At 38.4% G+C, this 250,262-nt stretch overlaps 2 protein-coding genes across 2 annotated transcripts; one reads left to right on the top strand and one right to left on the bottom strand.

Moving 5' to 3' along the window:
• The first annotated feature begins 121,364 nt into the window (after positions 1-121,364).
• LOC134527941 (chaoptin-like) lies at positions 121,365-179,669 on the top strand. The gene is made up of 11 exons (XM_063360991.1): positions 121,365-121,400; positions 133,216-133,381; positions 135,109-135,253; positions 141,548-141,658; positions 144,879-145,042; positions 145,439-145,616; positions 146,070-147,420; positions 148,773-149,012; positions 149,126-149,485; positions 174,670-174,823; positions 177,652-179,669. Exons 1-11 carry the CDS (start codon positions 121,365-121,367, stop codon positions 177,984-177,986), a joined length of 3,240 nt encoding a protein of 1,079 aa, XP_063217061.1. The 3' UTR covers positions 177,987-179,669.
• Positions 179,670-188,710: 9,041 nt separating this feature from the next.
• Positions 188,711-249,530, bottom strand: LOC134527910 (uncharacterized). The gene is made up of 9 exons (XM_063360941.1): positions 249,293-249,530; positions 245,017-245,118; positions 231,124-231,219; positions 227,380-227,503; positions 207,765-214,507; positions 204,478-204,604; positions 203,634-203,786; positions 197,136-197,291; positions 188,711-193,664 (listed from the first exon to the last, which is right to left on the bottom strand). The coding sequence occupies exons 1-9, from the start codon at positions 249,365-249,367 to the stop codon at positions 193,456-193,458; spliced, it is 7,785 nt and encodes a 2,594-aa protein (XP_063217011.1). The 5' UTR covers positions 249,368-249,530; the 3' UTR covers positions 188,711-193,455.
• Between the last annotated feature and the right edge of the window lie 732 nt (positions 249,531-250,262).

Here is a 250,262-nt window from a genome sequence, read left to right as displayed (position 1 = left end):
ATGAGATCTCGGCACACTTCCCTAATTTAACAAATACTTTACAACATTACTATATTACACATGAATGCTAATTGGTGCCACAGTTTAATAAAGGCCAAGACACACCATTGTTTAGTCTGTATGTGTATAAATTATAGTTGCCATCTATGGGCGCTGGTTGAACTAACATTCCATAGAAGCACCAGGTCGGAGACATGTACAATGTTTTTCAGACAAGGGTCTGTTCCGGAAAGAGGTGGGTTTACTGGCGGGCGGTCGCCAAGTCGGGCTTGAATCGGCCTCCGGCCGGACGACGTCAACACATACACAAATCCTGGCTACGCTACTGTTGAGGATAAAATAAAAATGGCAACGGATGCTTCCTCCACGTAGACCACCGACAGACTGACCTCCCAGCACTAATTCCAATGTACCGTTATATTATTATTATTATTAGAGACCCGTGTATTTTGCGGATTAATTTCATGTTATGCTAAAATTCAAATAATTATACCTTAGTGCTGCTTTTGTCATTGGTTCTCTGTTAATCTGGAGGACTGAGGGCCAATTAGAGACCCTCACTCATAGAAATGTCGAATCACAGGCCACCCAGTCGAGACTACTCACAAGTCAACAGCCAATGAACAGTTGGCATTTTCCCGAGTGTGTAGGGGATATTGGAGTGTATCCTGGAGGTCATTGAATCCACGAAATTCACGGGTCTCTAATTATTGTAACTAATATGATTTACTGACCGCTCTCTTGGATTATGGCATCCTGCTGGAGTATAAAATATATAATAAATGTAATAAAACTTTTATTTGTAATTTTGTTGATTTATTTCTCGAACCTGTCTTTTTTCTGGTATTTTTAATTAAATTACCTTTTTCGTATTGATCAAGGATCGAACCGAGGATTATATCAATCGAATCAGCCAATAAATTTACTGCTGAAATTTTTTATGATTTTTGGAATTTCCTGAATTTCTAGATAAATAATTACGAAGTTTCAAGATGGCGGCCATAATGGTTGACAAGATAGCGAATTTTGCGACAGTTGACTGTCTGTTAAAATAATACTGCACTCTAGTGGGTAAAAAATTAAACTAATATGGCGGGAGCATTCTCTACAAAACGAAAATAATATGTCGGATCCAAGATGGCCACCAATATGTCATACTGACTGATGTAATAGGTATCTGTTTTGGCATTAGTGATGGGAGAACAGTCCATCGGTGGCTTCCGTGGAGGAAGGATCTGTCTCAATTTTTAATCAAATGACCTCAGTGGGTTTGTACCAAGGACTCCATGACATAAATGTGTTTTTTATTAAATTGATTAAGTAATTTTTTTTCCTGAATTTCTAGCATAGTAAATATGGATTTTAAAGATGGTGGGCGACGAAAAGGCAACTTTTCGGGAGTGGGGCGTTCGATTCCAAGTTAAAAAATGGCAGATAATTCTATAACCCAAAAAGGCGGATCCTAAATGACCGCTGGTGTCAAGGTCAAAGGTCAAGGTCAATGCCATCCAAGTTGGCCACCGTGATGTCACAATTCAAGATGACGGACATCAGCACCAGCACCTCTTTCTGACTCCAGTTGCAAGAGCCCCATTCATATACTACTTATGGCTCAGACTAAGACTTAGGCCGGTATTCCACTGTAAATATTTTATAAAACATCTTTTATAAAACTTCTTTGACCAAGATTCTAGTGTAATAGGTCATATTTTATAAATTATATCTTTTATAAAATTTATTTTATAAAATGTAATAGTTTGGCATTACATTTTATAAAAGAATTTGATTGTTTACATCGATTCACGGTAGTAAATTTTAAAAATGTCCACTAAGCCCACAAATAAGTACATTTGGAGTGTGGAAACGACAAAAATGTTAATTGCTGAGTATGAATGTAATGAAATGCTGTACAGTGCGAAGCACCAAGATTACAAAAATAGGAACAAAAGACATCTGTATAAAACGATCGCTGATGCTGTAAACAATTTTTAAACCTGGCTGTTCTATTGAAGACGTAAAAAAGAAAATAAATGGTCTTAGAAGCTAATATTTAATGGAAAAAAATGAAGGTAAGTAAAAACCAAATCATTTTTATTTATTTTTATTATGAAAAGAGTAATGACATGGTTGTATGGGATAAAATGTTACAACAACCTACTTAACCTTAATGTGTAATAGGTTATGTACAGGTTAAGAGCATATGATTAAAGTTACAATTTGAATAGTTCTATAAATCATTATATCTCTAGTAATATACCCAGTTTTATGTATATAGTTATGTTTTTAAAATTCCTTTAACTGTAATTTGTAAAGATATTTGCAAAACTTATAAATTTGTTACAGAATGCTACAGTTCAAACCCTGTTAAGCAGGATGTACGTATGGAAATTGTTATGTATTAAACATTTATTTATAGGTCCTGAACAGTATTAAAAGTGGTGCCGACGGTGATGATGTTTATAAACCAACAGTGTACTGGTATCCCATGCTACACTTTCTTGAAATGTCGACTGATGCAGACAGTTCTGAAAGCAATTTAGACAATGAAAATGAACTGTCAACAAATGTAAGTAATGATCATATTGTAATTTATGTTGTTTCGTAATTCATTTAAGAAATATAGGTACCTACTCTTGTTGCCACTGTACGTACTTTCCTGGTCCATTATAAAAGTTTTTAAAGATTTCTCTTATTTCCTTACCATGACGATTGTGACCAATACTGACTTGCTTACTAATAGGCTCCATGTTGTCATGTTCCTCAATACTTTTTGCTATTAAATACTGAGAACCATATCGATTCACTACACAAATGTCTTGTCTTGTATACAAATACCTTCTCTCGTGAACTAACAAGTTGTGCAACTTGCAAGCAGCTTTGGTTAAGCAAGTAACTTTTTTGGGAGAAAGATTAATTGCTGTTAGGAAAACACGGAATCGGCTTGCAAGAATTCCAAAAGAACTTTCAACTTTCTCCGTCCACGGGATAATCTGTAATTAAATATCTTTTCTTCTTTTGTAATGTTCTTCATTAGATATGGTTTCATAACATTATAGCTCAATGGAAAAGCATCATCAGCTAATATTAAAAATGGTGTAGCATTTGGAACATTTGGAAGTTTTCTTTCTTCAGGTATATTCAGTATTGACCTGTCAGTTAAACATATCTTCAGTTTACTCTTTGCATATATTCCACCATCATCAATTCGACCGTTTGTTCCAATATCTATGTAAATAAATTTGTAGTTTGCATCTACAAGAGAGAGTAGCACAATGCTATTGAAAGACTTGTAGTTAAAGAAATGTGAGCCACTAGATTAAGGGCATTTGATACGTATGTGTTTTCCGTCCATGGCGCCTATAGTGTTAAACACATTCCATTGTGTTTCAAATTCATTCGCTATCTACAGCCATTGGTTTTGCGTTGAGGGCACCTGTACAGGGGAAAAAAAACCATTAGTAATTAGAACATCCATTAGAAATATGATAGGCCTACATTGGCACAGAACAGGATACATAACAAATCTACATGCTTATTTGTCTCTTGAAGTTCACAATCACTTGTTATAGGCATATTTAAAACTCAATAGGTGAAATCATATCTACTGCAATGATGTCACTCAAGTCATCGTCATTTGCTGCTAAAATGTTTTTAAATATTTTAAGAATCTCACTACCTATTACATAGATAATGAAGTGCTTTTTCCAGTACTACATAATTCTATGTCTTGTTTTTTCTTGCAGGTTCAGCCTGTCAGTAATGGTGGCAACCAGTCTCAGTATAGGGCTACTACGTCTGCTTCCCAGAGTAACAGCACAACTGGTCAGTCAAACAAGAGGCAAAAAGTTCTCAATTCTGATTCCTTTTTGCTGCAGGCATCAACAACAATGGCTGAAATGTCTCAGTGGGCTAAAGAAAGAAGGTCTCAAAAATTGTGTGGAAATGAAGATTAATTTGATACATTTGGTAAATTTGTTGCAACTGAGCTGCGGGCCATCGACAATGAGTGCCACAATGCATTATTGGTACGCCAGGCTAAAAGAAAAATCCAGCAAATTCTGATGGATACATGGGATACTGTAGACTCTGCAACATTACTGTCAAGTACACCTTCATCCTTAGACTCATTTTCAAACAGTCAAACTATATTTGTACACACACTACCTACAGATGCAACTGATGTGTCTACGGATTTGATTGCTAAAGCAATACATTTTTCCAATTTAACCCCTTCAGACCCTGTGGCCACTGTATTGGACAATACTTTAAAAAATAAAAAAAAAAATAAAAAAAACCAATAAAAACAGCGACTCCGACCTATTGTCCATTACACTGGACATTGTGAGGAAGCTTTGAACTGGCATGCGATGCGATCTAGCGTGTACAGCAGCAACTACATCGACCACACAGTGAGATGGCGGCAGCCAGCTGTAGCAAGTCAAGTAAGTGAAAATCAGATTTTTTTTTTTCCTTTTGTAAATGTATTGTTATGGCCTAGTAAAAATTTTATCTTGGTACATTTATCATTATAAAACACCTGTCTATGATAAGATGTTACGTTTTTTAGTTTATTTTCGTTTTATGGACGTAAAAATGAATGTCCAATCTACTGGACAGTAGGTCTCGATGCACACGAAAATAATAATATGTGCGAAAATTAGTTTAGAGATTCCTACTACTTTCAATGTCAATGTGTATATTTTTTTCACTATAAAATATTTACAGGAGCCCTATTATTGTGTATATGAAAATTTAATCTAAATAACATGTTTATTTATAGGTAATAACAAAAATCATTTACTCTAGGCATATTGAGCCTAGAACATGACCATGGTGTGTTTTATCATATCATTGCTAAATATTGCGATTGCCCACAATAAAACATTAATATTTTGTTTGTGAAGAATAAGAGTTTTGTGAAATGTATAAAATGGATTATCACACGTGTAGGTATGTTTTCTTTAGAAGATGTGTGGCACAGTAGCTCAGTTGTAAGGCACCTGATTTATTACCAATCGATCCTAGGTTCAATTCCCATGAAGATTGAGTTTTATTTTTTTAAATTTAGAATAAAAATTATGTTTCAAAACATATTTTAGAAGCAGACAAACATGTAACAGTTACCAATAAAGCCAGCGCATAATTAGAAGTAAACTTATAAGTAGGTTTATACATTTTACCTGTATTTTGGTAGTAGTCTGCTGCAGCTTATTGTTTTTGTGAATATATTAGGTGAAACATGGGCATATTTCCGTATGAAAGTATACTTTCAGTATGTAATTAGTGTAAGTGGCTAGAGCACTCGCCTCTCACCAACATGATTCAGGTTTTATTCCTGGGGTGGTAATCCTTTTTTTCGCATGTGAAAATCATGCCTCAATGATTGCTGCTGGTTAGCCGGTTTTCTCGGGAATTTCCAATTTCCTTCATCCTTCATTTCAGGTGCTGCTCCATATCCAGGTACTGCTCCATGTCCACCTCATGTCAACCCTTGCCCACTCTCAAGACCTCAAATGCTAAGGGCTGTCAATCTTCTCAGCTTGTGTTCAATTAGGTTTCATTTATTTTTGTTTTGTTTTAGGGCCCGAAAGGACCTACGATCTCAGCAAGGAATCAGATGTTGCTGAAGCATTGGATCTTATTCTGAATGGAGACATATCAGATATTGATATATCCGATGATGAAGACAATTTAGATGCTGCTCCATCTACTTCAAAAGGAATAAGGGTCGGCGTAAAAAAAATTAGCCAATATCAAGATTGTGAGATATCGAGTGAGGGATTCCTGGGAGCTGAATATAACATAGGGACAACAGAAGAGATCACGACAGAAATTAGTAGTAACATTGCAAATAATGATATCCCTTCTTCAAATCATGATGAGTTAGAGTCTTCAGCAATAAGTAATGACACTAATCAGACACTTGAAATCGATTTAGCAACATTTGTTTCGAAGAACCCCGACAAAAAATACAGACATCACCCATGTTCTACTCTAGTGATAAAGTACAGTGACATCCAAGAAACTCCTGATACATGTGACATAGAAGACCCAAGCATGTATTTATTTAGATATATTCCAGAAGAAATTTTTGAACTGTTTGCTGAATGTACAAATATTTATGCTATGCAAAAAGACACATCAAATTTTAGAAACACCAGCGCAGTGGAAATAAAAAAGCTTATTGGTTTACACATTGCTATAGGATGCTTGAAATTTCCTAGAGTACGCATGTTTTGGGACAGCTTCGTTGGACTCGGTTTGTTCTTAGATAGTGGCTTGAGTAGAGACAGGTTCTTCCAGCTTCGTACGCATCTCCATCTCGTCAATAATTTGGAAATGCCAGAAAACTGTACAGATCGATTATACAAGGTACGACCTCTTTTCGACACCATTCGAAACCGGTGCCTGGAGTTGCCACTTGAAGAGTTTTTATGTATTGATGAGCAAATGGTGCCCTTTCGAGGTCAGCTTTCAATAAAACAATATGTGAAGGGTAAGCCGCAGCCGTGGGGAGTAAAAATATTTTTGCTATGTGGAAAGTGGCACAGCATATGATTATCTCATATACCAAGGGAAGACCACTGAAGTGGAAGAGGAACACTTGAAAATGTTTGGACTTGGAGCAACAGTGATTTTACACTTGTCACGTAGAATAACAAAGGAGGGACATAAGTTATTCTATGAGTACAGTTTGCTGCGTGTTCTGAAAGAAAATAAAATATTTGCTGCCGGTACGATACGCATGAATCGTTTTGGCACATCTCCTTTTATGACAGATAAGGAGATGGCAAAGAAAGGGAGAGGATTTTCAGAGCAAGTTGTAAGTCTTCACGGTGATGTTGTACTTACAAAATGGATAGATAACAGGACTGTTGTAATGGGATCCAATTTTGTCGGCATTGGCGAAGAAGACATTGTGCAGAGGTGGGACAAACTAAGAAAACATACACAAATGTAAAGAGACCAGAAGTTGTTAAACTTTACAACCAGTCAATGGGCGGGGTGGATCTCATGGATCAACTAATAGGGCTATACAGAATATACATCAGATCCAGGAAGTGGACACTCCGACTTATCATGCATGGAATTGATTTTGCACTTTCCAACAGCTGGCTGGAGTACAGAAAAGCATGTCAACGAGCCGACATTCCGACGAAAGAAAAGATGGGGGAAGATGTAAAAATCAGGGATGTTCGGGCAAAGCGAAAGTAATTTGTTGTAAGTGCAAGTGCCATTTGTGCTTTGTGTCTGAAAGAAATTGTTTCCTCAAGTTCCATAAAATAAATTCGACTTAGAGAATTCTAATGCCAGTTTTTAGAGCCGACTGCATTAGGCCGTGTTTTCAAGTGCCCGTGTATATCTTTATTGAAGACGATAATGTTTTATTTGAATGCAAAATGGTATGTTTTCAGATAAAAAGATATATATTCAAAAATATAAAAGAAAACTAAAATAAGGATTTCACAGGAAATTTTAAAAACTTCTAAAATAAGTGTGTGATAAGGATTTTTCTGTGTACCTGTAAAATATGTATATACTTGATCCTGGTGTCCATTATAATGGACAAAATAGTTTTTCATGTCAAAAAGTAAAAAAAAAAAAAAAACATAATTATAAATATTTACATGTGTTAGTATAACCAAATAAACAATATTCTGCAAAAAAAAAATTAATGTTAAAGAAATAAATGTGGGTCTGAAGGGGTTAATTAACACTGTGGGTAGTGAGATTCAAGAACACCTGTAAAGAATATTGATTTATGTACATTGTATGTTATGTGCGTGTGATTTTTTATATAATATTATTAAATAACATCAAAAAAATTGTTACCTTTAAAACTTCATCCTTCAGTGATTTATTAATTGCTTCACACGTTTCAGGTATTATCTTAGATATTATGCACTGAGGTATACAGGTGCTGTATTGTAGACTGTTGTATCTCTCTCCGGTTGCTAAAAATCTTAGGGTGACCATGAGACGATCTTCAAAACTTATAGAATTTCTTCGGTGAGTGTCTTGTTTTTTTTTTTACAAAGGGTGTTACTTTTGATACAATATAATCAAAAGTATCATTGTTCATTCTCAGATAATTAATGTAACTTTTCTGGTCTTCAATCAACAGTTATTTATTAAGTTTTCATGAATCCCTCTATCACCTCGTCTTGCAATCCATGGTCTAACCCACACACGAGGACTACGTCGTCACCTTTTTTTCAATATAAGTGATAACATTATGACAGCACTGAGTGTAGTTGCACAAGCATAGAATTATTCATCATCCATAGTAATGTTTTCTTTAAACCATTAAATGTATTTAATAAGTTTAACTGTTTAATGAACACTTAATACACTACAAACAATCAAATGCTATGCAATTACTGACTACTTCATTGACAACAATATTTTATGTAGTATACTTGACAGCCTAGAACTTTTATAAAGTAAGCACTCATCAAGTATTTTATTAAAAGATGGAAAATATATTTTATAAAAGATGTTTTATAAAAGATGTTTTATAAAATATTTTACAGTGGAATACCGGCCTTAGAAAAGAATTATCCACTAGGAGAATGAAAATACAATATAATTCCACATCATGCGAACGCAACACGCCGATTCACACTTATCACCCAAGGCAAGCACAGTCAGACCTCACTCAAGAAAAGAAACTCTAGACACAGCCAAACATAATTCCAGAAGTGCCAGGGCCGGAATTTAGACAATTTTAACTTGAAAGCTAGAAGCTACGTTACAAGGCACAGCCACGACGTAGCACAACACACGAGCCAAGCTGTACTTACATCAGGCCACACACGAAGCTCGGACGTGTGCGTCGCGGACCACAATACTTAAGAGATATAACATCCGAAACAGGCCGAAATATTCGCAACACTGCGTGTATATTCCCTGCGCGAGCGCTGGGTACGCATGCGCAGGGGAGCAAGAGGGGAAGGCACAAGCAAGCTTCCTGGATAGTAAACGGTACCTACAAAGACTTAATCAAAGGTCGATGTGTATTAAGGCTCACAAAATTCTACTATACAATCAAAATCACTTAATAATGGGAAGTTAATCTGCACCGAGACCAAATAGCATGGCTTGAATAACTAAGTAGGACCAGGCCGAACATCGCTACTCGCCTGTTCTGCAAATTGTATACGGACAAAAAAAATTATTACGCGTTTGCAAGACACTTGCATATTACAAACCAAAGTTTCTTTAATGTTCACACAAACTGTATTTCATCGTGATTTAAATTTACTAAACACAAATATATTTACATGATAGGTTGATTAGAATTTGTTTGATACGATAGAGCCATGCCATTTAAAGTTGGAAGAAATTAATACTGTTGGACAGGCTCTTTCATCACAGTGTTCAAGATTAACTTGAAATAAAATATTAAAGCCCGTGCAGTGCTCATTCATGAACAGCTGTACAAAATTCATTTCCAAATGCGACCATTACAAATTAGAATACTCCAATAAAAACTCATTAAAATTTAGTTGGAAATGCGTTCATCATGAAAACTCGTGGTTGCAACTTGAATTAAAAATGACTACCAAGTGAGTCCACCGCCTGAACTTGCGGTTGCGATTAAAGCGTTTACTCGCCTAGTAAACTGCGTGTTGATGATGTTCCGCGACTGAACCCGTGACTGTGATGAGTAGAAGGAATTCGCTCGCCCGGCTGTCTCTCGTAGGCGGTCTCGCTGCAGCGACAGCCGCTACTCGTCCCCTTGCATGCGGACAGCGTCACACTCGCTCGCCCAGCGAGCACGGGGTCCCGTCACAATTGACGCCCTCAACACTGGCGTAATAAAATTATATGGTCCAGTAATCCAGCATCAAAACCACACACGCCCGCTAAGGCCAATTTTAATTTATTCTAGATTCAAACAAACACTCGTCATTTAGAGTCCTTTGTCAGTCTCGCCCCCATGCCGCCAACAATCACGTCCAGCCACATACTCGCCTTAAAGCCAATAACTCGTAACTCCAACTAGTCGAGCGAGTGACTAGTTCACTCGTCCACCGAGTCCACACTCGCTGAGCGATGCGGCTTCACTCGTGCAGCAGTTCCCACTCGCTACCTGCAACTTGTCTAACGGAAACGCCCCCCACAGCTGACAAATCGTTTGAGTCCCACCTCCTATGTGGAAACATTGTTTCTGTCTGCAGAGCTGAGGGAGCTGTGTACACCCCTCCCCCCCATGAACATTTGTTTCCACGCAGCCTGCAATTCCGGCCACGTGTCGGTCAAACGCCCGAGTCACTCCAATGGTTTTGGTCTTATAATTTTTTGTTATTTATCGGAAGTATATTGCATATGGCATAAGCCAATAAATACAATATTAGTAGTAAATAAATAAACACTATACCTACATACATACAACTGCAATGCCAGACGATTTGTCCACTGTCTCTTCTTGCAGTACATGACAAGAATAAATACACAGGGGATACCATAGCACACAGGATTACAATACACGATAAAATATACATAACAGCATGGGTAAAAATAGACCAAAAAAACCACAAACACTTGGCCTAAGAGGGGTTGGCAAAAAACAGGGGGGGGGGGAATCCCCGGAGCCTGAGCATCAGCCGTGAGGGGGGGGGGAGGGGGGGAGCAACAAAGGGGTCCAGTTACATTCATTTTAATGCGTGTATTTATCCAGATAGTGTGACGAAAATTACAAGTCTGGAAACATTAAGTTACATGATATGCTCGTATCACACATTTGTGGCCATGGTAACATTGTACAAGCAAATCTGGCTGGAAGAACGTGATGATAACAGACTACAAAGATAGACAACAAATATTTATAGGCCTATAGGATATTTTTTTTTTTTTCATCTTAGATGAAGAGGCAGCTTGGTCATGGGCGAAAATCTGTAGTATTTCCGGGGGGAGAGGGGATAACATTTATCATTCCCCTTTCACAGTTACCATTTATCAACTGTAAGCGGACAAACACCCCCCCCCCCCCCACCCCCAATCCCCCAGCGGTAAGGTGTTTGATCAGTTCCAATAGGTGACCGATGTGACGATAAGAAAAAAAATGAAAATAATGACAGTATTAACCCTTTTGCATATGTTGTGACTTTGCCCCGTATATCAGTTTTGTACGCAGCAAAAGTTCATTGTTTCGGTAACGAGGCGTTTCTCTAATGACTTTGTTGTGGTCTCGTGTTTGCAGACAACGGACGCATTATCCGGCTAAAATGCTGCTAACCTTTGGGATAGCGTACATTCCCGTTTTGTTGTTTAGCTTTGAATTAATTCGCAAGTGTCCACCAGCTAAATATTTTAATGATGTTTATAAAATGTTTTACCTGCCATTAATATTTATGATATTTTAATAAAAATTTAAACCATTTTTTAACCATAGAAAATACAAATTAAGAATGATTATTCTTCAGCGCACCGTATCAAGCCAGTGTTGGCAACATTGGTTTTCATTATAATTACTTACAGTGGTAACATCCGAGCCAAATTGTGATAAAATTTGTTACTTTGTAGTTTTGCAACAATCTTTTTACTGTCGGGGTATATGATTAAACTTTGGGGAACGATGTTAATATTATATATAACTCAAAACAATAGTTGTTAAATTTTGTAACTTTTTTCTGACCATGCGGATTTCTCTCTCTCTTTCTCTCTCTCTCTCTCTCTCTTTCTCTCTCTCTCTCTTTCTCTCTCTCTCTCTCTCTCTCTGTGTTTGTGTGTATATGTATATACAGAGAAATAAATAATTAAAATATATGTGTGTGTGTGTGTCTTTGACTTGACTTAAAACAAAAATTACTAACGCCTATGAACTATTTTCCAAAATAGTGTACGAGGGGAGTTTTGATTATATGCTCTAAAAATTCATATCCTTAACTCTACTAGAGCGGGAGTTAAGTATATAAGCACTAATAACATGCATACATACATAGTTATGAAGGTTTTCCCGACATATAAATGCTATAATTGTGACTATTGGTTAGGTTTGATTTATAAATAAATAGATACGCACGAAAAAACGTTCTCAGGAATAACAACCCTTATAATCCATGTAGTATACATTTACAGTTTTTTTTTTGCATTTCGAACAATTTCTAAAAAGGTGATAAGGAAGTAAGTTTGATTTTATAATAACAAATAATATATCTTAATATAATCTAGTGGGAGGTAAAAAAAATTAGAAACTAATTTATACCACTTCCTAAATTTAACTCTTAAGGATGTGAAAAACAGACTAACCTGTTTTAAAAGTAGATAGAAACAACTCCTACCTGAAAATCTACTCAATCTGAAATTAAAATAATGCGCGTGGATAGTAAAAAAAAAACAATAACAACCAGAGGCGCTAGTTTACAAACTGCCAGAGGGTTCTACAGTAATCTAAGCTAATATTACTAAGAAAAATGTGAGTTTGTTCGTATGATGAAAACTTGAAAGTAATGGACATTTTCCAAATTCTATCACTGTCATAATTCTACAAAAATTAGATAAACATTAGCCATGTATCATAACAAACATTTGATCCTAAGAGTATTAAAAAGAGCAAAATATATTTTTGGTAAAATAAACTATTCTCCGAAGGTAATTCATGTGTATTTTAGATTACTTACTTGGTGCAAATATTAAAAGAACCAGAATCACGAACTCATTTTTAACTTTACGAAATTTTTTACCTCTTAAATGTTTAAAAAGGGGTAAATTATGTTTTGAGGCTTACATTATAGGCATAATGAATGTAGGTATTTTATACAAAATGCGACTTCTATTTGGGTGAAAATGGGGTGATTTTGGTTTCACATTTTATAAAATAATATTTCTGAATTTAATCTAGCGGGTGGTAAGAAGTAGTATTTATTGGTATAGGTTGTAATGTGTTTTCCACAAACGCGTTACGTTTTTTCTTTCTTCTCCGCGACGTACGAGGTTTGTTTCGTCGTATTCCTGGACGGACGCAACCCGCAGCACTACCTAGAGTGATGCCCCATAAGTTCGCCTGTGGGTTAGTGGACCCGCGAAGCTTGAGCGTGGTTGTAAAAGAACGTTCTCGTTCACTTGACAGCTACGCGAGGCTACCAGAAGTTCCTCCTGGTGAGTATGCTTCCCGCCAAGCTTGGTCGAGCGGACGAAAGAACATTGTGGGTTGTAAAGACCGTTGCCCCTGGTGGGGTGTATAAACACTAGTTTCGCAGAAACCGACGCTCCACGACACCGCGACGCCAGCGCCTCTACCAGAGACCCGGCGAAGCTCTGCGCGCCCGCCGCGCCGACCGAGGGACGACGTCATCATCGGGGTAAGCCCTATCACCACGGACCACTACTGAGGTGTGGGCATCGACGTCTCCAGAACCGAGGGTTTCGGGTGCAAGTCCGGAGTCGACGAGTGAATACTCGCTCGGTGAGTAACGAGTTAAAAACGCCTTAGAACGAGTTAACACCGAGTTAGATGAAGGTGACGGGAGGGTTTAGATAAATTGCTTAATGGAGCAACCCTCAGAATTAAATTCTGACTGGCTAACAGGGATCTCATCATCGCCACGGCGGACCCAAGGGCCGAGTACCCGAGTTTGGCATCGAACCCCGAGGCCCGCGAGGAGTACCAGGCCTTGGATTGCGGCCCCTAACCTCCTATTTTGAATCTATAAAGAACGTTTTTGGCTGGGGATTGTGGATAAAAAAAAATGTTTCTGATTAAAAGCTGCGAAGCTTGGTGACTGAAAATTGGCCTGTTTTGTATTTAATTTAATTTCGAGAGGATTGCATGAGTAGGTATTTAAGTCGCTGGTTGGAGTCCTAGACGAGCCATCTACACTCACCCGACGAGCGTCTGTACGAGTGGTGACTGCCTGACAAGGCGAAACACCTACACGAAAATCGTGACTGGTTCGAGTTGCTGAACGACCAAGGAACCCGTGAGTCGGGAGAACAACAGAGTACGAGGCGTTGCAGCGCGGCATTACTCTATGAGCAGCGAGTGACGGACATCGGTAACGCTGAGGTGTTCCAATGTCGCGGCTGGTTCGTGTCCTGTCACAAACTGGTTTTTTTAAAGTGGGGTTTATAGATCTTTTATACTAGTTTTAATGCAAAATATTTTAATGTTCACAGCCTACCAGTAAGTGAAAAGCGACGTTGCGAAGTCGTCAAAAAGAGATCCACAAAGCACGAACATTCGTCGGCGTTCAATCGACCAGTTTATCGACGTGTGTTTGGTAGCATGAGTGGACTTTGTGTATAAATAAATATGTTCATCTGAACCTCTTGTGGTTTGGGCACGTACACACCTCGCATATCCAATTTCCCGTTACACTTGGAAAGTTTTACAATGTCCTGCGGCTGAGTTCTAAGTGAGGAGCCGAGGAGCCAACTGCCATCGTGAATGACCTTGGCCTTCAAAATTGATCCCCAATTGACTCAATATTCGCCAAAATTTACCGAAAATTAGCCATTATTGACACAAAATTCGCCGAAATTAACTCGAGATTTTTCCGTCATGAGAAAAAATTCAAACGAAAAAAGTAATATATATACATCTATACATATGAAAATTCAAAATTCTCTAACATGACATTAAATTTCCAATTTTTGAGGGAAAAGTTCCCTTTTACAGGGAAAATTTATCGTTTTAGTACCTAAAAAATGTCGTTTGCTTGAAAAGACTCCAAAAAATTTAAAGTAACGCCTACCAGCCTCCAGTAAACTTGTGTCGGGATGGAGGGAGGGGTTATGATAGCATAAATATATAAATATTATTCCAGAGCATGTGTTTGTAAGACATCATGTACTTCCAGTTATTCTTGAGACATTTCTCCTCCATGAACCATTTTTTGCATTAGATTTTGTATATATTGAGAGATAGTATTTTTGTTGGTGCATTCCTGTCCACATAATTGTGATATATATATATATATATATATATATATATATATATATATATATCATTTTTTGAGTTGACGATGGTTATGTGGTCTATGGACCATGAAATGAAAAACTCTATAAAAAAAAATTTCTGAAGTCGCACCATGGTTACGGCGACAATAGGTAGTATTTCTTTTAAATCTACCTTAAATGGTATCAGAGCATATGTTGCAAGCTGAAGAGATGGCAGCCATCTTAGATGACGTGGACCTCTGCTGCCATCTAGGATTCCCCCATTTTAAATTATTTAAATTTTCCGCCATATTGGATACTAGAACTTTCTGCCATTCCGAAACTTTGAATTATTACATCACGTCCGCCATTTTAGAATTATAATGTCATGTCTGCCATAGTGAAAATCCGTTGATATAATTCAATGAAATTTTAAAATTAAAAATTTTTTAAAGTATTATTTTAATACAAATTTAATAAAATTTTAATAAATCTCTAACTTACAACATGGATCTTAGATTCCTCAGTTCTAATCCCGATCAGGTGATTTGATCAAAAATTTCAAAGGGGCTTTCCTCCATGGGAAATACTAACATACTGACCCCCACCACTACAACCAAGGCATATATTACTTCCATCAGTTTGACGTCATGGCAGACATCTTGGATCCAACATTTGGTTTTCTCCTGATTGTGTGCTGCCACCATATAGGTTGATTAATTACCCGGTAGAGTGCAGTGGTGTCAATCACAATCTCGCAAAGTCCGCCATCTTGTCGGCTATCTTAAATGCTTATTTGAAAATCTGCAATTATTAACCAAAAATTCGAAAAAAAAATTACAAAAATCATTTGGAAAAACCTATTAATATATTTATTTATTAGAATGATTCTCGTTTTTTTTGTTCTATCCTTGTTGATGGAAAAAAGTAATTTAGGGTCAAAAATATTTATTAAAAATTCAATTAGTTTCTATTACCTTTCGACAAGCACATTAATCATCCTCACTACTAACAATAAATACAAAAAAATTAATTACCCCGACTGAATAATATGTTTACACGATGTAACCATTCCTACCATAGAGACCACAGTTTGTGCACATAATTATAACAAGAGTGCCAACTACAAGCATATAGACCAATCATCTACGAACCATGAAAGCTTCTTTCTAGATAATTGGTTTGCCTTTCAACAAAGTCATGATCAATGTCAGGCATACAGACTAAGCGTATCTGAACCAAGACGCCTGCTGTGCGGATTTACCTAACATGATTTACGCTTACGCAAAGACCTCTCGGACTTGACGATTGCAATAAGGTGAATTGCAAGCATGTACACCAAAGCCTGAACATTGAATTTAAGAAAAATCCTTATTATTCAATAGTCATATTCGACCAGAGTTCTATAGAGACCACACTCATCATGCTTAAGATTCAAACCTAAGAAAGGAACCACTGTACTACTAATGAGTACAAACACACTACTTAGCATAAATCCCCATACCTTTGATTCAGTCAAAGTGTTCTACTGATCGTATCTTATCGTATCCTACCAATCATATCCCATCGAATATTGCAAATCACATCCTATCGTACCCTGACAATCGTATCCTATCGTATCCTATTTTATCCTACCAATCGTATACTACTGTATCCTAAAAATCATATATAATTGTATACTACCGATCGTATCCTGCATATTGTACATTTAAAATCGTATCATTTTGTACTCTGCCGATCTTAGCCTGGCGATGTTATCCTATCGTAATCTACCGTATCTTAAAAATCATACTTATCTTATCCGCCCATAATATCCTATTGATCCTTCTATCATTGTATCCTACTGATCTCAATGAAGCAGAATTTCACAGTGTTCCATTTCTCGATGTATTCTAACGATTCCAACCAAGCAGAAGTTCCCACTGTTCCATTTTTGATTTAGCAATGTAACCATCTGATCTTCTCTTGACTTAGGTATCCTACTGATCCAAGTCAAGCAGTGTATACCCACAATCCTTCTATCATTGTGTTCTAAAAATTTCATTCAAGCAGAGTATCAACCCGATACTTATATTGTTATATCTTATAGTTCATAGCATCCTCCTCATAATCTTATAATATTTAAATCACAAGAATTTCGAGCAGGACTTATATTTGATAACATGCATAACCCTTCATTTTTCCGAGAATTGAAAATTTTTGCAACATCGCAGTACTTACTTGACAAATGAAATAAGTTAGTTTCCGTTTTAATTACACAATTCACAGAAGAGGCTGTGGGACGAATGCAGCCCGCGTACACCTGGCGCCTCCACCAAACTGCTCTCTGCGGTGCGGCACATGGCTCTCTGTTGCGCTGTGTCCCGGCTCCCGGCGATCGCGCATTGTTCTCCCCGGCGAAACTCAGACGGAAACTGCACCTGAGAAGCTGGTTCATTATTTTCACCGCGCTGTCGCCCTTCTTTTGTCCTCCGAGCTAAACGGAGCGAGAGAAAGGTCCGGGCCGTCAGTGGGGACGAGCAGGGCTCGCGCAAGCTCGGGCGAGAGAAAGGAAATGAGCACGTAACTTATCGTTCCCAGGGAGCCGCGCGTGCCTGGGTGAGCTGCTAAAGCAACGTTCCACGCTCGAAGGCAAACATAATGCCTCGTTAAAAACTGCGAGACGTATAATGGTTGCGACGTCAACTTCTTGTGGCAGGATTTACCAACCACAAAAAATTTTATTTGGGTAAATATATTTATATTAAAATATGCATGTAAAGAGGGTTTTTTTCATCGAAATATTAAATATGTAATTCATGGCCAAACAAACAATTAAGAGGCCAAAGTAAAAAAATAATAATATTTGAGTTATAAATAATGTTCATATCGTTGTAAAAGTTTAAGATGAATCATTCATTTAACCCTGAAAGATTTTAGAAAACATGAAGAGAGAAATTAAATAAATAAGTAAATATGTGATTTCAGAGCACCGGGGGCATAGTCTGCTCCCTTGAGTGTATGTTGATGAGTGTGTGTGTGTGTTCGCATGCACTGAAGAGCATCAAGGCAGCAAGAAAGCGGCCTTATATACCGCTTCCCGCGCCCAAACTTGGAGGGATAGAACATTCTATACAGCAGTGGTTCCATGCGGCTGCCAGCCAGGGAGGCCAAAGTGTGCCCAGCAAAGTGCGGTGCCAGCACGACGTCTTCAGCGACCGCACGCGGGCACGGCCGTCTACCGCGTGTACGTGCTTACGTTACCGGAGGCATAAGTAAGTAAATTAAATACTTTTTTTTTTTCATTCTGCAAATTTTACCCTATAAAACTATCAAAGGGCTATATTTAGTGAACACATCGCATGGTAGATTGCAGATACGTAAGTTTTGAAGTATGAGTATTAATTGGCTTTGGGACATCGCTGCTTATGATTCTCGTATATCTAAGAGTTTATGAATTTTAGATATTTTTTTTTTTTTCAGACACACAGGGTTTAACAAAAGTATTTATTCTCTATACTAATATTTTTTTTTTTATTTAAGAACATAAGAGATTTTTACCGAAAATGTTTGGAGAAATTGAAATTTTAATCACTGATTTTTTTTTAATCTTCAATAAGTACTTTCATAGTCTCATTAAAAATATATTTGTTTCTTTGTTTCACATTTTTCAATTTTAAAAAGAAAATTTTGTAGTATGTTCTTAAGCATTTTGGGTAAGATGTTACATAACATTAATCCTACAGTTTTACAGATGTGAATATAATGTTTTTTATAATTAAATGAAAATAATTATAACAATAAGAACAGTGACCTTTGTGTCACAGATTTCGGACTTTTGGATATTGACATCAAAAGAATTCTTAAGAAGGACCACAAATTCATACGGTTTTACTCTGATTGAAATTGCATCTTACAAAGAAAATTGCTAGTGGTGAAAAAAGTGGGCTAAAAAATTTTTTTTTTTGTTCTTTGGAATATATTGTTACGGTAGCCATGGAATGAACATACATAAACAAGTGTGAGCCCCTGCTGAACGGTGATACTGTCCCGCCGCGCACGGAGCGTACGGGCTACTTGAGTGCCCCAGCCACCGCCTCGTAGGGGGTCGGGGAACTTCGGCAATCCTCGGAATTCCCGCCCAAACACTGGATAAAAAGCAAAGCGGACCACGAGTCCAAGTGCCCAACCCCCGCATGGTAGTTTCTTTTCTACTCTGACCAACACTTCATACAGACCATCCTCTGTCTCCTGTTAATTCCTACACGTAATGCATGCCAAATTGCATCCCGCATGAATGTGCCCAGGGTTTTCCCTGTGTCTATGCAGGTTTTACCTGGGCCCAACCTATCTCTAGTTATAGTCTAGATTTAAGAGTGAGGGGAGTTAGTCATGGCGCCAATCGTTGCCGTGGCTGGCCAATCCCCTCCTAGCACACGACGCATGCGACCCTCTCCCTGCATGGCTAATCCCAGCATGACTAGGCGAATAGGCTTCGGCCTGAGACGCACCTAGGTCCCTCCCTAACCCGGACCCCTCCAAAATATACTTAGTTTTAGTTAGGTTAGGGGGGAAAAAATCGGAAGCGGTCATGGCGCTCATTGAAGGCGGCTTTCTAGTATCGTCTGGATGTTTCGACGAACTTATCGCACTTGTCTGAAGGGGTGTATAAACCCCTCCTCAGCTCGTTCAGCAGGAGGATCCCAGCGAACGACGCCGAAGACCGCCACTCGGCCGGAACACCTCGCGAGCTACACCGTCAGCAAGCTGCCCGCTGCCGCCGCTCCGTCGATGTCGTCGGGAGACTCTGGTGAGCCTCGACTACACTTTGCTCGAGTTAAAGAAATAGACTGGTCGCGATTACATAGTTGGAGAAACGAGTCAGTATTTGGCAGATTATGGGAAATAAGTAGTAACGAGTAATAATTTAAACTCGTTTACCAAAACTTTAAGCGTTCAAGCAACTACATACGTAGTGGCTGGCGGCATTGGTGAGGTTCGCGAGGTGCAGGCAGGAATACCACAACAGATATTACCGGAGTTAACATTGTTCCCAGTGGAGGTGCAGCCAACAAACGAAATACGCCGTTTTTATTTAGTTATACTTGCGCCTAGGAATAGTCGCAGACAGCGAGGAAATAACAGAGACTTGGTAGTTTGAAGACTTGCTGTCGTAGCGAGTCTTGCTGAACTAGAAGGAGGTTGCTTCGAGGAACAAGTGTGTCAACTTGTGTCGCTGGTCACCAAGTGGTGAACTGGTTCCGCTGCCCGCTGGAAGCGCCGGGAGTAGAAGAGTCCTCCACCACTGGGTTCGCTGACGTCTTGCTGCAGAAGTCATCGCCTGCGACGCCCCAGGAGGAGCGACTCGTTGGGACATGGCTGCATTATTCTGAGGCGAGTACGAGTGGCGTTAGATCCGCACTGCCAGGGGGTGTATTATGTTGACAACCTACTGCAGACTTACCACGGTACGGCGGATTTTGGGCCTGCCTTCAGTAGGCTTTTTTTTTTTATTATTATAGATCAAGTGTCTGATTTTATAACTTATGTTTTACTTTGATGAAATCAACCTTACCTTCTGTTTATCTGTTGAGATGGACAATGTAAAAAAATTCTTAAACACGGCATATTTCTTTTTAATCTAGTTTATTCCATCGTTTACACAGTTACTTTCATTTATCATGATTAAAGCTCTGCTTAGAATAATTAAATAATTCTACCTTATTAAATACCTCCATTATTTTAAGATATTTGATGCAATTGTATCTTTATTTGAAAGTAAAGTAAAGATATAAAATTTATTATCCAACATATTAGTTATTTCATAGTTTTGCTTAGTATTACTTTAAAAAATGTTCCCAAAATGTTTACCCCTCGCCTCTTTTTCCACGGGAATGCCTATGTGAAAATACAGAACTATGTAAATATGGCAACATCCGTTAACAAAATTAAATCAAAATCATCCCTCTTTTTTACTCCAGATGTAACTTTCAAAATAATTACAATAAATTTACATTTAGTATAATTTCTATCTATTTAACTAAAATTGATTTAGTAGAATACATAATTTTATTGTTTATTAAATTTTAATAAACCCTGTTTCTACTTAAAGTGTGATATTTCGAAGAACGTTAATTAAGAGAAAGTATCTCAACGTATGTTTATTATTAATTTCCAATGTCTTAAATTGATTTCATAAAAGATAAAAAAAAATTAACGTTAAAACCATATTTACAATATTTCACCCCTTAAGAAGTAAAACTTCAGCACTTTGTATAAGAGAGTTGGTAGATTTTTTATGTTTATAAATCATATCGTACATCCCCCTTGATTTGCTTAAGCGATATAATTATTAATCTTAAAACATATTTTACCCCTTTTTTATCCCTTAGGGGTTGAATTTCGCAAAACGGTGAAACTTTGTTGTTATTTGTGTGTTTATTATTGGTACCAAATATATTTTCTTATGGGTGATTAGATTCGGAGATATAATTATTTGTTTTGAACCTTACTTTCTACCTTTTTCACCGCTTAGGGGTTGAATTTTGCCAAATATTAAACATTTTTGTTTGGTAGTTTTCATTAATTTATTATTGTTACCCAGTCACCATGCTTATGCTTGTATAGATTCAGAGATTAATAGGCCTAATTTAATTTAAAACCTAATTTAACCATTCAAAAAATCGTAAAATTGTGGTTGGGAGTACCTATTTGTATGTTAATTATTGGTACCCAATATCTTTTACTGTGCTGGACTAGATTCAGAGTGATAATTATTTATTTAAAAACACAATTTAGTTTTTTTCACCCCTTAGGAGTTGAATTTAAAAAAAATCGTCAAATTGTTGTTAGGAGTTTGTACGATAATTATTGGCACCCAATATATTTGCTAAAACTTATTTATTTCAGAGGTATAATTAATTATCTTACAATGTTTTTTACCCCTTTTACCCCCTTGGGGTTAGAATTCTGTAGGTACTATACATAGCCTAGTCATTACGTTAGCCAGAGTCCTTTATCATAAAAGAATCCATCAAAATTCACCAAGTGGTTTTTGATTGATGCTGGAACAAACTGACAACAAAAAACATTTTGAAAAATATTTTTTTGTTATTAATAACCAAATAATCCATTTACAATATTTTTTTTCATCCAATGTACTGAAATTTTAACTCGAAAGTTTTATTATTAGTATAGATATGCAAATAATAAATTTTCTGATCCAAGGGTGTTTGAAGAAAATATTCCTATAATTGTTCAGGAAGGCTTAACAAGATATTTTGCAAATATATATATATGAAAAAGTGTGCTTTAAAGGTATCATAAAGTTTCTTTATGAACTATCTGTTCATTAAAACTAGGAGAAAATTAAAAAGATGTAAATTTGCAGGGGACTCTAATTACATCTTAATTTATAGCCTATTGTGAAACTCTGTTCAAGTTATAATGAGCTGTTAATTATAAATGCTGCAAAGTCCCCAAGAGATAAGTTCCTTTAACTCTGTGCGCTTTGTGGAGTTTATCCAAGTTATTATTCCATTGTCTGAATGAATGCGCAAGGTAAAGCGGACCACATAAAGAGAATTTATTTGCTCTCACGTTCACTGCCAGCCACTTTACCCATTCGTTTTCTTCGATAGTCGATCTTTTAATTAAGACGGTATGTCAAACTGGAGACTTAACTTCTATTCTTCATAGTTCTTACTTTGTTATCTGATAAAAACAGTATTTGCACAAACTACAAATCGACCAATATTTTACACGAAATGACGATGAAAATTTTAGGCATAACATATTTATTAATTTATAATATGATACTAGCACTTAAACAAGTGAACTTAAACATGCAAACCAATCGCGTCATGCCAGGTTGGCATTCAGAAGATAGGAGGTAGATTTACACTCTCAAATGGTTTTTCATTTATTTTAAGGAAGGTGATGGCACAATCACAAGTTCGCCAGTTTTCTCATTGTTTGTTTATGTGAGAATATTTATATGAATTAATCTTCGGTTACACCTCAGCTAACACATGTCGCACTAGTTGGTGAACAAGTAAGGGATTTTTGTCTTTTTTTGCCTAGCGAGGTGTGTGGATTGTAAGAAACGAGTGACTGGGGAAGGAACATTATTTTTAAGTGCAATTGATTGTTTGCCATTTTAGAAGATTATTTGTAAATTATATAAGTAGTGGCCATCAATAAAACTGTGTGTGGTAAAAATCTTTAAAAGGGCTATCCTTTACGAACCCTGTAAATCGTAACAGTATTGTTGTTTTACACCAAATTTCACTTTCAGTTCGTTACATATAGCATTCAACTATGCATAAAACTATAGCTGTAATGATCCCAATTACATTTCTATGAATTAACAAAATGAAGCTCTGAAACAGTTGAAAACGTAAAGTATTGCTATGAACCCAGTTTTCATTTACCTGTATGCATGTCCTACAAAAATAAAGAGATAACAGTTGCTTGAGTAAGTTTTAATATTTACAATGTAACTTGAGTTCAAGCATCTTTTTCTCCTTGTTTACTGCCGCTTCATTGGTAAAGTGGAATTTTTGACGTGACAACGTCTAATAAATCGATGAACGCCGGCTGCACGCACGAAAAAGTGTCCCGTTACGCACATTGTCCCGTTTCGCTGTCCCGTTACGCTAATTTTATATCGCTCTTTGCTAACCTGAACCTCCTAGCATTGCGACCGAGTCCGTGGCGTAATTCTGTTTTCATGCATTTCAATGTAACATTTTCATTGCTCTTTCCTAACCCGTTCCTCCTAGCATTGCTGCAGAGTCCGTGGCGCAAATATATTATTTTTGACTGCATTTTGGTGTTGGGTAAGCCATTTTCCTTCACATCATCCTTGAAACACTCCCATTCGTTTACTACTTTTCCTATCATCGTCCTATCCTTAACATAATAACTCAGATTGGAAGAAGTTAAATAGCAAACATGTATAATAGTTACCTATAGTTAAAATAATCTCTTCGTTAAAGTAATAAACATATTTGAATTAATGAGTGCAAATAAAAGTAAATTTAACAATTAAATTGTAGATTTCATTTCACTCCTTCTTTGTATCCGTACAAAATAGTGATAATTCAATAAAAAAGATGCAATTTTACTCATAAAAGTATGCAATAATTTCATCAATGTTTTGTTGTGACGTCACGTTAAACTATCGTCCGTAAACCGACTTTACAGACAACAAATTTTTTTTTTGTTTTATTATTGGCAGATCAAAGTAGGATATCATAGTAATATTTGCAATTAGAAACAGTACATCGTCTTTAATGACTTCGTTGTGGGCAGAAGTTCGGACTGGAAGTTTTATCCTGAAATGAATCCTTGTTCGTCGCCATCTAGACCATCAGCTTTCTTCGTGCATCGTCGGAGTGGTGCTTCGTGTGTCTCTCCTTCCTCCCCCTCTTTTATTTTTCTGATTGCCCCTCTTTTCCTTTACAGCGAAATATTTATTGATCGTGGAGGCATACTCCGCCATCCCTTTAAGTTTTAAGCTTTAAGCTTTAAGTTAGGTTAGGAAAAAAAATCGCAGTGCTTAGAGTCTTCGGAGCGGCGGAAGAGGAAGATGTCACACCTGACCACGTCATCCTGCCCCAGGCTGCCCGTCACCACATCAACCAGGAACGTCACTACACCGAGCTGCATGTTGGACTTAGCCTCAGAAGTGGGTTAAGCTCTAATTTAACTTATTGCAAGTCAGTTCGGACCTACCCCGATCAGCGACGAGGTACCAACAGGAGATAGTCGCAAGAAGAGGTAACTGGTCACTCGTTCAGAGAGACTAGTTGATGCGACTCACGGAGCGAGTTTCTACTCGCTGAGCGAGTAGTTACTGGAAAACCACTCAGTGGAACTGCGACCTTTGGGTAAGGGAAAGTTGCCACCAAAGTACGAAAATACTCGCCGACGACTTTGTTTTTATACTCCTCAAGAGAGTGCGAGTGAGCGAGTTGAAGATTTTATTTATGTTGGCAGGGCACGTGTCGCCGGAGGCTATAAAGAGGACTAAATGTGTGACCGGGGCAGTGGCTGACATTAAATGGCAGTGCAACAATAATCCGAATTTGACTTACAAACACGACTGTGGACTTGAGTTTTTGACGAAGTTGAAACTGGTGAATTGTGACGAGTTGATGTCACCGTCAGAGCTTCGGAACAGGAACAATGTGGATGTGTTCGCATGATGGTAACTCTTTATTACGAGTGTGACAGGCTACGAGTGCCGACGAATCGTGAAGAGCGAGGTGTGGCTGCTCTCTCGCCCAGCTGTGGAAGTAATCGGAAATTGGTGTTCCGCACTTGTTCCGTGCCAGCGAAGTCCGTGTTGAGCGTCGTTAGGGAGGAGGGCGCCACACGGCAGGCACCACAACGAGACGACTCGCTGCAGTGAGGCCCTGGAGCGGACCCTCACTCTCCACCATCTTTAAGGCAGTGTCGACTGAGTCATCACCTCTTAACCGAGGGGTTTAACTTTGTGTTATTTTCGTTTTCACGTCAAACAGATCTAATACGAGCTACTCTGATAAACGATGCATCATAACAAGTGTTAGGTGTAATGAATTTGCAGAATTGTACTATTTTATAATTACTAACTTAGGAGTTAGGTTAATTGAAGTTAATTTAAGGCTCCATTAAGACTTTTCGGATGTTACTTGTAATTATTTTCTCACTATTGTATTAATTTAAAGTTTTCACTTCACTGTTTGTAAAAACAATGGTCTCACGTTTTTGATGAGGAGCCAACAGGAGTTTTTAATTTTAGAATTGGTTCGATAATATCTATGTTTGCAATCATGATAAAGTTAAAAGACTCTCTGTTAACGTTGACATTTCTTTGCTTGTAGTTCGGTTTGTGGAGTACTATCAGCTGTACTTATCTTCAAGTTCCTCTTGTTACCCCTCTGGTGGAAGAGGGGGGGGGGTTATAACAAGTAGCTGTACAGCAAGGCCCAGACGAGAGCCAGCAGTGGCTGCAGGACAGCTGGAGGAGGGGAAGAGGGAACTACTCACGCCGCTGGAAGCAGGCCGGCGCGTGAAGCTTGTCTGCTCCGGCCGGCGGCCAGCAGAAGACGTCACCCGCAGGGGGTGGCAACTCTAATAGGCCATTATGTACCCAGATACTATTTTTAATCTGCACAACAGATAGCGCTAGTAGATTGACCTAGTTCTTTTGTAAATTCATAGGTAGCGTTAGTGTTCATAATCAAATGTCAATTGAATGTTTATAAGAAACTAAATATTATTTAATAAATACTAATAATGCAATAAATATAGTGTAATATTAATTTATTTTGATTTCAAAAAGATTTGAATTGTAAAAATTGTTTTTTTTTTGCAGTAATATTCGTTTACAGATTGATTTGAGCATTATAGTCGCTCTTTTTTTTTCGGTTTGTAGTAGATTTTGGTTGAGTGAAAGATGGTTTTTACAATGGAGTTTGATTTTTCATTTTGAATTATTTTCCTATATGATTGTGAATTAAGAAGCCGATGAAGATGCCAGTGAATACACATCGATGTTTTGTGTCTTCGTGCAGGAACAGTATTACTGTTAATCCTGATGTGACAACATTCAGATTTCCATGAAGCCGAAGCAAGTGAGTACTGATGTTTATATTAAAAAAATTACAATAAGTGGTTTAACATGTTAAGGGTTAGGCATTTATGTTAAGGCTTATTATACAGGATTTATAGAGCGATATTATCGATACCTGAATTTGCGCACATAATAAATTTGTAATTACGTAGTATAATCATTTATTTATTTTTAATAACCCACACACACACACACACACCTACACACACACACACACACATATATATATATAATATATATATATATATACACACACATATACATACATATACCCATTTGGGGATAGTATGGGCTTAGTAAAATTACCATAAATCAGTAATTTAAATGTACTGATTTGTGATATGAACCCTAAAAATCGTTTTGTGTTACTGAATTTATATTATTTATACAATATGTGATTCAATGAAAATTAATATATCGTAATTAAGAGAAACCCACCAAATTTATTACACTCTACAGCACTTTAATAATAAAACATTAGCTCTGAAATATATACGTTCATTGAGTGGTAATGCTAAACTAAATACACATAATTAAATACATGTATGTTTATACCTTATATTTATAGTATGCTACATGCTAGCTAATAATCTGGAAATACTGATTTAAGTATGTACTAGCTCACACTATAAATTTTTTTTGTTTTGTTTCTAGGTTATTGAAGTGGATTGCTGCAATTGGCTATGACCTTGATGCCAGTAATGCTGAAACATTTAAAACTAAATATGTGTGTTCCGAACATTTTGATATTGGAGCTTTCACTACATGTGACTGCATCAAATTGAATCGTGGTGCTGCTACAACATATTTTAATTCTGTGGACAGTGAAGTATGGATCTATTGTTATAATTTATTATGTCTAGAATGCTGCCAAATATAGGTGAAATGTTTGTTACATAACATAACTTGTAAGATCTACTTGTGCAGATATATATTCACCTGCCTCTAAGGTCCTTTGTTATTCACAGGTAGCATTTACATGTGATGAAGCAGTATTTAACATTATTGGTCAACATGCAGTCCATCATTACAACATTTGTACAGGCGCATACAAACATATATGTATGGGGTATTTCACACTTTTTATTTGATGTTAAAGATTGGTATGGTGACCGGGATACTTTTTTTTATTAAACCTCCTATACAGTTCTCTACTGTTTCCCTTATCTGTTGCCTTAACATTTTTTTCCGATCAGTCCAATTCCTTGAATCACGTTGCAAAAAAAGTCACAATACATGGGATTGGGCCACTCTCTTCAAAGAATTGTAATTCAAGTTTAAACATAGCAAGGCTGACCATAAATTGTAGAGGCAAATTTAAAATGTTGATCTTCAACATATTCATAACCTATGATCATGTGATGTATATACAGCTAGTTAGAAAGTAAGTTGTAGTATAGTATGCAATTGAACCTTCAATAAGTTCTACATCCACACTTAAAAACTTATTTTTACTTGATGTTTTATGTTCAATAACTATTCAGTATAAAGGTTTTTTTTACATTATAAACTACAAAAGTATTCAGATTTGTAAATGTAATGAAATTCCACTGAGCCCTCTACCTTTTTTTTAACTACCATTTCTGCCTTGTGGCCTTTTTTTTCTTACTTTTGTGTTCATTATAAGTTACAACCACTCATTTGATTTATTGTGTTAAATTAAATGATATTGTTACGATTTCCCTGCGGGTTCGTAAGGATAGCCCAATTAATAGATTTTATTTCACACACACAGTTTTATTTACTACCACTACTTGACACTTACAAATAATCTTCTAAAATGGCAAATAATTAATTACACTTAAAGAAATGTCAATTCCCCAGTCACTCGTTTCACACACCTCGCTGGGCCGCACTTCCGGCGCAACTCTCGTCGCAGCACCCCTCGTGGGTCACCGCCGCGGGACTCCGTCGCCGCACTCCGCCGCCGCCGTCACACCCTTCGCCGAGATCCCACTCGACGACTCGCTCGCCACTTCACTCGGGACTCCGCCGCGCCCGCGACTCTATCGCCCGGAAACTCCCGACTTCACTGAACTCACTCACTCCCTGCCCTGGAACCTTCGTCCAAGGACTTCGCCACTCTGCCGCACCTGCGGCACTATCGCCCGGAAACTCCGCCGCGGGAGAACTCCCCACTCAGTCACCGACTGACTGACTGACTTGAAGGTCGGCCCAACCTCCTTAAATAGCCCTTGGGTTCCCATCCAGAACAATCGGGCATGTCTCCGAGATATCTCGCGACCTTCGCCGTCGAAATGCCCAGAAACGCGTCGTGAGTCCTCGAAGGACGCGGTGGCTGCTCTAAGAACGCCGATAAAGGCGTCTGAGTCCTTTTATTCCGCAGTGCGGCCTCTTTTAAGTAACCCGATCTGAGGCAGGTGCGCGCTGCGACGGTCAGGATGTAGCGAGATAGTATGACACGAGATACCAGGGAGAGGATGCGGGTGGAAGGGGGCGCAGACAGGCCGAACGAGTGCGGCGACGCCAAGCACTGCAGCCAAGCGCGCTCGTAACATTGCCCCCTCCTTAAACCTGTTCGTCCCGAACAGGTAATGCATCTCCTCCTGGAGGTCCCCATGCTACTCGAAGTTTAGGTCTCCTGCCTTTCCTCCATCGCGGGCTGTACAGTCTCACCAGGTAACCCTCTCTCTCATTAGATGTAGCTTCTCTTGTCGCCCGGCGACACTTCTGGGTCGCAGATTCCCCATGTCGTTCAGTCAGCTGCCCGAGACGGACCGACCATTGCCTTGGAAGGACTCGATACTCTTGAGAGCATTGCTCGTTGCCTCCCAATGGTTCGCTTGTTTCTTCCCTTTTTCTCTCTGTTTGTTCTCTCGTAGCTACTTGTTCACAAAGCATTTCTTCCCAGCTCTTCTTCGTCTCTTCTTGGTTCCTCATTCCCTCTTTGTTCTTATGAATATCGTCTGGACTGCTTTCAGTTACTCCTTGCACCATCTTCTTCACTCTTTGTGTTCTCATTTTCTCTTCTCGGTCTTTATTCCCCTGTTCTTGGTTCTTCTTCACCTCTTCTTGGTCTTCCTGTGTTTCTTCTTGGTCTTCCTTCGTTTCTTCTTTGCACTTCTCTATCTCTTCTTGACTCATGTACATCTCTTCTCGGCTTTTCTTCAGCTCTTCTTTCATCTTCATGTCCTGACTGTTCTCCTCTCCTTGGTTAATGTCCTCTTCGCAGTGTTCTTTGCTGTTCTCTTCGCTGTTCTCTTCGCTGTTCTCTTCACTGTTCTCTTGACTGGTCTCCTCTCGGCAGGTCTCCTCTTCGCTGGTCTTCTCTTCGCTAATCTTCTCTTCGCTAGTCTTCTCTTTGTAGTTCTTCTCTTCACTGTTATTCTCTTCACTGTTCTCTTCTTGGCTGGTCTCTTCTTGGCTGGTCTCTTCTTGGCTGGTCTCCTCTTGGCTGGTATCCTCTTGGCTGGTCTTCATTTCTCTGTTCTTCTCTTCGCTGTGCTTCTCCTGACCGGTCTTCTGTTCGCCGTTCTTCTCTTCGCTGTTTTTCTCTTGGCTGTTCTTCCCTTCTATGCTTATCTTCACTTCGGTCTTCATTTCATTCCTCATTTCTTCTTGGCCATGCTTCAGTTCTTCCTGACCCTTCTTCATTTCCTCTAGGCTATAATTTGACCCGCTCTTCTTTTCTTCATGGTGGTTCTTACTCTCCTTCCTTCCACTCTTCATTTCTTCCGTAAATTTCTTTATACTAGTTACCATTTCTTCCTTAAAGTTCTTTGTACTAGATACCATTTCTTCCTTAAAGTTCTTCATACTAGCTAACATTTCTTCCTGACCCTTATTTATACTGGCTAACATTTCTTCCTGACCCTTCTTCATACTGGCTAACATTTCTTCCTGACCCTTCTTCATCTCGTCCAGCCTATTCTCCATTTTCTCCTGGCTACTCTTCATCTCCTCCAGCCTATTCTCCATTTTCTCCTGGCCATTCTTTATTTCTTCCCTGTTACTCTTCATTTCATTCGTCATTTCTTCTCTGTTACTCTTCATTACATTCTTCATTTCTTCCTGGCCACTCTTCAGTTCGGCCAAGAATGCCAGGACATTCTTAAGCTCATCGGCAGCCATCTTTCTTGTCCACATATACTACAAGCCTAAATAAATTTTTTCTAATACTGTTCTTAATTTTAAATGACCTAGCCGAACCTTCTAATTTAACTAACAATAACTCTATTACATTCAAAACTAACACTGACTACAGTATACTCAAACTAACTCTAGAAAATTTAAAATTCACTAAAGTTCTAAACACTAACTATATTCTCGTAAACTAAATTCTATCCTTAACTTTTATTCTAATACTCTAACTGAATCCTAAATCTATTAATTAGGGCTATCCCACTTCTGACACCAAAATGTTACGATTTCCCTGCGGGTTCGTAAGGATAGCCCAATTAATAGATTTTATTTCACACACACAGTTTTATTTACTACCACTACTTGACACTTACAAATAATCTTCTAAAATGGCAAATAATTAATTACACTTAAAGAAATGTCAATTCCCCAGTCACTCGTTTCACACACCTCGCTGGGCCGCACTTCCGGCGCAACTCTCGTCGCAGCACCCCTCGTGGGTCACCGCCGCGGGACTCCGTCGCCGCACTCCGCCGCCGCCGTCACACCCTTCGCCGAGATCCCACTCGACGACTCGCTCGCCACTTCACTCGGGACTCCGCCGCGCCCGCGACTCTATCGCCCGGAAACTCCCGACTTCACTGAACTCACTCACTCCCTGCCCTGGAACCTTCGTCCAAGGACTTCGCCACTCTGCCGCACCTGCGGCACTATCGCCCGGAAACTCCGCCGCGGGAGAACTCCCCACTCAGTCACCGACTGACTGACTGACTTGAAGGTCGGCCCAACCTCCTTAAATAGCCCTTGGGTTCCCATCCAGAACAATCGGGCATGTCTCCGAGATATCTCGCGACCTTCGCCGTCGAAATGCCCAGAAACGCGTCGTGAGTCCTCGAAGGACGCGGTGGCTGCTCTAAGAACGCCGATAAAGGCGTCTGAGTCCTTTTATTCCGCAGTGCGGCCTCTTTTAAGTAACCCGATCTGAGGCAGGTGCGCGCTGCGACGGTCAGGATGTAGCGAGATAGTATGACACGAGATACCAGGGAGAGGATGCGGGTGGAAGGGGGCGCAGACAGGCCGAACGAGTGCGGCGACGCCAAGCACTGCAGCCAAGCGCGCTCGTAACAATATTTAAAATTGGATGTCACTTCATAAGAACATTCAGGATTACCTGTATTCACAGCGCACAATTATACAAAAGTTTTTTATGTATGTAAAAGTGTTTTACGTAAGACAGTGGACACATACATGTATTGAGTAACATGAGAAAATTGAAATATCTAAAATAAAATTAAAAGGTTACAAGCTTTTATATACATGCAGCTCCCAAAAAAGTCTGCATACTAAAAAATAACACATGCTTTTAAATGAATTCTTACCATCTTATAAACTAGTAGTATTTTGTTATTTGGTTTCAAATGAATTGTTTTTGGTTAATTTATTTGACTGTAGGGATTAAATATCATTTGTAGAATAAAGTGTGAAAAGTAGTATTGATCAATTTAACTGTAAGTACAAAATATGTGTTACATTTCTTGTAAGTTAAAATTGTTCAGGTATTATAAATTAGCTGGAAAAAGCAAACTCATGACTAGATTAAATTGTACTGTTAGGTATGTTTCGAAGAAAGACTACCTGTTGCAGTCGTTACCATGTGTATGTACCACATTTTTACTGTCATGATAACTGCCATAATTTTGTACAAATAAATCACTTAATACATAAAATATGGTTATGGAAATTCTCAGTTGAGTTGGTTAATGGATATAGGCCAACAAAAGGGGTATAAATGGGGAAGATTTTTTGAAAAACATTTAAATCACTTCAACTCCCATAACATGAAACATATCACATCTGTTTGAACATATTATAACTTATAGGAGTATTACCAAAAATTTTGTCTACATATTTGAATATGACCAGCCATAATTGTTAAGGGGTGGAAAAAAACAAGGGTTTGAGGACAAAAAACTCCTAACTATCTTAGTAGGCACACCATAGAATCTGTTCAAATTTGTTGTCAGTTTTAAAAAATTTTATAACCACCTGATAACCACCAAGGGTGCTGTGGGTAAAATAATGAGGGGTTAATGGACAAACAAATATTCTTAATTACTCTATTAAGTTAACTATAAAATCTCTGTATGCTGACTGCATTGCTAAAATGCACATAGACCTCCAATTAAATTAATAAAATAAAGTATTCTGCAAAATGTTGATAGCGAAACAATTAAAATTGTGCCAATCTCACCTGTGTACATGAAAATCTATATTATGCTTCAAATAGGCTATTTTATAAACCAGAAAATGAAATTACCTATTTAGGACTTTCCATTACCCTTAGCATTCCTTTACTGCATCTTATTTTTTTGTTCAGTTATAATTAAATTTTGGTATCTTGTTATACGTGGGTAATTGTTCCTTATCACGTACTCAAGTTTAAGCCTTGATCCTGTATGATTGATCCTGTGGTACATGATGCTTGCTGTCTTAATTTAGTACATCAAAGATCCTGAACATAAAAAAAATATTACAATAAAAATAATTTTAGGAAGTAAAAAAAAATTACTTTCAGATTTTTATTTGATGTGATAATACCATCAGAATTCATTGTTACATCACCCCATTTTTGTATCCAGGATCTTTCTATGTACTAAATTAAAACAGCAAGCATCATGTACCACAGGATCAATATATTCAGGATCATGCCATTAGGATCAAGGGATAGGCTTGGATACGCTATACGGAACATTTACCCACATTGTGTTTAAATATAAATTGTTTCATCTTGTGGGTGAAGAGAAAGAAGGTATCCTCAGTCCAATTCTTTCATCTACTCCATAGTACATATGTTTCTAAGAGCTATACAGTTGGTTTTAGATTTATTTAGCAGTAGTTAGCTTCAAACCAGAAATTATATTAGGTCTTTACAGCATTATTTATACTATTTTCCTTCACAAAAATTTATGAACCATCAGAAAAGTGTGGTGTGCTACCTTGTGTAATGTGAGAAAGCTGGTATACTTGAAACACGAGTGGGCCAAGGAAACTCATTCTGAGAACTATATATGATTTTATTTGTACACTTTAAAGTTGTGTAAGTGAGATACAATTACTAGGTCTTTACTTTACTTTTGATCTTGAAATAACAACTTTTGAAGAAAATATTTATGATTTATGAGGTCTAAAGGTTTAGACTTAACACAAAAATAATTCATGCTGAATTTTAACTCAAAATTTCAAGGCTTGACTAGTAAACTTTAATATTGTATTTACTGTTGACTTTTTGTAAGTCACAATGTCATTTTTTTAATGTAAATTTTGAATGCAACAATATACAAAATTATTCTTAAAAGTGAATTAGATAATAGGGTCATTCAAATATAAACCGGAATATTTTTATACAGATTTATTGGTGATATACGAAAACTACAAGTGGAATGCCTTTTTTTTCTACATAGTTTCCTTAAGCATATATACTTCCACCCCCCCCCCCCCCCCGCCCTCCCCATTTTTGATCCCTTCATGAAAAGAAGACTGGTGCTCCAGCAGCCAACTGCACATGTACTGTTTGACTGCAGCATTGTCTTCAAATCATTACCCTCCTAATGCCTCTTTCAGTGGACCAAACATACAGCCTGAATATTGCCTTCATTGATGCTGGTTGCCGGATGCAATATGTGGCATCGATTTCCCACTTTCAAAACTTATGGCCCAATGGAACACTTGTGCATGCCTAGGTATCTCCTCCCCATTCTCCCGCCACCGATTCCCCAGCGTACTGCACCGCTCAAGTCGCTACTTGAGTCGAAAGAACAAAATTCTGTGGACAGTGAAGGATGGATGTATTGAACTTTAAAAATAGCCTTTTTAGTGTTGTTTCAACCTTGCCATATTATGGTTTACATAGTTGTGTGAGATGCACTATGTACACAAAACTTAGTTTTTTAGTTTATTTAAATTGTGAAATCGTCAAATGTTATATTCATGTTCCTTTTTTTTTTTCTTGGGTTATGTTTGTAACTTTGACTCTTTTTGTTTATTCATCCCGCTAGGTTAAATGGGGTTTTAATGATTTTCCATTTGAAAAAGAAAAATGTAGTGCCCAAACATGACTTGAAAGAATTGAGTTACCACCTGATCGTTTCTGTGATAACTAAGGAGAATTTTAATTAGCAGATCTCATTTAGTCCAAAGTTTAAATTTAAAAAAAAATGAACAATTTTTTTAACACAGGATCACTTTCAGCACATTTAAATTGTATCGAGCATCCTGCAAATAAGATTATGAAACAAATTCAAAAGGCTATTATTATTAATATTATTATTATACGACGGAAAATAGCCAGTTCGATAGCTCGAAACACGTTGCTAATCGATTTGTATTATACATATCGATTTATATCGTTAACGCACTTTCGATCACAGTATTTCATTTGTAGATTCATAGATGGCAGCGTAATCGGCGATTGTTTGTAGGTACAGAAAAACAGCGTTGAGTTTCCGGTCTTTATGATATATGGTCGTTGGTCACCCGCACGCGCCGGCAGATTGACGAGCTCGCGTCCGCCCGGCGCGGCGATTGTCCGGGCGCCGGGCGCGCATTGCGCAGCCGGACAAAGCGGCGCTGCGGTCGGCATTGTGTTCGAGGCTGCCGAGTCAGAGGTCGGTGTCCGCGAAGATCCCAGAGATGCTGGCTAAACACCACGAATTACTTCACTAATCTGCATGTTTACGAAATTTAAAAATTAGTAGTAGTTTTGTATTCTTTTATGTTCATGACAGTTTTATGTAATGTTATTTTATTTTTGGGGGTAGGAGTAAAAAGAAAGGATTGTCAAGAAGGTTTTTATGAATTAATAAAGAAAAGACTGACAGTATAAAAAGCTTAAATTTTTGTCCTGTGGAAATCCATCAATCATATATTGTTTGGGTAAAATGCTCATGGAGAATATAATCACATAAATACCTGAAATAAGAACATTTAATAGTTGACTCTTGATGTTATATCATTTTTAATGGGCTTATATTCCTTTTTTAATTATAAAAAGGCAATATCTGCAAATTTGTATTTTATGATAGTATTAGTATGTTAATATAAACGGTCATGAATGTCGTTAAAAATAGGTGGATTCGGTTCCTTATCTATTCTGTAAATATATGTCATTTCATTTTGGACACCAAAGCTGGCCTTAAGTTATTTCGTAGTAGTCCTTCTGTATTTTCTGAGGTACTGTGGAACGGCAGCTCAATATTTCACATTGCATTTTCTTCTGGAACAGTGCTTCATTTATTTATGTTTATGATTTTTGAATTTATTCAATTGTTTCTTCTAATCACATGAGAAATAACTGCGAATTTTTTGTGAAATAAAACTGTATAATTCAAGAAATAACAGAGATATTAATACTTATACCATGACAGAGAGATGAAGTAATCATCAACAGAAGTTTTCGACAAATGTATCAAAAGACACAGCTTCTGAAATGACCGTTTTCTAAGCAATAGACAACAGTGTCAAGAAAAATGTATTGATTACTAACACGAGCTATTTTAGATAGAAATATTTGCACATACAGTTTTGGCAAAATTAGTTGCCTTAGAACAGACAAACACGGAGTTGAATGAACACATGCAAAATGTCCTCTCAAACATGCATAATTTTAATTCGATGTACATAATGTTCAGTATGAAGGGAAAAATGTCCAGTTGGAACTAACGCCCAAGGCCAAAAGTTTCATAGATAGGAAACACGTATTGCGAGCTAAATGCAGGAGATTAAAAATGAATTTACGTGCGAAAAAAAGAAGCGTACCAAGAGATATGACACAAGACATAAAAAGGCTAGGTATGAGTTAGCTGGGAATACAATAGCCAGTCTGGACGTACTTTCAATATACAAAAACTCCCTCTTTTTTATTTTAAACTTTAGAGAGGGTCAGTGGTAATATAAATTCAAAGTGGGTATCGGCTTCTACCATTTCGTTGGCCGTCATCTTGAATTTAAGTGGGAATAGTTTTTGCTGAATATCTCGGCCATTTTAAACTTTAGACTATAAATTACAACGATTAAAGTTATAGGCAATTGAATTCTCTACAACTTTCGTCATTACAGTTTTAACTGTACGATCGATATTTTTCGAATTAAGCCTGAAAAAATCGCCGAAGTATAATTATTGCAAAAACTCATTTTTTGTTATATTTAGGGCATAAACGAATATGAACAAACTTGTAGGGAATTACAATTTCGACAATATTGGTTTTGGCCTTTTTTCTCCCATTGGGATAATTATTTAAGGTCCTGCGCCTACGGTAAATGAAAACTGAAGCATGAGAATATTATTTCGCTAGCCTTTCGAGAGTTCCATGTATTTATGTGAAATGAAACTCAAATTAATTTTATTAGAAAAAAAAACTCTTTTCCTCACCGCCACAGACAAGTTTTTTTCTTTGACGTGGTATCCCCAATATGTCTAATACACGTTTATCACCACTTGCAATTCTTTTTCGTTTGCTGGCGGTTTCCTCTTTATAAGATTTTTTTCCTTTTGATGTCTGAAGAATTCGACTGACGTATTTTCTTTGCCATTTTTTTTCTTATAAGGTTTTGAAATGAGTGTTACTTTATACTACTTTGAAAAACTTGATTTCCTTTTTATCCGACGATGGCTCTGTCAATTCAACATCGTCGGTTTCATCTTCGGCTGTAACTTGATGCGACATTCGCCAAAGAAGTTTGTAGTCCTCTTCCATTATCTCGGATAAGACCTGCATGGTATTATTAATCAGCTTGGGTATGCTACCAAAGTACTAGGAGCGGATGATTATGTTTTCCAAAAAGTTGGCCAACAGTGACAGATTCTCTTGGTAGTTTATTGCTACATTCAGTTTTACGTCATGTTCCCTGTCTGCAGTGACACGCAACCTGCTACCAGCTCAGTTTACAGTAGCCGCGGGGAAGGGTGTGTTCCCCTACGATTATGTCGATTCGTGGGTGTCTTTTATGTCCAAGGATGCATTCTACAATCTCCTCACTGTCTCCAGTTTCAGGAATAAGTGTTATGTGCCTGTACATAGCGACTGCGGGATGGCTTCCAATGTTCAACATTAGGGGAGTATATTGATGTATACCTCAAGTCTAATGTCCCGATCTTATGTGACGTATTTGCAAGCTTCCACCACCTTAGCCATACCAACTATGGTCTAGATTGTGCCCGTTATGTCAGTGCACCAATATTCACATTTGATGCCATGCTGAAGACAACTCAAGTTCGGTTGGACTTACTTATGTACTATGATATCCATTTGTTCGTTGAGTCTGGGATCCGCGGTGGAGTGGCACAGTGCATGAAGAGGCACTGCATGGCGAACAATGCCTAGCAGTTCGAGACAACCAAGCAATCGTCGTTTCTCGCCTACTTAGATGCTAATAATCTGCATGGGTATGCTGTATTTCACCATTTTCCACACAATGACATTCAGTGGTGCAACGATGTCGGTATTGATTTTACCATCACACCTGAATATAATGATATATATTTACTACTTTGCGGAGTGTGACGCTGAGCATCCTGCAGAACTTCATCCCTCCCACCAAGATCTACCCTTCCTTCCCTGGGAATGAGTGCCTTCCTAATTCTATCTGACCCAAACTTCTCATCAGCTTTTTCCAAGTCCCACTACATTATTCATTATGTCAACCTTAAACGAGTATTATCCCCAATGGTCTCAACCTAACTCACATCAACACAGTACTGTAATTTCAATCTGTCGACATGATTGCAGCCATAGATAGCCTTGAATCCTGACAAATGGCAGGCTGCACACATTGATTTTAAAAAGGGCTTATTTAAAATCGCTAATAATAGTGTTTTTGGAAAAAAGTAATGGAAGAAAAAAAGGAAACAGATGGTGGTGGGACTAGTGTGCAGTGATGAGCGCCCCCGCAAGATTGTAGCTCGCACAACCTTCAAGGACTAGAGCTTCTGCACCTGCAGCACGAGAAATGTGTTCCACAAAGCTATATATGCTGGGTTTGCTGTTCTCGACCTCCCCCAGAGCTTGTTGCATGACTTCCATCATGATGCTGTGCCACCTGGATATGGCAACAAACTGGAAACTACATACGTGGACTCCGTTAGCTTAATATACCATGTAGCAACTAACGACTTTAATAATGATTCACAGTCTGGCCGTGATCTCCTACAACTCTTTGACATGTGCCTTTGACATGACTCTTTGACCGTCCCACAAATGCTAAAGTTAAAGTGAAATTTAAGGATGAGTGTTGGAGGTCGGCCCATGGCGGAGTTTGTCGGCTTGAGGGCGAAACTGTATATCCTCAAGTGCGCCAACTATGTAGCTAAGAAGGATAAAGTTGTGCAGAAGTGTGTCGTCAAAAAGAGAATCACCTTAGAGGACTACCTGCGCACTCTGCAACGCGAGTCATTGATACATTTACAAGTCTGATCCATTCGCTGCTACCGTAATGAAGTATTTGCAGAGTGCACGAATAAGCTGGCAGTGACATGGACGAACGATAAGCGATTTGTTCTCGACGATGGTACATATACACTGCCCCACGACTACACATTGGGCTTTCTATATGCCATGCATGCTCGGTGCATTGTGATATTTACATTATTTATTTAGGCCTCTCCTTCTCGTAATATTTTTAGTGTAATTTTTTTGTTCGTTTGTATTTCATGTTTGGGAGTATGTTTTAGCGCTGGCGTCCTCTTCCCGCTTATACTATTATATGTGCGCATTCATGTGCATATTTCCTCCTTTTTGTTCATTTTGGGAAATGTTTGGGGGTAACACAGACTGGTTTTTGTGTTTGGGGAAATGCAATTGAAGGTTTTTTTTTCTTGCAAAACAAAATAAAGGCTATTCCCTTGAATTACTCTACTGATGCCAAACTTGCCTGAAGCCAAGCCCGGGTTCAATGGTGAATGGAGAACCAAACCCGACTATTTTACAATAAAAATTATTATTTTTGTAGTGTTTGGAAGAGGTTTGCCTGCTGCAACCTTTCGAAACTGCACGATGGTCCAAGATAGAGGTCCAGCAGAAAACATCATCATTATAACCCCCTCGGTGTGTATCCCTAGCAGACATTAATCCAAGATCGCGGTGGATGGCGATTCTAGCGCATTATAGTAACTGGCATAAGAACTATCTGAACGACTGCCAAGACGGTGGCTCTCTGAAGCTAGTGGTTTGAATCCTACTGGTGCCATCCAAGATGGCGGATGTGATGTCACTTCTCTCTCTCTCTTCGTCCCGATTCTTCTGATAACCCACTTGCCACACCCTATACGTCTATGACATAGGTAGAATGAGAGAGCAGAAGGAAATTTATAAATGACGACCGGTAGTAGATGTCCTCGCCATCATAATCCCCTCCCCACCACGAGTAAATTAAATATATACATGTCATACTTCTCCTCCTCACTCCTTTATGACTATAGCATGAGTGGAATGAGAGAGCAAGAGAAATTTAAAATACAAGATGGCGTTTGGTAAGCGGGGCGCTCGATTGTGATGACCGTAACGGAAAGGGGTAGGGTTCTTTAATTTTTTGTCATCCAAATTGGCGATCAGCTTCAGGTCTTAGCAACTGGTGTCAAACATATATTTTCCTACAACCCGTGGCTATTATGATGTTGAAATGTATCAATTTCAAAGTAGCTTTCAAATTATTTATTAGTTTATGGCATAACATTTAATATGTCTGTTTGATATATACAAATAATTTACGCCCAAAATTTTTGCAAAATTTAACTAAAATACATTCCATTAATTTTTTGCGCGATACTGTAATCAATTTACAGAATGACAGATGGACAGACGAAAATCTTAAGAATTTTTATTTTGGCATCCATGATATAAATTGAAATGAAATTCTGCTGATCTTCAAGCAGAAATGTGTCTTTGAGGAAGCTTATTTAACGAGGAATGAGCTATGTCACAAAAATATAATATAGTCTGTGAACATTGCATGATTATTAAATCTACAGTGAAACATTTTAAAAATAAAATCTTTTTTTTTTCAGGTCCACACGAACGAAGTATTCCTTAAATAAATAAATTTACCCTTTCAGTCACACTTTGTTAATTTATAAGATGTACCTCATTTAAGTATTTTAATTGTAACTGAACAATTTTTGTGGTAATTAACTTATGCTTTAGTTATAATATTAATGTTTAATTATTTTACAGTAAATAAAAATATATATATATATTTATTTCGTAGCCATAAAGTACATACGATGTCCACTAGAATGTAGGTAGAACTTAACTCACACATACAAAGTTTTATTAACTCTGTGTATCATTGAATTGTAAATTGTCCATTTCAGTGGACGAAGACACTGGAAGGGTTAATAACTTACACTGCCGTATCCTAACCACTAGCAACAAGCTGGGGTCTGTGTTTGGACACTCGACCAGCCGCCAGCAGATGAGCTTGAAGCGTGTCCACAGTCGGGGCCGACCCTCAGAAGAGCAGCTCTGGCCTCGTGGTGGTGGGGACGATGAGGGGGATGGGGGGTGCGCAATATCGTCGGACTGCGAGGGACCCGCTGGTTGCCCGCCGGGCAGTGTACACCGCGGCGAGAGTACACTCCCCTCCCAGACGCGGCGTGTGTACTTGTCGCCGTGCCCCCGGGGGACCCCCGCAAGGGCAACACGAGACCTCGCCGTGCTTGCAATCAGACCCGCTCGCTCTGGGACTTCACTGCTCGCCGTCAGCCTCAATAATGTATCCCGCGGTCTGCTTTCAACGTCACTCACAGAACAGAAGTGTGGCTGTTATCAAAGTGCACGAACGATCCCATTACTTATTCATCTCGGTCGAGTTCGTTAATGGGCAATATACGAACAAACGGGTAGAAATGGAGCAAAATGATTCTTGACAGTGGAATGTTCTGTAGAGTATGACCAGGAATTTCCACTAGTAAACATTTTGTATGTAATTTTTTGTGCGCATTTTGTTTATTTTATATAGGTTAAGTTGAAACAGTTTATGGGTTGCTTTAGGGCAAATTGAGTAACTTAAAATACATTTGTAAATGTTATCAGAAGAATATAAAATATTAATCTAATAATATTTATTATTACTTTTTATTAGTACTCGTTACTTCGGCCCGTCAAACTCAATAGCCAGTTTGTAAGTGAACGTTACCCAGGTCATTTTATACAGAGACAAATTTCAGATTCAATTTTAAAAATTGTGTTTCTGATTTTATAGTTTATATATATGTACCTATATACGTATATGTATATATGTATATATGTGGCAACATTTTGTTATTAAAAGAGTGGTGTCATGCTAACTCTGGTATTTAACAATTTTTGTATAACTTTTTTTAAAAGTATGAAAAAAAAAATTTTAACGTTTTTTGAAAGATTGTCCAATGATTTGCATTTGTGCGTATATCTCATAGGCGTACCCAGGGGGGGGGGGGGGTGTTTTGGGGGTTCAAACCCCTCCCGAAATAAGGCAAGAAAATTATGAAAACTCATGTCATTCGAGCTCAAACGTAACAAATTTGAATTGCAGTGGTTGGTTCATGATAGGTCAGTCTAAATTCTCAAATTGCGGTGATTGGTCTATGGAATAAAAAGTTCAATTCTACTTTGATTATGTTTTAGATTTGCTTAGTAGAATTGGGCATTGCGTAACAGTAGTGATTGCGACCTAATTTCATACAAAACTTTATAAAACTATTAAAACGTGGGGGGGGGGGGGGATATGGGACGTTTTTGGTCGTTTTGTCATGTCAGGTAATTTCATTTAAATACTGTACATCTGTACGTATAACACGAAGAAAAAAGTTTGAATATATCACAAGGTGCGTAATTTTAAACGACTGTTACAAACATTGAAAAACTGAAATGTAAATTTCTCGCCTCAGATGAAAGGGACCTCGTTGAGTGTAACGTGGTGTCAAGTTGTGTTTGAGTCAGTAGCTTAATGGCCTCAACTCAATGTGTAGGTGTTTTTAGCGAATATTGTAATAGAACAATATAATTTAATATATATATATATATAATATACTATCTGCCCGACCCAGCTTCGCACGGCTATACTAATGGGGGGAAAATTAGACTAAAGATCCCATTTACAGTAATAATAAATGAAATAAAATGCAATTAATTTCGACAAAAATTTATTACAATGGTTTGTAATGTACCGGGGAGAAAACGAATAGCACCAATGGTTTCCCGACTCGTGCACGCAACGTACAACTGGTGTTCCCGTACTTCGCTTCGACAGCCTGCAGGCAGTACACTCTTGCGCCGCTCATTTTATTTGCCCCTCCTTGTGGGTACGCCACTGCAGCGCCTCGAATGAAAAAAAAAATCAAAGCAATGCTCATTGCCATGGAGACGCAGAAGGCATAAGCAATGCACGTTGCCATGAAGACGCAGAAGGCATAAACAATGCAAAATCCCGCTGTCATGGAGATGGAGTACCCACTGTTGCCAGTGCTTAACCACCCTTGGGAGTTGATTTTCGGAAAACGCTGTCATTAATCGAAATAAAATGTATCCTATATATAAAGTTGGACCAAGTTACAAATATTTGTGCGAAATTTCATTTAAATCAATGCAGTAGTTTCGGAAATTAGCCCGGACAAACATCGTGACACGAGATTTTTATATATAAAGATTTTATTCTGTTTTGCTACACTTGAATTGTCAAGCCTGAACTACAACAGCCCGTCGCATCCGTCCGTCAGCCGCCAAGCGATATACCACTTCACTTCACTTCACTGCTTGGATTTTGGCCTTGAGCGGTATCCGTTTAGCCAGAAATATCAATTTCATTATTCTTTTTCATCATCTTTTATCGCAAGTGTATATTTTGAATAGATCTCAATTTTACTCCCATGCCTTACCCGGGACTCAAACCCAGAACCTCTCCTACCATAAGCCGGTGTGCATCCGTCTCAACTACGGAGGTTGGCTGGCGATTTACAACACTCCGCTCGTCCGTCATAATATTTCTCCATGTCAATGCTGACAACTGTTGAGAAAACTTAACAATTTTGGGGAAACAAAATTATCATATGTAATTATATTACTTAAACAATTATGTAAAGTAAGAACTTGAAACTCATTAAACTCAAGTGTTTTTTTTTATCAGTATGTATTTTCACATTTCCAGAGTTACCATACGTAATTATAATACTTCCATGACTTATACCATTTTTGTTTTAAAAAAGAGCTTTCGAAATGTGTAAGCTAAGAAATGATTTTGGAATCAGCTAAACAATTAAACAAACTTTAATACATTTTGATATAATATTTTATATGCAAACACCTAGAAGACATTAGCAGGTTATAGTTTCATCCGTTCACCCGTCGAAAGTATAAAGTTACCAAGCTTTAGACGGACGAGTGGATGACATTTTTCAGTCCATCTTATTGGGTGCAGGTCACGTAATTGACTAGACGGATGACGGATGGACGGGCTATTGTAATTCCGGCCTTAGTTGCTAACACCCTTACAATCAAATTATACAGCAATTATTCTATTGCAATGCCGTCAACTTATTAGGAATAAGTTTGTAAAGTGCGTAAGTAAATTCGTTGAGTTAACTAATTATATATATAATCTTTTTGGGGGTTTTTGTAGGTATTTTAATATTGTAATGTAAACTTACTCAAGTTAATTGAAAGAAAAATTACGTACAAATTACATATCAACAATAGCCCAGGTTAAAAAATGAAATTTGAGACACTTCTATTTATTTACTCAAGAAATAATTAATTTTTCGTGTTTATGCAGTTTTTCTTAAAAATCTGGAAGAACACCCCCCGAAAAAAATTCCTGGGTACGCCTATGGTATATCTTATTTTTGATCTTAGAGTAAGGACATAATGTACGCCTGTTCCACATATGAACTCCACAAACTGTTATCGCCTGCTGAAGCTACTGCCTTATTATCATTGATTATGTTTATATCTTCACAAACAGTGGCTACATTTATCTGTATAAATAAGATCGGAAAGTTGTTTCCTAATTTTTAATGATTACAATTAATGCAATGATTTCAAGTTTTTCATTTCATTGGCACCAGAGACATTCTTGTAGTACGCCTTGGTCTGCAGTCTTGTCGGGTGATATTTGGGGTATGTATGACGAATTGGTGAAGAGAATAGAATAACTAAGCATGTGGCTAGAGTAGTGTATTTGCATTATTCGCTATTGTATTTGATCAATAGTACTTACGTTTTTCAAATTAATTGAGAATTGCATTATAATTGAATGATTATAGAAACTAAAATGGTAGATAGCAAAAAGTAAAAACAAAACCTTATAGATTCATTATAAGGTAGTAAACAATCATCACAAATGCTCTAAGAATATGCTAGTCAAACACAACACCCATAAACAATATTTTAAGCAGAAAAAAATACAAAAGGGAAACAAAATATTTACAAACAAAACTTATGTGATAAATTAAATGTAGACGTTAATAATAACAATTACCTTTAATGTTTGTTGCATAAATGAATGTGAATAAGGGGTGAAAACCACAAGTAATTTATTTTTTATGCATAAATAAAAGCAAATTTTAATAAAACCACGAACAATAAATATTTGTCAATTTTCGCTTTTAAATTGATGTGTTTTTTATTTGTATAGAAACTTAAGAAATTCAGAGAATTCAGAACAAGGTAAACCAAATGGTAATGAGAAAAATGTTTAAGGCCACAGTACCCACTTAGCCCTCATAGCTTAGTCAACAGAGCACACATAGCTCGCTGAACCCGCAGTAAATACGTCGTTCTCATAGCACGAATAGCTCATTGATCCCGCACTGCCAATGGAATTTGCTTAGCGTTCAGAGCCCGCAAACCACTCTAATGATGATGTAGCAATGTCTCAAGCTGGTTTTGCACGTTCACGTACGGAAAATCCCTGCAAAATCTTCGCACGTCAATCAAAGTGAGTAATACTTTCCTTGGACTCAAGTCTCGGTTCTTCCAGCGGGACTATGTCTGTGATTGTACCCGGTTAATAGTAGTATATAAATGTTCATCCGAACCCTGGTGCCAGTGCGAGAAGCTGGAGCTGGTGTTATCCATCTTGTATTGTGACGTCACGGTGGCCATCTTGTATTGTGACGTCACGGTGACCATCTTGGATCATCTTGACCCCAGCGGCCATCCTCGGTGAAGTCACGGCCACCATATTAAATTCCTTCATTTTGGAAACTGGTATTTTTAAAATTATATTTTATATCCGCCACTTTGTTTTCATGAACTTTCTGCCATTTTGTATTATGATGTCACATCTGCCATTTTGTATTGGTCTGCTGGAGGTTGCCATCTTGGATTATATCACCACCACCATTTTTGATCGTCTGCTGGAGGCTGCCATATTGGATGATGTCACAGTCGCCATCTTGATTTTTGGTTCTGCTAGAGGTCGCAATATTGGGTGATTTAATGTCCGTCATCTTTGTTTCTGCTGTTTGTTTCTAGAATGCGCTAGCCTGCATGTTAGGTCGAGGTTCTATTACCTACCAATGTTGTTATGGTCCTCATCGACATATTAAATTTAATTTTTCATACAAATTACTATGGCAGCGAGGGGATTAGAACCATGATAGCTCGGACCTCTGCGAGGGAAAACATACATCTTTGTTCACGTGTCCATTGAGACATTCGCCAGATTTAGAATTCAATAAGATAAATAAAAACACACTTATTCGGACTTGAATTTTTTTATGACTTGAATGAATAGGGGCATCGCCTGTGAGAGGGCGTTGCCGCCATTTTATTTTCAGTACTTGATACTAGGAGTGCTAGTCACATCGTATTTGAATGCGCTGCCGCTATATTATTTTAATATTTACCCGCTAGAGTGCAGCAGTATTTATTACCGTGACATCTGCCATCTTAGCTACCATATTGAAATTCTGTTTTTGTTTAACTAGATTAAAAAAATATATAAAATTAATAAAAAAATCAGTAATTAATATACTGATTGACTCGATCGATTCCAATTCTCCGTTCTATACTTGCTCAATGCAAAAAGGTTTATTTTAGGTAAAAAAAAAAAAAAAAACATTTAAAAAAATATGGTGACAAATCCTAAACGTGTGTTAATTTCCTAATTTACCAGCCATATTGGAAAGTCGTAATCATCAAACTAGAAGTTCTGGAAAATTATAAAATTTATACAAAAAAATAATCTGTTAATGTAACATCTGACTAATTGATTTCAGTCTTTGAATTTATCCTTAGTTGATGCAAAAAAATTAATTTATGCTCTAAAATACTTATTTAATTAATCATCCTCACTGCGCAAGCAATTTATTAATTGCAAAACTATCGCAATGTTTCAAATATGTTAATTATACTTCGTTCCGCCTCGAAAAAGTGACCGCCAAAAGTAAACAACTGTGGCAAGAGTTTTCAAAAGAAAACAGAAGCTAAAAATTAAACCCAAGAATCGGGCTAACGGGTTACGGTAAATACTCCGGAAACAAAATATCCTAGGTATGTACATTTACTTATTTACTACTTTCAAAAACACGAAACACTATCTGGTTGTACAAACGTATTTTTAAACCAAAATAAATTAATTTCTAACACCTGAAAGCTTTTCACATATTTCTCGGTAAGTCTCACGTTTCTTGATGCAATATTTAATATAATATTTACAACATAAAATAAATTTACCAAATAGTTGGTGGCCTCTATAAATACATACTAATGACTATTCCAAAGAGATACATTATGAGGTTAACAACATGACTTCTAACAAATTGTGGGATAAATATGACATACGACAGCTTTAGTGCAAAGTCTAACGTATTATTATTCACAAAATTATTATTGTGACATAATGCGAATGAAACAGTGGCACCAGCAGCGCTTAGCTGAGGAAACGTTTGGCCCTTGACATAGAATTGGTTGAAGGCCACTGGCATAAGTGTTCACCGCTGAAGCCAGCCCATGTACACCACTGTCACAGTCCACTGATATCCCTTAATTCTATGAATTATTGAGTAAATGCCTTTATTTACTAGCCAAGAGTTATCAGTTCATCTGCATTTATTGAGGAATAGCATTAATTTTCTAGTTAATGTTTAGTGAAATTTATTATTTTATTTTTTTACATCCAGCGGACCGAGCAGGGCAAGTGCAGAGACCGCTGAAGGGAGAAGCCACGAGTTGGTAAGGGCGATCTCGCCGCCGTAATTTGCACTGTCTTCGCTTTCCTCCCTCCCCTCCCCCCCCCCATCCTATCTGTCATCGTGGGGCTGTGGTCTCGCCTGACCGGCAAGGAGGGGGGGGGGGGGGGTCATTAAGGGGCCCTTCATCGCCCTGCTTCCACGTCTGCTGGTCGGCTTGTGTTCGTGGCTGCAAGCATTCACATCTCACGTTAATAATAGTTTGAGTCAAGATCATATGGCGAATAGCAATAAAACCGTAATAACACCGAAACTGAAGTAAATACACCGCCAAACACCGAAATGCTGAAAAATTCACCTATATTACCACATTTTGTCCATTAAAGCATATAATTAATTTTAAAAGTTTTCTAGTGTAAGTTTTTATTTAAAAACCCTAATACTATATACTATGTAAACAAATTTTATTTAGTTTCTATGAATTTGTTATTTTTGCAGTAAATAAATCAGTCTAAAGCTGATACCATTCAGACATGGCTAAGTGCCTACAGAGGAATATCACAAGTAAATAATATAAGTATAATTATTTTGGGATGTTTACATTGCATATAAATTTTTTGATTCATAAAAATAGTATTAAAATAATAAAACAGTTATTAAATAAATATTTTGTATTGGAAAATATGTTGGCACCAGAAATAAACTTGAACCACACAATATATCAAAAAAAAAATTTCCCCACTACTTAAAAATGATGTAGGTAGGTGTAGTAGTTCCAATAACATAATTTATTTTTAATATTAGAGTAATTTTATAAATCAATGCACGATACTATAGAAATAAAAGCAATTACAAAGAAGCATGTCAAAATATAAAATGTATATATATATTTTATATGCTCTAAATCAGCGGTTCCGAATTTTTTTTTTTTTTTTTTTGCGGCCAGGTATCGACTTTTCTTTTAAAGGAGCTCCAACTCCAAAGAAAGTTATTCAACAATAACTGTGCCTGCTTTATATGTCATTCGTCCTGTCTCACAGAACCCCCGTAACCCTGCCACCGAACCCCAGGGTTCCTAAAACACCTTTAGGGAACCGCTGGTCTAGACATTGCATTCAAAAATCATTTTAGAAGTAAGTACGTTTTATTTTAATATTTACAACTTTCTCGTGAACTAAGGAACATTATTGAAGAATATATGTAGTATTGTTTTATGTACACGTTTTAAGTGTCTTGCTATGAATTGTTGAAGCAGTTGATCAATTTCATTGTGCTTGGTAATTACTTGTGTTTTAAGTTTTAATTACAATAAAGACGAAATCCACTTTTCTAAGCCCATACAATCTTGGCTCTAATTATAATAGTACTTATAACATCAATGGTGTTTTTGTGTCGTAACTATTGTTTTCCAATTTAAAATATGTTTTAGTTTAAAACCAAATATGTTCCTTCAAGGCTGTCCTAGGATCCACGAATAGTAATGTTATGAAAAACAAATACAAGAAGTTATTATGTAACGCATAAGACTGTTTTAAGCAAAAATAAGTATTTCCACAGGCAATTGAATGTATATATTTTTAATTATTTTTTTTTAATTTTACTGTTTGTGATTTTGAAAGTTTTAGTAAAATTAGTTACAGTTACAGAAATAGATAATTTGCTGTTTGCATGTTAGCTATAGGTATGCGAGAAAGTTTTCACAGAAGTTTAAATTGTGTAAATTTTTGGCCAAGTTGAAAATAGCAGACAATTTTGAATATAATTTAAATCATTGTATTTTAATGAAAGACTAAAAAAAAGTTATTTATTATATATTTCATGGGCGTAGATGGCGAGTGACTCCTTGGTGAGTGAAGGGGGACGACGAGTGACGGGCTTCATGTGCGGAGGTTGGTGCATCGGGGATCGAAGCATCCGGGTGTTGTGTGTGCGGCGGACGAGTGAGTAGTGAGAGACAGCGTGTCGAGACAAGAGGTGCGCTCTAAGAGACACTGTCGGGCCCAGCTGCAATGGGGAGGGTGAGTTGTGGACCTACTGAAAAAGTGATATATTTTTTGGATGGATAATTTATTTGTTATAACTTTATAGTTCAGTGTAAGATAATAAATAAAAATAGCATATAATTAATTGGTGTATCCTTTTCGAATCTGGTTATTCAATTCGTAATAATATTTTTATTACCATAATGATTACTAATTAGGTAGGAAGAATTATTTTAATACAGTGGGTTACAATTTTAGATAATTATTAACATTTTAGTTCCATAAGAAAATGAAGGCTTTGCTATTTATGGAATTTTGAATTATTTATACATTTAGAAAATACTTATGTTTTCAAAACTATTTAATTATATATTTTTTTTAAATAGCGGCTGGAAGGTTCATCCTTGGAATGAATGTAAAAAATGTATAACAATAAAAAAATTAAATGAGCACTGCGAATATTGTAAATAAATGACACTGATAGAAGATAACTGACAAAAGTAAAATGTAAACATAATTTTATAACATTATAAAAATTCAATAGGATTGCTGTCTTGTGTTAATGCTGATTTCAAATATATACTGCATTGTATTCATATTAGTGAACTGATGAGGATGAAGTCATCTTACCCATGGCTGTGTGTCGTGAGCACAGGCAACCCTCGGTGATGACGACTGTGAAGTCACTATGCTTGCCGAGATATGATGATTACACAAAGGTTTGCCACTGCCTTCCGCGGGCTGAAGGTGATAGGGGTAATCACAATCCCATCCCCGGCCGGGAATCGAACCCGGGCTCATTGGTTCACCAGCCAGACACATTAACCCCTAGACCAAGTTAGTAAACATTGGTAACCTAAATTCATAATTATAATCCAATAAATATAAAAAAAATCTCCAAAACGTTTTCATTATTACATAAAATATTCTAATAGTGATCACAAAGAAACAGATTCTTATAATGAAAATGTACAATATAATTTTAACCATAATGTAAAAAAATCAGCAAAAGATTTTTTAATGTTTGATATTATTGTTGATCTGTGACATCTAACTAAAAAATAAGCTTTTGAATTTAAGTCAGTAAAAACATATAGTATTTGTAAAAATAATTTTAACACGTAATTAACTTGACAAATAATGTTGAAAATTTCATTTACCTAGGACATTTTGTCAAACAATAAAAAAATTAACAAAACCAAATAAGAAATTAATACACATTGGAGGGGTCGCGAACACTCTAGCACCGGAACTACATGCTGTCACATGACCCGAACCACATGACCGAGGCAGAACATCTTTATCTGGTAGTTAGGCAACTGGATATGCTTCGATGTATGGCGGGTGGTAAGCATTCAGGCGTTAACATGATACAAAGTTGGAAGTACAGAAGAGCGTTGCGCAAGTTGTTTTAGATATAATACAAAACAAATTAAGATAACATGAATTTTTATGTATTTTATAACTTAGAACTGCCACTGATATTAGTGTGATAATCAATTAGTTTGGTCAACGATAGGGTTAAAAACTATGCAAGGTTAATAACTAATCAAGAGTTTATGAGTGTGTGTGTGTACAGTTTTGTACTGGTTGTCAAAAGAAGGTCATTCTATACAACCTATAGTGACAACTATACAGTGTGTTGGTGGTAGTACCTCACTCAGAGTAACAGTGTAAGCTGATCAATCTGATACACACCACAAAGTAGCGACAAGGAGAGAATCTAAAATTAATTTTTGGTTTTTTTATGGCCAAAGACTTGCAGGAAATCTATAAATAAATAGTGAAAATCTCTCTCATTTGATCTGGAATGATTTCATGCCAATAAAAAGTTTTATCTGCATATATTACAAAATAACAAGTCCAAGAAAAATTTTCATATACACGTGGAGAAATCGTAAATTATTTGAATTCATTTGAACGTTTGTGTTGGCAATTTACTTGATGCAATAACGAATATGTATAGCTGTGCACCCGAAAGTAGGGCAACGAAGGCTGAGGGAAGTATTTCACTGAAATAAATAGTTTATTAATACTAATTTATTGAATTAATTTTTAATATACCGTTATCGAATGTTGAATCTGTATTCGCATAAGGTTAAATAATATTCTCTACGCATAAGTGGTCAAGTCCAAGTTTTAATTAAAAGTTACAGTGTTAATACATTGGGAAAAAAATTCAGTTTGTTAGTTTTTGTGAGTTAAATCACGGGTGTGGGTATTCACTAAAAACTTATTTTTGTCAAATACAAATTTAATTTGCAACAAAGCATATAAGAACTGGAATGTGGTTCAAAATTATTATCTTTTCATTGGAAAAAAATTGTTGTTAGTTTCAAAACACTAATTGTTAGTACCAACTATTGTGACTTTTCATTTTAAAACAATCTTAAAACGGTCACAGCATTTGAAGTTTAAACTCGGATATTTGGTCACCTTCGAGTCTGAATTTACAAAAGCATGCCCTCGTGAAAAAACCTTTACCCATCAAAAATGTGTTTGGCTCACGAGTTTTTGAAAAATATAAATTATTAATTAAAATATTTTTATCAAAGATTATTTTTTTTTAAATTTAAATACAACATTGCAAATAATTTAGAGTGTTCAAAGAACGCCAATCATTTTATCGGACTTCCACGTTCAAAATATGCACGCGATGTCATTGAAGCGAGAATTCTGTCTCTCACAGGTATTTTCGATATGGATAATCACATTCCTGAATAAAATGTAACATAACAAATACCACCCAGTGGAAGGTTATAAAGTACTTTGTACCTTTCAAAGTAAATAACGTAATATATTTTTTTAAATTTTGACTTCTTTTATATGTAAGCCAAAACCATAGAGAAGCAGGGAAATCTTTCCGTATAAAAACACACACGTCACTGTAATAATGCTTTTAAGTGTGTTTTATTAACAGTAATACATAAAAATAAATAATTTAAAATAATTAAACATATTACGGAGATCCAAGGATCTGGGTTGATTCCTGTTAGAAGCACTAACCAAATATTTCACAGAGCATCCTTACCCCCACAACGTGTACCAGCAGACTGACTCCCACCAGAACTACAAAAAATGTATTAATTCTGCCAGTGTGACTTCTTTATATAGCTTCGGAGGGATTGAGGTAATTGTGTCATTAGTCCAGTTTGTTAACACTTATGTGTTGAATTTCGAAGTATGGTAAAATGTTGATTGTTTGTTTTGGTGTGTTTTTTTATTGGTACCCAATATCTTTTCTTTTGATTGGTTAGCTTAGGAAATATGACTCATCTCAAAATCGTGTTTAAGCCTTTTTCACTCTCTTAAGTTTGTTCAGCAATAATCTATTATTAAATATTATTAGTAGGTACATTTTTCTAAATTAGTAACTAATATATAGTTTGGCTTGAAATCTGCAAAGAAAGTGTTTATTTTTAAAATGTCACAATGTGTTTATTGCGTATGATTGCATGCTATTTTGTTTCCAGTCTGTTTATTTACGTACAAATTGACACCAGGATTTCTTCGATCAGTTGACTCATACACTCCCTAAAGCAATGTAAATTGCTCACCGAGATTCTGGTATTAACTGCCCCCGCGGCCTGGTATCAGTGCAATATAGCAGAGAGAAGAAAATGAGGCCTAAGGAACTACCTGTTCAATTACACAGCTGAATTAAATGCAGTGTTTATTCTTGAAGAGCAATTGCCACGGATTTGAATGCAATATTTCGTGACGCTCACTTTCTGAACATGAGAGGTTGAGTTGTTAGATGTCACGGTATAAAAAAGATTAATCAAAAACACCAAAAAACAAGGATATATACTGTTACGAGACGCGCGCCAGGTTCGGAGCCGGCTGGCGGCCCCGCACGGCCACTGACGTCATGCGCCGTCCACTGACGTAAGACATGCCACACGTGTCTGGCCGGATTACAAGGGTCCTCGCTGCCCAGCCCCCTCCGCTCCCCGCGCAATGTCCAACCTCAGGCCATTGTCAATGACCCTTTTAGCGGCCTGGGAATTCTGTGGGTTTCCTGAGGCCGTCGCACGAAGTGGCGCGAATAAACTTCGCTTTTCTGGACTTTTCGGGGGTCGGGTCTGTTCAAGGTGACACGATACTTCCAACCTCCCTAGTCGGCTCCAGAAAGTCTGCCAAGAGTATAAAAGCAGCGACGCCGGCCTCCGCGAGAGTCCTGAGCGAAGAGCGGAGCAGCGGAGAGTCTCCCCCTCGGGGAGTGATACTGGCGATACCCGTGCGATCAGCGAGAGGTGGAGAGGGCAAGTGGCCCTTGCTGAGCGAACCCAATCTATCGGCAGGCGATACCTGCGAGTGAAGGTCTGGCGAGTCAGTTGGGTGCGACGAGCGATAGTTGGGGACTGTACTGCGGCGCGGTGTGGGTGAGTGTGCGAAGGAAGCGGTCAGAGGCGGACAGAAGAGCGAGCCACTGTCGAGCCAAGCTCCAGGGGAAAGTGTTAAAATGTTTCAGTGACCAGGATAAGACTAATTGTTGTGAACAGAGATCTTGAGTGCATTAGTTACATTTATGTTGTAGATATTAGTAATAAAAATATAACTAACCAATTAACTGGGTTATACCTTACTAACCCAGTTTTCTCCCCACATTATACTCGTAACATTACATTATTTTGTCTTCTGGCCATGAGGCCGTCATTGGTGTCCGATTGCCAACAGAACTGTTTATTTTATTATCTGTATATATCCTTCATTTTAATAAAATACGAATTTAACATGAAATAATTTATGCAGGGTTAGTTTTGCTACTATGGTTATGTTTACATGAAAATAAATCCGTTTGCTACCGATTTATACTCGGCTAATATCCTCGACTAGTTAGTTGTAAGGTGCCTAAGAAGCCCGTTGAAGAATGAGGAATATAATAAAAACTTTAATATATTTACACCAAATATTTATCAAATATTCAATTAATTTTAATATTGTGCAAATGAAAATTATTTATGATACATATGTATATGAAATTATATAAAAAAAATTGACAATGAAATTGTTTTTAATGAAGAACCTCTTGAAAAACTACATTGTGTGTCTCTGGTCATCTAATAATCTTCCTTGCTGTGTATTCGGTTCAATATACATACACTTTCCCTTAACTTGCAACGCTTGCTTACCCAATACCAAGATGTAGGTATTGAAGATAAACTTTTCTTCTGTTTCCTTAATTATAAGTCTTTTGATGAAACAAATATACTACATTTAACACTGAGACTCGTCAGCGACCAAAAAATGTAAAAATAAACCACGGCTCGGTGCTTTATTACTGAAAAATGCCTCGTCAAAATATGATGTTATGCCCCCATGCATGTTATATTTGCGTCACGGACTGGGAGGAACAGGTCAGCAAATATGAAAGTGTTACACTTTAACGCATGAGAACAGAATTCGTACAGCGTTACAGAGTCAGTCAGTGAGTCAGTGATGAGCGTATTTTTGTATTGTGTGCTAATTAATCAGACGACCGCCTCACAAGTTTTGTATGGGTGGCTGGTGTTGCCTAGGAAGACTGGCCAGCGTTCCAACTCTGTACACACCAGCGGGGTGACTGTGAACAAACATTTTGCGATACAATGACAACAGTAAGCAACGAAGGTCACAGAGATTACCTCAGGGTGAAGCTGCGTCATTACGAACACATTTTTCGCTAAACTCCGACTACTGATGACGCTGTGAAGACATGTACCGTAATCTTTGAATATGAATACACATTTCGGACTGTATTTATCGCACCGGTCCTGCTTTAATATACCACGTGTGAATCAGTTGATGGTGCGAAACGAATAAGAGGTTAGCGATGTAATTTGACTATAGTAAGTATTAAATAAAGTGAAATTAATAGTGGCACGATTATATTTTGAAATATCCGGGACTCTTAAAGAGCTAATCTTATTTAATGTAAACAATATTAGAGGTTAAGAACTCTTACAGCAGTGCTTACATCTATGGTTTTGTTTGTCATGGCAACAGGTATTGCAACACTGACGACACAAAATTATTTTACTCCATGTTTAAATGAAAATATTGTTGAAAAAATCAGAGATAATTTTAAATGCTTAGAACAAAAATTAAATCTAAAAATAAATAAATTTATTTCTTAAACAAAAAATAGTTTGTTTAACGCACACATTAAATATTAAATGGTTGCTGCCATTTTACATCACTAAATTGTACCGTGGCTCACAAGTCTCGCGGATTATAAACGAAATGCACGCCGCATTTCGGTTTTTAATCACTAGAGACCGGATTATATGCAACATACAAAGCTTCAAATATGCATGCAAATATGCATGAAAAATGCTTGAAATATGCATAAAAGTGTCAAAATATGCAACATAAAAGTTTTTTTCATACTTCAAAATCACTAATAGGTACATAATTAGTAAGATATTGACAGTAAAATAACAATTATTTAACATTTTGTATTCTTGTAGACGTTAACAATCAGGTACTGTTCGTTACTAAAATTGTGCCTTCGATCACTCAAAATATTTTTATCTATGTAAAAAGACCGTTCCATATCCATTGAGGTAACTGGGCAGTATTTGAATTTGGGTGCTATGTTAGCATTTTTTGTTTCTGGCAAAAGTTCACCCATCCCATTAATATAACTACCAATTTGACACAAAAGTTCAAAGCCTGGGTTTTTACTGAAAACGTTTTCAAACTTTTCTTTAAGTTTACACGGGAACACATCTGGCAGTGTGGAGTTCATTTGGCGGATTTTATTCATTAACTGAATTGATTCAGTCAACGCCAAACCTTGAGTTTCAAGCTTTTTAATACTCACAGGTATATGGGAAAAGTGTGTGCTAATCGCTGTTATGTGTTTTTTAATACCAGAATCGTTAAATGCTTCCTTATACTGACAAATTGCCATAGCCTCTGCACTATCGAAGTCACTTAGTACACTTTTGATGTCCTCGTAATGTTCGTTTTAAAACTGTACAGCTTCTATCCATGTACCCCATCGAGTTACCACTGGTTCAGGAGGTAAATTAATATTTGGCAGTTTTTCTTTATAAGCATTAATGCGAGCAGGTGCCTTAAGTAACACTTTTTTTGAAGACGAAATAAGTTTTTTTACATTTCCAAACGTGGACCGTACTTCTTCAGCTAGTCGATGTACTCCATGAGCAAAGCACGTCTTATGAATCAAATTGGAATAAAATAGTTGAAGGGCTTTGGCTGCCTTGATCATATAGGGAGCAGCATCTGAGAGAAATATAAACACTCTTTCATCTGCAGAAGCTTCAGGAAATATATTTTTTTAATACCCTCATTCACAAATCTGGTGATTGTTGAATGATTTGTATTTTCAAGTTCTTTGCAGGCCACCAGATAGGAAGCAAAAGGCTCTAGTCTTAATGAACCGACAATTAAATTCGCAATGTAGCAGCCACAACTATCGGTAGTTTCATCAGCTGAAATACAAATAATTCTAGCCTGGAGTTCATTGCGTATTTCTTCCACAACATGTAGGTAAATTGTTGGTATGTAATGTTTACGCAAAGTTGATTCGTCTGATTTATTTTGATTGAAGCAATCTTTTCTAAGAAAATTTTTGCAAGTTTATGAAGAAAAATATGACTCGCAAGCAATGTTTTACATAAATCCATATTTAAAAGTTTTTTTTGTTTGCCTTCTGAAGTAGAATTACTGCTACTTGCTACTGTTATAAGTTGTTGTTTTAGACCGCTCTTTTGTAATCCTGCGACATGAAGACACTTTCTCGGCATGCCGGTCAATTTGAATTTTTTTTTTCACACGGAATATTTTTCTCGCAAACTCGCCAATATAAAACACTTCCGTCGTATGTAAATATTTTAGGATAGTCGGCTATCCACGAAAAAAAAAAATCTTTTTTTTTCGGGTGGCATGGTTCACTTCAAACTTTGCACAAACAAATAAAACACTACACAAATGCAATGAGAGCGCGTCAACAATAAAATGCCAAATTTAATTGCCTAGTGATAGTGGTGTACGGTTATATTCCAAACTGTGAACAGTTGAACTAACAAAAAAAGAAAAACCTCAGAGGTTTGTATCCTGTAAACAATTGACTGGCGCGACTAACCTTGAGTATATTATCCTACCAAAACAATAGACGGGCGGCTGCTAAGTGCGCTCGAAGGACCGCGCGGCTAATCGATATGGCCAGCTACAACGTAAGATTTCATTCGTTCCTTATCAATCATTAACTATCCTACCCAGAAATATTGCAAAAAATGTAGCGAAAATATGCATCATCACAAGATTTTAGGTAAAATATGTAATAACTAGAGACCTGCAAATTTCGCGGTTTCGATGGCCTTCAGGATAGACTGCACATACCCCTGTACACTCGGGAAAATAACGCAAGTTCATTGGCTGCCGACTTGTAAGTCGTCTCAGCTGGTTTGTCTGTGATTCGAACCTTCTTTGTTTGAGGGTTTATAACTGGTTGAGATTCGTCCAGATGAACAGTAAGCCAATAGCAAAATTATCTAAGAGGTATATGTATTTGAATTCTAGCCTATCACCGAATGAATCCGCGAATTTTGCAGGTCTCTAGGAATAACCAATGAAAATGGGCTAAATATGCGATTGCATATAATCCGGTCTCTAGTAATCACCCAATACGGGACGTGTTTCGGCGGAGCTCCGTGTTTCCCTTGGGGCTCCGTGAAGGGCGCGGGAGGGCGCGGGAGCTACTGCGCATGACGCGCCGCGCCGGCGAGTGGCTCGGGCGGGCTCGGGCGGGCTCGGGCGGGCGCCAGTGGACGCGCGGCTGTCGGGCGGCGCGGACGGCGTGGTGACGTCACTGCCAGTCCCCCGGCCCGGCCTCGCTCCGCCGCGCAGGTAGGACAACAGTCTGCGGGCTGTGTTTTCCAATTTTTCCCAGCATCTTATACCTTTGCTGGAAATACCTTTTTTTTTTAGTTCTTTCGCTTTACATTCCCCCGCTCGTAGGAGTATTTACGAAAGAGCTGGAGCGATTGACCTCACTGCTGGTGGTGGTATTGTGTAATTTACACAAGTGAGTATCATGCTCCATAGATGATACGCGGCTTGTCAAAACTGTAAAAAAAAAAAAAAAAAACTGAAGGACAACAGTTGCAAGCAACCCGACTCCTGGGTCGGGTGCAGTCATTGTTCTCTTACATTTAACTAGTCAGTTGTGAGGCGCCCGTTGAAAAGTGTTGAACATAACCAATACTTAGGTACTTTAATTTAATAAACGTGAAGTATTGATTTAAAATTCAATTAATTTTACTATTTTGCAAAAGAATGCTAGTAAGCGAGCGTACGAGTTAGCAAGTATGCGAGTGAGCTCGTATGCGAGTGAGCAAGTATGTGAGTGAGCAAATATACGAGTAAGAAAATATGCGATTGAGCATGTATGCGAGCAAGTATGCACGTGAGCAAGTATGCGAGTGAGCAAGTGTGTGTGTGTAGGTGTGTGTGTGTGTGGGTGTGTGTGTGTATGAGTATATGTATCACACTATTTAAATAACCACTTTGTTGTGGAATCTTACCGCGATACAGAGTCAGTCAGTCAGTGATGAGGGTAATTATATTATTTATAACAGTCTCTGCAGGGTAGTTTATTACGGTGTTTAGCCTGATTTTATGTCTGACAGCAATTAAGATATCCCAGTCTTTTGCTGTTTCTTAAGGGTTCAAATAGTAAAAATATTTCTAGTTTGTAATCACAGGGTAAAAACAATAATAAATTTTAAAAAAGAAAATTACCGTTTTACTAAGAATTTTAATCTTTCATGAAAGTTGAATAAATGTTTTATATGAAGGTTTCTGGAGACTTAAACCGAGTGTGAATGTCGACGAAAACTAGTTGTGAGACTTGTCCACTGTGAAGAGGAAAGAACTATAAGTTAGTCAACAACGTACAGGCACAGAATTACGACGCTTTTGGTATCTCTGGGGGCTTATTCTAAGTATGTCATTACATGCATCGAGTCATCTCGATCTCAAGTTCACTGGATATGGTTTCTAACGTCAGAAAATATCGAGAAAGTAAAGTGTAGTCTAAGTAGATAATAGTTAAGACGCTACAGTCGCTCGGTTAAGTTCGGTTTTATCAATTTACTCTCCTCCTCTGAGACTTGAGAGTGGGAATTACGTCACAGCTTCAACTTAAAGAATGAAAAAAAACTTATATATTTCTCAAGTGTTATAAATAAAACGAATGTTTCTGAAACGGAATTGTGTTGTATTAGAATATGTAATGATTTTTAGTATCAGAATTTTATTGGATGGTAGAACAAAGATAAAGTGTAGTAATAAACTATGTAGGTCACACACTCCCGTGATTAAAAATTTGAGTTTACAACTGTGGTGACACTGCGAAAGTTTGTACAGCAGAAGAAAAGCAAAAATTGGGTTTCTTCGCACCTACGATAGCTAAAGTACTAACAGAAAAACAGCCAACGTAGTTGCCAACCAAATAAACTGCTTCTATGTGCAAACATAAATATGTTGCTGTCAAATAACCTAAAATATAAAAAAAAAACTACGAAAAATTCAGCCGTTTATTCTTAAATTATTTAACTGGGTAATGGATTTTTGATACTTTATAATCTATAATTCACTTGCAAGAAAACGCAATTAATTTTTTTTAGTAGGTATTTAAAAAAAACTTGTGCTATTTTCGACTTTACGAGATTAAATTTTCTTTGCTATGCAAGGTTATAATTGTAGTCATTTTATAATATAATAAGGTTTCATATGAATAGGTGTCTGCTCTGATATACGTAGGTTATTTATTAAATAACCTTATAATTACATGTAGTTAGTCAGCTGATGGAAATATGTCGCAGTAATAATAGTACTCAATCTAAAGAGTTCAAAGTGCCACCTAGCCATTATTTGTGTATGTTCTTTGAGAAACTACAAATAATAAGCGATACAAAGGAACAAGCAGAATTTAAGATAAACTAAGATAAACTAAGTGAGCTAATAGCATTTCGTTTTTTAATTTGCCAGGTGTACAGTTCATATAAATGCTTTAAATTCGTATAATTTATTTATGACCATGCATTTATTAATAAAAGAAGGTGTTACATTTAGAGATTGAATCCTTTTATTTAACTTATTTGATTTGCGTTTTTATTATTTATTATTATTATTATTAGTAAACAATTTAAGACTATACGCCTACCAAGCATGAAATAAGGAAACCAATAAACTGAGCTATGAATTAAAATTATTATTGCAATTAGAAAAAAAATTTTTTTTTTTCAATTTTACTTGAAGCGCAACTTTTTTATGTCTCAAGCAGTTAAAAAAATTATTTTTTTTTCAGTGACGGGGTTTGAACCACATCAAAACACTGAGCAGAAGTTAGCTCTATCCGCCAGCTCTATCCAACCGCCCGGGACAGAGAGCTTGGGACAACAACAGCCTAAGTCATTCCACGCAAATACGGCAATTTCCAACAAAGTTTTAATATTTTTACAAGAGAATGAGCAGACATAACGTTAGAGCAAATACATGGTGACCTTCATACATGTGTTTACTATCAATAAAAATTAAATTTAGAGTGTGAACCATCGTACAGCTTGCACCAGGGCCTCTGAAGGCCTCCAATGTGTTGTTTTCATGGAGTAGGCTATATCACAAACATTATTTTTTTTCGGCCACTTTGACCGTCGGTACCGATAGAGCTGGTACATAGGTACCTTTCTACACGAACATTATTAATATTTGTGATATACTCCATGAAAACCACACATTGGAGGCCTTCAGGACTCCTGGGACAACCTGTACGATAGTTTGCTCAGTAATTTATTTTTTATTTGATAGTCAACGCCAAAAAGATTATGACTTTCTAACAAATATTCTGTTAAGATAACAAATGATTAACTTAATTCAATGCACAAGAAGTTATTTTTTTCTGCTAATTAAAAGCCAAAAGCAAGGTTAGCCGAAAAAGTAGCCTATATTTGGCAAGAATATTTGATTTAGATAAAATAAATATTTAAAACACGGTTTGCACTTTTATTCAAGTTTTTGTTATGTCAGCAATTCTTTCTTCCAACGGACATAACATTTTCATTAACTTTCTTCATTTTGGATTTTAGATCAATCTTTGGAAAAAAAAATCCAGGTCTTGAACTATACATAAGTAAACTTCAAATTATTACTTTCAATATGTGCGTGTTAAAATTATTAATTTAAAATACAAGCTATAAATTAGCTTTGGGAACATTTGCCAATACTTCAATGTCAGGTGAATGATATTATTTGTATCCATTAACAAATAAACTGTAAATTTAAAAGAGTAACATTCGTTCTCAAATGTGCATACACAAATGGAAATACATCTATACAAATATCACCATCATTTTATATTTTTCGAGTTGCGCCGCATCACTGCATGAATTACAATCAATATTTAAAAGTGAAGATGGTTTTAAATCTAACTAAGAAAAGTGCAATTAATGTGTACCACACACTCGCTTTAGTTGTAATAAAAATTAAACTTAAGTCGTGTATAATAAATCTATAATTTCATAACTTTGTATGTAGTTCCTTCTTCGGTCCATTAAAAAATTACCGAGCCTTTTATTACACATACATAATACTTTAGTAATCATAACACTACATTTAAATAACTTTCTTAAAAATAACAAATCCAAAAATTGTTATACGTACACTTAAAGTACTTACCTAGCTTTAATATACATGTAATATTGCAAAATTATATTTCAATAAATAAATCAATGAGGCATAAAATTGTGAACCAATAAAATAACCAGAAAAAAATCAATAAAATTTAACCAACAGTGAGAAATTCCTGGCATTTATTATAAGCTATAATCCGTTCGCTAACAAATTAACGTAAGATATTAAGTGCTCACTATCTATATAAACTGATGTATAATTTAATTCCAATATACACAGATTTTTCGTATTCGTAAACTAAATATATCGAAATGTGATTATGGAAATTAATGTAGACGTAATGTGCCACTAAGAGCCTATTTTAATTTCCTAGGGTAATGTTTGTCCATGAAAGATGGTTTTATGAATGGTAAAAATGTTAAATACAGAAACAATTTTGAAGCAAACTACAAATCCAGGGATAGTTCCGAATTTTAAAGCTTTATTAACTCATCTAACTAAATATTAATAATACCCTGTCAGTAGAGTGTAGCTTAGCGGGTCCGGTGGCTGATCCGGTGCGGTGCCTGATGCCAGACTGCCATCTTGGATGACCTTGACCTTGAACATTGACCTTGACCTTCAAAATTGGCAAATATTTGCCAATAATTAATCAAAATTTGTCCAAATTCGCCCAAATTCGACAAAAATTTCCTGTTTTTGAAAGAAAGAAAAACTTAAAAAATTATAAAAGATTTAAACCTTCAAAAACATGAAGGAAAAAACCCGTAAAAATGAAAATTTTGAATTCGAAACACCTCAAAAGTCTTTTGTCTTAGAAACACCGAGAATTCCTGAAAGCAGCTTAAGAGTCCTGAAAGCAAGCCACCCTAAGCCGCTTAGGTCATGACCTTGACAATTATGTTATGGCCGCCATTTTGAAAGTAAATACGTCTCCATTGCAATTTTCTTTACGGCCACCATCTTTAAAATCCATCATTTTTATCCGATTTTATGGAAAGAATTTTAATATTTATAAAAAAATTAACTACTGAAATTTTAATATTTTTTTTATTAAAAAAGTACTTAAGTCCTGGAGCTTAGAGTCCTCGGTTTGAACAAGGTGAGGGCAAAAATATTGCGACGTATCCTTCCTCCACGGAAGCCACCGGCCTACTGACGTCCCACTACTAATGCCAAGGTATATCGCCAGCTAGTATGACGTCACCCCCGCCATCTTGTTTTAGTCTGCTGGAGGTCGCTGCATACATATTGTTTTCGTCTGCTAGAGTGCTGTGTGTCCATTGCATGTCCATTGTGTGTACTGCATGTCCATTGCGTGTCCTATGTATGTACTGTGTGTCCATTGCGTTGTCGCGAGTCCTGTGTTTGTACTGCGTGTCCATTCCGTGCACTGTGTTTCCATTACTTTTCCAGTGTGTGTAATGTGTGTCCATTGCGGGTATTGTGCGTTCTTTTGTTGGATTGTGTCGTTTCGTTAAATGTGCGTAGTCAAATCTGTAGACAGCTCTGAATATTTACTGATTAAAAATCCTCTTGGTCTTGATAAAACATGTTTCAGGGATTCTTGGTCCTTTAGTAAGCGTAAATTTGTTCCGTTTGTCTGATTGCTTGTAATGATTTTATCGATACTTTAGGTCTGACAGTTCGGAGATTTTGTCTTGACTGCTTGAAATATTTTATATTGGCTATCGACAAAGAAGGCCCTGTGGTTCAGAGACGTCTCTATATACCTAACATTGTACAATACCTGGTTGTAAGGTATTCCAAGTATCGAAAAGTTAGACTTCCATGGTAGGCACAGCGACAATGTATTTATTTTGTCAGACAGGTATCGTGTGTAGTCGTTTTTCGTAGAGAGAATGATTAATAAACTCCAAGAAATATAATAGGAAACATATTTTTTTTATTTTAAGTTTTACTTACTCTTATCACTGATCGAGAAACGAACCAAGGACGGGTATCGATTGAATCAATCATTATTTTAATAAGTAATATTTTTTTATGAATTTTTAAATTTTTTTTCCGAATTTGTAGTTAAATAAGTACATATTTCCAAATTGGTAGCCAAGACGGCTGAAAAGATGGCGGGGGCCCTGGCAGTAAATAATTACTGCACTCTAGTGGGTAAAAAATTAAACTAACATGGCGGTACCTCACTCTAGCAGAAGAAAACCATATGTCGGCAGCGTACTCCAGCAGACGAAAAAAGATGGCGGCGGCGCCCTCTAACAAATGAAAATAATATTTTGGATCCAATAGGGCGGCCTTCAGCAGACGAAACAAAATGGTGGGTGTGACGTCATACTATCTGGCGATATATACCTTGGCATTGGAAGTGGAAGGTTATTCATCCGTCGCAATTTTTTTGTCCTCACCTTGTTTGAACCAAGGACTCCAAGTACGTTTTTAAATAAAAAAAATTCTAATTTCATTAATTAATTTTTATAAATTTAAATAATAAATTTTAAAAAATCCATAAAAACGATTAGTAATTACGGATTTACAAAATGGCTTCCGTAAATTGCAATGATGACGTCTTTACTTTCAAAATGGCGGAAAAAACATCGTAATTTATCAAGGTCATTTCCAAAGCGGCTTAGGGCGGCTTACTTTCTGGATTCTTAAGCTGCTTTTAGGAATTTTCGGTGTTTCTAAGGCAAAAGTCTTCTGAAGTTATTCATATTCCAAATTTTTGAATTATTTACGGTTTTTTCTCCTCAAAAATGGAATTTTTGATTTTTTAATTTTTTGTATTTTTTGGAGGAATTTTTTTTCTAAAAACATGAAATTTTGAGCGAATTTGGGCAATTTTTGGGTAATGTTTGGCAAATTTTGAAGATAAAAATCAAATGTAAAGGTCATCCAAGATGGCCACTGTGACATCACAATCCAAGATGGCGGACCGGCACCAGGCACAACACACCGGAACTAGCCTCCGGACCGGCTAAGCTACACTACTCATCTCCCAGTCATCAAAATAGTAAGAGTATGCACCACCTCATTCCATAAGACAAATGTGCCTTATGTGTCAGATTTTTAACTGACTAAAGAGCACCGTTTTAGCATAAAAACGCACGCAAAATTTTCAACACAAATATCTTTCCTTACACGTAAATAATGTTTCAGAAGAAATAAAGCTACGCTAAATTACCATACTCACAAGTAACTGAAAAACAAAACACTGACACACTTAGTCTCGTACTTACATAACCGACTGACTTTTATCTGGAACAGAGGACACAGAAAATACTGAGAATCGAACTGTTTCTGTTCCTTTAATGGTACAAGTCACACGGTTTTGCCACTCCCCACCTCGCTGCATGAATACTTATCATGATAATTAAGTGGGGCGTTTTGAACATTTGTGATGAAGCAGGTTATCAAATGACACAAATACAACTTTAATATTTGTGTTATTGTGCTACGAAATGGTGTCATCATTGCAGACATTAACAAGGAAAACTGCACTTTGTTAACATTATGAACATAATTATAAGTTTTAGCTCGACAATGGTGAGACTTAGGGAGTTACACCAAGAAACTTTTTGTGGATAAAAAATTAACGTTTCATAATTCAAAAAATAGTCGGTCAAATTTTATTAAAATTGAGAACCACATAATATTTTTGAAACTTTAAATATTTTTAATACAGCTCTATCTTATTCAATAAAAAGTTTAATTTAATGCATACAGAAACATTTATTGATGTACTTAAAGTACTTTTCATATCAGGGCTCCTGCAGTTATAACATCACAAAGGAAATTTAAAAAAACTTTCATTAGACCATTTCATGGAAACCTACAAAATATGGTACGTTGATAATTAATTGTGTCCGAGTTACAGTATAGGCCGTTTCCAACATTGAATGTGACAGACATGAATCTACCACGGCTACTATTTAGTTCAAATTTCGTTACACCTTTATAGTGTTAATTCTTCAGTGATATTGGCGGAGGTTCTGTATGGATCTCTCTGTGTTGGCATTATAGTCAAGGCTTAGTATAATAGTTTAATTTGTCATTAGTTCGGAAAACTGACACAGAAGGCTCTGTGAAGAGTTTCTGCGAATGAGGCGACAGACTACCTGGACACTAGTCGTTACGTTTGATTATTATTTAACTGTTTGTGCGCCGGAGCGACTTTACTAAAAAGAGACGTTACGAGTATTCGAACGAGCAACTATGCACATGTTTGCTCAACTTTCAGCTTGATTTTAGTTAAACGGTAAACTGGTTTGTTGTTACTACATAATGAGATAGTTTACTGTTTTGTTATAATATTCAACCGTGCTTCTTATGTGTTAAAGTAGGATAAAATTTGAGTAGCTGCAAATAAATGTTAGCTAACATTTGTATTACTTACTTGTCTGCCATGATTTTTGGATTTCTTGAAGTCAAATATAATGTTTTGGAATGTGTGGAATGAAGTAAAATCTGCACACACGTGTTAGCACAGTCATTAGGTAATGGTTGCTAACGTGTCTCTATTTTATTTGCACCTTTGCGTCAAATGTATAACTATTTCCTTTCGATTTGAAAAAAATACTGAATGTAGTAAATCTATTTAAAATTAGGATATTCTATCATAGTGCTGAAAATAATTAATACTATTTAGATATATTATTAATTATATAAGTATAAATACGTCTTTCGTTTGGTTTTCACACGATATATTTACACAATGTGTATATACATATATTATATATATAAAATAAACAATATAGTTTTACGAGAGTGGGAAACCACAGGTCCAGAAATGTTAGGCCAAATTTATCAATTAGAGTTTTATTTAAGTATTCTTAAATTATTACAATCTGAATGACTGTCCACAATTTAATCACCCTTTCAACAGTCCACTATTCACGCTTCCCACTGGATCTCAGCTCTACAGTGACTCACTACTGCTCGTCTCGCACCACACACCTCGGTCCCAACACACTGTTCCGCACTACTCTCTCTTCCGCCGCGTCGTGACACCGTGCCGAGACTCCGTTCTTCGGAAAAGGAACCCACTGCTCGTCGCCCGCTATCGCTCGCCAAGGGGTCACTCGCCCTCATTGCTGCACTGCTCTGAGTCTCCGCCGGTATAGCCACCAATTTCTCTCTCTCTCACCACCGCAGGTCGGCCTCCGTATTTTATATTTATCGGCGTCATCAAGGTCCCCCAACCTAACACTCGAATCTGCGAGAACAGTGGCTCCTAGCAACGCCACTTCACGCGACTGGACTCTCGGGACCCGTAGACACCTCCAGGGAGAGAGTAGGGGGGACCGGGACCTCGCGGAACAGGGGAATTGGGTTCAGACAGCAGCCCTCTAACGGCGAGTGTTAAGTTTTCACAACTTATGTTGATCTATAATATTACTTAAATGCCCGGTAACTATGTATTTGTTATTTCCGTAAAAGTAACTTTACTTTTATATTGATATGTTCTTAAAGGTGGGTGGGCGAGGCCTTATTATGGGGGGGAAGTGGCAGGCTTGCGAGAGGTTAGAAACGAATGCCGCCTCCACCAGTGTTATGTCTTCGTAACTTAATGTTCATGATTTATAATTATTTAACACAGCTTATAACGTGTGTTGAAGGTTTATTAAAGTAAGACATAGGCTGCAGGTTTTTAGTTTTTTTTATATGAAGCATTAGAGCAACATTATGGTTACACTGTTGTACAGCATATACAATATATGTTATGGATATGCAGTGAGGGAGCAGCAATGAGTAGCCAAGTATTGAAGTATGAAGCTTGAGTGACGCCCCGCACGTACCTGCCCTCGGAGCTGAGGCCGGCCAGGGTCCGCGGTTCGGCAGTCGTCTCGCCAGGTGTCCCGACGTCTCGGCGCCGGGCGTCGACGAGGCAGGTGGACGCCACGTGGTTCCTCTTATCTTACACCTCGAGGAGAGCGCGCCGCCCTGCTCTTGCCACTCAGTCCGCTGCGACGGACTCCTTGCAGGTGTTTAGCTCCTCGTGTGGATGGTTGTGACATACAAGCCCTACATGACGCCCCCGGAGTAGGCGGGTTCTTCCCTATAAATCCCGCAGGTGGCGCGTAGAGCTGGCTGGCCTCATATCTCTAGCAGCCTCGTAACATTAGCGTATTGAAATATCTCACAATATTTTTGATTGGAGGATAAAACAACGCTGAGCTGTAAATAACTTATCATAAGCGAGGCTGGCAAGAAAATCTGTGTTTTATAAACTAATTGAGCTTCGCAATGTTGAGCGTTGAGCGCCATGACAATTTACAGGACAATGGCAGTGATAGCCTTCTTTTACTCTTAAACCAATCCTTGTGAGTTATTAAAATGCTAAATTCACTATTTATTTTCCATCCTTAATGTGGTGTGTCTTGAATAATTATCTTAAATATAGAACATCATCTGATATCATAAAAAGTTAAAATTGCTGTGTTCATAAAACTATTCGAGAAGTATTTCAATTTGACTCCTTCAACATTCTCCGCATCGCAATTTGCTTGATTTGAGTCCACCTCTGTGTCAAGGAAGCGACCAAAATTCTGTCAAGTCAAAATTGTGTTGTAAATGCCTGTTTGGCTGTTAAACGTCATTATCAGTAACATTGAATGTTTCTGAGGATTTTATTCAATAAATGTGTAACGTTTTCTACAGAAAACGTGATATTTGTTGATAAATACGTATTTATCCGACATCGTTAATGGCTTTTGCTATGCTGATCGCAGTGCAAAATTCTTAATGCCTGCCAGGGATATAGCCAGACTTTGTATCATATTTTCGTTGATTTTGGGTATTTATCAGGCAACATGGTTTCATCGGAAATTCTATCATATTTCTACTTTATCGTTTTTCGTAGCCCATTACTTATCGGCGCAACAGCTGCAAATAAATTGCAAACCAGCCCTCGTAGTGTCCACGTACGGGTAGGCTGGGGCTTGATGATAAGAGCATTTTGCTGTTCTTCATGTTTTCATTCGTTGCGTTTTTCTCCCTCACAGTAATCCAGTTTATTTAATAACCCTTTACTAACGACTGTGGCAAAGAGATTGCCTCAGAATAGAGCTTATAGTTCAGTGTGTCATGACTGACATTTTAAATTCATCCAGCTGTATGTCTTTATTTTTCGAATATTTCTGAGGGTTTCTCATAATTTCAACTAGCGTGGCGAGATTTTAATTACTCTGAACATTTATTTTATTTTTTTGTTTGCAAGTGATGTTTTTTGAAAAACAATTGCTTAAATATATTTATTGCAGGGCAACAAGTGAAACACCGTACTTTCAAATATTTCCGTGGTACATAATGAACTTAAGAACTCCATATATATCATAATTAGGGTTATTACGAGGATTTCTTTTTGAGATTAATCACTATACCGATCCATTCCATAGGACTGCATTGTACGGTTTGCACTGATAAATTTTCAGATTAAAAAAAAATACACTTTTCAACATGTTTACAAAGCATTTATTTTATGAATGTTACAATGTAGGTAGTTAATTCTACGTTGTTTCACCAGTTACTTTACTGAATGATTTATCCAAACGGAAAGAACTACTTTAAATTTTCAGTTGGAAAACATACTTTGTTTTTTATAAAAATTATTATTCGTCACAAAAAATATGAAGCAAAATCTTTTGATTCTCTAGATTTTCAGACCATTTTGTTGATGCAAGGTGGAAGCAAAAACAAAAACAAAAGTAAATATTATTCCGCCACATCCAATAGCAATTTGACTTCTCACAAGCAAAACCCAGGAATTCCTACCGCGAGCATTGTAATAACATGACAAAAATATTACACTCAATATTTGTTGGCCAACAGCCACATTTGTTTCGCATGCCCGCTGTAGTGTGCTGGTTTCAGCATCCTTGTTACACATTGCAAATCTTCAAATATTAAAATGTATATATTTAAAAGTGTTAAAAATAGAACAAAAATGTAATATACTATGCCACTTCTACAGTTCATTGAATTATTCTCGACAGCCATCTAATTGAAAAACTGTGAGAAATTTCTTAACTCTTTGGATAATAACATGGGCGTTCATTAATTCTCAGAAACATTTATTTTGAAAATTTATAAATAGCTGCAAATATTTTGATAAAATAAAATTTCTCATTAAAGAATATAATTAATTTTAACCAATTTTTTTTTGTTTTCATTATTTGGAAATATGAGTAAGGAAAAAAAAGTTCCAAGAAAAAATTAGAATTTTCCAAAACAAAAATAATAACGTATTTAGTCAAACGCGTAAGGAACACAAGGTAAGAATGATCTTGGTTTCATTTCTAGTGAAAATTACTCACTTCGCTATAAATCGCTGACGAAGGGGGGCCTGCGGGCTAACAAGGAGAGATTGCAAATGGTCTTACTCGCGTAACAGATGTGCCGGCAGCTCGCGGCGGCAGAAGGCACTATTGGAGGAAGCTCTTATCCGTCTCCTCCCCCACTTCCCCGCCTCTCCACAAACCCGGCCGGGCCGCCGCGGCTGTGGTTCGCTGGGACTTCGCCACGCCTCGTTGCCGGCCTGGCCGCCAGGAGCGCTGCTGCTAATGGCTCCGTCCTCACCGCGGGCCGAAGTGCCGGCAGGTAATGTCGGCTCATTCGGAGGGCGTCGTTGCTGCAGACAGGAAATTCCGGGATTGATTTCACGAATAAACGAACCTTGCACGCTGTAGTACTTTCTGCTAACGACCACTGTACATGTTACGCGAACTTAAAACAGCGGTAACTACGTTCAGGAGTGAAGTGATACATGTTCCACTGAGATGCAAAGACTACAATACCTCATCGTACACAGAAGGGCTAAATACATTAGTATCATTAGAATACGTAGTCTAGGTCTGTGATACCCAGTGTAAATATAATTGAGCCCACTATTTTTTGACGCGCCGTTTATTCAAAATTTTACCGAGGGATATGAACAGCTAATTATTACTTTTAATACCACCGTAGAATGAATTAAAACTGACACACTACATAAATATATGTTTACATTTTCTCTACTATCAATTACATTTTGGTTTACAAAAGCTAAAATATGATACATCTATACACTATGATTTTACCAAAAGACAATCACGTATCTGTTTTGTTAGTTTTTCAAAAACTAACCATTAACACACGTAAATAGCACTCTTCACAACATCTCAAAAATCAAACATGAAAGGACAAAACACCTCACTGTGCACAAATAAATGATTGTGGGGAATCCCGCGTTAATTAGTCTGGACAGTGGCATGCCGCGCTAAATACCCAATAAATAAACAAACTTGAATAGTTTCCTTTATCTATTATTGAGTGTAAATCACCATGCAATATACCATGCAATATATGAGTGTGTGTGTCTGGTCAAACTTCATAGTTGTATAATTGTAGGAAAATATATTAGCACGAATGTTCTCTAATATTTATGATCATATCTGGTTTTAATATGTATGTACATGTATGCGTATATGTATGCAAGAACACATGAACAACTAGAATACTAATTGGAAGTTTAATATCTTTTCAATTACTAAACTTAATTAAATTAAACACCGCTGAAGTACTATCCCGAGTGACCATAATCAAATTTGAAATCACTTATAAAGTACAATAGTTTTTTTTAATGTATGCTCTCAAAATTTAGAGTAACAGTAGTATACGAATGTTCCTCCTGCGTCCGGCTTCTGGCTGTGGAGCCCGTGGAGCCGACCGCCATCTTGGATTTGTGACGTCACGGCGGCAAAAATTCCTCAAAATTCCTCAAAAATGACTCAAAATGACTCAAAATTTCCCGTTTTAAGAAAAAATTTCCCGTTTTCGAGGGAAAAATTCCCGTTTCGAGGGAAAATTTCCCGTTTTATTCCTTAAAAATCCCAGCGGCTGAAAATTCCTAAAACTGGCTTAAGCATCCTTAACTCAAGCCAACGTTAAGCCATTTATAGGATTATGACGTCACCGTTGCAATTTCCGTTACGCCCGCCATCTTTAACTTTTTTATTTATTATCCGATTTTAATGAAAAAAAATTTAAAATTTATAAAAAAATTAAATTAATAACATTTAAATATATTTTTTATAAAAAATATACTTTTTAGACACGGAGTTCGGAGTCCTCGGTTCGAACCCGACGAGGTCAAAAAAAACTAAAAATGGTGACAGGCTCCTTCCACCACGGAAGTCACCTACAGACTAACCTACCACCACCAATAACAAGGTCAACTAGTATGATGTCATGTCCGCCATCTTGTCTTCGTCTGCTGGTAGCCATCATCATCTTGTTATCGTCGGCGAGAGTGCGCTGACACCATGTTAGTTTAATTCTTATCCGCTAGAGTGCAGTAATCATTTATTATTGCTGTGTCACCCACCATCTTGTCATTTGGCCGCCATCTTGGAATCGTGTAATTATTTAGCTAGAAATTCGGGAAAAATTCCAAAATTCATTAAATAAATCACTCATTAATTTACAGATTGATTCGATCAGTTTCAGTCCTTGGTTCGATACCCGATCGATGCAATAATGTTTAATTTGATGTAAAAAAATAATAATTTTATTACTCCATGTTCAACATTCTTAAAGAGACATTAAAACCTCTACTGTCATCATCATCCTATAAGCCATCAACACCAACATATTGGTAATTCATAATTTTAATGCTAGAGATTCGGGAAAAAGTTCAGAAATCATTAAATAAATTTCCAATCAATGTACTGATTAATTAGATCGACTTAGGTCCTTGGTACGATTCTGGACGATGAAAAAAAAAATAACAATTTAACATAATAGTAACAGGTTCGAGGAATTAAACACCACAAGTTCTTTCACAAACATAATATTTATTATATAATTTCTATTCTACTACAGGATCACTTACGAAAGCCAGCAAATTTACAATCATTTAGTTCCGCAGCGGTGTGAAATGACTAATTCTTAGCTCCAATCGGTTTATACTAGACAGAGTCCAGCCAGAACCTTTACAGACATAGTTCTCCTCTTCTTGACAGAGTTTCTGGATTCCGTTTTTAACAGTTTGCTTCACATCGTCAGAACTGTAAATTACTGCAGCCGATGTCTTGAATGCACATTTCTTCACTTTGTCATCTAACGGATACGGCTTTCCATATAGACAGTCCAACCACAAGTTATATTTCAAAGGTCCGTTTGTCGCTACGTCATCAGTAAGCTGATTGATTATGTTCTGTCTAATATCATCAAGAAAAGTACAAATGTCCTTCGACTCACCGAACGTATTTAGATAATAATAGTCTTTCAACGTTCCACGAAATGCAGACTGCGCCAAGTAGAAGCCATTATCGTTTACTTGTAATGCACCGAACACAGTCTTAGGTTTAGTTCCATGTCCAGACGTCATAGCAATCCGTTGCTGCACATCGGTTTTCTTGCTTGTACGCTCACGAGTCTCCAATCTAAAGCGAGGAGTCGAAATGTTGACAGGTAGTTCAGCAGGAGCACAGACTCCACCTTTACATTTTTTCGCATGATGTCGCAAACTGTCAATTCGAGTAAACCATTTAAGGCACTCATCACAGCGAAACTTCATTCGAGAAGGATTCTTCGTGCATTTGCTCCGCTCATGTCTTCGTGCATCATGGGAAAATGCGAACGACGTATCACAGTAGCTGCAAGGATACCGTGGTGATGAAGACGAGCCTTTCAGACCTGATCCAGATACAGGCGTTGCAACAGTAGTACCATTTCCAGGCATACTCTTATGCACATCGATGCATCGTTGTTGCGCCGAAACCTTTTACTTTCTGCCGCACAGCAGGACCTTTGCATGCCTTCATGTGCGTTTTCATATTATCTTTTCTGGCAAACTGCTTATGACATTTCTCACAAACAAACATTTTACGATATAGGTTCTTGACACATTCGCTCCTCTCGTGTCGTCGAGCATTGCTGCTGTTTGAGAAAATCTTGTCACAGTAACAGCACCGATGTTCGTTAGTTGTTGTCGATTCGGCATCCATTGAAGCCTCCATCGAGGGCGAAACGAAGTTCGTCGAGTTTTCCTGCACAGCCAGCACTACCGGCATTAAAGTCTCTTCTGCTGGTGGTATCGCGTCTGATGAAGTCTCCTCCAGTGTTGTCATCGGCGTTGCCAACGGGATCTGCACCTTCTCCGTCGTAGCTGTCGTAAAGGTTCCCGTAGACGATGGTACAACCTCCATCGAGTTCGACGTTAAAGTCGGTAAAGATGACATCGAGTTCGCAAGAACAGGTAATTACGCCACTTATGCACCAGATGTTACAAACTAGGTGATCCTTACACCGTCAACGTCAGTAACAAACTGAGCGTCCTGTTGTCTAGGACTCGCTTATATACATGTACTGGATGGAATAATAATACGCTAGTCAAATCAAGAACAATTTACTAAAATACTAGAGTCAAAACAACATTAAAAATAGAAGCACCATCAACAAAAAGGAAGCACATTTGGAAGCACCATCAACAAAAAGGAAGCACATTTGGAAGCACCATCAACAAAAAAGGAAGCACATTTGGAAGCACCGACATCGAAAAGGCAGCACATTTGGAAGCACCGACAACGAAAAGGCAGCACATTTGGAAGCACCGACAACGAAAAGGCAGCACATTTGGAAGCACCGACAACGAAAAGGAAGCACATTTGGAAGCACCGACAACGAAAAGGAAGCACATTTGGAAGCACCGACAACGAAAAGGCAGCACCGCCAACGAAAAAGCAGCTCATTTGGAAGCACCGACAACTATAAGGCAGCACCGCCAACGAAAAAGCAACACATTTGGAAGCACCGACAACTAAAGGGCAGCACCGACAACGAAAAAGCAACACATTTGGAAGCACCGACAACTAAAAAAGGCAGCACCGCCAACGAAAAGGCAGCACATTTGGAAGCATCGCCAACGAAAAGACAGCACATTTGGAAGCACCGCCAACGAAAACGCAGCACCATCGACGAAAAGGAAGCACATTTGGAAGCACAAGTTACGAGAACTAAGTTTTAGTTAGAAATCAGAATACAAGAAATAAAAACATTACATTTTTATAATTCAAATTATTTTATTTCTGTACATTATACAAATGCAAGTAAAACAAGCCATTATTGTATGTAGCCAGCTTTCCTCAGTTCTTTGAGTATGAAGGATATTTCTTTGATGCACGAATAGTTTCCTGCACAAAGCGAGCCATGTAGAAGTCTTAGCCGGTCAACCAATATGTTTGGATCTTTCCATGATGTGTAATCAATCTCTTCTACCACCATTTTACTTGCTTGTTTATTATAAATATTATGATATCTGGTGTATTCCGTTTTAACACCAACCTCAGGGTAACTTTCATTATCGAGATAGTGATCATCACAAGCTTGATCAGATTTATTTAATATATCTCGACGTTTCCATCGTTTCGGTCTCAGGACACCGACACAGTCTTCGATCTTGCCTGCTTTAGCTGCTTCATCACAGTCTATGTCTTTGTCAACAGCCTCAGAGTCGCTGTAGCAATCACCGTAGAAGGCATCATCTTCACCCAGATTACCGTAAGAATTCGATGCCGATGATGACGAAGTGTCTTCATCGTCTTCATGCTTCCTTTTTAGGAGTCCATCATTTTTACAGAGTAGGAAAGATCTACTTGAATTCGGCTGGAATGTATTCTCACTTTTCACGTTAAGGATTCTTCCATTGTCTTCATTCTTCCATAAATAAACATCATCCTTCAATTTAAGTTTTTTTGTCGAGATCGGAAGAGCCGCGAACATAATCTCTCCCAAGACAAGGAAAATTATTGTCGTAATGCAAATCGCTCTTCCTTAGCCTAGTAGACCCATCGTTGTCCTCTAGCTTGTACGCAGGCTTGGCGTTACAAGTTCTGTCATGTCTTTTTAAGCTCTCTCTCCGCGTAAACGACTTGCTACATCTAACACAACTTATCATATTACGTAGTGGATTTTTAACACAGTCATTCTTCTCATGTTGTCTTCCATTCTTTCTCAAGATAAATTATTTGCTGCAAAACTTACACCTGTATCCTTTCAATACAGCAACAGTCAACGAATCAGGATTCATATTAGTTACTGAGACTATTGTCAGATGCAAACTGAGTGAATTAAATTAGATACATTACTTAAATAGAATTTTCTAAATATTTCAACAGCAAGAATTAAGTTACCTCATACAAAAGAAATTGTTTCATGTGGTTTCGATTATTAGCATGAGATGTCGCCACGTGTTGTGTTGAGTCATAATTTATTTAGTTCTTTTATGTGGTATGCGGGATGCTCACTAACGTTCGCAAAACAAGGATGGCTTCTCTAGACATCAAGGAGAAGGAAGTTTGTCTTTCATGTTAATGCTTCTCAGCTGTCTCATAGCATATTATTTGTCTGAGTAAAGTTATTATTTTTTAAATCCACCTGATAAAAATATTGTATGTTCTGATTTATTGACAGAATTTCACTGATTAAATGTAACTCTGAATATAAATGACATGACTCAGTAAGTAAACAATTCTTCATGCAGAGATAGATCTCTCACAAATAATCAGGAGCACTCGGTAAAAACCATCAGATGTCTAGCCAGGAATAATCAGAAACACTTGGAGAAAGCCATCAATATAATATCAAGATTAATCAGAAGCACTCGGAGAAATCCATCAGATGTCTAGTTAGGTATAATCAGAAGAACACGGAGTAAACCACCATAATATTGTCAAGAATAATCGGAAGCTCACGGAGAAAACCACCATAAAATTAACAATAATAATCGGAAGCACACGGAGAAAACCACCATAATATTGACAAGAATAATCGGAAGCACACGGAGAAAACCACCACAAGTTTTCTTTGATATCATAAAAATACAGAAAAAAAAATTTAATAAATAGCAAAAAAAATAATAAAAAAATTTAAATGACAAAATAAAATACGAAAAATACATAAAATTCTGGCTTGTACTAGAACTATATCTTTGCTCAACAATGAGAAGATCACAAGCTAGCAGAATCTGTTTATGTATTTTTCGTATTTTATTTTGTCATTTAAAATTTTTTATTAATATTTTTGTTATTTATTAAATTTTTTTTTCTGTATTTTTATGATATCAAAGAAAACTTGTGGTGGTTTTCTCCGTGTGCTTCCGATTATTCTTGTCAATATTATGGTGGTTTTCTCCGTGTGCTTCCGATTATTATTGTTAATATTATGGTGGTTTTCTCCGTGAGCTTCCGATTATTCTTGACAATATTATGGTGGTTTACTCCGTGTGCTTCTGATTATACCTAACTAGACATCTGATGGATTTCTCCGAGTGCTTCTGATTAATCTTGATATTATATTGATGGCTTTCTCCAAGTGTTTCTGATTATTCCTGGCTAGACATCTGATGGTTTTTACCGAGTGCTCCTGATTATTTGTGAGAGATCTATCTCTGCATGAAGAATTGTTTACTTACTGAGTCATGTCATTTATATTCAGAGTTACATTTAATCAGTGAAATTCTGTCAATAAATCAGAACATACAATATTTTTATCAGGTGGATTTAAAAAATAATAACTTTACTCAGACAAATAATATGCTATGAGACAGCTGAGAAGCATTAACATGAAAGACAAACTTCCTTCTCCTTGATGTCTAGAGAAGCCATCCTTGTTTTGCGAACGTTAGTGAGCATCCCGCATACCACATAAAAGAACTAAATAAATTATGACTCAACACAACACGTGGCGACATCTCATGCTAATAATCGAAACCACATGAAACAATTTCTTTTGTATGAGGTAACTTAATTCTTGCTGTTGAAATATTTAGAAAATTCTATTTAAGTAATGTATCTAATTTAATTCACTCAGTTTGCATCTGACAATAGTCTCAGTAACTAATATGAATCCTGATTCGTTGACTGTTGCTGTATTGAAAGGATACAGGTGTAAGTTTTGCAGCAAAGAATTTATCTTGAGAAAGAATGGAAGACAACATGAGAAGAATGACTGTGTTAAAAATCCACTACGTAATATGATAAGTTGTGTTAGATGTAGCAAGTCGTTTACGCGGAGAGAGAGCTTAAAAAGACATGACAGAACTTGTAACGCCAAGCCTGCGTACAAGCTAGAGGACAACGATGGGTCTACTAGGCTAAGGAAGAGCGATTTGCATTACGACAATAATTTTCCTTGTCTTGGGAGAGATTATGTTCGCGGCTCTTCCGATCTCGACAAAAAAACTTAAATTGAAGGATGATGTTTATTTATGGAAGAATGAAGACAATGGAAGAATCCTTAACGTGAAAAGTGAGAATACATTCCAGCCGAATTCAAGTAGATCTTTCCTACTCTGTAAAAATGATGGACTCCTAAAAAGGAAGCATGAAGACGATGAAGACACTTCGTCATCATCGGCATCGAATTCTTACGGTAATCTGGGTGAAGATGATGCCTTCTACGGTGATTGCTACAGCGACTCTGAGGCTGTTGACAAAGACATAGACTGTGATGAAGCAGCTAAAGCAGGCAAGATCGAAGACTGTGTCGGTGTCCTGAGACCGAAACGATGGAAACGTCGAGATATATTAAATAAATCTGATCAAGCTTGTGATGATCACTATCTCGATAATGAAAGTTACCCTGAGGTTGGTGTTAAAACGGAATACACCAGATATCATAATATTTATAATAAACAAGCAAGTAAAATGGTGGTAGAAGAGATTGATTACACATCATGGAAAGATCCAAACATATTGGTTGACCGGCTAAGACTTCTACATGGCTCGCTTTGTGCAGGAAACTATTCGTGCATCAAAGAAATATCCTTCATACTCAAAGAACTGAGGAAAGCTGGCTACATACAATAATGGCTTGTTTTACTTGCATTTGTATAATGTACAGAAATAAAATAATTTGAATTATAAAAATGTAATGTTTTTATTTCTTGTATTCTGATTTCTAACTAAAACTTAGTTCTCGTAACTTGTGCTTCCAAATGTGCTTCCTTTTCGTCGATGGTGCTGCGTTTTCGTTGGCGGTGCTTCCAAATGTGCTGTCTTTTCGTTGGCGATGCTTCCAAATGTGCTGCCTTTTCGTTGGCGGTGCTGCCTTTTTTAGTTGTCGGTGCTTCCAAATGTGTTGCTTTTTCGTTGTCGGTGCTGCCCTTTAGTTGTCGGTGCTTCCAAATGTGTTGCTTTTTCGTTGGCGGTGCTGCCTTATAGTTGTCGGTGCTTCCAAATGAGCTGCTTTTTCGTTGGCGGTGCTGCCTTTTCGTTGTCGGTGCTTCCAAATGTGCTTCCTTTTCGTTGTCGGTGCTTCCAAATGTGCTTCCTTTTCGTTGTCGGTGCTTCCAAATGTGCTGCCTTTTCGTTGTCGGTGCTTCCAAATGTGCTGCCTTTTCGTTGTCGGTGCTTCCAAATGTGCTGCCTTTTCGATGTCGGTGCTTCCAAATGTGCTTCCTTTTTTGTTGATGGTGCTTCCAAATGTGCTTCCTTTTTGTTGATGGTGCTTCCAAATGTGCTTCCTTTTTGTTGATGGTGCTTCTATTTTTAATGTTGTTTTGACTCTAGTATTTTAGTAAATTGTTCTTGATTTGACTAGCGTATTATTATTCCATCCAGTACATGTATATAAGCGAGTCCTAGACAACAGGACGCTCAGTTTGTTACTGACGTTGACGGTGTAAGGATCACCTAGTTTGTAACATCTGGTGCATAAGTGGCGTAATTACCTGTTCTTGCGAACTCGATGTCATCTTTACCGACTTTAACGTCGAACTCGATGGAGGTTGTACCATCGTCTACGGGAACCTTTACGACAGCTACGACGGAGAAGGTGCAGATCCCGTTGGCAACGCCGATGACAACACTGGAGGAGACTTCATCAGACGCGATACCACCAGCAGAAGAGACTTTAATGCCGGTAGTGCTGGCTGTGCAGGAAAACTCGACGAACTTCGTTTCGCCCTCGATGGAGGCTTCAATGGATGCCGAATCGACAACAACTAACGAACATCGGTGCTGTTACTGTGACAAGATTTTCTCAAACAGCAGCAATGCTCGACGACACGAGAGGAGCGAATGTGTCAAGAACCTATATCGTAAAATGTTTGTTTGTGAGAAATGTCATAAGCAGTTTGCCAGAAAAGATAATATGAAAACGCACATGAAGGCATGCAAAGGTCCTGCTGTGCGGCAGAAAGTAAAAGGTTTCGGCGCAACAACGATGCATCGATGTGCATAAGAGTATGCCTGGAAATGGTACTACTGTTGCAACGCCTGTATCTGGATCAGGTCTGAAAGGCTCGTCTTCATCACCACGGTATCCTTGCAGCTACTGTGATACGTCGTTCGCATTTTCCCATGATGCACGAAGACATGAGCGGAGCAAATGCACGAAGAATCCTTCTCGAATGAAGTTTCGCTGTGATGAGTGCCTTAAATGGTTTACTCGAATTGACAGTTTGCGACATCATGCGAAAAAATGTAAAGGTGGAGTCTGTGCTCCTGCTGAACTACCTGTCAACATTTCGACTCCTCGCTTTAGATTGGAGACTCGTGAGCGTACAAGCAAGAAAACCGATGTGCAGCAACGGATTGCTATGACGTCTGGACATGGAACTAAACCTAAGACTGTGTTCGGTGCATTACAAGTAAACGATAATGGCTTCTACTTGGCGCAGTCTGCATTTCGTGGAACGTTGAAAGACTATTATTATCTAAATACGTTCGGTGAGTCGAAGGACATTTGTACTTTTCTTGATGATATTAGACAGAACATAATCAATCAGCTTACTGATGACGTAGCGACAAACGGACCTTTGAAATATAACTTGTGGTTGGACTGTCTATATGGAAAGCCGTATCCGTTAGATGACAAAGTGAAGAAATGTGCATTCAAGACATCGGCTGCAGTAATTTACAGTTCTGACGATGTGAAGCAAACTGTTAAAAACGGAATCCAGAAACTCTGTCAAGAAGAGGAGAACTATGTCTGTAAAGGTTCTGGCTGGACTCTGTCTAGTATAAACCGATTGGAGCTAAGAATTAGTCATTTCACACCGCTGCGGAACTAAATGATTGTAAATTTGCTGGCTTTCGTAAGTGATCCTGTAGTAGAATAGAAATTATATAATAAATATTATGTTTGTGAAAGAACTTGTGGTGTTTAATTCCTCGAACCTGTTACTATTATGTTAAATTGTTATTTTTTTTTTCATCGTCCAGAATCGTACCAAGGACCTAAGTCGATCTAATTAATCAGTACATTGATTGGAAATTTATTTAATGATTTCTGAACTTTTTCCCGAATCTCTAGCATTAAAATTATGAATTACCAATATGTTGGTGTTGATGGCTTATAGGATGATGATGACAGTAGAGGTTTTAATGTCTCTTTAAGAATGTTGAACATGGAGTAATAAAATTATTATTTTTTTACATCAAATTAAACATTATTGCATCGATCGGGTATCGAACCAAGGACTGAAACTGATCGAATCAATCTGTAAATTAATGAGTGATTTATTTAATGAATTTTGGAATTTTTCCCGAATTTCTAGCTAAATAATTACACGATTCCAAGATGGTGGCCAAATGACAAGATGGTGGGTGACACAGTAATAATAAATTATTACTGCACTCTAGCGGATAAGAATTAAACTAACATGGTGTCAGCGCACTCTCGCCGACGATAACAAGATGATGATGGCTACCAGCAGACGAAGACAAGATGGGGGACATGACATCATACTAGTTGACCTTGTTATTGGTGGTGGTAGGTTAGTCTGTAGGTGACTTCCGTGGTGGAAGGAGCCTGTCACCATTTTTAGTTTTTTTTTTGACCACGTCGGGTTCGAACCGAGGATTCCGAACTCCGTGTCTAAAAAGTATATTTTTTATAAAAAATATATTTAAATGTTATTAATTTAATTTTTTTATAAATTTTAAATTTTTTTTCATTAAAATCGGATAATAAATAAAAAAGTTAAAGATGGCGGGCGTAACGGAAATTGCAACGGTGATGTCATAATCCTATAAATGTCTTAACGTTGGCTTGAGTTAAGGATGCTTAAGCCAGTTTTAGGAATTTTCAGCCGCTGGGATTTTTAAGGAATAAAACGGGAAATTTTCCCTCGAAACGGGAATTTTTCCCTCGAAAACGGGAAATTTTTTCTTAAAACGGGAAATTTTGAGTCATTTTGAGTCATTTTTGAGGAATTTTGAGGAATTTTTGCCGCCGTGACGTCACAAATCCAAGATGGCGGTCGGCTCCACGGGCTCCACAGCCAGAAGCCGGACGCAGGAGGAACATTTGTATACTACTGGTAACACATGACAGCTTCAGTTCATATAGCCTATTTAAAATGAGTATGTTTCTTAAAGATAATCAGTTAAGAATAGAAGAGGGAAACTCAGAAAAGACTTTTGTCAGATTGAAGTAGAGCTATCCTACATGCGCAGTTTGCATACGAGCATTAGACCAGTGCCATAAATATTACATGTCTTTCTTGTAATCCATTCCTCACATGAGTGCATGTAATAGTGTCTATCTTCCTATGGTTAGAACTAGGCAAGTTCCTTTGGAAAACTCCTCCTTCACAGCAGCTCAGCTTGGCTCTCGTACTGGGACCTGGGTTGTGTTTACGAACACCGTACCTGACAGCCAAGTAACAAGCAGAACTTTAGAATGGCACGGATCCAGGGGAGGGGACATGTCTGAAGTTATTAAGGTCGACATCACAGAACTCCCGAGCACGAGTAAAAAAAAATTCGATGTTATCCTTTATTCGGTCTAAGAAAGTCACGTTGTAAATTCCTTAGGTTGAAGGTTGAAACACTTCTCCCTCGGACGTATTGCAGACATTCCAGCCACAGGCAAGGTCGCAGATCGTACCGTCTCTGAAACATGAGATTTTCTTTTTCAATACATCTAATACCTTTCAACCACATTATGTCCAATGTTAGACATAAAGGCCAAGTGTAACCGAACCACGAGAACTTTTTTGATACTTGGTATACTTTTCAGCCAAGTCAAATCCAATTTAAGATGTATATACCAAGTGTCTCCGAACCACGAGGATTTGTTCGTCGATACTTGAAATATCTTTCAAAAAATTGTGACATTTTTCAAGCAGACAAAATAGTCTCCAAACTGTCAGACCTGCAGTATGGATATAATCTATTACAAGCAAATAGACAAACTAAGTATGTTTTACACATACTACAGGATCAAGAATCCTTGAAAAATGTATTACGCTTACTACAGGACCAAGAGGTTCTTAACCATTAAATTCAGTCCTGACTAAAAGCTTGGCTACGCACATTCAGTTAAGACACACATACAAACTCTTGTCATCTAGGACATACTGTAGGGAACACATTCATCGTCTAGAACACACACTGGAAACACGTTTAAAAAGTAGGCTACACATATTCGTCTTCTAACACACATTTGAACACACATTCGTCATCTATTACATACAGTCATCTATTACATACAGTTGGACACACTTTCGTCATCTAGGATATACATTGTACATACAGTTAACGAAAAATTCACACACATTAGGGCACACATTAGTGATCTAGGACACACATCTGGACACATTATCGTCATCTTGGACACACAATTGTAATTTAGGACACATATCAGGCCACACATTAGTTTATTAGGACATGTGTGTTGTGGCGGGTACACTTACTGGTTAACAATTTATACCTTTTTTTAATAAAAATTTCTGCTGTTTCTTTCTCAATTGCCTTTTTCTAGTCTTTATTTGATACCTACATACTGTAATTTCATTTAATTGTATATTTTAATTTATTAGGTATGATATTTAGTTTACAAATCTGGTATATAACCTATCAGGTTGGTAACACGAGTGTGTAGTTCCAGAACAGACCATAAACTTTGAGACTCTAATTTTTTTTTAAATTTAGTTTAATTGTATTTACTGCATATGTTTTGTGTATTTTTTTATCTTTTACTTTAAGTGCATCTTAAAATACCTAAACTTGTTGGGCGTGCATATAATTATCTGGCGTGAGGTTAAGAAACTAAAGCAGTGAGTAACGTCTTTGCGGTGGGCGTGGCCCGCGGCAGCAGAAGACAGTCGCCGGCCGGGCGCGAGCGAGGCCAGAGGTCGCGCGCGAAGCCGCCGTGAAGCGATTACGTGAATAAGGCGGGCCTAAAACTTACAAGGAATTCGCCGGGAGTTCAGTGGAAACTGTCGGGACCTGGAGTGCTTTTAACTATTTATGGCAGAAAAAAAATGATAAATTTACGAATGCATGAAGCGTTATTTGAACGGGTGTGCCTTACCTGACAACTCGGCGATTTTACGAATCGCGAGCTTGCTCGTAACGGCTGAAGTTGCCGTCGGTAGTGACTGGTGTTAAGTCATGCTCCGATATCCGCCATTGTTTGCCAGGCAAGGCATTGCCGGGCATGTCTGCAGTTAAAATTGCGGGTAGCAGTTTTACGATCGTGTTTGATGCATCATCGCCCGCCTGTACTTCGGACACGCGTGCAATTCTCGGTCTAGTCCCTGTAAAGGATTTTGCAAGAATCTTCAACATCGCTATTACGCCCTGAAGTTAATGTGAGTTTCACTGCAACGTATTTTTCCCGTGGAAAATTGTCTCGGCGTGTTAGTAAGAATGTCGTCAGCCCCATTAAAGTTTGAAGCACAAAAAAAAATTATCTTTTTTATTTAAATGGCCTAGCTAACAAAATTTTTGAACTGGTATTTTTTAAGCCTAAACCAATAAAGCGAATTTAGGACCTTTTTTGAACAATAAAAAAGTTACTTCATACAAATTTTGAAAAACATAAAATATACTACAGAATATTTTATTGTTTTAAATAACTTCTACTTTCGATGTTAATTAAGTTATTCATTTTAGGAGGATATTTGATAACATATAGCATGCTAGCCTTTTTATTCGAGTGCCGTACAAGGCCATTTAGTGATTTATGTCGATCGCAATTTATATAGTTTTTTTTAGATACTTAATATTAGTACATAGTTTGATATATTCGATTTGTAACATATTAAAAGCTGGAGGTTTATCTATTTGTATGATTTGGAGTTCTGCACTCATTAAAAGCACCAGCTAGATAAAGATATAAAAATTTTTTATTCATGCCAGCTAATACTCACTACAGGGTCCTCCTTAATTGGGGGGATACTTTTTCTGCTATTGATTTTTTTTTTGGGCTCAAGACCTTTAGGAATATGAGCAGCTATGATAAATGTGGCGTGTTGAGCCTAATTTTATCTGGAATGTTATTGATGCCACGGTTGAATCTAACTGCCCCTAGCAAGTCATTGGGACTGGCACTGGCCTTTGTCACCACCAAGGGGAGAGGGTGTGTAATATGATTATTTAAGCTTGATAAGCTTTGGAGATACATTTAATTATTTAAAAAAAATATATTTACTTCTTTTTTACCCCTTATGGGTCGATTTTCGCAAAGTGGTAATTTTTGTATATTTATTATTGGTACCCAGTATCTATTCTGGTGATTCATTAGATTCGGATATATAATATTTTATCTTAAAAGCCCTATTTAGTTCTTTTTCGTCCCTTAGGAACTGAATTTCGCAAAATGGTAAGATTATGGATGGTAGCTCTTGTATGCTTATTCTTGGTACCCAATATCCATTCGTATATTTGAATATATTTTACCTATATTTCACCCATTATGGATGGAATTTCGCAAATTGGTAAAATTGTCTTAAGTTGTTTTGGTAGTTTTACAATTGGTAACCAGAATACTTTATTGTTATTATTTATCATCGGAGATATGATTAATTATCTTCTAACCATATTTACCCCATATACTCCCTTAGGGATGGAATTCTTTAATTTTATATATCCTAGTGTTAACGTTAGCCAAAGACCTTACTAATAAAACAACCATAAAAATCCGTGGAATAGTTTTCAGGTAATGCTGGAACAAACAGGAAAACAAAAAAAAGTTTTGAAATCTTAGTATGTTAGTAGCCATTTCAAATAGCTTTATTCCATACTTTCATCCAATTACAGTCTCTTAACCTCGAACAGTTTAATTGGTATAATGATCCTGGTTTGGTCTTTGTGGGCGTCACTGCTGCACTAGGCTAGAATATAGCTCATTCATTAAGGAAGCTGTGTAAGTGCCACGCCAAAGGGTGTTTATTATTAACTCACTATTTTACAACTGAAGTATAAGTATTGACATGTTTCCTTACTTATGATAACATCTATTGACAACATGATCAATTTTAATGACGCTCAGTTAATTCATTAATACCTTTTTTTATATTATAAAGTGGTGATATAAATATTAAATTAAAATAATAATAATGTAAAATCGGACGATTAAACAATCATAAAATAAAAAAAATCAAATGTAAATATTTATTTAGCCAATAAATTTAAGTGGAGTTAACAAATAATTGCATACAAACTAAACTACAAAATTAAAACAAGTCTTTAAAAATAATAATAGTAAGTACTCGAAATTATCAACAACCCCCTTCTGTAAAACAACCAGTAACACTGAAATGACCGGCGATATGTGCCAAATATCAGCTGGGTTGTGCGTTGTTCGGCGAGAGACACACAACGCTGGCTGGCGGTGGCGCCAGGGAAGCCCCCTCCCCCTCCCCCCCCCCCCCCCCCCCGGGCGGTCAGGGCGCAGGCTCAAGGCTGCGGTGCCCGGGTGACGCCTGGCGTCGGGACGCGCAGTGATGGACGAGCGCCCGTGCAGTATTCACAAGACGGCCGGCCGCGCAGACCAGGTCGCGCCGCCGAATACATCACCCGCTAACGAGCCGCGGCTGCCCGCTGTTTGCCGCCGCACGCGTTATTCATCGGGCGCATGCGTGGTCGTTCTTTCTCCCTTGCGGAGCTGGTAGTTGACACCCAGAGGCGAGGACACACAGAGTTCGCCTCGATCTCCCCCGGTGCGGATGTGCGCAGGATCTCTCGACTGCGGAGGTGTCAACGATCGACGTGGCTCATCGTGGTTGAAGAATGCAGTCGCCTGGCATCATGAAGTACGTAGGAAGATGGGTAGTTAATATGAGGGGCTCCTGCGGAAGGCTTCAGGCTAGGGTGTGAGGTGGGATCAACGACCCACCACTTCTGACGTCACGACGGCCATATTGTATGACCTTGACCTTGATATTTGACCTTGACTTTCACCTTCAAAATATGCCCAAATTTGCACAAAAAAACACTCTAAACTTACCCAAATTTGTCAAAAATTCGCCAAAATTCGTCCAAAATTCGTCAAAATTTGCAAAAATTCCTTGTTTTAGGGGGGAGGGGGAATCTGCCAAAAAAATCTTTAAAAATCGAAGAAATAAATATTTCCCTATTTCGAGGAAAAATTCCCATTGTGAGGGAAACTTTCCCATTTTATTCCTAAAAATGCCAACAGCTTGAAAATTCCTAAAAATGGCTTAATACTCATAAACGCAAGCCGCCCTAAGCCGCTTATATCTGGACCTTGACCTCGAGCGTCATCTTTACACTTTTCGTTACTGCCACCATCTTGAAATTCCGTAATTTTTATGCTAGAAATTCGGAGGAATTTTTAAAATAAAATAAAAATTCAATAAATAAAATTTTAATAAAAAACCTTTTTCAAACTTTAAAATTGTCCACCATCTTGAAAACCTGTATTTTTATAATAGAAAATTGGGGAAAATTTTAAAATTCATAGAACTTATTTAATTAAATTTTGATTAAAAATCAACAAGGTGTCCACGGTTCGAACCAGGCGAGGTAATTCGTTTAAAAATGGTGATGGATCCTTCCACGGAAGCCACCGGCAGACTGACCTCCCACCACTTATGCCAAGGAAGATATTACGTCAGTCAGTATGACGTTACAGCGGCCATCTGGTTTTCGACTGCTGGAAACTGCTGCTGACAAATTGTTTTTCATCTGCTAGAGGGCGCTGCCACCATTTTAGTTTAATTTTTACTCGCTAGAGTGCAGTCATCATTTATTTCCAGGGCATCCCGCCATCTTGGCCACCATATTGAAAATCTGTAATTACTAACCTAAAAATTCGGAAAGAAGTTTCAAATATCATTTTAAAAATTACTTGTTTAAATAATGATTGATTTGATTGATATATGTCCTTGGTTCGATCCTTTCTTGATGCAATGAAATATAATTTAAATAAAATTACAAAAAAAATACCAGGTTAGAGAAAAAACAACATTACAAATAAAAAAATTATTCCAGAAATTCTACAAGTAGGTACAAAAAACAAAGAATTAACGTTTCTCGATGTCTACAGTCTTCTTAGACGGCGAAGCGAGTCCTTCGCATGCCTTGACATGTGTTTTCAGCACATTTCCACATGTAAGTCGTATAACCAGCTACATCCAATTGGTGGTCATACACATCAGCCGGTTGGCCAGACACGCACGACTAGTCGGTTGGAAAGTGTATCACGTCCAGATGGAGGCAAGGTACGCCAAATCGGTGGCCAGACACGTCTATTCAGTTACTAGGAACGCATGTCCAGTTGGTTGCCTAGGAACGTCAGATAAGTTGATCAGACACGCACGTCCAATCGGTTGGTTAGGCTAAAACCTCTAGTCGGTGATAATCTACGCCCAGTCGATGGCCAGACACTGTTATTCAGTGGCCAGGAACGCATGTCCAGTAGGTGGCCAGCCGCATCCAGTAGGTGGTCAGAAACATCCAGTCAGAACCCAAAGAGGTATTTTTCGTCGGTACTCGGCGAACATTTTAAACAGTTAATGTACAAAATCATGCGCATAGGCCAAGCGTCTCCGAACCAAGAGGTGCTATTCGCCGATAAGCGACCAACATTTTAAACAGGTCATGTTCAATTTCAGGAGTAAAAAAAAAAACAGGCATCTCCGAACCACGAGGCCAATCATGACCTGACTGCAGTCTTGACTAGTCACATTTAACAAAACGACACACATTAAACAAAAGAAAAGAACACAATACATTCAATGAACACGCAATACACACGCTTGTAACGCATTAAACACGCAATGCGCACACAGAACAGGCAATGCACGCACAGAACAGGCAATGCACGCACAGAACAGGCAATGTACACACTGGATACGCAATGTACACATCTCACATGTAATGAACACGCAATGTACACAACGAACACGCAATGATCACGCAATGTACAGACCAAACACGTAATGAACACACAATATACACGCCGAACACGCAATGGACACGTAATGTATATACCGAAAACGCAATGAACACGCAATTGACATGCAATGTACACACCGAACACACATAATGGGCATGCATTATACACCCAACCGATAGAAAGGACACGCACAGGGCATGCAATGCACACCAAACACACAATGCATACACACACAGTAAAAATGTTTAGCGCGGTGGGCCACTGGCCACGTGCTACTGCCAGTGGTTGGGCGGGGCGATATACCTGAGCCTGTCGCCTGCGCCGCGGTGGAGGGGGGAGAGGGCGTTTCAGCGAGGGGGGCGGAATAATGGGAGGGTTGTCATTGTGTGGAGTCCATTTACTACTTATACCTGCGTTATCTGCGAACAAGATCGTGGCAAGAAAGGTGACTGTTTTTCCCTTTCGCTACATTCAACCAAAAGATAATGTTCTCATATTGCCTTGCTTGCTTCCTGACAGTGTTTATTAACTTGAAACATTAAATTAGTGTTGCGATCCAGTCCATATCCATTAAATACAAACAATCGTCAATTCTGTTTAAAACATTTATTTTTATTTTTTAATTATGTTCTACATAATTAATAGATTTACATACATTACAAAAAATTGTCACCAAAAATTGATGCGTTAGCTTGTGTTTTCAGAAAAAAAATTGTAAAAATTATTATAATTAAAAATAAATTTACAACATTATACTTTAGAACTGACATTTGTGTGATGAATGGTTTTGCACGAACATTATGCTTTCATTCATAAAAGACTTCCGCACCGCGACGAGAAATCACGTCCTACTAATAGATTGAGTAATAAAACTGGGAATAAAATGATGAAAATAATATTAAATATTTTTACTCTTAGACACAAATCAACTTTTGAAATCGCAATAACGACAAACAAATTTTTAACTTACTTCCTGAAGAAAAAGTGCATGTCAAACTCACTTTAAAATTCTGTAGAGAAAAAAAAGTCAGGAACAAACAAGTGATCCCACCAACGACACATCGTCAACTTTGTATTCTAGGGTTCACGTCGTATTTAGGTACACTAAATATTACAGCATATTATTATTTTCTGGCACTTATTACATGTTTAGCATTTTATTTTTTTAAATATTTTTTAATGACTTTAACGTTGCATAATATGATGAATAAATATACACGAATGAACTGGAATCCCGTTCCGAGTTACATACAGACTGTTTACTAGCAGTGTAAATTCCTTAGCTGTTGCAACAGCGGCCTACAGGTGGATTCAGACTGCAGGCTTAATCAGTCATGCTGAATCCACCTGAGTTCAGATTTTATCGAAGACAAGTGCGGGTGGTATGTAAGAACTCAGTGTGCACTGACTGTTGTGCTCAAGGTGTCAGTGAAATGTATAGCTGGAATCACGGGCGAAAATCTGTAGGATTCCCATGAGGCCCGCGCGATAACGTGAAGATTTTGCAAATCCAAGCGGGCCCCCTCCGATGGGCTTTTTTTATTTCAGGGAGGTTCGGGCCACCCTGAGATTTTCCCCTCTTCCCGGAATGTACACATGCAGCTGGAATTAATTTTTAGCCAAGTACGTAATTTGGTGCTGTAGTTAGGCTGTCAAAGAATATACGAAATATGGCTGCTTTGATAATTGACGATAACTCCTTTTTATTGTGAAATAGTACCCATCTACAACGAAATCCCTAAAAATATCACCACTACTGTTGGGGATTTTCTATACAAACTATCAAAATAATTTTGGTTTCGTCACTGTCACTAGCTGTTATTGTATCATACAAAAAAAAGGTTTGTTTTGTGTATTAATTTACGGTATTCATCTCTGTCAAAAAAAATCCTTTTCGATAATAAAGTGTAAGCAAGGTAGAATATAAGGCTAATTTTAAAATAAAAATTGAATAAAGTATTTTTTGCTTGCAGTAGTTCAAATTTTTGAATTAATTTAGTTGTTTGCTAAAAAAAACCCTTCTAAAATCAAAGAAACTACCTACTTCCTAAATAGATAAATAGCGCTTTAAGTGTTCACACGCTTTTATAAATATTTAAACGCCAACATTTCAAATGTAGGTTTCACATAATGATAAAATCTTATCTATTTTCATGGTTACGCCTAATGGAAATAATACACAACAATTCGTCATATATGTTTTTTATGCTTTTAATAACTACTCTACACATGAGCAAATTTCAATATACATAAAACTAAGGAACTCTGCATTACATTTTAAATCTGTGTACGACACTAACAGAAATTGAAGCATAAAATAACATTTTTATTTTTTGATTAATAAGTATTTCATCAACGTGAGCTATGCTTTCATCTCAATGAAGCCACGCTACATAGAGGAAGTGCACATGTATTCAGTCATAACAACAGACCCTGCGGATCACCGAGTAAACTAATGAATGGAATTCATAGCATTACCAGGGTTTTAAGACATATTTTCGCTTCTACTCAATCGCAACATCTCACTTAGCATGTATAATGATATGGTTTCAGTAAACATAACATAAGACATATTCGCCCCATGTACAGTAGAGGAAACTAAAATGTTTGGAACACTGTAAACTAATTGTATTGTCATTTCTGTAGTCGCTCGAAGCGGCAAACTATGTATTATTGTTCAATTAAACGAAATATTAAAACAAACAAACAATAACATTACGTTCAGACAATTCGTTACGTGAAGTGAATGTAATAAAATACACAAGACAGTTACATACACCATTACCAAAACACAATCCCATAAAAATCATATAATATTCCATGTCGATTTAAATTATTATCTATTATTCACCATGATAATTTCTTGCGGGTAGCCAGGAGCAAAGGGACACAATTTTTATTCATTTAATTAACTTTGACCTAACTTGTAAAACCTGGCATGAGCAAAGTAAGCTAATTCACAATTTTATTTTGCGTCACAATATTAAACATCAACTAGTAATGAATTAAGAGTTTGCTTCGCTTGGTAGAACATCGAATATAGTCATCTCCAGGTATTAAACTGAATTTTGAAATAGGAACTCAAGTTTCTGAACAAGTTGTTGACTTTCCTGATGATCCATCGACAGTTCGTAAACGGTCTCATCGTCGGGATGTCGAGATTGGGACCTTTTTCCTCACCATAGACCCGTGGTCTGTTCTACCATTCGCACAGCTATCCCAACCTATACAAATAGCCGAGTGCTACTTCTCCCGTTGCTTCTATCATGGAGCTCGCCCGCAGTCGTACTTCCCTATCCAGCCTGCGTAATACACGCGTCCTACCTGCTAGCCGCCAAGAACGCGTCCATTTGTGAAAAAGCCTCACCCGCTAACAAATACTAACTCATTAATTATAATATGCAAAACATAAAAACATTACATATGCGATAAAACAAAATTTGCTGCTGTCATAAGCCGAAGAAAAAGAATCAAGTTGAAATCCTTATAACATAGACAGATAAATCTAAAATAGAGTTATCGATAGTAATGTTTTAATAAACAGAATAATGTATGTCATATTACACTAAATACGTGTTCTTACTAACAACCGAATTTAAAAATAATATAAATTACTTTTTTTTCTTTTTCAACCATAACCGCATAGACGAAACAATAATTTTGATAAAAATTTTTGTATAACTATACGACAGGACTAAAAGTACATTGTATGTAATAAGTATTTGCTTATAGGAATTAATGCTGCAGAAATTACGAATAGATTCAAATGCATAGAATTTAATATATTGTGGAATTTATTTGGCAATATGCATGTACAAAAGATTGAATTTGAAATGAATTAACTGTTTTTAACTACAAATATATTTTTATCATTTCTCACTTTTATTCAAACTTCAGAGTGTCATTTTCAACAACAAAATAGCCACAACTTCACTTAAAAATATTTTAACTTGATACTTATATTGTATAACTTTTGATGAAATTAAATGTTAAGAGTTTCATTTAAGTTCGAAAGGAAACATAAATAAAACGTTCAAAATAAATAACAAACGTTTTGTCTAGTTAGGAGTTCCGCGTCATGCAAATAAAGGAAAGTTAAACTTTTCAGTATACGGCTGCAATAATTATAGAGGAAAATACTATTTATTCATTACTTTTAATTCCCGTTTGAAGAAGAATAAATCGAAAAGTGCTATACCGAAAGTATAAAGTTGAAGTTCAATATTGCTTGTCAAGTAAGTTCAAGATCAAAATAAAAAAGAAGAAAATTTGTTTTCTTGAATATACTTTTTTCAGAAAAGTATACATACATACAATATTTCTTAAAACTAAAATAAACATTTTTAGTCCTTGAGTATAAATTTACTGAAATATTTTTTTTAGTTAATTAATTTTTTCATGCGAAGAAATATTTAATTGTTAAAATCACGAGAACATAATTTATTACGTTTATGTATTCTAAAAGCTTATGTTAAAGATCGACTATATGCTATTCAATTTGCCCAAGAATTTTACTGCAATAGGAGAGCATTGCAAAAACACAATTTAACTAATAGGTATTATCACAATAAGTTATGTTCATAAAATATATTAAAGGGAAACAAATATTTATCATTTAATGATATGCAACTTTTTCCTTTGAGGTAAAAATTGAGGTATATTTAATGTAATAAGTAAATCCTCACATAAAATTTACTGAAACTAATATTCTTCATTGTCCGTCATATTATGATTCCAAACAGTTTAAATCAACTGAAACATGAAATAAAATAGTAAGGTTAACCATGAGGTGTGGAAGAAATTAGAGATTGCTTTGTAAAAAGTGTTAAAAATTTCTCATGAAATATTGTAATTATTATGTTCGTACATCATGTAATAAAAAAATTCAATACATGAAATTCAACACATAGGTACTTTGTATTGCAAGTTATTAAACATACCTATATTTTAAAAACACATGTGCGTATCTAAGTCGAATTGTTATGTAATACATGATGAACAATAACATTACCAACACAACTTCCCTTCCAAATAACTTTCACCCAAACATAAGGCCGCGGACAAATTATACACACTGGTCGCACGAGGAGCTGAAATAAGTCTTATTAAGAAAGCCGGCCGGAGTAATTCTTTTCAAGCCAAAGCTGAAAGTAATGGATGTTGTTTGTCTAAAGCAGGCAGTGAAATTACATACAAGTTTACAGAATAGCCATATAAGATCTTTGACGCTTCTTATCCCGTCAGTGGACTGTACGCGAAGAACCAACTGCATCATGGCCCGCCGCCAGTTATATACTTACGTATGAATACACTTGTAAACGATGGTTTGTATACTAATGTATGTTGCCGACATCGATAGGTATTCTTTGGCAGCTCGGTGTGGATTCATTTGAACACGTTTGCGCTAAACACGACATATTTTTACATAAGAATGACATCGCGCACTGAAAAAAGTTGCAGGTCTGTAACGCAACAGTGATGTAAATATTACATAGTTCGAACATTTTCTGGAGCACGACATTCACTTTGGGTAATGCTAAGCTACTTGATAGGTACACTTTACCCGCTTTAAAAGTGATAACTTAAAAAAAAGTGTACATGGAAGCAGACTCAGCCATATGTTTATTGATGTTGTGTTTGTCATAAACCTACTAAGTTCAATACGGCCTGTAAGTAGAACCCATGTTTTTTTACGACTTGTGTACAAGCTGTGGTTGTAAAGCGAATTTATATTCTTAGTTAACTAACGTCTATCATAACAAATTTGGAATAAGGCTACCTTAATTTTTTTTCTAGAACGAAAATATCTGGAAATAAAAATCAAGGAAAAAAGCATGAAAGATTACAGATTTTTTTTCAACAACAAATGATTAATGGTTTAACTGCTTTGTGTACTATATAAAAACATAACAAGCTTTCAAAATTTTACATTTTTTTTTGATTATCCGTTATAGTTATGTTTTGTTTTAACTCATAAATATTTAAGTTGATTGCCAACGTCACGAGTGTACAATAATTTATGTCACACTGCTCCGGGTTGCAGGTAAAGTAACAGGCGTGAAATTTGATTAGAAACGCGTTCTATTTATTCAGGCCCTTTAATTGGGCGTGACGGACCATGTGCCAAATATGTAACAATTATAAGTAGGTGAAGTATTAAACAAAAAGAACTTGAATGCAAAATAATGCATCTAAAAAAAATAATTTGCAAGGTTCTTTCGTGGATGTTGTAATGTATGGGCAATATTTAATTAATTTTGGTTTTTGGATAAATTAATTGTGGTTTGTAAAATTTTAATAATTTTGTATAATTGCTGTAAAAAATGTATTTCCTGTCCTTATTAATTAATCGAGCTGTAGAAATAAGTTTATCTGAAAATTTACGTCAGCTTCATTAAACATTGCCACTATTTATACTTTTTAACTTCCAAATGGTTTTTGAATTTTGTAATTAATAACGTACCATCCATAATTACATATGTGAGCGATCGGTCACTGACCTCATCTTCAATACTCCTCGTGACTCCTGCGCCAGGAGGAACATATATATACTTCTGACTAGCTTATTTAATATAGATCTTCCCTTGTTTTTATTTTTTATTTATCATTCCATGAACATTTTTAAAACAGAGAAGACCATCAGATATCTATCTAACCAAAAAGCATAGAAAAATAACATTTAGTTTTCAAAATATGATTTTTCTTTTAGTTTAAGATACATTTTATATAAACCTACATTTTTAAGTATGAAAACTTTTGTAAATAGTTAACCATTTGGTTAATACCAGTATAAATTTTTCTTCAGCTTTGTAAGATGTGTAAAATCATTTTGGAAAACTAAAATAATTTAAAAAAAATATTGGGTAGTACAATAATTGTTTTTTGAATATTTATTAAAAATAGAAGGAAAACACTGAAGTGTATGTTCATGTTAACAGTTAAATAAAAATTTTGTCGAATTAGCTAGCGAGACTGTAAAGTCACCAATAAATAGTTTGTACGACAAATTTCAACGTGTTGATTGATCAGTTTCAATACTTTATTTCGTAATACATGATCTAGTATTGTAAACTTTAGGATATTAGTAGTTAAAAAAAAGCTATGTTTTAGAGATACACGAATATACACACAGAGTAAGTCGAGCACATGGTACTGTGGCGAGGCACACTAAAAGCAATTCTGAGAATTTCTTTCGGTCACGGGATTATCTTACCTTTGCGGTTGTGGGTTGTCTCCCTCTCACGCACGCACGCACACACACAGGTAGCCTGCCTCCCCTCCGGGCCAGGGTCCACCACCACGCTACCTGAGCGGTGGGCGGCGAGCTGGCTTCGCCGAGCGGCAGCACGAGACGGTGGAAAACTTTCAGGATTTGCAGAAATTGCGGAAAAGATATCTCGGAATTCAAAGCGATGACTATATGTTTTAAATACATGAATTTCTTCAGAAAAAAATTATATTTTTTTCTAGACTTGTACTTTTTTTCTGTCATTCTCCTAAGCAGTATAAAATGGCCCCAAAGTTGGACAAGTTGGTGATTTTTTATTTCATATTTTGATAGAAAAAAACATAAATGTAAAAGTATACAGACAATTCGTGTAGTATCTTCTCGTGGGTGAAAAATTTTCAGATTCGTAGTGTCGATCAATAAAGTCCCATCATTATTTAAAAAACATAGTGTTCCGCTAACTTCTGAAGCTACTAGGGAGGCCCCTTAACGAAAGAATGTACATGTGCACGAACATTAAAATCAGCGGGGATACGTTCTCGTCGCAGGGATAAGTTCTCGCCATAGTGATACGATCTGGTCACAGTGATACAATCTCGTCGCAGGGATACGATCGGTCGTAAGATGTGGTTTGATACAGTGCCTCCAACAGTCTTTGGCTCCAAAGGTCATCGCCTCCAGCTCTCTTAGGCATAACTGATCCAGCAACATTGGGCTACAAGGCGACTTAGCTAAGAAGCTACACGTCTATGAGACTAAAAGGCTGCAAGGCTACGAGGCTAAATGGCAACAAAATCTTCGAGACTACGAGGCAAAAGAATTATGTAACTACGAGTCTACGAGACTCAAACAAGCTACGAGACTACTAGACTACGAGGCTACATGGCTACGAGGTTACAAGACTACGAGGCAACAGGACTATGGGATTACGAGTCTACGAGGCTCCAACTAGCTACGAGACTACGAATCTACGAGGCTATATGGCTACGAGGTTACAAGACTACGAAGCAACATGACTATGGTTCTACGAGTCTACGAGGCTCCAACTAGCTATGAGACTACGAGGCTACATGGCTAAGAAGTTACAACTATACGAGGCCACAGGACTATGAGACTACAAGGCTGCAACTGGCTACAATAGCTCCATTCAGTAGCGAGAGTAATTTATCTAATTGAAATAACTTGTTAAAAGAAGTCCAGATTATTGCAACAGTAGGCGCGTGTTTTATTCAAATAAAAATATTTATTTTTATGTGGGATACGGGATGCTCACTCACCATCGCAAGAGAAGGATGGCTTTGCTAGACATCAAAGAGAAGGAAGTTCGTCTAGCATGATAATGATTCTCAGCCGACTTAAGACATTATTTGACTGAGAAATGATTATGTTTGTTTGAATTCCACTTAATAAAATTATTGTAAGTGCCGATTTAGTAACAGAAATTTACTAATTATATGTAACTCTGAATAAAATTGCGTGTCGTATTAATTTAAAAAAATTCATGCTGAGATAGATTTCTCAGAAATAACCAGAAGCACTCTGAGAACATCAGGAGCAGTTTCACCAGGAATAGGCAGGAGCACACGGAGAAAAGCCACTGAAGCGTCGCCATGAATGACCAGAAGAACTTGGAGAAACCAGCAAAACATTGGTAGGAGTAATCAGGAGCACATGGAGGAAACCAACAAAATATTTAGACGAATAGAATAATTAGGAGCACACAGAAAAAACTAATGCACGTTTTCTTAAATCAAGATCAATGAGTCACAAAAATGTTAAAACTAAATTAAATAAAAAATTACAAAAACAATTTTTGGCTTATGCTAGAACTCTATCCTTGCTGAACAAATGAGAAGTTCACAAACTAACAGAAACTGATTTTTATTTTCTTTCTATTTTTTATTTTTTACTCCTTTGGAGTGATTTTCATTGAATGTATTCTTAGCAGTTTCCTTATGTATTGAAAGGAATATACGTGCCAAATTTAAAGTCTGTAGGTCTTATAATTCTTGAGAATTTGTGGTCAGTTAATGGTATTTTGCTTTTATATATTGCTGGCTTACTTCTTACACCCGAAATTAGTAATGTTTTTCGGATCGGTCTCACATGCCAGGAATCATTTTTATTATTATTATTTCTAATGTTATAACACGATACCTCTCTTGCATTCGTAGTTTTGCCCCAAATATTTGTTTACAGATATTCACGTAGTGTTGCAACAAGAAGCGCAAGTCGTCGTAATGACTATCACTTGAGCGGTGTTTTAAGGCTGTTGGATGGTCGGGCGCTGGCATCTTGCCAGTATAGGAAAATCAATGTTAACTTAATTACCTTTTATGTATGCACTAAATAAGATAAAAAGGTGAAATAAAAACCAAAACGCAGATAATGCAGGTATACACTTGCGTTAATACCCATTATTTTAATAACATTTTCACATAGTTTTTAAATGACTTGTTCATTTTTCAATACTCTATTGTAAACATGCTGCCCATTTTATATATAAAATGAATATTAAGGCATATTCTGCAAATTATTCAGATCAAAAAAGATTCAGACCGCATGTCTCTATCTGTAATAGGAAAGCTATAATATTATATTTGTTGTATTGAAATAATTTGGCAGGGGCAAATATCTCAGATGAGCGATGGCTAGATGGGTGAGGGGGGCAGGAAGGGAGGCAAGCTGTCAGGTAGCTGCCTTGGTGCCTTGGGGGGGAGGGGGGAGGTACGAATGCCTTCCTAGAGCTGTTTACAGTTTGTAGGTCGTGACTCACCACGGCATCGAAACCCTGGTATATTTTCCCCCTTCGTTCTTGACAAATACTCAGTTTGAATCCTAGACCCTAAAACAGATTTTGCAAACTGGTATACCATATCACCTCAGTGTTGGCCACCAAATTATAAGTGTATATTACCATGTTACTGACGGTGCAAATAAAATTATGTCATTTACTATGTGTGCAATTTGTGTGACACTGATTATAAACCAATTATAATGAATATCCAAAGTTATTACAACTTCAGCATAACATTCGTTAACTGCTTTATCTACACGTCGTGGACTTAAATATGATTGAAAACATGTATCAATAATATTATATGGTAAACAAAATGTTCAATATCTGAAAAAAATATATATATAGTCATAGCTTTTAACTAGGGACCGGTAAAGTAGGATATTTTTTCCAAACTTCAACATAGTAAGTAGTATTCATTAAAATATCTCTATCGAATTCGTATACTTATTTAGAAATCAAATATTTATTATATTTAGCAGATTAAGTGTGATTACGCACGCAATATCGGCGAGAGAGCGTACAGACAAATAAAAAATTGCTTAAAAAACATTAATACATTGGGCCTGCGTGTTATCTGACAACATATACATAACTGTTATTGTAGGGTTAGTGAGAAAACTATTTTGCAATGCTTGAATGATTTCACTTTATTTGCGCAAAGCAAGTATTGTTAATAAATAAATCCAGAAAACTACGTAATTATTTATTACGCTCAGTTGCGTTCATATTTAAAAAAAGGAGGAAAAAAGTTTACCCATACGAAATCAAATGTTAAACGTAAATGTTTCGTTGCTCCAGTTGTCTGTATATTATAAATATATATATTAATATACGATAACTTATATTGCTGTAAATATTTTGCAGCATTGCGAAGAGAGTAGAATTTTAGTGTACAGTAAAATGTAGGACCGGGACCATATGTGCGTCGCATCGCTCTTCATTTCGGCAATATAAGTTTACGCTACTGAATACACACATGCCTACATTATATACATACATTAGCATAATATATCTGAGGACGTAGAACAAGTTATAGTTATATAATTTATACGAGAGTTGTTATATTTGAATTAATGTTGCATTTACTTCACGAAACTAATCACAAACATTATTATTAGGCCTATTAAAATAAGTGAATATCTAATCAGACAAAAGTTATTAAACTATACAAATAATACGTTCTTTGAATGTTTGATGCAATGGGGAATTTTGATTCAGTGAAGTCTTTTGGACATAACGCCATACAAATAATAAAACAACTCACTTAAACTTTAATTTATATTTCTTAATCTAAAAATAATAGTGCTTACCCAATTTATAGTAGGCCAATATATAGTATGAAATTATTATATTTGAATTCTTTTGGTTAATCACAATTAACAGCTATTATTCTGATAAATTGCAAGTCCCGTGTATGTTTCAGTTGCACTCATAACACAAGTCATCTTCATATTAAAAATATGGATTATTTTACAGGTTTACTGATCGACGAAGTCAGAATAAGTAGAGAATTTTGGTTGAGTAAAATGCTTCCAAAACTTCAGACATTTTACAAGGAGTGTCTTCTGCCTGAAATGATAGATTCGCGGAGAGCTAGAGGGCTGAGCATCAAAGATCCGACATACATTCAAGATGCAAAGAAGAAACTGCAGCTTGACAAAAACAAGAACAAAAAGCATTTGATGTGATTTGGGAGGTAATGTGTAGCTTAGATATGCGTGTACTGTATGTACAGATATGTAGGCCTATTGTAGATATTGTAGGTATGTTTGTTTTTGAATGCCTAAAAAAGGTTATCAATAGATAAAGTAACTAATAACGCAATTTAAAAGCCTACGTGTTTCTCTCTCCCTCTCCTTTTTACATCGCACATTCTCTGATCAGCTTCTGTAAAAAAATTTCTGTGAAAAACAATTTTCAACATGTTGTGGCTTGTTGCTGAATTAATAATAACCACACACTAACGTAATGACTTCTAAATCACATATAAAATAATAATTTATTTGCTTACATAAATTAAAAGTAGATTTCTTCAGGCTTTGCCGACTTCGGAATAACGATTACTAGGTACAAAGATTTGTCTTAGGTCGTGCAAGTGTTTCAGATTATGTCTGTGGTAAGAGAAAGGATTTATGATTCTTGCAGGAATGAACAGTAATTTTTTTAACAGAAAAATTAATGAAAAAAATTAAAAATTACTTTAACACACTTTGTAATACGTTGGCGTATTAAATTTTGTTTCGAAGGCATAAGAATTTCACCGAAAGGGAAATTTACTAGCGAAGAAATTTCTTGCTCATTATGGTGACCTTCGAAACAGTTTTGAAGTATGCTCGTATAATAAATGTGTGTATCTACAATATCAGTATAAATGCAAATTTATTAGAATTACATAAGTATATATATTTATATATATTTGTGAAGTTATAATCATGATAAAAGGTTAAAATAATATGCAATGATTATATGTATGCTGCATACTATAGGCTACATTTTATTCAGCTTGCAAATTATTTTTTTACTCTCCTGAACCATACGATGATAACACAGTTGCCCATATTTATTATATGTGGTTTTTAAATGCACCGTGCTATTGCATAATCGCAATTCCGTCCGTATAAAATTTTAGGGCAGCTCATTTCTGAATAAATTATTGTATTAAATATTTAAAACTGTTTTTCACGAGACAAAAAAAATCCTCACAATTAGTGTATTTTCACAAATTTAATACACTCATTATTGGATTAACAGAAGTCTCATTTGTCACGTAAAGTTAGAAAACAGCGTTTTTCCAAATTCAAATAGCAAATTATAACATGAACAATGCCGTTTTAATAGTAGGATATTGATAGGTAGCTCGCTCGTCGTAAGTCTTCAAAAAAGTTAGTGCGTCCCTGCCCATTTGTATCCTTCCCCACGTTCAAGTGCATACAACAAGATGTAACCAATCCAACTACGTTGCCAGTCACTTGACTGTGGATTAAAGGAAGGCTTCATTGTTCAATGTCTTCACTTCGAATTCAATTCGAAATTTCGGAAGTTAATTGCCTATAATGTTCAATAAAAGGTAAACGACTTCAACTATTCAACTAGTCCCTATATATAGGGACTAGTTGAATAGTTGAAGTCGTTTACCTTTATATATATATATATATATATATATATATATATATATATATATATATATATAGGGACTAGTTAAGTACTGATCTTTACTTTTATTCTTAAACGATACTTACACACGCTTATTATTTACAGGTAGGCTTACGAAAAATATCTGGATAACCAGTTATGAAAAAATATAGTAAATAATATAACATTTACAGCACAGTACGTACGTGCTCATCTAAAGTGAAGTTTGGTGGGAATTTGTACGAAGTAGATTTTGGTTCAGGTAGAGAAAATTACGGATCTTTTAGTCATCTCTGCTAGTGTCAGAAGGATCATTACAGTGCTGAAATACGTTTCGCTGTAGAAGACTCACCAGCTGGCGGAGGGTGGGGTCATGGGTGCGAGTTTCTCGTGAGACATGCATGAGCGTGATGGGAGTGTTTAATGTCAGGTTGATGTTGCTTGATTACTAAGCCATCCTCATTCCCTCTACAAAGCCAGCATACAGACTAAACAAATAGGGGAAGTGTTTGAATATTTATTTACACACACGATTATTTCACCAGTAATAACTTATAAAAATCAGTGGTGGAATATTCACTCACGCTTTACATACCATATGGCAATTTCAGCCTTTGTGGTATATCTGCTTCTGGTTTAGATATTTTTTCAGGCCAATGATGTATAATTCCGCCAAACGTTAACAATAGTATTGCCATGCAGGAAATGCCATGTGACTACCACAAGAAAATGTTTTCAATCGGAAGATGCAAAATACGCATTAAAGTAGATCTAAGCCAGTAGATCTTACAAAAAAGTTGAGGTTACATTGCGGCACCTATAAACAACTGTAATACCACAGTCGTGTGACATATTTACAATTAAAGGCAAATAAAATTTAAAATTATTTTCAATAATTTTTTGTTGTGTATTACACCAAATATTACATAATTATATGTGGTAATTTAGTATTGACATACCTTAATACCACATTAATTACTTTCAATCTCACAGACGCTGGAAATTTGACATGTATTGCATTTTGTTAAAAGTACGAGTACAGTATTATAGTGATCACGGAAGCGCCTTAGATAGAGAACTGCAGTATGATTTGTCAAATGCGAAAGATGCTAAGAAACCAGACAGGAAATTAGGTGATAAATCCATTCCACCTGCATGGCATAAAATCTGATAGAGTGGATATCACACGTCATAGCAAGACATACAAAATTAATTATGCCACAAAGCAAAAAGAAAAAAAATACCTAGATATATCTTACTCAAGGCAACTACATTATTCATATAAATCGAATGGTGACCGAAAGAAAAACCCCACTAATTGAATAAACATTTCATGTAGGCAATTTTCTTTAGTTTTTGCATAAACGAAAAAACTGCTAATTAAAAAGTTCAATTAGCGTGGCCTTAAAAATGACGTTTTTATTATAAGCAACTGTGATGCATTTATAAATTAGAAATCCCAACCCCATTCTTTAATTTTTTTTGTGGTACAAATGTGTACTCCACGTGACTTTGAAAGCTTCCCGACTACGCACAGGGATCAAGCCTTGATTCTGCGTTCAAACAATAACTTGTTTTTGTCAGAGATATACACGGAGACATACTCAGTAATTCTAGAAATATCGAAGGTGAATTGTAGATACGCGAAGATATAGGCCCTACATAAATTAATACACGTATGCGTTGCCATCCATTACTATTTATGATTTCTTTTACTGCAACATCGGCAGGCAGACTATGTAGGGCCTAAATGTCGCTGCGCGAAATTTCGGTGTTATTTTGAAAAGACCTTCTAGTTTCAAATGATGTCGCACATAGAATGTGTACGACGCCTTTTACAGGCATGTTCAACGGAGATGTTTATCAAACAAGCAAGAGAAAATAAACACATATGGCACAATGAAAACTTGATTATATGTACCACTTTGCAGAGTTCGCAATATCAAAGTATTTATTTTTAAATTCTGTGTAGCATTTTGATATGTATAACTTATTGAATTAAATTATTGAATTCACAAATTCCACCATTTGTTTTTCCTGAGCTTCCCATAACACCTCGACTCGCCCCAGGACAAGCAGCATGAGATGCTTCCTTTCCTCTTTTCAAACAAGGGATTACGATAATCCCCATTAGTGAAGCACCCAGCTGTGTTGACGAGGGTCGACAAGGCGTGTCATTAGCCTGGAGGGACAAAGGTGGATTGTACGGCCAAATTCGCCTGAAAATTCAGAAGATGCTACTTGTTATACATCCGTGCATTTAGATAGGCAATTTTTCATATTTTACTGGAGTTCTTGGCAACCAGTCAACGGCCTTAAACCCATGATATTACACTAAGTGAATATATGTTTAAAAATACTTTTCCGTGTATGCTGGACAGTTTTTAAAGATACCCTCTCCCAGATCATAACTCATAAATTTCCTCTTCAGTTATGCGTGCAGGACAACAGTTTTACAGTCAAACACATAACCTTTGAGGGAAATTTTCTTAATTTATACCACGAGCACTTACCTTGAAAACAAATTTATAAAATATATATGAGGGATATAATTTTTGGAAAAAAGTATAATCGCCTAATTTTCGTATCTCATACTCAAACAGAACTGAGCATTTTTGGCTTTGTCATTATTGAGTGGCAGGTTAGACACATGAATATCAATAGCTATCTCAACCCATTCAAACGTAAGACATTTAATCTCTTTCCCATTTTTTTCCCTCACTTGTGCCAGAGAGCTGGTGTCAATAAGAAGTCGGAGCGTCGGAGTACGCGAAGGTGGTAGTCGCTGATAAGGACCTAGTTGACTTGGAAATTCCCTTTCACCTTTTTTTTTTATTTTTGCTTCTCATCAATCACTCCTCTCACCCCGAATTCCCTACGTTTCTGCAGGGACCCCTCACCCCTCACCACTACAAACCTCCCCCCCCCCCCCCCCCCAACTAACCTGCTGTCAGCGCTACGTTACGCTCCCGATGCTGACGGTCAGACCGGGAGAATAATGTTGTTTCATTCATCCCGCCATCGCCTGTCGCTAGATTTATCTGCATGGCTTTCACGGGTTTGGATTATCGCTCGCGCGTCATAAATCGTTCGCGGCGAATCCTCATTTTAATCTCTTAAGCTGGCGCCGTTCGTCATCCTTTCAAGGTTATCGCACGCTTATCGTTCCTTTGTTAACATTTTTAGGTTCCCATTGCTAATGCATTTAAATTGTTTTAAATGAGTAATTTTCATTCTACATGAATAATGAATGTGCTGTATGACTACAGCCATTGAGTTATAACTACACCAATCCCTCATTTAGCACGACTAATCCTAAACATGTTCGTGTTATTCGAAATCGCGTATTCTGAAGCATTAGTCTCCATAAATAGCAAGGTTAATTTACTTGATATGTTCCGAAATGTATAGGGAAATATTCTTCAAGTAATATAAATGCGTAGAATAACACTCAACGATAAATACATCACATCATTTATCTTTATACGCCTACCATCTAATCCTTTTTATGACAAATGCTACATCGCATAACGGGAGATAGGTGGTTATTACTGTTCCGGTATCAAATGTCAAATAAATTTCCGCTAGTACAACCAATAACATCAGACTTATATAAACGTTTAATAAAGTCCTTATTTACGATACGTACGATTGTGCACAAATTAAACTCGCTTAAAACTAAAGTGCGACCAGCATAACTGTGGTCTTCACGGCATTCTACACGCCGTAATACCGTAATACCGTAATACCGTAATACTTCCAGTTTGGTCTCAAACACTTGAACACGATGAATTACGCTCTAGAGTTCTTTGCCACTGGCTAGTCTGAAGTTCATCACGACCCGCTGCAGTCCGGCGGCATACGCGCCGACGTATAAAACATTTGGTCCTTTACACACCATAGCCGCAAATGAACTTGCCATAGCTGATGTTTGTACAACAGCTGATAGCGTAGTCAGACCTGCACGCGCATTTCTTCCTCCCTCTTATGACTAACTGTAATGCACGGAACATCTGTTGTTTACCGATGTGAAGCAGACTTCGTGGCTTCATGCACGACTTTTTTTCTTTTTTTGCCAGTTGCGATTTCGCGCTAACTGATATTTGTAGACGTGTTATTCAAAACTGGGGCAGTAAAATTAACATCGCGCTAAATGAATTCGCGCAACTTGAAGACGTGCTAATTGAGGAAATTGTGTATACACATAACTATTGTGCTGTTGTGAAAGCTAGACAGTTTTTTCTAAGCGCAAACTTCCTTTATAAAGCACTTAAAAAATAACATGTAATTAAGTTTTTAATAATAATATGAAATTATATTGCACATATTTCCTGTGCCATTATCGTTTTGAACTGGAATTGTAATCGACTTGCGAAAAAACTTTCAACAATCGAATATCTGAAAGTCTGATAGCCTCCCTTTCCTTGTAATAGCATTTAAATGATTGCGAGTTAAAAATCTACTAGGTTTGTTCGTAGGATAACAATGTATTATTTTCGACTGGTCTAAACTCTTGGTTATTATGTTGGAACACACCCCTTGTTTTGGTTTGCATCGTGTGTTATTGTATGGTATACTATATAGAGTGAAGAGTCCGTTTACTTTGTCTAGCGGCTAGCGTGTCTAACTGGTAGTTAAAGGGGCCCGGGTTCTATTCCTGGCCGAGGAGAGGATTTTACAAACCTTCTCCCGAGGTTCAGGACTGAGTGATAGTGATGTACATTTCACCTTCAGCCCGCGGAAGACAATGTAAAACCGCCGCGGAATCTTCCTGCAAGCATAGTGACGTCACAACAGTCATCATCCTGGCGTTTCCTGTGTATGTATAAAACGTCTCTACACCATTAGGTCAAGAAGGAAAGTTTAAAAGTTTTGGGAGGAGTGATATGCCACTGAATCTTGTATTATAACTAGGAACTTTACAAAACTTACTTGTAAAATTTCCTAGTTGTATGTTTGCTTAAAAGAACTTCACAAATACATTTTTCATGCATACATTACCCCCACAACATGTATAACATTACTACTAAAACACTGTCTAATAATTTTGCAGATAACTTAATACCATGCACTGAATCATTATGCAGGTAGAATTAAAATAAATATTAATAAATTGTAAACAAGTACTGTGCATTTTGTGAAGTTCACTTAAAAACAGTAATTTGGTAATTTTTTTGATAAGTATATATTTTATGAAATTAATATAGCAGTCAATCTATAATAAAAATAAAACTTTTCGAGGAAAATGTCTGTACGTTAGATGAAATGATAAAACTGTTGTAAATGGCTACCTACATTATTAACAACACAAAAATTTATAGTTTTTAAAAAATTTTGTCTGTTTTTCTGTTTGTTCGAACATCATTAGAAAATTACTTGACGGATATTTATAATTTTTTATTAGAAAGGTCTTTGGCTAACATAAAAACTAAGCTATAAATAATTACAGAATCCCGCTTCTAAGAGGGTGAAAATGGTTTTAATATGATTTTAAGATGATTAATTATGTCTCTGAAAATTATCAAACTAAAAATTATTCGGTAACAATAATTGACATACGAAAAAATCCTGCCAAAATGTTTGAAGTGGTGAGAAGGGAGTAAGTATTTCTTAAAGATGAATACAAATATATCCGAATTTAAGTAAGTGTAATAAATTATATTGGGTATCCAATAATAAACATACAAAAACTACCAATAAAATATTTTATATTTTCTACAATTCTAATTCTAAAGTGTGAAAAGGGTTAAAATGTGTTTAAGATTTATAATTATATATACGAATTTAATTAAAGTTAATAAATTATATTGATACCAGTAATAAAAATACGAAAATTACCAAAAACAATTTTTATATTTTCCGAAATTCTAACTCTAAGGGGTGAAAAAGGGATATGAAAGTTTTTAAGAATAATAATTATATCTCCGAATTTAATAACCCTTATAAAATATATTTGGTACCAATAATAAACATACAAAATATTTCAGCAAAAATTTTCAAACTTTGCGAAATGTAACCACTTATAATTGAAAAACATTGTGTCGGAAAAAAATCACTAAAATTTTAATATTTTTAGTTCAATTCTAATGCGTCCATATAAATTAAGGGAATTTAAAACCTTGGAAAATAATGTAAATTCCTCAGTTATAGCAGTTTTAGGGGAAAGTGTCATGCGTCAAGCGTCTGTCATCACGCATATTTTTAATACACTTTTTTTGGTGCTGTTTCAATGCATAGTAATAGACGCTATGAAATTGCGAATACAATGTTATATTTGAAATAAAGCAAGTGGAGAAAGGAACAGGCTATCTATAATCATAATGGAGACTGGATTTTTATTTCTTTTAGAAAATTTCTAAATAGGTAAATTATTAAAAGAAATATAGTATGAACAATTTGAAAAATGTGTCGGGGAAAGTCGGAGAGAAGTAAGGGAAATTTAATTACAGATTTGCGTATAAAATATGTATGTAACTACCTGCTCAAATGTTTACCTGTTACGTATTCAAATTTTTATGGTTATTAATTGTTGTTGTTTAGAAAGAAATAATTGAAAGACAAAATTTTTAACAGTTACATCTTACTTGAAATAAATATAATATGGCTTGTAAGATTAGTGTTTTTAAACGATATAACCCAACAACACGGATACAAAAAATGTGAGCAAGCCTTTCAGTACTCGCCAGTGATGTGTAAACATTAAAACTCAGTAACGAGCAAATTCATGTGTTATGTTGTTCCTATTGCAAATAAACTTATACTACGAAATTCGGACACGAAATTTAACGTAGAATTGTTTAAAATAATGCAGAGCGTCCTAAATATACTGAATTACTGATGAATAAAATAATTGCTTTACAAGTTACAAAATTTATGGAAGCGAATCACACACGTACTTTATGCGCCCGCCATTATAATTTGCTGCCTCAGTCGTAAACTTTGCTTGCTACCATTATGCGCAGATAGCAGCAAGAAACAGGAAACTTTAAACTATTTAAAACGGTTCCGATAAAAGCGTAAAAGTCTTGTAAAACCAGGTTTTTCATCTGATTATCTACAGCGAATATTATTAAACTACTGTCCATAGTAGTATGTAAATGTATTTCCTAGATCAGGGTTCAGGGTGTGGAGCCGAGAGCCGGCTCCGCCATCTTGGATTTGTGACGTCACGGCGGCAAAAATTCCTCAAAATTCCTCAAAAATGCCTCAAAATGACTCAAAATTTCCCGTTTTAAGAAAAAATTTCCCGTTTTCGAGGGAAAAATTCCCGTTTCGAGGGAAAATTTCCCGTTTTATTCCTCAAAAATCCCAGCGGCTAGAAATGTCCTGATAGAGGCTTAAGCATCCTTAACTCAAGCCTCAGTTAAGCCTCTATCAGGATGTGACCTTGACCTTTGACCTTGACCCCGACGGCCATCTTGGATCCACCATCTTGGATGACGTCATTTCGTTTTCTCGAACATTCCGGCATTGTGTTATCGGCCATTTTGAATTATGACGTCACCGTTGCAATTTCCGTTACGGCCGCCATCTTTCAATTTATTATCCGATTTTAATGAAAAAAAATTAAAAATTATAAAAAAATTAAATAATAAAATTTTTAATAAAATATTTAAAAAAAAAAAAACATTTACGACACGGAGTTTGGAGTCCTCGGTTCGAACCCGACGAATGCAAAAAAATAAAAATGGCGACCGATCCTTCCCTCGCGATGGCTGCTAGCAGACTTATGTCAATGCACATATACCATCAGGTAGTATGACGTCATGTCCGCCATCTTGTCCTCGTCTGCTGGAAGCCATCATCAGTGTATCGTCGACGAGAGTGCGCTGACGCCATGTTAGTTTAATTCTTATCCGCTAGAGTGCAGTAATCATTTATTATTGCTGTGACACCCGACATCTTGTCATTTGGCCGCCATCTTGAAAATCCGTAATTATTTAGCTAGAAATTCGGGAAAAATTCCAAAATTCATTAAATAAATTTGTAATCTATATACTGATTGATTAGGTCGACTAAGGTCCTTGGTACGATCTAGGGCGATGCAAAAAAAGTAAATATAACATCAATTTAACATAATAGTAACAGGTTCGAGGAATTAAACACCACAAGTTCTTTTACAAACATAATATTTATTACATAATTTCTATTCTACTACAGGATCATTTGCGAAAGCCAGCATTCTTATAATCATTTAGTTCCGCAGCGGTGTGAAATGACTAATTCTTAGCTCCAATCGGTTTATACTAGACAGAGTCCAGCCAGAACCTTTACAGACATAGTCCACCTCTTCTTGACAGAGTTTCTGGATACCGTTTTTAACAGTTTTCTTCACATCGTTAGAACTGTAAATTACTGCAGCCGATGTCTTGAATGCACACTTCTTCACTTTGTCATCGAACGGATATGGCTTTCCATATATACAGTCCAACCACAAGTTATATTTCAAAGGTCCGTTTGTTGCTACATCATCAGTAAGCTGATTGATTATGTCCTCTCTGATATCATCAAGAAAATTACAAATGTCTTTCGACTCACCTAACGTATTTAAATAATAGTAGTCCTTCAATGTTCCACGAAATGCAGACTGCGCCAAGTAGAAGCCATTATCGTTCACTTGTAATGCGCCCAACACAGTCTTAGGTTTATTTTCCTGTTCAGACGTCATACCAATCGGTTGCTACACATCGGTTTTCTTGCTTGTACGCTCACGAGCCTTCAACCTAAACCGAGGAGTCGAAATTTCTGCAGGTAGTTCAGCAGTAGGCACACGGACTTCACCTTTACAGTTTTTCGCATGTCGTCGCAAATTATCAATTCGAGTAAACCATTCATGACACTCATCACATCGAAACTTCATGCGAGATGGATTCTTCGTGCATTTGCTCCGCTCATGTCTTCGTGCATCATGAGCAAATGCGAACGACGTATCACAGTAGCTGCAAGGATACCGTGGTGATGAAGACGAACCTTTCAGACCCGATCCAGATACTGACGTTGCCGCAGTTGCACCATCTCCAGGCATACTCTTATGAACATCAATGCATCGTTGTTGCGCCGAAACCTTTACTTTCTGCCGAACAGCAGGACCTTTGCATGCCTTCATGTGCGTTTTCATATTATCTTTTCTGGCAAACTGCTTATGACATTTCTCACAAACAAACATTTTACGATATAGGTTCTTGGCACATTCTCTATTCTCATGTCGTCGAGCATTGCTGTTGTTTGAGAAAATCTTGTCGCAGTAACAGCACCGATGTTCGTTAGTTGTTGTCGATTCGGCATCCATTGATGTCTCCATTGATGGCGAACCAGCGTTCGCCGAGTTTCCCTGTGCAGCCAGCACTAGCGGCATTAAAGTCTCTTCTGCTGGCGGTACCACGTCTGTTGAAGTCTCCTCCAATGTTGACGCCATCGTTGCCAACGGGATCTGCACCTTCTCCATCGTAGCTGTCGTCAAGGTTCCCGTAGACGATGGTACAACCTCCGAGTTCGACGTTAAAGACGGTAAAGATGCCATCGAGGTCTCAAGAACAGCTAATTGACACGACTTATGCACCAGACGAAACAAACTAGGTGATCCTTACACCGCCGACGTCAGTAACAAACTGAAAGTCCTGCTGTCTAGGACTCGCCTATATACATGCACCGTATGGAATAATACGCTAGTCAAATCAAGAACCATTTACAATAATACTAGAGTCAAATCTACAAATTAAAAAAGAGGATCATTTGATCGAAAAAAATATCGATCTCTCCAATATACGTCAGGTTCCAAGAGCTACAATTCACGTTATCAGATCCATCTACATTTTGCTCCTATGCTTCAATTGACCATTAGCTGCAAGTGCTCCAACAGCTCCATCAGCTTCAACACGTAATGTACGCAATGTACGCGCAATACATGCAATTTACACGCAATAAATGTAATGATTACACAGTACACACAGGAAACGGAACGTACACACATTACACACAGGAAACGGAACGTACACACAGTACACACAGGAAACGGAACGTACACACAGTACACACAGGAAACGGAATGTACACACAGTACACACAGGAAACTAAACGGACACACAGTACACACAGGAAACGTAATGTACACACAGTACACACAGGAAACTAAACGGACACACAGTACACAAAGGAAACTAAACGGACACACAGTACACACAGGAAACGGAACGTACACACAGTACACACAGGAAACGGAACGTACACACAGTACACACAGGAAACTGAACGTACACACAGGAAACGGAACGTACACACAGTACACACAGGAAACTGAACGTACACACAGGAAACGGAACGTACACACAGTACACACAGGAAACGGAACGTACACACAGTACACACAGAAAACGGAACGTACACACAGTGCACACAGAAAACGGAACGTACACACAGTGCACACAGGAAACTGAACGTACACACAGTACACACAGGAAACGGAACGTACACACAGTACACACAGGAAACGGAACGTACACACAGAACACACAGGAAACTGAACTTACACACAGGAAACGGAACGTACACACAGTACACACAGGAAACTGAACGTACACACAGGAAACGGAACGTACACACAGTACACACAGGAAACGGAACGTACACACAGTACACACAGGAAACGGAACGTACACACAGTACACACAGAAAACAGAACGTACACACAGTGCACACAGAAAACGGAACGTACACACAGTGCACACAGGAAACTGAACGTACACACAGTACACACAGGAAACGGAACGTACACACAGTACACACAGGAAACGTAATGATCACACATACAGTAGCGGAAACACACAGGCTTAGTTGGAAATCAGAATACAAGAAATAAAAAACATTAAATTTTTACTTTCAATATATTATTACTTCTGAACATTACACAAATACAAGTAAAAGAAGCCATTATTGTATGTAGCCAGCTTTCCTCAGTTCTTTGAGTATGAAGGATATTTCTTTGATGCACGGATAGTTTCCTGCACAAAGCGAGCCATGTAGAAGTCTTAGCCGGTCAACCAATATGTTTGGATCTTTCCATGATGTGTAATAAATCTCTTCTACCACCATCTTACTTGCTTGTTTATTATAAATACTTTTAATATCACAATCATCCCAGTGATCATGATAAGCATTATCAGATTTATTATAACACGACATTTCCATCGTTTCGGTCTCAGGACATCGCCACATTCTTCGATCTTGTCAGCTCTCGGTGCTTCATCACAGTCTATGCCTTTCTCAACAGCCTCAGAGTCACTGTAACAATCACTGTAGAAGACATCCTCTTTACCCAGATTACCGTATGAATTCGCTATCGATGATGTCGAAGTGTCTTCATCGTCTTCATGCTTCCTTTTTAGGAGTCCATCATTTTTACAAAGAATGGAGGATCTACTGAATATAGGCTTGAATGTATTCTCACTTTTCACGGTGTTTATACTTCCATTAGTTTCAGTCTTCCCGAAGCCATTAGCATCCTTCAATTTATGTTCTTCCTCACGATCGGGTGAGCTAATACCATCACGCTCAGGACAAAGAAAATTATTGTCATAATGCAGATCACTCTTCTTTAGTCTAGTGGATCCATCGGTGTCCTCTATGCCGTAAGTAGTCTTGACTTTACATGTTCTACCATGTCTTTTTAAGCTGTCAATTCGTGTTAACAACCTGCTACAACGATTACAGCTTAACATGTTGCGTAGTGGGTTTCTAGCACAATCATTCTTCTCATGACGTCTAGCATTCCTTCTCATGACAAAATCCTTGCCACAGTATCTTCAGCGGCTTCCTTCCGATTCAGCTATAGATAACAAACCACGATCCATGGTAGCTTCTGTGACTAATGTTAGATACAAACTGTCAGTTTTCTCCAATTGGAAACATTTATTAAATAGAGTTTTTGAAATATTTCATCAGCGAGAGTTAAGTTATCTAATGCAAAGCAAATTGATGCAAGTAGTTCCGGCTGTCGTCAACAGATTGCGCCACGTGTTGCTTGCAGGTAAATAATATATATTTCATTAATGTGGGATGCGGAACGCTCACTATCGATCGCAAAGGGAGGTTGTCTTCGATAGTATCCAAGGAGAAAAAAGTTCGTCCTTCCTGCTAGTGCTTCTCAGATTTCTCACGGTCCACAATCTTGGATTACGACGTCACAGCGGCCATATTGGATGGGTGTGACCTTGACCTTTGACCGAAACCGCAGGAATGATCGCAAGCACACGGATTAACCATCAAAATATAGATAAGAATAATCAGGAGCACACAGAGAAAACCATCATAATATTGGCAAGAATAATCAGAAGCACACGGAGAAAACCGCCACACGTTTTCTTTGATATCATTAAAATACAAAAATAAATTAATAAAAAATAAAAACGAAAAAAAATTCAAACATTCTGGCTTGTACTAGAACTCTATCTTTGCTCAACAATGAGAAGTTCACAAGCTAGCAGAATGTTTGAATTTTTTTTCGTTTTTATTTGTTATTAATTTATTTTTGTATTTTAATGATATCAAAGAAAACTTGTGGCGGTTTTCTCCGTGTGCTTCTGATTATTCTTGCCAATATTATGATGGTTTTCTCTGTGTGCTCCTGATTATTCTTATCTATATTTTGATGGTTAATCCGTGTGCTTGCGATCATTCCTGCGGTTTCGGTCAAAGGTCAAGGTCACACCCATCCAATATGGCCGCTGTGACGTCGTAATCCAAGATTGTGGACCGTGAGAAATCTGAGAAGCACTAGCAGGAAGGACGAACTTTTTTCTCCTTGGATACTATCGAAGCCAACCTCCCTTTGCGATCGATAGTGAGCGTTCCGCATCCCACATTAATGAAATATATATTATTTACCTGCAAGCAACACGTGGCGCCATCTGTTGACGACAGCCGGAACTACTTGCATCAATTTGCTTTGCATTAGATAACTTAACTCTCGCTGATGAAATATTTCAAAAACTCTATTTAATAAATGTTTCCAATTGGAGAGAACTGACAGTTTGTATCTAACATTAGTCACAGAAGCTACCATGGATCGTGGTTTGTTATCTATAGCTGAATCGGAAGGAAGCCGCTGAAGATACTGTGGCAAGGATTTTGTCATGAGAAGGAATGCTAGACGTCATGAGAAGAATGATTGTGCTAGAAACCCACTACGCAACATGTTAAGCTGTAATCGTTGTAGCAGGTTGTTAACACGAATTGACAGCTTAAAAAGACATGGTAGAACATGTAAAGTCAAGACTACTTACGGCATAGAGGACACCGATGGATCCACTAGACTAAAGAAGAGTGATCTGCATTATGACAATAATTTTCCTTGTCCTGAGCGTGATGGTATTAGCTCACCCGATCGTGAGGAAGAACATAAATTGAAGGATGCTAATGGCTTCGGGAAGACTGAAACTAATGGAAGTATCAACACCGTGAAAAGTGAGAATACATTCAAGCCTATATTCAGTAGATCCTCCATTCTTTGTAAAAATGATGGACTCCTAAAAAGGAAGCATGAAGACGATGAAGACACTTCGACATCATCGATAGCGAATTCATACGGTAATCTGGGTAAATAGGATGTCTTCTACAGTGATTGTTACAGTGACTCTGAGGCTGTTGAGAAAGGCATAGACTGTGATGAAGCACCTAGAGCTGACAAGATCGAAGAATGTGGCGATGTCCTGAGACCGAAACGATGGAAACGTCGTGTTATAATAAATCTGATAATGCTTATCATGATCACTGGGATGATTGTGATATTAAAAGTATTTATAATAAACAAGCAAGTAAGATGGTGGTAGAAGAGATTTATTACGCATCATGGAAAGATCCAAACATATTGGTTGACCGGCCAAGACTTCTACATGGCTCGCTTTGTGCAGGAAACTATCCGTGCATCAAAGAAATATCCTTCATACTCAAAGAACTGAGGAAAGCTGGCTACATACAATAATGGCTTCTTTTACTTGTATTTGTGTAATGTTGAGAAGTAATAATATATTGAAAGTAAAAATTTAATGTTTTTTATTTCTTGTATTCTGATTTCCAACTAAGCCTGTGTGTTTCCGCTACTGTATGTGTGATCATTACGTTTCCTGTGTGTACTGTGTGTACGTTCCGTTTCCTGTGTGTACTGTGTGTACGTTCAGTTTCCTGTGTGCACTGTGTGTACGTTCCGTTTTCTGTGTGCACTGTGTGTACGTTCTGTTTTCTGTGTGTACTGTGTGTACGTTCCGTTTCCTGTGTGTACTGTGTGTACGTTCCGTTTCCTGTGTGTACTGTGTGTACGTTTAGTTTCCTGTGTGTACTGTGTGTACGTTCCGTTTCCTGTGTGTACGTTAAGTTTCCTGTGTGTACTGTGTGTACGTTCCGTTTCCTGTGTGTAAGTTCAGTTTCCTGTGTGTACTGTGTGTACGTTCCGTTTCCTGTGTGTACTGTGTGTACGTTCCGTTTCCTGTGTGTACTGTGTGTACGTTCAGTTTCCTGTGTGCACTGTGTGTACGTTCCGTTTTCTGTGTGCACTGTGTGTACGTTCCGTTTTCTGTGTGTACTGTGTGTACGTTCCGTTTCCTGTGTGTACTGTGTGTACGTTCCGTTTCCTGTGTGTACGTTCAGTTTCCTGTGTGTACTGTGTGTACGTTCCGTTTCCTGTGTGTACGTTCAGTTTCCTGTGTGTACTGTGTGTACGTTCCGTTTCCTGTGTGTACTGTGTGTACGTTCCGTTTCCTGTGTGTACTGTGTGTACGTTCCGTTTCCTGTGTGTACTGTGTGTCCGTTTAGTTTCCTTTGTGTACTGTGTGTCCGTTTAGTTTCCTGTGTGTACTGTGTGTACATTCCGTTTCCTGTGTGTACTGTGTGTCCGTTTAGTTTCCTGTGTGTACTGTGTGTACATTCCGTTTCCTGTGTGTACTGTGTGTCCGTTTAGTTTCCTGTGTGTACTGTGTGTACATTCCGTTTCCTGTGTGTACTGTGTGTACGTTCCGTTTCCTGTGTGTACTGTGTGTACGTTCCGTTTCCTGTGTGTAATGTGTGTACGTTCCGTTTCCTGTGTGTACTGTGTAATCATTACATTTATTGCGTGTAAATTGCATGTATTGCGCGTACATTGCGTACATTACGTGTTGAAGCTGATGGAGCTGTTGGAGCACTTGCAGCTAATGGTCAATTGAAGCATAGGAGCAAAATGTAGATGGATCTGATGACGTGAATTGTAGCTCTTGGAACCTGACGTATATTGGAGAGATCGATATTTTTTTCGATCAAATGATCCTCTTTTTTAATTTGTAGATTTGACTCTAGTATTATTGTAAATGGTTCTTGATTTGACTAGCGTATTATTCCATACGGTGCATGTATATAAGCGAGTCCTAGACAGCAGGACGCTCAGTTTGTTACTGACGTCGGCGGTGTAAGGATCACCTAGTTTGTTTCTTCTGGTGCTTAAGTCGTGTCAATTAGCTGTTCTTGAGACCTCGATGGCATCTTTGCCGTCTTATCGTCGAACTCGGAGGTTGTACCATCGTCTACGGGAATCTTGACGACAGCTACGATGGAGAAGGTGCAGATCCCGTTGGCAACGATGGCGTCAACATTGGAGGAGACTTCAACAGACGTGGTACCGCCAGCAGAAGAGACTTTAATGCCGCTAGTGCTGGCTGCACAGGGAAACTCGGCGAACGCTGGTTCGCCATCAATGGAGACATCAATGGATGCCGAATCGACAACAACTAACGAACATCGGTGCTGTTACTGCGACAAGATTTTCTCAAACAACAGCAATGCTCGACGACATGAGAATAGAGAATGTGCCAAGAACCTATATCGTAAAATGTTTGTTTGTGAGAAATGTCATAAGCAGTTTGCCAGAAAAGATAATATGAAAACGCACATGAAGGCATGCAAAGGTCCTGCTGTTCGGCAGAAAGTAAAGGTTTCGGCGCAACAACGATGCATTGATGTTCATAAGAGTATGCCTGGAGATGGTGCAACTGCGGCAACGTCAGTATCTGGATCGGGTCTGAAAGGTTCGTCTTCATCACCACGGTATCCTTGCAGCTACTGTGATACGTCGTTCGCATTTGCTCATGATGCACGAAGACATGAGCGGAGCAAATGCACGAAGAATCCATCTCGCATGAAGTTTCGATGTGATGAGTGTCATGAATGGTTTACTCGAATTGATAATTTGCGACGACATGCGAAAAACTGTAAAGGTGAAGTCCGTGTGCCTACTGCTGAACTACCTGCAGAAATTTCGACTCCTCGGTTTAGGTTGAAGGCTCGTGAGCGTACAAGCAAGAAAACCGATGTGTAGCAACCGATTGGTATGACGTCTGAACAGGAAAATAAACCTAAGACTGTGTTGGGCGCATTACAAGTGAACGATAATGGCTTCTACTTGGCGCAGTCTGCATTTCGTGGAACATTGAAGGACTACTATTATTTAAATACGTTATGTGAGTCGAAAGACATTTGTAATTTTCTTGATGATATCAGAGAGGACATAATCAATCAGCTTACTGATGATGTAGCAACAAACGGACCTTTGAAATATAACTTGTGGTTGGACTGTATATATGGAAAGCCATATCCGTTCGATGACAAAGTGAAGAAGTGTGCATTCAAGACATCGGCTGCAGTAATTTACAGTTCTAACGATGTGAAGCAAACTGTTAAAAACGGTATCCAGAAACTCTGTCAAGAAGAGGTGGACTATGTCTGTAAAGGTTCTGGTTGGACTCTGTCTAGTACAAACCGATTGGAGCTAAGAATTAGTCATTTCACACCGCTGCGGAACTAAATGATTATAAGAATGCTGGCTTTCGCAAATGATCCTGTAGTAGAATAGAAATTATGTAATAAATATTATGTTTGTAAAAGAACTTGTGGTGTTTAATTCCTAGAACCTGTTACTATTATGTTAAATTGATGTTATATTTACTTTTTTTGCATCGCCCTAGATCGTACCAAGGACCTTAGTCGACCTAATCAATCAGTATATAGATTACAAATTTATTTAATGAATTTTGGAATTTTTCCCGAATTTCTAGCTAAATAATTACGGATTTTCAAGATGGCGGCCAAATGACAAGATGTCGGGTGTCACAGCAATAATAAATGATTACTGCACTCTAGCGGATAAGAATTAAACTAACATGGCGTCAGCGCACTCTCGTCGACGATACACTGATGATGGCTTCCAGCAGACGAGGACAAGATGGCGGACATGACGTCATACTACCTGATGGTATATGTGCATTGACATAAGTCTGCTAGCAGCCATCGCGAGGGAAGGATCGGTCGCCATTTTTATTTTTTTGCATTCGTCGGGTTCGAACCGAGGACTCCAAACTCCGTGTCGTAAATGTTTTTTTTTTTTTTAAATATTTTATTAAAAAATTTATTATTTAATTTTTTTATAATTTTTAATTTTTTTTCATTAAAATCGGATAATAAATTTAAAGATGGCGGCCGTAACGGAAATTGCAACGGTGACGTCATAATTCAAATGGCCGATAACACAATGCCGGAATGTTCGAGAAAACGAAATGACGTCATCCAAGATGGTGGATCCAAGATGGCCGTCGGGGTCAAGGTCAAAGGTCAAGGTCACATCCTGATAGAGGCTTAACTGAGGCTTGAGTTAAGGATGCTTATGCCTCTATCAGGACATTTCTAGCCGCTGGGATTTTTGAGGAATAAAACGGGAAATTTTTTCTTAAAACGGGAAATTTTGAGTCATTTTGAGGCATTTTTGAGGAATTTTGAGGAATTTTTGCCGCCGTGACGTCACAAATCCAAGATGGCGGAGCCGGCTCTCGGCTCCACACCCTGAACCCTGATCTAGGAAATACATTTACATACTACTGTCCATCTTGTTAGAATTTCACTAAATAGTAAATAATATAATGTTTCCGCATATTTTGGAAGTATTACTTCTATGAAATTACTAAAATATTAACCTGAAAAATTTTAAAACACACATTATAACACTAAGTATGTGTGTGTGTATTTGTTTTTTCTTAAAAGACTGAAATCAGTCTGTAAATATTTCCTACAGACCAACCTTAACCTTATTGAGCAAATTTAAGTTTATTGAATAATATTTTACGTTATGATGTTATTAAAAAGTCAAAAATAAAAACGCTGTTACATTGACGATATTTTAACTATATTCCTCGAGTTCAACAAGCACGCACTTTTCCGCTGTGCTATTAAACCTACTTAGAATTAAGAATAAGAATATTTATAAAAATTATTGTGTTACCAGTATACTGTATTTTTAAACGTGAAATTACTTTTTACTATGACCATTTTCCAAGGTAGTTTCACTATCAAAAAGTTACATTCTGCACGTCGATGCATTTGGTGTGTCCCCTAATATTATTTATGAACGTGTCTGTATACAGGTTTACGTTGCCACACGTAGGTCCGCCATCTTCTTCACTCATTTCCGTTCACCGAATTCCGTTCCCATTTCTCGCAAAGTTACTCGTGCTGAATGCCGCATACGCATCGAAGGAAAACCCCACCGTGGGAACGCGGATGCGCAGGCTGGAGGCGGCAAACTCGCAAGTGGCCAGTGTAACCGAGCCGGGCCCTTTGGGCGCTGGCACGGCTAATGAGCAGCGCGCATCTCTGTTCCCGGCGAAACCAATCCGGCGCAGCCTGGCGCGCCCGACTGTGTCCCGCATCAGACCGAGATGACGCGGCGCGCCCCCTCGCTCTCCCCTCGCCCAGTCGGGGAGTGATTGTCCTGTGCAACGCGCGCACGCAGCCACGCTAATTAAAAAAAATAACCTGAAAACGGGAAACTTATGAATGGGGAGTTCCTGTTACAGAAGAGAGTCACCAGTAATTACCTGCGCGCATCATCAAAATTCAAATGAAGTGGCGCGTGTAAAGGATTTATATCGCATGCACAAAAAAAAATACCATATCTGCCATTTACAGTAAACACGTTTAGGAAGGTACCTATGTACCAGATTTTCCGGTTCATTTTCGTGTTCTGTGTTATACAAAATTAAAACCATAGAGTATATTTCAATACCTTCCTGCACAAGAATATCCCATTAAGAAATGAGCGGTAACAAAATGCTGTGACAACCCTTGGACGTTAAAATTTTATCTCTCAAGGTGTCTCCAGCATCACTGTAGTAAGTTTTTACTAATTTTTTTCTATAAAACTTATTATTTATGTTTTCATTTGTTTCTGTGATTGTGTGCCAAAATTACTCCGATAGATAACACAGCAGTCAAGATACATCAATAATACATTGATGAAGGCACCAGAAATTGTGAACACACAAGTTACAGTAATTCAATTTTATGCAAAAATGCATTCGTTGATATGACTTTTAAGTCTACCATATTATTTATAAATCAATAATGAATAATAGACGTTAATATATTGTATACAGTTAATGAAGAATTGTCATGAATATTAAACAATAATAATTAATCTGGGATATGGAATACGAGTTGATGTATCTTTGTAAATTAATATACCATACATATAAGACACTATACCATAAACTTGTAGGTAGTATATAATAGCCGGTACTGGAACAGGAGAAGAGTGAGGAGCGAGGAGGGGGTCAAACCGACCGCCCTGACGTCACCGCGGCCATCTTGAATTATAACATCACCATTGCACTTTTCTTTATGACCATCATATTGAATACTGCTGTCACGGTGGCCATATTTAATGACCTTGACCTTGACCTTTGACATGTTACGAAATTCCAACTGCGAAATCAATTTATACCGGCATTTAACATCTTGACGAAATTCAACAGTCGTACTCTTTCCTTAGTACTGATGGTTGTGTGTGGAAGAAACCACTCTATGCTAATGACGGTGACTATCACTGGCTGAGGGTCATTTTCTGGTGCTCCAATGATGACATTAAGGTCGCGATAATGAACACAAGTTCTTGACGGGCTTTGAAAATATTTCTCTAAAATCTTTGGCGAATCCAAGAAGCATGAAAAGTCCTTCTTCGTATATAGGGACCTTAAAATAATTTTCAATTCAAAAACCGCAATTTTTTCTGTGATCTGGTTATCTGTTGTTAGAGACACGTAATTCTTTATAGTTGCTGTAACACCAGGGTCTCATATCTCATCTATAGAAATGTTGTTAAGCTCAAATGTGACTCATTTGAATAAATTAAATATTCGATTTCGACTGAAATAAACCATGGCCAAATGCATTTGTCAGCGTGCCTCTTATAAGTAAAAACGACTGTGAAGGTAGTGTGTATATATCTTGTCGCTTTAATAGAATTCTTACTTCTCTTCTGAGCGAATATGGTCCTTGAAGATATTATGTGTAGCAGTAGTACTCGACCTTATCGATCGAGTCGTTAAACCCAGCTCTTTCCCATATGCTGAGAATTTCATTTGTCATACTTGTGCACTTTGTAAACTATACCATGGAGATATTTCATGCTGTTATGATTCAACTATAGATGATCTCAATTATTGACTCTTCTAAGACAGGGTGATATGAGGCTCAAGACTAAGAATGAAAGACAATTCAATATAGAGACTTGATTTACTGTCACGTACTATTACAGTGTTAGCTGTCATCTAATTCCGACAATGATCGGGGAGCCTCGCTACCACACCTCGGCAGGTTCCTGACCCACGCTGTGCTGGGTCGCGCTCGCGGCAGGATCTCGACGACGGACTGCGGCGGCCGAGGACACGGCGCTCCGTGGTTCCGATGTCACGACTCCAGCCGTCCAGTCGCCGGTGACCAGAAGAAGCCCCTTCTCGACGGTGGCTGTCGTTTTTATCCTTCTGTCCGCGTCCGTGTTGATGTTCCGTGTTGTCCCCTTTTCTCTCGCAGCGGCGACCCGCGTCGCTGTTTCGCTGGCGGTGTTGAAATTGCTGACACCTCGTGTTTGACTCAGGGCGATCCTCGAAGCCGCTTGCCAGAGTGCTCAGAGCGAGTCATAACAATGCTAAGAGGTGTTAATGCGCCGCGGCCTCGTAACAGATTGGTCCTGAGTTTGTATTTTATCTTTGCTTTATAAGTTTCAAAAATCAGGCCCATTGCTTCAAGTGCAGGTGTAATTTTATTTTTTTCTTCGCGAAAACTTACAAATTTATCACTATGATCAACTATGGAGACAACTACTTCGTGCACTGTCTTGGTAATAACTGGCCAATAAATAAAGCTTTGTGGCACCTGTATCAGCTTAATATACCAGTGGTTTGTTATTGGAAAACGTATATATGCACCTACTTGTTTTACCATTTATGTAAACACTGTCTCCCAAATTACAGTTTATTCTTATGATATTTGTTGACATAATATTTACAGGTCATGTGGAAACGTGCAAATTGTTGGCAGCATATATTTTCGGTTTGAAACCGAGCATCGTACATTTAGTCCCAAGTTTCGTAAAGTCAATTTTTTTTCTACACAAAATTTTGCACTGTAATGTATTAGAAATATCTTGCATGTACCACAATTTGTAGACACATATAAATTAATAATGGCGTGCTCATAAGTCTTTAGCTTGCTAGGTAAAGTGTCTCGCATAAACATGCCTCAGAAATTTGGTATTTTCAATGTTCGAGCATACTTAATTAAATTTATATTGGTGAGCGGAAGTTTCGGCCAAGAAATGAGGATTTTTTCACTCTTTTTTCCTCATGCCTCGAACAGCTTTGCGAGTCCGTAGGTAAATTCCTGCACCATTATTTTACTGATGGCAATGGCTTCCATGTTGGTATTGCTTGGTCTTGCTGAGCCTGTCCCGACGAGACCTGTTCCTTATTTAGTATTTGCCTTCATGATTTTGGATATACCCCATGCCCCGATTTTCTCTCCTAGTCACGCGTTTGACGATATACTTATATCTTCGGCTTCCTGTACCAATATATCATCGAATCGGTGCCTATATTACAGATCCTTGCTGAGGGAATGGACTATATCGTGCCGCTTGAACTTTTTGCCAAGAGAATTAATGTCCACGCCACCTCGAGCTAGTCGTTCCTGAACCACAGAATCTGTATCCGGGAATGTGTAACTGCAATGGTAGTTTTTTTTATCAGCGAGTTTACGAGTCCTTCTCCGGACTTGCTCGCAAAACTCATCACAGAATACTGAGCTAAAAACTATAAATGCGCTTATTTTGTCATTGCAACGCAAGTCATCAATCAAGAAGTGTATTTTCCCGTGTGCATCACGCAAGATGGTGTATTTAGTTCGTATGATTCGCGGCACGTCTCGTTATTACTTCTACCGTACAATGCATTATGGTAGGTCCGTCCAACTGCGGCAAAACATGCGTTCTACTGAGGTTTCTAGAAGAACCAAACGGCCTAAGGTTCGAAAATGTGTGCCTCTGTTCCAAGTCGCTGCAACAACCAAATACCAGGGACTAGCTATGGTTCTACAATCGTTGTATGGCCTGGAGTATTTCCATTTAATGATAATGCAGATGTGGTGCCTCCTAGCGATGCAAGAGTCAATTCCTTGTTTGTTTTTGATGATGTCATGTGCGAGAAGCAAGGCATAATACAAGTATACATTTGCATGTGCAGACATGCCGTAGACTGCATTTACCTGTGTCAGACGTGCAGTCGAATCCCAAAGCATTTCTACGAGACAACGTGAACATCATAGTACTTTTCCTCATGGATGAACTTAGTTTACTTTAAGCTTATGATGATCACGTAAACTCCAACATAAATTTCCAGGAATTCAATTATATGTGCCCCTTGTGCTGAAAAAACGAGCAGGGATTCCAAATAATAGTCAATGACTGACTGGCCTCTGTACAAGGAAGGTACAAACAAGGTTTCGATAATTTTATCGCAAACATGAGTCATGGAATTTCGAAATTCGGCCGTGGCAGTCTAGACTTACGTACTGCTCTCAGGTCTCACGACGATGATATCCGCACATACATTTCACTACTGGCTCAAAAAGTAGAAAGTGTGAAAAACGAATTACTAGAGTATATGCTAGCCATAACCAGCGTGTGGAGGCCTCGACATGATCGAAGTATCGATTGAGCAAAGACACGATGACTTCGCTTCTGTCCAAACTTAATTCGCATCTGGTGACCAAAGGAGCTTCCCAGTCATCATGGATAAAAAAAAATGATTTAGCTAAATGACTGCACGAGGTGATCGACGCCATTTGTGCAAAGTACTTGCTCGCAAAGCAACATGTATTAGCCGATGAAGTTCGTAGGGAGGAGGTATTGAAATCATTGAGTGCATGTCTAGATAGTTTCATACCAGGAGGGGCGAAGAGATGCAGGAAAAATCTGTTAAAATAGAAATAAAAGAAGAGACAACGTCTACACCCGCAAAGAAACGTAAGCAAAGTCTCGAACAAAGGGATGATATCAGCACGGATTCTGGTGGGGACGAAATATAACATGGCATATTTCTCAAAAAGAAATTTCATGAGAAGGGGGCCGAACTTGGACTACTGGTGAACTAATACTTTGCCTCTTATGCGTCTGGAACAAGCAACATGACTTATGGTGTGCATAAACGCCGGAATAAATGGGTCCTCGGTTCGAAGGAAGTATATTTCTTGCCTGCCGATAACATACAGTGCGGGTAAAGTAACTCGCGGCCTGTGTGAATTGATGTTTGGCAAAAAAAAACACGAAGGTATTCGGAGAAAGACTTGCGAAAATATCATGCAGTTTTCGCAATCAACAGCCCGGTGCCACGAAGATTTAAAGACTATGAACATGAAAAATATCTAATTATAGCTAGCTTTTTTTCGGAAATTGTGGGTCTGGACTACATAAACTCGATATTGGTAAAAAAATTGACTATGTTCATTGGGACGACCCCAATGAATTATTTTTGAGACTTTTGTTGGCATCACCGAGTGCGGGAAGATTGTGTCCATTATCGAATAATTATAGGAAGCGGGCTACATCGAAAAATAATCATGACAAAGTACGCCATAGCGAGTGAGTTGCATAAACCCGCAAGATGTAATAATCCACGCCGAAAAATCGTAATCAAAGGTCCGAACGACAATTGGCATTCTGATTTGATTGAAATGCTCGAATACGCATTTGTAAACAAGGGTTACAGGCATATTCTTCTTTTTGTTGACACTTATTCCAAATTCAGGTATTTTTGCTAGGCCCTTGAAACGAAAGACTGCAGCTGATGTTACAAATTCGATGGAGGATATATTGAAGCAAAAACGGAGGCCGTTATTATTGCAGACGAACGATGGGAAGGAATATTTTAATGTGTCATTCAAGGCATTGATGAAAACGTATGGCATTAATCACTACTCTATGTTTATCGGTGTAAAAGCGTCAATAGCTGAACGTGCGATTTGGACGATTAAGAATAAACTATATAGGCATTTTACAGCGAATGGGAATTACAAGTGGTTGGCTATTTTACCGCAACTAATAAGCAAGTACAATAATTCCACTGTGAATTCTACCACGAAAATGAAGCCTGCTTAGAACCGTGTACTGAAGTACCAAGAGACTGGATCCGCTAAAGCCTAAAGCTAATGTCGGTGACATTCTACGCATCTCGAAAATTCGAAGATTTCATAGACCCTATAAGGGAAACTGGACTGGTGAATTATTTCGTGTTTCTATAATAAGACATGCCTATCCTAGAACATATTTTCAGGAAAATTTGAAATGTAAAAAAAAAAATTATGTGGGTTTTGCCAAGATGATGTACAAAAAAACTAAGTTTCCAAATACTTTCCTCGTTGAAAAAGTGTTGAAACGCAAAAAGGGTAAGGCCTTAATTCCCTAGCTCTTCCATGGGAATTGAGTTTGATTAATGGATTGATGAAAGAGATATTTTGAAACATTAACTTCTTGTGTAATGTTATGTATCTACATTTATTTGTAAATAAAATTTATGTGTAATGTTATTCAAATAAATGTATGTGTAAAAGCAATTTGAGTTCGTGTAGTTTTTTTTTTATTTCTCCAAACTGTGTGCATGCATGGAGCGGTGTGTTTGCTGTATCCCCTCGTCAAGTGTCCGCAGGAGAGGCAGAGCCAGTCGACAGACAGCTGATCTCTGATGCATCGTGCGTGCCAGTCTGTGCTTGCAGTTTCTTCCCCTCCACCCCGGACGCACAAGCCACCTCCAGGCACCGCTTCGGCCGTTGAAACCGCTACTGTGTGTGTCCTCTCTCAGAGCTCGACGTGCAGGTCGAAGAATTTTTAAATATTTACAAATATAAAAATACGTATTTCAAATTAAAAGAATACATTTTATATTCACCTTTACAGTTTCAACTATTAAGTGTACATGTAATTTTTTTAAAATAATTTTTTATTTAATTTTTATTGTTATATTTGATTATTTATTTTTTATAAATTTTAAAAATTTTCCCGATTTTCTAACATAAAAATTAATGATTTTCAATATGGTCACCGTAACGGAAATTGCAACGGTGACGTCTTAATCCAAGATGGCGGTCATGGTATCCTTATTCCTAGAAATGGCTTATCGGAGGCTTTAGACATGGATGCTTAAGCCATTTTTAGGACATTGTGTTTTTTCTAAGGCAAAAAGTATTTTGAGGTTTTTTCGTAATCCTAATTTTTGAATTTTAGAATTTTTTGAGAATTTTTGACGTTTTTTTCCCCAAAAAATTGAAATTTTGGCTAAATTTGTCGATGTTTGGCTAATTTTGAAGGTCAAGGTCATATTTCAAGGTCAATGTCATTCAATATGGCCGCCGAGACGTCATAAATCCAATATGGCGGTCGGTCATTGACCCCACCACACACCACGCGCCAGCGCCAGTCCCAGGAGGAACCAAAACATACTACTGTCGCCATTTTAATTTTTGCCCTCACCGGGTTTGAACCTAGAACTCCGAACTCCATGACGTAAATTCGTTTTGATTAAAATTTTATTAATTAATATTTTTTTATAAATTCAAAAAAAAAATTCTGATAATAAATGCTGATTTTCCAGATGGTGGCCATAACGAAAATTGCAACTATGACATAATTTAAAATGATGGAAAGTTCTATAAAACAAAATGGCGGAAAACCAAATGGCGGATGTAATATATTTCGAAATGGCATAAACCTATTATGGTGGATTCATGATGGCGGATCCAAAATGTTCACCGGCGTCAAGGTCAAGGTCAAAGGTCAAGGTCATCCAGTATGGCCGCCTTGGAATCACAATCCAAGAAAACAGATCAGCTCCTCGGCTGCTCACCCAGAACCCAGGGCTCGGACTGACTATTATAGACTACTTTTAGTCCAATACAAAATATTATTTTCATATTTACAGTAGATGGGGAAGACTCCTCAAAAAGTCAAAGACTAGAATATATATATTTGAGTTTAAGTATAGGACTATGCAATGAATATTAAGTATATTTGTTGTTTCCTAATATCTTGAAAATTAACATTGGGTTTACCAATCAAGTGATTCGAATGGTTTGGCTATAATTGTCACCTTCCGCCACAAGAGCGCTATGTTTCAGTGACCAAGCCCCCAAGGAACCAGGTGGTGAACTTGCTACCTGAAGAAAGGCTAAAGAAATTTTTGGTTACATAATCAATTTATTGAAGTGTTTTATTTGGATTTTTTATTTAGTTTTTCTTGTTTATACTCTTTTTTAAAGAGTTTAACAAAGAATTAAATTATAAAATGAAATTCTAGTTACTTAAAATTTTTCAGATTTCCTACTGCCTACATAAGTTACTATTTCTACTACGTAATTTTAGAATCATGTGAACGAAATGATATGCTCGGAAGCTATGACCAAATTATACACTGGTTACTTGAAGTGAAGGAAATTAGCAATCCATTTAATTAGCCAGACATATTTTATGGTTTGATTTTTCTTACTTGAAAGTGCTGGCCAGCCCAGAATTAAAACTTTCTAATACTGAATAAATTATGTCTTACTCTCCAAAAAAATGTTTGTACTTACAAGAGCAAAGATGATAATGATACTGACGATACTGATACTTTATATTGACATAATGTTACTGTGAAAACGGCACGAAGTTCCTGGTAGTAAAGTTGGCAGTGATGAAAACACAATTGCTTGCGCAGGCAGGTTGCTGACAGCGCAGACGTGTCTCTCGCAGCCTGTGTCAGCCAGCGGCCTAGCGCCGCGCCGTGCGATGTGCAGCGGGTGACGTAAGGCGAGTGTTCAACAGCTGATGGTGACAAGCTGGTTTCCTTTCATTTTCATTAATGGTTACAATTTTATAAAATGAACTCAGTTGAAAACTTTACTGGCTCTGAGTGAAACTAGGGGATATAAAATATCCCCAAATATATGTTTTTGAAAATGTCATACAAAATTATGTTCATTTAAAGTAAATATTCATTTACATGTGCCATAAAAAACGTAAATATTGCCGCCTGGTGAGTACAGACAGATAAGAAATTAATCTATAATTTTATTTCATATAAGGTAATAACCATCCAGCGTGCAAAAGATGCTGACCAGTGGCGGATCCAGGATTTTGGTTTGGGAGGGGCTTGACCCATCTGAGGCTAGGTTTTATCAAGGCAAACACTAAAACAATAGTGGACTCAGATGCTTTTGGTGGGGGCTTGAGCCCCTTAGCCCACCTTCTGGATCCGCTTCTGATGCTGACGGTAAAAAAATGTGAGTAATTTGATTTTTGTTTACGTAAATAAGATTCAATGTTTTCATTGAAAAGATAAATCTATATTTATCATATTTATAAACTTATTTGTTTTATCCAGTAGAGTTTATATAAATTGATTTTTGTGAACTGTAAAATAAAATAATGTTCCAGTTATAAATTTTAATATTATCAATTGTAAGCTTTGTAGAGTTTTGGTTAAAGTTCACAATAAAAAAGTAAATCAAACCGTTTTAGATAAGCACATGGGCGAGTACTGCTTTGTTGTTTTCTCGCTTCCAGCGCCACCTACGCAAAATGGCGACTCCTGAACGTAATTTCCCCAATTACGCTTATTAGTAGAGGGTGAACATTTGTAAGAAAAACTAGGTTAGTTAACTTTCAATTTTATTATCATTTGTTTAAAAAATATTGAAGATTATACGGCTTTAATATTCCATTGAAACTGGGATGTTCTTCTATGGACATCTTGTATTGTTAAAATTGTTATCCAGATTTAGTCTAAAATACAAATTTAGAAAGAATCCAAGTTTAATGTGAATTGCAGAAGCTTGCCGGATTTAAATTAAGTACGAGATTTAATGTGCATAAAACGTCGTAGCAAAAATTTCAAAGCATTTGCAGTATTATATATATATATATATCTTTTAATAACTTTCTAAGTAAACCACTTATTGTTAGTTGATTATATGTGGTCAGATATATTTAAATGCTGTGCACTCTTTATTTCCATAAATAGTGATTTCATTTGAGGAATTAAATTATTAGTGTTATTTTAATTTTATATTATTTAACAGTAATTATATAATATTGCATTTATTTACAGTACGTTATATCGTTTGTAAATATTTATTTGTTGTCTACGTTTTCGGCTAGCAATAATTTAAGCTCATTTCATTGCTGTACAAAAAAAAATTCTGTGCTAGGGTACACTGTCTTCGGTTCTAGATTACTCATATTAATATTTAAAGAAATGATTGACATATTTTTTCCGTCTTTACGATTATAGCAGAATGACGTTATTATGAAATATAACTTTAAGTGGCACGGTTCTATTTTCATGAATAATGTAAAAAATGTTTTAAATATTTTGGTATTTATACTAAATGAAACTGAAAATCAGTCGTATGGAAGACTTTCATTAAATTGTCATGCATTTCGAGATATTTTCATAACATGTTTCAGTGTTGAACTTGTTCGTACTAAACAAATGCAGACTTGTTTTTTTTTTAATAAAGTAATATTAATATTGCACTTTTTTCATATGTAAATCACGGCTGTGGCTTACAAGTGGTGCAACAAATAGTGTACTGCAGCCGGAAAGTTTAACTTATCAAGTCTTCACACAAGTCTTGAGATAGTAAAGACTATTGTTCTATGGCATATAACGCGACTGTGCTCCAACAAGTAACGTAAAGCGTTGTTCCCCGTCTCAAGGAGGATCGACCCGTGTCACCAGCGTAGTCCGGACCAGCTGGCGAGAGGCTGGCGACAGTGACTAGGAGGTAACCGGAGTGGAGAGGGAAAAAACACCGCATCCCAAATTATGGCAATTCTATACTATTTGATCATGCAGCCAATTCAGAAAAGCCTTTAGTGAGATCGGATTGTTGGCTGAAGGGTTTCATGGCCGAAGTCGTTATTTCTTTGGTTTATGGTTTAAGCACAACTTCGAGTGAGTTTCCGATTTTTTTTTTTCCCCTCTCTTTGAAACTCTGCACTTGAGCGAAGGCGTTAGGCGGTTGAAAGACTTTTCTTTAAAGGAATGAAACCATAGTGTCATTGATAGAAGGGGTATGGGTAATTTTCCTGTCCTCTCCTTTCCGGCTTTATCATTGATTAAAAAAAACATATGGACCATTGCTCGGCCAAAAAAATTTTTTTAGAATTTTAAGATTTCATGGAATATAAAAACTAAAAATTATTATTACTCGCCCTTTAATTTATAGCGCTGTTACTTTTTAAGTTTAATATTAATAAGTTTTAGAGACTCGGAAAATTCGTGGGTTCACTGACCTGCAAACCGAACTTGATGCTGCTGTGCTTTGTCCAGTCTTAATCATTCGTTCATTGGCCGCTGTCCGCGAGAGAAAATAAATTAGTTCTGAAGGACTTGAATGTTATTCTGCCGTTCAGTTGCTTTTGGTTTTTTTTTTTTATTATTTGTTTGTACTACCTTGGGGAGTGTTAGAAACACTGTGGACCAATTTAAGACGGCGAAGATCATACAAGATTTGGGAGTTTAGCTTGTCTTCCTATTGAATTTTGGGGTCCCTCTGTAATGATACATAGAGTTAAAGAAAATTATCCTTCAGAACGTCAGATACATTCAACCAAAAAAAAAAAAAGGCTTGAAGATTTCGGATGAAAATATCTCCATTGACCTTATACTTTTTTTTATTGCTAGGGGATAAAGATTTCGCTTGTTCCCCATTTCCTGCCAACGATACCTGTCCACACTTACCACGCAAAGACATGCTGAAACACGGGCTGCTGAGATTTGAACGCGGGTTCGGCAGAGGCCCGGGAGCCAAGAGTCGTGAAGCGGCTTCTGGGTTGCGGACTGAGTGTGTGTGGACTGCGGACTGAGTGTGTGTGGACTGCGGACTGAGTGTGTGTGGACTGCGGACTGAGTGTGTGTGGACTGCGGACTGAGTGTGTGTGCACTGCGGACTGAGTGTGTGTGGACTGCGGACTGAGTGTGTGTGGACTGCGGACTGAGTGTGTGTGGACTGCGGACTGAGTGTGTGTGGACTGCGGACTGAGTGTGTGTGCACTGCGGACTGAGTGTGTGTGGACTGCGGACTGAGTGTGTGTGCACTGCGGACTGAGTGTGTGTGCACTGCGGACTGAGTGTGTGTGGACTGCGGACTGAGTGTGTGTGGACTGCGGACTGAGTGTGTGTGGACTGCGCTGGTCCCCAGATGGCCTCTGGGCCCTGGCTGCTGCTGCTGGTCTGTCTGCACGTGCATCCGTCCCGCTGCCAGGAGGACGCGCCCTGCGCCTTCAACACCATGTGCTCTTGCAAGATGGCAGCCGCCAACACCAGCCACGTCAGCTGTCTGGGCGTGCCCCTCTTGACGTTCCCCGGTCAGTCACCGCCTGTCTTACAATTATTCACCAAATAAAAAACTGCTTTTGTGGAAAACATGAAATAACCGTATGCGTTTTTTAAAAGTAAAATACAGTATGTCCATAAAAGAATGTCCCAGTTATATTTAACAGTATCAACTGTAAGCGTTGTAGAGTTTTGGTTCAAGGTCACAATTAAAAAGTAACTCAAAAAGTTTTAGATAAGCGCGTGCGCGAGTACTGCCGGGAATCAAACGATGACTGTAATGGATTATGCAACTTAACATTTGAAGTAATTTTTTTTATATTTTGAAATTTATTTTTGATTTTTTGTTAAAAATTAAAAAAAAAAGGTTATGGTATATGTTAAGGTCATTACCTCGGCGGCTTAGGTCGGCTAGCTTTTAGGAGACTACGGCAGTTTTAAGAATTTTCTTTTTTAAAAGGCAAAGTATATTTTGAGGCATTTTGAATTTTGACTTTATGAGGAATAAAACGGCCAATTTTCCCTCAAAATTAATAATCCTCTCTCGAAATATGGAAATTGTTATGAATTTTTAAAAATTTAATTCACTTTTGGGGAATTTTGAGGAAATTTTACACCAAAAATAGCCGCCGTGGCGTCACAATCCAATATGGCGGACATCGACACCAACACCACACTCCCAGTACCGGTCAAGATACGCTACTTATATATTCTGGGTGGCTTTGATATAAAAGGCGTCACTCTCATATTCCGAGGGTCATGGGATCGATTTAAACATCTTATTACCAAAATGTATCAATGTATCATAGAGTAAATAATCAAGTTATTCAGAGTACATGATTATTTTGAAGGTTCCGTGATCTAAATCCTCTGTGTGTCACCATGAATTTTTTTAACAAGTATTTACCACAATTTTTAATACGTTATTTCATTAAAATATGTTTAATTGAATGTTTTTAAAAATATTTCTTTTATCTAAATAACAAAAAAAAAATATTGATTCATGAATGTGTGATTGTGAATATTTTAAAATATGACAAAAAATCTTATTTATTTGGTATATTTAATTTTTTTTACGTTTACTAATATTAATTTTTCCTGAGAAAAATTTCGAAAATGAATTCTTAAGAAACATATTATTTTATAAAAATAAGCAATGAGTTAGAACTGTGAAATAATCTTTGAATGCATTTCCGATGCAATCCATGTATTTAAATTATTAAGTGAACCGCAATTTGCACCCTTGGTAAAGTGTATGTTTGGAATTAAATTTTGACTTACTTTAAAATGTCCAAATTTATTAACTGGGAAAACGCATACATTTAAAACTAAGTTTAAATCACTTAAGCGGAAGTAATTTTTAAAAGAACAAAACATTTGCACGTACAAAGGAAGGTGATCTAGTAAGTACCTTTTTTTCTTCGGGAAACAGGTTGTTAACTGCCCTTGAAGATGACTGCAACCAGGCGTACCTAAACGACGGGCACAAGAAAATATTTACAGCCCATGAGCAGTTTTTAACTCTGTCCACGAAAGCATAAAATCTATAAATATCACAATAAACGACAAATTAAATATCTTTAAAAATAAATTTCCAGAATATACGTATTTCAGCTTTGCGATAAGCATGATTGTTTTCTTGGTTGAATTGTGTAGGGAAAAAATCAGCAACCACATAGCCGAGAGTTCGTGAGTCACGTAATGCGCGCTAGCAACAGAGTCGCAGTCTTGCCAACAGTGTCCGGCATGCTTGTTTCAGAGCTTCCGGGCGGGGAAGTGGCGCTTGTGGACATAGTGGACTCCGGGCTGGAAGCTCTGGAGAGCGAAGCTCTTGGCGACGCCCGGATCGAGTCCCTGCGACTCATGAGTAACCGCTTGGAGTTCGTAGGAAACCGGGCTTTCAGGTCAGTGCTTCCTTCAATACCAACTCAAGTGTTGTATTTCCCTATTTCCCTACCTGCACACACCCTGTGATAGTAGGCAGAGTGAATGGCCTCATGCATATTAAACATTGATTTACTTCAGCTACTTCTAGTGTTTAACTGCCGCAAAAAGCGCTCAAAAATGTTAGAAGAATTCAAGATTGTTAAACTAACAATGTGAAATAAACTTAAAATTATAAATATTTATAGCATTTTCCAAGAGAAATTTATAATTATTACGCATCATTAAATAATTTCCAAGATGTTTTTACCCTAACAATTTGAATAGTAAAATGATTTCAGTAAATTGCATTAGTTACTGATGGAAATCAAAAACAGAATATGTTATGCCATGTATTCTTGAGGAACTTAACCCAAGGCCTTGCGAAGCAATCAAAATTATTCAACGCGAACAAAACAATTTCCTGCTCTCGTGAAAAAAATAAATTATTAAATTCATAACAAACAGCGACATTTCTTAAAATTTCTAAGTACGGTGTTGCATTCCAATACAAATAACTCGTGTGTTACAAGCACACAACAAAACTGGAGCGTTGTGACTACGTAGCTCCCAAGAGACGCTCCAAAGACAACTCGCCTGTGCTGGTGCGGCGCCTGAAACTGCCCGAGTATGCAATGCAACGAACACTGCGGATATGCGGGTAGTCGGCCTGCCCCAACCATTGAATAAACATGGATATAGGCGAGCGGGTAAACTGCACAGCAGAAAATGCATCTAAGTTTTTCATTGAACGATTATCACCCAATATAAATATTAAAAAAGTGTAATGGTGGATGGTATTTTGTGCCTCGTTTAGGTTACATAAAACAATGTCATTTTTTTATCTGGGTTTCAATACAGCAGTGTTCATATTGCATTACAAGTGCTTTTAAACATTTTTTGTGTCGAATTTCTTCTTTGCATAATCAAAAATGAACAAAAAGGGTTTCTGCTGTAAACAAACCCATATTTTCTTGTTTATTTCAGCTTTATTTTACAAATCTCTGCAAAAATCGTAAGGCAATTTTGCGTTAAAGACAATAATAGGTATATATGATGTATAATTATGTCACACTTAACTCGTGCTGCTATGAAAAAGTCTTAACAAATTTATTCCATCAGGTTTTTGTAAGGTTTTTTATTTAGTAACAACCGAAGAAATATTGGAGTATCTTTTGTTTAAATATATAGGTATATCGTTTTTAATGCAGAGAAATAATAAGTAATCAAACATTTTATTTTGCAATGTTTGCAGTGTAATACACACACATAGCCTTGTTTAAATTACTGATAGGCTGAATTTTTTAAAATTTAATTTTTGTATGTAATAGTTGCTGCTACGGTATTTAATAGAAAATTGTCAATAAGTTATAATGATCAATTTTAATGTAATATAAACACAAACTCTCATTAGAATTTTCTCTATCTTTCCAATTTACTGATTCTGCTATTTTCACAGCTTAAAAAAATGAAATTAAATTCTGTAAATAGGAAAGTTTCTTATTGAAGCTCATTAAAAGCCGTGTCTCAAAATATTAAATTTTAGCCTATAATGCCATATGTAGGGCAGAAAAAAAATCACTTATTTTTAGCATAGCTTAAAATGTATATCGTAGGTGCAAGGATGCCACGAATGAACTTAATAGAATAAATAAAGTGATTGAAAGGCTACTATAGTTGTTTCGTGACCTTAAAAATCAGAATCTATTTTTGCAAGTAAAACTGCAGTGTATTGTACACCTCCTGTGTGTGTACATGTACTGGTGTTGCCTACACGTTGTTCGCTGACTATGTAACTTTTATATAATAGTCCCACTTGGGTAACCAAATTATGAATGGGTATTAAATAGATATTTATATTCCCCTGTTGGGTAGGCAATACCTTTATATGTAGTGATAATAATAATAATAACTTTTATTTAAGCACTTAGAATGTTTACTATCCTCTCGACACAGTAGGATGACTATTGATAGACAGATAGAATAAATACATGTGAATGAAATCTTTTTAATATCAGTAAAATATGGCAGGTTAAAAGAATTAACTGAAATAGTGAAAATAGTGAAACTATTCTGGACAGTGTTCTTAAGTGAATAACATACACAACTGCAGATTTTAATCGTAGGAAAGCTTCATATATATATATATATATATATATATATATATACACACTTTGTGGTCAGCACTATTAACAGTATGCAGTGTACACTAGCAACAATAATCTTTAGGTACTCGGTTAAATAAATAATCTATTTTAAAACGCAGATTAGCATAACTGTACCGGACCCTCTTGGAATTAAAAACACAACAGTTCTGTTTCCAGAGTTTCCACTTCCACTGATATGAATTGCACACAAGTTGATAACTGTATGTGTCTCTAAAGTGGTATCAATATTTCTCAACCTACTCATTTCATTAACAATTATGTGGTAGTTACTTGTGATTGTTAGACTAGTGTAGACTCAGGGCGACACGAGTCTCTAAATCCCCGGACTACTGGGGAGGAAAGAAAATTAACTTGAAATTGATCTTCACGTAGGCAACGTGACGTCTTTTCAATAACATGTACTAAAACTGATAGATCAGTAGGAACCAGTATTTTAAACATAGTCAATACGTGACAATACGTTTAATGCTGTATATTTTCTCTCCAACGCTCTTGTATTTATATATAGGGCTTTACAGGAAATGCAGTCTGAAAGTTTTTCAACACTTACTGCGGACTTGCATATGTTGCACACGCCTGTGTTACAGCTCCTTGTGGAGTTGACCAAGTCCTATATACTCTCCTAGGCTTTAAATTATTTAAATCCAACAGTTTTGATGTGGATTGTTTAAGAGAGCTAAATACCCTCGATTATTTGTATTAAGATACTATTTCCACGTCTATGGTCAATGGTGTCTAGTTCCAGAAGAACGTTTTATTCAGAACGTTTAAGTTATGCCATGACTAGAGACCCGGAAAATTCGCGGGTTCAATGACTTCCAGGATAGACTTTAATATCCTCTAAACACTCGGGCAAATGCCAACTGTTCATTGGCTGCTGACTTGTGAGTCGTCTGGAATGGGTGGCCTGTGATTCGACACTTCTATGAGTGAGGGTCTCTAATTGGCCCTCAGTCCTCCAGCTTAACAGTGAACCAATGACTAGAGACCTGCAAAATTCGCGGATTCATTCGGTGATAGGCAAGAATCCTAAAACATATACCTCTTAGATAATTTTGCTATTGGCTTACTGTTCATCTGGACGAATCTCAACCAGTTATAAACCCCCAACCAAAGAAGGATCGAATCACAGACAAACCAGCTGAGACGACTTACAAGTCGGCAGCCAATGAACTTGCGTTATTTGCCCGAGTGTACATGGGTATGTGCAGTCTAACCTGAAGGCAATCGAAACCGCGAATTTTGCAGGTCTCTACCAATGACAGAAGCAGCACGAAGGTATAATTATTTGAATTTTAGCATAACACGTAATGAACCCGCGAATTTTCCGGGTCTCTAGCCATGACCTAAGAGAATTAATCTGATTGGTCGGCTGTGGCCCTAGCCAACAGACGCCAAATGTAAAAAATCATGAAAACAAACTGAAATGAATGCAAACATAACATAAACAAACATCAAGTTAGAATCAAAATATGCACTAAATAAAACATTTAAATAAATGTTTAGATTAAAAATAACATTTGTCATACCGCCTAGAGGGGTGCGGTATATTGTTGTCAAACGGCATCTCTAGCTTGCATATAATAGCATGGTCCATAGAGATTTACTCTCTAATAGTTCATAACCATCGAGGAGTAAAAGTTGACACATAATATTATTAAATGTTAATAAAAGGTTTTGCATGGACCACTGTGACTCATTTCGTCACAGCATCTATTGTGGTAAAATATAGTTTCAAATTTTACTCCTTGCGCATTCCCAGTGTGTGTGTATTTTTTTTTTTTTTTTAATTTTCATACACGAAGAAGCATTAAAAATAAAACCAGTCTTAACAGTGAAACATACATGTTTATTATAAATAAACTTCCATATAAAATAAAATAAAAATATCCCTAATTATATTTTAATGTGCTCATTAATTAGCAGAGTTTATTCTTTAGAGACAGGTATTGAAACACAAAACAGAAAAAAGGAACGCGAACATCTCAACAAGTACATTTTAGAAAATATTAATATATAACTATTTTTCATTCTTCTTTACTCGCGAAGTATTTGTTTTCAGAGATCACATATATTATATTCATTGAGCAGCTGTGCTACAATAATTACAGCCGCACTGGTTACACCGCATGTCCAACATTCACGCGTGCATCGCGAGCCGCGCCCGGGAAGGGCGGTGCTGACAGTCGCTGCTCCAGACATCGAGAGGCGGGTGTTTCCGCGGAGCCTGTGAACCCCACCGGTGCTGGTTAGGAAACCCGCGACTACAGTCACGTGACGCGTGCTCAGCTGCGGTGTCTCCTCTCCCCCCCCCCCCTCCGCGTTCTGTTAGTCTCCAGCAAACGACGAGTTGCCGCTGAAATTTATTGTATCCAGAAGACATCATCAGAAAAGAGATTAAATTTTATGAAAATAATTAAGGTCCTTTACTAATGTGAAAAAGATTATAATAGTTTAAAATATTTCATTATATTTTGAGGTTAAGTTCAGCAATATTTCACGTTGTGCGACTGACAACCTTTAAATTTCACGTAAAAATACCTGAAACAACTTGCTCATTTTCTCATTTTCGTTCGTAGCATCCTAAAAATTATATTATATGAGTCAAAGCAGCGGCCAAACAACATTAAGATGCGTATGCAGAAAAAAAATGTCTATCATAGAAACAGTTTTTATAACAGACAAAATTTATTGGTTTATGGTTAGTGAATGTAATGTGAACACCACGTTCTTTTGGGCTGGAGTCCGGCCTTTGGTTCGGCCTGTACTAGTCACGAGCCTTCTCGCAGGTCTGGACATTGCAGTTCTCCTGGCGGTGGGTTCAAGTACCACCCCGGGCAAGTTGTACCCAGGATAAGCTCTAGGCTGTTCACCCGCTAAGTCCTTTGGCAGAAGGAGTTTGGTTTGTTATCCTTAACATGTACACAAATAATCTCGTTACAATTGGATTCGTTTAACAATGGGCCTACTTTTATTTTCACCTGGGTAGTGGGTCCACCATCTTAGATTGTGACGCCAGAATAACCATCTCTGATTACCTTACCTTTGACCTTGATCTTCCAAATTGCGTAGAAATTTCCAAAAATACTAAAATTACCCAAAAATTACTTTACTTTCTTATTTTCAAAGCAAATATCCATATTGAAAAAATTATGGCTAATAAAAATTATTAAAAATTCAAAATGCTTTCATAAGTGGCTTAATTTTTCTTATAGCGGATAAGATCTCTTTAAAGTGGCCTTATATTCATATTGCTATCTACCTATGTTATCTTGACTACCAATTTGGTTTTAAAAATTAAATATAAGTTTATATAAAATATTTTTAAAAATATTTAAATTATAAAATTCACTTAGCTCTTCGAATCCAGGGTCCTAGGTTTTATTCCACCTAGGGCGATATAAAAAAAATATTTAAAAAAAAATTATAACTATTGAAAACTTAAAAATAAATATTTCAAAAAATTGTTTAATAAATGTACGTAATGTATTTAAGAGATCTTGGTTTGAACCCCCTGAGAGAAATTTAGAACAAAATATATGAAAACCAATAAAAAACTTAATTAAAAAATCTATATTGTTAACAAAGGTCTTGGAGTTTGGAGTCGAAGATGGCGACCTGTCATTCACCCTTCAGCCTGTCCCCGGAACATCTATAACTCCTGGGCTAGTGAGGACAAGGATTGGTTGGAACTGACCAGCGGAGAGATACAAGATCTGGCCACTAGATGGCACTTGTCCGCGCCTGAGCACAGCGCCGGAGAAAGGGACGGATCTAGGTGTCGCGGTGGGAGAGAAAGACACTGGGAGCTCAGGTCGTTCAAAACTGTAGTTGCAGAGCCAGGCAGGCTCACAGAGCTTCACTCAGGACGCAGCGCGTGAACAGGGCTTGGCTGGCGGGCAAGATGCGGGCCCGGACTGCTAGCAGGCGGAGGTCGAGAGAAAAGTTTGGCCGTGAAGCCTTCCTTCTAAATACCAAAATTAAAAATTTTTAATAAAAATACTACCAACTTTGTAAAAAAAATACAGCTGTAATAAAGGTCCAGGGAGACTGGTAACAATATAATTAGCTATACTTGCATTAACCACTTACAATGTATGCTTGCAGCTCGTCAGTGTCTGTGTTGAAGTCGCTGGATCTTAGCTACAACCAACTGAGCGAAGTCCCCTTCGAATCCTTGCAACACCTCCAGGCCCTCGATTGGCTGAGCCTTCACAGGTATTTATCGAAAAGCAGCGCCCCTGGTGCAACCTGTACGATGGTTCGCACTCAAGTTTTAAATGTTATTGATAGTACACATATGTATGAAAGTTACTATGAACCTGCTCCATCGTTATATTCGCACATATTGTTCTGAAAATATAAAAACTCGGCCGGAAATTGCCGTAGTTGCGTGGAATGACTTAGGCTGTTGTTCCACGCTCTCTGTCCCAAGCGGCAGGATACAGCCGGCGGAGAGAGCTAACTTCAGCTCAGTGTTTTATGTGCATGTTTATAAATATTGTTTTAATCGTAATATTATTTTATTATGAAATAGAAGCGTGACCAAGATGTAATAGAATTTACGTGAATGTAGCATATAATATTTGATATGCTACGAGCCTTGTAATCATAGCCTTTATTAATCTTTTTAATTTATATTTTTTTAATATTTTGTTATGAATGTATACATATTAATTTTTTTAGGAAACCTGTCTCACGGTCTGTTATTTCTGCCTTTGAAAATAAGTTTTTTTAATGAGTTTAGAGTTTGTAAAAAAGATAAACAAATCAGTCTTTAAAATAAAGTGCAAAATAAGCCATTAGTCTTTTGTGGACCGCTGCTTCAAAAAAAAACATACCTTACCTTATTTAAATAAATTTTTAACGTAATTTTAAATGGTATATTTTTTATGAATTTTGCCTACACCTTGATATGATGGGTTTTAAGTCAGAATTTCTGCACTATTTAAATAATTTTTGGTATCAGCAATGTTGTGCAAAATAGACGCAAACCCGGGCCGGGTGTGGGAGTTATCTCTTTTTACTCTGGAGCGGAGAAAAGGGGACACTTGAAATTTAGTATTGCATCCTTATTTTTTAATTATTAAAACAATATCTTACTCATAAATAATGTTCAGCAGTACAATATCGCTTGCAGCAAAATATTTTGATATTAGGAATGTAATAACTATTTCGCCTGTAATTATTGTTATTTGGGTTATATTAAATAGTTTTTAGAACAAAAAGAATACGATAAAATATAGAATTATTACTAATCTATATTTCTTTAATGTATTCTATAATTTCAAATTACTACAAAACTATTTTTAAGGAAAGTTTTAGAAACTAGCATTAACTATGAAAAAATATAATCATATAATTTTTAAAATTTTTGCAGACAGTTTTGCTGCTGTCATTATTTTTTTTCTCCTTCTTCCAGCACAACATAATGCATTACAATTAACATTCTAACCAGATGACTTGTTTCTCTCTGGAACAGCCTCAAAGCGCGTGCCTCGCCATTTATTAACAATTTTTGTCTCGATGCTTTATACGCCTGTCATTAAATGAATAATTATTTAACTAAGTATTCAATTAGTTGCGCATAGTATAAAGCCTTATATAAATATTATTTTTTTGACGCGAGCCATTTTATGGACGGTCTATACTGTACCGCAGCCTTACTAAGTGATAAATACCAGCATAAGGACACATGTTCCCCGCACATCCCCGCACGGCTGCTCCTGAGAGTCACGGCTGAAGTCACCGCCGCGTCGCGCTGAAGGGAACACGAACTAGGTGGGATCGGCGGATCTAACCAGCCCTTTCGACCTGCTTTTTTTTCCCGAGTAATCAAGTTGGGAGTCACGCAGCTATTACTTACCACTCCTGCCGCCTGCCTCGTGCTGCTCAGCCCGAGCACGTGCCTGGTAGCGGGGCAGCTCGGGGCTTCGAGGAGGAAAACAAACCAAAGGAGCTGCCCCGTGCGTAAGTGGTTGGGGGGGGGGGGGGGCTGGCTCCCCTGGCGCTGGAAGGGGACAGGGGGCGGTGCGTCCCGTTGTTCGTGCTGCCCCACCGGCCGGCCACAGCTGCCAGATCGCACGACACACCTCTCTACCTATCCCCACTGGAAGAAGCTAACATTGTCTTTTAAAAATAACGTTCACTTTAAATATTTAAATAAAGTTTTTTTTTTATCAGAAAATTTGTAATTTATTTAAACTGTTCATACATATTTCTTCAAATCTAATAAAAATCCACATAGCTGACATACATAATTTATGTAGGCCTTACTATTACACAATCTAAATGAAATACAGATGTTTCAAAATGATTCATCCAATTTCACGAGCATATAACATTGACGTGAATAAATATGTATAAACTTTGGGTGAAAATGTGCCACCTTTTGGTTATATTTCATGGCACAAGACATTTTGTATATAATTTTAATAAGTTAATAGTTTATGATATGTTATGTTGAAGCTATATTTTTAGGGAATTTTAATATTTCGCCGGACCTTGCATTTAAACTTATCTGGGCCTCAGTCCTACGAAAGTTTAGGCCCTTTGTCTCAGTTGTCCACATCTAGTGCCACCTTCTGTGCCTGCTCCGTAGCTACCTCTATCCCCCTTGTCCCCTCCCCTTACCTTTCTTCCCCCCCTCCTACGAGCGACATTAATTACGTGCGGTACTTGGCCCTATCTGTAGCAGTTGTGTTGGGACTACCGCTTTAGACTCTTCTAACTTCTGGGTGTCTTCTTGTCGATCTGTGTCGGAACCTTAGCTACGGCATGTAATCACGTAAATTGAGGAATCTTATCCCCAGTGTTCTCCTCTACAGCTCTGATGATGGAGTGTTTCAGTTTTCATCGTGTGTCTGGGGCATTCTGGATGTTTATATACATCGCATTCTCACGCACTTTAAGAAGGAGGTATGAAAATACCAGTGTAAAAGCGCATGCCACTTGCATATAGTTACGTTTTTAAAACAATAGGCAATAGGTGTTTGCACACGCAATTAATTAAAAACACTCACCCGTCGTCAGTCGCTCGTTTGACTGACGTGAGTGGGCTAGGGGTGCGTTCCGCTAGCGGGGTTCAGTACTGGCGGGGGGAGGCTGGGCTTTATGGCCTTCGGCGGGACGACGACAACCATGGCCTGTGAGTTTTTTTCTGAGTGCTCCCATTTCCACCACCTGTTCATTCCGTCCATTCTCCATTCTGTTATCACCTCTCATCGTTTCCAGCAACGAGACGTTAAGTACATTTGTTAATTTATTAAAACAGAATGTTATTAATAATGATTTGTGTTTGAGGCTTTTTTGATGTTAATAATAGGAATATTATTTTTTAAAATTGTACCTCATAAAATTGTAGGGTTTATCTTTTTTATACAGAACAAGGAAATATATTTTCTGCTAAGTGTTTAAGGTCTTGAAATGTTTGTTGTAGTAACCAAATCGCAACTCTTCAAGGACAGGCGGAAAGCAGCTGGGGTCGTCTCAAGGACACACTCACGAATGTCTACTTGGGAGACAATGACTTGACGGAGCTGCCACGCTCCACCCAGCCTCATGAGAACATTGAAGCCCCGAGCAGAAGGGATGGCAGTCTCAGTGATTCTTTGCTTGGTTTAAGATCAGTTACATTGTTGAACGTGGACAGCAACAAACTGTCTAGCCTGGATCCTGGGACATTGCCAGTTTCACTCGAGACTCTAAGTGCCTCGCAGAACCTGATTGTGGAGTTTCCTGCCCAGTCTTTGGATGAACTTCATCGTCTTTCTTGGCTCAACCTAAGAAGTAACTGCATTAGAGAGTTGAAAAACTACAGCTTCAAGCACCTAAAGTTCTTTGAGAAATTAGACCTTGGTGACAACGCTTTGAATACTTTGCCTTCAAGTGTGTTTAATATTACAGCAAAGGTTCGAGATCTAAGCCTGGACCTAAATTACCTTGAATTTATACCAGCCCAAGCCTTCAATGGAATGGATTCCGTTCGGTTGAATCTAGCAAAAAATAGACTCAGTTCAATCCATGAAAGATCTTTTGAGGGCTTGGAACTCAGTTTGGAATACATCACCTTAGAGGACAATGAACTTCAAGAGATACCTACAGCTTTGGGACGACTAAAGCGTCTCAAATACTTTTACATTGCGTCCAATAATATAAGTGATATTCAAAGTGATGTGTTTGTTAGTTTTTGTACAACTCTTAAAGCTTTGTCTCTTTCTAGTAACTATATCAGTACTGTACCTCAGAAATCTCTAGAAAAGTGTAAGAAGTTGTCGCACTTAAATTTAGCATACAATCAAATATATGACATCGAAACCAAAGATTTTTATGGCTTCGGCACTTCTCTTGAGACCCTTCTGTTGTGTGGTAACATAATTAGTGCCTTAGGTCCCCACATTTTCCTCGAGACGCCTGTGCTTCGAGAGCTAAGTCTTTCGTTCAACTTCTTAAGTGAGCTCGACCCGGAATCACTGTCCGATCTAGCAAATACACTTGAAAGTCTAGAAATCAGCTTCGGTTTATTCAGTGAAGACTTCCCAGAGAGTTTTCTCAGACCCTTAAAATCTCTTGTATGGTTGGCCCTTGACAACAATAAATTTAGGACAATTTCCCCAACTGCGTTGATAAGCTTCCAAAAACTTGAATATTTAAACCTTGAATCAAATAGACTAGTAGAACTTCCACCCGACATGTTTAGAACATCCACTTTCGTAAAGCTACGAGACATTCGGCTTTCTTATAATCTATTAAGTGTTATTGAATCAAGGACGTTTTCATCTTTGCCAAACTTGCAAACACTGGTTTTGACAGGCAACAGAATTAAAACTATCAAATCAAGTGGATTCCATAATGTGACCAGGCTCAGTACGATAATACTGTCTGATAACCAGCTTGTGTCAATAGAAGATAAAGCTTTTTACGATCTCCCTAATTTAGGAAGGCTCGATATGCAGAACAATAAACTAGAATACTTCACGTTAAATATTTTCGAGCGAGTTGCTACTGAGTTAGTGCCGTTTAGAATTAACGTTTCTAGAAATATGATTACTTACCTTTACAGTACAAGAAATTTTTCAATGCTGAGTGTCACTGTATTCGATGTTACACATAATAAAGTGTTCGACATACCAGATGACTATTTCTACAAGTTTAACAAAACATTACGGCAGCTTTACATGGGGCATAATAACATTCGTCAGCTGCGATCGGAAACATTCGGCTCGTTGACCTCCGTGGAGTGTTTGACGCTGGAGCACAACCACATATCGAGCATCCACAAGAGCACATTCCACGCCCTCGCATCTCTCCAGGTGCTGGACCTCTCCCACAACCACGTGAGGCAGCTGCAGGCGCGGCAGCTGGCAGGCCTCGGCAGGCTGCGCGTGGTGCGACTGTCGCACAACCAGCTGCGCGCCCTGCCGCGGGACGTGTTCGCGGGCTCGCCGCTGGAGCGCCTCGATCTGTCGGGCAACAAGTTCGCGGCGCTGCCGGCAGGCGCGCTGGGCGCGGCGGGCCGGACCTTGCGCCAGCTGCGCATGGCGGACAACGCCGTGGAGCGCGTGGACGGCACCGCGCTGTTCGACACACCGCGCCTGCTGGAACTCGACCTGGCGCGCAACGGGCTGGCCAGCCTGCCCGACAACCTGCTCGCCGGGGTGGCGGGCCTGCAGCGCCTCGACCTGAGCGGCAACCGCCTGCGCGCCAACTTCAGGGAGCTGTTCCACTTCGCGCAGCGGCTGCGACACCTGCGCGCGGCCGGCATGGGGCTGGCCGCCATGTTGCCACTGCCTCTGCCCGCGCTGCTCAGCCTCGACGTGTCGGACAACCTGATCGCGGAGGTGTCGCCGGCCGCGGTGGGCCGCCTTGCCTCCCTCAGGACACTGAGCCTCAGGAACAACCGGCTGACGAGTGTGCCCGCGCACGCCTGGGTGCACACGCCTCTTCTCAAGTCGCTCGACATCTCTGGAAATCCTCTCAAGGTAATAAGCATCAAAACAAACAAAAAAAGTACAATATACTTTTTAGTTCTCTGTGAAAATATAGTGCTACTAATAATGTATGTATGTGTTTCTGTAATAAATAATCTGGTTTCACAGATTGATACATTCCAGAGTTATATTGAAAATTAAACATCAGTTATAGATACAACATTAGGGGTACTGCATGCTTGCACATAGTATATTGTTGACACATGCAAAAACCTCCTTTGTGTACTTGATATATTATTGAAGAAATTTATTTTACTGACAATACATTGAACTGTTTGATGTACACAGTCCATGTGGTGTCCACAAGAAATTAATTTCAGTTAGTTTGGAAATAAAGCAATGAGATCGTCACTTTCGATATTTTGGTACCGCCTGGGCCAGAAATCTCATTTTATATCTACAAATGCTGTCGCGCCCATGTGGCTAGAGGACTATAATGCCATCCACTTACTAATACATGCATTTTTGTTTGTAGTACTCAAATTTTATAAATTTTTCATATCGAGGTTTTTCATATATGTGGTGCATTTGAACATAAAAGACTACAACTTGGATTCAGGCCTTAGCTAGTAGGCACTGCTAACATGATGATAAAATTACACAAAATTTGAACAAACCCTAGAGATAACTCTTGTGGCAAGAGCACACACAAGCTCTCCTTAAAACATGTTGGGTGCCAGGATCTTATGAGAACAGCAAATTGCAGCTACTGGTTTCCAAGGGCGGATAGGCTCTGCTTGCCAAAGACTTTAGGGTGTTGCTAAGTAGGTTTTGCTGGACCAAAGATACTGACTTGCTGTGCTATATGCATGTTTTTGGATGCCAGAGCCTGATGAACACAACAAGGAGGATTTTTAAGGTTACCAGAGCTTAATGGTAAAATCTAGGAGCAAGTTGCTCGTCGTCCGAATCTGATCGGGCCTGATGAGGATGCTGAAAAATTTTTGCTGGTTGCCAAAGCCTAATGGGCACTGCTAAGTGCATTTTGCCAAAGCCTAATGGGCACTGCTAAGTGCATTTTGCCAGAGCCTGATAGGCATTGCTAGGAGCATATTTCTGGTTACCAAGACCTAATGAGGACTGCTAGAAGCGTTTTGCCAGTTGTCAGAGCCTGCTAGGAGCATATATCTGGTTTCTAGGATCTGATTAGGAGTGCTAAGATCATGTTGCCGGTTTCCAGAGCCTTAGAGGCACTGCTAAGTGTATATTTTGGTTGCCAGGACCTGGTGATGAATGCTAGAAACATGTTGCCAGTTGTCAGAGCCTGATAGGTACTGCTAGGAGGATATTTATGATTGCCAGGATCTGATGAGGACTGCTAGAAGCATGTTGCCGGTTGCCAGAGCATGATGGGCACTGCTAGGAGCATGTTGCCGGTAGACGGTCTGATGGGTACTGCTAGGAGCATGTTGCCGGTAGACGGTCTGATGGACACTGCTAGGAGCATGTTGCCGGTAGACGGTTTGGTGGGCACTGCTAGGAGCATGTTGCCGGTAGACAGTCTGATGGGCACTGCTAGGAGCATGTTGCCGGTAGACGGTCTGATGGGCACTGCTAGGAGCATGTTGCCGGTAGACGGTCTGGTGGGCACTTCTAGGAGCATGTTGCCTGTAGACGGTCTGATGGGCACTGCTAGGAGCATGTTGCCCGTAGACGGTCTGATGGGCACTGCTAGAAGCATGTTGCTGGTTCCCAGAGCCTGACGAAGGACAGCTTCTCCGGGCTGTCACGACTGCAGCACCTGGACATCCAGCGCCTGGCCACCCTGCAGAGGCTGGACGCCGGAACTCTGGCGGGGCTGCCGCGGCTGTGGTCGGTGCGGCTGGAGGCGCGCCCGGGGCTGGGCGCGGCGCAGGCGCTGGCCCGCGCGCCCTCGCTGGGCAGTGTCGCCGTGGAGGTGTCGGGCCGCGAGCTGGGCGACCAGCTGCAGGGCGCCTTCCACCGCCGCCTGTGCCGCCTGCACGTGACCGGCCCGGACCTGGCCGCCGTGCGCCCGGGGGCGCTGCGAGACCTGGGCGACCGGCACGAGCTGGAGCTGCGCTTCAGGGGCACTCGGGTACGCTCATCAACACTCTCAGTTTATATTATTACTCTTTGGCCTGTTTATTGCACAATCACCGCAATGAATAACCCGCTTGGTTAAAAATTAGTCTGTTGTCAACCATCACCAGCTTATCACAAGCACATCTGGCTTCACCGTGGAGATATCTGGGGATTTCGTTTCACGTTTAAAACCAGCTTTTTTTTTACATTGAAAATATTTCATTGGTTGTAAAAATATTTTTGAACTGTCCGTGTGTTTATAAGCTAGAGTTGATATCACCATTTTTTGTTGTGTTAATTTTTATAGAATTTTTTTTACCTGCTTTTTTTAACAAGATTAATTTTTAAAATATTGTTACGATTTACCGCGGGTTCGTAATGGATAGCCCAATTAAAGATTTTATTACACTACACAGTTTTATTTATTGCCACTACTTATGTCACTTACAAAAAATCTTCTAAAATGACAAATAATTAATTACACTTAAAGAAAGGTCTATTCCTCAGTCACTCGTTCCACACACCTCGCTGGGCCACACCTCTGGCGCAACTCTCGCTGCAGCACCCCTCGTGGGTCTCCGCCGCGGGACTCCGTCGCCACACTCCGCCACTGCCGACGCACTTCCCCTTCGCCGAGGATCCGCTCGACTCCTCGCTCGCAACTTCACTCGGGACTCCGCCGCGCCCGCGACTCTATCGCCCGGAAACTCCACCGCGGGAGAACTCCCGACTCCATAGAACTCTCTCACTCCCTTACCTGGAACCTTCGTCCAGGGACTTCGCCACTCTGCCGCACCCGCGGCACTATCGCCCAGGAAACTCCGCCGCGGGAGAACTCCCGACTGAACACTCCGAACTGACTCAGACTGACTCGAAGGTCGGCCCCACCTCCTTATATAGCCCTTGGGTTCCCGTCCAGAACAATCGGGCATGTCTCCGATATATCGCGCGACCTTCGCCGTCTAAATGCCCAGAAACGCGTCGTGAGTCCTGTCGAAGGACGCGGCGGCTGCTCAAAGAACGCCGATAAACGCAACAAGCATCGGGTTCCCACAAAACGCGTCCATAAACATATCTGAGTCCTTTTATGCCGCAATGCGGCCTCTTTTAAGTAACTCGATCTGAGGCAGGTGCGCGCTGCGAAGGTCAGGATGTCGCGAGATAGTATGACACGAGATACCAGGGAGAGGATGCGGGTGGAAGGGGGCGCAGACAGGCCGAACGAGCGCGGCGACGCCAAGCACTGCAGCCAAGCGCGATCGTAACAATATGTTTTATAGTGTTTTGGTGGTATTTAATATTTTCCAATGTGTTATTTCCTTTAAAATGCTTCTAATGTATCAATATTGTGTTTGAAAGTGGCTAATGATTTTATGTCGAGAAAACATGCATTACATGAACATCACAACATGTCACCACTCGGCTTGGCTAACCTCGCTTTAATCCATGCATGGTTTTCTTCATTCCAAACACTTTGTATCCTGCCACAGTCAACATTAAAACTAGTGACTTGAGGTTGTTGGTAGACAAGTGGCACGATCACTCTTCCTCCAGTCAAGGCAATCCAGTTTGAACCCTTCTCCCAATTGGAGCTCGGCCCGACAATGGCTCCCTCTACTGTTCGTCTCTTACCACACACCTCGGTCCCAACACACTGTCTCGCACTACTCACTCGTCCACCGCTTCGTGACACCGTCCCCAATGTTCCAATCTTCGCACACGAAGTCCTGTCTCTCGTCGTCCGCTATCGCTCGCCAAGGGATATCACGCGCTCTTCACTTCACTATTGTATTTCTCCGAGGTTTCCAGTCTCTGCCTTTCTGCGATACGGACCTGACTTATATACCAGTGAAGTCCCGCCCTGGAAATGAATCGTGGCCTTGCGAAGTGTCGCATCATCAAGGTTCCCTGACTTAGCACTCGAAGCTGCGAGAACAATGGCGTCCTAGTTACGCCAATTCACGCGGCAGTGCTCTCGGGACCCACAGAACCCTCCGGGCGAGACGGACAGGCGCCCTGGGCTCCGCGGGAAAGGGTTGTGGTTTTCAGAAAGTGGCCCGATATTGTAGATGTTTATATTACTGGTGGAAGAAAGGGAAGGGACGGGCATTACCTGGGTCGCAGCGGGGTTTCCCCAGAGACAAGCGCAGCCAGCACGCCGCTCCAGCCATCTCTGGCCGCCTCGTAACTGTATTTAATGTCAAGATAGAGTTTTAGTTTTTTCTGAGAGTGCGGATAATTACTTCTAAATGTTAAATCAGACTTTTTGACAGTTACTAAGATATTTTATTTCCATTTCCTGGTGTGTTTTGTATACAGAGTGATTCAGCACATTTTAGCATACAGTAGATTTCTAAGATATATATTTTTTAATTTTTAGTTTAAATTGTATTTAGGATTGTTCTATCACTTATGAATGGCAAACAACTTTAATAATTATTACATATTATCAATAATAATTAATGTTGCGTGAAAAGCTATTTATTTGTGTAGAATTTTCGAACATTTAAGTAGTTAGACATAGATTTTAGAACTTTTAAAAACATTTGTATAAATTTTAATTTAGAGTTTTAAAATGGTCGGTGTCTAAAATGAAATACATCAGCTTTAGTGGGTTAGTGACTGGTCAACAGCAATGTCAGTAGGGAGGACAAACCCACCAACACAATTCAGGAAATTAAGGAAGGAGTATATCGTAGCCTCTCGTAGAAAACCATCCTAGCATTTGTCTGCAGTGAACCCGGGAAGTCTCGGGAAACTGACTCATAACGGCGCCCCGGGACTCGATGATGAGTTCTCTGGAGTGCGAGTCCCATGCCCCATGACTGCGTCGCCTTTCTTCACAAGTACCTACATTGCAGTGCTTACTTCGATCCTTGCTCGATCCAAAAACGTTATTTTAGGTCAAAAAATTTAATTACAATAAATATGGTAAAAAGTCCTAAAATATGTTTTAATTCTTCTACTACCGGTCTCCAGTAACCCGATGATGACATATTGACCACCACCTTGAAAACTCGTAATAATTAACTTAGATATTCAGAACAAATTCCATTAATCTTCAAAACATTAATCATTAAAATGATTGACTCGATCGATTGCCGTCCTTGGTTCGATTCATAGTCAGTGATAAGAGTAATTAAATTTAAAATAAATTTTAAATTATATTTCCCATTACATTTTGTAGAGTTTATTAATCATTCTCTCTACGAAAAAGACTCTAAACAAGACACCTAATCGACGAAATAAATACATTTTTGCTAAACCTACCATGGAAGTCTAATTTTTCGATTTTGAAATACCTTCCAACCAGGTCTTGTACAATGTTAGGCGTATAGACCAAGCGTCTCCAAACCAAGATGTATTTTTCGATGATACTCGAAAAATATTTTTAACAGGCCATCTCCAATGTCAGGCGTTTATACCAGACATCTCCACGACCAAGCATGTCCCGAGCACAAATTTAACTATCCACAACCAATGAAAAGGAAGGACATTTGGAAGCACAATCAACTAAAAGGAAGCACAATCAGAAGCACATTCAACAAAGAGGAAGCACAACCAACGAAAATTAAGCACAATTGGAAGCACAATTAACGGAAAGAAAGCACATTTGGAAGCACAATAAAAAATAGGAAGCTGTATTACGAGAACTCGATCTTAGTTAGAAATCAGATTACAAGAAATAAAACAATACATTTTTGCTATTTAAAAAATTGATTTTTTTTTTATTATACACATGCAAGTTAATCAAGTCATTATTGTATGGGCCAGCTTCCCTCAGTTCTTAAGTATGGAGGCTACTTCGTCAATGTGAGAGTAGTTTCATCCCCGAACCGATGTCATCAACAGTCTCAGGCGATCAACTTGATTGCCTGAGACTGTTGGTGGCATCGGGATCAATCAATATGTTAGGATCTTTCCATGATATATAATCAATATTTTCTGTTATCTTCATCTTCCTGGAATGTCTGCTGTTAATATTTTTAAGATCACTAACGTCCCTGTGTTCACCGTAAGCCTGATTAGAATAATTCATTTTATAATGCCGTTTCCGTCATTTCTGTCTCAGGGCTTCATCACCGCATTCGATCTTGCCAACTTTAGGTGCTTCATCACAGTCTTTGGTTTTGTCACCAGCTTCATAGTCATTGTCGCCATCATCGTAGAAGTTAGCGTCTTCACCCAGATTACTGTAAGAATTAAAAATCGTTGGCAACGAAGTTTCTTCATAGACTTCAAGCTTCCTTTTTAAGAGTCCATCTTTTTTACAAAGTACGGAGGATCTACCTCAGTCCGGCTTGAATGTATTCTCACGTTTCATGTTAAGGATACTTCCAATGTTTTCAGTCTTCCATAAATCATCAACGTCCTTCAATTAAGTTCTTTGTCGAGATCAGAAGAGCCGTGAACATAATCTCGTTCAAGGCAAGGGAAATTATTGATGTATGCAGAACACTCTTCTTTAGAATGGTAGCTCCATCGTTGTCCTCTACCTTGTAATTATGCTTGGCGTTACAAGTTTTGAAGTGTATTTTTAAGCTCTCCCTTGGCGTAAACGACTTGCTACAACGAATGCAACTTTACTTTTTGCGTAGTGGATTAATAACACATTCATTCTCGTGTTGTCTAACATTATTTCTATAATTAAATTCCTTGGTGCAGAACTTACACCTGTGTCCTTTCGATACAGCTGCAGACATCGATCATGAAGGCTAATAGCAGATGTTTTTACTGAAAGTTTTAAATTGGAACCATTACTTAAATAGAATTTGTAATATTTCGTCAGCGAGAGTTAATTTATCTCATGCAAAAGAATTTGTTGCAAGTAGTCCCGATTCTTGCCAACAGATGTCGCCACGTGTTGTGTTGAGGTAAAAAAAATTTTTTTTATGCAGGATACTCACTCATGGTTGCAAGAGAAGAATGGCTTCGCTAGACGTCAAGGATAAGGAAGTTCGTCTTGCATGATAGCTTCTCAGCTGTCTCAAGGCATATTATTTGACTGAGTAATGGATGTTTTTTGTTTGCATTCTACCTGATAAAAAATATTTTCATTGTAAATTTGGTAACATAAATTCACAAACTAAATGTAACTCTGAATAAAATTACGTGACTCATTAAGAAAAAAATTCCGTGCAGAGATCGATCAGAAATAACCAGAAGCACTCGGAGAACATCAGCAGAAGTCTTGACAGGAATAATGAGCACATGAAGAATACCATCAAAATATTGGCAGGAATAACCAGGAGCACACGGAGAAATCTAACGCACGTTTTCTTTAATATCACCAAATCAAAGAAAAAAATAGAAAAAAATAAAAATACAAGAATTACAAAATAATAAAAATAATGATAATAATGATAAAATTAAAAAAAAATAAAAACTTACAAAAATAGCTTTTTGCCAGCTTGTGAACTTATCCTTTGTTGAGCAAGGATAGAGTTCTAGCACAAGCCAGAATTGTTTGAATTTTTTTTTAGTATTATTTTCAAATGGAAGTATCCTTAACATGAAAAGTGAGATTACTTTCAAGCCGAATTTAGGTACAACGTCCGTACTTTGTAAAAATGATGGACTACTACTACTATTACAACTATTACATTCATCTCGCGTTATGTGGATTCGGGATCACCGTTAGGAATCAATAGTTCGGTCCATTTATCCCGAATTTCACAATGATATATATTCAGTGCTCGAAGCAAAATGGTGTAACAGAAAAGTGGTCGAACCATGATCAAACCAGGTTATGAAAAAAGATCCAGGATTGCTACAAGCTTGAAATTCCAAAATTCCCTGCTGTTTACAGCTTTCCAGATCTGATTCGACACGTTTCCCTAACCTTCCAGACACAAATTATCGCGCGGCTCACTTGGTTTTGCTTTTTGGGGGGAAAAGACATATGTGCTTTCAAATGTGTCACCTCGGCAAAATTAATGCAATTTAAGATAGATACATGTATTTGTATATAATTTCTATATAATCATCAAAAGCTATCGAATGTATGCTATCAAATTCATGTGTAGTATCCGGTAATTAGTTTACACCCTTGGTGTTTACAGTAAAAAATACCAGGGTTTCAGGAAAAGGAAAATCTACATTTCATGATTGTTAAACTTTTGAGTAGTTTTTCAGGTGCCTAAACGTTAATGGAAATGGTATTGTATTTTTGGTTTAACTTTGCTGTCATAAGACAAATTTACAGAAATATTTGGTGATGTCCCTGACTTTTCCAGTTATTTCCTGACCATTTTAAATTTCCAAACCTTTTTCCCGATTTCCCTGTTTTCTATACCTGTAGCGACCCTGAGGATTGTGCCTGGAGCAGTGCCGTGTTAACGTATAGGCGCACCGGCGGCCGCCGGGGGCCTCGCCCGACAGTTGTAAAGGGGGGAATGTTAGACTCGTTGGTGTTGACTCGACCTCGCGAAGGAGTCTAACATAAAAAAAAAAAAAAGTTGGCTAGGGTAAAGGTTCACAGCTAAAATATCTAAGGTTTTGGGTTTTAAGTTTGTCTATTCGAAAAATTTTAATTTTTTTTTGTGGTATTGTTTCATGTAGCTATTTGAGAGTATATTGTAATTTTCTTATTTTGATTGTATGATTAAATAAAGTAAATTATTTTCAGGTGAACAGTCTACCATGTAACTGTGGGAATTTATTAGAAGATTAAAAGTGCTCCTTAACTGCAATCATGAAACATATTTATGAAAGTGGTACCCATAAAAGGCAAAACTCTAAAGGGAACTATTTAGGGTCACTTGAGTTGATAAGTGAATATGATCCATTTTTTAAAGAACATATAAAGAAATATGGCCGAGGAAATGTTTCTTACCTGTCGTCTTTTGTATGTGAAGAATTCATAGAAGTGATGGGGAGGAAAGTGCTTGATCAGATTGTTACAGATATTAAGGAGGCCAAATATTACTCGATATGTGTAGACTTCACACCTGATGTAGCACATACTGATCAACTTATGTTCATTATTAGATATGTAATTAATTGTGAAACAACTGAATGGTTCTCGAAATTTTTGCCATTAATGGGCATGCAGTTGAAACACTCTTCAAAGAAGTAACTGATGTGCTGAGAAACTGTGGCATTCTTCTTGAAAATTGTCGCGGACAATCTTACGACAATGCATCAAACATGAGTGGCAAATACACTGGTATGCAATCAAGAATCAGACAAGAAAACCCACTAGCAGAATGTAGGTATACCATGTTCTTCCTACTCTTTGAATCTTGTTGGTGTAGTAGTACCTGAAAGCAACCAAAATGCGACAATATTTTAAGACTTCATTCAATCACTGTACAACTTTTTTTCAGCATCAACAAGCAGATGGAACATTTATCTGCTATGACTGATTCAAGTAAAAAGCTAAAACCACTCTCCAACACTAGATGGTCAGCTAGGGCAAATGCTGTTTTAGCATTGAGCGAAGAATATCTAGTGATTGAGTCAGTACTGAATGCGGTTAGAAATGACACCGAGCGGTATGCTGACACGAAATTAAAAGCTGCGGGTTTGAAGAAATGCATGGAAAGATTTGAGACAGTGTTTCTCAATTAATTTTGGAATGATATCTTGGGAAGAATCAACAAGGTCAACACAGTTCTGCAAAAACCTACTCTTACTCTGTCAGTAGCTGTAAATGTTCTGGAGTCTAAAATCATATGTTGAACAGATTAGAGACTGTTATGACAGCTACGAAAGTTCCACTTTGACATAAACTGAAAACACTAATAAGTAGTGAGAATTTTGAGGACAGAACTAATAGACGCAGCACTCGGCTTACTTTTTTCAACAACACCAGAAACCCAGATACTATTCTCAAAGGAAGAGATAAACTTAAGAGTTGAGACCTACCTTCCAATCATAGACTCTTTTGTCTTGAATCTAAACATACGCACAGAAGCATACAGAAAAGTTATGAAGATATTCGAATTTCTAGAGGATTTAATTGATATTCAAGAAGACAAACTGAAAATGTGTTGCGAAAATTTTGCTCCTGTATAGAAACAAGATGTAAACAAGTCGGAGCTTGTTGAAGAATGCCTACATTTAAAAAGTTATCTTGTAGAAAATAAAGACAATTTGCAGCTTGTACACCTTTATAGTGAAGCAGAAGGGAAAGAAATATTGTAATGTACGAAGAAAATTTGGAATGAGGTTGTCGCAGCCTCGTCTCTGGTGAAGCTGTGGAGACGGGGTAGACTTCGCTCGGTCGTTCAGTTGTTGTGTTGTTTGCCCGGCGCCAGCTCTTTGGTAGAGCAGCCTCACACTCTGAGGCGGGAGTGGACCGTTCGGCCCAGTGCAGCTGACCGAGGACGTGCTGACAAGGAGTAGCTAGCAGGAGGATTGGGTGTAGAAGAGAGGGATGCCCGCGGTCTCACGAAGAGTCGCTAGCGGATGGGTGGTCAGAGAGAGGTAGAATGAGAGAGAGAGAGAGAAGGAAGCTCATGGTCTCACTAAGAGTCGCTAGCTGAGGAGAATGGGAGAGAGTTAGAATGAGAGAGAGCCCAGATGTTAGAATGAAGGAAGCCCGCGGTCTACTTAGAGTCGCTAGCTGAGGAAAAGAAAATGAGGTAGGCAAGCCAATAGTACCACTTTTGCCTGTGTCAATATTTATTCTCCCAGATTGGCTGGGAGAGAGGAGAGCTTACAATGGTGTTTCTTCTCCCAGATTGGCTGGGAGAGGAGAGCTGTTTGGGCTTGTTAGCCCGCACAATTTATACACGTTTCTTCTAGAACCATTTGTGTTAAAGTTTTACATACTTCTATCTCTTTTGATCTTTTGCATTTTACAATATTATTTACACGTCTACAAAACATACTTACAATATACACTTAATAATCTACATAAATATTTACAATAATAACATATATAACATAACTATAATACATTGTCTCTTTATATTTACAACTGCCATCTGGTGACGAGTGGTGGCACTACCAGGGCCATGGCTGGAGTGTTGCGCCGCGGACAGGATTGTGACCCGGGTTTTTTGTTTAATAAAGAGGAGGTACGACGTCAGACGCCCCCCCCCCCCCCCTGGATAAGCCCGGGTCTAGGCCGTCCGCGCGCCCTCCAGCAGGCACATGATGCCTTCTCTCCTCGTAGTTGCGAGCATCAGGGCTGGCCTGCTGGTTCCGGACTCCCTAGGTCGCCATTCACCAGTGTGTCCAGTTCGCTGCCTGTAACGTAATCTGCCAGGTACAGTGGTGGCCGGCGGCATCGTCGGCGGTGTCTCTGGTTGTCCTCAGCTGGTTCCTCCACGTTGACCCGGAATTTGGCATCGGCGAGGGAGGCTCCATGCCCCCACCCACCTCGGGTAGGGGAGGGTGGTTCTGTTGTCTCAATGTCTTCCGGTTCTGTCACCAGGGGCTGCTCCTCTGTGGTGTTTACGCCCGCCTCTGGTGTCCCCATGACATCAAGGATCTGCATTCGTGCCGGGTGCCTCTGGTGCTGTCGCCTCGGGGTCGTGGCAGGGACTTCTGCTGGCCTCTCCATTCTTGTCCTTGGGCTCGGTGATCCCTCAAACAGATGATGTATTCCTTGGGGTATGACAGATTGGTGGTAGTCCGGCATTGTTCCTGCCACATCTGGCGTAGGATCATCCACGGCATTGCCCCCTTCTGGGAGTGCTGTTTTCCGGATGTGGTCCCGGTGTACTTTTCGCCTTTGCCTACCCCGGCGCACCAAATAGGTAATTTGACTTAGCCGCTTCAGGATGCGGTGTGGTCCCGACCACCTGGGGCTCAGTCCAGCACAGTAGTTCCTAATTGCATTGGATAGGGGATGTGTGCGGATATACACGTGGTCACCGGGCTGTAGCTCCGGTGGTTGTCGTGTGGTCTGCAGGGTTATCTGTTGAGTGTAGGCCCTCTGGTGTTCTCGCGCTGTTGTCAGCTCAATCGCTTGCCACCGATAGCGATCCTCGGGGTCTTCCCCTTCATCTGTCACTTCGTGGGCCGTCCATTCGCCGAGCATGGTCCATATCTCATCCAGTCCTTCTGCTTGCTTTGCTCGTCGACGCTCAGCATCTGAAGAGGTGCGTTGGGCGTCGAGAACTCGTTGTTTGAGTTCGATCAGGTACGCTGGAGGTGGGTCATCATCTCCCACAGTAAGCAGGCGACAGGTCATGTCTCTTAGCCTGTGGTCGTGTGACCTGTGGGAAGGTGGTATGCTTCCTAGTGTATATACTGCCAGGCTCTCATGTTTACCTAAATTTACTAGGCCTGATGCTGGTGAAATCAAGGCATCCTGCTCTACCAACCATGGCTGTCCGAGTACCAAATCTTCTCTGAGTCCTTCTACCACGACTGCTGAAGTTTGGGTCACCATCTCCCGTATACCCACAGTGATGATGGCATCTCCAATGGCTGTCCCGGTTCCAGTGTCCATAGCAAGGCGCAGGGCACAGCGTCTGGGTGTGATATCTGCGGGTGGTACACAGTGCTGGGCGACGAATACATGGCTCGCCCCTGTGTCTATAAGTGCGGCAGTCTGTCTCCCGTTCAGGGTGATGGGGATCCGCATCAGTCGGTTTTCTAGCGTGGTGAGCTGCCCCAGTTGTTCAATGTTGTTCTCTGTGGCTTGCAGCAGGGGATTGGCTGGCGCGGGGGGTAAGTCTGTAGGTCCTACACCCCCTACTGCCCGTTTCCCGCTGGTTGTTGGCACTGTTGGTGTCTCTGGCAGTCCTGATGCCAGTGATATGTGCCCTGTGGGCATCCAAGACGGCACTGTGGTGGTCGGCCTCCATCGCGCCGATTGCCTGCAGTCCGCCATTCTGGAGATATGTTCTGGCCTGTCCCACCAGGTGGGCCCTCGATCGCCCGTGTTGCTGTCCGCCATGGACGTTCCTGCAGTATGTCCCTGCTTGTCCCTGCAGGTGCTCCAACCTGATGTCTGGGTCCTCGTTCGGGGATAGTTGCCCCGGTCCGACGTCCCAGGAGGTGTCGTAGGTTGCCTTCTGTAGCTGTTGCCTGTCGTACATAGTCCTCTACTGTTCCATTGCAGTATGGCCTGAGGAATGGTTGCAATTCTTCTCGCATTAATGCAGTAACTTCTGGCAAAGCTTGCTCGTGGTCTTCACCTGGGGCTATGCGCCGGTACAGCCGCAGCTTGTTTGCTACGAACTGTTCTACTGACTCTGAGTCCTTTTGGGACTCGCCGTAGAAGCGAGCCTTACAGCTCATGACTGCCATGCGGTCGACAAAGCGCCGTGTTAAGCGGGTAGCGAACTCCTGCCACTTCATGTCATAGCGTCCCCACAGGTTCCACCACTCACGAGCTTGCCCGCGTAATTGCTCACTCGTGCATTGTGTCCATTCTTCAATCTGCACCCCGCATTGTGTAAACCGTCCCTGACACCACTGCACAAACTCGCATGGGTCCTCATGCGCTAGCCCACTGAACTCTGGTAGCACTATGCGTCCTGTTGCGGTAGCTGTCCGCCCCATATGCACGTTTGGTTGCACTGCTGGGCTTGCAAGTACCTCCCAATCTATGAGGTTTGCCCCTGCCTTCTGTGTTGGTGCCTGTGTGGGCCTTGGTGTTGCTATTGTATCCCAAACCAATGTACCCATTGCTAAATCTGCTCTCACTGGTTTGCACTCAGATGTGTTGTGCCACTGTTCCTCTCCTGTCATTAGGTCAAAGTCCCTTGGTGGTTGACCTGTTTCGCATGTGGTTGTCAGTCTGTGTGGTAGCATTGTGTCACGAATTTCTACACGTTCTGTCTTGCACACATTCTTCTATACTCGTTTAGTGAATATACACACTTCGGGTCGCCGAATGCTGCTGATTGTTCATGAACTATGGTAGTCTCGATGATGAAGTGCCACACGTTTGCGCCAAATGTCGCGGCCTCGTCTCTGGTGAAGATGTGGAGACGGGGTGGACGTCGCTCGGTCGTTCAGTTGTTGTGTTGTTTGCCCGGCGCCAGCTCTTTGGTAGAGCAGCCTCACACTCTGAGGCGGGAGTGGACCGTTTGGCCCAGTGCAGCTGACCGAGGACGTGCTGACAAGGAGTAGCTAGCAGGAGGATTGGGTGTAGAAGAGAGGGATGCCCGCGGTCTCACGAAGAGTCGCTAGCGGATGGGTGGTCGGAGAGAGGTAGAATGAGAGAGAGAGAGAAGGAAGCACACGGTCTCACTAGGAGTCGCTAGCTGAGGTAGAGGTGGGTCTAAAAGTATCAACCTGATACTTTGGCACTGATACGCGCCTGTATCAGGAACGGCAAACGAGTACACTTGAAAAGTATCAGGTACTTTAGTATCAGTTCAGAATTCGCCTGGTACAACACCACGGCCAATGTGCGCAGAACCCGATCGCAGATGACGGTCACTTGGGCGGAGCTTGTGAAAGGGGAGGGAGCAGGAACGACGAATAAGGGATAAAGAAGGGAAATAATGTAGGGGAGGAAGCACAGGGGAAGGCGTTGAAGGAGAGGCGCAAAGCGAAATTGTTACGAGTCGTTTGGTTATTGTCCCACATCAAAGTACGCTCAGAGCGCAGTGCGTGCACAGACTCGTTCAATAATAAAACTAATGAAATTTTATTATTGAAAAGTACATTAATACAAGATATAATATTTATATTTGTGCACCTAACAGCTATGAAAATTCAAATAAATTCTCAGTTGACACTAATAACAGATGTAATCAACATTAGGACTTTTTTTCCGAAAACAATTAGTAACTAGTGTTTTCATACATTAAAAGATTACGATTTTATAAAAAATTAAAAATTAAAAAAAAACAGATACGTACATTAGTGAGCATACTATATCAATGTTTATGTTTCAAATGTTTCTTCAGATTAGTCGATGATGATTTATAACTCAGTTTTTGTTTACACAAATTACAATTAGCAAACTCATTATTTTCCGTGAAAAAATTCCACACAAATGAAGTCTTTTTCGTGCACTTATCCATTCCTTATTTCACTATAAAGATACTAACTACAAAGCATGACAGCCCGCAACAATGTACATGGTGATACACGGCCAGGACGAACTGCAGTGAATGTTGAACTGATTGATACTGGCTGTATCAGGTGGGCATGAGAGTAACAGAGGTAGAGAATTACCGGGCGTGATAAATAATGTATCAGATTCTCCTTCCGGTCGCACGGTCTGCGTACGTGGAGCTTTGTTGCTTCCTGGGACCGTCTGATACAGAAGTATCAGAGACTTGTAACTAGATACATTACTGTATCAGTATCAGGTTGGAATAGATACCGAAAATTGCTGTAACAACCCACCTCTAAGCTGAGGATAATGGGAGAGAGGTAGAATGAGAGGGAGAGAGGGAAGCCCGCAGTCTCACTAAGAGTCGCTAGCTGAGGAAAGGAGAATGAGGTAGGCAAGCCAATGTTACCACTTTTGCATGTGTCAATGGTGTTTCTTCTCCCAAATTGGCGATATTTTCCTAGCCTAAGTTAATTCTAAGTGTGTAGGGGAGGGTCCAGGTTAGGGGAGGACCTAAGTGTGTCTCAGGCCGAAGCCTATACACTCTACCATGCGGGTTTTTAACCATGCAGGACAAGGGCGCGTGCATTGTGTGCTATTGGGGTTTACTGGCCAGCCATGGCTGCAATTGGCGCCATGACTGACGCCCCATTGGTCGCCTAGCTTAAGAGCTAGCTAATGTGACCCAGGTAAAACCTGCATAGACACAGGGAAAACCCTGGGCCGGTTCATGCGGGGATCAAATAACATGCATTAAGCAAGCAGGTAACTACTGGACAAGAAGAAGAAGGGTCCAGGTAAGAAGAGTTGGAGGGGCTGAAAAATCAACCATGCTGGAGTTGGGTGCTTGGGCCTTGCGGCCCGCATTTAAAGGATGGTAACTCCTGGGTTATTATTATCCAGGGGCGGGCGACTTCACATCAGCCCAGCCACAGCTGCCCAGGCAGCCACAGTTAAAACAGAAGTGGGCAGACGAGCCAGTAAACCTGCTCGAACTGCTGGCTCTCGGAGCGAAAGGCAGCCTGACATTGCGCCATCTTCATCTTCCTTCTTCCAGTCAACAGCCAACGACCTTTCAAGCCAGGGTGGGGGTAAGTCGTTCAGGCGAATGAAGTATCTTGCGAGTCGGACCCTCTCCCGGGTCGGTTGAGGGTCGCGCCACCAGGCTACCACTGGCTCCAACAGGGCCCCAACTTGAAGGCGCCGCCATCTCTTCCTTCAGAATTCCGATGCTGTTCAGTTCCGTTGCGCGCGCGGCAGTCCACAGCTCCGCAAGTTCCAGCCCGCAGTTCGTCTACACTTCGCATCCAGGGCACATCGAGCTCCCCTGCGGTGCCTTCGCCGACGAAGCTGCTTCCTGCCGCGCGCCGAGCTACATTCAGGCTACCTTTCTCCCCGACAGCCGTGATAACGACTCCACAGGCCGGCCATTGGTCCGCGGACTGCTATTGGTTATTCACAGCCACCCCAGCGAGATTGCAACTCTCGAGCTGGGCTCCCGTATCCGCCACCCGCGGGACGCGGTCGGTAGCAGTTGGCGCTGCTAGGCCGCCCCCAGTACGCACACAAATCCCCCGTGCACTGCCAGCCTTCTGTTGCCCAATAGGGCGCAGGGAACTCCCAGCCAACAGCCCGCGAGAGAGATGCGCACGCCCCGAGAGACTACCACCGACCCCCCCAAATTAGCGATTTTTTTTTTTTTTCCTAACCTAACTAAAAACTAAGTGTGTTTGGGAGGGGTCTGGGTTAGGGAGGGACCTAAGTGCGTCTCAGGCCGAAGCCTATCACGTCTTAGTCATGCTGGGATTAGCCATGCAGGGAGAGGGTCACATGCATTGTGTGCTTGGAGGGGATTGGCCAGCCATGGCAGCAATTGTTGCCATGACTAACTTCCCTCACTCTTATCTCTAGTCTAAGCTACTAGTTAATTTGGGCCCATTGTTAGCCCGCACAATTTATACACGTTTCTTCTAGAACCATTTGTGTTAAAGTTTTACATATTTCTATCTCTTTTGATCTTTTGCATTTTACAATATTATTTACACGTCTACAAAACATACTTACATTATACACTTAATAATCTACATAAATATTTACAATAATAACATATATAACATAACTATAATACATTGTCTTTTTATATTTACAACTGCCATCTGATGACGAGTGGTGGCACTACCAGGGCCATGGCTGGAGTGTTGCGCCGCGGACAGGATTGCCGTCGTCCGGGGTCTCGGGTTCGAGTCCCGGTGCGGTTCCTAGCGGGAGTGGCTGTTGCAAATGTAATGAGTCCGGGTGGGCGCCAGACTAGCTCTGGTGCTAGTCGGTAGTTCGGTCGTGGGGTCGATTGCCCTGCGTGGGCCACTAGGACCGTCGGCGATGTTGCGTGGGTTTAAGGAATTCCCTACTCGGCGGTGATTGGGGATAGCAGGTTTAAAGAAGCATACGCTGAAATGAGGTAATAAATGACGGGCGTCATTTATTCAGGCGACGGTGGCTCTGGTGTAACTTTGTTGGTTACACGCCACGTCGTACAACAGGTGACGTCACAAGATACAAAAACTACACAATTACATGCAACTAAGTCTGTAAGTTACTTAATTAACGTGGCACAAGTTTACAAAAGGAATGTTACACGAGGTTGCGTTACACAAGTTTACGAATGTTACGTGGAGAGATGCGTCGCACAAGTTTACAAAAGAAATGTTACACGAGGTTGCGTTGCACAAGTTTACAAAGAAATGTTACAAAGTCACTAATTGTTCCGTATTATCGTGTCCCTAGGCGTTTCTGAGCCTGGCTGCTCAACGAGGGGTGAGGTTGATTGGAGGCGGCCAATCCCGTAAATCTGCGTATCGTGGCGGTGCTCGCGTCCACGGCAGTGGAGCGCGGACCGCAGCTAAATTCGCTCAAAAGTTCCCTTACGGGGAGTGTCAGTGCCGGAGCGACTGAGTTTAACCAAAGTTCTGTCCTCGGGAGACGGCCCGTACCGGATACTGAACCTACCCCGCGGACCAAGTGCGGTGCAGGGGGGGGGGGGGGGTTATATTTATGCGGCCGTATTAGGTCCTGGACCGAAAAACTGGACCGGGTACACACGGAGAGATTATTAAAAGGGGTTTTAAGAATGACTATATTTACCAGAAATGAACTCGGTGTGGACAAAGGATGATGTCTCTCCGTGGGACGTGCGTCCGCCCCGGTCCACGAGTCGCGCTGTACTGGCGTCATGTCATGGCGTCCGGCCGAGGCTCGGTGGCCCTCGCGCCAGGGTTGACCTCATTACGTTATTTTCTGATATGATATGTTAATAAGAGAATTTAATGATATTAAATTCTTACATTAATTATAAAGGCTGAATCAAGGTCGTTCGTCCCTTCTACAAATGAAAGTTATTATATTTAAGAATTATTATGTTTGAATTTTTACGTCACACCAGCGACTGTTCGTCTCTTGTCGGATTGCTCTGGTGGGGTTAATGATGCAACACAAGGTTTGAATAATTATGTCATAAGGTCTGATTGACTGATTCAGGCAGAAGGCCACCAGGGGAACACTCACACGCGTATTGCTGTAGTTACACACGTGAGTGCCCGGGCACTCCTACGTCGCACTTTCGTTGACCAACTTCAAATAAATACGTAACACTGTTTAATAATCTATGTTTGTTTTTTAACGTGGTTGGTTTTAATGACAGTCTGTTTATTTTGGGGGGGCCGGGTTCTACCTTGGTTGCTGGTGGCTCGCCTGACTCGGGTGGGCCATGGCTAGGGGCGCGTTCCGTTAGCGGGGGTGAATACTGGCGGTTGCAGGTCGGGCTTTAGGGTGGCCTTCGGTCGGACGACATCAGGATTGTGACCCGGGTTTTTTGTTTAATAAAGAGGAGGTACGACGTCAAGGTGATGATGTTGGGTGTCAATCTACTCCTACAAAGAAGTTGAATTTACAAGCCATATTTCATCATCTGTATGAAAATGGATTGTTGGCAGCATTTCCGAACGTGGAAATTTCTCTGAGAATGTTCTTATCAATGATGGTGTCAAATGCTTCGGGTGAACGATCTTTTTCAAAACTGAAGATTATTAAAAATGTAAAAAGAAGTGCAATGCAACAAGAAAGATTAAACAGTTTAAGCATTCTCAGTATCGAATGTGACATACTTAGAGCGCTAGACTGTAGTGATATCATTAAAGACTTTGCTTCAAAAAAATGTAGAAAGAAGCCTATTTAAATTATTGATCGACATAGACATTATGTGCAAGAGGTTAAAAACTTTGAAGTAGATTTTGGTGCTAGTGCTTAAGGGGGAAGTTAACTTGAATTGAAGTTCAATTTTTCATTAACACTTTTTTGCATTATTGAAATAAAAATTGATATTGTTACATCTTACAGTAGTAAATACCATTTATTGATTTCAATATAACCTCAGAAATTAATCAGTCGTACAATCGCAGCTCGAATAATTTAAAAACAATTATATGTTGCCGTCGTCCGGGGTCTCGGGCTCGAGTCCCGGTGTGGCTCCTAGTGGGAAAAGGCGGTTCTTGCTACGTGTTGTCCGGGTGGGCGCCAGACTAGCTCGGTTCTAGTCGTGAGTTTGGGGTCGTGGATGTATGTGCTCCTGCGTGGCCCACTAGGGCCGGCGGCGGTGTTGCGTGAGATGATTTTAAATAATAGGCGTGGAGTTGAGTTGGTGGTGTCGTACCTTTTATTCATAGGAACGAGTCGTACACAATACAACACTCTACAGAGGTCCCCGGGGGGGGTTTACTCGTTATTACGTGGCGCCGTATGGTTTGTGTTCCGCGTTACGTGGCCTCGGACGCTGTTACGTCTCATACGTCTCACTGGTTACACGGGTAACGTAATTTCGTAACACAAAGGCGGGACACAAAATACACTGAATTAAGGGGGTGCGCACAAGTTACGTGGCACTCGTTACTCGGGTAACGTAAGTTAGCAATACAAAGTACGGGACACAAAATACACTGAATTAAGGGGGCGCGCACAAATTACGTGGCACTTGTTACTCGGGTAACGTAAGTTAGCAATACAAAGTACGGGACACAAAATACACTGAATTAAGGGGGCGCGCACAAATTACGTGGCACTCGTTACTCGGGTAACGTAAGTTAGCAATACAAAGTACGGGATACAAAAATACACTGAATTAAGGGGGTGGACGATTGGAGACGGCCAATCCCGTATGCAAATGTCTCGGCGCGGGTGTTGTGCCCACTGTGGTGAAACACGCACCGCAATTAAGTTTGTCCAAGTTCCCTTGCGGGTTTGTGGTCAGCGCCGTGCGCGTGACCTTAAATAAAGTTCTGTAAGTTGCGGGAGGCGGCCCGTGCCGTATACTGAAGAGCAGCCCCGCTGACCAAGTGTGGTGCGGGGTGTCTTTAAATTGATGCGGCCGGATTAGGTCCTGGATCGAAAAAAGGGACCGGGTACTCTCGGAGAGGTTAAGTAATAAAAGGGGTTCTGTTAATTAGTGACTATATTTACCGGACGTTACTTTCGATGTAGACAAAGGATGTTGCCTCTCCGTGGGACGTAGGTCCGCCCCGGTCCGTGAGCTGCGCTGAACTCCCGAACTGGCATGGCGTCCGAGGGAGGCTCGGCCTCTCTCGCGCCAGGCGTGACCTCATTACGCTAGACTCCAAACGGGTGTGTCTGGAAGAGATTTTATTGTCGCTAAAATCCTAATTTAATGTTTCAGGAGGAATGGGTATGGTTCTTCTCTTGTCAACTCAGGTTCCCGCGGCTTTGCCTTTAATTGCTGTTCGGGTCGCCTGACTCGGGTGGGCCATGGCCAGGGGTGTGTTCCGTTAGCGGGAGCGTATACTGGCGGGTGCAGGTCGGGCTCTGGGGTGGTCGTCGGCCAGACGACGTCAATGTTAATTAGCCTATTACTGCATGTTTTGATGTCATCTGATCTAAACATTAATAATACTTAGTTATGTTAGTTATATAGTGTAAGACTTAGTGTATTTTTTCCAATGTTAAACATATATTTTATTGAAAAACTTTTGGAATTAAATTTTTTTTTTGACGTGACAACGTATAAATAAATCGATGAATGCCGGCTGCACGCACGAAAAAGGATGACTCATTGTCCCGTTACGCACATTGTCCCGTTACGCTGTGTCCCGTTACTCTCATTGTACGCTTGCGCCGCATCTATCTCTCTTCCACTCGATTGAAACAACCATCGATTTGACTTTTTCGAGGCACATTAAACTTGAAACACTCCCATTCGTTTCCTACTTTTCCTATCATCTTCCTATCCTTAACAGAATAACATATTGACGTCGACCCAAGTGTCTCCTCGGCTCCCTCAGGCCGTTATGCCTCGTCAACGTCCTCCCTGTGTGTCCCCAGTGGAGTGCGACGGCCAGGGACGCACCCGCGTGCGCCCTAGCATGCCAGTGAGGGTTATGTCTGTGTATATATATTTGCAAACGATCAAGGGTCTTAAATGTAAATAACTTATTTATTCATTAATGTCTCGTGTATGTCTTTGTAAATAATTCAATAACTTTCTGAAGGGTTTCGCCGTAGTATGTAATCGCAGCCTGGCGCGCCGCGGGACGGAGCTCTCTCCCACGCCGGCCGATTTTCCCCTCCCTCCCCGCCACCCGCGGGCGCCGGCCCGCGGGCGAGTGGGGAGAGGCAGTCGCGTCCTGGTCTCGAGCGGAGACAGACGTGTTCGTTGCTCCGCGAGCCGCGCACGTTGCGCTCGGGATTGAACGTTCGCTCAGTCCGCAGTCGGTCACGGCAGCTGAGCTGCCACCGCGAATCAGCTTAGCATTGTTAACTTACGAGTCATCGGGAGACGTGTCTAGCGGGCAGTTTCTACAACGCGAACGTGGTGCTACGAGTCTCTGAACTTTTCGCCGTCCACGGAACATTACGTAACGGGCCGCGTATGTACAGCGTTCCGTCTTCGGGCCCTTTCTCACTGGGTCAGCCTAGCATTAATAAACTTTACGATTCGCGCCGAAACGTATTTGAGAACCGCCCCGTCATCAGGGAGTCCGTGTCGCCGTGGTAGGGCACTTGTTCCGCGACGGTTCCGCCAGGCTGCGGCAGGACTTTATAAGCGTTAATAAAAGACGGCTCGTGAAATTCGTTAATGCCGTGTTCTGCTTGCGACAACCTACCAACATTCCTCGCAATCACTTCACTCTTCCTCCAGGTCCCGCCTTTCCCGGTCCCGGCCACGTTGGCCTGGACCCACACCTCTCCGACGAGGGCAGTACGGGCATAACAGGACATTTATTTCAACGGGAAAACGGGGACCTGAAGCCGAGGGACGTCATTTGGCGCCCAACTAGTGTGGCCGTAAGCATACGCAAGCGCACGCAAGCGCACGCAAGCGCGCAGATGCAGGACAGGACGGAAGCAGGTGCGACCGCGCGGCGTGGGAGCGGCGCGAACTCGAGACGGCGCGCCGGCGCGCCGGCGGGAGATAACGCAGCGCGGGAACGGCGCGAACACGAGACGTTTCGGCGAGAGATACCGTGGCGTGAGAGCGACGCGAACTCGAGACGTTCGGCGTAAGATAACGCAACGTGGGAGCGGTGTGAACCGGAGACGGCGGGCGACGCGACAGGGATCGGTGGCGCGACAGATAACGTGTCGTGGGAGCGCCACGAACCTGAGATCGCGACGCAGCAGGGATCTTCGGTTCAAGATAACGCCGCGAGAGGAAGACACGGACTGAATTACCGAACAGAGACACTCCCGATAAACATGGACGACTTCCAGGAAGCGTACGAGACATGGGCGGAAACAGACTTTCCGGAGCCCGGCGAGTGCGGCGAGCACTTCGCAGATTACGAGTGCGGTTTCTGCTTTGAGTACCGGGCGTATGGTAGGACAATGTGCGGTGCGGACTCGTGCCCCGGCGGGACATCGGATGGGCGGATCTGCGGGACGTGCGGGAATCTGTGGCACAGGGAGTGTTCACAACTGGTCGCGCGAGAAGAGGAACGGACGTCCTGCTTTACGTGTGACCAGTGCCAAGCGAAACTGGGCGTGGGTGGTGCCGCAAGTGTCTCGACCGCGAAGGTCGAGTGGTCACACTGGGCGGGCGCCATCACGCTGCAGGAGTCGGCGATACTCCCAACGCCACTGCAACCGACGCCGCCGCCGACGCTGCCCACGACACCGCCGCCGACGCTGCCTCCGACACCGCCTCCAACACAGCCCCCGCCCTATGGGGTGGAGACGCCGAGCAGGACATCGCTGAAGACGGAGGAAGCCGCGCCCGTCCAGCCCCTGTGGTACGACTGGCACGCGACGTCCGGGTGGATACGGCAGGCCGACTCAGACACGCCGCCCCTGACGCCGCCGCCCCCAACTGCCGTAGGGGCTCACGAGGAGCCTACGCGGTGCGAACCGGCTGTGCTGACACAACCGCTCGGCACACACAAGGGCGTGCCGCGACCACTGTCACGTGGGCCACCTTTGACGCGACGCCGCCGCCATCTGCCGCGTGCGACGCGGAAGGTGCCACGCCCCTTCGGACTATCACGTGGGCCACCTTTGACGCGACGCCGCCGCCTGTTGCTGCGGGCGACGCGAAAGGTGCCACGCCCCTTCGGACTGGCACGTGGGCCACCTTTGACGCGACGCTGCCGCCTGATGCTGCGGACGACGCGAAAGGTGCCACGCCCCCTCGGACTGTCAAGTGTGCCACCTTTGACGCGACGCCGCCGCCTGATGCTGCGGGCGACGCGAAAGGTGCCACGCCCCCTCGGAGTGTCAAGTGTGCCACCTTTGACGCGACGCCGCCGCCTGTTGCTGCGGGCGACGCGAAAGGTGCCACGCCCCCTCGGACTGTCACGTGGGCCACCTTTGACGCGACGCCGCCGCCAGCTGCTGCGGGCGACGCGAAAGGTGCCACGCCCCCTCGGACTGTCAAGTGTGCCACCTTTGACGCGACGCCGCCGCCTGATGCTGCGGGCGACGCGAAAGGTGCCACGCCCCCTCGGACTGTCAAGTGTGCCACCTTTGACGCGACGCCGCCGCCTGTTGCTGCAGACGACGAGAAAGGTGCCACGCCCCTTCGGACTGGCACGTGGGCCACCTTTGACGCGACGCCGCCGCCAGTTGCCGCGCGCGACGCGAAAGGTGCCACGCCCCCTCGGACTGTCAAGCGGGCCGCCTTTGACGCGACGCCGCCGCCTGTTGCCGCGCGCGCCGCGAAAGGTGCCACGCCCCCACCACCTGTCAAGTGTGCCACCTTTGACGCGACGCCGCCGCCTGTTACTGCGGGCGACGCGAAAGGTGCCACGCCCCCTCGGACTGTCAAGTGTGCCACCTCTGACGCGACGCTGCCGCCTGATGCTGCGGGCGACGCGAAAGGTGCCACGCCCCCTCGGACTGTCAAGTGTGCCACCTTTGACGCGACGCCGCCGCCTGTTGCTGCGGACGACGCGAAAGGTGCCACGCCCCCTCGGACTGTCAAGTGTGCCACCTTTGACGCGACGCCGCCGTCTGATGCTGCGGGCGACGCGAAAGGTGCCACGCCCCCTCGGAGTGTCAAGTGTGCCACCTTTGACGCGACGCCGCCGCCTGTTGCTGCGGGCGACGCGAAAGGTGCCACGCCCCCTCGGACTGTCACGTGGGCCACCTTTGACGCGACGCCGCCGCCAGCTGCTGCGGGCGACGCGAAAGGTGCCACGCCCCCTCGGACTGTCAAGTGTGCCACCTTTGACGCGACGCCGCCGCCTGATGCTGCGGGCGACGCGAAAGGTGGCACGCCCCCTCGGACTGTCAAGTGTGCCACCTTTGACGCGACGCCGCCGCCTGTTGCTGCAGACGACGAGAAAGGTGCCACGCCCCCTCGGACTGTCAAGTGTGCCACCTTTGACGCGACGCCGCCGCCTGATGCTGCGGGCGACGCGAAAGGTGCCACGCCCCCTCGAAGTGTCAAGTGTGCCACCTTTGACGCGACGCCGCCGCCCACTGCCGCGCGCGACGCGAAAGGTGCCACGCCCCTTCGGACTGTCACGTGGGCCACCGTTGACGCGACGCCGCCGACTGCTGCCGCGTGCGACGCGAAAGGTGCCACGCCCCCCCGGACTGTCAAGTGGGCCACCTTTGACGCGACGCCGCCGCCTGTTGCTGCGGGCGACGCGAAAGGTGCCACGCCCCTTCCACCTGTCACGTGGGCCGCCTTTGACGCGACGCCGCCGCCAGCTGCTGCGGGCGACGCGAAAGGTGCCACACCCCCTCGGACTGTCACGGGGGCTACCTTTGACGCGACGCCGCCGCCAGCTGCCGCGTGCGACGCGGAAGGTGCCACGCCCCTTCGGACTGTCATGCGGGCCGCCTTTGACGCGACGCCGCCGCTTGCTGCCGCGCGCGACGCAAAAGGTGCCACGCCCCTTCGGACCATCACGTGGGCACCTTTGACGCGACGCCGCCGCCCACTGCCGCGCGCGACGCGAAAGGTGCCACGCCCCTTCCATCTGTCACGAGGGTCCCGGACTCAGCAGGTCAGTTCTCCAGTGCCACGGCCTGGTGCTTCATGTCCATTTAATAAATGAGAGGCGTTGACGGACATAACGGCCTCGTCGGAGGGGGGGCATTTGACGTCGACCCAAGTGTCTCCTCGGCTCCCTCAGGCCGTTATGCCTCGTCAACGTCCTCCCTGTGTGTCCCCAGTGGAGTGCGACGGCCAGGGACGCACCCGCGTGCGCCCTAGCATGCCAGTGAGGGTTATGTCTGTGTATATATATTTGCAAACGATCAAGGGTCTTAAATGTAAATAACTTATTTATTCATTAATGTCTCGTGTATGTCTTTGTAAATAATTCAATAACTTTCTGAAGGGTTTCGCCGTAGTATGTAATCGCAGCCTGGCGCGCCGCGGGACGGAGCTCTCTCCCACGCCGGCCGATTTTCCCCTCCCTCCCCGCCACCCGCGGGCGCCGGCCCGCGGGCGAGCGGGGAGAGGCAGTCGCGTCCTGGTCTCGAGCGGAGACAGACGTGTTCGTTGCTCCGCGAGCCGCGCACGTTGCGCTCGGGATTGAACGTTCGCTCAGTCCGCAGTCGGTCACGGCAGCTGAGCTGCCACCGCGAATCAGCTTAGCATTGTTAACTTACGAGTCATCGGGAGACGTGTCTAGCGGGCAGTTTCTACAACGCGAACGTGGTGCTACGAGTCTCTGAACTTTTCGCCGTCCACGGAACATTACGTAACGGGCCGCGTATGTACAGCGTTCCGTCTTCGGGCCCTTTCTCACTGGGTCAGCCTAGCATTAATAAACTTTACGATTCGCGCCGAAACGTATTTGAGAACCGCCCCGTCATCAGGGAGTCCGTGTCGCCGTGGTAGGGCACTTGTTCCGCGACGGTTCCGCCAGGCTGCGGCAGGACTTTATAAGCGTTAATAAAAGACGGCTCGTGAAATTCGTTAATGCCGTGTTCTGCTTGCGACAACCTACCAACATTCCTCGCAATCACTTCACTCTCCCTCCAGGTCCCGCCTTTCCCGGTCCCGGCCACGTTGGCCTGGACCCACACCTCTCCGACGAGGGCAGTACGGGCATAACAGGACATTTATTTCAACGGGAAAACGGGGACCTGAAGCCGAGGGACGTCAATATATTGGAAGAAGTTAAATAGCAAACATGTATAATGGTTATAGTTAAAATAATCTCTTCGTTAAAGTAATAAACATATTTGAATTAATGATTGCAATTAAAAGTAAATTTATCAATTAAATTGTAGATTTAATTTCACTCCTTCTTTGTATCCATACAAAATAGTGATAATTCAATAAAAATGATTCAATTTTATTCATAAAACTATGCAATCATTTCATCAATGTTTTGTTATGACGTTGTCACGTTAAACTATCGTCCGTAAACCGACTTTACAGACAACCAATTATTTGTGTCACGGGAACTGAACTTAAGTTAATGTAATACCAATTATTATTTGTTAGTGTAAAAATTAACAACAGCAGAAAATATTGAAATTCTTCCAACTGTATATTCAATAATTTTAGTTTTTAAAAAAACACCTAAAATAACACCATTTTTCACCTTGTAATACAAATTTTTTCGGGGGACGACCCCCCGGACACCCTGTTTTTTTGCTAGGGGTATGTGCACTCCTGCGAAAGGGGCCTCTTTTTTGGATAATGCCAGGGGCCTCGCAGAGGCTTGATACGGGTCTGGGAGGATGTGCCCTGTTCACAGCTGGACAGCCTGCCCGCGGGCCTGGTGGCGTCACTGCGCCGCGTCGGCCAGCTGACCCTCGACATCGGCGGCAACCAGTTCTCGTCGCTCAGCCCGGCAAGTCTGTACGCCAACGGCACCGACTGGGAGAACATCGGCACCAGGCTCGTCGCCGGTCAGTCGCTCGCGAGCGCTTCGTTTTGCTGACACTTCAAGTACCCAACGATGAATGAGCGGATGGGCGAGCTCAACGTGTAGTCTGCATCAGGTCACCAAGAGACGACGTAAAGGGATGATGTGACAATACAGCAGTGAACGAATGGACGTACGATGGAAACGAAACAACCCTTATAAAACCCACAGGCCACGGCAAGGTCCGCAACCATCCCCACCTGCAAAAAAAATCGGGTTCATCCCCGCTGGGAAGTTCAAATATGGGCGGTCGTCGCAGAAACAAAAGGGATCCAAGGGGAGTATTAATTTTTCCCATAGTTCTTTCATTTTTATAATCAGATATTTGTTTACTGGAATAACGAGCGGGTGAGCTCAAACCTGGTTCACTGTTCTGATGTTTGTAATCATGGTATCCCTCGATCACTCCAGGCAAATGCTGGGGTGGTTCCTTGCTATAGGCATGGTCGATTATTTATTTCCCAACTTCCCTTATCTTTGAAGTTGTGTGTTATCACCACTGAGGTCCTCGCTGTCGACGAGACTAGGAGGTTCCGTGACTTCCAGCCTCCATGCATAAACCTGTATCTACCATAAATCCTTACATTTGACGTCGTACTGACCGGAGGCCATTAAGCCCGGCCTCGACCCGCCAGTATTGGCTCCCGCTGGTGGAACGCACCCCTCGCAAACTCAACCCGGGTCAAACGCGGAGTAGATACGCAAGTACTCCCAGTGAATAAATTTTGTCACGGAACTGCACCTGATGCAAACAACCGATAATAATTCACGGAGTAAGCTCATCAAGCCATCCCTTAAATTAACACGTGATAAGAAATGTGCGTCGTAGAGCACGAGTGTTAGCCCCCTCCGGGCACAGTGTTTAATGAACGCCCGTAACTCTCATCGCGGCCTAGATCCTATAATTTAAGTAAGAAACAAGGTGCTGAAGCAATATCCAGAACAAACCCACAAACATAAATATAACCAGTGGTTTTTACCAACTAGTCAGTAGTCTTTAAGTTGACTCATCTTTTTAAATAATATTTGTTCCATTTCTTAAACAAAAGCTTTAATCAATATTTCATAATACATCTAATGTCAGCATTAATATTCAAACAAGTGTCATGTACAATTAACAAGTAAGTTTTCAATTAAAAGCCGAATAACGGTAATTTCTTTTCTTCACTCGTGGTTTGGCGCGCGGCGGAACTGTCCCCCCCCCCCCCCCCTCCCACGCGACAGCCCCCTCCGGCAGTCCAGATCAGCTCGCGGCCCGGGGTGGATGTGTTCGTGTGTTCGTTCCGTGGGAAAACTTCAATTTAGTAACTCGCCGATTCTTCACTCTGGTAAATATAGTCATGAACCAAATACTTTGTAACGTCAATTCCCCACGTGACCCCAGGTCGTTTTTTACGGTGTAGGGCTTAACCCAGCCGTCGTAATTCCTGCCTTAAGGCCACGGGCTACAGGGCCGCCTTAAGGTCAGTCACTTTACGGACCTGGCCGATCCCAGGACAACCAACGAACTCCCCCCTATAACGGACTGCCTTAGGGAGAGACAATCATAACTAATCAATAGTAGTGTCGTGTAATATCGTGTATCAATTATGTCCAAATTATCAACCAAGAGTAGTGTCGTGCAATATCGTGTACCCAAATATGCCCCTTAATAAATACGTGTAGGTACCACACATTTTCAGTTCCAGTGCGTGTATTACATCTGTAGTTAGGCACCAGCCACATTATGCTGAACAGGGAGTGTCACCATTGTCTACTAGCAGTTAATACCACCCTTAAGATACAGCCACCGAGTCTAGGAAAGCACGCTGGGGCCGATCGACCCACCCCATTGGTTAGACGTACGAGCTAACCTGGCGCCCTCCCGGAAAAACACACCATAATGCACCACCAGCCCCTTAGACTCGCCGCGGGACTCGAACCCGAGACCCCGGCCAACGGCACATTTTACTTTCCTTGGTTGTAAAATCAAAAATTAGATAATCGTTACATTATAGCACAGTGAACGATTAAATAATAATATATATAGTACAAAGATTTATGTTTTTAATTGTGTAACTACAAAGGATACTAATTTCCTTGTTGGTTTAGGATTTTTGAAATTATTTTATTATGTATATATGGTAGATAATGATAAATAATTGACTCAGCTTATTGAGGAGTCCATTATTTATTATATGGGTAACAAGTCCAATATCTCCACTTAGCCTAAACCTCTTAACATATATTTGTTGCTTAATTCATTAAAAATTAAGTTTATTTAAGGAACTTTTTAATAATTAGCCTTATGCATAACAAATAAGACATAATATAATTATCAAATTAGAACATAAATAAAACAATAAAATTTGAAAGTTTTGTATCACATTTTTTTTTCACAGAAGCTTAATGGATTGGGATTTCCGAGATTACAATGTTCTCAAACTAATTACCGGTTCTTCTCAACGGCTTGAATAAGTTCATGAGAACAACCCTGTGATAAGTAGTTAATTCACACTAGTTTTAGTATCCTGCTGCCAAACCGTACTACCGAAATCTCCATGCAGACGAGGTCCATACATGTCATGAGCTTAAAAATGCTTGATCTGAAATTTATTCTCTTTGGGAAAATAGCAAAAGTACGCTGCATACATTTACATTCATTTAAATATCATGCTCAAAATTTTTTAAATAATTTTAATTATTCGCAGGACTAAAAAGTAATAACAAAATATCTTTACAGAGGTCTAGCTGGTGAAGAATATCATGATAACAGTGTTATAGAGACTGCTAATTCTAAGATATAACTGATGATGTGTATACTTGTGACAGGCGGACTGGTGGTCAAGGACAACCCATGGGTGTGCGACTGCGACCTGGTGTGGCTGGGTCAGTGGCTACGGCGCTGGCTGCGGGAGACTGCACAGGTGCACACCATGGCCTTGGACGACGCCCACCTGGCTCAGCTGAGGGTGCGTGAGGCCATCTGCAGGGATAAAATATCCGGCAAGGCGACGGCAATCGTGGACCTGTACCCAGAAGTGCTGAGATGCCACGCGAGCGCGCTCAGTCAGGGAGGAGCCTCGTCCCACTGCTCCTGTGGCAGAGATGTCCAGTGCTTCGTGTTTTTACTGCTGGTAGAGGTGTCGAGGATGCGGTGCTGCTGAGGGTGTGTGAGGCCACTTTCATTGACAAACCAACCGACCAAGCGACGGCCCTCATGAACATGTACTCAGACGTACTGAGATGACATGCAAGCACACTGTCTGCCCACTGCTCCTTTATTGCTGGTAGAGGTGTCGAGGAGTTGATGCTTCTGAGAGTGTGTGAGAGTAAAACCTTCAGGAACAAAACAACCAGCCAGGTGACGACCCTTGTGGACCTGTTCCCTGATGTGTTGAGATGTCACGCGAGTGCACTTAGTCAGGGAGGAGCATCTTCCGACTCAGGTGCATATGGTAATAGCGATGGCTGATGGTCGGTCTTGGGACGGCCTCATGTGGGCCTTAATTGGCTGTAACACAATTTGTGGAGGAGATTCTGAGGTGAGTAACCGAGGATATCCTTGGCTCGGTGCAGGACCATCGTAGTGCGGCGTATGACCTGGAAAACGCCTACCCTGGAAATTTGATAAGTGCCTCGAGTCTATTCCAAGATGTGACAGATCTCAGCAGAGGATTCCTTTGATAGCCCTGAATCAGATTGGTGGAAATCTCGAGGTTGGGAGTGGTAGCTCCTATGCTTGGTGCACAATTATCAGGAGTCCCCGCTCATATGAAAAGTGGCCATAGTGAGAGAGTGTTATGCTCGGGTAGGTACTAGCCCACACAGTTTGTAAAGAGTGGGTAGATCTCGGCCGGATATCGGGTTCTCTGAGTGATTGAGAAGTCCCAGGTGAGAGAGTGATAAGTTTGGTTCTGTATTATTCAGTGCATTCGATATCATTGGATGGACCAAAGCAGGTTGGCGGCGTTTTGGTGGCATTGCAGCTCGGATGGGTTCCCTTAGTCTCTCGGCGTAGCTGGACATTTAACCAACACTCATGCCAAAAGGAAACAGCGTTTATATTTCCTTATGACTCTAGGGAGTCCGTGTCATCTGCAGGTAAACCCCGGACTGGCACGTTAAAGGGGTGTCCATTACCCTGTGCTGTTACTGCTGGTATAGGTGTTGTGGTGGTGGTGCTGTAACACATGAGACCACCTACAGAGACCAAACAAATGGCTACATGACGGCCCTTGCAGTCCTGTACCCATAAGTGCTGAGATGCCATGATAGTGCATTGTCAGGAAGGGGCATCATCCCATCTGTGGCAAGAGTGCTTTATGCTGTTACTGCTGGTATAGGTGTCGAGGTGGTGCTGCTGAGGGCATGTGAGGCCACCTGAAGGAACCAAACAACAGGCCAACCAATGTACCTACCTTTTGGATCTTGTTTCCTAATGTAATGAGATGACACGCAATTACACTCAGTCAGGGGCGGTCTTGGTCACACAGCACCTGTGACATGGTTCTCCAGTATATTGTGCTCTTACTGCTGGTAGAGATGTCGTGAAGGTGGTGCTGTTGAGGGAAATGAGGCCCACCTACAGGGACCAAACAAGTGGTCAGGTGACAGCCCTTGGAGACATGTACCCAGATGTGCTGAGAATCCATGTGAGAGTATTTAGTCAGGGAGGAGACATCACACTGCCTTTGTGACAGGGGTATCCAGTGCTTTGTGCTGTTACTGCTGGTAAGGGTGTTGAGGGGGTGGTGCTGCTGAGTGTGCAGGCGCAAAACAACCTACCAGGTGGCGGCCCTCGTGAACCTGTACCCTGACGAGCTGAGATGACATGCGAGCATGCTCAGTCAGGGAGGAGCCTCGCCTACATCTTTTGTGGCAGGAGTGTCCAGTGCTTCATGTTGTTACTGCTGGAAAACATGTCGTGGTGGTGCTTGTGCTGCTGTCTGCTGCTCTCATTACACTCAGCTATCTCAATATCTCAAGACGATTACCGTGTAGCAGAACAACTTGAGCATGGAGTCGACTGAAAACTATAATGAAGCATACTCAGCAAGATATGTGTTTGTGCATTAGGAGTTTTATCCTGTTTCTTGCGCTGATACTGCTTGTCATGGTGTTTATAAATTGATGCATCTGTGAGCATGAGCTTCCTGCCAGACAGTGTGCTAACAATATTTTCATTTTGACATTTATTCAGTACCTAACAATTTTCATAGTAACATGTAGTCTGCCAGTTCACAGTTGTGGTTTCAAAGGTAAAAATAACTTGAATTTTTTTTATTTAGGAATTCGCACTTAATTGTGCAAACAGATTCTTAATAAAACTATGAAGAAGCAAAAATGGTACTAGAGTTGTGTCTTCAACCATTGTAAGGAATGTATACTGTATAAGCTACTTTACTATTTTGAAATTCTAATCAACTTTCATAAAGTGAAATATGTAGGTAAGATAATTTTTGTGAATAAAACCTGTGACTATAAAAAATTCACAAGACATTTAAAGTAAAAAGGTACATGTACATTAAAGTTAAGCATTATTCATAGGATTACATCATCTAAAACAGATATTTCTCGGAACACTCTGTTGTGGCCGGGGGTCGTTCGGACGGCTTGAAGGTGATATGTTAGTGGGCGCCACCACGTGATGCGGCATGTGGACCCGGTGAGACTCCTAACTCGGGGCGTGACGTCGCCCATGTGAGGCGTGATTTTAATTTCCCTCCTAAAAACACCTAGCACTAATTTCTGCCCGCTCTCAGCGTCAGGCACGCTATTCTCTACGCAGTGGGCTCTTAGGCGTCCCACACGCAGTCACACTCCACGTGGTCATACTTATTTAAAATAATAAAATAATACGTTAGATTTACACACCTGATTTATTCGGCTAACTCAACTCACACATGTACACGATTGAAACTGTATAAAACGCCCGCGGCACGAATCGGTTTAGGTGTAGTGACCCGCCACGTGGTCACATCTCGAATTACGTATTACATAGAAAAAATACCGTTACTGGTCGTAAGATAATTAACTAAACAGTCCCCCTACCGAGAGTAGCTCCGAGGACTCAAAGAAAACGATTTGGAAAGAATTAAAATTAAACAGAATTACTTAGCGGTGAAAACAAGCGATGAGGTCCCCGGAGTGCTGAAGCGTCTGCTTTCGGTCGTTGATGGCGTAAGACTGGGCTGAGCTCATGGCTCGGCTCGATTAACATGGCGTCCTCCCGCCGAAACAATTGCCGTTAAAGATATTTGTGAATTCGTGCCACAGGAAACTAAAGTAACATGACAAGAATGATTTAAAAATTACGTGACATTTTCTGAATAACGAAAAAGGATAGTACAAATTACAATTATTAAGAATTATATTTAATTATTGTCTGGCTTCGGCTTTCCTCGGGAATGTCCGGAAACGCTCTTATATTTTAATACACTATTTTAATTAAAAGTACATAAAAACCCTCCCGGCCGATCTGCCGTCACGTTGCACTTGGGAAACATTAAAACAAATTACACAATTACATTTAATTATGTTTTAATGGTGCGGTGCACTGACTCGACAGCGCCCTCTTTCCGGGCGAACACACACGCACGCACACGTACGCACGGGTAAGCGGGAGGTTTGAATGGAGGGTGGGTGGTGTTTGGGCGGTGGCATATCGGACTTAAAAGGGGCCGCAGGCCCGGACGATGTCAACTCAAAGAAGAAAAGTTATGCATTTGTTATGGGAAATTATCCTGAAAGTATATTATTAAATTTTTTTACCCAATATCAGTGAGTATTTAAAGCTAAGAGTAAATATTATTTGTTAATCATTTATCAAATTTATCTACACAGGCAGGTTTAAATTGTTTTCTGCTAGCGAAACCTTGCTGATATTAGCTAATAATAATAGCAGTTAAAGAATATATTAATATATAGTAAAATACATTAATATTTTATTTACATTAATTTTAAATGCTCTGACTTCTGTTTCCATCATATAGGGCCTATACATTTTTGTGTATGTAATAAAACATATGATTCTACAGTGTTGTGAACATTGTAATATCGTAATAAAAAAATTATATTTGTAAAATAGTTCAAAATCATAATAACTAATTGCTAAATAATCTAAATTAAGATACCTTTAACAAGAGAAAAACTACATTTCTATAGATTGGTATTTTTAATTTCTTTACTTAAATTATTAAAAGAGGAGTTATAGTTCAGCAAAAACTGGATTAATCTTAAAAAAAAAAAAAAAAAAAAGTGTGTATGGAGTCCACGCATGATAGTGAAACTACTTTCTTTTTTAGATATAGATAAGAAATAAATTATTTTCATTTTCGATCAAACTATCTACATAAAAATAATGATAATAATAAACTCAACTGCACAGATCAATAACTCTTTTCCACATGAAAAAGTAAATTGTAGGTACTTTAAATAAAATACAAGAAACGTGGCAGCGTTAATAGTCAGCCGTTACGAAACTGAGGAGTAGACAAACACAAGCAGCATTACCAGAATTCCGTCTTCCCAATCAACCACTAGCACATGCGTTGGAGTGGCGTCGCCACTGACACTCTTTCCTGCTCTACCGGTTCCTCCTCATGCGATCAGAATTTTCGTAGCACTCGAAAATTGTTGCTCCTCAGTAAAAAAGTTTCTCTTCAAAAAAAAATGTAACACCACTTCAGGAGTAGCCTAGTAAAGAGGTAATATATAAATAGGAAGTCTGGTGCAAAGTGGAGGGTGGGGTGCAGGGTGCGATTGAATGACCGGTGCCCAGGGTTGCCATCTTAGATCCTGGTTACCTTAACATTATCCTACAACCTCAACTTAAAATTTTACACCAATTTAAATGTGATACCATGGGTAAAATTCGACACCCAGATAACCTTTTTTACCTATAAACTCCAAAAATTATAAAATATAATTTATAAAGACTTTTCTCACATCATGAACTTTAGAGTTCCCCATTTCAATCCTTGGGAAGAGCAATTATAAAAAAAATACTAGCTAATAACTTGCGGCTTTGCTCACGCAATCTCAGGGTATTCCTGATATTTTAACATTGTAAGACAAGATGTGTTTAATTCAAAACATTTTTACTAAAGAAATAGACACAATAAATTTTCGGGAGTAGTGTATGAATGGGACTCCTGTACCTGGTTCATGGCTGTGGTGCTGACTGCCATATTAGATTGTGACATCATGACGGCCATCTTGGATGACCTTGCCTGTGACTTTTGACTGTGACCAATATGGCCATTTTATTTTCCATAACATTCTGTCATCTTGGATTCTGACATTTTTGATTCTGATGTCTCATACACCATTTTGGATACTGCTATTTTGTGTGCTCGAACTTTCCACCATCTACGATTCCTCCACTTTGAGTTATGAAGTCAATCCACCTTATTAAAATTACGTAATAATTATCCAAAAAATCAGAAAAAAAAATTTAAAATAAAAATTATAATAAAATTTTAACCTAATGAGAGCGAAAAAATTAAAAAATCTTTCCCACATGGTGGTAGCTGGCAGACCAACCCAGTATGTCGGGGTGTTTCTCTTGGATTTTGATTTCGTCTGCTCGAGTTCACTGCCGACGTGGTTTATTTTTATCCACTAAAGTGCAGTAGCATTTATTACCAGAGCTTGTGACATCTACCATCTAAGGTACATTTAGATCCTGATGAATGGGCAATCGGTCCTACACAATTCTTGATGAGCCATTTCAAATTTCAATAGTGTATAATCTGGCTACAACACCTGTTTCACTGATATTTAACGCAGAGTTATTATAACAATTGTGCATGGGCGAATCTGTAGGATTTCCAAGGGGGGGCCCCACGAGATAATGTTTATAATTCCCATTTTATAGCTAGGGGTGTGCGAAGCTTCGAGCATTCGAAGTCGAATTGAAGATATTTTTTCCTTCGACTTTGGCTTCGCAAAAATAAACTTCGAGTGGAAAAGTCAAAGATTTTTGCCAGAAACGTTTGGCCCACTATTTGGATCCACGCACGCACGCACGCGCACGCGCACACACACACACAAAACACACACAAAACACACACAAACACACACAAACACACACAAACACACACACACACACAAACAAACAAACAAACAAAAATATATTTGCTGCGGATAATTTCCCGTTTATGTATACAGTAAATTCTCTCTAGTACGTCCCTCTTGTTAACGTACAATCCAGTATAATGTATAGAGCCGCCGGTCCCTTGTAACGCCATGCAAATTAATAGGCAAAATAAATATATAAAGTACGTTTTTCAAAGCCCCGGACAGTAATTTCTGGTTAATACGTATCGTTTTGCCAATATTAATACACAAAATATAAAACATTTTCTCATTTCATTCACAATTCTATAGCTTTGTTTAACGACAGGTCTCGTGGAAATTGTTTACAGACTTTTCTTTATTTCGTTGAGTAAAATGGCAGTTGCAGTGCTGGTCCCCATGCGGATAGAAATTTCATTCGTATAAAAAAAAATGTCCGTTTTTTTGTGTGATTGGTGTAGCAACATAACATTTACTGTATTTACCCGAATATACTGCAACTCTGAATATAATGCGACCCCAAACTTTCTGATTGAGTGTCTAGAAAAATAAAATCATGGAGGAAAACCACAGTTCAAATACAAAGTTATAGATAGGAAATCATAGTTTAAAAACACAGCACTTATTTAATTTTTATTAAATTTGAAATAAAAATTAAATATATAAACTTAACCAGGCAAATATAAATTTGAGTTTGTCACAACACTAACAAAATTAACATTAACAGAATTTGTTATGATGCTGGTAAGGCAAAATCATTCACTGTCAGTGTCTGTGCCGCCGCCGCTGCTGCTGCTGCTGCTGCTGCTGCTGCTGCTGCTGCTTCTGCTGCTGCTGCTGCTGCTGCTGCTGCTGCTGCTGCTGCTGCTGCTGCTGCTGCTGCTGCTGCTGCTGCTGCTGCTGCTACTGCCTTAATCTTCATTTTGCCACAACAGATCATCTTCAGTGCCATCCATGGCATTTGAAATGCAGCACTTAAAACCACGGACGATGGATTCTGGAGTTTTCCTTTTCCATGCAGTGGAAATCCATCTTGCTAGCTGCAGAATTGATGGTTTCTTCATTTTCCCAGTCGGTGTGAGAGCATGGTCACCTGCAAGCAGCCAATCACTAAATTGTTGGCGAAGGTGGTTCTTGAATGGCTTGTTTACCACAACATCGAGGACTTGTAGCTGGCTTGTCATTCCCGCTGGAATAACAACCAAGTCTGTGTTAAAATTACATACCGCAGCTTTGACCTCAGGTGTCAGATGTCCTCGAAACGCATCAAGAACCAACATGCCCCTTTTCTTCAGAAGTGCACCGGGGCGCCGATTCCACACAAGTCGCATCCATTCTTGCATCAAATCACTCGTCATCCAGCCTTTTTCTTGACAACGAATGAATACGTCCGGCGGAAATGATTCTTTGGGAAGTGTTTTTCTTTTTAATATGACGAATTGTGGCAGATTCCTGCCGTCTGCCAAAACAGATAACCTCACCGTGACTCGCAGCTTTTCATTACCAGTCGTGCGCACGGTAACAGTCTTGACGCCTTTTGTATCAACGGTAGTGCTGCAGGGCATGTCAAAATAAACTGCCGTTTCGTCTACGTTCCCGATTTGGCCGTACAAATAGTCGTGTTGTTTACGCAAACCAATCACAAAACGCTGAAATCTAGTCAATTTCTCTTGGAAATCTTTTGGCAGCTTTTGTGCTAATGATGTTCTGCGCCGCAAACAAAAACCGCAACGGCGCATCATTCTCACGCACCAGCCAGTACTAACCTTGAAGCTATTCTGCGGAATATTAAACTCCCGGGCAATTTCTAGGGCTTTTAAACTTATTACTTCTCGCGAAATAGGCATCCCGTCTCTTCTCTTCTCTTTGATAAAATTCACAACGCGGGTTTCAATATCCGAGAGCCGTCCTTTTTTTGGTCCTCTGAATGCTTTCCTGGTACTACTTGCGTTTTTTAGACAACGCAAATCTTCTCTCCAGTTTACTTTCACTGACGTCGTATTTACGAGCAGCTTGGCAGTTGTTCGTTTGTATGGCATAATTTGCCACAATAATCTTAAACTTCTTCTCAGCCCTTTAGGCATATTTAATCGTGTACTCCCACGCTTCTCTACAGTATCCATGTTATAAATAATCTCTCACTTTCTTACGATGCAAAACAAAACTAACGTCACAGTAACACAGCAAAAGCGACCAAACAAACGACAATCCCTTCTACCTAATACTGACTAGAGCTGTAACAAACCGTATGTATTCGGTACTGAGTAACGGGTGCGCCATCTAGTACCGAATAACGAAACGTTACACACATTTTTCGTATGTTTTACGCACGTGCGCGCTTATTCGATGAATTTAATAATGTACCTTACAAAGAACGATGTTTGTTTATTAAGTAAAGTATAATTTGGAAATTCGTCGTCCAAGTTTTATTTACTGTTTATTAAAGGTATTGTGTGTGTAGACAAAGTTTGAGATTGGAACAGAAACAACGTAAGAAAGTATTTTTTTGCAAATTAGAAATACGTATGTATGTTTTTGTTTTTTATTATAGCGTATTTTCACATTTTTTTTATCTTAAAAGAGATAATATAATAAAGCCGCTCTAATGAGGTTTAATTGTTTCTTGGTTAACAAAAACTGTTAATTATCAAATATTGTTAATTGAGACTAGCAGCGCTATTACTTCACGTTTTAGCCGCATCACTGGCGCCCGCCGTGACCTTGACACACTTGTCTCGCCGCGCTGTTTCAAAACATTCCTCCGGCGGCAAGACGTACGTTTGCGATTATACTGCGAGACTCACTTTCAGTTCCAGCAATTTTGGTAAAAATCATCGCATTATATTCGGGTAAATACGGTATGTGGAATAATCAAGTGTTATAAATAAAAAAACGCTTAACTTTTTCAATTAAGAAAAAAAGATTTGATTATAATATTTATCCTACAAAATGTGTATTTTCACGTTTGAATTTGTAGCAATGGATATTGGCCAATGGCGGCCATATCTGGCTAGGTACATACAACGTGAATTATACGATGGCCAACGACTACTAATGCGTTTTTTATTACCGGTTGTTTTCTGTTACAATAACCTAACATATAATTTGTTTGTAAACATCATTTCAGATTGAATTCTTTCGCAATCATACACAAATGTAATACGTATACATACAACATTTATTTAACAGATCTAGTGGCACACAGTTTCCGACGCTAGTGAACATTTTGTGACGTTTCGTGAAGCTTGTTTAATGGTGACATGACGACGTGGATAACCTGTTTATATTTTTATATTTAGTGTATTACGGCAGCATATGTAGGTAGGCCTACCCGTAGAAGTTATGAGTACCCAAAACCGTGTGGGTATCAGCATTGCAAAAAAACTTGAGATTCTTACAGCTGTTGACAACTGCAAGAAAAAGTGTGATGTTGCAAAACGCTTTAATATTGCACCTACAACTCTGTCCACAATAATAAAAGACAGAGCAAAAATTGAAGAGCAAAAATTGAAGAAAATGCTGCAAAACTGCACCAGAAGAGGAAAAGATATAGCAAATGTATCAATAGTGACCTTGACAAAAATCTTTTTGATTGGATTGTGCAAGCAAACTCTAATAACATACCCATCTCGGGCACAACACTGCAAGAAAATGCACGAATGGAGGCACTAAGGCTTGGAATTGACAATTTTCAAGCCTCAAATGGCTGGCTCACACGCTTCAAAGCCAGGTGGAATTTAACTTTACTAATGAAAACCAGATGAATGAATTTTACAAATTTTAAATAAATGAAAAGTACTTACTTTTTCTGTGGATTAAGACATTTAACAGTACTTATGTACATAGTATACATAAAATTTTTGAAGATGTTTGGTAAAATGGAATTTTCTTTAGTCTATATAATCATGATGAAACATATGTAACAATTTTTTTATATTAAAAATTATGTTATTTCAAATCCTTCGACTTCGATTTACCTTCGACATTCCTTTGCACAATATAAGCTTCGCTTCGCATTTAAAAAGAGACCTTCGCACATGCCTATTTATAGTAAAGTCAAGCATGCGGGCAAGAGGTTAAAGCTGCTTTACTTGCGTCGGGTAAAAACTGTTATTTAGTGTTAGGGTAATATGGTAATAGTTTGTTTCATCAAAAATTGTTTCAGCCAAAGGTTTTAGATAAAGTTTGGTTGTTTTACAATAAATTTAACAACACATAGTACGTAGAATTCCCTCTTTAGAGGTTAGGTATTTCTTATTTCTGCATCAACCACCTTTTTGATGTCAGTTCAACCCTAAAGTAAAGAATGCACATGTTTTCGCACACACATCTTAATTGTGTGCTGGTTCCCTGAAATACAAGGATAAAGGTTGTTATTGAACACCAAGCCTCCAATAACAAACTTAATAATTTTTAACTAAATAACAGTCTACAAGCTTTATAATTAACTTTGGTATTTTGTTTCTTCTTACACAGTTACGTCCGCCTTCTAGCACACACGTAAAATCTCAAAAGATTAATTTTTTGTATTGTTTACCATAATATAAATTTATGCCATTTTCATTGTATTATTATTTACGCAGATGTCATTTAGCTGAGTGAGTATTATTTTTTACCCCTAGTACTAACCATAGCACTGTGTAAATAACATAATTCTATTATTATTAAAATAAAAACTAAATAATTTGTTAAATACTGATGTAAATGTGCAAAATACCTGAGGGGAAATAACATCTATTTCATCTAAATAACAACACCTCTTTAAACTTAAAATAACACCACTGTGTGCCATAAATAAAAACCACAAATACATGTCTCTAATAATCAGTATTTTAAACACACAACAAATAACAACACTTATTTGATAACAATCTTGCAAATGGTAGCATAACTAATGTATGCACAGTTGACAACACCATCTATACTTTACATTTTAAACTTGCAACAAACAATTATTTACTTGAATCATTTTACATACCAATGCTGGAAAAAAATTAATGAAATTGTCTACAACCATGTACATATTACAAAAACAAAAAACACAGGCACTGTTGGCTCAGGCTGACAGAATCTCAAAAAACATTTAAAAGCCATAGCATCAATCAAGTACAGTAAAATACTGTTGTTACAACCCCTTTCATTACATTCACCTCTCTATTACGACCCTATTCCCGGGAACCGTTAAGTGTCGTAACAACAGTTCTACTGTAAAAAAAATAGCCATGATTGATCTACCACCATGAAACACATAGAAGTAACTTACTTGTTGGATTACTGTATGACAAAACAGACATTGTGATTCCAAAACCAACAAATATGAGTTATGTCCCAGATTCAAGAAAAAGTTTGCTGCAAACAATACTGTGATATTGTCATACTGAGTAATAAAAATCAAAACAAGTGAATAACTAGGGTGGTATGTGTCAATATGAGCTAATTTGTACTCTTATTTTATTTTGTCCAAAATATAGTTGATATCATAAATATGAATTGATTTCATGTTATTTCATGGTGTTTTGTGTTTCCCAAACATTTAATGTGCCTAACCATGAGTGTTATGCACCTATAACTGTGGGAGAGTTCTGAGGTTTCAAGCATCTTAGAATTATGCACTATTGCATTATGCTGTATTTTCTATGTATGGAATTATAATATACTAAATGTGATACCCAATGTTGACAGGTTCAATTTCCATTTCGTCACAAAGAATTTGGTTGACTTTAACTTTGTATGTACAAATTTCACCATAAAAATAACTGATATCTGCAGTACCATTACAATATAGTGCTAGAAAATAATTATATTTATATATTTATTTATTTGATTCATTTCTTTTATTGTAAAGTTTAAACAAAATGTATATTGAAACTTTAACTCTCAGCAGTAAGCTAATGCTTATTCCTATTGCCGCCCGTGTCGCCATGCATTACAACGATAAAAAGAGTAGCTTTTTATATATGTAAACGGTTTACTCAACATAATTTCAGAAAGCATACAGAAAAAAAAAATTTTTTTTAAATATAGGTAACATACTTGCATCAATTGAATAATGTAACTTTCAGCAGTGAAAGAATTTTGGAAATCAGTCCAATAGTTTTCCAGTTTACTTCTTACAAACACACTATTTATAATATTAGCCTAGATATACATATATTTAAAAATAAAACAGAATTAAAAAAATACATACATTCCACATTTTTATTTATAAACAAAACTAGTTCCCTACAATTTTTTTTTAAATATGTAATTCTATATTAGTATAAAACTTGTATATAAGAATTTATTGTAATATTAAGTGTATGCTATATAATTTCATACCTGCCAACCTATGAAAATCTGAATTAGGAAGATTATTAACACAAATAAAATTACCGATTTCGACAAAAAAATTACCTATATGGCTACAATGCAGACTTGTACTGCTAAAATACAACTAAATTACACAAATCACCCACTATCAAATAAGCTATAGCTACATTAAAAAATATTTGTGTTGTTACCTGTTCACTGTGATACGTGAAAATCAGCACAATATTTCACACAAGAATACAACTCACAGAATCTATCTTGGCTTCCGATAAGAATTTTGCCAGAAAATATATATATTATAGTCAAACAATGTGGATTATAAGAAGAAAAAAATAATAAATAAATGCTTAGCTAATTTGGAGCACTGGAGCACTGTGGCTTTAAACAAGCAACTGTTGCCTTCTTTGCTCTCTTTAAGAACTCAGAACTAAAATTTTGTTCATAACACAAATTTGATTTTCTTGTCTTCAATATTGAAAGGGATTATAAAGTGTCAATTGGACATTCTTCAACACTGCATTTCTGATGGGGAATTTATTAACAATGTAGTCACAAGCTGTAACAAAGTAGTTCCTAACAGCTGCAAAGAAAAGCTGTTTTTCCTTTTCATCAAGTGTTTGTGCAATTCTAGATGCTTGACATCCAATAACTAAATCCACGTCATCTTTTTGATTCTGGACACTATGGTAGTCAAGTTCATGTAATGAGCAACTATTTACAGTTCTTGGTTTTACAAAGTTTGAAACAGTTCTCTTAAAATGTGAATATGAGGTGGTGATGATTGAAGAATGACATTCAGTTTTTCAAATGATGGCACAACACTTAGGAGAATGCACACAGTGCTTTATTGAGATCAGAATAAAGAAACATATATAGTTTTTCTTCTCGATTCATAAAAGGACTTTCATTCTTCAGAATAGGAACATCATTTTTTGCCGAAGGTGAAGAAACTATTTTATGGCTGGTAAAGGAAACAGAACTTGGTTTCCTTTTCTTCTCTGTCTCTTTATCTAGGCCTTGATGGGCTCCATTTGAGCTTGCACAGGATGACTGTTGAAGCTTAGGAATTTTATAAGAGGTTAGACACACAGATTGTTTCTGATTTAATACCTCTTCCTTAAAACAGCTAAGTAATGGTTTCCATTGCTCAAAAACCCTCAACAAACTACTTCTAAGAGAAAGCCATTTTGAACATACATGTTTAAGAATTTTCTTGGCTTCTGTATCGTGCAGATCTTGAAATTTGTGTAATCTTTCTTTTCTCTTGGAACTCTTCTCCAAATAATAAAAAATGTCTACAAGAATGTCATTGACTTTTACTGGCAGAGAAGATGCAGCTTTTTCTGCAGCTAAGTTTATTAGATGACAAACACAGCCAATCACAATAAGCCCAGGGTGTTTTTCCTTCAACACTGCTGCAACACCATTTTTATGCCCTACCATAACAGCTGCATTGTCTGAGCAAAATGCAATGCAGTGTTCAATGTGAATACCATTACATTAAAATTGGGAAAGCACTAAATTAACAATATTCCGTACGGTGCAGTCACCTTCCAGAACAGGAATGGAAAGAACAACATTTACAATTTTATACTGTGCATCATAAAACGTAACTACAATGGGATACAACTTAAAACTAGTGTCGTTGCTACCATCAGTTGCGACTGAAAACAGCCCACTTTTTAAGTACCTTTGGTACGCCCATATCCATATTTCTTGGCAATTTCCGAGTCTGGGAACATTTTTTTGACAAGCGCACCTGCATGATCTGCAGCCGCTAGAGGAATGTTATGCTCTATCAAAAACGAAGTAAATAAACACTCAGCTCGCGTAATGTCTAAATCTGCACCCCCAGATTTAACAAAGAACCTTGAAAGTTTGTGATTATCTTCTTGTCATTTCACGTTGGATAAATGCTTCGCACTTTTGATGTGCACGCTGATGTCACTTTTACCGCCATGTGATATGTTGATGTCGCATCTGCATATCTTACAAAAGCCAAACCTTTCACCTTTGTCAGAATTTAAAATGCATGGAAACTCTGCACTATACGTATCACGGAATGTCTGGTAATAATATTGTTTTTTCTTACTCATCTTTGAAAACATAATGCAGACAGTTTGTGCTTCATAACCTGTCACAAACGTCTAAACGAGGCAACGGCAATAGCCTGTAACAAAGTAAACAAATTCGTAAACAGTTGTTTCACGTGACACTCGTTGACCACAGCGTATTTTGCCAGTTTAAATGTATTTGAAATTCAAATTTTAATACGTAATAGCAGCTCGTAAATTATAAATCTAAATCACCATCGAACGAACAAGCGATGACATACTCTCTGTAGAACTGTGTAAACGAAAAAAAAAACAATTGATAGTCGTGAGCACAACACACGATACATCGATCGACATGAATGTTGAATCGATTTGGAAGACACCGACTTTTTTTTTTACCGCGAAGCTATTTTAATTACAAAAATAGGAAGAATTCAGACAATTTCGGAAAATCGTAAAGAACAGTTATAATTCGGAAGACTTCCGGAAAAATCGGAAAGGTTGGCAGGTATGTAATTTGCGTTAAAAAGCATAAGAATGATTCAAAATAAAGTACACATCTAGTATAAAAGTGCTAATCAGCTAATATTTTTGTATCACTGACATGTTTCAGACTTGTATCAATAGAACAACAATCTATCTGACTGAACGTGACATATCTAGCTGAGACAAATCCAACAGTCATGATTCATTATAAAACATCTAAAGCTGTTAGCATAGTTTGCCAAAATTACCAATTCTCGGTTGCAACACTTGTTAAGACAGATTCCACATAATAAGGCAGTATCCCGCAACTCCATTAACAAAATGCCGTTAAACCTGATTATGTGGATTGGATGCTCAGTGTAGGACAGAGCACTCAACCGACATTAATTATAAGCATTTCAATAACTCAGTTATAATGCTGCAAGAATTTTAAGTAAAGTGTTCTAAATGAAAACATTGTCCAAGCTGAGGGCAAGAAGTTAACAAAATTAGTTTCAGGTCTTCACAATGCTATACCATAGTCTTCACATCGTACCTTTGTACATGCACAAACACACATACATACATACTCTCTATCAGACATCAACAGCACCACCATAAATCTGTGTATAGTAAGAAACGCTCACAATAAACTATATTTATTCGGTAATGAAACACACACACACACACACACTTCAGTCTTATCACATGAACTGAGCTGAACAGTTCAAGAAGGGTGGAACTGATGCGAGACCAGGTCAATGTGATGCTGAAGCACCCCGCCCAGGATGGCCTCTGTGCCCACAACAGGGACGCCCGCCTTCCTCAGCTTCGGCCACTGGGTCCTGTCTTCCTCGCACGAGATGACAAATGCTCTGGAGGGCCAGTTGCGCGGACTGCGCGACACGAAGATCCCCCCGCAGCTCTCCACCAAAACTGCTCACATGCACACAAACATATCTCATACCAACATGTCTCTTAACTGTAAGCAACAAACGAGCTACTCAAACAGTGACGAGCGTGTGCAAAACACTACACACACATGATCGGTTTGCTGTCAGAATCACATAAACCAGCTTATGCTGTTAGCAGTGTTGATATGTGAGGCAACTTTGTACATCCTTACATACACTACAGTACATATTGTGATATCCCTTAACTGTATTATTAAAAAATTTCCTTATCTTAGGTACCTATATTATTAGTACATATACTAAATTTATTTTTAATAAACTTGCTAAAACTCATTTATATATTTAATATCATTTTTGATGCATACTTTTGTAACGTGTGTACCTGCGTACACTTGCAACGTATTGTACCCCTGACTTTTCACGGCATACCACCTGCAACACAGTGAGCTGGGCAGGCTTCCCCCGAATAGACGAGACTATTCTTCTTCCAGCTCGTCAGGGAAGCCTGCGAGTATAAAAGGGCATGCGCCCAGACTATCGATAAGCAGAACAACTGGGACATCGAGCGAGCAGGCTGCTTCGCTGCTCCGACACTGCTCGCCGGCCTACACCGTCAATCGCCGCGGAGTTGCTGCCGCCCGAGGACCGACAAGACATCGACTGGGTGAGACCTCTCCGAGTTGTAACCCAGGATATAGACAGTTTGTGTGGAAGCGTCGCTGGATTAAGCATAAAATCTTTCAGAACGAACATTAACTAAAAACGATGGTTCAGCCACAAGGGCAAAGAGGGCGGGCATTAGCAAACTCCGTGAGGGCCGAGCGAGCAGAAGTATTGACACAATCACGACACTATCAGGACACTATCGCGACCAGATCGCTACACAGTTTGGACTCTAACTCTACCGCCAGTAACGAATAATCGTAGCCACAAGAGACAGTGAACAAGATAACGAACTTACGCGTTACTACGGGAATGCGGAGAGAGCTTCACATGGTACCGGGGGAAGAGTAACAAAAACCAACCTATAAACATTGACAGCGTTACATGACTAGTTGCGTGTATATAATTGTAACCTCTGGTATTAACTATCTGTATTTATGTTACGTGTAACATTGAGTAATATTAAGATTAGGTATGTTCCTTGTAACTTTGTAAATGGTATAGCCTTAGTAGTTGAAATTGACAGCGTTTTGATTGTTAGCTGTGACGAGCGCACGGCTCGCCACAATTAAGGGTATTGTTTTGTTTTATTTTAATTGTTCAGGAATCGAGCACGTAGCGTTAATTCGTGCGTTTTGTGTTCTAGTGGGAACTTACCACAGCAGTTCGTCTCCACGAGAACCCGACTTTTTTAAGTGTTATGTCAGTTTGAGAATCTATGCAATTCCTTTTGGTGTTATTGCGTTTGTCAATAAATTGTTATGGGATCGAATTTAACTTAGCAACTAATTTCATAATCACCCGCAAACGTCCCTTTTCTTCCTTGTTAGGGTTTTCCTTGTCCTTAGTAAAACCTGCGACACTTTTACTAATATTGATAATTATATTCTTCAAAAAATATACTTTTTAAAATGTAATAAAACTTATTGCTTTAACAAAATATGCATTTGAAAACCAATCTTAGCCTTGCATAACAGTAATAATTAGCTGTAAAAAAGTCAATAAATGTTGTTTCCACAAAACATTACTATTCTAACCTTGTTCAGTGTGTTGAGTGGCATGCCAGGGGTGACTGATTATTATGCTTGTTCAATAATTACTGTCATCCCTCTCTCCCCCCAAAAAATGTGGAGCAAGCCAACAGCACCTACTGTATTTACCTGTGAATGTATTGCACATATAATGCTGATTTTTAGTTTAAAAAAAAACATGTATGCAAGTTTTATACTTTGGATTAAAATTTAAAAATAATAATAATAATATTGCACTGTGTGGTTGAACATGTGCCTAAATAACTAAACTACATTGGTTTTTACTCTACAAGAATGTATAATTTGTTTAATCAAAATATCTCAGCAGTAGTGTGAAGTTCGGTAAGTAGTGCACGTTTACAGTGTCTGCCGCGTGCCCACAGTGTGTACTAGTTTTTACAGAAGGAACTAACAAAAAGTAGCTTGCCGCCTCTTCTCTCTCCATGAATAAAATACAGTATGTAGATGAAAGAGAAACAAGGGTATAAAAAATAGCAGTCGTCTCCTTTGTCTTTTTGTTAGGTAGTACAGGAACTGGAGTGGTCATAAATATGGAGGAAGGGTGGGGATAAGTGGGCCGCCTCACACCCTCCTGTAGTAAACAGACAAAAGAAAAACCAAGGGTCAACACCAGTGCTGTATTTCTTAAGCGACAGCTGGGACACGAAACACAAAGACTCCACTTGTATCCACGGAACTCTAGTAAACACAGATAAAAAGTGCAACCCTTATTTGAGGGTCACCCTTACAGTGAAATTGTTAGATTTTTTTCACCCATAATTAAAGGTGCGACTCATACGCAGGGGCAACGCTTCTGTGGGTAAATACAGTATTTTTTCTCAAGCTAGTCTACTGGCTTAAGAAAAATATGTCACTGTTTTTACTTACATATTCCCCACCATCGCATAATGTTTGCATAAATCAAATAAAGACCTAACTAAATAGTTTTCTAAAAAACAAATAGTGTCTGTACTGAATCTATGCAGACGGTGACAAGTCTTGGGCACCCCAAGTCGCGAGGATGGGAGGAAGTGTCTGTCACTGCCAAGTCTTTGACCTTGATGTGGAGCAAAGAGCATGTTAAGGAGGGCAGGTTCTATGACCGCCATGCCTCTCCTGTGTGTTGGGGAGAGGGGGGAAGGGACAGAACTGAGAAGTGATGAGCTGCAAGCATGGCATGACAACGCCAAGCTTTATCCCAATCGTGCACACATTATTTACAATACCATTTGCAAGACGGTTCTCAAATAAGATTTATTATTGGTTGAGTGTTTAAAATACTGTAAATTAGTGACATGCATTAGTGTTTTTATTTTTATTATTAGTACATATACTAAATTTATTTTTAATAAACTTGCTAAAACTCATTTATATATTTAATATCATTTTTGATGCATACTTTTGTAACGTGTAACGTGTGTACCTGCGTTTTTAACTGAAAAAACACATTTGCACATAACATTAATATTTAACTAAATATTTAATTTTTCTTTAACTAAATAAGCATTGAATAGCATGTGTTGTTGAAATTTTTGCTAAGTGTAAAAAATATAAAGTCATGTAAGTATTGATTACAAACTACTTGTTTGACTAAATTTATCAATCACTCATTAAATGTTTAGTTTCTGTATTTACACAGCAGGGTAATGCATACAACTTAACTTAGGAAGTCCTATTATTCAAATATGGAAAAAAAAAAAAAAAAAAAAATTTGGCATGGCAGGTGAGGCTAGGTATAAGTGTGGCCAGCCTGTTACAGACAGAGAAACAAAGCCATTGTTAACAAGCAGATTATCTACCTTTCATGTCTTTAGGTACCGGGACGACGTGTGGCGTGACCATGACGGAGTAGCCAGTAAGCAGTGGGTGTAGGGCGGCTGCTCGCAACGTCTTCGACAGTGACATGTTGAACTTCCTCTCTCCCTCCGTATCGTGAAGAATGTAAGCTTCTGTATCTGCGAAACACACTACAGGTTACTACAATGCTAAAGTCATGGACTCAGGGTCAGTTTCACAGTGTCCATTTAAAGTAGCTGTGATTATGATAAATATGAAAAACATATTATAAATTTAATAACCAAACATAACATTGGTTTTTCTTAGGGTATTTATCATCTTGTTTCTACCATTTTACTAACCAATGATTATTTATCTGTCCATTACAGTAAACACTGCAACAATGCAATGACACTGAACGCTGTTATTGGCTGTTGGATTATTACCTGAAGTAAACAATTCAAGAACTGTGTAGTGGCTAGCAATCTGAAAAACATGGAGGAAAATAATAAGAAATAGTGTTTGGGATATTTTTATAGTTCAAAAACATAATTTTAAGTTTATTTTGTAGAAAATCATTCACACTTAATTAAATGCAATAACACCAGCACAGCTACCTGGGGAAAAAAAAAAGAGGACGCATGTGAAACAATTTCTGTCATATTCAATTTTCTTTCGGATTTATGCCCACAGGCAAAAAAATTTCAAAGCAAAATACGAAAACATAAAACATTGTTACCACAAGAAGAGCAGAAAAAATGAAAGAATGGAAGTGTTTAGAACAGGCGGCGGTGTTCTGCCGAAAACTTTAACAACAAACTTAGACGAGAGAGTAAAATGTCTTCTCCCTAAACTACTATTGGGACTTACTCACATGACATAACGTATAGAGAATGCAGAAAGAATATAATTATTTTTAAATGAAACATAGAAGTGGTTCCCCTACGTATTACAAAATGATTAGTCATTGTATAGACTTGTATGTCATTACCAAGTAGTTAATAATTTATTTCCAGACATGTAATAATTTATTTGTGAGGAATAAATATGTAGCAGAGCCATTTTTCCATAATATTTATTTTAAATGATTCCCAAATGCAATATTTTACATCTTAATTTGAATATAGTTTTTATAGTCATCTTGTGAAGGTGCATTGCATTTCAACATGAAGCTTTTTTTTTTTTTTTTTTCATTGCTAGTTTAGCACATTGGAAATACTGTAATAAAGGGGTGGATAGTCGGTTATGTTATGTTAGTTACATTAAAAAACACTGTAAAATTGGGTGAATGGTTCAATAGGTTATATCAGCTCAATAAATAAAACATAAAATAGGTTTGACTATTTCTAAGTTATGTCAGAAAAAATTTAAACAATGTAGCTAACTCTCTGAGTATTCGTGGTCTGTGAATATATTCAACAAATTCTTCTAATTCTTCACCTTCACCATCATCACCATCATCATTACCATCATCACCACCATCATCACAATCATCACCACCACCATCATCACCATCATTACCATCATGATCATCACCATAATCACCACCATCATATTCACCATCACCATCATATCACTACCACGATTAAATAGAGATAAGATCGTTTCAAAAATCTAAAAAAATGTCGGTTTCTGTAATAAGGTGAAATAATTCAATTGTTTTTAGCATAGCTATATCCAAATTAAATTAAAGTCTAACTGGCAACAATGGCATAATCATAATTACGGTATAATAAGTGTGAATTTTATAGTTTTTTTTTACTATCTTATGAAATGAAAAGGAGGTAAGTGGGATTACATCAACGTAAAATATGTTCTTGAATACACTAAACAGGAGTTATAAAATTAGATATTTAATCTATACTAAAAATTAAACAATTAACAGTTTTGTAAAATATCATTCTTAAATGGTTTTGTTATGCATTAAATCTTATTTACATGTAACATTTTATTATAATTAATCACATAGCCTACGTTCCTTACAATGGTACAATATCAGCAATGCCCTGAAATTGTGCCAGGAAAGCCGTGGGTTATTAACTTATTAGCTAATTTGGAATATACACCAATACCTAACTTAGCATATCTTCAGACTGCGAGAATTCATTTAGTGCGATGTTAATTTTACTGCCCCAGTCTTGAATAGCACGTCTGTAAATTTCAGATAGCGTGAAATCTCTGCAGGCAAAAAAAATTCAGGTATGACGCCACAAAGTCTGTTTCAACTTCTGTAAATAACAAATGTGCCGTGGCATACAGTTAGCCATACAAGGGGGGAAGAGATGCACGCGCAGGTCTGACTACGCTATCAGCTGTTGTACAAACATCAGCTATGGCAAGTTAAGTTGCGGCTATGGAGTGTAAAGGACCAAATGTTTTTACCTCCGTGCGTAGGCCGCCGTGCCGTACCGTTGTCTCCTGGTCTCAGACCGGGCCATGATGAACTGTCTACCCAGTGGCAGGGAACTCGCACAAAACAAAACAATGTCTGCCCATTCGTCTGCCGGTAACTGTATGTGCGTAAGCACTTGCAGTTGGAACCATAGTGGAATCATGGCTTCCAAGTGAGAACGTAATGCATCGTGTTCAAGTAGTTGAGACAAAACTAGTACATAGTATTACGGTGTGCAGAATGTCATGAAGGCCACACTTATGTTGGTCACACTTTAGTTTCAAGCAAGTCAACTGTGCGCACAATTGTACGAAATAAGGACTCTATTAAACATTTATATAATTCTGATGCTGTTGGTTGTACTATTGCTATTGGGAATATATTTGACAATAGATACTGGAACAGAAATGAACCGATGGTTCATATGGAAAAGTTTGTTAAATGAATGGTGCAATGAAAAAAAATCAAGGGCCTGACAGGATTGATGTGAACCATGCGGTGATACACAAATAAGCACTTTAATTTTTGAAAAATGAAAATGAGAATATCTGGACAGTAATATAATTTTCATTGCCAATCAAGAATGGTTAGGAAAGTTCGCGGAAAGGCACGTGACGTGAGTTGAAGGTCACGCCCGTGAGGGCAAGTCAACCAGCCAATTGATGATAACTATCTCCCGTTACACGGTGTTGAATTTGTTATACAAAGTATTCGATGGTAGGCTTATATAGATAAATGGTGTGACATATTTATCACTGAGTGTTATTCTACGCATTGATATTACGTGAAGAATATTTCCCTACACATTTTAGAACATATTAAGTAAATTGACCTTGCTATTTATGGAGACCAATGCTTCAGATTACGTGATTTTGGATAACACGAACATTTTTAGGAACGCATTAGTCGTGCTAAGTGAGGGATTGGTGTATTAAGTACATTAAAGAATTTGTGTAATTGTTACTGTTGAAACATTGCCTAAGAAGTAACAAAAAAAACTCCTTGCACTGCAAATTAAGCACATAGACACGCAGTAACTTTATCAACTTTCAAAAACGTACATCACTATGAGAAAACTATTGCATCTGGTGCATTGCAGTTTTTAGCCAAATGTAATTTAATATTTACGCATGTTTTGTAAAAATAATAACTGTCATAAAGGTTAAATGGGCATATTTTTATACAGTTAACTAAAATTTTATGATGCAACATAAAATGCAATATAAATCAACAATTTTAAATTAATTGATATTTAGCTTCATAGTATTCTTCAGCACAGGACATTAATGTTCAGGGGTTTTACACTAGAGTTATATTTTGATTGCAGCTCTAGTTATTATACAATAAGTGCTTTAAGGCAGCATGTTGGAGCAGTCAACCACGTGCCACACAACCAAAGGATTGTGCCATAGCAAAACAAGTCAGCTGAACGAGTTCATCATCTCACTATTCCTACCATGTGCATCTTCGTCAAACAGTGATAAATGCTGGTGAAAGATGTGACAATAGTTTATACGTTTCTCTTGTTTTCAACTATACAAGTGATTACCAGAACGTTTATGCATAACGTATTATGTCTAAGTCGTGGAGTGACCAAAAACACAAAAGGCACTGATTTCCATATTTCCAACAATTGTACATCAACTAATAAATTAGACAAGTTCCCTCAATACATTTTTAAATCTTAATTTCAAAAATAACCCTGCTACCATTACAAGAATTTTTCTGGAAAAATAAGCCTGTATTTTGAACCATTATTTTTGAAGTTATACTTCTTTAGGCAAGTTATGAAAAAAGATGAGAGTGAAATTTTAAGATGCGCGCGCATCACTATAACAAAATTAACAGGTTGAAGCTGCGCGCGCACCATGTGACGACATTTTCACAGGAAGATGGCGGACCCACGTGTATGAACATAAACCCACATTAGGGGACATACTAAACGTATTGGTGTGCCAAATGAAACTTTATGATAGTGAAATGACCATGGAATTTATTTTGGTAAACTAAAATAGTCATAGTAAAGAGTAAATTCCAAGGTTTAAAAAAAAACACATTATTTTGGTATTAGATCAAACATAATACATATTTTCCTCGTAACCTTTTGTCAGAGCAGTGGTTATACGCGCGGTCAATATGCTGAAGGGCCGTGGTTCAAAACTCGGCGGTAGGTATTTTTTTATTACTTTTTTTGAAGTTATACTTCTTTAGACGTGTTTGAAAAAATGATGAGAGTGAAATTTTAAGATGTACGTGCATCACTGTAACAAAAAATTAACTGGTTGAAGCTGCCCGCTAAACCGCTCATTAGGTCTCGAAAAAAAGCTACCAACAAAATAGAAATAGAATCTCTATTAGTCGCACATGTTGGCACGCTCGTCGCCTCTGATCACTGTTTTCATATTTATAATATTTATCCACATGTTTCTAGTTTCTACATTCACAACACGTGTTTAGTTTCATACAAGTGCGAATTATATATGTGCTAATAAATTATATTCAGTAGTGATTTAAATGAATATTTTGATTAATATTATTTACTATTCGTAAATATTAGTAAAAAAATTGGTTGTCTGTAAAGTCGGTTTACGGACGATAGTTATGACATCATCATAACAAAACATTGATGAAATGATTGCATACTTTTATGAATAAAATTGAATCATTTTTATTTTAATAATAAAACAATAAATACTTCAAATTATACTAGTAATCAGATTTTTAAAATGCAAGAATAATTAACCATTATTGCTGAAATTGTTGTTGTAATAAGAAATGAAAACCACATTAACTTTTCACTTCACTTTATAAACAGTCAACAAAACAGTTCACGTGTAGATGACTTGTAATTAATTTTAAAAACTGGCATTTAGCTATAAAGTTTAAATTTAATTATGAACAAGTTTTCATATAAATAAACTGTAATCAAATATCTATCATCAATTATATGAATCACCATAATTTTTTAGTCAATTGTAACATAACCTATTATTACTGCACTCGCCGACAGCATAACGGAACACAGCGTAAAGGAACAATGAGTGTAACGGGACACAGTGTAACGGAACAATGAGTGTAACGGGACAAAGTGTAACGGAACAATGTGCATAACGGGACACTTTTTCGTGCGTGCAGCCGGCATTCATTGATTTATTAGATGTTGCCACGTCAAAAAATTGTGCTTATATACTTTTTCAAGTGCTCCAATATAATTGAGGTTAACTATCTGTATGTGTTATTTATTGATATAAATTAAAATATTATTTAATATAGTTAATACTAAATATTATTAAATTATTAATGTTAAATATTTATAATTGGTTTTTAATAATTACAAAATAAAGAAATAAATTTAATAAAACATTTAATAAAAAATTTGATACAAAATTAAATTCTAACATTAAATTAAAATATTAATTTTTAATATTTATTATTAAATTAAATAAATAATAAATATTTATAAAAATAAATGAACAAATTTAATGAAAACTTTTTGATAAAAATGAAAAGTGAATTTTAAATTAAGAAAATAATAAATTTTTAAAAAATTAATAAACTTAGCTTATATTTTTGAATTTATTATTGAATTTATATATTTTCTTTTAAAATATTAAATAATCAATAATAAATAATTAAAATTAATAATATTATAATATTTAGTACAAATTATGTCACATATATTTATTGTTCTCTAAATTTTATTTATTGCATTTTTCAATTTTAAACTGAACTTTATTGACTGTGTTGACTATCTTTTTCGAGCCCTTTTATTATTTTATTGTAATTAATTATTTGCATGCAATTAAAAACTATTTTTTATTGATGCCAAAGAAGTATAACTTATCACGCGTGTACATAAGTACACGCACCTATTTTATATTTTAAGAAATATGTAAATTATGAAAACAATAAGAAAAATAATTATATTTATAATAAATTAAGTTTTGCAGAATTTCTGTTATTACAGAGAAGTAAATATAATAAAACAAAATGTTTTATTTTCAAAACACAGAGATATGCAGATCTCTGTTTTTACATTGAAAATCGTATCCATCTGAAGGGAAGAATGGGTCCTTCTAGTTAAAACATTATACAGAACAGTATCTGTACACATATGAATATATCTCACCAACAAATTGGTTTTTCTTGCTGCAGTTCTTGAGCCACAAGCAGTTGACGACAGGAATGCCTCGTGCAATTGCACACAACATTTTGATGGTGCGACACAACTTCTGTGCCACAAGCACCATCTCTGCCCCGGGTTGGTCGACCACGCTGCCACCTGCAGACAACATATTGCACTATTACAAATGAAAGTCATACGTGATATCATTTTTTGCAGCAGGAAATATTTCTTACTGCATTTTTTGTTTATATAATTCATTAAATAAACAGGTACTTGTATTTCACTGGTATATACATCAAGCATCTTTATTTAGAAAGTTTGAGCTACTGTCGGTTGGTGAAATGCTAATTCAACACCCAAATGTTTATGGCAGAATAAGTAGTTGACAGACTTTATTTAAACATTGTGTGTCTTTAGCTTAGTAAAAATGCCAAAGTAATTAAAAAATCATTTAATATTGTAAAAGAAAGCAAATAGTCCCCACAGCAACCTAAATAACAAAGTTCATTGAATTACACTTATTTCATTACTTCTGTTATGAAATCCTGATGTTCCATTTTGCAACTTACCAAGTTTTATTCCTACAAAACATTTATTTTCAATGAAAATATATTGATACATAAAGAAATGTTAAAATATTTTCATTACCTAAATGCTTCCTATATATTAAAACCACTCTAAATTGGCTGTAGTGATTTGAATGGTGCAGTGCTATTATAACAGGGAAGCTGCTTCAGTTAACTTGTGGGTGACAGCTACAGTACTTACTAGCAAGTCACCTTTAAACACTCAGATGTGCAGTTACCAAACGTGAATGGAAGGCTGTAAAAGCAGTTCACAAACCCACCTAGCCTCTCAACAATTGTCTCCTGAGCTTTCAACTCTTCTTTAGTCAAGCCTGTGAACATAACTCGAGTCGTTTCTGCTGGAGCAACTTGTTTCCTGGAAGCTCTCTGCCCTTTGCCTAGCTTTGTCTGCAACAAATATTCAAAAGTTCATCTTAAACACTTCAGTTCTTAAATAAATTTCACATATTATGTAATTATTTTTCTCTTGCATGCAGATAAAATATTCAAATAAGCAATACATATCAATATACATACAATTAAATTGTGTACCTACAATCTTTTACTACCTACCAATATTGATATTCATAAATCAGAATATCTAGAGAATATCTACAAAATAGTTTGTCTTTAAAACCTAAATCTAAAAATAAGTTATAGTTATGAACAATACATATAATTTCATGAAGCCAGTCCTTTTCATGAAATTTTATTTAATTTTTTTCTTTATTCAGTAAAGTACTTTTTCATTTGAAACTTGTATCTTTAATTTTAGAAGTGTTATTAAATTACTGATGAATAAAATTTGGTACGTCAATTTCTATTTTTCTGTCCAAAAGTAAAGTGTGAGTATTTAAAAGATAAATTGATTTCAATTCACAATTTTGAACAATGATTCAGTAGAATTACAAATCAAAAATTACTGAACTTCACTTTAATGCCATATTTAAAATTTAAGACATTTTAAACCTTTGCCCACCAACAGTCGAGTGACTTTACAGTGGGCATGATACATGAATACCATGAATAGATAACACAATGTAGTCCTTCAAGTACGTGGGCACTGCCTTCCAGTAGCACCAAGAGCAGGCAGACATCACCTGAAGGGAAGCACCGCAACAGGTAGGCATTATCACAATATTGGCCAACATACCCAAGCAGCCCGTACCATATACTTGCCGGGACCACAACAGACACAAACAAACACTAAAATAACAAAAATAGTAAAATAGATAATTACAATTAATACTTAGTAACATAAAAAAAACATTGAATACAAAATTTATATTATATATATATAATATGGATATTAAAAGATTAAAACATGAACAGATTACTAGGTTAATAATTATAAAAATATAGAGACCATTATAAATACTGAACATAAGATTAATATGGATTATTACAAACTAAGATTCAACTTACTCCAATTTAACAGTAGTGTCAGGAGCTAGGAAAGGAATATTGTTATCTTGTTTATTGAAATCGGTAATTATTCCATACATATATTGTTTTTGTTTTTTAAGCTACTTATTAAGGAGTGAAGATGACTATTAAACTGAGGAACTCCAAGCCCTGTATTTTAAATAAGTAATTACATTTAAGCTTAGAACTATAACAATTACAAACGAAAAGATAGTCTAAAATGACTCAGTGTTTAGAAAGCAAAGCTAAAAAAAAGTTGAACATTGTATTTTTGACTTATTAATTTAAGAAGTTTTGTTTTCTATTTTAACACTGGCAGAATTATTAATACTGATCCAAATAACTGAACCATATTTTAATTTAGAGCAAACTAAAACGTAGAGTAATAATGGGAGTCAACATAGGTAGTGTAGAATGTGACGTATTTTATGAAAGGGCTCGGAGTGAACTGGAGATTAAGGGTTAACATGAAGATGAAAACATTATTTGGTGTCTAATATTAATCCATAATCTCTAATAAGATCTGGACATTTAAATGTTATCTAACATGACTAAATACAACTGGTTGGAGCTTTCTTGTGAAAGTTATAATTGAGGATTTTACTTTGTTAAAACTAATCATTTTTATATTTAAAACACAGGTATTAAAAATATAAGTAGTTAAAATAAATTTAAATTTAAGTGGACTATATTCTGGCAAGTTATGAACATAGGCAAGAATCATAAAAACGTGGTTTTCATATCAAAACAAATTTTGGAAATTTTTGTACACTGCAATTTGAGAATAATGTATAGTGCAAGAGATTCTGAGCCAATGAGGTGTTTGTTACGCCTCCGTTAGTTCCTGGTTTAAATTAATTTGCAATTTTAACGTCTTTTTGTAATTTTAACGTCTTTTTGTAATTTTAACGTATTTTTAATTGATTTGGTTTATATTGTATTATATTATATTACATTATAGATATTTTGGTCTTGCCTTAAACACGCCCTGAAATATGGTTAAACACACAACGGACATTAGCGGCTCTGCTGTTTTGTGTTTCCACGAGTGAACACCGCGCGGCGCGCGGAGCGGGCTGACGTCACGAGAGGTGTGAACGAGCCCGCGACTGCGGCTGGCGAGGCAGATGGTGCGAGCGACTGGTCGGGCACACATCGGCTTGCGGGAGCAAGTGTTTTGGGCTGCAGCCATGGAAAGACGTACTGCATTCACCAACGCCTCTAGGAGTGGCCAGCCCGGGCGGTCATTCACAACACTGCATGCAAAAAAGTAAGCCTTGACGCACCTTTCTATAATCAACCAGACATCGGGTTGAGCTTTTGGTGGAACAAAACAGAGCGACTAAAGTGATTATGAACTGCGACGTTACTAGGCTATTTTATTGTTAACTCCACGAACTAAACTTTTTGTGTTTCCTTTGGGGCTGTGCGAACAAACCTGATTTACTGGATGTGAGACTTAACTCTTTTAAGGTGTGGTGCTGGTACTTGGCACGGACTATTGCGTCACAATTTGGGACCAATTTGACGAAGATAATTGGGGACGTGCGAAACAAGTTAAAGACAACTACGTCATCCACGATTACTTTTTCAGAACTATTAGGGCGAATGTATATTTGTTAAATGTTTGCAAAATTAAGCATAAAATGTATATGTATGATTATTTTAATTATAGGATTTTTTAATGCAGGATCGCGATCTGCAGTTAGTGTAAAATGGTATGTAGTAACTGCACCAAGCCCATGCCATGGTGTAAACGCCATGAAATTAAACATCAGCCAGGCAGTGATGCATTTAATTATTTTTTATGCCGTCCTATCCTGCTTAGGGAATCTAGTGTCTGCTGCCTTTACACTTGTTACCCGACTGCGATCTTTGGCTTTAAATCCGAGCACCTCAAGTAAGGCCTCACCAATATTGATCAAACATGACTCAATTAAAACACAACACTTTATTCTATCATATATAGATACAGTTGTTAGAATAAGGGCGAAAAAATTAACCAAAATTCAGACAAATGGTTAAAAAAAAAATGTAAAACAAAAGTGAAATCAATAATAATAAACATAAAGCTTATTATCATAGACTACTCCACACAATAATGTTGACATGATACTTACTGTCACTGTGCACTACGACTCACCGACAGGAGCGACTCCCTGCTGGTGGCTGCACCTGCCTCTACGGGGCTCGACTGGCTGTCTCCTCTGAAGGCTGCTGCTCTGTCTTCGTCCAACACACTGCTGCTGCTACTGCTGGATAGACCACTCTGCTTTCTCTGTCTCGACTGTCTTCCAGGCATGTTCCCCCTCTTTTGTAGAGGTACGTTTATACCACTTACACTCACACTTTCTCCGTCATCCACTACCGCCTCTGCCTGACTCTTCCTTTTATCTGGACTTCCATCTTCCGCTGTTTTCTGTCTCTTTTTACGAATGTTTACATTCTTTTCAATACATTCTTCATGAGCATCGTCATTGTTCTCACACATTACTGTGTGCTCTTTAGTCCTTTTGTTAATGTTACGGCTACCTTTTACTTCAGCACTTGTGCCTGCAGTTGAATTTTCCCTTTTATTTCCACTGTTTCTTGTTTTAACTTTACTTTCTTGCAATGGTTTACTAGCTCTTTCTTTGCTGGATGTGAAACGTTTGCTTGTTAAACTCTTTTCTGTTTCTTCAGTACTATTACTTTTATTTGAATCAATTTCAGTTTTATTTGTTGATAAATTAAACTGTAAATTATTTTCAGCTGTCATTTTATTTTTACTCTCTCGCACCCTTTTTTTATCAGTTTCTTCAGTTATCAGTTCTGCCTTACTTTTTGATCGCTTTCGTGATATGTTTCCTTCATCATTTGTTTTCGTTTGGATTTCAATATTGGAAACATATTCTTTAATGTAGTTATTTTGCATTTTTTCATCAGCAGCTTCTTTAAGAGCCTGTGCAGAACATTTTTCTTTCACCCTACTTTTTTCACACTTTCTGCTTCCTACAAAAACTTTTTCAGTTAAAGCTTCTTCAGTAACAAGTTTCCTACCGAATCTTGTAATTGTTCCCTTCCTCTCTTGCAGTTTTTCATTAGTTCCTTCCGAAGTCACAGTAGTCATAGTAAAACCACCTGCTAAATCATCCCCAGTATCACTGCCACCACTACCAAGGTTGCTTGCTTTAACTAACTCTCTTGAGGACTTTCTTAGAGAACTAACCTTGGTACCTCTGTGTGTGCCTTCCTCTGCCTGTGTTGTAACTCCTTTTCTTTTTAAACTGACCCTTGGAATATTTTTTTTCGTGACCAAATTTTCACTGATAGCTACTTCAGAAGACATACAATTTTCTGATAACTGCTTACGTGAACAAGATGCCCTCCCGTCTTCTTTTTGCTGTGCCAATGGGGAGTTGGTGTTTTGAAAAGTGCTGTCTTGTACTACAGAGCTGTCATTGTCATGCATGTCTACAGCATCTTGTACAACATTTTTAGGTGATTTTGCCCTACAAGTTTGATTCTCAGTTTTCACAGAGGTAGGACTAGCTTTCTCCAACTCTATCATTTTCCATGTCATTTTACGACTCCTTTTTGGTCTGGTGTTCAGATTTTCGATCTGGACAGTCAATGCTTGTGGCAAATGGAGTTTTTTATCTTGTTGTTGGTCTTTCGGAGAGCTCTTAGAATAGCAGCTGTTATTCCTGCTTCTAACACTTTTCTTTCCAACCTTGCATTGCTGTTCAGCAGTTTGAAATGTGACCAACTGAACTTTGTTATTAGTTAAGCTCTCCTGTCTATTTTGAATCACTAACGACTCCCCAACATTATTACTGGTGCTTGCTAAAAGACTACTTCCTTTAACCTGGGAAAGTCTTTTCCCAAAGTAAGATTGATGTTTACCAGGCCAAATTTGTTGGGCACTACAATTTTTAACATTCATGCTATTAGTTAATTCCTTTACACACTCTGATTTATTCCTTTCTTGTGATTGTGATTGTGATTGCAGTTTTTTTGGTGATAATTCACTTGAAATAGTAATATTTCCTTTTATATCTGTCAATTGAACATTCACTTTACAACCTGAAGCAAACAATACTTCACTATGTTCTTTAAAAGATTTTTTATTGGTATAACTTTTCTGCATGCCTACATTTTGTTTTGAACCATACGTTCTAGGTGACTTTTCCCTCAATACTGCTGGCACAGTATCTTCTGTATTTTCATTTTCTCTGCAACCATATGTACCTAGATAATTAATGCTTCCTCCAGAGGTCAACGTTTCTAAATGTTTTATGGCTATCATATTCACTTGAGATGGTTTTTCATACTGTTTGTCTACATTACTCATGTGCCGTTTGGTATAAGACAGAATTGGAGACATTACTGATTCGGTACCAATATTATCATTACAAATATTATCATCACTAGGTTTCAATTCATCATTCTTACAACCAAATTTAGAATCTGTCCCTGAACAATTTTTGAGAAGAACATTAATTTCTTCACATACAATTTTAATTGGAGAATTCATTATATCATTACTACTACATTCAGTATGCACAAAAGAAATATTTTGATGACTAGTATTGCTAACACATGTAGTGTGCATTTCAACATCAACAATACCACCATTACTATAATCACCTTTCTGTGCAACATTTCCTTCTCTTTCAACATGAGAAGAATTCATAACATAATCACTATTACAATTACTAAGCACAGGAGTGCTGTCTTGATGAATCGCTTGTCCAATAGCAACGGCATCACTCACATCACTACCAGCTGGTGTTATAATAGTATCTTGAAGAATAATTTTTCCAGTGTTATTTTCAACATTTAAGACCGGCATTTTTAAACTTGGGGAATCAGCAACACTATTTATTTCATCTGTAAGAGAAAGTGTAGTTTGAGGACTAACTCCATTATACCTAACTAGATCATCGTATACAATGTGGTTAGATTCATTCTTTACAAAAGTTGTGATATCAGATCTTTCGGAGTTATCATTATGAACCAGTATACCCACAGAAACATCACCATTGACTATTTGAGTTGGTTCATCCATTATGTCATCATTTATTTCACATCTATCAGATGCAAATTGATGAACCACCTCATCTTCAGTAACCTGAGTTAGTGCATCAAAAATGTCATTCTGGATGCAAGATCTTTTGGAATCATCTTGATGAACCACCGTACCCATAACAACTTCATCTTTTAAAATCTGAGTTGGTGCATCCTTAGTATTGTTAGCAATTTCATATACTTTAGAAGTACATTGATGAGCCACTATGCCAGCAGAAATCTCACCCTTGACTTTTTGAGTTGGTGAATCCATTATGTCATTATTAATTTTACATCTATCAGGTGTCAATTGATGAATCAACTTATCTTCTATAACCTGAGTTGGTGCATCAAAACTGTCATTTTGAATGTAAGATCTTTTGGAATTGTCTTGATGAACCATCATACCCATCACTAAGTTAGCAGTAACCTCACCCTTGACTTTTTGAGTTGGTGAATCCATTATGTCATCATTTATTTCACATCCTTCAAATGCCAATTGATGAACTACCTCATCTTCTAAAACCTGAGTTTGTGCATCAAAAATGTCAGTCTGGATGTAAGATCTTTTGGAATCATCTTGATGAACCACTGTACCCATAACAACTTCATCTTTCAAAATCTGAGTTGGTGAATCTATTGTATTGTTAGTGATTTCACTTACTTTAGAAGTACGTTGATGAGCCATTAAGCCAGCAGAAATCTCACCCTTGACTATTTGAGTTGGTGACTCCATTATGTCATTATTAATTTTACATCTATCAGATGTCAATTGATGAACCAACTTATCTTCTATAACCTGAGTTGGTGCATCAAAACTGTCATTTTGAATGTAAGATCTTTTGGAATTGTCTTGATGAACCATCATACCCATCACTAAGCTAGCAGAAACCTCACCCTTGACTTTGTGAGTTGGTGAATCCATTATGTCATCATTTATCTCACATCCTTCAAATGCCAATTGATGAACTACCTCATCTTCTAAAACCTGAGTTGGTGCATCAAAAATGTCAGTCTGGATGTAAGATCTTTTGGAATCATCTTGATGAACCACTGTACCCATAACAACTTCATCTTTCAAAATCTGAGTTGGTGCATCCATTCTATTGTTAGTGATTTCACTTACTTTAGGAGTACCTTGATGAGCCACTAAGCCAGCAGAAATCTCACCCTTGACTATTTGAGTTGGTGCATCCATTATGTCATCATTTATTTCACATACTTCAAATGGCATTTGATGAGCTACCTCATCTTCTATAACCTGATTTTGTGCATCAAAAATGTCATTCTGGATGTAAGATCTTTTGGAATCATCTTGATGAACCACCTTACCCATAACAACTTCATCTTTCAAAATCTGAGTTGGTGCATCCATTGTATTGTTAGTGATTTCACATAATTTAGAAGTACCTTGATGAGCCACTAAGAAAGCAGAAATCTTACCCTTGACTATTTGAGTTGGTGCATCCATTATGTCATCTTTTATTTCACATACTTCAAATGGCATTAGATGAACTACCTCATCTTCTGTAACCTGAGTTGGTGCATCAAAAATGTCATTTTGGATGTAAGAACTTTTGGAATCATCTTGATGAACCACCGTACACATAGCAACTTCACCTTTCAAATTCTGATTTGGTGCATCTATTATATTATTACCGGTTTCACATACTTTAGAAGTATCTTGATGAACTACTAAGCCGACAGAAACTTCATGAGTGGCCATTTGAGTTGGTGCATCCATTATGTTGTCATTCATTTCACACTGATCAGAAGAAATTTGATGAACTACCTCATTTTCTGTAACCTGATTTGGTACATTAATTATGTTATTTCTTTTGCAAGATCTTTTTGAATTATCTTGATGAATCACTGTACCCATTACTACTTCATCTTTCACAACAGGAGTTGATGCTTCTATCGTGAGTTCAGGAATTACTGAGCTATCAGAAGAAGCATAACGAACCACTTCACTAACAGGAATCTCACCTTCCAAGACTTGAGTTGGTGCATCAAATATGTCATCAAGGTTTTGAGATTTATTAAAAGTATCTCCATGGACATTTACACCAAAAATAACCTCACCTTTTGTAACTCGAGTTGATGCATCCCTTGTATCATGAGTTATTTCATAACTATTATATACATCTTGATGACCTATCTCATTTCCCATAACCCCAGTAGATGCATCAGTAAATTCATTTTTGATGTTGATACAATCACCAGAAATGTCTTGATGCACCACTTTACCCTCTGGAAAATCATTTTTTAAAACCTGTGTTGGTTCATCCATTACGTTGTTTGTGATTTTACATGTAATATTATCATTGAAGATCTTATCTTGTAAAACTTGAGTTGCTTCATTACTAATGTCATTCCAGCCATTAAATTTAAAAGATTTATTTTTATGAGCTAATCTCCTAGAAAAATCCTCATTCACAACTTGAGTTTGTGAATCAATTATGTCATTAGTTATATTGCATCTATTATTAATATCTTGATGGTCTACTGTACCAACATTAACTTTCTGGACCTGAGTTGATGCATCTATTAAGGAAGTAGTGTTTTCACAACTATTTGAAACATCTAGATGAGTCACTGGAACTTGAGTTGTGTCAGAGTTTTCACATCTGACAGAAATTTGTTGAATATTCCCTTTTTCATTTAATAATTCATCATTCAAGGTTTCTGTTTGAACATTGTGTGTACCATTGACATCAACGCCTTTGAGAACCACTTTATCATGATTTAAAATCTGAGTTGGAGCATTCATTATATCACAGGCAATGTAACATCTATTAGAAGATTCTTTATGAACCAATTCATTACCAACCACTTTATCAATTACATTTTGAGAGTGAGTAGCAAGTGAATTACCAGAACTGTCCTTCAGAGAAACAGTTTTTTCATTATCTACATTTTGTGTACTCAGTGATGCCATACAAGTACCCTCTTGAGCATGGCTTATCTGTAAGAGGGTCTCTTGATGAGCCACTATTTTTACATCAGAGCCATCAGATCCTGGAGTTTTGTTATTTGATCTTTTATTGTGGGGAATTCTTTGCTCATTAATTGCTTCCAAAGTTCCTTGAAGTGATGCAGAACTCGCAGAATAACTGTGAATCACTGGCTCTGCAGAACTATTGCTGCGCAGGGCCACACATTCCACTGGCTGAGTCACAGTTCTTTGAACACAGGCATCATGAACATCAATTTTATTACTAACCAACTTACATTCCTCTTCTTTTCCACTCATTATTACATTTTGTGTTTTTTCAATTAAAATATTTTCTGGATCTGTTTCGTCACCTGAACAGTCACTTTCCTGGATCACAGCACACCGCAATTGTTTTTCTTCTACCGTTCCTTCCACAGTACATGCAATTTCTTCACGGGATTCTTCTAGCACTAGATTGTCAAAAATATCTGAATCATCTTCAAGCAAAGACCTGTCTTTAATGTTTTTGTTAACTGCCAAAAGATCACTTGATGGTCTGACCATATCTGCTACAGACTCTTGTGTTTCCATGTAAAATATTGCATCATCATCATCATCATCATCATCATCATCATCATCATCATCATCATCATCATCATCATCATCAGCAGCAGCAGCAGCAGCAGCAGCAGCAGCAGCAGCAGCATCTGTGCCACCACCATCCTGGCAATGTGTTTTCAAATCAAAGATATTAGTGCCCTCAGCATCCTCATTAACATCTTCACAGTGTTTGCCAGTGACGGTGTTGGCAGAACTGTCTCCCTCCACGTCTGTCTCACTGTCGTCACTCAGCTCCGCCTTCTTGACAGATGTATTCAAACACTCCACATCCTTTTCTCCTGAAAAACAAAAATGATAATAAAAATTAATGCATAAAATATATTTAAAAATGTAAAATATTTACTAGACATAAACAAAGAGAATATAAAAGTAATCAATACAAATATCAAAGTATGTATGTGCAATACAAATTTAGATAAGTATGGCACCTATGGTCGGTACATGATCTAAGTTTTTCCCAAAAATGATGTATTTTTAGACCCTTATACAGTAAAGTCTAAATGTAAATTATATTAAACTTTTGGCACAAAACTGTATATTCATGCAGGGAACCTACTTAGTAAAAGTTTATTGATTATCTATGTCAAATTTAAACTGATGGCCACTTAAATCAGTTTTTTTCTAATGACATAAAATAGGATAGTTCAAGTTAACAAGAGTTTTGTGTTTGTAGCAATATATGTAACAGTTCAGCTTGCTCGATGCATGCACAGATAGTAAGGGTTCCTTTGCAATGTTTTTTTTATAAAAATACAACCTCTGATTGTGAAGCCATTCAGTTACCTGCTATTCAATTCAATAGTTGAAGATATAGTTTGTTCGGAATTATATTTTGAGTTATAGGTATCAGTCATTCAGAAAGTGATTAAAATTAAATCATTAAGTTTGGTGTAAGTTTAGAAATACTTTTTTTTTTACCAGATTATAAACTGCAGGGTTCAAAGTACTTCAATATTAAGTATTAATAGTCCTCCAAGTTGTAACATCTTATGAGTGAACTAGCCTTATAGTGTGTAACGTTGCAGTCCCTCTGTGCCATGATAATTATATGCCATCTGTCTCAATTCATGCAGAATGGATTATTGTAATTTTGTTAAATTGTAGCCAGTGTATTTTGACAAGTAACAATTTGTTTTGATTTATGAGTATGTTTTAGGTATTTTGTCATTGAAGGGCATTATTTATTTTGATTTTATAATAACATCTTAAAATAATGATACTTTACATTAGCTTGTTTGCTTGGTGAGTACCTACATAAATAAATAGAATTTTAAACCCTATATTTTATTTAAATTTTACAATATTTTGGTAAAATCTTATAATTAAATAATTTCTGGGTCATTGTTAAACTTCTATCATTTTCTACAATGCATCAATTTGGTGAGATAAAGTGGCATGTGTTTGTGCAATTGTGAAGTTACTTGATTATGAGTACAATGTATGAATGGGTCGATGATTGTTAGCCAGTCAGATTCAAGTGTGTAGTTCAGTAATATGCTTGTATAGAAATTTACATAATTCTCTCTGAAAAAAAAAAAAAAAAAAAAAAAACAACAATTTAATGATTGGGAGAGAAAGCAAGGTGCATAGGAACTGCCCCACCATGAAATGTCATGTAGGGGCAAAGTATAAGTTTTGTCCCACCATGAAATCACCAATTTGGAATTTTTTTTACCATACAAACTGATGAGATAAAGGTAACTGGTGTTTGTCCTAATTTGGTAAAACTTCCTATTGTGAGATAAACAGTAAGGTTTTGTTTTAGTGCCAGTAAAAGTTTAGAGCATAATTAAGGTAAGACAGAAATTATGAATTTATATTTTAATTCTGAATCACACAAAAAGAAACAAAGAAAGGGATTGTAAAATTCAGAAATGAAAAACGTTATATGGGCAACTGAATAATTGACTTAGCTGAAGTCCAGACGTACTTGACAAAGTTCCACAAAAAAACCTGTATTTCGAGATGCTCAAGTATTATTTGATAAAATATAGTGCACAAGAAACCCATTTAAGATCTCACTATACGCCAAGGATACATTTGGGAAAGGAATATTATGTCGATTTGGGCACAATATAAACTTTTTTTTTACTCAAGGACCTAACTAGGTGTTTCCAACATTCTGACTTTATTTAATTTTTTCATAGAACAATTTTTTTTATTTGGATTTTTTGGTATACACTTGGCCCAATTATTCCTCACTTTCATGTATCCGAAGCACTCTCTTCCCACCCAGTGTCCGCAGCGAGGACCGATAATATACACCCCTTATCGTTCTCTGGGTGTAGCAATATGCAGCCACCCTTCGGTGAGATGTCCTCTAAAGCACACTCAAGAGTGGTAAACATGTTGCATTACGAGATGGTTCATGTCAGATCACCTGTAAGTCAGCCTTCTCCCCAAGCTACGTACACTCTGGAAAATGGTTGACAACAAAATACATAGCACACTTCCACAACATGTGCACTGTGTGTACCCCTTTAGTGCTGCCTATTACTGGTCCTACTCTTTAAATCAGGCCAACATTTTCCGTGCACTCATACTGTGGTTAATAAAATAAGCAGAGTACAAATCAAATTGCACATTGAAGTGCTGACATAAAGGATATACGAGGGGGAGACAAAAAAAATTGATTTTTGTCATAAAAAAATTACTTATTACCTTTTTTACAAAATTCCTTCAGTCACCTTCAAAGTACTCTCCATTAGATGTGACACACTTGTCAAGTCTTTTTTTCACAATGTTTGAAGCACCTCTGGAACTCTTCAACTTTTATATCCTCCAGTACCCTTTGCGAAGCTGTTTTTATCACCTCCACATCATCAAAACGCTTTCCCTTCATTCTCAGGAACAGTAAAAAGTCGCACGGGGCTATGTCTGTCTAATACAAAGTGTTAGAAATGACAGACCATCCCTGAGAGGCCAAATAATGGTTCACTTGTAAGGCCATGTGTGCGAGGACGTTGTTGGGATGAAGGAACCAATCACCTGATCGCCAAATTCCTAGATGAGATGTTTCCTCTGCATATCTCTCGCAAACGTCTTAAAACTTCCAAATAAAAGTGATGTTTAACAGTCTGGCCAGGAGGAACAAATTCCCGGGGCACAATTCCACGAACATAAAAAAAGAACATGATCATCAGCGTAACATTCGACCACACTTTTCTTGCTTTTTTTGGTCTGGGGGAGCTGGGAGTCTTCCACTGGCTTGACGCTTGCTTGGTTTCTGGGTCATACCAGTAACACCAACTCTCATCACCTGTAATGACTTTGGTCAAAAAGTTTGGATCCCTTCTATCTTTTATTTCAAATCCTGGCTCCAATTCAATCAAATGTTTTTTTTTATTCTGTTTGAGAAGGCGAGGAACAAATTTAGCGGCAACACGTCTCATTTGAAAATAATCAGTCAAAATCCGCTGGCATGAGCATGGCCGTCTCTTCTGAAATTTTGTCTATCGTGAAACGAAACGACGATCCTCGTTGATTTTATGGCGGATTTTTTCAACGTTTTCATCATTTCGAGATGTTGAAGGGCGCCCAGAACGAGCATGGTCTTCAACACTCATCCCACCACGTTTAAAGCACCCAAACCTCTCAAAAACTTATGTGCGGCTCATAGCATCCTCCTTGAAAGCCTGTTGAAGCATTTGGTAGGCTTCCGTTACCGATTTTTCAAGCAGAAAACAAAATTTCAAACACACTCTTTGTTCTTTTAAATCTGCTATAACAACTTCGCAGGCAGAACACAAGAACAGTAAGAGAAAAAAATACTACGAATAAACATTAACCTACAAACTGACACAAACTGAACAGCTGTTTCGTCAAGGTATCTACTAACCCCATCAAGCGGAAGAACTCTCTACTACGTCTACGAATGGCAGTGCGCTCTCAGTCCAGTTTTTTTGGGTCCCCCCTTGTATAAATTAATTTGGTAACCCAATCTATATTTATCTGGAAAACTTCACAAACGAGTACCCGAGTGTTAAAAATCCAACTACTTAAAACTATCACAAAATATTCTGGAAAGAAGACATTTACATTAAAAAAAAAATTCCAAAATATATGATTTACTTTGACTAGAAATTGAAACAGCATGGATTTACATAAGCACCAAGATAGCATCATTAGCTTATCTGATGCAAACATGGGACTGATCTCAAATATAACCATAAATTCTTACAAATAAAATAACATTTGCTAAAAAGCAATTTTTACGAAAAAGCTTCGTACCAAGTAAATATAAGAAAAATCTATAACTTTTTATTTTTCTTTTACTAAAGTATTAGAATGCACCATTTAAAATACACATGCTTAAAATACTGACTACAGGATTATTTTTAATATATATAATATATTATAAATAACTGTGAATAAATACTGGCATTTACAAAACCTAGAATATATAATGCCATAAATATAAACATATTTGTTTTAAAAATAAATTAATAATCACTCTGGTATTTTTCACCATCAAATAAACATTTCAAGGTCTCCAATTCGGATATGACCTAGACTTTCCCAACTGCAATTTAAACTATAAAATGTCCATGCCAAATACTTTACGTAAACATTACGGCTTTCAACGATTCTAAAAACTGTTGCAGTTCATTTTCCTTTAAACTTGTATAAAATATATGCATAAGAAATTAGCCTAAAAACATATTCTGTGTATGAACTAAAAAAATTGGTAATTTCAATTAACTGCAGAACTTTTCCTTCATAACATCATCAAAATTTGCTGGAAAAAAAAATGTGGTAGAAACAGTCTAAAAACTCTAACTCCAAAATTACGTAGGCCATAATGGATGTTCTGTGGTACCTCCCATTACCAACATGCCATCAGCTGGGTTAAATTGGACACACTACTGGTAATTAAATATTGTTAAACTGAGTCCAGCAGTCCTTGACTGTTGATAGGCATGTAACAAATGCACTTGCATGCAACTAAATCAACTCACCCTTCCAGTGTGCACAAAAAAGTGTAAATTATATAAATGACTTTTCCGATTTTCACAAAACATTTTATTTTTGAAATCCTAATGTTTTGACTTTATAATGACACCATTGTCATGAACATTTCTTCAGAATATTTATTTATAATGCATTTTGAATAAAAATGCAAGAAAAATGCAGAATTATGAAGAAAAAAAAATTGGGGATATTTAAAATAAAATTACAACAAAACATTCAAACAAAACAAACAAAACTTTTTTGATCAATACTTAGTATTACCTTCCCTTGCCGGCATGCGGTTCCTCATAGACCTTATTAAGGTTTTCACAAAGTCTTGGGGGATCCCACCCCACTCCTTCTCCAGCACAATCTTGAGCTCGTTGATGTCAGATGGAGCCGGATATCTGGCTCGGACCCTCCGTTTAAGTTCGTCCCATAAATGCTCAATCGGATTCAAGTCGGGACTAAGGGTTACCCACTCCATTGTCTCGAGACCAACCTTCTGCATTAATTGCCGAGTGATACGTGCTGTATGATACCGGGCATTGTCATGCATCAACATGGAGTCTTCCCCTATATATCCTGCATAGGGCACAACATGATCCAGGAGAATTTCCTTGATGTATCGTTCAGCAGTCAGACCCCTCCTTCTGGCCTCCACCAGGTATGAAAACAAGATCTGTTTTTCCCTCAAAGGATATGCCAGCCCACATCATGCATGAACCGTCGCCATACTAGACTGTTTCAGCAAAACATTACCGTGAAAACTGCCCTCCTAGACGCCGGTAAACACAGCCTCTCATATTACTACCATGGAGACACATTCTGCTCCTGTCAGTAAACAGGACGGACCGCTATTGCTGGATTCTCCAATTGACGTGTTCCCGAGCAAATTCGAGTTGTGCTTGGTGGTGACATGCAGTCAATTTTGGGCCTCTAGTGGGCCGTCTTGGAGTGAGGTTCGTTTTTTTCAAGCGTCTTCTGACTGTTTATTGACTAACAGCTACTCCTCAAACTTGTCTCAGCTCCTGTTGCCCATCAACACCCGTGAGATGGCGATTTCGTAGTGAAGTTCAGAAGATAAAGAGATTGTCCCTCTCAGATGTGTATCGGTGCCGGCTGGTATGTGGTCTCCGAGTGAAGGAACCAGTTTCCTGAAAAGTTGTGAATACTCTTGAGACAGCAAATGGACTCAGGTCTGTTGATGAGAAACTTCTTGTTGACTGCTTGCAACAAAGCAACAACTTGTGAGGCTTCTTCTGGTGTAGTATACATGGTTTTGCCAAAACAATGAATCAAACTTGCATAGATGTGTTCAAGTCAACATCTGATAAGCGAATGATGAGAAATATCAGTCAAATATGCATTATATAGGCGATTGCGGCATGCAACTCGTGGTTACAGACAGAGCGCATTTTGCTACGCTCTACATTCAGATCACGTTAATTTGAAAAAAATATTGTACAGATTTTAATGATAAGGGAGTCCTTCTAAAGATAAAAGAGTACAGACTTCAAAGTTTGTGGGCCGACTCCAGGTTAGATAAGGTTGAAAAGAATTGACTTACAGTCTAGTAGTTATGTTCATATGTAGGCTGATGGTAGAGGCCTTTTGGTAGCCATAGTCGCAGGTCAAGTTCACAAAGCAAGGAAGATAAAGAGTCGTAACTCCATGCTATTACTAAAGCTCTTATTTTCTTTGGAAATCAGCAACCTAACAACCTAAAAGTCGTTAACTTTTTGAAAGTAAATGTTGGTTACCCTGATTTTTTTTGGTCGTTTGTTGCTGGGAATATTCACCATACATGTTTCAGATTAGCTATTATCCAATATAAAACAACTAAAACACTATGTTGAAGTACTTTATGTTTTGTTTCAATACTTAAAAACTGCTCAGCCCCAAAGTATGAGTGTTTAAAATCATAGTTCAGTTTCAATTGTAAAAAAAAAAACACACACTGCACACGCCTGCACATGTGCACATGGGCGCCATGCTTATTTCATTGCAATCAAGATAATTAAAATTTGTGAAATTGTTTTCCAAAGTACAATAGTTTGCATTTATACTCAATATGCCACTCCATGAATACACTATTGACTATTCTATACAATCATTACTAATAATGTCTGTAAAATTGCTTTTTTATTTAAGTCATTATGTTTAAGAAATTTCTATGTTTCTTTTTATTTAAAAAAACTTAGTTTTTGATGGCATTTCTCAACTGCACAGTTTTTTTAGTGGCCATATTCCACCTATTCAATTGCGCACCCCAGGTCGAGCTTCGCCCAATATTTTGCGGTACACAGCCCAGTCAGCGGTCAGCTGCTCACTCCCCTTCTGTGCACAGTCTCGTCAGTAAACTTTCAAAGTTACACACCAGCGCTCCGGATGGTAGGCGGATGAAACAGAATCGATAGACCTCCAATATCGTCCTCAGTTGGGAAAGTTACCAAACTTCTAAACAAGGGATTTACGTACAAATCAAATAAAATATTAAAATAATAGTAAATAATAATAAACAAAAAAAATTAATGTAATACAAGTGGCAGTATTAATTAAAACCTTTTTATCTTAGCAAAATTTATAAAATGAATTTTAATTGAAAATACCTAAGTGAATATTAAATAACAAAAATAAAATATTTTTCAAACCACACTAAAATATGATGGGGCATGGAAAGGCCACACACCTCCCCATTTCCTACGTTCCCTGTGTGTTGCCTGCTATCTCTCTCCCTCTCTCCCCCTGGGCCTACACTAAGCACACCTATGCCTAAACTGCGACTCCCCCCTCCACCACCCTCCATTTCTTAAGATATGCTCTGGTCTTGCAGTGCGAAGCACCTGTATGACCAGCACATTCTGTTGGCCAAAGATGGTACTACATAATTTGCCCTGCCCTATGCTTGCTTTCGCATATTCTATGCCATTTCCCGTCCCCTTTGGCAACAAAATTCAGACCCCCTACGAGACTATTCCGTGCTACATGAACCATCTTTAGGCCTTCTGGCCAACTACAAAACTTTCTTCCAACTCTAGGAGGGCCTTTAACTATGTTTGTTTTCCACCCTCCTGAGCAGTCCAGTAGTGGTGACCATAGGTGACTGATTAACCTCGTTGTTTGTTTCCCAGCCAGAACTAGAATTGATCTTACTCAAGGCATGTAGTACAATCAGTGGGGAAATTATGTATTTCTTTTTTTTCTCTCTCTCTTTTTTCTTTTACCACTTTGAGGACAATGTAGAGCCGTAGTTTTTTCTTTTAGTTTGTCTTCACCTTTTTGGATTTTCCACATCAAGATCTCTTGCATTTTTCTATTTTCCAGATCAAGCTCGCCACGTCATAGCTACTTCTCCCTACCATAGCGTTGGTTCAGGTGCCTTGCACAAGGATAGTCTCAACACTATACTTCCTGAAACTGCTGAGTTTCCTTTAAACTGCAGATTCCTGGCATTTTGTGGTGATGCCTGCTAGCCTGTGCCCTTTGAGCCATTTCCCACCCACCCTGCAGCTGGCATGGGGGAGATAAGTCATAACACAGAACTATAATTTATAGAAATTTTTTTTTAACTGAACGTGTTCTACTTTTGGAACACTGCTAAAGAACTGACAAATTTAATTTTTCAAAACAAATGCCACAAGACTCTCACGACAAGTCTGTCTATGTTTATTTCAGAAATTGAAGGACAGTACACGTTACCTATTTTTTTCTAAAATATTATCTATCTGCTCCAAAGTTATTGGTATAAACATGTTAATTTAAAATCAATAAATTCTGTGAGCCAACCAGTTTTTATAGTAATTAAGATTTTTTAATAAGGAAATAATTTCCTTTAGAATATTAAGTTACTATTGCTTCTAATAAGTTCTACATATCTGCATAACCTATCTCAACAAATGTTTGATCTACATAACTATGAATCTTACTTATTAAAAAGTGGGAGTGAAACCTGAGAACTGTCTTTCATTCCTTAAATATGTAATTTCCCCTTAAATTATTGTTCTCATAGTTAAGTCTGGACTTACAACTTAACAGACATGATGCTATAGTAGTTTGTAAGCCTTATTTTTTGATTACTCTTTTCATTCTTGAACATTCTACTTTTTACATTCTTGTACTTTCTTTTTTTTCTACAAGTTTGTGAGTAAGCTTCATCTTATAAAAAACCTGAGACTTAAACTATATCTTTCTTTTGTGTGTAAAATCATGTGCAAGTCACTTACGAACTCTATTCCACCTCGACATATTTTGATAACACTGATATCTCTGTCATAATCTGAAAGTGCACATGGCCATTTCACAAGATATGAGCCTCAATGTTAAAATATTAAGTAAACAGTTCCTACAGTTCATACAAAACCAGTGGTCTTTGAAAGATTCCATTCTTAACAAACCCCAGAGATATATTCTGTGTGAAAATATTACATACTTAATTGATGATCCAAAAATAATCTGATATATTTGACAGTGAGACAAAGAATTTTTGAGAAAGATAGTTGTGTCGCAAGTATGTCCCGCTATTATTCCACATTATCAGTAATGCATTCATGGTATTGAAAACAAATATGATAGATAATTTAAGTAAAGTTCCGGATATGTTGCTTTAAATTGTTGTGGTTGCTGGGCACTGCCAACAGCTGCTTTTTTTTTCCTTTGGTGTGGACTTGTACCCCTGAATGGTTCTACACCCGTGGAACACCTGTGTGCTGCGGGTAGCCAATCTTCTAGGAAAGTTATCGCCGCTGGTTTTACATGCCTCTGCTGAAGCAGTGGAGTGGTGGAGGTGACCATGTGACCGTTCACGTGACTACCACCCCTCCTTTCATCACCACCGAAGTAGGAGTAACTCGGCGATTTGAGAAAGAAGGGGAAGCACAGAGAGTGAGGGAGGAAGGAGCACGAAGCACACCTCCACAATCATTGTCCTACTGCCGCCCAGCCAGACCACCAGGAACGTCACTATGCCCGAGCACGCATCGAACATCGAAAGTGGACTTAGCCTGCAGGCGTACTGGTGGAAGAGAAGACTCAATAAGCGAGCCTGGACAGGATGCCCTACGAACTCTACGGTGAGTATCCGGCCAGTTTTCACCCACAGACTCAAGGAGTTTCATTTAAAGTTGGTAGAGGTTTATCGGGTAAAATATTCAAGTTTGAGGCGTTGTACACGCAGTCTAAATGTTTGGGGATAGTTGTAATGTTGTAAATAGTTGGTTCAGTTAAACATCATTTTTGTCCTCGAGTCATTTTAACATTTGTTTGCCTCAGATATTTTATTCTTAAAATATTACTAACTTGGCTTAGTCTCAATTAATGTATGCAAGTTTTCTATTCATTCCAGTCTTGCTATTGTAAACATTGGAGACAATAATTATTTTTAACATAATTACGCACTTTGTTTATATTTCAGAATGATAAGATTTCACTATATATTGAAGTTGATATACGACTTGTTAGTAATAATCAAAATGTGTTTCTTGATATGCACATGCTGTGCGCGTCCTTGAGCAATTCAAGAAACAAAGAACATGTGCATAATACCAATAGAGTGCTCGAGATTTATCTATTTGTCTTTGTTAACCATATATTCACAGATAATAATATGTGTGATTCTCACAAGCCATTTCTTTGTTTTCGCTCAAACACGACTCTTTCTTGTTTCCCCTCCTGGGGGGACAAAATTATTACATGAACTTCAGGTGTATTTTTTTATGTAAAAGGGTATTGCCTTTGTTTAGCGTTAAATATTACACTACAATTGAAGTTTTAAATGTTAAATATTAGTCTCACTGAATGTTACGTTATTTTTCTGGTGATAATGTATTACTGTGTACTGCACATTCTAACACAGAGTGTAGGTATTCACACTGATGAGTCTATGACAAGGACTCGTTACATATATATGTATGTACACATATAAGGATTGTACACATAAGTCAGTACAATATGAATATATAAATATGCTTATATATTTTATACACTCTAACACAATATTGAAACAAAACTGACTCTGTGGACCATGTGAAGAAATTTAAAGAAGCAATGAAATCTAACCAAAAAAAAACTATAAATTAGTAGTATCTAAAGAGAGTAAGGAAAAGACATGATAAGAGATGCTAGAAAACATTACTTAGTTACAGAAATGAAGAAGTGATAGAATATGTCACAGATTATGTGAAGAAAGAATGAAAAATGTTATTGACAGGCTCAGCAAAGGTAACTTTGACCACATGTCCTACTGGTTAATACAGATGTCCTCAGAGATTTGGAAAAGTAGTGTAAAAGTTAGATTTTAAAAAAATCACTTCCAAATTTTTGTAGTAAAAAAATTTACTTGAAATATGTGAGCCTGAAACATCTGAGAAACTTTTGCAAATACAGTAAACTCTCGATTATCCGGGCCTGGATTATCCGGTTTTCGGGTTATCCGTGCTTGATTTTTTTATGAAGTTGTAAAAAAAATGACGGCGTGTAGCTACGCCGCGACTGCGCTGCGCTTTTTTTTTTTTTTTTTTTTCATTTACTGCTGTGTCTGACCCTTCAGACCCTCATTCCCTGCCACCTTCACCCGTCAATTTGTCACACTTTAAACCAAAAAGGAATGCCTTGACTGCTGCTTCCGGCTCAAATCCCCCCCCCCCCCCTTTCATTTTCTTTTCAAGCGTTCTTTTCACAGCGCCCCGCCACGCTAAAAAAAAAAAAAAGTCCCTCTACCTCTTTTACCTTCCCACACTCCTGACGGCTGGAAGAGGCATTTTTCACCCAGTTATTTACATCAGTTTGTTCTCCCAGGCACCTTTGTTTTTGTAATCATGTCTGGTAAAAGGAAACGTAAAGTGCTGACAATAGCAGAAAAGTTAGAAGTTGTGGACAGGTTAAAGAAAGGAGAAACTGCCGCGAAATTAGCACAGGAATATGAAATTGGAATCCAAACCGTGCGAGACATTAATAAAAGTGAAGAAAAACTTTTGCAGTTTGCTAGTATATCAGTGTGGCAGGGCCTTCTAAACGTAAAAGCATGAAAACATCTACCCGCAGATGTTGACAATGCTGTGTTTGTTTGGTTAAGGTCGTAAAAGGGTGGAGGGAGATGCTGAGTTGGGACTGCCGCTGCTCTCCCTCCCGTAGCAATAAAGGGGGCAGGAGAAGGATGGCGGCAACACAGTGCCAGTATTGTTTACGGTCCAATAAGCTGGGACACGGTATACAAAGCCTTTGCTTGTACTCATAGAATTCTACTGAAGAGACACTCTTTTGCCAGTAAATACACCATTTTTAAGTGGTGAAACGGATTATCCGGGGTTTTTTATGGGCATTCAATTATCCGGGCATCGGAAGGTCCCAATTAACACGGATAATCGAGAGTTTACTGTATTTAAAAAATGCAACAGTAACTTATCTAATGTTCATAAAAATGAAGTGATTATTTTTATACATGTGATGATATAAGTCATCAGGCTCCCAGAATAAGAAGTTAAGACTGAGAAAGACAAGAAACAAAAAATAGAAAAAGTGAGTCAAAATATTATACGGTTTTGATAGTGGGAGAAGCCTACGAGGAAATCAAAAATAAACCAGTCTTTCTACATTGTATGCTGATGGCACTGGTCAAACCCATTAAAAACCTCTGTCACATCCATGACATCGAAAAGTGGCATGAAACTAATAAAAAATATATTTTTTTTAGAAATTCGTACACTACATAGTACATAAATTTAGTGATGGAAAATAAATGAAAATGCAAAACACAATGAATTCACAGAGTTTGATGAATCTTTCAAAAACTGCATAAGTGTAAGTACTCGTAAGTACTAAAAGTGTCACGCCCATAACTCGGTCGTTTAAAGCAGTAATAGCTGATAAAAAATATAGTATTTTGAAATGTTTATTAAATGCTTAAAATAAAACTTATATATATAAAATATTCTGGGTTAATTTATACTATAAAAGTTGTCATACCCAATAACAATGGAATGGCCCATTTACAGAATTAAAAAATTTACAGACTAGCTTAAATATATTAGTAAATAACTGTGCTATTAATGGAAAACTTTATGCAGCTTGTATGTCAAACTACAGGATAGCCAAAGATATTTTAACATAAATCTGAGGTTGACTAAAGTTATCTATTATATATAAACAAATACAAATTATTTTTTTACTCCAACTAACCATAATAACAGCAAACTGTACTCACCACACACTGTTGTATCCATTGTTGAATCTTTGACATCAATTTTTAAATACTGTCCATGAACATTACCAAAATAAAGATTTGTCCCAGTGTCAAGATTATAACGCACTTGAGGCTCCAAAACCATCTGTGAAAAGGAATTGCTGATTAAATGTATTGAAAACAAATTTGTAATACAATTATCTTCCAGTTATTTTGAATTATCCAATTTCAAAAAGCTTAATTAATGTGTTACTCAAGAGCTTTTTTTGCCATGGGTTTGTTCACTTCGATTGAGATGATTGAATACTGTACCTACTGAGTGAGACATCCATGAACTGCACACACTGTCGTGGACTGAACATTATCAGCAACATGTCTAATACACACTCTGTGGTGGACTGGACATTATCAGCAACATGGCTAATTCAAACAGCTGAAGATGTGCATTGCAATGGAACATTATCAAAACAACATTCTCTTCCATATAATTTTCCTTTTTAATTTTAGTTACTATCATTTGGGCCCCTAATATTATTTTTAATACCAACAATTTAACCTGAAGTAAAGTTTTATCTAATATTAAGTTGAAATTCATTGGGCTCTTCATTAATGAATTTAAAGGATTCCACTGCAAAATGAACACTTTTGAAAACTTTACTTAGGATTATTCTTTCTGTATACTTTTTTTTAATTTACCACTACTTCACATAAAAATTATAAAATATAGCCAATTAAACAAAAAATAGTAGCTGATTCCAGGAAGAACTAATGAAAACTCATGTGACCTAGCAGCATGTATAGAAGCCAATCACTAGATTAAACTACGTGTACATAAGGGTGACTAAAATTGTTCATGCTAAGTAGCACACTGTGACTTAAATACACAAAGATTTACGTAATCACTGTTTTTTATAGGGTAGCAAATAAAAAAGTAATGACTTATTACTTCATTCCTTCCTTTTTAATATTGACTTCCAAACACAATATATTACATGAAAATATAAAAATCATGCACGGAGAGATGTACATTATGGTATCAGATGTTTGTTAGATCAATGTCACTTCATTAAAATATTGTTATATTCAAGACTTTATTTCATGACAGAAACACATCAATAAAAAATCTAAACTGCAAACATACTGAGCCAATACATCCTCTACAGTTCAGAAAAACAAGTGTATGTTGTTGCCACTCGTATACCTACCTGCCATCTAAACAGCTGAGTTTGCGGTTTTAGCAGAAAAGCAAAAGATAATATATCAAGTTAGATATTAAAACTTTTACCCAACATGGAAGCAGGTATGCTAGTAGAAAATAGGTTGAAAACTGCCAAGGAATTGATCGCCTGGTGCCACCTAAAGAAACAATTCCAGCAATTTTCTGGAATAATTCTGGAAAACCACTGGAAACTAAAATCAGGAAAGGCCAGGCAACAATTCACACTAGGTCCCCTGGAACGTGATTTCAGTGTTACCACCGCACCAGCTTTCTTCTTTCTTAGTACCTGTCAGTGTGTTGCATTCAAAACTGAGAAACCCCAGATGCTGCTGTTTCTTAGTTCAAAGAACACATTCATGTTCACTCTTGGCCATGGAACAAGGCACATGCAACTGACTGACTAGCTGAGAATGGGGCCCAATGGACATGTTGGAGTGAACTCTGCAATCTATAAGTTCTATGGTGTGTGACGTAGCGAGCAGCCAGGTGGTCAGCAGTCGGGAGCGGGAGTGTGTGTTGTGTCTTGGCTGTGGGGCAAGACACTTGTCCGTAGACTGGAGGAGACTGGATTGATAGGGCAGAAGGGTACGGCTATAAGTGCAGCTACCTGGAAACCAAATTTGCAATAGTGTCGCGGATTGGAAAACTAAATAGTGTATAGAAGGAAATCCATTTCTCAAAAAGGAATATTGCAGGGTCCGTGCCAATACTGAGCTGGGCAAGTGCAAAGTAAAATGGCACTGTGCAAAGCCATCAGGAGACAATGGTTGCCGACGAGTATTGTGAGTAGCAGATGTCGACAAGGAAACCGAGGCGAGGAAGTCTACAGTCATTACATGGTAATATAATTATTACCATGATCCCAGCAAGTGTGTAACTCAATAATGGCGAGGGACTGTCGCACCAGCAATACCCCTTATCAGGACTAGCACCGGTTATCGTAACTTATAGACATTACCAAAGTAGCAGAGGCTTAGTGAGCCCAAGTTGTTTTATGTAATTATTCCTGCAAGTAGATAACAATGTTAGTAGATGTGTGTGGAAGTGAGATACTGAACTATGCTTAACAAGTTTGCCATTCAGTAGAGAAAACTCAAAACCAATTGCCTAGTTTTTGCTCGCTTAATTAAGTTTTTGTGTGCTTTCACATTTTTTAAAATATTTTTGCTATATTTCTTTTATTTGTAAATGCGTGGAAACAGGATTGTTCTAGAAGGTTTAGAATAATTGGGCTGATACAACCATTTTATCAGTTGAAAGGCATTGCTTGAGCATGGGAGAAATAATCATGTGATGAGTCTTGTGGGCGAAGTTGCATGGTCCGTTTTCACAATTAAAAAGTGTTGTTTCTTTGTGCATGTTTGTAAAGTGATCTGTGATTGGCATTGGCTGAAGACTTGAACTCCTTCCAGTGAGGAAGGAGGTGTACACATTAATTTCCCACTGTTAGTCAAGGTCTGGTCAAGGTACAGAGAGGGCACAGGTTGGGTGATGGCTTAAAATAAACCAAATAAAGTAAAGGCAGAGAGTTTAATGACAGTGATTGGGGCTACACCGAGTATAATTAATCTTTTTTTCAGTTTTGGATCTTTTAAATATAAATTTTGGTCACAGTTGTCGGTAGCAGCTCGCAACGGAGACCTTCAGTGTGTGCCGTAAGTTCTGAGCAACCATGGGATTTCCTTATGAACAGTTTTTTTAATTTCGGTACCAACACACAGTAAAATTTAGTTTTGAACCAATGAAGTGGTTTAGTGCGACCTGTTTGTATTTTCATCACGTACATGTTTTATGTGGTCAGAAGATGGTATCCATTGTGAACTGTGGATTTTAGTAAGGAAAAATAAAATGCAATTAAAATCAATAAGGTGTCCATGAGACTCTACTAACATCACAAATCATTTAGAACAACAATTTTAATTAATTTGGACAGTATTTTTGAACCAGCAAATTTTTCAAGTGTCTATGTATGTTTCTAACAGTTGGACCCAGTAAAGCTAGCCGGAGGTCTGGATTGCTATAACTATCCACAGTTTACCCCAAGGTTAGGAGTGTATTAGTTTTTTGTCTAATTATTTTAGTATGCTGCCATTCAGGAATGGGAATGACCACACACACACACACCCACGCACGCACGCACGCACGCACGCACAGATATATAAAATAACTCTACTGTCACAGGAATTGTGCTGTGCTGCGCTTTAATGACATGTAGACACCCTGTTAAACATGGATGAACTAAAATTTCTTTCACAATCAAAATTCTTACAAGCAGTATGTTTACCCATAAGCATTTTATTTCATAATCATCAAGTTTGCATCACATTTATTTGCAGTCCTTTCAATTCTGTTTCTGTATTTTGCTGACCAGTGACCCAAGTATGTGGCCAGCTTTCAACATCAATAACGAAAAGTTCTATGTCAAGTGTTGCCAACTATAAGCACGTACCTCTGGCCTTGACCGTGCAGTTAAGACCTTGTTATATCAACAACTACTGGTTTGACGTGATACACCTTGGCTACACACAGAATAGATGGTGCCCTACCTTCTCCATGCGGGTCCTGTTGAGGCTCCCCATATCATAGATAAGATGAGTATCCTTGTTCTTTACTTCAATGGTTGCATGTTGTTTTGACAGCACCTGTACACACACATCACAAACACACGTACACACATCTAACATCATAAGCTCAATCGACAAAAAATTAGTCACCCTAGTGAGCATACACAGATGGAAGTAAAGCCTGTACAGATGAAGCAGTAAACGAGTCTCATGCTCAACCACAAGCGCACTGCCTCTACATAAGCATAAGTCAATAGCAATCAATGAGACATTGATGTTTCAAACAAATAATGTACATCAACATGGGTAGATATGAGTGAAGTTGATGGATTTGTTGGTGTTTCGCAGTGGACTGTTCAACGTGTCAACAAGCAGTAGTGTACTACACGTGGCCATCAAACACAATATTAGAATTGTGGTCAGAAAAAGATCCTGACAGCGGGACTGGAGACGCATTTCACGGCTTGTGAATCAAAATCGCTTCCAAACCCAACAGGAATTGCTGCAGTCAGTAAATGAAGGTACATCCCAACCTATTAGCGAACATTACGATGGGACATTTCGAGTCGGTCACCTTGCAAGAGGCCCTTGCTCACATAGGCACATAAAGCTGCGCATCTCCAATGGGCTAGAAATCATCAAACGTGGACAGTAGTGAATGGCGAAACGTAATGAGCCTGTATTATGATTCACATTGTAGAGTGCACCGAAGACCAAATGAAGCATTTCATCCTGGATGTGTGCAAGGTCAGGTTCAAGCCAGAGGTGGGTCCGTGATATTTTGGGGGTGTTCTTCATATCATGAATTGGGTCTGTTCACTGTGGTAACCACTAACATGAACCAGTATGTTAATTTAAACATTCTGGATGTTCAGGTGCTGCCTTTCAGTCAACATCTGCATGAGTATAACCCGATTTTTCAAGATGACAACAGCAAAGTTCATCGGGCTGGACGCATATGTGACTGGTTTTATGAACTCTCCGCCACTTTATTACATCTCGATTGGCCTGCAATATCACCTGACTTGACCCGCATTAAGAATCTGTGGGATATGTTAGAACAGCAGGTAAAATGCTGACATCAGCATCCCTGCAATTTGGTGGAATTGCATGATCAAATCCTCAGCGAGTGGCTTAATCTTGATGCGAAGTACCTGCACAACCTTGTGAACTCACTTCATAACCGAATCCAGGCGGTCATCAAGTCCAGGGACGGAGTTATACGGTATGAAATTATGCTTGTAATGATTTCTCTAGGGGTGACTAGTTTTTGGTCTGGTAAGCTTACATCACAACAGTCAATTTGTTACACTTTCTTAAAGTATTACTAACACAGTGCACTAATGCTCTGCATAACCTTGTTTATAAGTGGTTACTTATTTTCATTTTAGGATTTCAGATTTCAATGAAACTTTAAGGGAGTAATCAATTTTTAAGGTTTCCAAAAAAAAATTATTTGCATAAATTTCTTATTTTAATGTCTCTAATCATATAGTGTGTCTCCAATGTCTGCTAGAGTTTTTTTAAAAATTGTAGCTTGAAGTATGCGATCTTTGGTAGATCAAAGTAAAACTTTGGAAGTTTTTTTTAACTCTATTAGCAGACCACGATGTACGCCACCACCATAGTACCACAGAGAACGTCCAGATGATATTCTAGCTCTTTCTATTTTCTGCAGAGCATGTTTGCTTGAATATTTGAGATCACATTCCTGAAACAGGTCTTCAGGGCATCAAGTCCATTCATCAGTGTTTGGAACACACTGCTCTTGACAAAACCCCAGAAGAAAATATCCAAAGGTGTGATAATAGGCAAACATGGAGGCTAAGGTATGGAAACATCTCTGCCAATCCATCTTTCTGGAAATGTTCAGTCTAGGAACATGAGTACCTGAAGATCCAAGTGGGGTGGGTCACCATCTTGTTGCAGAATGTTAGGCTGAAAGTGATGAATTTGCAGTACAGCATAAAGTTGCAGCATGTCTAAATAGTTTTTTTTTATGTTCACTGACTACTCTTGAAAAAAAAAGAGGGTCCAATAACCTAGTTATGGATAACCCCAAAACACATATTCATTTTCAGACTATCTCATTCCTGCTCCTTAAACACTTGTGGGCTTTTGGTGCCCCACATGCGTACATTATGCCTGTGGACTTTACCCGATAAATTAAATTGTGCCTCATCTGTGAAAATGAATTTTTTCAAGAACTCTTCATCAAAGTCTCAGAATTTCTGTGCAAATTGTTGACGAGCAATGTACTCACCGGGCTTCAATTGTTGCACTAACTGAACCTTGTAAGCACATAACCTTAACATGAAATTGCCAGTTCTCGTAAAGCTCTGGGTTTGGATTTTGCAGGAATATGTGTAAATGTCTCATAGATTCTTTCAAAACATTCATCACCAACACCTGGGTTGCCACTTCTATGCAATCATGTTTGACTACAAGTTTCTAGGAAACGTTGTAGCTAGTCTGTTAATGCATGGTCACAATGAGATTGCTTACTAAACTGTATGCTGTAAATTCTTTGGGTATGGGTGACTGATTTTGTTTCAGAAAGCCACATCATACAATGTGCACGCTCTTGAATAGTGACTTTCACAAACAATTAAATGAAACAAATTAAGACTGCAACTTTGCCATCTGTTTGGTAAAAAAAACCTACTTCCAGAGTTTTACTTCAATTTCCTTCAAACAGCATGTAGCTAACACAATTAGTTCTCTCACAATACATTTTCAAAACCACTAGCAAACTTTAGAGAAATACTGTATCAGGACTAGAGAGTTTTTAGGGCCCTTAGTTTCCAAGAGAATTTCGTAAGATTTATTCTGGTATGCTACTTGCTATTACTGGTGGGATTTTTCTTTTACCATTTAATATAAATTTGATGATAAACTGTATTTTTTTTAATTCAGAATAAATATATATTTTTTGTAATACTATAAGCTGTAAATCCTGAAACTTTAAGGTTAAGTACAAGTAATAATGGATTATAATTCTTGTTTTACACATTAATAAACACTAAATTTCAAAACCTACAGCTACATGATACTAATACATAGTTAAACATAAAACAAAACAGTATAGCCCCGAAAGTATTAAGGTGTTACATGCTAAAATTAATACATTTATTTTAATTCACACTCAAAATAATTGTAGTTAAGTATGCCAAAAAAATAAAAATCCATAGTTTTATAATTTCACAAATAAATTCTTGTTTGCTTTTTTGGTTTCTGAGTCTGTACATTAATAAACTCTTTCTGTAGTTGTTTTAGGATAAACTTTAGTTAAAATTTCAATTTTATACACAACTAGTAGGTATGTCAGTAAATTGCAGATATTTAAAAGCTAGAGAAAAACCTGTGGTTCCAAAAAAAAAGTCACTTTTACTTTATCTCTTTTTATTTCCAACACACAACATAACCACAACTTGCTTAAAGCATTCAAGAACGAAACATACAAAAACCAAATAAATCTGCATTTTATTTAGAGCAATTATTTAAACAGTGAAGCAGAACCAAAACATTTACCATAAATAATAAACTGTAGCTAATATTTAGGAACTATGGGAATTTCCATTCATTCGTAGCCATGTCACTAATCTGTATGATTGGCAACAATGGATTGGATATGTGGAAAGCTCTTGCAAGAACATGAATCAAACAAGTTGCTTGGCTTCTGGGTTGTAGCTGCGTCAAAAGCAAAGATATCACCAACATTTCGGTCAACATTGCAGTCGCCATCATCAGGGAGCAGTTATATACTGAGGTTATTACAAGTTCTTCTGCCTTTTCATTACTCTCGCCTGAGAGTGTTTCCCAATTGGCTGCAGCTGTGGGAAAATCAGAGCCTTCCAAAAAACAGACCAACCAGAAGAAAGGAAGGCTCTGATTGGATCACAGCTGCAGCCAATCGGGAAACACTCCCCTCTCAGGCAAGTGTATTAAAAGGCAGGAGAACTTGCAATAACCTCAGTAGATAATGGCTCCCTGATGATGGCATCTGCAACATCGCTGCCCACACAGCTACAACCTAGAAGCCAAGCATCTTCAGACAATGGCCGCAAAAGCCTGCGATATTTATGAATCAAACAAGTCTATACATGCTTTCTGTGCAATGAAATACCAGTCAGTGATTAGCTGACAATTTACTCACAATGATTCAAGCTATCCCTAATTTTCGCGCAGGTTAAATAAATCATTATCTGAAATAGGCCCTAATGTAAATTGTCACCCTAAAGCCCAAAGCCCATAACCATTGTAAATTACAGAACCATTTTGTGTTGTATGTTCGATGACTGTTCTACATTGTACTACCATCATGGATTAAGGTTGTCTACATACCTTGTGGCAACCAATTTAAATGTTGATTTATGAAACATAATATTATTATGGCATTTATACATTAAAAATTTATGTTTTATGTAAAAATTAGTTTTTTTCTATGAGATTTGGCACATTTTCCATTGTGTTAAAAACTGTTCACTTTATTTTTTCAGTGTAATTTGTAATTTTTTGTTTTGTCATTTTTTAGATTACAGTGGACTCTCCCTATAACGATATCCAAGGGACCAGCGATTTTCATCGTTATAGAGAAAGATTGTTATACAGAGAGAAACCTATTTTTAAATCTTGGATGGAGTAGTGTGCTGAAATAAAACACCATATTAAACAGTATAAATACAATATACAGTACTATATTTGCATTGTCCACAAACACACATATGTACATATGTAGTAGTAAATTACATATGTATGTATATGAAATGATACAATGATACAGTGTATACAATCATTAGTACATATGTAGTACTCTGTATTTAGAATGTCAAAATACGTACATACATAACACAACAAGACATACAGTTCATACAGTTTATTGGAAGAAGTCTTTTAGCGTCGTTTGCCTTTTTTTAGTTTTCCACAGCAATGACCTCACTTTATCTTCTAAACGACCGACATCTTCCGTAGCCACAGGATCATCTTGGTGAGTAAAGAATCTTCTCAGTACTTTAGCAGCCTCCAATGCCTCTTTTGGAGTTGGGACCGGTTCTGGTTCAGGCTCCTCCTCTGGATCAATGTTTTCCTGATCACTATCTTCATCAACACGAACAGAATTCAGGATGTCTTCGTCTGTAACACCCGCTGCTGTAGCCACTTGCCCATCGATGTTTTCAAAATCCAGAAGCTCCTCTTCTGAAAATGTTGTAGGAAGCTCCAGCTGCTGAACCCAAACGGCCAAAGGCAAGTCATCTTCATCATCTGCTGGCTCGGGATCTTTCAGCCATCCTGCATGCTTGAAGGAATGTCTTATGGTCTTATCCGTTACCTCTGCCCATGCCCTACTGACCATTTGTATGGCGTCTAGGATCGTAGGTTTGAAATTCCCATTAGACTCGACGAGTTCCATTAAAAGCCTGCGCCTATAATGACTTTTCAAACTTTTGATAACACTTTGGTCCATGGGCTGAAGGACACTTGTGGTGTTGGCAGGTAAGAAGCAGAGTTCTATGTTTTCGAGGTTTTCAATCATTGGATGTGCAGGGCAGTTGTCCACCAAAAGCAAGATTTTGTTCCCCTTCAACTCAGAATCCCATTTTCTCAACTCCTCTTCAAAAATTTGAGATGTCATCCAAGCACTTTTGTTTGACTTGTAGGTGACAGGCAGACGCTTGATGTTTTTTAAACAACGCGGGTTTCTAGATTTGCCAATCACCAAAAGTTTTCTCTTTACCGATCCTGTCATATTGGCCGCTACCAAAACTGTAATTCTTTCTTTTGACAACTTTCCTCCAATACACTTTTCTGATTTGAATTTTAAAGTTTTGTTTGGTGTCAACTTGTAAAATAGACCCGTCTCATCAGCATTAAAAATGTTTTCGGCTGAATAACGAGCCTTAAGATCAGGCCATACCTTTTCTAGCCAGCCATCTGTAGTGTTCCTATAGACGTCACGAGCCTCCCCGTTGATCTGTCCATAATTAATGTTGTGGCGCTGCTTCCACTTGCTCAGCCAACCTTCAGAAGCCTTAAAATCAGGAATGCCAAGCTCTGTTGCATAAAACTCAGCTTTCATTTTTATCAAAGGTCCAGAGAGCGGTATGTTATTTATGCGTTGCTGTTGAAACCACTGCAGAATAGCACGATCTAAGTCTTCATACTGAGGTTTTCGCATTTTCTTTTTATCCCCATGCACATCTGCGTCAAGCCACTTGCGCCTATCCTTCCAAATGGTAGCCACAGTCGATTGGGAAAGCCCCATTCGCCGCACAACATCAGTTTGTTTTTCACCATTTTCAACTGCTTTAACTAATGACACTTTTTCATCCACGGTGAGCACTTTCCGCTTTCTTGGTAGCATAATGGTTAGAATAAAACTGATAAAACACTCATTAACTTACACGGTGCAGTAAGGTGTACAAAAACAGCTCCGATATGAACAGCCAGGCGTGACGTGGCTAACTGAGTAAACTGACTGAGCTGCTTGGCGCGCGCTCAACTTCCCCACCACTGAACTGCCACCCCCGTGCCGATTAGTGGACTCGACCACCCCCTCGCCCGCCACTGACCTCCCACCCCCGTGCCGACTAGTGGACTCGACCACCCCCATGCCTAAACACTGGAAATAACCGGTTACGGGCATTGACCTTGAGTCCAACTGGCGATCGCTCGTCAAGTGGTACGACTGGAAATTTGGTTTTATTGTAATGTTTTACTGTATTTTGATTAGTGTTCTAAGTAAATACATCGTTATAGAGAGTGAACGATATCGTTATTTAGAGAGAAAAAATATGTTGTTCTTATGGTAGACCAAACGTTAATGTCAATATCAATCGTTATAGAGAAAGTATCGTTATAGGGAGAATCGCTATATGGAGAGTTCACTGTATTTAAATGTTTTAAACTGGGCATGTACAACTAGAGTTCATGAAAAAATATTATCTAAACAACACAATAAATTTATCTTACTTCTAAGGTAATAACCAAGATTCCCACACACTTACTCTAGACCAGGCCCTCTCAATTAAATTTACTTTCGGGCCACTTGCATTAATTTTACGATTACTTAAGATTCTGGGAACCAAAAGTAAAAAAAAGGCCAAGCCAATTACCATTTCCACATGTGACGATAACAGGACTGCTGTTTCAAGCGCTGCTCACAAAGGCACACAATCACGTTTACAAGCACATGTTCATTATGCTTTCACGTTAATAAACAAAGTATTTATTGAATGCAAATAAGCCGGTTAATGCACACCAGTAAATAAAGATTTGATTCAATTGATATTTAAGTGATTTTTTTTAACTACTGTACTCACTTTATCATTTAATGACAGACCAGCAGCAATTTGTCTGAGGGCCACCAATTGAGAAGACCTGCTCTAGACATTTTCCATCAGATTTCTCTTTTTTCCTGTCTCATTAATCAATTTCACAGGATTACATAAAAATATTATAATAAAATATGTATCAAATCATGTTTCGACAACACGTAATATGTCAAATTGACCATAAAATCAATTTCCCCCTTCACAGTTTGCACAGTCTTCATTTCCGTCACTGCTATGCAACCAATACTGCCAGTTTGTAATATTAAACCACTAGATATATTTGATCAAACTTTGAAAAAAATACATTATTGACCAGTATGTAACCAGGTAAATGACTGTTGACATTTATTGAGCTTCAAATTATTACATCAGAACACAGTTAATTTGTTAGTAATTTGTTTCATGTTTAGTAAATAATACTAGGTTTTCACATGAATTTGTGATTAAAGTACAGCATGGTTTTAAGAAAAATAAACAAGCTAGTATTATAAGATTACAGTTTGTTAACTAACATTTAAATTTCCCTGTTTTTTCCAGATTTTCCCTGACTGCAGAAACCCTGATAATAATACATAGTAACTCCCCTAACTTTTATACACACAACAAAATATTTACTGTCAGGAAATATTTTACTAAAAACTATTATTTTTCATCACATATAAGAAGGCACCCAGCAAAACATATCTTTCCAATTGCAGACTGGATACTGAAACAGTGAGGTTGAGTTTGAACTGACATCAACCAGGGCTATTTCCACTTTAGCCACTTTACTTCCTTGTCCTTACCCATAACCTCCCCTGCTCTCTCTGTGTCTGCATGTGCAATGTGACGTGTGCCAGTGTTTAAATAGCGCGCCACTGGCCTGGAAGATGGTGAGAGTGATTGATTTTAAAACTTTAAAAACAGTGTTATGTTCCCATAAATAGATTAAAATATAACATTGTAATTTGTTCCCGTTTACTCCCAGAGGGCTTTGTTTCTTTTCAGTTATGACTAACATACTTTTATTAAATAACTTTATTAATTCTATTGTCTTCAGATGGACTCTGACATTCCGGAATACACCTCTGAGCGACAATACCAAACTTTATATATTTAAATATAGTCATTGTAAAGGGTGTTTTAACATAACATAACTTAATTTTTTTAAATTATTTAAAGGTTTATTATGTATAAGTTTCGTAACGGAAGCACCACAGATCCAGTATCTTATAAAAGTCAACGAGGTGGGAATAATTCTGGTCAGTGACCATTTTCTTATATCTGCCCCAGTCTACAACCATCACCGCTCGAGGTAGGAAGCATCCACATCCCGGGGACTTCATTGCTTGCCATTACTAGCCATTCACTTCTGCTACTGAAATAAATGTTCAAAAACGCTTTACTATTTAACCTGGAGGCCTGCCCATTCTTCGTGTAAGCGTGTTCAACGCTCAGAGCAGACTAGGTCTGTTGGAATTTAGAAGGTTTATAATAGGGCAGCATGGGTGATGTCACAATCCTGTTAAGGAGTCTCTGCTCTGTCTGTGGGCCCAACAAACATACGGTGGTGATGAACAATTTTGCTGGAGCAAGTGAAGATGTTTTTTTTCTGTGAGGTTTTTTTTTTTTTTTTTTAATTCAATCATGTAAAGTTCTCTTGGTTGACAGATGGCCGCCATTGTACTCTGTGAATTTTCGGTACGGAAGAATAAAAACTGTAAAAATCCTTTAATTTTTTGAGAGACTTTATTTTATTTAAAATTATCTCTAGTAACAGTTAATGAAAATGAACAGCATTTAAGTGTGTACACATATAAGAGTCTGACATTAAGCTAGCCAGGAGGTCTGATTCCTTACACTATTTCTCTTTAAAAATAATTTTTTTCTACGTAAAATATTTCCTGAATCATTTTGAATATTACTTTATATGTCCTAGTGAAGAAATTTATTTGGACTAAGTCCCATAACAACAATGTAAGCACTAAAGGAAAATAAATTTAATAATAATTAATTAACTGAACCACATACATTAATAAATCTTTTCAAAAAGGGTCATTTCATGTCAAATCACCTAGAGCCATGTGCTCCAAGGTTACAGATTTTGTTCAAATTTTTTTATGCATACATACTTATAACATGAGTAACTGTGAATTATTTTAGAATTTTTAAATTAAAACTGGAAGAATGAGAAATTTTCGAAACTTTCAGTTTTTGAGCGAATAATGTTCTCAGACGATCTTTACCAGTACACTTAAATGACTATAAAACCCACAATTTTCATGCTATCTAGCTCATTTAAATTGCAAATAAAAGCTAATATTCCATACTTTGTAGATGTAGACAGAGAAGTAACAAATTCCATCACAAAAATTTTACACTGAGCATGGAATACAATTCTAAGCTATTTTGCATCTTTGCTCGCGCTCAATACCATAACTCAACAACCACAATGAGCACTAGCTTGAAAATTTATTTTTACATACACATTAGCATTAGGTAACTATATTTTAAAAATGAAAAGGGTGTTTTTTGTGGTTTTTAAATTATTAAATTTTTATTACTGAGGTATGTAATAATGCCCAAATCCAAAGTAATTGCCACATAAAAAAATTAAAAAAATTAGATTTAAATTGGGTTTACCAAATAATATGCTAAATACAAATCTCGCTTTTTTTGGCAAAGAAACTTACCAAAATAACTTCGTACTGGGTCCAGATAATGTTACTTAGTGTTTATAGACTATATTCACATCTCACTACTCTGTCATATTGTATGCCAATTCTTCAATAATTTTCTGTTCATCGGGTTGTAGTGCATATGTCCTGCCTGATGATGATGATGTTGAAGGAACTTGAACTTCTTTAATGCAGTTTTCATAAGGCACCCAGCAGCAGTCATCCTTAAATGGCCAGTAAAATGTTGACGAAGGACCGCAAGGATGCATGAACTGAACTTTAGCATCTCTTTCAACATCTGACACTTCAAGTATTTTACCTACCCACCACTTTTGTTCATATTTAACCGCAAAATATTTCTCTGGAAGAATATTCATCACTTCTGCATGTTTTTGTACACCAACTACTGCTGTAAAAGATTTTTCAGAAACAGAAACTCGTTTAACAATCAAAGTTTTTTCATCATTAGGTTTGAAGTAATGATTTTCTCTAGTGCCTGTAATGGATGTTGCATTTGCATATTGTTCAATAAGAAATTTCTCATTATACTCTATTTCAACCACAGATGTGTAAAAAACTTCAATTCATTTTATATTTTCTTTAGCAAATTTGAATAAATCCTCAGAGTTTAATATTTGTCTGTCAACAGTTCTCTGAAGACTGGCTCTTGTAGCCAGTCGTTTGATTGTACCACCCACTCCATCACATGCATTTTTGCCATGGCTGGTGGCAAAGTAGCTCCACTCAGCAGATAGACCATGGTCTTCTTGATGGAAACACAAGTTAATAAAATTATTATAGTTTTTGTACTGTACAGCACTACCATCACTGAAGTAAAATACATGACTCAAATGTGGTAGTTCTCTTCGTAAGTGCTGTAATGACTTTTGGAAAGTGAAAAATGATGTGGTGTCATGCTTAAGGCAGTCACTTATGAAGCAGAATGATTTTGACTTCAAGACATCATCACTATCAGTATAATAAACAACAAATGTATGTAAGGTAACTTGAATGTTTTGCCAATGGAAACCTTGTGCAGCATCTTGCAAAATACAGGTGTAATTTTCTGCAAAATCAGCTATAATGAGGCAAGAGTTTCTATCTAATTTAATTTTTATTTGCTTTAGGTACCGACTTTGCGACTTGACTGTGAAATGATGTTAGTCAAAACCACCAATTTATCTATTAGCAGATCAAAAAAATCATCAGCAGACTTTGTCAGTGTTTCAAGCGATTCACGGTCAGTGTGAATCCATTGTTTGAAAACAGTAATGTCTTTTATTTCAAAAATTTCTAATTGAATAAGGTACTCACGAAGTACTGACACATTTGGACAATTAGGAAATGTGTGAAGCATGCATTCTTCTGAATGAAGGTCACATACCAATTTATGCAGGAGCTCTTGATATCGTATGTTTAAATGAATAGTACTCTGCATCATTAATTTCACATTTTGGTGATAGGTACACACGCACACTGAATGAATACCACGACTGCTTACAGTTACACATTATTTTGGGCGCAATTCACAAAACTTAGTAAAACCTATTTTATCATTAGGGTTTTGTTCTTTAAAAGACAAATAAACATCTTTTAAATTATGCAAAATTAGCCTTTTTGTTTTCAATTCTCTTTTTCCGTGTTCACTTGGTACAGACACAGTCTTTTGTGTTGGAAGAAACTCTACTTATCTCATCGTCATAGTATAAATCTTTCACCTTCTTTACTAACTTTTCACTTAGACGATGACCTTTCCTTTTGTCTATACTACCTAAAACTCCATAATTATCTAGAACATTTCTAGCCTTTTTACCATATATTCAGTTGTGTCAAAAAAATGAACAGTTTGTTGAATACTCCAAGATTGCGCTACAAGCGTCAGTATTTGAAGTTTTTCAATAATTTCACTTGTTTTAAATTTTTCTCTTAATCTATCCATGAGGCAACTGTAATCACTACATTGTATGCTTGAATCACTGGCAGTGTTTACAGAGTCTTCAATGGGAAAAGCTTTACTTGCTATTTCTGTAAAACTAGCTGATAAACGCTGAGCCTTACTTTTCAAGTATGCACTTCTTTCCTCCTGCTTCCTTTTAGTAACTTTTACTGGAGAAGAACCAATTAGTTTACAACTTTCATTCCAATTTTCCAGGACCTGAGAAGGGGTATCTGGTTCATAGTCACTGTCTGAAACACTTTTATCACTGTTGCTAGTCGCAGACACTACTAATTATCTACAGGTTATACAAAGTTTGATGCCTGGTAAAAGTTTCACCGTGGTCTGATATTTTTTTGAAAATGAAACTGAAACACCCTTGAGACCGTTTCTAACATTTTTTTTGTGTTTTTTAAATGGGTCACAACAAATTCTCTGGCGATCTTCAAATGTTGTAAGAAATGTACACCTATGTTGGTAACATATGTTTTCAATATTGTGACAATTAGTTCTTAACCTTAAAAGTTCCTGTTCTCTTTCACCAAATTCATAAAAGCACATAAAACATTTTTGTTTACACTCTGTGTGAAGTGAGCAGTCTTCTTGGAGATGCAGGCCAACTGATCACTTGTTCATTATTTTTAACTACTGTGCACAGCAACTAGAAAACTGAAATACTCAGTTAAGACTCTGAAACTCATAACTTCTGGACATACAATGTATTCACATTAGAAGCCAGTGAGAGACTAGCTAGTATTGGGCAAGAAGGCAGCAGTTTACTTATCAGCAAAGTTATCATATGTTTTCTGCTTAGCCAGCAGGAGAGAGCCAGCACAGCTAGAGATAAAAGTGAAGGATCACTGGGTGACTCAAATGTATAGAAACACATCATTCCCTCTCACATATTACTGAATTGTGATGTAGTAGCAGCTCATTCACAAATTAATGCTAGACCAACATTACAATACATTCAAAAAAAATTATATTTTTTTAGAATAAACCAGGTTTTACTGATTTGCATATGAGATTGTAAGTCACAAAGTTGATTAAAAAATACTTTATAATAGTGCATTAGCTAGTTAAATAAAAAGAATAAAAGCTTAATACATTTCATACAGGGAAAAGTATAAAGGCATGAAATGTGCATCAACATAATGAAATTAAAAGTCTAAGGATAGCTTGATAAAAATAAAAAAATAATATAATAAATTGCTTGTATTTAATATTGTAAATAAAATTAAATATTCCTGATAAACATAGTACATTACAAGATTAAGGAAGTTTTAAATCTTAAAATTTGGGCCATACGTATTTTAAAGCAACACAATAGTGTTTCATATACTGTATTACCTTGGTAAGATACATTAAAAAAACATTATTTAAAAAACACAAAATACACCCATTTCATTTTTCAAATATAGTTACCTAATGCTAATGTGTATGTAAAAATAAATTTTCAAGCTAGTGCTCAATGTGGTTGTTGAGTTATGGTATTGAGCAAGCAAAGGTGCAAAATAGCTTAAAATTGTATTCCATGCTCAGTGTAAAATTTTTGTGATGGAATTTGTTACTTATCTGTCCACATATACAAAGTATGGAATAATATAAGATTTATTTGCAATTTAAATGAGCTAGATAGCATGAAAATAGTGGGTTTTATAGTAATTTAAGTGTACTGGTGAAGATCGTCGGAAAACATTATTCGCTCAAAAACTGAAAGTTTCGAAAATTTCTCATTCTTCCAGTTTTAATTTAAAAATTTTAAAATAATTCACAGTTACTCATGTTATAGATATGTATGCATAAATTTTTTTTAACAAAATCTGTAACATTGAAGCAGGATAGCGTATTTTAATTAGGTGACTTGACATGAAATGACCCCAAAGGTCCAGGTCTAAGGCTAGAGCTCATAACATAATCATGAAAGAAAAAAAAATTCAAAGAAACTTACATTTGTGTTCAGCACAATGTCGCAGCTCACTGCATCCCGACCAACTATATTCGAGCCTGAGAAAATAAAATGTCTCGTCCCGCCGACCACCAAGCAACCAACCTGTAAACAATATAATTTTATGGAGCTAGGTATATTATTTTTGGGAACATAATATTCAAGTTTAAATTAGTGTCAAGATGCTGGAATATCAATAGTTTCACCACAAAATTTTCATTTTTAAATAACACCAAACTGCAAGTATATACGACTCACAATTTGTAAGTGTAAAGTGCTCTAACGAGTTAGTAACACATTTTGCCTAGAGTTACAATTTAATTTTATCTACAATCTAAAAACTAATTTAAAATGTTGTAGATTATTTCAGAAAAATTAATCTTTTCATAAGCTCAATTCAAGAAAACATTTACTAGTTATTTAATTTCAGAAAAATTAGGCAGATTTTAGGCCTATGAATTTCAAAATTTGCCTCAGTTACCTAACTCCGATGTATATTTTATAGATGAAACACCAATACAAGTCCCTCTCACATAGGTAATACCAAAAGTACTTTTTAAAATATTTTAATGTATTTTACGTTGAACATCTTTTAAACATTGTAACTATCACAATTAAATTAACATGTGTAAAGAAAAACCCTAAAACACAATTTCCAGTATTTTTGCAGTTACTAACCAACAAATTAATAAGAAAAATTTATTTTATTAGTTCAAACATATTGCGGGTATAGACCTACTGCAAAAAGTGGCAAAAATTTACCATCTGCCTTACAAAGGGCAGAAGAATACTTAAAAAAAAATGCCCAAGTCAGTATCTCAATCAGAACTAGGAATAAATATGATGCTATTCTGACTAAATCTCAATACCAAAATATTGTTATTACCAATTTGACCGAGTCAACATAAGTCTGTTTTTGCAGCTTTTTTACTTTGTCACATTATGCAGTAAGTATATCCATGACATTTGGGTGGTAATACTGTGCATTAATCTTTCAAATATTCTAAACCCAAATCTTTTTCACACTAAAACCTCTACCCCTTTTTCTGCAGAAGATGCAAAAGAAACAGGCCACACCAATACACCTGCTTAGTGCAGTTTAGTTCAATGCATCCATTTAATCATTTTTTCATGTATGTACCGTATGCACTAAGACACTGGATAAGTTATAATGTCAGGGAGGCTCTACACATTTGTGCTACATTAGAATGGATGGTAAATAGGTGCCATTAGGTGGAAGAACATATGAACCCAGCAAAACTCTCTCTGCAGGATCGCAACAGTGCCAGTGTGCGACGAGACTCAAACTCTGCTCCTTGGTGTTTGCCTCAATCCTCCTGACCTGACTTGGCTCAGCAGTTGTTACGCTGTGGGCTCTCAAGACATCTCAAAGCATCAGTCATCAGGGACATGTGGTCGCAAAACCCATAAAGAAACATCTCACAGTTAACACAATTTATTACCTACTTAACTTCATGACATTTGTAGTTCTTTAGTTTACAGATAAAAGCCTTGCAGTATGAATCATTTTGCTTTGAAGTCCATCACCCTCATGGCCTACACCTCTCAAGCACTGATTTTAAACAACCCTAACGGAGTATAAATAATTAAATAAAGCAGATCACTGGCTGAGACAGGCAACAGAGATAAATAAGAGAACAGTTTAAATGGTTTAAATACAATAACAGAATTAGTAAATCAGTGATGGAAACAATGAAGTCTCCTGATGCACACGCTGTTGTATCATCAAGTGATGATGATGATGATGATGATGATGATGATGATGATGATGATGATGAACTCGGCTGGATACTGGACAATAGCGACTGACTAGTGCCCCTTGCGATTACCGTTACACGTATTCGAATTTGTGCTACTTGCGTCTGAGAATTAATACATACTAAATTCAGGAAAATTAATAAATGTGCAAATGTCTAAAAGTAAACCTTAATAATAATGCCAGTTATTTATTAAATGTCAAAATGTTATCCCCTTTGGGAACCTTATACATCTATTCGGATATTTTCGGAATATGACCTCACTGCAAAACCATTTATTACAAATAATAGCAACGGGAAATATTTTAGGGCACTGTGGAAAGAAACAAAACACTGGGGTTAAAAACAAACAAATTACAATATCATTTAAGGTTATTTAAGGATTCGTGACACTGAGTATAAACGCAGTTGCTCACTCCCTCTTCCTGGCCAGTGGCACATGATTTTGCACTCGTGGCACAGGCTATGTTCATAATGCTATTAGAGTGGAAAGGATGAGTATCAGAAGAAGGAGAAGGAGGTGGAAACATATTGGGCACAAGGGCGTAGCCCAGGTCAATGTCAATAACTCCCCTTACTCCCACACCCTAAAGTAGTCCGATGTATCAACACCTGCCTTTGACACTCCAGTGGGCATGGCAAGGATTACAATTGTGCAGCGGACAGTTTAAAAATATGCGGGTTCATTCCGGGTTGGCTCTCCTACATTCAATGTTTACTTCTCTCGGGCTAGTCATGTTGTTCTTGCGGGCTTTTGTCTTCAACGACTTCTTTGTCTCGCGAAGTGATTATTCAGCATCACGCCAGTAGTTTTGCACCATACAACATTTTGGCGCACACACTTATCCCCATGGTCACAAAATTTAACCTCCGCTCCAGCATCCATGCATCCTCCCTCTGTCTGTCTGTTGTCTGGTCTTCTACTGTGCGCTACGCGGGTTCCACAATTACTGCGCAAAATGTGGCGTCGGTTAATGAGTAGTCCAGAGGCCACAAGGGAAACTTGCTGTCCAGTGATTCAGTCACTTCTGCCTCCTCTTCAAGTTCCCAGACAATTGGTTCAGTTAGATTGTCAGCCTCGAGTAGTGTAGCCTTGAGCTCGGTCAGTTCTGCGAAGCCTCTGAAAGGTTTGTCTTCCTCGTCCGTCTCAATCAATAAGCATCTCGGCTGTAGTGCATCGAGCGGGATTCGAACAGGTGACCCCCACCTCCACCTCAGCAAAACCATAGAACTCTGTTTCTGTGCCGTTTGCCAGCGTTGACATTACCACATCTGCTTGACATGCCTTCGCCATGTCTGCGCGGGTCGCTGGTTCGCTTCCAGCCGCATCGACCTGCTCCTCTCTGTCTTCGTGCTCTATCCTTATCACGTCCCAGTGACTCAGCCACTAGGTAGTTTTACTATTACAACTGTGGGTTTCAGTATATGAAACACCGATATAGGCCTGATCCATTTCGGCCATTTCCTGTTTCCGGCCAAGAGTGGATGTAAGTGCGCGTACAACATCTAACCAGGTGTCAGTGCAGGTGGTGATCATGATGTGACGAGCATGTGCTGCACCTGATAAGCTACTCGTCTGTGTCGGACCACGTCATGGATCATTGCAATGGTGAGCGCCCTCATTCAGGGTTTAGTTTGAGTTCTTCACGCGTCCATCTTGTACACGATAGTGTCCGAGTAAGGGGTGGCCCTGTACAAGGATAACATGCAGACATCCACATTTGCATTCTGAAATTTTGCTGACTTCCAACCAACCGTTCAAATGATTTTTAAGTATTTTTTATGTGCCTAAACTAAAAAAAAAAACCAACCGTCCACACTGTACTACTAACCTAACTAACGCCCACCCTAATTTTAATGAAGCTATTCCAACACAACCATCCAATGTCACCACCATACAACTACATTTTTAATATAAAAACTGGTAAGTTCCTAGAGAAGCACTTCAATAAAAACAATAAAAAAATAGATATAATAACTAAAAGGTGTTTTTAAGTACTACTTGTCCCAAAAATGCAGTTAAGTATTTTTAATGTCGCTAATCTAACCTAACAAAATCATTCACAAAATTTTACAATATTTTAAATGAAGCAAAGCTAACATAACAAACTGCCGAGACAATTTAATTGTATTTTAAAAGTAAAAAAACTGACCTACCCAACCAGTCAAACAATTTTACAGAATTTTAAATGTAGCTTACAAAGCATAGCCAACTATTCTAAACGGTAAACTACATGAACTATCGCATTTCCATTTAATATTATTACTAAATGAAATGAGAGAAAATAATTAACATAATTGTTTAAATTTTATATATATTCATAACAGCAACTCAAGAAAATTGCCCTCGTTAAATAACTCAATTGTCACAAAGCCATTTTAGAGAATGATTTGCAAACATGTAAATAAAAACTAAAAAGGCAAATTTGGATTACTTTTGATTTCCATTTAGAAACAAGGCTCTCCTGCATAACTACCCGATAAACTTTATAGTGATTTACCAAAGTTTTATCATTTTCGTTGCAAGGCAAATCTTCAAAATCGTCGTCTAAAGCTTGAGTGCAATCAAAAAACATTGTGTGAATACAAAACTTTCCTATAAAGAAAAAGTTACACTTTAATTAAAAACACGCATTATATACAAGTGTCATTCGTAGAAATTTAAGGCATGTGATGCATAAAAAAAATCACAAAAATATATTTCAAGTCCGCGCTTCTCAAAAAAACATAAACAATAACAAAATAGTAAAGTAGAATCACGGTTACATAGATAATCCAATTTCGTTTAACATCTATCTGAGATAGGCAGAAACTTAACTCTTTGGTTGTGTCCAGGCATGTTCCAACAACTTTGCCTTTTCCACGAGTTGTGACTTATATTAAAAATAATATCGTCTAAACTATTTATTCGGCTAAGTTAAAATGGTCCGAAGCACACAGATGTATAGTCGGATCACGAAGGTTCTCTGCCTGTGGTGTGCCATGTTTCTCCTATGGAACCGTACATATCCATCCTCTGGAAGTAGTAATCAAAATTTAATTCATTCTTGTTAATCAGTTATTGTTAATTCAAATTTAATCATGCTTTGTAGTTTTTAAGAAACCTAAAATTATCCATTGTGTGATTAGGCCTCAATGCCAAGCCAATGGAGGCACACCATTCGTCTGACCAGCTCAGGGGCCGGAACATGCGAGCACCACGGGGTCACCGCTTTGTTCATTTTAGTAGCAATAGAGTAAGTACTTTCGAATCCTTTTGCATCGGCTCCATGGTTGGCCCCCAACCACAATGTGGTTTTTGCCAAATTCACCCCTTAGCTTAAATACATTATTCGCTGGTGCACTTTCGTAAGTTTTCACTTATTTCTTTAGTAGTTGAAGGCCCATGTGTGTGGCCCATCTTCGAGGGTAGGACGCGCTCGTGAATTTTTCCTTTGTTGCCCGCAACGGACCATCTACGAACGATAAGTG

Source organism: Bacillus rossius, chromosome 1, assembly GCF_032445375.1.
Source record: "Bacillus rossius redtenbacheri isolate Brsri chromosome 1, Brsri_v3, whole genome shotgun sequence".
Taxonomy (NCBI): domain Eukaryota; kingdom Metazoa; phylum Arthropoda; class Insecta; order Phasmatodea; family Bacillidae; genus Bacillus; species Bacillus rossius.
This window is presented reverse-complemented; position numbering and strand designations above follow the sequence as displayed.

Excerpts from the sequence above, each read along its gene's own strand:
- LOC134527910 (XM_063360941.1), bottom strand. The coding sequence starts at position 249,367 with ATGTTTTTTGATTGCACTCAAGCTTTAGACGACGATTTTGAAGATTTG. Across the intron at positions 204,605-207,764 it reads GCAGGGAGTCGCTCCTGTCG|ACAAAGCTAGGCAAAGGGCA; the intron begins GTGAGTCGTAGT and ends TATTTGTTGCAG. Across the intron at positions 197,292-203,633 it reads CAAGAAAAACCAATTTGTTG|ATACAGAAGCTTACATTCTT; the intron begins GTGAGATATATT and ends TGTGTTTCGCAG.
- LOC134527941 (XM_063360991.1), top strand. The coding sequence starts at position 121,365 with ATGACGCGGCGCGCCCCCTCGCTCTCCCCTCGCCCA. Across the intron at positions 121,401-133,215 it reads CCTCGCTCTCCCCTCGCCCA|ATGGCCTCTGGGCCCTGGCT; the intron begins GTCGGGGAGTGA and ends GCTGGTCCCCAG. Across the intron at positions 145,617-146,069 it reads AGTGATATTCAAAGTGATGT|CTTCCAAAAACTTGAATATT; the intron begins GTTTGTTAGTTT and ends TGCGTTGATAAG.